Here is a 271,287-nt window from a genome sequence, read left to right as displayed (position 1 = left end):
CTTGGATTAATATAAATTGTCCACCTATTTTAAATACACCATGTGGTGAACAATAAATATCAACAAACGTACTTATTCCTAAAGCAGATAAGGACATGTCTGTCATGTTTTTCAGTTATCATACATTCATTGTCTTTCACACACCCACAAATGGAAGTCTTCTTGCCAGTCAGACACATCAGCTTTTATAGTACAGCAACTTCCTCCTCCTCTTCTTTGCTCTGCTAAGTGGCTGTGAAAGGTCTTTCCCTCATATCATATTAGCTAATTTCCTACCAACTGAATGCCCTTAAAAATAAACAAAATCTTACTATGAGGTGGGCAGTTTCATCATATGCTGCCCCACTTTTACCACAGTTGTTATACTAAGGGTACAATGTGCAATTTCAGCAAAGAAAACTATGCCTAAGACAATGGTATTTAGTTACATTTCCACTCAGGTCATGGATATCTAATTGGAGTGAAAACACAAGTCTTAATGTTACTGTTGCAGATGTATGGCAGAATAAAAAACCTGGAAAATTGCTATAAGTAAGAACAATGTCATTTGTGACTGGACCATGGGGGTGGGGTAGGGGGGCTTGCAGGGAAAGGGAAAAACGTCTACCTCACTTTCTCAACACAGTTAATTTGAATGAGACTTCTTTTTTTTATTCAAACATAGGACTTGATAGTGTGGACATATATTTGTTTAAATTAATGCAACGCCGTAAAAGATAAGGCCTCACATTATGTAACATGTTAAACCGATCTCTACTTTGAAGGAAGTAGAAGGGGCGGGTTTAGACGCACAATTATATGGAGCCTCTCTTGTGCTTTATTAGTCAAGTAGTCTGTTCATGATGAGAAGCATAAGGCAGCATAAAACACCACATATACAAGCTCTCCAGTAATTAATGTCTAGGTCCGGTTGGTCACTCTTTACTAAACCGATTAGACCACGCAGAGGTTTTTTTCCCCTTCAATGTACTTGAATTTAATCAGGGTCCAGGGCACATAGAAAGTGGAGTGAGGCTAGTATGGGAGGGGGAAAAAAAGAATATAGAAAGCAACGACTGCCACGAGCAGCGCCCCAACTGACAATACAACTCTTATTTTTAATAACTAACGTTAATTCAACTTCAACTGCATCGTTTGTGGCTGTGACAGACATTCGTCTGACGTTCAACGGAGCTATCAAAAGTTAAACCATCAGAAGCTGCGACCTATGATTGTCACTTGGCAGAGATCGATTGATCACTTAACATTAAGGTAAGATATTCAAATCTGTTTGAATACGAACAGGCATGAACGACTGATAAGACTAAGTCAATTACATTAACACACAAGCTGCTCTGGTAACGTTAAGACCACAAATAACGTTGCACGTTAAACAACAACCTCACTACACTGACAGGAAAATAAAACAAACTTCGTCATTATTAAGTGCATCACTACGTGTAAGGTCAAACAGCGATAGAATGACAAACTTACCGGGTGTTTTCAATCCAAAACCGCTTGCAACAACGCGTCTGCTATTTACCAGCTCGGACAAAAAGTCTGCCTTGGTTAACAAGCTTTGTAAAATTGAGTTACCACAAAAGGCACTGTGTCTGTCCCGGTCTCTCCTATTGATTTTTTCCCTCCGAAGCCAGTGTAGGTGCCGTGTGCATTTGTTGACACTGCCGACTGTGCTTCTCCTCTGCTCGAGCCTGGCTGCTTTTGCACATCCCGCTCAAAATTGAGCTCCAATGCCAAAAAAATAGTCCATTACAGTTCAACTTTGATTTATAGCCGTTAAGATAAGTGCCTCCTTCGTACGAAATAATTTTCGATCTTTTTATTTTTTCCCCCCCAAATATATCTCTCTCACCTCCTGGATAAACGGACCGCTGTATGGGCGCATTTTTTTTTTTTTTTTTTTACCGTTACAGCGAAGCGAAGTCAGAAATCCCTCTGTATGTGCTAGCACGCTAAGCTAGCAGGCTAGCTGCTATGAGTAGTAGAAGCTGGCAAAGCTGGCCAAATGGCTAACGTCTCCCCGCCACGGTCGCTCTCTCCTCTTTTCCACGTATTCCTCTCCACAAGTCCGTTTATATTGTCCGATAAAAATCAATTTAAATACTTTGTGGCTTCCATTACCTGTGTTTCCATTGGAAGTACGTGCCGCCCCTCTCTAAAAGCGCAGTTTAATTTAGAGCGCTTGGTTTCTTCCCCGTCTCAGCGACCGCTTTCTACATTCGCAGCATCCTCTCTCCGCAGCTGCTGAGGCAATCGCTGCTCACTCGAAAATGGCGCCGAAAGATACACTCTCATTCAAATTCGATAGAGCCTCCCATTCTCCCTATTGGCTGAATGCAGAGTGGACTCCGCGCAGCTGATTGGACGCTGAAAATGCACTCTCGAATGATCTCGCAGCCCACGCAGCGTTCAATAGAGAGGGATACATTAACTCTTTCGGTCCCTCAACGTCTTTTACAGTGGTGCCCACAGCTAAAACCTTAACGTTAAAACTTGTTAAAACCAGGATTTTTCATACGAAATGAATGCCACGGTCCTTAGTAATAACTATGCATTATTAATTACAACACGTAGCTTTTATAGGTCGCAAAATAAACCGCAAAAACTCCATGGTGATACAACAGGAGACTGAGTGAAACCAAAAGGGCAATAAATTCGGTGGCATTATGAGGAGTCATAGACACACTATATTCATAGACCAAAATTAATATTGTAGACATCTCAGAAATAGTGTAGTTGCACGAGATTCTTTGACTTAAAGTTATACCAAACATCATCTGTTGTCAAGTTTCTTACCCCTGGTGAATATAAATAACTAAAACAGCTTTCACTGAAAGCTCTGCAGCCTGTACCTGTAAGCCTGATAAATGTCCATGGTACCAACTGGACTGAGCAAACTTAAAAAGCTCACTCCATTGCAATCCACAACAAAACTGCAATCGGCCCTGTGATTAAAATACACTCACCTACACTGTTCTTCACTCAGATGGCCACTTTAAGCCACTGACTATTCCTAATCAAAGACATCCTATTAGTGATAGAAAGTAACTAAATACATTTATTCAAGTACTGCACTTTAGTATAATATTGGGGTCCTTGTACTTGAGCATTTTCATCTTCTGGGACTGTACACTCCACTACATTTTCACAGGCAAATATTGTACTTTTTACTCCACTATATACACTACATCTGACAGCTTCCAATCTTTTAGGAAACCACTGCTTTATGGGATCAAAGCAGTCTCTGCTTTGGGCCCCTTGTCATGTGTCAGATGTCTATGAGTCATTAGCAGTTTCACCAAAGAGACATTCCCTCTCAGAACTTGTCACATTGTTTCATTTGAATATAACTGTTTGAGGGTCAAAGGGGTCAAATTAGCCATTTAAATTATCCCTAAATTCTTCTTCGTCTCTCTTCCATTAATCATGTCATGGCCACTTAGATTTATCTTGTGACCGTTTGATGCTTGAAGTACATTTTGCTGATAAAGCTGGATTTGGAATGTAGGGCTTGTACTTGTAATGCGGTATTTTCACATTGTTGTATTGGCACTTGTGCTATGATCACTGCATCCTCTCTCTCTCTCTCTCTCTCTCGCTCTCTCTCTCTCTCTCTCTCTCTCTCTCTCTCTCTCTCTATATATATATATATATATATATATATATAAAGTTCTTCACATTAGGTACATGAAAAAGCATTGCTTTACGAGTGTATGAGATTGAAGAGAGTGCAATAGAGTGCCATGAACGTCTATTCAAAATGTGTTCCTTATTTATAGAATGGGTACTTGCAGTTAGTACAATGGCGCTTGTCTTGGAGTGACAGGCCTATCAAAAACAATCAAATAACAGCCAAATAAAACACATTATTGCCACCATAGATGACAGGGGTATAACATCTGCTCTGTGCATATTATCAGGCCAAGAAGTAAAGGTATTGATGAGATTACTCCTAAGGCCAAGCAGATGCAAAGGAAATTATGAAGAATGTCAAGGAACAAAAAGCAATAAAAGCCTGAAGTTTGAGTCAGTGAGGTAAAGGGGCTGCTTCAGTACAGAGGCTCTGTCAGCAGTTATGCTCTCCTTCCATGCACTTCTCAAACATAATATGGGGTTGGGTTAAAGACACTCTCTCAGTCTTTTTTCTTCATTTTTTTCACAGTTTGAATGAGGACATTCTTCGGCTTTCTTATCTTAAATTGCTGTAACATCTTATTGCCCTCTCAAAATTTAATGAAGTTTCCCTTTCAGTTGCCCCATTTTGCAAATGTTTGACTGATGTGTTTTTCACACCTTTCAAAGGGACATGGATATCTGTCTTAAAAGAAACAAATTCCATAAGTAAATTACATGTCATAACTACTGCTTGTCAATTGAAGATTAGCTTGGCAACACCACATGAGTACACAGGCGCACGCGCGCGCACACACACACACACACACACACACACACACACACACACACACACACACACACACACACACACACACAGTGTACATACAACGGCCAAAGCAGGCACGGGTTGGGCTCTGCCACAATAACCCTGCTGTTATCGCATCTACTGTAGCATAGTGTACCTCAGGCAAGATAAACAGAGACGGCCATTTCATCCCAATGCACACATAATAACAAAACATAACATTCACCTGCTATGTCAGTTGTTGGCTTCACCAGGAAACATTGGTAAAAGAATTAGATGCAACCTGCTATTAGCTTTATGGTGTGCTTAAGTGAATAGAGGTCAATCTTTTAAACACAACTTTAAATGTTTCATCTTTTTAAACATTTTTAAAGATGTTATTTACTTTTCAGTCATGGTAATAGCATTTTAAAACTTCATATTTCCTTTGTCCTCGTCAAGAAGCATATAGTTTCTTTGCATTGCTGTGTGCGGTATAGTAAAAACATAATGTTTTTTTGCTTTGGAGTACAAAAGCAGACTGGGAGAGAGAGGGCGCCCATTGTGTATGCATTCTGGTGTAGTGTGGACAATGGGGCGGAGAGGAAAAAAACACACTTGTTTACAGATAAACTGGTTTGGACAGGAAGCCAGTAAGGAGGAGCTCTGTGTTGTTAAACAGGCATGTGGAGAGGCAGGGATGAGCCAGCACAAACACCACCGTGACCATAGGGAAGATCATGATGCAGTTCTCAAAGACATCACACACACACACACACACACACACACACACACACACACACACACACACACACACACACACACACTCCTGTATGTATGCATTCATATCTACAAACACACATTTGAAAATGAATATATTGTTCAAAACCTATGGTTTTGTCACACTTTCAAAAAGATTGCGCAGTAACCACTAGCCCTTCAATGACAGGAACAGAAATTGTGGTTTGTTTAGTTTCACTATGACAAAAAATTAACAAGATAAAAAGACGCTCGTGGGTCCCTATTAGCAGTGCCAAACAGTAGTCAAGCTGAGCTCTGCTGAATACTATACAGTTCATCCTGCATTGTGTCACCGTCACATGAGCACACACTGCCTTCCATTAGGCAGGAGATCCTTATGACTCACGAAAACACAAGTCACATGTCACTACACAAATGAACCATGCTACTCAGACTGCTCTGTTATCCACAGCAGCTTTTCTGCAGGACCCAAATGAAATCACATCATAATACATCTCTTCATTAGGATGGTTGAGACAGAGAGGAGCTCTCCCTTGTCTTCTGGTAGACGAGCTGAACAAGAGCCACAGTGTCATGTATCGTGGTGTTTGGCCACAGCGGGCTAACCCGGCTGCAAAGTTGCCATGCTGGGGCAGTTTTAGTTCAATGTAATTTGATTTCATGTTAGATGACTTGCGTGCATGGTTGGCTGTTACAGTCAGCTGCTTCTCATTCAAGGAGGAGTTTTACGGATTTTTTTTCTCTCTCTCTCTCGTCTTCCCTCATGTGACTCAAAAGATGGCCTTTCACACCGACACCAGACATGGGACTGCATCACATCAAATGATAGCGAAATAAGACTTCAGATAAGAATAAGAAGAGCAAAATCTAAGCTCACACCGTGCTTCAAGATCTTAAAAGCAAACCTTTTGATTTTACTGAAGTGAAGAAAGAATCAACAAAGGACTGAATGACACCTTGAAAACACTCCAAAAGGTTGATTAAGGTGAGAGGTGAAATTAAACCAGGGATAAGCACCCATGTACCACAGAAGACTAACAGTTTGCAGCTTTAATGTCAGCTTAAGGCACCAGCAGGTGACCTCACTTAACTCTTATTGAAAGTTTGCTATACATTTTGTCATGGGAGCATTATGTGTTGGCTGAAATGAGAGCATGCACACATTGTCAGCTCTCTGTAGTACATTGCAGCCAATCCCTAAACTAAATTAGCCTTTACAAATAAACAAAGTGTGGAAAATCATTCCAACTTCTCTCACTATAGAGCTGAATTTAAGTTTTTAAACACAGTTTATTCCATTCACTTTTTGAATTAAAGATGGCACATCAAGTATAACTAGAGGCTAAATTATTTCCTTTTGTCATTAAAAAAAACATCTAATTGTTCAGTTCTTCATAGTAAATATCAATCTGAGTAAGTGGAGCTAATATTTGGAGATATTTTGAAGTGGACACCAGAAGACAGTAAAGTAATGCATGCAGAAAACAGTCCAGCAGTCAAAATGAGCAACACCATAAAACACAGTAAAGAGACTATGGGCTTACTATATTAACATGGCCTATTCCCTCGTCTTGGTCTTTAGAAAACACAATGAGCCCCACTGAGAACTCCATACTAGAGAGAGACTCTCCATTGATGTCTCCTCAGTACCCCTCCCCCTCTCTCTATGAGACATCTGTAGCAGCTGCCCCCTTGTGCTCCTGTCAGCAGGGCAGAGTGTGTGTGTTTGCGTGTGTGTATGTACTAGTTGAGGTGGGGTTGGCTGGGAGGTTAGTGTGGGGCGTGTTATGACACCTCCCCCTTTGGAGGGGTCTGGCCCGCACACTTGTGGGACATCACATTTATCAATGGCTAATAGTCACTAGCAGGTCACCCTGAAAACACAACAGAGACCTCTGACCTCTTTTTAGCACAAAAGCTGAGAGGTGGTCACATTAGCCCATGGGCGCTACAAAAAGGGCATACACTCGCACACAACTTTTTCTCATCTACATTTGCAGTCAGAAATGATAAAATATTGTTAGTTATTTTGCTTTTTAACAATCTTTGCCTTAACCTAATCCAAGGACAAATGAAGTGTTTATCTTAAAAGAATAAAACAGACTCTTATAGCTGGGATTCACTATCACATGCTTGGCCAATAAGTTCAAAAATTACTGCACAAGAAGTCCATTTTATTTTGTATCTGTATAATCTTACGGATATTCTCACACATAGCAATTAAATTAAGTGAAAAGAATTCATAGATAAGACTAAAATTACATTACAGAGGACAATTATGGGAAAAACTCGGCCAGCTGCATTGGTAACAAGGACAGACTGCAAGTGTTTAGTAGTAGAGACGGAGCACAAGCTGGGGATGTTCCACTAAGAAATTCTTTGTTTGAGATTTCTCATAAAATTTTTGTGTGTTAAATATCAAAAGAATCAGCAAAGACTTCAATATAGAGACTGCAAACGCTGTGTAGTCTGGCAACACGGAGCTGTCGCTGACAAGATTCTCAAGAGCAGCTTGAATCGTGTTTTTGAACTCTGTTTTACAGATAACACCATCTATGAGGCTTTCTGTTTTCATATGTATTAAATGCTGCGTTTTCAGGACTAAATGTGGTGGCATTTGGAAAAAACAGCAACAACAAAGAAACAAATACGTAGGATCTTGTGCACAAAGCAATGCAATTTGACCACTAACTTCAGAGACATGTTTTACTGCATCGGGAGTCAAACATCCAGCGCTTTGGTTGGAGACTTTCAACCTGATGAGAGGGGTTCAATTCAAAGGAAATGATATCGCTATTTTTGAGACAGGTTTAAATCAAGCAGAAAACATTCTTCTTGCTGCTTCCTGGTCTAGTAGTAATTTTTTTTATCTTATTGTCCACAACCCTCAGTATTTTTTTTTCTTTATTGAGGCAGACTGCTGAGAGGGATTACAGAGAGGGCTAAAAACAAGCAAGATCTAATCCTAGGCATGCAGGTTTACAGAGAGGCCTAAAAGAATAAGTTTAGGAAGGCCAGTGTTAACAGCGATGTTTTTTGCCGGTGACGGGGGATGTTTTGTGCCGACAATCTTTATCTTTAAAGTGATGACGATTGCGGCAAAAAATAAAGCCAAGTACGATATGAACGGCAGCTTCACAACAGGATTAAGACTCTCCACTGAGGCCAGGATGGAAATAATATAAATAAATGATTAGTGTACAGTTTAATCAAATTTCTTTTTTTAAAATCAGGTTCCAATCACAGACAGGCTACCCCTAAACAATTACTTTACAAGAAATACATCAAAACGTCTTAGAAGACTGCTCAATGTCTACACTATTTGCAAATTAATTTACCGCAGCATTGTTCTAACATGAGCTCTGGTGGAATAACAAAAGCATCCCAGCAGACTGCGCTACAAGACACTTTTAGTGGACATTTGTTTTTCTTACAGGATTATACCTATACATTTTCTTCAATTTCTCATTTATTCTATCACATTTAGCACAATCTAGACCTACGCTATGTTTAGATCACGACACACACCGGCATTTTCCAGTCCAGAGAGCATTTAAATAACACTAAAGCCTTCAGCAGATTTCCTTAATTGCATTCATAAGGGTTGCGCGGCATGCCCATGCTCGTAGTGTACAAATATCAGCATTAAGATATCATTTACAATTAGTGCTTGTTTTCAGCCCTGTGTCCAGAGACTGCTTAGAAGCAAACATTACACACCAATTTCCACCGTAAGTGATACGTTTCGCACCCGTGGACTGAATTGTCTGGTCTGCACTTTAAATCAATTTTGAAAGAGTATGCAGTGTGATCGCTGGAATGACAAGACGGATTCAAAAACAAAGAACATAGAGTATAAAGCCATCCATTTTTTTCCCCATTCATAAACATATATACTCATTAGGTGTCAGCTCATTACATTAGTTGATCTGAGACACTGTTGTCAGTATTTTTGTTTTGATAACAGAGAAAACCGTTCCTTCATGATTCACTGAAGGCTGTGAGCTAGATTTATATGTCACCTATTGCAGTGATCAATATACAGCTGACATTTATGCGATGCTAAAAACTGGTGCTTCATGCCGGACTGTAGTTCTATTGCAAATCTCACCCTGTTGTGAAGTCACAGCACAGTCGAGGCACTGTTGTATTTTCTAATGCCAAAAAAAAAAAGTGTTCCAGTAAGATGACATGCATTGAGCTAAAAAGCCCAACATTCACTAAATGTTAGGCCAATATTTACATTAAGGGTAGAGACAACTTCAACTCCTGGCTGCTGGTTTCAAGTACACTGCCTGTATCTAATGATCGTATGCTCTCATGAAAAATAGTGTCAAGAGTGGAGAGTGACTCCATTCTTACAGTGTGTGATATCAGAGTAGGCCTCGCTGATACTAATACTGGTACTCGAATCGATAGAAACTCTGCATGCAATCTTATGTAGAAGAGATGATTTTCATCGAAACTTAAGCAAAAAAAAAAAACTAAAACAAAAAAACCTGGCACACTGTTGGTCACTATACTCACTATGCTCACATCTAACTTTAAGAAGATACTTTACATTACATGTAGACAGCTAAGGAAATTACTGTCCACATATTACATATATTATTATATTACAGTGAACTAGTGATGCTAAAGCCGCAATGCAGCTTGACACGAGGCAGCTGACATCTGACGACACTACAGTTCCCAGCAAAGATTCTTCATGCAGTCCACCTCAAGCCTTATTATGAGCAGCGTCTTAATATTTCTTTTAAGTTTTCTCCTTTGCTGCAGCTTTTAGGCTCTTTGTAACAATTAACTCACACGTGTTCAAACGAATTTGGAGTGCTGAGGCCAAGCGTCTACCTTAAAATGGACCAAATTTGCTGCTTTTTTCACCTGGTCCTTGTAGGCGCTGAGGACAGGAGGACTGGGGACAGTTGGTGGCTTCACTGCTCCTGTATGGTTGCAAAAGAAAAAATATCTGTATCTTTAAACTACTGCATCATCAATACTCCTGCTAAAGTCGACACTTTACAAAAGGTTGCAGGTGTCACATTGTCAGTACTTCTGTTATAGACCCCCACATCACTAGTTTCCAGACATCTTGGGGGATCAGTAGATGTTAATGGAGTAGGCTGCAGCTGAGAAATCTGTTGTAGCTTATGTATGAAAATTAAACAGCAGCCTCCTTAGTGTTCCCCAGCCAAGTGTTTTTAGCTTTGAAACTGCAAGCACACTATTGACAGATACTCACATTTTCCATTGACACTCTAGAGGTTACATGAAATTATAGGTTACCTGACCATGCCTGCATTGTAATGACACAGTCATAAGCAGTGTTTAAGGCACACCTAACAGGATCTTGGCTACACCAGAGTGCAAACGGGCTCTGGAACTGTTGATGAGCTCTAAAAAAAAAATAAGACAAAAAAAAAAAAAAAAGAAGAAGAAGAAGAAGAAAAAACAAATCAGACTTCAAGCTCCAAAGGCAAAACGAACCTATTCATTGTCCTGTTTCTGGACTACAAATTGAAAATCCCTGCGGAAGTCCCTCCCTCCACAGGCCGCTGTTGTACCTCGATGATGTAACCACTTTCCAAATATAGCGTGTTGCTGATGGCTAAGCGGCTCCCCCACTGGCCGAGGCCGCCGTCAGTCACGTGACGTCACCGCGATCGTGTTATTATTGTAAACAGCCCGCCTGCTCTCCACCGACGCTCTGTGCCGAGCCGACTACTCCATCCAGTCCTTTGTTCGTGCAGCGAAAACACCGACGCGACAAAGCACCGCGACCGTCCGCCCCAAACTACGACTCACAGCTCAAAAAGCAAAGTTAGACGCACCACCTGAAACCACGACACCAAAAGCTGTTTAATAAAATGATCGTGCCGCCGCTCCGTTGCGGGCATGTTGTTTGTTGATCACCAGGATCTTCATGCAACCGGCGACTGCTCAGGGCTGCTGCATGAATAACAATAATAAACTGGTAGCCCTGTGCTGGAGACTTGTCAATGCACAACACTGGGAGAGCGGCTGTTCACGTTCACCTCAGATAAACTGATTTCACGCTCACACTAGATGGACCAAACCTACAAGCACAGTCTGTTGACAGCAGTATAGTTAAAGCCTCGTTGTCAACGGCTCCGAGATGTCAGATTGTTGAAAAAAAAAAATGACATACTTGTCATTTTGAAAGCAGCGTGCACGTCGACATCCCCCACAATGAATATATGGGCCTATAACTTATGTTCTACCTCGGCAATTCGACAACCTTAAAGGGACTTTTACTTTGTGCCCCGTGTCGCAGAGAATCGACCAAAACGACTTTATTATTTGCACTGAGTGACACTGCACGGCAAACTCAACTAGTCGAGAGGCCACACAGCAAAAGTTGAAATGACTCCACCGAATGTTTTAATGGCACTTACTCGATAGCCTGGATGCCTTTCGGAGTGATCGACCGCGTCTCTCTCGCTGCCAGCCGGCCACCGGTGACACCCTCACCTCGACGTTTCCATCCAGGCAAGTTGACAACAAGCTTCCTTTCTCCGACTAAGTGCAGTTTCAGCAAAGCTTCAAGGAAGTTGTTTCTTTTGTTCCAGTATTTTTTGGTTGCGTCAATGTTGCGAAAAGGGGGGGTGGGGGGTGGAGGGGGCGAAGGCGGAGCGGTGGATACAGAGAGCGACCGAGAGAGAGAGAGAGGGAAAAAAACATCTGAGCGCACCATAGCCTAGTTCGCACGCCTGGCCATTAACGCACAGAAAACCCCTCATCCAAATCCGCGATAAACTCGTCTCATCAGCTCAGCTCACGTGTCCTGGACGACCAGCATCCCTTCAAAGTGAAATAGACAGGCTGCACAGTGCACGCTGCCCAGGTCCGATAGGCTGTCCAAGATCAGGCTACTACAGGTCGGTGCGCCCCGCGCGCGCGTAGAGGAACAGACACATTTGCGTAGCCGGGCCCGGTAACTTGGATTTCTTTTGTAGAACTACAGAGTCCGAGTCGCACACAGGCTTCCTTCCTTCCTTGCTTTCAATGGCGCTCGTTGGTTTTCTCTCTGCTACATCAACGAGCCAGTCTTCAAAACGAGAGCGCATGCAGCCTACACGCCTTTCGAATTCAAACTCGAGTGCCAGTTCCCGGACAGTGCAGGGCGGTAACGCGATGCTCAGTAACGCGTTACCACCGAAAAGGAGTTGCAGTAGAGAGTTGCGATTTCCGTCCGCCGAAAAACTCTTTTGCTGTCAGACAAAGTCACCTTTCCTTCAGCTTAAAACGCCGGACTGGAGCTGAGTAATTATCTCATCCATCCATTCAGGTTACTCGCTCTCTGTCACAGATAGGTGGCAAAAAGTTTATTCTATCTGAGTGGAAACTGGTTTTATCAGACAAAAAAAAGACGAAGAGTCGATTTGGACATCTCTAACAGGCCAGGCTGGAATTTCCTGCTCTCTGGCGGCAAAGGCAGGACCGTAAAGTAAAGCAACAAGTAACGAATGAGGCGTTTGCCCTCATGTTGTAGAAATCTGAAGCATGACTTCTCTTTGATGTAACGAGTCCGTCACCGTTCTTGGAACAGAGGGGAGGGAGAGCTGAGACGGCTTACTATGCAGAAATAGGATCATGTTGGTTCATCGGATAAAAAGGTGAGCTCCCTGTTTCCTCGCCGCTGTTACAGTAGCGTTGCGTCAGGAAGTTGTTGGTGTCAGTGAAGCCACCATCAAGACGCCCTTCTCTCCATCCAGCCTGACGACTCTAGCAGCATATGCTTGGCAGAGAGCGCTTAGATCATTTCTATATCAAATGAAAAGCAGCCCGTACCCTCAGCGCCTTAATGCCCTTGAAAATATTTTGACCTCACCGCGCCAGAGGCTGTGGCAAAATGTTTGGTACGATAGAAATAGAGGGCTGCAGTTTTCAGCGAAGAGGAAGATCTTTTCAAAGGTTGCAGATGAATTAAAAAACAACAGTGGGGGGAAAATGCAGCTCTGATGAGTGTGACAGCTTGAACGAAGAGCATTTATAAAACGAGTTCATGAGAGATATTCCAGCTGCACATACTCTGCAGGCCCGCCGCTTTCAGGCCTACTGAAGACATATCCCGGCTTTACAAACTCTTTTGAAGCTTTGTGAAATTGGATGTAAAGCATAAACACATGCCGGTGGACGCTAATTTTTTGGGGAGATCCTGGAAAAGCAAGTCCAGAATGAGCCCATTACCTCACAGGCTGAGGCTAGCAATAAACTCCTTGTCTGCGTGCGTAAAAGGCGCTGAACTCGCCTGGGAACTTCTGATTTGCGTAAAAGTCAGATGAGAAACATTTTGCATGTGCATGTAGGAATATATGAATAAAGATTCTATTTGTGACATAACAAAATCTTACTTTTGCAGAGTTCAGTTGTCTGCCAAGTCGTGTAAGCTTGTTCAAAGTAAGTGAAGGGGTGAAGCAGCCGTACGCCGTGTGACCCTCAGGTCGATAGCGAGAGAGTAAAAGGTGCTGCTTGTTATCAGACGCACAAATTCAAAAGGCTCTTCTTTTATCAGCAGCCTGTTGAGGAAGCAATTCACTGACAACGTCCTTATTGTCCAACAAGCAGTGCGCCACTTCATCTTCAATGGACGGGTGAGTATATGTTTAATGTCAAGTTTAAAACAATCTTTTACGCACGTCCAGAAAACTCTTTGATTTAGGCTTGTTTCATACTTCATCCTTGTAACAGCAGGTGCACAGCAGCCGTCGTACCTCTTATACGCCCCATAAGTCATCTGTAATAACGACCGGGCTGCACATGCCTTTACAGTTTGTGCTACAAAGTGACAATAAAACAAAGTATACAACGAAAAAGAAAAACATCCAGGCCATATTTTCCCATTTCACACGCACCAAATTTTGTTGCCAATTGTTTCTTGGACTTAATGAGCATTTGCAGAGCTCGTTTGCAGTCTTTTATGAGAAATAGCAGTCACAATATGGGCAGTCTTTATTGCGCCTGTGAAGTTGATTGTTGGGTGAAATACTGAAATTGTATCCCGTTTGTGGTTGGCTAATAAAAGAAAAAGGCATGGAATGACTCGTATTTCTGAGAGAAAAAACAGAAGCTTTTACTGAAAATGCCGATTAAATGATTAAACCTGTGCTAAAACTGCGAATGTTAATATTAGGTCCTAAGCAGATTTTTATCATGTTCTATTTGTTGAGCTTGACAGAACTGGTGCAAAAGAAAAAAAGAAAAACGAAACTGATGTAAAACCTGAGGGGTTGACCGCTGAAAAACCAGAATGACAAGTCCTAATACACACAGAATACAATTTCCTGCTAATTGTATTTGCATGTAATTACTCATATTGACTGTGTGTAACTGCTAACCTTCCTTAAAGTTCCTGTGTTCTGTGCACGAATTAAAGCGCTCAGCTGACAGAGCTGAAGAAAAGTAACTAGAACACTAGAACTGTTACGACGCGTGCTCTCTTTCTCTGTGTGTGCGTGTGTGTGTGTGTGTGTGTGTGTGTGTGTGTGTGTGTGTGTGTGTGTGTGTGTGTGTGAGAGAGAGAGAGAGAGAGAGAGAGACAGAGAGAGACAGAGAGAGACAGAGAGACAGAGAGTTTTGGGAGTGTCACACTCACAGTTATGCACCAGTATTTGAATATTTGCCCGATGTGTGGGCCGATGCACAGTCAGAATGCAAAGAAGAAACAGTAAACAGGCACAATAATCTGATGGGCTGCGGTCCCCCGTAAAGGTCATCGATGAAGAAAAAGACTGCTATGAGAACGCCGAAATAGTTGCGGAGAGACTATAATTTCGATTTGAAAATCTGTCCACCACCCATGGTCTCCTAAACAAGCACATGCTGCCCCAAGATAGTCTGTGTAGGCTCCTGTTCTCTCTCTCTCTCTCTCTCTCTCTCTCTCTCTCTCTCTCTCTCTCTCTCTCTCTCTCTCTCTGTGTGTGTGTGTGTGTGTGTCTTTCTGCTTTAACACTTGACAGCTGACTTTCTGAAAATATAAGACAGATGCGCATAAAAGACACCTTTCAAACTTTTTGCGTAACTCCGAGTTGCACATGCAGCAGGGCTGACCTCAGCTCTCTCAACGCCTGTAAAGGAAAATGCGTCACACATACTTGCTTTTGAAATCAGCACCTTTTCACGCAAATGAAGTGCATCAAAATTGGAGCTGAAAGATGATTTTGCACGAGCAATTTCTCACCTTCGTGTCTGCTACAAAGAACACGAAAAGCAACCAAATCCGAAGGATCCAAACACTCCCTCCTCTGCGCTTTGAAGCAGCTGCTTACAAAATGTTCTTGATTCGACTTTGTAACCGATTATCTATCTGAGGCATTTTCAACATGCAGATATGGCCGAGAGAGCTTAGAAGGAGCGCATTCAGTTGCGCAAGAGCAGGACAGCGAACACCTTTCGTGTGACTGAGTTTAGATATTTAGAATATGAGCCGCAACTGAAAGGTCATATTGTGTGGGAAGAATCTATATGACTCGAAACGAAAAACTCATTAGTCTGTGCTTGTGTGTGTTTGTTTGTGTGGTCTCTCTGTGTGTGTAATCGCGCACATGACACACTGATACAAATCTTCTCAGCTACTTAACATTTCAGCAGCTTCTCAGACTTCAAGTTTATTTGTTATGCTGAATTTATTTAAAAAAAAATCTATATATGTAATTGCTTTTCTTAAATAATATAATATAAACACATTTACTGTAATATTAATTCTATTCTAAACTTACAAGCAGCCCAATATTAACTTCAGCTCAAATGTAGTCATCAGTTAAGTCAAGCAAACTGTTGCCCTGCTTCTGAAGGCTTCTGTGATTCTCTTAGAAATCAAATTAGATGGTTAGATCTTAAGGAATTTGGCAATTTCACAACACACTTCATGTGACAGCCATGCTCCTCGCTCATGCTATATAGACGGAAAATAAATGCACTGCCAGCATGCAAACATAATCACTGTCACTCTGTCAATGGTATCCTTGTCAGCTGGGGATGCATCCGAGATCAATGATGTTCACTCAATTAACCTGATGGACCAAATGTCAGAGAGGTTATGGATGAGAGTGCGCAAAGCTCTGCCTTTCTCTGAGGGAATATGTTTATGTCCTGGACTGTGTGTCTACGGGCCCAGAGAGGAGACAGTGGGTGAGGCCTGTCCCTTCTAAAGCACCCTGTGTCCAGAGCAGAACTAGGTCAACAGAGACCGCTGGTTGGTGAGTTGGAACGATGCTGCTCTCTCACACACACAGGAAAGAAAAGGAGCAAAAAAAAAAAAAAAGAGCAGGAGAAGAAAATCCTTGCCTTCGATTGAGGGATAATTAGAGACTGTTTGACCTATTTGTCCCCTTAAATAAACCGTTGGCCATTTAGTTGGGAGTGGGTTGAGAGCACGTCGAGCCCTTCGCTGGACCCCTCCAATTATGCTTTTTAATGGCAAATTGCCTGACAAAGTTCAAAGGTCTCCCCATTCTCTTCCCCTCTCTTTCTCTGTCACAAATAACATTCAGAGATGTTCAGTCAATTACACAGTCTTTGCCAAGCAGTAGGGTGTATGTAACAGTCCAGCTTCAGTAAAGATAGTATGGCAAACTAGACTGAATTAGCATTGTTCTGAAGTGCTTTGCAGAGCTAATTAAGCATATGAATACCACTGCGATGGAAGCACGTGAAAAAGGAACAAGTAGACCTAAAGGTAAAGAAAAAGAGATAGTCAGGGACAGAAACGGTGCGAACAGGCCTTAAAACAAGATAACAACAATCATTTTCTGTAAAAGTGTGCTTTGAGAAGCGATTTGAAAGATGTAAGAAGACTTACTTATTTTACCTGTTTCTAAAGAATATGTCCACATTTTTTCAAGTTTGCCTTCAAACAATGCTCACATGCACATAAGTACACTGAAACAGCTATCAGATGGTGCAATTATTCCTCTCCCTCTTGGAACAACCAGTACGGCTCCGACCGAGACCCTCAGGTTGTCACTGAAGGCTGCATCTCACTGTGAAAGTCATCACTAAAACCTTAACAGCAAAGCTTACATGAAGGAGATTTAATCCAAGTGTTATCAAACTAGACGTGAACAAATAAATTACTGTTGTTTGCTGCAAAATTGTCAACATTTGCTTATCGTGTATGTAGTGTGTGGTTACATAATGTAGATAGCAGAACCTGACACAAGCTGACAGGAAGCTCACACACGTACAGTCGGTCCTCAATGCAACCGAATGCACAAAAGCTATCCCTTACTCACAAAGAGCTTATGGGAAGGTGTCCATAGGGACAGCAAATGTTCCTATGATAAGTCCCCTGTCCTACCCTGTTCAGTCTGTCAGCACAATGGGAATCAACAGGTAACTTAGCGACCTGAGACACATTTTCCACAGACAACCTGAATACAATGGCTAATCACAGCAGTATGTTCCCTTTCTGTTGACCTACAAAAGGCTCATCATTACTCAGATGTACAAGAACCTAACGTACCTGAAGAAGCGCACAAAAACGAAGCGACTGCACTTTAAATTGAATCCTGCTTCCTCTTTATTCTCAGTTGGGAGCTGCAGGCGCCATTTATGTGTGTACAGTATGTGTGTGCAGGAGTGATAAAGGCGCAGAGAGAGAAAACACACGGAAGTGACCAAACATATCAACTGTTGGAGGGCTTCAGCTGGTGCCTCATGAGTGAGGCCTATGACTAAGATCGGAAGAGAGTAGGAGTGTGGCCGTGCCAATGTTGCCATACCAATACTGCAGAGAAAAGAAAGAAGGTAGGAAAGAGTGGATGGTGATTGGACCAGGCACGGATATGCCAAATAAGACCAGAAATAGGCAGTGTGTGTGCAGTGAGATGGTAGTGAGATTCACCCTCATTTGTGTAAACATTTACATTTTGACGAACACTTTGACCCCACAAGCAAAACCATACTAAAGCATTTTGCGTGTGGGAGATCAGTGTTGTTCATACACTATGTACAGTATGTGTGTATGTACATGTCTGTGGTTGTGAATTATTAACTTTTTTCTTTTGGGATCACATGCAAGCTTTTATTCCAACAAAACACAAAACGAAGGGACTTAAAGGGGAAGTAATCACTAAAATTGTCTGCTTCCTCTTCTCTGTTCTAAGTATATCCTTCTTGTCAACTCAGTTGAGAACAAGTTACTGCACCAAAGCCGCCTTTTTTAAGTCATAAGGAGTGACCTGATGAAACTCTGAAAAAGCACAAGGCATCAGATCTGTGCAGCCCTTGCTTGCGTCACATTTATGCTGTTGTTTATTGATACATGGCTGTGAGTAATATCCCTGCCAAGAATAGATGCTGGTCGGGGCAAAAAGAGAATTTCACAGCTTCATCTGTGCCGGTAATTTTATTGGAATATCCCTGACCAAATTCTTCCTCCATTGTGTGGACTCACACCCTCACATCACGACGAGCCCTCCCTCATTCCCTTCCTATCTCTCATCCCTGCTCCTCTCTGTCCCACACTACATGCCTCTCTATTTATACTGTTGAGTCAGTTTGCCACTGACAGCAGTGAGCGATAAGGAAGATTGAATCATCGTGTGTTAGAAACACCAGCTTTCATCTATCAATATACTGTCTTAAAAGGGAACACTGAGTGTTGCTGGCAGTTCATCAAAGTGTTTAAAAGATATGACCAGCTACAAAGAAAAGTGGGCATAATCATAACCTTGCTATCAAATAAACTGAGTAAAGTAAGCGTTTTACAAAGAGCACATCACTGCGTGCCAAGTGGAATGTCCTCAGCATCGGCAGTCGCTCCAGAGAAGGAGGAGAGGTGTATCACTCCAGCAGGATACTGGTCCATAGGTGTCTAGTTTCAGATGGCAGGCATGCTGTGAGCACAGTGTGGAGCACAGCACAGCCAAGTGGACAACAATGGAAACACGCAGAGACACAGGTGTCCCTAGTAAGAACCCAATGTGTGTGAGAGCATGTTTATTTGGGAGCCCATGTGAAAATATGTTGTTGTACATAAAGCATTTGTTCATATGCTGTATGCATACTACTGCAATACATGTACTCGTGCGTGTGAAAAGATATTACGGCGGTGCGTGTGATGTGTTTGTGTGTTTGTATTAGCTCACTGGTATTGATTCACTTGCACTTTAGCTGCACTCTAGTTGCACTCATGCATGCTTCCCTCAGGACGGTAACACCTGCAAATGGAAATGAAGGAAGTATTCCTAAAAGAGCGACGCGTGGCTCTGCGTGAAGATTGCCAGAACAAGAGGCAGCCGTGTAGAAAACAAAGAGTGAAAATTCAGATCACAGCCATTGTCTCTCTCATGGTGTCCATTCCTCTTTTTTTTCCCTTCTCTTTATTTACAAGACTCTCTCTCTTTCTCTGTGTCCTCCCTGCTTTCTCCCTTTAACTCACTGGAGGATGCTAACCCATCAGGTCCCTTGGCTCCCCTCCATGGGATGATGTCATTTTAGATGACATCACCATGCAGTGTATGTGTGTTTGTGCCCCCCCACCACTCCTCCTCCTCCTCCTGCAGCCCTCCCTCTGTTTCTTTCCTCAGAGGGAAGGTGCTGTTTGACACACACCCGCTATACCCAGACCATCGGCCAAACTGCCATGCTAGCACAAATAGAGAGAGAGAGAGAGAGAGAGAGAGAGAGAGAGAGAGAGAGAGAGAGCAGGGCAAAGGAGAATGAGGGAGATCGACGCAGGCTGCCAGGAAGGTAGAAACATTTACACAAAGACAGAGGCGAGCTAGTCTTTAGAGCAGTGGTGGAGTGATGTGAGGGCAGAGAAAGAAGAGTGGAAGTGTGGCAAAGACTCAGAGAGGGGATGGGCTCTGAGGGGTAAGTTCGTAGTTTAATTACACAACATTGCTGCTACCATAACACCACAAAGCCCGGGCACACTGTTATTAAGATTAAAACGAGTATACATGGAGGAGTGCCACAGACAGTCTGGATTCTGTTGTTAACACTGATATATGTAAGACTTCACAGTCTGGTGCAAAATTCTGGTAAACAAAAGAGTCTAAAGGAATAATTCTACGTTTTGGGAAATATGCTCATTTGCTCGTGTTTTGCCAATTAATTTGTAGGTTTTGTAGGGTAGTTTGCATACCTGCTGAGAGGTAGTTGAGAAGATTGATACCTCTCACGTCTGTATGCGAAATATGAGTTTACAGCCAGCGGGCGGCTAGCTTAGCTTAGCACAAAGACTGGAAACAGGTGGAAATGGCTTGGAGTCACAGCTCCCAGCCAAGAAACAGTCCTGCACATAACCCCCCATAAAACCACAAATTCTCATTTTCACACTTGGCTTTTTGCATGGATTAAACAAATGTGATGCAAAAGTGTTAATTAGCGAGCTTTAGAAGTGCTGGGAGGCTGATTTTGTAACAATTGGATCACGCAAGACTAACTGTTTTCTCCTGTTTTCTGTCCTGATGACAAGCTATGCTATCTAGCTACTGGCTATAACTTTTATCCTACAGACATGAGAGTCGTATTGATGGTTTCTAGGCAGGAGAGCCAACTACCTAACAGTTCCTCCAAAATTGAATGGCAAAATATGTTGTTTATTATATGATGTGACTGCGCTATTGTTAAGGTTTGGTTAGGTTTAGGCACAAAAATGACTTAGGTTAGGTTAGCCTAGTTAGAATGACTCCTGTTAAGGTTAAAGGGGCTTTCACTTGGCTAAGGCTCTGGAACAATCGTGGTGATGCTTTAAAAAGAAAGAAACATCAACTTCTTGTGAGGACAGTCTAAAACTTCTTACCAGTACCTCTAAAATGCACCAATTAACACTGCAAGCTGCTTTACAATAAATGGCATTACTGCACAGCAGCTCACCTTTCCCAGTGATCTACTAGAGGAAGGAAGAGGATGTTGCTGTAATGATTCAGTTTCTTTACAATTACTCCATGAATGCTGGTGACAAGCAATACTCTCAGTTTTTTTTTGCCATGACTAATTTAGTACAAAGATCTTCTCACTCACGTCTTTCATACGAGTCTCAGTGCAGCAGAGGCACTCCCACACTGAAACACGCCTGGGCTTTATTGAGCACAGTTGGCACAGTCTGAGCCAATGATGTCATCCTGGTGAATGGGCCAGCAATATGGGGATCAGCAAGTTTCTGAAATGAGAACTGGTGGGGATAGACATCATGTGTAGTGTTAGATATTGGAGTCATTATGATGGAAAGGTAAAGTTACAGCATTTTGGCATGTGCTTTTTCTTCTTCTTCCTCTATAGAAGGGACAATGGTGAGCTTTGGAGACTGCGTGCCCACAAAAGCTGGTCTCAAATTACATGTTGCAAGTCTCAAAATATTGAGGCATGGTTGGAGGTTTTCATGTGGCGGTGCTCAAGAGTTTTGATAAGTGGTTTTAGAGTCTGCCAGTGAAATCTGTTGTTTTCAGCCCCGGGTTGTAACATAGTATGACGCAGATTATAACCATCCGTTGGAAGCAATAACAGACTCATTTTTAGAGGTGTGTGTGTGTGTGTGTGTGTGTGTGTGTGTATGTGTGCTGAGGTGGGGATATCATTATCACTTCTATAACTAGATTGTGAGGTCCGGGGCTTTGGTCATGGCGTTCACCCGTCTGTCCCATGAGTACAGGCCAGGGCCCCTGTCACCTCCACCTGCTCCAGCCTCCAGAGGGGACCAGGGCTAAATTTAGACCAACAAGGAAGCTTGTCTGTGGACACGAAGCGGGACAGAGATCCTCCAGATTGTTGGAAAACTGGGGCCCTCATCTTTGTGCCAAGCATAGAGGGAGGATATTTACTGCAAAAAATATTCCCCTTCAATGCTTTAAGTGTATCATTTTGACATTTTTTTGAAGTATTTATGTATTTTGCTCTTGGGGTGGCAATGTTGGTTGGTGAGTGGTCCACACTGAAATATCTCAACGACTATTGGATTGCTGTGAAATCTTGTACAGGCATTCATGGTGCGCAGGGGATAAATCACAGTGACTTTTCCGCAGTGACTAACCGTGTGAAACATCCTAACATGCACTTGATGGATTGCCTTAAACTTTTGTACTAACATCCATCACTGAGAGGTGATTTAATGACTTTGGTGCTCCCCTGACTTTTGATCTGGAGTCATAATGAGGTTGACATTTATGGTTTTCTGTGAACTGTCTAACAACTATTGGACGGATGGCCATGAAATTTAGTTCACACCTTCATGCCTTAATGTAGCACCATTGCAGGCCTGAGTTTTTATTTGTCTAATACTTTGGTTTTTGACTAATACTACTAAAAATATTACGTTTACATCCTAGCATTCCCATCTACCTCAGCTGCAATTATGTTTATTTCTAATTACCTTATGTTAGCATGCTAACATGCTAAATAACTATCTATACCTACCAAATATTAGCATGTTAGCACTGCCATAGTGAACATGTTAGCCTGATGACATGGTCTAATTCCCACCAACTGAGATGACTGAGAAGATCTTGTGTTGCTGATATTTTGTGGTGTTTATGATGATATTTCCAAACATCTATCATGTGCACTACCAGAAACAATGAACCCTTTCACTTGAACACAGTAAATGCTGTGCAGACGTCAGTAGTGGCTGCCAATCCTTCTTGAGACAAACTTTCACTTCATGCGTATAAAAAATGTGAACGCACTGATGATTCGTATTAACATGTTGCCTTGTCCCTTTTTATTGGGTGGACATAATTTAACTTTATCCAGTGCAGACTGACCTGTTTTGCTAATTATTGTGGAATGAGGCAACTTATGGAGTCTTCTCTATATGTATATGTGAGGAATATGAGGATGGGAAGCTTCGGTTGAAGACTAGGTGAGGTGGACATTTTTTGCAGCGCTGAGGGGGCTGGGCGAGGAGTTCACCCAGAGTGAGATGTGGACCCCGGCCAAAAGCTCACTCTCTCTCTGTCTCTCTCTGTTTCTCTGCACAAAATAAAGGCTCGTAGTGTGAACATGAGCACACGCACACACACTCACTCACTCACTCAGACACACGTGCACAAGCTCATGTGCACTCCTGCCTTGCATGCACCTGTTGTCTTATATGGAACATGCAGCCCTCACTTGAACAGGAGGTAGAGCACTAAGAATTTCCACCTGTGCGTGGGAGGTGTGTATGTTCATGTGTATACGTGACAGATAAAGAGGGAGGCAGTAAAAGAGGGAGGAGAGCGACAGTGGTGTTTTATTAAAGGATGACTTGAATGAATTTCCCCCTTTTAGACACACCCTCTTTAACTCACTCCTCTGCCCTTCAGCCACTCTTTGTCCACCCTTCGAACCCCTTCCTCCTCCTCCTCCTACTCCATCCCAAACCACCACCCCCCGCACCCCACCCCGTGGCCCCAAATGTCGCCCTAACATTGACATGTTTTGGGTCATTTCATCTGATGGGATCTCCTGGGAGGAATTAGCATGTGCAAAAGAAAAGTCCACAGTTTTAAAAGCTCAGTGTTTCCAATTTGCCGCCACATGCTTCAAATTAGCCACGTATTTACTAAGGTCAGGCACTGGGCACAGAGCCCGTGGGGGAGCCTGTGCACGGGTTTGAGAGAGAGGGAGAGAGAGTGACAGAGAGAGCGAGAGAGAGAAGCAAGTTAGTTTAATTGCAATCCACCGCTGCCATCATAATACCACAAAATTTTAGTTCAGCCTATCTAAACGAATGCACAGAAGCATAATCATTCCAACAAATTGTCGTCTGAGCAAGGCAGAAGCTCAATACAGGTCCAGAGAATACAGTCACACGTGACTCTTTTCACACTCAAGGAAAGTCCTGTTTTACTACCAGTTGTTTTATTTTTACTCTGCGAGGAAAATTAACACAGTGGCTTGCAATCCTATTTTGGGGCGCAATAGGATTGCATTCAGAGTCTAATTTAAAGTAGCTTTTTTCCTGGCATGACAGAATACGAGAAGCTGCGGCCTGGCTTCTGTCAGAAACCTGTAGTTTTACAAGCTTATTATTAGGCATTTTTAGTTCTGGAGACTTTTGACTGGAGACTGGAGGCTTTATTTGTTCTGAGGCCAAATGACATCCTTATCGCATCTGTTGTGTGCTTGTCTTGTTTATATCACGACTCTTGGGTGAGGCTCCTCGAGTGGGTTTTATGTGTGTGTGTGTGTGTGTGTGTGTGTGTAAAATGCACACGCTTTAGCATGTGTGTGTGTGTGTGTGTGTGTGTGTGTGTGTGTGTGTGTGTGTGTGTGTGCGTGTGTGTGTGTGTGCAGCCAAGCTTAAAAGCATTTAAGCGGGAATGGGAGAGGGTCTGGAATCCTGGGATGACATCATTATCCATGATGTCATTTCTGCAGGGTGACTTTGGCACATGTGATCGTTTGGGTGAGGTCACACTTTCACTTCTAACTCACTGTAATTGACAACGAAACAGCAGGTCCCTGTTGCAGATTGAGCAGTGACAAATTTAGCTGCCAATTAGGTAGTCAGAACTAACCAATTTAATCATTTCATTCGCTCTCAAAAACAAAGGATTCATTTTTTGTAAAACTCACTGTCTGGGTTTTGTGCTCCATATAGTCAAATTCTTATGCACAGCTATTGTATGTAAATGAAGTCAAAATTTTCACCATATGTGCACACACACAAAAAAACTATGTTCAGAATATTCTTATTTACTAAAAAAAAAAGGGGTAAATGCACAGATGTTTCAGCTATGCCCTCTTCAGTGTGCAATAGTCATGGTTGACTTTTCACGACATTGAGTGTCACCTATACAGTATAAGGATGTTTGTGATGTTAAAATTGGAATGAAAAAACTTCAGTCTTTTGAGTCCTCCTCGTTGTGTGTTGGCTGACATTTTACTTCCTGATAAAGAAGCCAAGTCAAGGATGAATTTGATGAGTAACTGTCATCTGATGCTCGATAACCACACTCAGAGAGTCAAATCAGTTTCATCAACTTGCCCCAAAAGACTTCACGGGCTGTAGAAAATACATCACCCCCCAAAACCTGTTGAACAGGGGAAAAGGGAGTGGCGTAGGATCAGCTGGTCTACCTTAAAGGTCAGTCCACCTCAGGCCTGATTAGGCTCTATAAAGCACGAGGCACAGCTAATTTCTGCTTCTGTCTATACACCAGGCAGATTATCAGGCTGTGAGAGACACTGCTCCTCACCCCTTGGACCTGTTTGAGGTATTTATTTGAGCTAAGTTTTTTTAATGCATGAAATGCCCTCTGTGGTTTTGGATGATTGACTGACATGTTTTACTGTTGTAGGTCAGGTCTTCCCTCCACTGCCAGTGCATTTCCTGCATTGTTTGTGGCTGATGACAAAGACATGTTGGATACTGTGTACTGCATTTTGATAACACAGCTGCTTCAGGCACCTATTCCACAGAATGTGTCTTCATGCAGAGGTGATTTACCGTTGAGCTAAAACATTTTAGACCATTCTTCAGTACCCATTTAGTGTGTGATCGTTTTTCTTTAGTTGTTTTATGCTGTTTCACCTTATCTATATGTATTTTATGTCCACCTTTAATTTTGTGTGTGTACTGTTTTTTCCATTTGCTTTCAGTGGGTCCTCCCCTACACTGACCCTCACCCTGATCAGCACCTTATAGTTATACATTGTCTCTGTATAAACCTGCTGTTTTTAAAATAGTTTCTTTCATAGTTTGTTTTTAACCCTAAATAAATTATAATTTTTTCCTTTTCATCAATTAGAATCTTTTAGTCTTTAGCGTGCTTTCAAATGTTCAATCAAAGTTGTTCTTTTTACCCTTAAAAACCCAGTCTATGCTGTTCTGTCTATGTTTTATGGGTCAAATACTGTTTGAAATGGTTAAATGCATTGGGGAGAGCGGCAGAGTAAGATCTCTCCTCAAGGATGGACAGACATGCATTAGATGTTGCATGTGCAAAGTAGACAAAAATAGCAAATTACACTCTGGAGCAACAGAATGACAATATTACGTAAATGGAGTGCAAACTTTTTCTAATGTTGAATAACTGCTCATTATTAAACAATTTCCACTTTATTCACTCTGCTTGGTCTCTTATTCGAAGTAACAATGAGTCCAACAGTGGAAGAAGCTTTGATTGCTTTATTACCAAACTAACTAGCACCCAGAAAGCAGGACAGCAGATCCACTAAGGCTCAGGCATTAACTTTACTGCACTATTATGGCTGGATGGATTATGTGTGAGAGATTGAGGCGACTGCTCAGACCATGAAGAGTAAATCTGGAAATAGACTCAACCTCTGGTCATTCTGATTGGCTGAGTTCACATTGATACTCATCTGATGAGTGGTTTTGGACTGTCTGAGTCTTTGTTTCATGAGACATTGTCTAAAAACAGCATGTGTCATAGGAAAAATGATTCAGATTCCTGTGAAACTTGTTGCCTTCAAACCTCATAAGCCGTCCTATGTGTCCTCCTCTGGCATGTACCTGTAGGTCATTTGCATCTTTCCCTTCTTGATACCTTCATTCGGCCAATAACCATCAATTTATCATAGCATGAACATGTGCACTCTCTCTCTGTCTCTCTCTCTCTCACACACACACACACACATAAACACGCACACACCCAGGCACACATGGATAGCTCGAGGCGGGCTATCCATTCTCATTAGTACCCTGTTGCAGTCGGCTGACGGTAAACTGAGCGTGTGCCAAAGTCATAAACTTACACACCCCTCCCGCCATTACCTCATAATTATGATATCACACAAGTGTCTCATAGTGATGACATCACGCCACCAGATTCACGGTCTTGCCTTTTTCGATTACATTACACTTGGCCAGTTCATGCCAAGACCCTTATCCCTGAAAAGCCAAGGACAAAACGCAGACTGTGAGACTGGGTCCAGTCTGGAGAGTAATTACCAATTTTACTAGTGAGATGAAAGCGTCTGGTTGGGCCATTGTTGTCCAGCTTGTTCACACTCTGAGATAATGGTGCCGACAAATAAAGTTGTCATTTTCTGTAGCATGGAAATTTGCCAAAACCCTCACTGTATGAATAATGTTTTAGTCTTTCTGGTCACGAATAATGAAGTCAGTGGTCTTACACACTGTCTATCCATTCATGTCCCTGTATAAATATTTGCTAACACACACCATTTCAGGCATTACTTTAAAATGATTGTGTTTAAAATGTGTAATAAATGTGTTTATTAAACATGTGCACGGGGTCACGGACTTCAGTGCCGCTCTAATGTGACGTCCTTCAGAGCACGTGAAATCACGACGAGAGTCGCTTTAGTTTAGTGGAAAAATGACAGTTCTGACATAAAAGCATAGATCCATCATGAGAACAATTTCACTAAAAGACTGACTGGTTATTTTATGAAGCAGCTGGGTCAATCCATCTTCTGAGGTAAGTTAAAGGCTACACGTCGGGCTCGCGGCCATCCGGTACCTGTCACTGCTGTGTAGTCACTCTGCCTCCCTCAACACAAACGCCCTCATCTCATCCAGCATCTGCTTTTCTGTACCAGTAATGATTCTCAGATGATGGAGTGTGAGAGGGCTGAAAAAGAAATGAAAACGAGTCAAATCCAAAGCTGCTTATAAACACTCCGATGCTCGTGGTTAAATTATTTAGCATCCTTCATAAGAGATGACATGCAATACACAGCAGTTTGGTATCAAAATCAAAAGTGTCCTCCAAAGCTGAGAATTCCTTTAAATACTGGAGAATTTATGTCTCAAGGGGGGGTGTGAAATAACCACAAACACACTGCAACAGCCTGTACACAAACACACTATGTAAGAGACCGATCTTTTCCCAATGTGTCACCCTCCACCTTGTAGATTTATATGGAATGAACGTAATGACGTTTCTCCCAAATTATCCCAGTATGCCTGTGAAAGATCTAGATAATCTTTTAATGGCCTGAGTTGTCGACCATCTCGTTGCGCAGCTCATAAATCTGCGAGTGGAGAAAGCAGGCCTTCGGCAGCTCTGGGTCCCCTTGACTATTTTGTGTCTGAAACAGGATCCCTTCAAAGTGAAACGGGAGACGTGCTGCTATCAGTGAGGGAGAGGAAGCAGTGGCAACCTGTGGAGGTACTGACAGTGGAGATGCGTCTGCAGTGAAATGTTTGGAAAGAAAAAAGCATTTTCAATATACTTGTAAAACACAAGACAATATGAGATGCATGTCCACGTCCAGCTCTTGCAGGTGTGACTGGAACAGATTCCATTTATGCTCCACATTTTCAATAGTGAAGCAAAATCAGTGTTATTCATGTGGCCCCAAAATCACACTTTTTACCAGCACAATAGCTGATACCATCATCGCTATTTAAAGTTCCTCAACTACGCATCTGGAAAAATGCCAATGACACCAAAGCAGCATCAAAGTGACACACATGCTACAACAAAGAGCACACTGGTGCATAAGAGAAGAGCTAGCGCTACAGTTACATACTCACATAAAGGGAGATCTGGTGCACATCCCCTGACGTGACCCAACCATAGAGAGCCGAGGCACAGAGATGTGCCCTGGAATTCTGGGGTCTCATAAATAAACAAATAAACACATTTCATACACAGAGTACTTATTCTAATTACAGCCCTGGACATGTGCTGAGCAGTCTCTAATTTCTCTGTGAGCAGAGAGACTTGCGGAGCCGTCTGCGGCAGACCAGCAGTCGGCAGATGTAATTACCACATCATCTCTGGTCCCTGGTACACTGAGAGAGAGGGAGGCAGAGAGAGGGAGACGCTGAGAGAGAGAGAGAGACAGCGAGAGGGAGATTGATCCCAGTAAACAATAATTAGGGTTGGGGATGGTGTATTGTGGGACATCTACTCGGCGGGACAGAGTAAAGAGAGGGAAAGAAAAGGGAGAGAGGAGACAGGCAGGGATCATGGGCACATGAAAGCCTCTGGGACAGACAGCCCCCCCCCAGAGGGTGAAAGTTTGAATCTGTCCTAACCACAGCTCAGAGTTCCACACAGAGCTGCAGCTAACGCTCGGTTTGAATTTTGATTCATCTGCCAATAATGTTTTCTGTCAATAAAGTAATAATTTGGTCTATATGTTGTCAAAAACATCTTCAAATTGCTTGTTTTGACCAGCCAACAATCCGAACCCCAACTGTACTCAATTAACAATAATATGAAACAGACAAAAGCAGCAAATCAGCACATTTGACAGCTGGATTTAACTGGATGTGGCGAATCGTTGGCGTTTGTGCTTGATAAATGACTTAAGCGTAAAATAACTGATGATTACGTTTCTGCAAATTGAGTAATCAATTACTTCTACAAATCATTTCAGCCCTCGCTCCCTGATTAATAAACTTAAAGCTCAAAAACAGATGTGAGAAGTGAACGACTCCATACTAATTCTGGCTGCTAAAAAGTAGCAAAAAGGTTTCTTAAAAACAAGCAAAGCTCTGTTAACATTCAGTGTTTCTCACCACAATACATTGTGTGTGTTTTGGAAGTCTAACATGTTGAACGTTTTTCCTGCCTGATAAAAACCTTGCAACGCTCATGTTTTTGAAAAATTTGAAAACTAATCTGTTTACATCCATATTTGCTAGCTTGCAGTCTTCTTCCCTGGAATTTACTGCCCTCGTGCTCCTTTTCTTGGCACATTATAATCAGTGGAATAGTGTGAAACCATTGGCAGGAATGTAAATCGTGTGATTCTCGTCCTCGGTGGTGTGCATGAGATACAAACACAATGGGAAACTACTCATCACAATGCTGCTTTATAGCTCTGCTTTCATGCATTCATTCCATCAGACTCAAATGTCAGAGTCACGCTACAGTAAATACATAAAACAACAGAATCACTCAGTGTTGCCGTTCATGTGGCAAAACAGCTTTTCAAACTCAGGCGTCGTTTTTTTTATCCCGTCATCTGTGTAATCTGCCGAATCTTCACACTTCTTCGAATGTGCAAAGGGGACATTTAGCTCCTGAGATCAGCAACTCTGTTTCCATAATCCCTGGAACGTTTTGGTTGAAAAGTGCTACTGGTGGTCATAAATTTAATAGGGTTGATGGTTAGGTCCAAGGCTGCATTGCTGACCTGTCAAATCAGGCACTGCCTCACGGGCCCTGAGGCCCCTGTTTCACTGTGTATTTACTGTTCTTTAGTGATTTAATCTGTTATATGTTTGGTTAAAATGAACTAAGGCATGTTGAAACACACCGCCAAATGAAATGATACAGGGCCTAATGTGGCTCTTTAATTTTTTTCCTATTTTGTCTCATCGAAGGGCCAAAATGAAGTTTTTGTACAGTGTAGCTGTAAAACTTTTGTTATTTCTGTTTATGGGTTTATACTATAGACACACACGTGTGCCTGTCTTTAATAAAGAGTTACCAAATATTTAAATGTAAACGCTCTTATTTTATGTTTTGCATATGTTCCGCAAATTAGCTCCTGTCCACAGATAAAGGCAGCATTAAAACAGCTCCCTTTCAAATGCAGCTCAGAAGTGTGCTAAAGTAGCTTAGCAAACGATTGTTACAAAAACATGAAAATGGATATATTTTCAAAATACCAGCTTTTACTCAAAGCAACCCAACAGTTTATGCTCGAGCCATTATGCCATTCCCTGCCTTTAGAGAGAGGGGAAGTACCACACTCGACCAGAGGCCTCACACAAAGCAACTGATGCTGGGAATAAGGAGTCATCGTCTTGTGGGGTGGGTGAAGGGAAGAGGAATAAGTCTTTTACGGGAAGGAATATCTCCCCAGTGAGAGAACTGATGAAGAACATAATGTGTGTGTGTGCGTGCATGTGCGGGTGCATATGAGGTATGCGTGCTAAAACTCAGATTTTACAAACATGTATGGGGGCATAGCATTTCGGTGATTGTTGCATTCCCGGCATTCCTTCCTGTGGATTTCCAGTCAGCGTGAGGCTCACTGTTCCAGAGCTCTGACATCACGAGGGGGTTCCACTCTGCCTTCCACATTCTGCCTCCCGCTCTCTCACAATCCCACCCATATTTGGAAGTGAGAGGAAGGGAATCCCAGATGATGACTCAAAGGCTTCTGCTGCCAAGGGGAATTCTCTCCACATCTGCTTTTGTGTGTGTATGTGTGTCCGCGTCTATTATTAACGTGTATCAATGTGTACATTACCTCCTTGAGCTGTAGCTGGAGTTTTCATCTGTGGGGAATTCAACACGGCAATGACATGTGAAAAAGCTTTGTACCTTTACAGAAAATGTGGAACCATGAGTGATGCTGTCTTTCTATTTATAACCTGCTTCTCTTGGCAACCATGAAGGGTGAACATGCACTATGGTGAATATGTGTGCTCTTGAAATCAGCTCTTTTCTCTTTATATATCCTGAACATAGACAGTATGAGGGCAATGGTAATGCACAGCACATGGTGGTGACATTGCTCGGGGCTGAGTAAATGTGAAAGCTGTGCCAGTCATCCTGCATTGGACCACCACAAATGAGACCAGAGAGATAGATTTGACCATGGGCTGTTCAATATGCTCAGCAGAGTGTGACCAACTGTCTACAGCCCACTGGCTGCAATAAACACCTACCTCCACAGAGAAGCTTATTGGAATCGTCTTCTTTGTAACAAGCAATAGTAAGCTCGAAGGTGACGTAGGCAGGGAAACAGGAAGTTGAGCCTGAGTGGGAGACGGACCGAGGAGACCATGGCTGTGCTTGTGTTGAAATTCTCTTTGTTGGATGTTATGATCGTTGAAGATTTCGATTTGGGAGAGGATAGAAGGGTCTCGGACTCTGGGTCTATGAAGGCATATCGAGGCCTAAATTTAGACCCACTTTGTTCTCGTCTGCACGCTGGTGACAGAGGACTCGGCTCTCTGGGGTTGTCTGTGGTCCAGTGTATCAGAAAGGCCACTGTTGTTCTCCCTGGCAGACAGAAACGCAGACGTTCCCTCAAGCAGTCCAAAAAGAAAGAAAGCTTTCATGGAATATTCTGTTTAGCTGCACAGACTGTTGTGTATGATACTCCCGGGACCCATAAAACAAGTAATTCACAGACAATATCTCACCCACGCTCTCTTTGCCACAGACTACAGCAACATAAATCCAACTGATTTCAAGGAAGAGTTGAGACAGTGTTCAAAGGGTTTAGAGCATGTGTTGCTCAAATCTGGGCAAATGGGCCTGCAAAGCGACATCGTTTTTCTATGGACAGAAAAGAAAAGTGATACGAGATGCAACAATCTGAAAATGTAGAAAACGGTGGCATGCAATTAGCAAGACTGAGAAACACGAGGCCATAAGTCACCCTGCATAGGCTCTAGTTTTCCTCTACATCATGCTGCTCCCCACAGGGACACTGTATGGCAATGTTTAAAAGCTCAGTCACCCAGCACACAAACCCCAGCTTTCCCCATTACCAAAACAAGATAATTAAAAACCTGTCAATGAGCTGTGTAGCGGGTGTCTTTAACACAGAGGGAAATCGACGGCTCAAAAAAAACCCCCAAAAAACAACAACTCTATAAACATATCAGAGGAACCCCTGAACAGTTAAACAAATTGATGACACAGCTCGTCATCTAATGGGGACACACACAAGCATCCCACATGCTCCTGTTTGAGCGTACACATAAACAGTGCAGGGGGAAAAAACAAAAGAAAACAAGTGACTCACTGAAAACCAACTGGGACACACAGTGTCACTTCCTGAGAGGGAGAGTGAGAGATGCCCTCCTCTTACTGAAGGACAGATGGATCCCCCAATCTGTTGTGTGCTAGTGTGCCAAAGGACTGATCACCAAACATCCTGCACCTGAGAGAAGAGACCTTTGGGCTCTCCGTGAAGACCAAACCATATTTCACAAATAACACCTAACTGACTGGGGGCTAAACTGTACGACAAACCCAAACGTTACCACGTAATAATCATCGAAGTTCTTGAGCGACCTCTGGCGACCTTACTGGGGAACTGCTTGTTTTCGTGACGTCATTTTGGAGTGTTCCACTGCATTAAAAACAGTGTGAACTGGGGGAATTAAAAATCTTGCACGGTGTCTCTTTCGATTGTTTTTTAGCCTTTTTGACCACAGAATTTTACATTATATATAATAATATGTTTAGTGTTGCTTCTTCAGGAAATGTATGAAAATGAGCCGACAGCGAAAGAATATATATCTTCTTTCCCCCAGTGGGACAAACGCAGGAAGGGCACGCAGAGAGGCGCCTTTTCTGAGCTCGTGTCGTCAGGCTCAACGTAACCATCGCATTGAGGAGGCCGTCACTGTTTTTAGCCCGAAGAAGGTCTGTTTTCATATGAACAGCAAACCACGTCAACAGAAATCCTTGCCGTCGAGCAGAAATACACAACATGGCTACTAAAAAGAAGCGAACGCCTAATGCACAACATGACAGATGGGTTGTCATTGCCGCAGGTAGGTTAAGCAGTGGGATCAGACAGTTTGAGCTAAGTAAGCTAACTTTAGGTAGCTATGTAGCTGCATGGATAGCAAAGCTGTTACACCTTGGTAATTTTGTCATGTAAGTATAATTACTTAACTAGTGTTTATAACTGGTGATATTCAGCCACTATTGTTGCATGGCCTGACTAATTTTCAACAGGAAACGGGAAATAAGTTTTTACTAAGTCAGAATTGTTGAAATCTCCAACAAAATTAGCGTAAGTTCTTAGTGTTGACTTATTGTTGACGTATTATTCCCCAGAATGTCGTATAACTGTAACGTCACAATGATCATTTCATATTGAATACACAGTATTATTTTCTCGCGATTAACATACACCGTTAGTGAGAGAACTTACTTGTGTTTTGGGGTCCACAGACTCTGTCCTCGACACACAGAAGCCCGGCGGTGATCCAGCCTTTGTGAGACTACGGAATCCCGCTACAGGTCAGTCTTTTTGTAGCTACACATCTTTGCAGGGCTGCAGCTGACAATTCAACCTCAAGTTTTCAGATTCCGACATGACTTCTTCATATTACCGTCTGTCCAAAATCGAAAAATCAATTTGCTATCATTATTTAAATCAGAAAATTAGTCACTGAAATCATGGAACTTTAGGCATTTCTGTATATAAGAGAAGTTGAATGATTAAAGGTGCCTGGTGGAGTTGTAAATCATTGTAGTTATGTGCAAGGGTGCACACTGAAACTTGAGAGAAGAAGAAGATGGCAGCAGCTGCCATTGGTCATCAATACACATTTCTTGTCTGCACGCACAACTACAGAGAAACTTCAAGCCAAACCCAAGCATGAGAAGAGACATTTCTATGAAAAGTAGCTGCGAAGTGAGTTGTGGCTTGAGACTAACAATGAGTGCACTGAAATGTGGTGAAAGATATGTTGTTCCCATCCACATCCAGCAGACAAAGCAGGTGCTTTTTATGTAGGCTCAAAGAGTTTCACTCAAACATTATTTGATAGACACGGAAAGACTAGAAAGCACACGAATGTGGCAGAAGCTGTTGATAAAAAAACAAGCTCGTCAAGCTGAAAACTCCTGTCACTCACTCACTAAACGGTGAAACAAGTTGAATGAAGAACAGTGGCAAGCTCTGAGTAGCGTTTTTCTCCGAACATTTCATGAAGTGAAACATGAACGTCCATGTCTTCCTGTGCTGAGGATTTTGACTTATTGAAGCAACTTGTCAGAGATGCATAATATTCATGTGAAGGGGGAACACAGATAGTGCACAAACTCAGGAGCTGAGAGAGAAACAAGGCGCTGCTCTTGGATCAGAGGACATTACTTAATGCAAACAGGAAAATGTTTGACAGTATCCTCTGTGTACGACTTGGTTTAAATAATAAATACAAGAAATCCAGATTGTTACTCCAACATCAATAAGGTGATTAAATGGTTTCTTACACTGCCTTTGAGCAGTGCAGCATGTGAGAGGGGATTCTCACATCTCAACGAAATTAAAACCAAGCGCAGTTCTTGTCTGCCACATACTCATCTCTCACCTCTGATGCACATTCACCTGTCAAAGACAACCACAGAGACAATTGACCCAAAGCCAGCTGTTGACCTGTGAATGGAGGCAGCTGATCTCAGACTCAACCAGGCACTGAGAGGCCCATCTTCATCATATACCGTGCAGGAGCTGAAGTGGAGAGCAGTGAGGGAGACACTGAGGAGGACAGTGAGGAAGATTGCGGTTATTAAGACCCTGCTGTGTATGGGGGGAGTCCTAAACACCATCCTCTGATACTCACCTGAGTACCTGACTCAAAAAGTGCACATGCAGCAACATACCAACAAAGACAGTGAGGAAGAAGACTACCAGCAAGTAAATCTGGATGGAAACAATGTTGGATTTAGAAGACTTTAAAAATTGACTCTGCAAATGTTTCACAAGGAAGGAAATGCATTCAACACAACAACAACACGATATATCAGACCTCTGGGGATACGGGAAATGTCTTTCGGTGAGCAACGCTGAAAGTAAATATAGTTTTTGTTTGTTTACAAGAAAACTCACCAGGGAACTTATAATTGCTGATCGAAATTGTAAATGATGAAAATGATTGTTAGTTGCAGCCCTAACAACACATTAACACTGAATGAAAAAATGACTACAGACACGTTGCCTTTGAGTTTTCCCAGCAGTCTCATTCTTTGTCTTGTGAACTGCATTTGCAGAAGTGGCAGAGAAAGTAACGCTTCCTCATTTTTGTACCCTACAGATGCAGCGTCTCTGTATATGCTGAGCAGTGGTGATGTACAGCTGTTTGAGGTGAAAGCCTTTGAAGAAGATTTCCACTCCTGGTTTGTTGGCCAGACCGTACAGAGAGGTTTGTCTCCTTCCTCTCTAAAGTGTAAAATCTGAATGAATCTCATCACAATACACCGAGCACAGATGGACAACACTGAGAAAGATGGACTGCTGATACGAATGAAAATGAACAGTGCAACTGAATGTGACTTAGCTTTGTTACTGTCTAAAATTTGGATGAAATTATTTCAGAATTTAAGTTGTTGTAAACCTGGCAATGTTTCTGTGTGTATTTAAATATTCAGAGATGCTGCACTTCTGTTGTGTAGTTGTGACTGTGGTGTCCGTGTGTTAATCAGGTGTTTGCGCCTTCACGGTCGTCTCTTTTTCTTTTTAAACAGATGGGCGACTTCTCTTTGTAACACCGATGGATCCTCTCTATCTAATTTTGCCCTACTTGATTCAAACTGGCAGAGAGGTAAGAAACAGAAATGTGTGTTAATCTCAGAGCTTTTGTTCCAGTGATGTTTTCATGCTGATCATTTTGGTGTAATGCAGTCTTATTCTGCATCTTAACAACTTTGCCAGAGCAGAGGGTTTGATTCCCACTGGAGTCTGATTTACAATTTATTTTGAAAATTTCATATTGAACTCCTTTTATATACTAATATTTCTAAATATACAGTTCATTAAATATGTTAGGGGGTTCCAGCATGATAATGAATGAATCACAATCAGCTGTGGGAAGGTGAAGGCCTATTTGTAACATCGCTGCCTCCAATATTAGCTGACAGCATCCTAAAGTTTACCTCTTTGTCCATATCACATAACATGGGATATATTGTTGGCATGTTATCCAGAGCTACATAAGATCAATTAATAGAACTCTACACCTCAAGTGCTGGTGGGAACATGTACTGAGTGTGTTTAACTTGAGAGTGAAGGTCTACACTGTCTACACATCAACCCTGCAAAGCTGTTTTCAGTGACCTAAAACTGCATTTGTGTGTGGACAAAAGGCCAAAATGCACAGAAAAAAAACAATGTTTTTAAAAATTCTCATGGACTAGACATAAGCCTTTCGCGGATGCCCCTTTCATACCCAATCATGATACTATGTCTCCACGTGTATGACTCCTGCAAGTATGTCTAGTTTTGATTTTTTCTTTTTTGTTTGCAAGTCATATAAATGATATAATATGTATGTAAAACTTCTTCTGAAGTTGCCAGAAGGTGTTAACTCTGCACTGGAGTCACTTGATACCAAATTAACTTATAAAAGTAACAATATATCTTTTTTTATCTTTTTTTTTTTTAAAATGTCATTTGCTGCTCAGGGGAAGTTCCAGCCTGTGGATCAAGTTGTTAAGGATGAGGAATTCCCAGCATGCTCGAGGCTGCTGAGCTGCACACGGTCACTGGCCTCCCTGCACCACATTGCCGAAGAAAAAGGTGAAATTTATTTCTGAAGCTAACATCACTAAACTATGAGGGTATGATGAATGCATTGTTTATATGCCGTGTTTCACCGTTGCAGAAGTGGGATTACTGAAGTTCCACCGATACAGTCAAGAGAAGACGATGGATTGGTTGAAGAAAAAGGTGTTCATCACCACTTTTATATATGAAATTCAAACATATCCTGTGCTTTTTCACTGCAGTACCTTACAAAACTACCACGAAGAGTTTGTTCATAGGAAAATGTAAAGTTGGTTTCACACAGTGGAATTACATGTTGTTCATTTGTTGATGTAGGTGGAGAGGACCGTCAGTGCCCTCAAGAAGAGAAATATCTCTGTGGGAGAGGGAGTCAAATCCACAACATACATCAGAGTGAAGTCAGAGTCAGACTACCACGAGGGTAAGATGCTTTAACTTCAGGACTCCTCACTGTTGTAGACAAGTCCCATTTCATAACTGTGAATTTCAGCCTCGCCTTCTATGAAAAGACATTTTGTGCCTCCTTTCAGTCTTTTTCTAGCTTGCTTTTTTTGCAGCAGATAGCATATTAACCAATAGATGGCAGTAATATTGCATAGTTTCTATCTATGATCCTCAAACATTTCCCGAACCTAAGACCATATTAAACATAAAGCAGGATTATATTGCTAATTACTGGCACTCGTGTCGTCTTAATGATACAGAGGACTACCTGCGCTACGCCCATGGCCTGGTTTCAGAGTACATCAGCGAAGACCTGAGCAAAGCCCTCCTCAAGCACTTGCAGTAAGCTCACAACACACAACTTATGATCACTGACAGTGCTAATCTAAGCTAGTGGCGCAGATGAAGCATGTGTCTTACTCTGCTCCACAGGTTACCAGAGCTCACCAGCCCAAAGGAGACAGAGCCTCCTTCTAAGGTATGTTAGTGTCCCAGAGTGAAGCCTGTGCAGCATTTTCTTCTCGCTGCATGCTGTCCAAACCACCGTGCATGTTTTCTGCACTCCACCTCGCTCTAACATCATTTCATTTGCATATTTTTGATCACGTGATTAAGACGAAATCCAACACATTGTGCGCTTATGTGTATTTTCAACTCGGTTTGCAAGAGCTTTCTCATCGTCAGTGTGACGTCATCCAGGTGCTTAGCGATGTGTGTTTCTGTGGCAAAAAGTTTCGTGCGCTCTGTCATGAAAAGCGTTTCTTACTTCCTCGTTTGGCAGAAGCGGAAACTTTCAGACAAACCGGTGGAGGCTGGAGAGGACTACACCAAATTCAACAGTGCAGACTTTGCGCGGAAAGTGAGTGTACATGCAGCAGTCTGCCTGAAAAGACTGAATGATTATTGGAGAAATCTGTAACTTTGATCAACAGCGTTGATTGTGGCATCTCTTTTTTTGATAGTTTTTTTAGTCTTGCTCTTGCTTTCTTTATGCTTTGTCTGTATGATATGCACATGGGTCAGTGGGGCTTACCTTGTGGAGATGTGTTGTTCCTCAGCTTGAACTGAAGTTCAGTATATGTCATGAATTCCCTGCTGTCTGTGCAAAGTCGAGCCGCCATGTTGATTTGTCCTTCCCCTTGTTCCAGCCGCCGAAGAAGATGACTGCTGCTCAGAAAAGTCTGGCTAAAGTGGATAAAACTGGCATGAAGACTATGTCATCATTCTTCAGCCCCAAGGTCAAAGCAGAAAAGCAATGAATGCTGTATTTTTTTCTAGTTTTGTAATAAAGCAATGAAAATGTAGTTGACGTGATTTTTGTTTTGAATGAGATGAGGAGAAAGGAAAAGAATAATGGCAAGCCATTTCACATGATTCATGTTAATGTTGCCACATTAATGTTTGTATTAGCATGCTAGCACATGGCCGGGGGTATGTCAGCATGCAGATATCTCAGGGTCTATTTAATAGTCAGTGCTTTGAGCACCACAGAAAAATGCACAAATATCTCAACACCTGGTCAATTGAATCCAGAAATGTTACAGAATCTTAAAGGTTAACTCAGAATTTTTTATTTAATTTTTTTTTAAATATATCATTTGTTAAATAACCCTTGTTTAAGGTCATTTTAACTTGGGCAAGATAAGCAGAATAACCACAGCTGGTTTTGAACTGTTCGGTCAACTCAGCCTTTAGACTGAGCCTGAACCTCACTCTTAAGTGAAACAGGTATTCATGCAGCACTGAAATATGTTTACCTTTCTGCCAGTCTTCCTGCCGTGAAGGACGTGTTGCATTTTACTGGTGGCTTTGATACTTTGAAGGAATGCAGTCTCTGCAGAGCTGAACCATAAACTGGGTATCAGAATTCCACACCCATCACAATATTGGACATTTCTCTCCTTCAATTCAGCTCAAAAGCACACTTGAAAGAAATGTTATGGGTCTAACTGACGGGTCAGAGGAATCTAGAGATGTCTGAAGGAATGAAGGATGTATTTTTTGTATTTATTTCAAAATGTAAAAGTCATCCAAGTTATATTTTCTCAGGTAAATGTGCCGTCCTTTTGATGCATATCAGCTGGACTTTGAGATTTGAGGTTGTATTAATGTGCAGTTAACGGTTTAGGAAATCCCTGAAACAAATGATAGTGGAGAGGCTTTTTTTCTCAGAATATACTATGATGTGTCACAGAAGGAAAGTTAGTGATGGCTGAATTCGATTTAGCTGCTTCAGTTTCAGGGTCCTGGTTTTGTGTGTGCTGGCTCTGTCACACTGAACATAGAGCAGAGCCATTGTTAATGTTATTATTAAAAATTTGTGCTTTTCTTACTGTGACAAGTGAAAATGTCTGCTGTGAAAATTTAAGTTAATGTCCTCAGCGAGACGGGTGATTTTTTTTTTTTTTTTTTTTTTTTTACATTTACTTTATCAAAATCCCTCTCAGTGTTTCATGGAGGTATTAATTGTCTGGATGGATTGTTAGCAGTTCATGGTGTCCATACAAACTATGTTGAACTCTGGGCTGGTTTCAAATGTCCATCAAGCTTCACTGCTTTTTTAATTTGGGCTTGAAGCGCAGAGTCTGGAATGCACTCTCCACCACTTTGGGCAGATGGATCGGGTTCCTCTGCAGCCGCAGTCGGCTGCTCGCGGACCCACTTTGGTTTTTCTTCTTCGGGGCACTTTCATTGGCACAGTCACGAGCCGCTTTCTGCTTGGAGTCATCTGCGACCCGAGGAACCCGCAAGACCCAGTTGGAGTGGAGGTCGTGTTCAGCCGAGCTGGAGGCCACTGTGGGACACGAGAGCAAGAAGAGCTGAGGCTGAAAGCTGTTACTTTGAGACCAGTCGCTTTCACTCCTGGACCCAGATGATTCTCACTAAGCAGTGAGTGTTTAAATGAGATTAAATACAGCCGATACAAATCAGCTGAGACCAAAGAGCAGGAGCAATACATAAATGATCATCTTACAAATAATGTTCCATGCATACTTGACCTTTAGCCACCTCATGCAACCAGCGCTGGATAAAGAACTTTTTTCATGAAATTAAAAAAGAAAAAAGAAAAAAGCTCAGATGTAATTAACACTAATAATGACTGCTTTCAGTTTCAATGTGCCAGTTCATGTGGACTCACCTGGGACAAACTGAGCTCTCATTAACATCATCAGTGACACTGAAGCCAAAACCTCATAATGTTAGTAAAGTTAAGTAAAAGTAGTGATGTAATAATGTTAAAATATTCCATGACAAGTTGTTTAAATAAATGTAAGTAATTGCAGCAAAAGCTGCTTAAGCATCACAAATAAACAGATGCAGTTCAGAGAGCTATAAATCACTGATACATTAATCTGTGAGCAGCATTTCAATGGAGCTGGTCCAGGTGGAGCTACATCCACCACTACAAACAACTAGGCTGCAACTACAACTACTATACAATTAGCCCGATGCATAGCAATGTGAAATATTAACTGGTAACTACAACTGATGAATAAAAGGAGTCCAATGCACGATGTCCCTTTAATGTGTTTGAAATGAATAATTTAAAACACCACAGGTGTTTTTAAGTAATTACTGATTCGACCTTTACGCTGGTTGAAGCTGAGGTTGCAAGGAACAACGTCTGTTACATGTTATCAGTATGATAACGGTGTAATTAATTCCCAACTGATGAGAAAGAGATAGAGATGTGACTAGCTTGGTTTGGGCACCCACTCAGTCCTGGGAGGAGGTCTAGTCAGGCACCATGAGTGACATCACCTGTGTGGGTGTACCATTCAAACTGCGAGAGTCCATCTGTGACCTCAGTCACTGAAGATCCTTAAGTAAAAGTAGCAATACAACAAACACTGGCACAGGGAAAAGACTTGCATTTAAAATATTACTCCAGAAGAATTACACAATTCTGCTAAATATGCTTGGAGTATCGAGTAGTACTCAATGCATAGTGACCCCTTTCTGAATGTGTTATAGTACATATTATTTTCAGGATCATTATCATTGATGCATTCATGTTTAAGCAAGGTTTCATTGTAACTAGTTGAGGTTGATCTAATTTTATATACCTTATTTGCTGTTGTACAGTTTATTTTGTATTTAAAATCCAAATTTACAAGGAAGGAATTACTCAGGTAAAGTGTAAGTACCTCAGATTTATACAATCAAGTACAGTCCTTGAGTAAATGGACTTAAGTTACTTGGCACGCCTGACCATCTCTAGACTTCAGTGGCGGAAGAAACAAGCAATACACTCATGACATATGAGCAGTGATGTTTATATGTTTTTATTAGATCACTGGATCATTATTGTTCATGCAATAACATGCAAGCTATATTGTATACTGATGTAGCTGCTCTTTAAGCAAATCGTTTTAACTGCTTTATATATTGTTGGGTTGTTAAAGCAATATATCATCTCAGCTTTTGTATGTAATATCTTACAGGTCTTGAGTAAATCTGCACAGCTACTGTCCGCGCCTGAATGTCAGACCTGTGTTATTAGTTCAAGGCTTCTACTGTCAAACGCATCTTTCACCATGCTGATTGGACTGATGGAGGATCGTAATAGCATATGGAGGGTGTGTGTGCCACCTTAAACCCTAGGACCGTCACAGTCGAAGACAAAGAGTCCAAACTCACCTATAAAGTCCACATCTGCGTGTCCATCGTCCGTGTAAGGTTTGCGCAGAGGTTCGCTGTCGCAGCTGGCAATGACCGCATCAAAGAACTGCAAAGTGTCCTCCTCGTCTGGGACTGGAGGGGCAGAGGGTTTGGCTCTGGATGTCTGTGGTTTTAATAAAAAGGGAGAATAATTGTCTTTGATATTTCCTGCTTTGTGTTCTGTGATAGATGATGTCATCTTACCGCCTCGTCCTTTTTCGGCGGCGGCGGCGGCGCAGGCTTCTTGGAGGACACTGTGGCCTTGGCGTCGCTACTCTTCAAGTCGCTCACACTCTTTGTGTACTGCCGTCTCAAAGCCACAAGTGCCTCCAGGTATTCCAGGCAGTTTTGGTTCTGAGAGTACAGCCATATCCTGTCCTCCTGTCTCTGATAATAGTACAAGGTCGACCCGATGCTCACTGTACTTTTGCTGCGTTTCAAAGTCGAGCCCGAGGCTGTCTGAGCTCTCTCTCCCACCACCAGCATGGAGGTGCTGCGGACCAGCCTGACGGTGCAGGCGCTGTGGTAGTCCTGCTCAGACCGAAACCCACCGCCGCCATCCCGCCCCCTGCGTGCGTGATGGTTGGGACGGAACACATTGTTAATCTTCCTGAGCATCCCTCTGCACGGAGTCTCTCAGGGCCTCGGATCCCTTTTTTTGATGTTTGTGAAGCATCTATCCATATTGGGGCATTCGATATGTCAACAAACAAACAAACAAACAAACCTTTAAAGCAGACTGGAGCTGTTCACTGTGGCCGGCTGCTGTCCAGGGTGCTGAAATCACCTCTGTTGAGACACTAAAGCAGACCTGAGATGTGTCTTTAATGTTATCGGATGTTGCTCAGCAACATTGCTGTAGCGACGGGCCAGTAACTGTACACTTTGTGCTACCATGAGCAGCAGCTCTGTGTCAGATATCCTGTCTCACATCACACCGAGTGGACAAAGGGCCAACTGACAGCAGGGCCACAAACTGTGGCTGTGAGTCCACCTGTTACACAAACCACCTGTTAGACAAGACAGGAGATCTGAAAAGTCTGATAAACTGTGGATGTTGTTCAGATATTCTGGCTTTACATGAAAACAAAAAGCTCAAAAATAACACATTCAGCTGAATGAACGACCTGCAGATTGTGACAAGAAGTGATATTATGTTGACTTCTGTCCAGGTTTCCTCACCTGATTAATAATAAATCATTTTCTCTCATGTGTCACGCTCCTCTATTGTCGGGCTTCCCTTCAAGCTGGCGGAATAAAGGAAGCCTGAATAAAAGGTTCTTCACAACCTGAAGCAGGTCATACATGCAGACAGGGGACTTTCATCGTGGAAAAATCCCGGCCATGAATATACCCTGAAAGTATTCCTCCACTTTCACCAGAACTGATTTAGAGAAAGAGGTGAGAATCACATGAAGGGAGAGAAGAGAAAAACAAGTAGAATAAAATAAAATTGTCACAAGGTCTCAGGCAAAGTTCAGCATGTACTTAAACATGCTGAAGAGGAGGCACAGTCTCAAGGAGGAAGTGATGACTTGTGGTTACATAACTGCACATGAAGTCACATTTCTGCCTTGGCAGGACGAGTAAAGCTGTACGCTCCAAACCCAGAATATGGGGTGTGATCTCTCAGACAGTAGAAACAGGAATCAACATCTGTACAACTTGCTGCTTTCTGATCTTTCTATCATATTAAATATGACTTTCTTTTCTGCTTTCATCCGCACACCTGCTTCTTTTACAAAGAAAACAAAACTGCTGTGGTTTCTTTTTACGGCTTATTTCGCGTCCGTAAGAATAAAACATCTGTTGTTTCACTTCATTTGGCGAGAAGTCAAGCTAATGCAGAGGAAGGCAGGCACGTTGTTCTTACGTGAGGCTGCCAAACACATTTAACTTACGCAAGTAGAAACATACCCAGCCTGTCTGTGACAATACTAAGAAAATAAGATACTAATTGGCAAGATGGTGAGTTGGAATAAATTCATGATTAACTCAGCTGCCATATAGAGTCTGCAGAAAACGGAAGAAAGAGAAAATATTTGACATTCCCACTTCCTCTTGGGGTGAGTATAAACCAAGCCTCACACATGTCTGCACACTCTTGAATCAAATCAGTGTACACATTTGGTTGGCTGTATCAATAGAAAATGCGACTTTTCTAAGAAGCACTTTCCTGTGATAAAGACACGTGGAAGCTGAGAGACCGTGACGGAGGTAGGAACACGTTTGCTTCACAGATATATGATTTACCTTTACGATTGTCTTTTTCTGTCTGGGGGTCAAAATGGATCATGAATGGGATCATTTTAGACTCAGCTGAAAGTGCTTTTAAAGAGGGATCGTTCATGTGGCACGAAAGATTTATCACAGTGTTTTGAGCTGTTTTATATGCATTTTTGTTGTATGTACGTATGTGTGTGTGTGTGTGTGTAATTTTTAAATGCCACAAGTAGAAGCAAAAGGGTAGAATATTACTGCTACTACTTATTAGAACAATCTGGCAGAGAATTTGATGGAGGATCAATACCACCGTCATGTCATCCTCCCATGTGTTGAATACTGACATGCAGTTACAGATCGACAGGTGATGCAGGTTATAGATGCAGGATTGTACAATGAAACGCAGTTGTAGCCGCACACAGAAATGTATTCACATGTTTAATTGAACACAGAATTTGAACAACAGGCAATACAATGTCTGTGTGTTTTGATAACTGGGCTCACAGCTTCTGAGGGTGTGCTCTTTGTTGCAGCCATGCTTTGTGAAGGCATATTGCTGAGCATGACCTATGGTGAACTGGGGGAGCTGGATCCCCTCCCTCCTCAGAAGGCTCTCCAGAGTGCTTATGAGCTGCCAAGTGCAGCTGCTACCCCCATGCCAGGCTCCACCAGACACACTCCACTTGTTCATCACAGTCCCTCCGAGCAGACAGGTTGTTTGGACAGCGGGGGTGCTTCAGAGGAGTTGTATGTTTCTCGGCTGCAGTCCTCAGATCTCCCCAGAGCCTGGCCAGACAGACAGATCTCCCCAGAGATAGAAACCCCAGCTCAGGCTTGCTCAGATGGCGATTCCCCTTTCTTGGTTCCCTCCTTTTGCCAGAGCATCTGCCAAAACTACAGCGACCTCTATATTAGAGGCGAGCAGGTGCTGCCTCGCTCAGCCAACGATGGTGAGCTCCGGCTCTGTACCGATGCCCAGGCCGCCGGCCCCTTCCTCCAGTCCTGTGATGTCCTCCCAGCTGTGGAGGATTCTCCCCCAGGACAGGCATCTCAGGGTGGGCTTCTGCATCCACAGAGGGGAGGTTCAAACCGCTGGAGAGCAGGGAGCACCCGTGATCGGAGCTTGTTCCAGGAGCCTGAAGGTCCATTCTCCAACTCTCTACTAAATCACTATCTGGAGCAGAAAGTCATGGATTTGTACCAGCAATACATGATGGAGAACATGGCCAGGGAAGGGGATTCTGACACTGGCCCCGTTTGTCCTCTGCTGTGCTCAGAGCTGGTCCTGACCAGCCTCGACCAGATCACTTTGCAGCTGAGCCGGGAAGGGAACCTGGAGGCCGGCCTGGCCAAGGACATGGTTTTCAGTTGCCTGCTGCGAGTGGCTGGTGACAAGCAGTCAAGTGAGATCAGTACTCCATTTCTGCAGATTTCAAATGAGGCATCCAGGGAGCAGGTCACAGAGAATAAAGAGGAGTAACCCCTGGGTCAAGGAACTCTCTTATCCAATTCTCCCTTTCATTATAGTTCCTATCACCCACAAATAAGATGAAGCTCAACCACATTTCACTTAGTCTTTTCTTTTAAGAGCTGTTGAGAGGTTGATGTTGAAAGCAAATTCTGTATGTAATTAGTAATTACCTGGAGAGTGTGCTGTATTTATGCATCACTTTTTTAATATGCAGTCATGCAACTGGTGTATGTGCCTGTGGTGTGCTGTTGTGGCTTTCTAAAGGACAATAAAGACAGGAACTGAAACCTGAGCCTTCCCTTTTTGTCTTCATTTCTAACAGAACAACACATCAACATTCTACTTGTTGCACAGCTGGCCGCATCTTTGAAGATGAACACTGCAAGTCTGATTATCATTTCTTTGTCTGATATTAATGTGGGTCTGTGGTTAGGTGCAGAAGACCACAGTGTCCCTGTCATTTAGAAATGATTCAAAACAGCTGGAAAACCATCAGATTTGCCCCACTTGTTTATTTTATGATATAAACTCAACAACCTCCACTCAAAAATGTATTTTGCTTAAGATATTGTTACCTCGCTTGGATGTTTGACCTTCACTGTGCACAATGTTGTATGTGCACTGAAAGGTTGTTTTTACATTCACCTGGTTCTCTGTTTAAGTTGAACACGTGCATGCAAGAGCAGGATTTTATGACATCGATTGGTGGTTCCAGTGGGAACTTGAAACCTCCAGCTCACAAACACTCAAAATGAAGTAGGAGACATCTTGTGTTCAAACTCTTGAAATATTTGCTTATTCAGCATCTGCAGGAAGGAGGAGTAGACGTGCTTGTAAACATTTCTAAGTAGGTCTTTTTTTGTGTTCAAAATCAATGAAAGCATTATATAATATTCACAAATATGTTGTCATTAGTGTATAATCACCTGAAAATAAGAATCATTGTGTTTATTTACCTCAGAATGAGTTCTTTACATCTACAGAGGGAGGGGGTCCTCCTCCATGGAGTCTGCCATATTGCACCTTCATGTTTCTACAGAAGCCCAGAAAGGACAAAGCAAACACTGGTTCTAAAGAACATCTTTCACATTGTTTTTTGCAGGCATAGTAAGTTTTCTTACACACTTGGGAAGGGAGGGGTGAGGTGAACGGTATTCAGTTCGTTGCAATCTGCAACCTCACCACTAGATGTCACTAAATCCGACACACTGGACCTTTCACCTGGTGTTTTATGTTCAGAGTATTGATGTTTGTTGGCCATCAACCTGAGTACAGGACAAAGCCCAGTCACTTGATATTTTACAATTAAACAGATAGAATGCCACATTCAAATTCACGTTATATTGTAATATCATATATTATAAATTAATATACCCAAATATAAGCCTGTTGGTCATTTGTGCTTCTTCCCCTGCTAATGATGAATGACTTGATGAAAAGTGTGCAGTTTAATAAACAGTCACAAGGGGGAAGCATTATCACCTAATTAACCTCAATGACTTTGACACACACACTCTCCTCCTCAGTTTTCCTTTATTCCTCCTCCTCCTCCTCCTCCTCCTCCTCCTCCTCCTCCTCCTCCTCCTCCTCACTGTCTATCCCCTTCCCTCACCCACCATCCATCCATCCATCCATCCAGATAATGCCTCCTATCATCTACACCCTCCTGCTGCTAATCTATGATGTCATAAGGACTGGGCTGTAAATCTACAGCACACAGGGAGTCAGGCACTAACACCAAATATTACACTGTGTTTGTGATACTGGTTCCTCTACTGTGTAAACAAAAAAGAAGTTGAAGATAAGATTATCTTTGCTGCTTGATTTATTTTGGGAAAGCATTGCTCTTGCACAGATCAGACACTCAGCAGGGCTGCAAACCGATGGATTTGCACACTAAAAGTGTGAAAAGTAGTTTTTACGTTTCCCCCTGTTCAAAGTGCTTTGAAAGACCTGCAACTTCATTCCAGCTCAGTGCAGCCGTGGCCTTCTGAGCCAGTGTTTGATCAGCTTCCTTGTTTCCTGTCCAAACAGAGAGCCACAGGAGGAAACTGTGTTTACCGAGCTGAGCGCCGCAGTCGGAGCCCTGTGAAGTCTCAAGGCCACAGAGACACATGTTTGGTATTTCTGCTTCTATCCGGATTGAACATTCCAGGTACATGTTAAAGGAACCGAATCCTCACAGACCTAAACAAAAACACGCTCACATATAAATATGATTCACTCAATGCCGAGCCCAGCAGTGTGAGCATATTCACAACGGTTTTCCACAGACCTTGGAAAAATGAAAAACAGGCCTCTTGTTCCAGCGGAGGTTAGGAATTGTTTAAGGGTTGAAGGTAAAGCTACATACTGCTTATACACACACAGGCTGTGAATGTTTACTCACAAACCGTCAACTTGATCAAATCACACAAATGACATATGTTTCTTCGTCAACAGATTCCAGTGATGTGTGACTGATTTGGGTTCAGCCCTGATTCCCCAAAAACTGTGATGCTGTGTAAAATCTAAAAAAACAGAATGTGATTATTTGCTAATCTTTTTTATATGCTCAACTGAAAACAGCACAAGTATATAGTAACAGTACATAATACATTTAATGCTTTCCCTCATCAACTTCACTGATTTTTGTAAATATATAATGTATATATAAACAGTATATATACATATGTGATATAAAGCATCACAGCTTTTTTGGAATTCGTGTTGTACAATATGAATTGAAAGGCGAGGAGTTTTTTTTTTAATTTTCTGTAATCAGTAGTAGTTTTTCTCTGTAAGAAAAAGTAAGGCTAAGGCCAAAGCATGAAGGAGAAGCCATGAAATAAGAGCAGGGACAGAGACTGATTAAAACGAATGGCAAGCTGCAGTGATTTCAAAAATGGAGAAAAAAACACTCCTCTCATGGTCTAGCAATGAAACTAACAGGGAGGTTGAAGTGTTGGAGCGTCTTTCAGAGGTTCATAAAGTAATTTCCTTGTCACAAAGAGCTTTTACCATGGAGGGCGGTAAAGGCAAGGCCACAAGATTTCATATCAAAGCCAAGGTCCCAGATACACTCTCACTATTGTGGCTTTAATGCTCTGTGCACTCCGTGGCTTGCCTTTATTTAAAAAGCTTTTAGTATGTGGCCTTGTTAATTGGAACAGTCATATACTGTTTACTTATATTTTTCTTCCTTTGTGACTGTGTGATTTAAGAACCTCTATCACAATTTTTCAAGGCGTACTCAAAGTCAAGATAGTTTGAAGCTCTTTACTGGATTAGACATAGATACACACAGAGAGACACACGTGCACACAAACACACACATACATATTTCCAGTTTCTTTTATTATCCTACTATTTTAACTCATGAATTAGTTTGCCCATAAAGTTTCAAGTTCCTTTTAATATCGCTGGGCTGGTGGAATGAATCTCAGTGCAGATGGAATGGCCGGAACAATACAGCACATGCAGCCTCAGTGCAAGCATAAAGGACAAAAAACACGCAGTACACAGCTCCACATACCCATACAGTTACAATAGAAAAGAAATAGAAGCTCATTCACAGACACAAGAACACCAGTGGCAGCATTTCAGACTACAGCTGGTGCCTCAAGGCACTTAATTCAATTATGATTTGCCCGGAAGCTGAACTGTTTCTCCTAATTTCATGGGTGGCCTTGACCAAATGTTTTTTTTTTTTTATATATTACATCTACTGAAGTGACCTAATGTCCAAGTGGCAGCAAGCTGGAACATTTAATGGCAGTTCTGCTCTGTATCTGGCTGATTGACACAGGGATACGTAGGTGGTGGAATGGGAGAACACACATTTCCCGGTCAGTTAGCCGCTCAAGGTTGCAGGGAGCCTGCAGCGGTGCGGGTGACCTTGGCTAAGGTAGAGCAGACAGAGAGAGACCTTGAGAGACAGCGGGGCAACAGGATCTGGCTGGGGAACATAATGTGGTAATGCATGACTATATATCACGGCACAGAGTACCCACGTGACTGTTGTTGGCAACTGGCTGGAAAAACAGATTTTTATCCACTCACATATTTATTCTTCTTTAGGTGTGTTTATACAGTATTTTGGTGGTTTTAGCATTATGTTGATCTGTGGACCTTGTTGGCCATATATTCTTCTGCAAAGTGGCTGATGCAGGAGTGTTTTCCCAAACCTTTTCTAATACTTTGTTCTCATGGTCTTCTTAATGAGAAATGGTTTATGGTTATTAGTAGCCACACGCACGCACGCACACACACACACGTTCTGAGCACACGACTTGTAGTTTCTTGTCTTTATCTGTCTTTTGTTATAAGACCTTTAAGAATGAATCTGACTTGAAAATTGTTCACACACGTTCAGGGTTTTTGTGGAGGTTTGTAAAGTTTAGAGAAAGTTGCTGTTATTGCAGAGGTTCATCCTGTCATCTTAGTGATTTGTTAAGGCGACTTAAATGTGCCAGACAGGAATCAACCGGGCAGCATTCTCACTGTGCTGAGTGAAATAAGTGGTTAGCAACAGCCTTCTTTGTTGTTAAGGAATATGTCATGCTCCTTTCAGGTCAGAAATATGGTTTTCTGAAAATTACGTGTAAGAAATTCAAGATTTTCTTTTGAAAATATGCAATAAATACTCAAAATCTCATCCCTTTTCTTATTATCACAGTTTTTCTTTGTTCTTCTTTGTTTTCAATCACGTGAACCTTTTCTTGTACTGCGTGCATACTACCAACACTTTTAATATTCCAGTTGTCTTATGGTGCATTTTTGGATTTCCTTTGTTCTGTTTTTTTGTTTTGTTTTGTTTTTTTTGTGTTCTGCCCTTGCTGCAAAGATACTTTTCTCTTGTAGGATCTGGACTGAACTAAACATCACATTTTCTCAAAGTTTGAGCACAATATTTGCACACCCTTAAAAACTCTGTCTTTCACTACCTTGTGTAAAAACTGTGAAAAAATAAAAGCCATTTTCTCTATACCTCCATGAAAAGCTCAAGGTTAATTGGCTGCATGAAATGGGAAAAATGTACAGGATTTTCAGTGCATGATGTAGATGCTGAGCCTTTCCATTCATGTATGTTGTGCTTGTGCAGCACAATGCAAGTTTGAAATAAGTCTCACATGTAAGTGAAGTTCGCCACGCTGTCAACACTGAAACACTGTATGAAAAGATTCACATATGGAGCCCACAGCAAAGAGAAGTCAGTGTGTGAAATTCAATGGTTTTTATTAAAAGTTGATCTTTGATTGCTTTGTACAAACCATAACTAAAGAGATGCAGATTGGCCTCTGACATGTAGTGGTGTAGAAGTGCTGTAGAAAAACTGCATAAAACTTATTGTCTGAAAGTGATTTCTGAGGTTTTCAGAGGATGATGAGTAATATCACAGCGCTTCAAAAAGAAGAAAGTTCAATACTTTCAGGTTGGCATATTAAAAGATAAAAAACATCGCATTTTCAAGGCCTCGTGGTCTTTAATCACACAAGTATCACAGAAGCAAAGCAAAGTCAGACAGCATGACTCAGTGCCTGTCGGTAAATCGATTACAGAAGTCTGAAAATGTGTTTATTGTTGCTCAAGGTGCACAACTCACAAATAAAGAAAACCTCAGTGACAAATTTAATGAGAATTTTTGGGATGGGAATGAAAATCAGTCAGTTGTTCTGCTGCATTCTATCACTCAAACTTCACCAAATTGATTTTTATTCTAAATGTGTGTTTGTCTTGTCCCTCACCTTGGTCTTTCCCACATGTGAGCCCTTCCCTGTTTTCCACTCACCCCCCTCATCCTCACCTCCTCCCACGCCCCTTCCTGGCACGCCGACATTGTTATTAGTGTCATAATTTACCTCCTTATGCAAACATGACCCTGTCCTCGATATGCTGTAAGGCAAAATATTCATACTGTAGTCACTGTGAGACCAATAAAGAATGAGATGGGAGGGACATAAATTATTTCTCCACAGCTACAATATTTCATAATTCACTCAGTAGCCTTTCCACACATCACGTCACACACACACTGATGCATGCATGTCATGCATGTAGTCTCAGTAATGGCTATACATATGAAAAAGGAACATTGTTTCATGGTATGACATGTATTTGGACAAGACAAATAGATCACAAGGACAAGCAGAGATAGAAGGACGGGGCAAGAGAGGAATGGAGGCACGTAAATGGGATGTGCATATAGGAATCAGGTGAGGCAATCTGCAGTTTGATCGCTGTTATGTCTAAATGTATTTTTACAACACTTCTGTTGAGTAAATTCTTTCTGACTTTCTGGAGTAAGTGAGATAATTGACAGGAAGCTATGTATTGTTAAAGTGTCTGCAGGACCCATCAGAGCGGCACTGGGGGAATATTGTGCTGTAAAGATTTGGTAGCACATGCACTGTCATGGGTTTGACCTTGGCAGCTTCTTCCTCTTCTCCTCCTCCTTACATGTAACCCCCCCACCACCCCCTCACCCCCCATCCCCAGGGTCCCACTCAACCTTGGCTAATTAGCTCATGTCCCAGTGGCATATGTTCAACACACTATTTATCCACAACAAGGACATTACAACTGCAGTGTCCCGCCTCTGTGCTGCCTCCCGCTCACTCCCTCATTTTGTTGTACCGAGCTTATCTGCATTTGTGTTTGTACGGCTGTACTAATGAGTTATCTTAATCCTTCAAATCTGACTTTGTGTGCTCCTGTGTTGCGTTTTTGTAGGATATTTGAAGCTGCTATAATCACTATTTTCAAATACCTACATGCATAGGAAGGGGGGTCACTTGTATTAATCTCTATGAACAGATATCTGCATATGAATGCAGCCTCTGTAGGCAAGGGACAAGATTTTGGTAGCAGAAGTGGTTTCTGTTTGCAGTCTGTTTGTAGTCCAAGTAGTATTGACCAATCACGCTTGACCAGGCTTTGGTTGCGTGCATGTGAACAGTCCATGTAGAGAGCAAAAGAGACACTGGCCCAAATGCAAGTCATTGACCGTTGCTCCCAGAGGCAAAATCCTTGTTAGATGATAGCCGATGGGTTCCAAGATTGCACTCATTCAAATTTATACATGAACACACAAATGTATCACCTGCAGTTCCCCTAAGCTCTACTGGCGTTACACAGTCTTTCAGCTCATTGTTTAGATTTAAAGTTCCGCAGTTTTAATGTGTTCAGTCTTGCCTCAACCCCATTTCCAGCTGCAGCAGGCAGCTGTTCTCAACAACAACAACAACAACAACAAACACCCTGTACCCTTCCTGCCCAGAACCAAATGGCAGACACATTTAGCAGCTACAAGATATTTATCTCAGGAATTGGTGGAGACCAAAAACAGAACTAAAAGAGAGTGAATATTGAACTTACATTGATAAGGAGGAGAGAAAAAATGACAATGATAATGCTGCTCTCTAAACTGCTGTTTAAGTTTTCCATACCTACTTGAAAGGTGCAAAAAGTTCTTCCCTGCTGCCCCTAAATGGCCAACCGAATCTGTTTATACAGGCTTGATATTCCTTTTAACAGAAGGCTTCTTAGGTAATCTGTGTTCCCTAAAATATCTAATATGAGAGTGAAAACCTGTCTTGATATTACACTATGAATATACATTTTCCAAAAAATGGATGCAGCTTCAGAGTTTTGTCTCTTGTTACTCCTCATAAATAGCTGGTAACAGTGACCAAGTGACTGAGCCACCAGCATTGCTATTCTTTACACCTGCAATATCCTGCGGGCCTCTGAAGTGCCTCTAAAACCCATCCAGCCAGAGTTTTTGATATCCTTGAGGCTGTATTCATAAAACCTCTTACAGACGGGGTGAGTCATTCTGTAGAAAAATTGTTGATATTGTCGTCTCTCCTTCTTTGCAATGCGATTGCATGTTAACATGCCAGCTATACTGCCAGCTATACCCCCCCCCCCCCCCCCCCCCCCCCCCCCCACGAGCAAACGCACACCACCTGTTGCTGATTGGCTGGAATAATGTTTTGTGGCTCGGTCCGAGTCACTCTGTTTGTTTCCCACTTACAGAGCCAGGGCTGTGTACACGCAGAATGGTAAGCTGGACGACCTTGAGGAGATATTCACTGAATTTCAAATTCAGTGAATATCAACAGTCTTTCTCCACAATGACTCACCCCACCTTTAAGGGAAATAATAGGTCCTAACTAATTATTTACAAATTATTTTAGTAATAAACCTATCTTCCAGATCTCAGTTGAGGGGACCTTTAACATTGAAAGATCTTTTTAACTAATCCTTAATTTAGATCATTCAGGCCAAATTACAAATTTCAAGCAGCTGCTGCAGGCTGTCTGTATTATTAAAGTCAAAGTTCAAACAAGTCCTTTGATAGATGTGCAAGCACCAAAGTAACTGTAGCATAAGGCAAGCAATCCATGCAGCAGATCTCAGCTACTTGTACACTGGCAAAATGATCCACAGATGAACTGGGGTCATCTGTGGGTAGAGCTACATGGCACAAACCACAGATACCCTCTCCAAACTCCACCCTGTTTGGCAAACTAGAAGGTTTTTGGCTTTAAATTCTATTCAGCTAAATAAATAAATAAGCTGCTAGCAGGTTTAATTGGTGTTACATGTCCAAAACGCTGCACAATAAAAAAAGAAGTAGACATGTGAGAAATACAGCGTCAGCACACAGGGGGTTCTTATTGGCAGCTGGTTGCCAAGTGGTCTGGCTCAACTCAAGACTCCCATGTTCGGTTGGAGAGTGGCCTGAGGCTGCAGTTTGAGGGGCATCATGCCCCAGATTAATGTCACTGTGGCTCATCACTCCTTGTATCCACCCAAAACTGGGATCTCAGATAAGGATTAGAGCAATACAGAGGTGAAAGTCATTATTTGAGCTGGTGTTCCTCTTCTGATTACAAAACATTGACAGAATGCAGGATATGTGGTTGTTTTAAGTAGACTCGGTTTGCTTTTATTCTTAAAATCGTAGTTGTGAGCCACACAAAACACTGAAAATATGGCAGCAATATTTGACACCCTTTTTGACATATACTCAAGAGAAATCAGTACAAAGACAATATATTTAATGTATAAAGCTCATTAAGTTCATTGATTTTTGTAATTATATGCTTAGTCTTAATTTGATGCCAGCAACACATTTCAAAGGCATTTGGAAAGGCTCAGTCATTCACAAGCAGGGATGCAGCGAGGTTCACCACTTTGTGAACACATGATTATATAAAGCACGGATGGGGAACGTCTGGCCTCCGGGCCATATGCAGCCTGTGAGACGACGTGATCCCATGAGGCACTTTAGAATTGCAAAAAAAGAAAAACAAAAAAACATGCAGCTCAGAAATACATCCTCGAGACAGCAATTACCTTTTTTCTGCCTTAAAAGAAAATTTCTTTCCATTGAAGAAAAAGGCAGAGCAGTGCGTCTCTTAGCTGCAGTGAAGAAGAGGCAAATCTCAAATCTCACAAATGTGCTTGGATAAAGTTATCGCTCTTTCGCAGAGTTTGGATGCCAATCAAGCAGCTTTCTCAAGACGCTGCTCTGACAGAGACAGTGTTATGCTGGTAAGTTTTGCGGCAAGCAGGCCAGTAGCTCAGAAGCTGAAACTCCATTCAGAAGGAGAATTTGTGAAGGACTGCCTTGTTGCTGCTGTGGAGCCGCAAGTACCGAACAAGGTAAAACTGTCTGGAATAATTCATGGGGATGAAGGTAAACCCTGACGTGGACACTCAATGATGGCACGTCTGTGTGATTTGGCCTTCATGGTGGACATTACCAAGCACCTCTCAAAGTTCTCAGCTCTCTGCTTTCAAATGTGAAATCATTTGAAGAGAAATTAAAGCAGCTGTGGCAAGTGCAACTGGGAATGAATATGCTGCTGAGGGCGAAAACTCCTTCAAGTTACAGGACATGAAAAGCAAACAAAAGGACCTGAACATAATTGCTGTTTATTGTGAAAAATAGTGATGCGACAAACAACACAAAATCATTGAGCTGCAAAGATCAAGTGTTAAAGGGTTGAAAACGCAGATGAAAACCATTGCCATACACAACACCAGAAATGCTGCCTCGTTACGTGTCTCAATACAACATATCTTATCACAACATGCAGGAACAGAGGACTGTAACAACAAAATCATTTGTGCCTAGCCTAAAAACCACCATATCTGATGCTTTGTTTGTTATGAGCAGAGTGACCCTGTGTTTCTATACTGACATTGAACAGTGTTACAAGAGGAGAGATAAATAGACTACTGACCATTGTATCGTCAGATGTTTACCCACGTTCACTGACAGGCTCGCAGTTAGACAATAAGCAAAGCTGCCTTTGTTCAAAGGGAGGTTATGTATGTCACTGAGATGTTTTCTCCATTGATTGTGTTACTACACACAAATCTAGTGCCAAAGAGCATGTTTGAACATAGCCTTGACCTCCACCATATACTACTAACCTGGCATCAACAAAGATATCTCCATGTAACTCCATCCCCTAGAAATGTGTAGTTTATGTACAACTAATTTGCAACAGCTAATAGGTGTTGAAAAAAACCCCACTGGATCCTGTTATCCATTAACTCAATGAGGGAATATTGTCAATTAACATATGTGGCAAGTTGCAAAGATGTTGACACTGAACACAGCAGTTGTGTTCTTCTGTCGAGCAAATTTTAGGCAAAATTTTGAAGAAGCAAAGAAAATGCGAATTAGGCGCAACTGCTGTGAAACGAATAAACTCGGCTGCGCAAAGCGTAGTTTCATCGGAAATTGTCAGTATAAGATATGTTACGCATACTGTAGGCTACAATAAACAGAGCAAGAAGAACATGAGTTGCCTGTTTTCAAATAGGCGAAAACTGCTTGAGCGAGTATAAGAAGTTTTTTGTGAAACTGAAGATTTTTTTTTTTAAATTTGCTGTTTCCATCAAGCTTTTTGAATGCAACATTTCAAAATGTGCACAAAAACCCCTCAATTACCACTGCAATATGGTATTTGCATGTACTGACAGCGACATTAAACTTTTTATAGGAGCGCTTAGTGCTGCGACTTGCAGGTTAAGGAAAGAAGATGGTCTATTGAGACACAGCGTTTCGAGTAACATTTAGCTGAAACCACAGTCTTTCTCTAACCTTAACAAAGCGCTTTGTGTGGAGAGCACGACCAGCACCTTTTTGGTTGTAGTCTTTTTGAAGCCATTGCCATGGAGGGAACATTGGAGGGAGCCGAATCTGCTGTTATGATGTCACTAATGACATTGTACAAATTGTCATTATGAGCATATTTGACCCTTAATTATATGCACGATAAGTACGGCCCTGGGACTTGTCAAAATTAGGAAACGAGACTTGATGCAATTCCTCCAAATTGAGAAAAACAGGTCTGACTTTCAGATATTTCTAAGACTGGAGTGAGCACTTCAAACTAATTTGGCAGCTATGGCAGCTTATGAGAAGAAAATGATTCCTTTTATGACCACAGTTCCTTCACATACCTTCTCTCTCCTCTTTGAAGCTATTATTCAGTGTTTCTAGTTAAAAGATGAATGGGTGGTGACTCGATGGCGCTCATGCAATTCATTAGTGCTAACAGTATGAGTTATAATATCTCGGGTGTACTTTCATGTTGACCTTTCTAGTCATTTGGTTTTCATTTTCCTGCTTATTTGTTTCTCTTAATCTATCTTGTGTGTTGTTGCGTCTTTAAGCAATGTGTTTTTCCCCCCATTGATTTCAGTGTTTGTGCTGTTTATATAAATGCATGAATGTACTTTTTGTATTGTCTAATTTACAAAATAAACCCAGACTAAGTAAAAAAGAAATAAAAAAAATGGACATTTTACCTCGCATTAATGCAAACTTGTCTTCTTTCTTCCTCTCCAACACACACGCACAGACACACACGCACACAGACACACACGCACACACACTCACTCTGCTGTAAGTTGGTGACATGAGTCCTTGGAAAGTGCAGTATTCAATTTGTAACTATTATGGAGACAAGGACACAGTCCTTTATGTGAGCAGCCACAGAGAGAAAATGGAGGCAGTCACTATAGCAACCGCCAGAAGAGCGCCCAACAAATCAACAAACAATACAGTACAAGACTTTTCCAGGGGAGCCATTTGATGCAAAGCCTTGAATCATACAAAGTTGTCCTCTTAAGTTTCAGAGACCTGTCTTAGAGTGTCTGTGGGTGTCTAAGCCCCAAGTGTTTGGTAAAAAGCCTTGTGTTTTTCTCCACCCTTGTGTTTCAAGGCTGGCTCGGCTGAATGCGCCAAAGAACTGTCTTCTTGGGTCATGGCAACCTCAAAATTTCATTTGTGCAATCAGCCTTCAGGAAATGCTTACTGCTGCGAAAGAACATAGCATAACAATGCTCACTTATTGAAAACATTTTGTGTATTTACTTGAGCAATTGGCCCATGTTGAAAAAGAGTTTCAAAGCGGTGGTTGTAGAGACAGATGAAACAGAGTGACAAAAGATGTTCCTTCAGTCAATTCTGCTGTGAGGTTGTGAGAAATCCAAGAAGATGTTTGGAGCAAAATTGAAGCAATTGCACTTATTTCTTTGATTACTGTTTTTGAAGCAACGTCTTCATGAAACTGACTTACGGTCTTCAAACACTGAAGCCCCATTTACTTTACTCTGTCTTTCCTTTCCACTTTGATTCCTGCATGTGCTCTGCACTCACTTTCCCATGCCCCTTGTCCAAGTATGAGTAAATAGCGTCTTTGGTACTGACCTTGCTCCAAATTTCAGCGTGAGACACAAAGCTGCAGTGTGGCTGATGCTGTCTGACTCCGTCTGTCTGGGTGTCACAGCAATTATTTTAAGAAGTGCACATCACAGATAGGCATGTGTGTGTGTGTGTATGTGTGTGTGTGTGTGTGTGTGTGTGGGGTTAGCACAGTCACATTGTGGGGGCTCGGACAAAATGCAGGTCCCCATAATGTAAATCATTCAATTTTAGGGTGAAGACTTGGGTTTAGGTTAAGGTGAGGTTAGGTTTAGGTTAAGGGTAAGAGTTAGTATTAGGCAAGTAGTGATAATGATTAGGGTAAGTCTCCAGGAAATAGGTGTAAGTCTTTGTAGTGTGTGTGTGTGTGTGTGTGTGTGTGTGTGTGTGTGTGTGTGTGTGTGTGTGTATACATACACATACACATGAAGAATCTTTTTGCATTCATTTTCTTTTGTTTTAAAACATGTAAACTCTTTGTGAGAGTGTGTCTGCTGATATTTCACAGCAGATCTGTCATTGACAGATGGGAGTTGGGGGAAGAGAAGGGAGCTTGTGTGTTGTCTGATAAATCGTATAAATGCACTTTTCCTAGTTTGGTGGAGTTAGCCAATGTGGGCAGAACTCATATATGTAATGCTGAAATATGATAGTTTACTAACTGTGGACAAACACAAACAGGGTGCTGTGTGTTGTGGGAAGTGTGTTCACATCCTTAAAGTTATGGGATAGGGCTGCGAGGCGGCCTCTCCATGCTGAGCAATTTTAAACTGGGCTGGGAACCAGCAGGCACTGGGCCAGTGGAAGAGTCTGCTCTATATCACAGAAACCTAAGAACAAAGTGGACCTGTGAGGCCGATACCATGACTGTGGCTACTTTGCTTGATGGTGCAACTCCTACAACCCTGATTCCAAAACAGACCCAGAATGGGATAACTTGCCAATCCTTTTTGACATGTACTCAAGTGGAAACAGCACAAAGACAATAAATTTAATGTTTGACCTCATCAGCTTCATTCATTTTTGTAAAAATCTGCTTATTCTGAATTTGATGCAGCAACATGTTTCAAACAAGTTGGGACAGGATCAACTAAAGACTGGGAAAGATGTGGAATGCTCCAAAAACACCTGTTTGGATCGTTCCACAGGTAAACAGGTTGATTGGTAACAGGTGAGAGTATCATGATTGGATATGAAAGGGGCATCCTGGAAAGGCTCAGTCGTTCACAAGCAAGGATGGAGAGAGGTTCACCACTTTGTGAACACATGATTGCATAAAGGAGATGTCACAAAGTGCTTCACAGAAAGAACAAATATTATATTGTCTCAACTGTCCAACCCAGTTTCCCTCCTTTGTAGATACTTTGCAGCATAACAGCATCACACTATTTCTAACTTTGCTCCTCACAGAGGGCAGTAGTTACCACAAAGAGGCTGCTTGTCAGGAATAGACAGTTTTAAGAGTTTGAACAAGTATTATTAACATTCACTTTTACTTCGCCCACTTCCTGTTTTATTTCCTCTATGATCACCAAGATTTTCATCAAATCAGACCCCAGATTTTATATTATGCTTTGCATTATTACTGCGGTATCAAGTTAATGACTTTACACTCAGCATTTATCTACAGAGAGCTGAAATCACAGCGTCACGTCTGGGCTGGCCTCTGTTCCACTCTCTTGGACTCCAGCAATCTTTCATTTAGCATATCTTTAATCGCTCTCTCTGAAAAAAACTGATTGTATTCTTTGGGTTTACTTAATATATTCTACGACAAATGGGCATCCAGTACAGCTCGTACTAATAGAATTCAAAGGCAGGAAAAACTACAGCTCCCTTGAGAATTGACATTGGTACATCTGTGATTTCTGTGATTAGAATACATGCATTATATTCAGTATCAAGTAAAATTCAACTCTCCATTCATCAGATGTAAATGTTCCTGGTGTATTGTGCACCCTTTTTGACACACTTCCCCCAAATAACATATTCGCTATCTTTGGACATGAATTTAAAATAAGCACTTGTTCTGAACAGTGTCTGGCTACACATCATGAGCTGGGGGCCAACGTGTTTTTTTTTTTTCCATGTATTTAAGACATATTTAAGAGATATTTTATTTCCTCTGTCTGATGAAGGATGCTGAAGTGGAGAGCTACTTAAGTAGCCTACATCTTGTACAAATTTGAAAAATAAACAAAGAAAGCCGAGGGCAAGACAAAGAGCGACAGGGCACTGTTGCTGTCTTTTCAATTCTGTGCTTTTGCAACAATAATGTAATCTCTCCTTGAGACATAAGGATTTTTATAACCTGCGCTGGCTGGGCCTTGAGCAGGAGAAGAGACAGGCTGGGCGAAGGCTGTTTATCCTGCGGTGTCCTTGATATAAACATGTGAAAAATCTCTCTGTTTTCTCTCCCAGCCAAATCAATACAAAGACATTCAGCCTCTGAACAATGTTGTAGCACTACTGCAAAAGTTTTTCATCCTGCCTCCATTCATAGCTGTGTCCTTCAACGAGGCACAGCAGGGGACGCTGAGGTCCTGCTTACTGCTATTTCATGAATGTGGCCATGCACTCAGTGTCATCCTTTCTCCACAGTAGACAGCCTTCTGTGAAGACCCTTGTGTGGCAGCATGAGGGTATTTGTTAGGTGGCCACACCAGAATCACCAAAGCCTTTTACCAAACATGCTGCATAATAAGTCAGGACTTCTGCTCAAAACCTTTTGCATTATCCAAACACAGTTTTCATCTTTGCAACTTCTTTGCTTACTTCCTCTGTGGTTAAACTCCTCTGCAATCACCTCTGATTTCCCCGGAGCCCCCTTCCTCCCTGTATCTCTCAGGTAGCAGCCAACCTTAACCTGTGATCCCTCTTAGGAGCAATTAAGATAAACCTCTAATTCATCAGCTTTATCCCAACCTGTCTTTCTCAGCCTCTCATTCACTGACCTCCACTCCCCCCCCCCCCCCCCCATCCTCCTTCAGTGACAGAGGCAAGGAGAGCATTGAGTCATGACATCATAATTCACCAGCTCCTGTTTTCACGGTTAAATCAATATCACTGTGTCCGAGTCAAGGTTGGAGGCTGGCCTTCACAGCTCAGCTCTTCCTACTTCTTTCTCACAGAAAATCATATAAATTGTCCCTAAAATAATTAAGCCTTCAGATCCGTCGCTGGCCTGTATTTTTTACAGGCTTCTGTCTGATAAACAGCACTGCCAGAGAGTCAAGGTAATGCTGAGAATAGAACTGGGCTCTGATTCCTTGTCTGTCTCTGCCTCTCTCCTTTTTCCCTCTCTCCCAGTCTGTTTAATTAACCACTCCTATTGACTGTTGCCCTTTTTTCCTCTTGATATTGTAAATTTGATTAGATTATTGTATGAAGTGGTTTCTTGCAAAAATGTCGTTTTTTAAAAAGTAGTTTGTCTTCGATATGTGACGGCACGGACATAATGTGTGTGTGTGTGTGTGTGTGATCGAGAGAGAGAGAGAGAGAGAGAGAAGGAGGAAGAAGAGGAGGTGGAGAAAGAGGAGGTGTCTGAGTTTGAGGAGGCGGAATACGCAGAGGGTCTGAACAGGCTCTCAAAGCGCGGGGACGGACGGGAGCTAATATAAACTTGCTGCCCTTCACTCGGGGCTATCAGGGGCTACGAAAACAGCGCTACTTCTGTCACTGACCTCCGGCGCTTCAAAGAGACAGCGGGACGCGCTGAGCTCCGTCCCATGTAGAGCGGCCAGCGGCCATGGCCACGCTGGAGGGCTGCCGCTGCCGGGGTGCCAGCGGCCGAAATAACAACAGCATCCTCTACAGCATTTTGAAGAGTGACAGCCTTGCGACCGCTGAGGAGCAACAACAACATCCCCAACAACAGCAACAACCCCATCAACAACAACAGCAGCAAACACTCCAACACTTGCTCCACAAGAGCTCCTCCGCCGCCGCCCCAGCCGCGCTGCAGGTGGTCCGGCAGCAGGCTTGCTCCTGCGGCTCGACGCGGCGCCGAGGCGTCCTCCGCTCCCCGCAGGTGACGTGCAAAGCCGCCTCGGCGGTTCTGGTGAAGACGCTGCGGTTTGTGAAAAACGTCCCGTGCTTTCGTGAGCTGCCGGAGGACGACCAACTGATGTTGATCCGAAGCGCCTGGGCGCCTCTGCTCGTGCTGGGACTCGCGCAGGACCGAGTGGACTTTGAGACCACGGAGACCGTGGAGCCCAGCATGCTGCAGCGCATCCTCACGGGTGTACCGGACAGGCAGACGGAGGTGCTGGCCGACCAGAGCAGGGGGGCGGTCGGGGTGTCTGTCGTGGATATCGACACTATCAAAGCCTTCCTGAAGAAGTGCTGGAGCGTAGATATCAGTACGAAGGAGTATGCGTACCTGAAAGGAGCTGTGCTGTTCAATCCAGGTAGGGTTTCCATGTGCGTCAAAGTTATGTGACACAGGTGGCACAAAGACTGTCAGAGCGTCTGTCAGGTTCGGTTTTTTCCACTCTTACTGATCAGCTACTTTGTGTTAGAAGTTTGGTTTATTTGAAAATTATTGGCCCAATATTTACAGAGAGGAGAAGAAGAGGAGCATATTTTGTGCATTTTCCCCAGAGACAGACGTGACAGTAACCTACTTCAAAATGAGCAGAAGGTGCCATTTACCTATAATCAAGTCCAGCTTAGAATTTTGAGGTTAGACTTTGGGTACTGAAAAGGTTTATTGCATCCTCTGCTGACAGCTGTTACAGCATCTTGGTAAGAAATGCATACTGCACTTTGAACTAATCTCAGTCTTCCACGTCATTGACTCTCCTCTCCTCTCCTCTCCTCTCCTCTCCTCTCCTCTCCTCTCCTCTCCTCTCCTCTCCTCCAGATGTGGAAGGTTTGCGATGTCTCCACTACATCCAGTCTCTGCGTCGGGAGGCGCACCAGGCTTTGAACGAGCACGTCAAGCTGATCCACCGCGAGGACACGACGCGCTTCGCCAAGCTGCTCATAGCTCTGTCCATGCTGAGGGCCATCAGCCCGCTGGTGGTCGCGCAACTCTTCTTCAGACCCGTTATAGGGACCGTCAACATCGAGGAGGTGCTCATGGAGATGTTCTACGGGAAGTAGGTCACCGCAATTCAGCAGATTCGTCTGCTGGATGGACTGAAATGCTCCAGGCTCTTTTTGGGTAGGAGGTGAGGACAGAGGAGGAGGATATTAGGGGTTGAATTTACAACTACTGTATGATGGAGACCTGCAAGGACTGTGAAATGACCAACACAGGCAAAGTGTGTGTGTGTGCATGAGAGAATGAGAGAAAGAAAGTGTGTTGAGGGCAAAATACGTTATAGAGGAAAAACACAAAGCAGCTGCTGAAATTCATAACTTATTTGTTTTTATATAAACTATTTTTCTATAATAAATACTATTGGAACTGTTTTTCTTTTGCCGTCCTTGTGCCTGTGTGTGTGTGTGTGTGTGTGTGTGTGTGTGTGTGTGTGTGTGTGTGTGTGTGTGATATCACCTTTATCATAACTGACACACTTTTCACTGGGGCAACTGTGAAATCAGTCATAGACAGAATCTTATAGGAGATAAACTGTCTGTGCGTGAGCAATGATAACTGCGGTCTACTTCTAAATCTGACGTAAGTCACCTTGAAAAATCTGAGTCACACTGATTAATGTCAACTACCGTTTACAGGCGTTATTGATCAGGCTTTGTTATATCCACTATAGAATAAGTTGAGGCTTAAAAGGCAACACTTCAGTTCTTCACTGTACAGGACGGCAGGTAAGGCAGAGAGCACTGGCACTTGTAAATATTGGTGAAATGCCAAGTCAGACCACCAGAGTGCAACAATATACCATAAGCAGAAGTTGTACTGTGTGCATGCATCACCTTCCCCATCCCCCAGCATGCACACGCACACATACTCCCTGCACACAGGCAGGTTCAGATATGATGTAGTAAAAGTGCCTCAGGTAATGTTCTACCTGTCCTTCCAACTCTGGCCATTACAGTGGAATTCTGTGGATGCAGACTAAAATGCCCCAAGCAGAAAGTATCTAGAGCAGGGATGGAGGACTGGCTTGCTGAGGAAGAGAATCTGGAGGCATAAAAGCCGCAGCAGCTACAGTAGGTTTATGGCATCATCAGCATTATGGCCCCATCAAGAGATCTATGATGAAACACCCGTACAGCTTAGGACAATGGGCCAAAGATTTCCTGCGGCTGCAGAACGTACAGCAAGGATACTCAGCTTGCTTTGCCCAGGGCCACTTTTGCAAAATGACAGGAGGCCAAGGGCCGATTAATAAACAAACAAGAATAATTATCACATAAAATGAATAAACATTAAAAGGCCCATAACTCATCTTTGAAACTCTTTATTTTCAAATGAAAGGACTCCTTTTAACTAAATTAACTGGATGCACGGATTGACTCTGGGCTTAGGTTACATTTGACAGAGCTGATACAACATTAAACATAGCTGGAACCTCGTCCATCATGCATTCACTCAAATGTTGCAGTGAGTCATGAACACAAACCATAAACATAATCTACTCCTAAAAGGGACAGAATGAATAGCATATTTAAGCTGTTTTAGAGTGAAATACACATTTATGGGATCAGAATTATCCTCATTTCTGTGTAACTTTGGCTCTTCAGGTATTTGTTTTCTTCTCCTGCATCGCTTATCATCTGATCTTATTGCACTTTGCACAGCCTGGAAGGCTGTTACGCAAAGATTAGCCTTCTCTCTACTGACAGCCTAATTTATCTCATCAAACAAGACTGGCATATCTATCCTTATGTGCAGCCCTGAGTTATTGGTGTAAACAAACAAAAACATTCCTAGTGCAAATCAATTTATTTTCATTGTGACTTACAAAATGGTCTGTGGACCACGCTATCATGGGCCAGATTTGGCCCGCGGACTTTAACCTGAGTATCCCTGACATACAGTATGAGTCCCTGAACACCTGATTCCTGCTTCCAGCATCCACACTTCCAGCAGCCACTGTTCGAAGGCCAGATGGCCCGTACCTGCGCTCACTCCCTGTGGCTTTGTTTTTGGCAACTCGGACAAAATAATTTGGCCAGAAGGTTACTATTTTACATTTAGACATATCCTGCTCTGCTCATTTTCAGATTAGACCCTAACGCAAATAAAGAGAGGAAGTAGAAATGAGCGAGAAAGAGATGGGCAGAGATAGACATATATCTGGTCTGCTGGGAAGAAAAGCTGAGAAAAAATTTCTCTCTCAGTCATACGGCCACTGGACCATGAAACGACCTCTTGTTCCTGGGCAGACCTTAAAACTGGGAGCATTGTCGTCAGTGGCTGTGCAGCAGCACACAGGAGCTGACGAGCTGCGTGTCTGTGAGCAGAGGAGGCTGAGAGTGCAGGGCGGGAGGTGGTAAATCACAAAACGGGAGGGCTTCAGCAAGCAACAGCCTTATTAAACTGTTCTTTGATCAAGATTGAAAAGGACTGATGAGATCAAAGGTATCATCAGCCACATTTCTGTGCCTGATGGATGCGTTTGACAGGTCTTATTCAATAAAGCTTGTCAGGGATCTCTCCATTCACCAAGGCTGTAGATTTATTATGGGCTTAAAGTTTGGTAGCCTTCTCTGCTGGAGCATCTGCTGTTCGGTAGTTATGACAAATGAAAAAATAACATGAAATTCTTAAAGTATATAACTGGATTTTCCAGCTATTTGATCAAATTGCAGTCTAGCTTCTCAACAAAAACTCAATGACAAGGTATTCTACAAAAGTCAGTCAGGTTTTCAAGTGACCCTCAAAGCAGAAGTGGGTTTGCCTCTGTGCTATGTGTATTCTTATTCAGCACAAAATAGCCACATGCAATCGAAATGTACTGCCACAGGAAGGATGGAGGTGAATGCAATAATTGGCATGGCTGCCTAAAACATGAGCTACATGAGACGTTCACATGAGACTCTGGTCTGATAGCTCTTACACACCTCCCGGTGGTCTGATAAGGCATTGCAGGAAAAGAAAAAAGTGATGCACACGCACACACGCACACACACACACACACACACACACACACACACACACACACACACACACACACACACAATGTAATAATTTTGCGTTGTTTCCCCATAAGGATGGCGAGCCTCGGCAAACAGATTTACGTCCCCACAACGTGAGGAATACATGGCCACGCGCACGCACACATGCTTACACACACATGCGTCCACATACACACACCCTTGCAGACACACACACACACACACACACACACACACACACACACACACACACACACACACACACACACACACACACACCTTGCACATATGCCACTTTGCTCTGAAGATATGCTTATTTCTGTCGATCTCCCTTACATGGTCCCTCTCGATGGGGCCTATTTTCTCTCCAATTAAGTCCTTAATTGCTCTGGGTAATAGAGTCTATTAATCCTGTGTCTGCTAATAAAACCCCAGCTGTCTGGCAGGAGGCTGCCAACATGCAACAGTCACCAGCTCTACTTGTAGTTGACAACATGTTGTGTGTGCATGCATGTGTGTATGCCTCCAACTGTTGCCATCTTTATAAGAGCCAAAGTAAATTCCAGTGGTTTTGTTGATTTATGTTTTCATTGATACCATTACATGTTTTTTTTCCCCTGTGTTTACATAGTATGAAACCTTACAGCTTCTTTTGTGTACTCTGGCACCAACAAATATGTCCACATATGTCTTTTATAGTGACAAACTCTGTCTTTCACTCACATCTTCCCTTCCTTTGCCGTTAACTGTGTCCCTGTCTTTTTCCTCTGCCCTAGTTTCTCTTTTTCCCTGCTCTCTCCTGGGATTGTCAGGATAGTCAGTAAATTGGCTTTCTGTTTCTGTGTTTACCAGCGTTCGATCACAAACACCCCTTGTAGATATTGTCAATCCCCAGGAGATGGCACTGTTTGGCAGCACTCAACCACCATTGAGTTTAGCTTGCCAAGCAAACGTCAGGCATCAAATGAGTCTCCTTGGCTTTAAGCCAAAATGTTTCTTATATCAGCACTTTCAGGTTTATCTTTGCCATTTCTGCCTCCATCTGACAGGAGACATAGGCATGAAACATGGTGAGAAAGCAAGGGGGACAATACCATGCAGCAGAAGTCCCCTGCCAGTATTGACCGGGGAAAAGGTGATTACAAGTGTTCTAGACTACAAGGTCTTGGAGACCCCCATTTCAGCCCATTTCACCTATGAGAGTCCCACCATGACCTCCATCACTGCATACTGTCTAACTGTTGACCTTTCTCCTTCGCACACTGCACTGACATTCTGCTTTAAGTGATAACGTTTGTCGAGTATGTGTTGTGTAACATGTTGCAAGAGCATCATTGGAAGTGAGGAGCACAAATAATAAGTGGACTTTAGCTCCTTCCTGCTCTCCTTTTAGCACAGTATATCTCATGATTCATTGTTTACATATCACATTGTCCCCAAAGTGCTTTGCTCAGGGTTTCTGAATTGAAAGTTCAAAGCTTTTCAAGTCATTTCAAAAACAATAGTGAGGTGCCCATCTGGACATTAAAACACTTTTTGCCTGCAGTAATCATTCCTCCTGCAATTGAAAGATCCCTTCCCTCCAAGTTTCCAAATGTAAGTGATAGAGAATAAAGTCCACAGTCCTTGTTCTGTGCAAAAATGTTTAATCTAAGCTAATATGATGTGTCAGCAGTCTGACTTTGACAAATCATGTGAGTCTCCCAAAATTGCTGTCCGTTTAGTACTGCAGCTCAGCAGGAAACACTGTGAGCGAGAATTTTATACTAAAAAGATTTTAACTTTGGAAGATACCCACTTGACTAATTTGGCTTCTGATGAACTTTGGAATATATTTCAAGTTTCATTCATGGGATGAGCATTGCGGACTTTGCCGCCATTCTTCCTTTGGCCGCATGTTAGAGATCTCCAGTGTTGTGATGGCCTGTCCAAGGGTGAATTTATTGTTGTTTATTTTTTTTCCTGTCAATCAATACAAATGCTACGTTCAGGCTAATACTCATATGATACATCATTAGAAAGCTAAGATTCTTGTGGATCAACTGATGCAAACTATTTCAAGATACAATCACAATAGGAGGCACAACAAATGCCAACACCAGACAAATGAGTGTTGTTAAAATTAAGGCAACATTGAGGCAACTCACCAATTACGTCTCTCAGTGATCCACAGATTGATAACAATGCAACAAATATGGTCTGGTAACATCGACAAAGGTCCCGACGATCCACTTCAGTAAAAGTAGTTAGTCCAAAACATTATAATAATAATCAGAAAAGCAAGCGATGTGTTTGTCTTCTGCTTGTCTTCTGTGTTTTTCCCTGTTACAACATCCGGAAATGTGTACAAACTGCACTATCCTTCCTCCAGTTACTCCATGGAGTCTCAGGTTTCAAATGACACCTCACTTGTCCAATCACAATCTGCCACATGAGTCTAGCAACCAGAGAAACCAATAACAGTATGAGCTGAAAAGAAGGGCCTCCTTCTCTTCTTCCTGTGAATACCGAGCCAATTGCAACCGATTTTGCAGATATCTGACACCTCAAATAGCCAATGACGTAGCATGATGGCATGCTCAGAATTTCGAATTTCCAGCTCAGGCACCTCAAATCAAGGATTTCAGTGTTGGTAGCGATGTTACACACAATTTGAAGTGAGAGATATAGTAAATGGCCTAATTATAAAGATATATAACCAAAATATAGGTACAGATACCTTTAATGTGAATACAAATTGCCAAAATTTAGATGACATGACTATGAATAGATAAATAAATATTAATGTTGATAAACATGCAGTAAATTATCTTTTTTTAGAGGATGCCTAGATATAGCATTAGAGGAAACATGAAAATATTCAGTTTCTGTGGTATTGTTATTATTTTTTATTCTAAACTTGGGCAAGGGTCATGCTGTGTTCCTATTGTGTTTTCCAGCTAATAAGGCCCAGATACAGTCATCTGGAGGCATCTAATGCAAAAAAAAAAAAAAAATCAGGCAGAAAAAAACCCCCCTTCTACTTCAGTGTGTGCAAACTTCTGTTACTCGCTGCCAGTAGCACTTAAAGTGAGTCTGACTGTTGGAGAAAAAAGTTGAGTGTTGCCTTTCAAGAGACCAAAGCCATGCATGCACTCTGTGGACTATCCTTTAATATCCCATTGTTATTATGAAAATATCAGAAAGAGCAGATGGAGAGAAAAAGGTTGTGTCTTGTACTACTATAGTCTTGTCGTGTTGTCCACTGCAAGAGGAGGTGGCAGATGAAGGCACAGTTTCGTTTTGTAGTGTTTAGACCACAGTACCTGGAGATGATGGTGGTTGTTCATTTTCCCGAAGCCAGATAATAAGCTCACTTTCCCACTCACCTGTTGTCTCTGAAGAAGTCATACAGAGTGCTGAACATGCCACTAACCTTACCAGTAATGTGGACTTTGGTATTGTAACCAGTGCATGAGGCAGATGTTATGAATTACTGCCAACAAATGGTCAAAGGTTGACACAAAAGAAAAACATCAAGAGGAAATCAATGTTTTTAATGTGCAGTGAGAAAGTAAGGGCAACTGATAATGATTGTGTTTCTATAAAGATAGACATTTCTTTCCAAGTGAAAATTGTGTTTATATATTCATATAAATATCTATATTATATATAGAATACATATCTATTTGCTATGCATACTCAAAAATCACACCTTCAAATATATTTAAAAAGTCTTTCAAAACACAAATGTATTCTTTTCTTTCCTTAAACATGAACTATCCATATGAACCAAAGTAATTACCAGGATGGGAATAATATTATGTTTTAAAAACCAAAACATTGAAAATGCTTCACTTTTGAATCTAGAACAGTAGAGGACATATTTTTTTCATGTGGGATTCAAAAGCCACCTTAATCTCTTAACGAACCAGGAACCACATTGCAAGTGTACAAAACCAGCATAACACTTATACACAAATCCCCTTTCTATGGTGGATGAAATGCACATAAGTATGACTTCTCAAGCAAACTCTTTTCTGTTATAAAAATAGAATTCTTTTCAAAATAATCTACAGATTTCTTTTTAAGGTGAGGCATTTCACTATCACTCTAAAACAGCAAGGCTGTTTGTTTCAATAGAAAATATGAAGCTTTAGAGAGAGATCTGCCAGTCTATCGGTCTGTCTGATTGGAGAGGACTAGTACAGCCCCCCAACCGCTCCTCCTCCTCCTCCTCCTCCTCCTCCTCGGTCCCACCGGACGGTGTATTTTTGCCAGCTTCTCCTTCTTTTTGCATATTCTATGATTTTTCAAAAGAGAGTCTCCTTTTAAACTAGATACACCTTTTACAGGTAAACAAAAAGAAGTTTCAGCTCCTCGAAGCTCGTGAAATGTCCAGGCGATTCCAAAAGTGTTAAAAAATGTTCTCCTAAACTACACAAAGGTTTAAAAACAAACAAACAAACAAAAAAAACACAACAGCGCAGGTACATGACATACTGGCTTTCCAAACAAGCGCATGAAATAAGAATAAAAAACAAACTAAAAGGAGAAAACGATAAAAAATATACAACTCTGTATAACAAGTTAAAGCAAAGTCCTACAGGAGAGAAGGCAACAAACATGATGGAATAGAACAAACAAAAGAACAAAACGGGAAAACACTGATGCTACAAATAAATTGAAATATATGTACAAGACCCTGTTTTCCTTTTGTTTGTATGTATGCACATTTGTGTGTATGTATGTGTATGCAGGTGTGTCAACAATTGCCATAGTGTGTTGGTTCTTTAATGTGGAGTTCTTGCGAGTCCATATCTCGCCGTTTGATGAAACAGTGTTTTCATTATTTCATCATCTCCTGTAGTTCCTCATAGAAAACATCCTCTGTAACAGAGGCGCTGTCCACTTGAAAAAACAAAACAAAACAAGGGAAACTGTGTCCAAAATCTTGCTGTATCTCCATCGCTTTCTGCCAGTTAACAACAGTTGGAGGCAAATGGATCCAAAACACTTTTTCGCCGTAATCACGACCATAAAGTGTGTCCCTAAGAGCTACCAGACTGAGCCTAACCATGTCTGATCCTGATTGGTCTTCCTACAGCTGATGCTGAGCCTGTTCATCATTACCAAATGACGCTGGAGATGCTGGTTTCTCTTGGCAGCAGGGGGAGCATGGCGTTGTTAGCGTGCGCCTCCTCCAGGCTATGCTCTCGGCTCTTCCCGGGAGGCCTTTGTCCATTCAGCAGTGTCAGTGGGATGTTGCAGTAGGTGTGCTGGTTCCCCAGAGAGGAGAGAGGTGGCAGGGTCCCTCCAGGGGGTATGTCATACTCATAGCTGCGGTAGTACTGTTTCTGCCTCATGGTGGTGTGGTAGGTGTTGTGGAAAGAGGAGCGCAACTCAGGGTGGGCGGTAGCCATGGCAGTGGAGGTGGCTGCTGCCATGGAGATGGCAGAGACGGTCTGCAGCTCTCCAAAGGGGCCCTGCTCGCTGACGTCCAGCGCCGGCTCGTGGGTGAGCATGGGCTCTGTGCGCCTGAACGGCATCTCGTATTGCAGTTGCTTCCAGAACTTGGAATTGAGCTTGTTGCTCTTGGAGCCACGCCACTTGATGACAGTAAGGGTTTTAATGGTATGCTTGAGGGCCTCCACCTCCTGGTAGTTCATGATGCCGCGCAACTCAGCACACTCGATCAGGATGACTTTGATCTCACCAGTGACCAGCATGTTGCGCAGTCGCGTCTCCAGCTCAAAGATGCTCCAGCCCCGCCTCACCACATAGTTGGGTGTCATAACTATAATGAGGCGTTTGCTCTGGTCCACACAGCGTGCTACATCCTCTATGTAGGCTGCAGGGAACAGGAGGTAAAGAAAAAAAGAACAAAATGCATAAAACATAAGAAGAGTAACATACATCTGGTTTGAGCTTGAGATATGATTTAATGGGGACAGGACCACAACACTTAATAATGAAGATGATGAACATACAGCAACAGACACAAAACACAAGACAATGACAGGTGGCTATTTTGCTGTCCACCTCCACCATCTGGTCTAATTACACCAATTTTAGTCTGGAGTTTATAGTGTGTAGAGGAAGACGTAGGGGCTGTATCTATGTGTATAGATACACATCTAAAATCAAGTGTTTGTTCAGCTGAGCATGAGTCTTTTGTTCTGGTGCAGTGTAGAGCATTGTTCTATGTATTGTAATCAATAAAGTGGATGGCAGACCCACAGACAAAGTTAAGTGCTGCATGAAATGGCAATATTTGAGAAAGCTGCGCAGTGTCGTGGATTAGGCTGTCGCTGTCTATTGAACTGGGCCGGGTGCTTCAGATCACACAACAGTGCCGCTCTAGGCGTCTCTCTGAAAATTCCTAGGTGCAGGAAATGACAGCAGCTGATACAAGAGGAAAAGACTGAGGGCGAGTACCTCCAAAGAGTCGTGTGTCATCCTGGTAATGCTCATTGGTGAGACCTAAACATAAACATTTTAACATTCAGGTCACAGGCAGAACACAGTACAGACACAGAAACATGCTCAACACAGTTGTAAAAGTGGTTGCATCTCCTCTCACTCATCTTTTTATTTCACATATGATTAATCGCATACCATGTTTTCCTGATTGGACATTCATCTGCAATGATTTCGCTTGGCACTGATACTGGCGGCAGTTTTCTTTTGATTAAAGGAAAGAGGCGGCTCAGTCAGCAGGGCTCAGAGCCTTCACACATTTCCCACTGATGTTTAATTCTGTCTGGACCAACTAGGACGTGTTTGCGTTTTATCTGTTCCACATGAAGCCTACAGTACAAACACACAGCATCACTACTAACTAGAGCACACTGTGTACCACTGGCACAGACGGACTACTAAGCAGAGTTAGCGCGCGTGAGAATATGTTCAGACAGAATTTTCATGGATTTATTAATGCATGGATGAAAACCAGAGAGGAAGATAAATTTGTTCAATATATCAGCTCCTGATATGCACCATATACTATATGCCCATGTATGTAGAACATAATATGAGAACAGCCAATGTGAAATACTGTGATCTTCTACTCTTATCCAGAGAGATTTGATACAAGGAAAAAAGTTTTTGTTGAGACTATTGGACTGAATATTGTCTTTTCCTTCTTCCCTTATTTGGAAATTTGAAATAATCATATGCTCATCATTTGTGAGTGTGAATGTATTCTGCTCGAATTTGCCCAAACAGCACAAAACATTGAAACACAGGACAGTGACAGTGAAAAACAAAACTGAAGACAAACTACACACAACAAACACTTCACACTAATGAAGCTAACTAGTTAACAGGTTTGGGAGCAGGGCCACGCCTCAACCACACCTCTAATCACCTGTCAAGCCTACTTATACCTGGCTAACCCATTCTGTCCTGTTTGCTTGCATCAATCTTAAAGTTACATTCAATTTCACCAAAGTGTCAACTCACCATGGGTACAAACTGCAGCTCAGTTTGCCAGATTCAGGCAATACTCTTCTCCAGCCATGATTCCCATAGCAGTCAGAGCATAACTAAAGCAGACACACAAGTGCTCTGTGGTGCACATACTCATGGGCACGTTCATTCCAGCTCCCCTAAAGAGATCTCTGCAACTCTAGATTAATCGCAGGTTTTCTCTCCTCTGTCCAAGAGGGCCAAGAACTGCAGTCACCACAGGCATAGTGCAGAAGCTGGCTTCAACCCTGTTCATTTACCTCCCTCATGCACATTTCCTGGCAAACCACCCATTGCACTCACAGTGAGCCCTCCTCCATACATTGAATGCCTTCATATCCAAAATCTGAACCCAACATGAGAAACTGGACCGTGGCCCATCTCCAACATGCTCTAAAGGAAATGGTATTGCCATCAACTGCAGCAACAATAAACTAGATTGTTTCATATTTACTCAGGTCGATTTAACAATCTTCCTTTTCCAGTCTTCCACATCAACCCAATAGGTTTTGCCACTTGGATATACTCCGGCAAAATGAGGCTTATAACCAACTTATTTTCCCCTCACAGCTCACACATTCCAAGAATCAACAGCCTCAGTCCAGATTCCTTAATGCAATATGCAGCCATCGACCATGCCATCACACGGGCACATTTGAAGCTTGACTTTCTAAAGAAGACATCACTAATGCTTTCAAATTCTTGTTGTTCTTATGCATCATATACATAATTCTTCAAGGGAAACCCTTCCTGTTCAAACTCCATGTTAGAGTCCCGGATGAATAGTGCAAAATGGAAAATGTGTCTTTTGGCCACACCTGCTGTCTGCTGACTTCATCACTCAACCTGAAGGCATGCAGCTTAACACTGTTGCAGCTAACTCCACAGTAGCTGCTGAAATCCGTACACATGAGATTTCTTGACTCAGGGTCTCCCTCTCCTTCATTGCTTCATGGGCTGTACCCTCATCATCATAGCTGTTAATCTTTGGGGGCATAAATGAGTCTAGGAAGTCGATACTCATTCATTCATATAACACGGCAGTTGTGGAAATCCCTAAACAAAGGTCCATCTCGCTCATCATGCAGTTTATGCACTGACTCACATTAATATCTGCCCAATACCAGTTCACATTAATGGGTACCACAACAGCGTCGCTGATTCGTTGTCCCACTTTTCATTTCATAAACTCAGACTCTTGGCCCCAGAATCAAACATTCTGCCTCTCCGCCATCCAGACCTACAGTACTTATCAGGAATCAGCTTTTACATCAAACTGGTTAACGGCAGCCATTGCCCATCTTCCTCCCATTCAAAGACTTGTGAAAACAGGAACCCACTGTCACTGCAAAACACCTGACACTCACTTTTGATCTTCTCAGCTTCTACATCCATTTTCTACATTAAGGCTACTTATCCCCCAAATTCAACTTAATTCTAGAATCCATATACTTGCTGACTTTTTTCAGCATCCATACTGCTCCAAATTCCCCAACTACCTTTACCTATAATCCCTCTCTTCAGCTCAGTCTGTCTGACATTGTCATTCATACTGTCCCATATTCACACTCACACACAAATGTAAAACTAACAAGCTTGGGACTTCATTCCCCATGGACGTTTTCTGTCTATTTTCTGCTGTATCTCAACCCACACAGGCTGCTGACCAAATACATCGGGTATGACACCAAGGCCAGGCCAAAAAATCCACTCTCTTTCTCCAAAACAGTAGATTCTGGTATTTTCACCAAGTCTTCCACATTACTGGCATATCCTCAAAACAGTACTCCGGCCATTTTTCTGCATTAGTACAGCAGTCAGACTGAGCATACCAGATCAAACCATTCAAGTCCTCGGTCACTGGCCATCTCAGGCATGCTGCTCTGAAATTTGCCTATTATCTAAATGATCTCTGTGCAGCTCATTCTCACCTCAGCTCCATTTAAATCTGTTGACTTTCAGGGTCACCAGACCCAACATCAGCATGAGTCTTGCCCATATTTGTGCCCTTCCTCACATCCATTCATCTATCCTCAACATCCAATACTTCCTCATTTCATTAAGCTTTTACACTAACATTGTTGTGACGTGGTCCTTGCTGGTGAATGACAAAACTTAACAAATGTGGAAAACACTGCAGCAACTATAGTATACAAGCAACTGTAAATGCCCTCACACTCTAGTACAATATGTTACATGAGCACATGTTTACAAGCACGTATGCACAGTCACAGTGCTTACTTCCTGTCGGAATGAGGTCTCGATCTGGGATGAAGAGTTTGTAGCCGTAATGTTTCTCCAGGACATCAGGGAGGATCTCCAGGGCGAAACGTTCCTCCTCCCTGGTCTCCTGACTCCATTGGTCAGGGTCCACTTTGGTGTAGGACAGGTATGCATCATAGTCTTTGTTTTCTGAAAAACAGAGAGAAACAAAGAAAGAAGTTGCACCAGATGCATTGACATCCAGCTCAAAAGGCACAATGTTTCTACTCCTATGGCACAATCAAAAACGTGTATCATACTAGGTGGTCAAAAATATGTGCACATTACACCCATATTTGCTTGTTTGAAGTTGAGGCCATGTGCAGACCCGTCAAGCTCTTCCACACCAAAGTGAGAAAACCATTTCTCTCTGGATCTCGCTCGGTGCAGAGGTATTGTCAGTTCAACTGGAAAAACCCTTCTTCAAACCGTGTTATCATCCTTAATCGGAACAAAGTGATCAAAATAAAGCCACGCACCAAAAGTACCTGAGTATTTGGACAGGACTGTCCAATACCTTTGGCCATAAATTGTATACGAGAAATAAATTGGGGTTAAACAGAAAACCCCAATCAAGATTCAAGCAATACCCCACCTCAAAATGATTTCCCAGTAGACAGTGGGAAGAACTGAGAAGGCACAAAATAGAAGATGGGGGAAAAAACAGTACTGGTGACATGTTCAATAAGCTCTAGTCATTATGCTCTGTGGAAACTGAAGTGGAGCCCATCCAAAAAGGGAAAATGGGCTTTCTCACAAACTCTTTGAGGAGCACACACAGCTTTGAAACTCACTGGAAAGGCCAGGGCTGCACTCGATAGGATCCAAACATCAAACAAGGCTTTCAAATTAGCAACCAACCTTGCAAATTAACCACCTAGCAAACTTGGAAAATCAGAAACAGCTTGTATCGGCGGTCCCTGACGGTATGACTTAATCATGTGGAAGTTTGAGTCAACAAAACAGTGTGTAATAGATAATTCATGCTACTGTAGAAACAATTCAGTGATTCAAAAATGAGTTCAGTCATTCTAGAATTTTTGAAAAGAAAGCAGAAAGAGTCAAAATACAAAGCAAAAAGGGAAGATACTGGGACACAAACAGATGCAAAGCAAAAGCAAAAGCTGAATCAAAAGTTAACTAAGCTCTGTAGCGAAAACAAAAAGTTGCCCTCCAATTTCAGGCTGTTTAGGCCCCTATTTGTCGCTCAGGGAAGGAGCTTCGAGCCTGCCAGTCCCCATGTCCCGCTATCTGGCCTTCAACAGCAGAGAGTGGGCATCATTCCATGACATATTGAGACTGATCTCTTTTTAAATGGGCAACAAATTGAAAATCTGTCTCCTCTCTTCCATATGCAGCCATTGCAGCAATGTACACACACACACACACACACACACACACACACACACACACACACACACACACACACACACACACACACACACACACACACACGTGCACCTTTACACAGAGAGAGAGAGAGAGAGAGAGAGAGAGAGAGAGAGAGAGAGAGAGAGAGAGAGAGAGAGAGAGAGAGAGAGAGAGAGAGAGAGACATTTGTATCTACTAGGAACCTGTTATTGATAGAGGCTCTGACAGAACACACACACACACACACACACACACAAAAACACACAAAAGCTTATGCACATGGGTAAAAAAAAAAAACAACCCCAGAATACATTCACCTCTATGAAAACAAACCCACACAGGCACACACACACTCATCTAAGCTTGCTTGACATCGGACTTTGGATAAGAAAGGCGTGGTGAAAAGAGTGAGAACAAGTCGGAGGTTAGAAGGCTTCAGGCAGCAACAGAGAGAAGATTCCTTTGTGATGCTTCGTGCCGTCTTTACCTCCATCCACGTCCTCGCTGCCAAAGTGCCTCCTATAGAAAAGCATCAGCTCTATCTTGTAGCATTTGTAGAGGGAGATGAGGAAGATGAGTAGCAGCAGGATCGCTCCCAGTCCTCCTGCCAGCTCCACGGTGTACATGAGCTCTGCTGAGGATGACACACACAGACCAGAACATATTCAGAACTGCTGAGACGATCGCGGCGCAGGACTTATGAATACACAAAAAACGGCTGTTGACTTATTTATGCACCAGGCTGGACCCATATGTTGCCTTTTATCTTCATCGTTCCATTGTTAAACTCCTAGGATGAGGCACTTTTACACGGTTATGTTTGCTGGAAGGCCGGACAATCACCCGTATTTTCAGAGCTCAGCTCAGAATGAAGCAGCATCAGTCTTCAGGGGGACGAGACATGAGGCTCAAAATGACCGGGAAAAATGAGAGGGAACAGTGTAGCGAGACGCATGGGGGAAAAAAGGAGATGATGAGAAATTGGGTTCATTTCTTTTAGAGCAGCGCAGGACTGACACAGATCTGCACTCTGGCTTTCAAACTGAGTGACAATCCTGGACATGGGTGGAGGCATTTTCAAAACAAGCGCCTTCAGTCTACTCATATCACTTACTCCACTCTCCATCATACCTCTTCTTCACTCTCTCCTCAGAGCTCTCTTGCTTCTCCTCCCCCGTCTTTTCTCTCCCTCTGTCTCTATATTCATTTCTCTCCTCTATTATCTCCTCTCCATCTCTCCAGAGACCTAGCTTGGGGAAGGATGAGTTATGTTGTGTATGAAAGCAGCATTTACCTGCTTGTCTCAGTTAGAACAGGTTCGCCTTATATCTCCGTCAGTGTTGACTGAAACACTGCCATGGCAACCACAATGCACACATTACATTATCACAGATTATCTACATCCATTGCAAGGATACATACCTTTACAAGTCACAACAACATCAATAACAACATCATAAAATATTGTTTCTTCTGGTGAAGCAAGTTCAAATAGCATCACTGAGATATTCTCACTAGTTTTCAGTGCGAGCCATTTTATTTGAGTTATTAGTTTTTTCCCACAAGAGGAGTAATTCTTAGATTCAGGAATAATATCACTTGCTGCTGAATTGCCAAAATGTTAGGTTGCAATGGAAAGAAGACTGGATGTTTATTTCACCCCAAACAGGTTTAATTTAAGGATTAATATTAGACTAAATAATGCCACTCTCAATGAGACTGGAAACAGGGCTAAACCGTCTGGCTCTGTCCAGGGGTAACAAATCCACCTACCGGCACCTCTAAAGCTCACTAATTTACATGCTATATTTAGTTTGTTTAATCCGTGTAATGCAAAAATTACATACTGTGGTTTCATGTGGGGTTATGTGCTGAACTACTTCTTGACCAGGTGCAAAGGCTCCAGGAAATTACTGTTCCCAGTCTTTATCCTAAGCTAAGCTACCCAGCTCCAGGCGGTACCTTCATTTAGTCTTTTAAATTACAATGGCAGATATTCTGTAACCGTCAGCACATTATCTTTGATGTTTTTCATGAACAACTAATACTCTGTCTCAGAAAGACAGTGCTGTTCTGGCCCTGTAATATGTCATCTCCATAATTGAATGCTTTTAACCAATTAACAGCAATCATTCTCACTCTAACTTGTTTATATTTCACCGGCCACCACTTCCCTACTGCCATCTCTCTTTCCATTTCTCTCTTTATTATGAGGTGGAAGGAAAGGCAGCCTGCGGAGACATTCACAGACCTGCTGCAGGGCTTATGAGTGATGAAACATGAAATAAACATCAGAATAATATGGGAGACAGAGAGAGACAGATCCCTACTTGAAGTCTTTCTCATCCTTTTCCTTGGAAATGCTGCTTTGACAGAGAGAGTTGAATGAAATTGTCTACAAAGACCACTCAAATAGAATTGGGCCATCTACAAAAGGGTCAACAGAGACAGAGATTAAAGCAGGGAGACAGGCAGATAAAGACTTAAAATGTAATTGTATGCTGAACTTATTGGCCTGTTGGGAAAAGCTGAGGACCAATTTGCTGTTTAAACAGCCATCAAATTACCTCTCTTTGCAGGGTGACAAACAGTGCATGAAAAGAGCTTCAGACAAGTCATGCTAGAGAGCTAAGATGGCTACTCAGCTGCTGGAGCGCATGTAGAAGGAAATGACACAATCAAATGGAGCTCAAGCACTCATTGTTAACACAAGCATGGATGGAAAAGGAGATAAAAATGGACCAGAAAGGAAAAAGGAAAGGATGCTGTTTAAGAGTGCGGTAAGATCTTTGGGTGTGTGAAGTCCTTTTTATCCTTTTTTTTATCCTGTTAAAAGAAAAATGTTATTATATCTGGAGTGACACTGATGAGAGCAATGAGAGTCAATTAAAACAGAAAATTGTGGCCATCAAAGCAAAACAATGAGCTGAAAGATGTTCAAATGTTCTGTTGAGCTGAGGGAAGCTGCACAGCTCTTTGGGTTTGTTGCTACAAGTGACCCCCCGTTCACATTACACACAGTCATTTGATACATTATTAATATCAAAATTTTGATTAGAGCAGCTTTAACCCCTAAATTCTAGTGGAGATCGTAGAGTTCCTAAAGATACCAAATATGTCAGGCTGACGTTTGGGGAAATGTGTGTAAAATTATGCACATCTAGAATATTTCCACTTGATGAAATGGAACAGCCAGGCTTTAAATATTTCACTCATCATATAGCTTTAATGAAGAGCTGGAACCAGCTGACACAGAATATATACTGTCAGACAGTGAGGAATAAGATGTTTTTTCCAACCTTAAAGTCACTTGTTGGGAAGTGCTAAATCTGGCTGTTATGGAGTTAACACTCCTCAAGGTTGCAGTGGCAAATGTCAAAGAGCCCTTACCCCGCCTGAGGAGCTGGATGGTAGCTTGGCGACGGCCGTTACCATTTTCCACATAACAGGAATAATTTCCCAGGTCCTCCTCCTCCAACGAGTCTATAGTCAAGGAAATCGCCACTTCATGCTCACCGAGATGCTCTTTGACGATCCTGCAAGACAAACAAAAACATACTGAGCGAGACATCTCTGCAGCACCTGTCCTAGAAACAGTAGTAGTTTTTTTTCCCTCTTCTGTGCGAATGTACAAGAACATGTGATCAACAAGTAAATGTGATGACGGCATGTATATGTGTGTGATGGGGCTTAAAGGGTCATCCAGAGTGCAGAAATCACAGAGCCGCACTTGAGCAGTGTGTTTCTGTACAACTGTACCTCACCGAAGCCCCTTTGGTGTCACTGTAAGTGCGTCATGGCATGTTAATTTCTTTCTCTGCACTCAAAACATATGAGAAATGAAAATCAATAAGGGCTCTTCCTCGGAGTGTGCCGAGTTGCGGGGGGGCATCAAATACTGGCAATCAGAAGAAAATCTTTTGATAGCGGATGCCATGGTAACAGAGAGAAGGAGAAAAAGTAATATTTCATAAAGTAAATGAGGGTCCCCCGTTGTGCTGGTTGAGCCTGATGGAGGAGAGAATGGGGAGATAATGCTCCTTCAAACCTTAGACACACTACCTAGCCCACTTTTCCAGCACCCTCAGCACAAACGACAGTTTGGAGGAAACAAAGTGCAAATGAGAAAGAAATCTCCTCTGTTTGTATACGTGTGTGCGTGTGTGTGTGCGTGTGTGTGCATCATCGACTGTATGTATTAATAACGGCTATGTGTTGAGAAAAAGGTGTGGGATGAGGAAAGAGGAGAGTGTGTGTCTGTCTTTGAGCGTGTAGGGGGATAATGGCTCTCTAAAACATCTCTCTTCTCTCTCGCCTTCAAACCGATAAACTCCACATGAGGACAGCTTGTTGGGCAGATTTGGCATCAGTAATTGAAAGTGTATTATGGGCTTTGTGTAGAGAGGCTGAGGCAGTGCTGATGATATTTGTAGTTTCAGCTGAGTTTGTTGTGCAGTGGGGTGGGGTGTGGGGGCTGTGGCGCTGGGAGAAGGAGGCATGGGAATAATTCATGTCTCTCCAGGGAGTGGTGGGTACTTTGAAGCCTCCAGTTTCACATTATCACACTATATGAGCCAACGCAGCTCGCTTCCACACAACCTGATGAATAATGACCAATGATGTTCAACCTGTGCCTCAAATGGAGACGATGAGGACCTAAAGTTAGAGTAGGGGGATAACGAGGTCCAGGTGAAGAGCAGAGATACAGATGAGAACTGAATGACATCTCAGCACGAATACATAAACAGCTGGGCTGCAGTGTGAATCTGAACTGCATCACTAAAGCTGTATCTACTCTTAGATGGTACTGCACTGTCAGATTTGTAGAATTTGAGGTAAATCTTCGTAAAACTCCTCCACTTTTCTGTTGTCTTATTGAGCTTATTGATATAGAGTTAGCTGAATGAGTAAATCGCAAACATCTTCCAAAACTATGGCTGCAGGCACATTTTCTTTTCAATATTCCCTCCTTCCTCACAAGTAAAACCTCTGTGTTTGCTCATTTACTGATCAATTTCCAACTTATTCATTCCTTCTGTACATTCAATTCAACGTACACCTGCAAAACACCAACTGAACCGGGTCAATAACATATCGATCACCTTCTTTATTATGCTGAGCCAGATTTGCTTTGCTAATTTATTAATCTCTGCGTGCTATGCTAATGTCCAGTCATCCGTGCTATGATAACAACAATTGCCCTGTCCCGGTGGCGCAAATGAGAATTTATGGGCTCAGGTTACCATAGAAATGAACTCCTCCAAATCAATAGGCGTAGTTGGGTAAATAAATGCCTGCAGAAACTCTGAGCACAATGTATGAGTTTTCCTCTCGCAGCTCAAGTTTGGCTGAAGATGCATTAGTAATAAAGCTAAAAGTGTGTGGGTGCCAGCCTGAAGAAGCGAGGTAACCCATAGAAACATGCGCACCGTATCATCTGAAAGGGAGCCTTAGCTGCAGGGTAAGCACAGATTTCTTCACGTGTACTTTCTCCTCTCCTCTCTCTCCACCGCTCCTTGTCTTTGCCCGGTCCATATCCGTGGCTCAGTTATGGACGTAAAACCGGGGCACTGGCTGAATGTGAGCGAGCTCATGGTAGCAGCATCAGCAACAGAGGGTGGGTGATCAAATACATTATTGATCCGCTGCATGAAATACTGGTATGAATTATTGAAACGATAACCCCTCAGCCAGTGAGTGGGGGAATCCTGGTGTCAGGGAGTAATGGAGGAAGTGGGAGATGGAGAGCGAGAGAGACAGGAGAGCAGCGCTGGTGGTTACAATGAGATTTGTTTCTGTTGCATGTTCATATCAGTGCACAAGCAAACTCACTATCACAGATGAGTCTTCTTCACTTTCCTCCTCAGTGACTTCTACCATATTTCTTTCTACTGCTTCCCCGTCTGCTGCCTCTCTCTTCCTCTACCTATCCCTCTCTTCCCCTCCTCCCACCCCTCCTCACAGCTCCCCGTGGTCCATCTGCATGCTGCTATAGGTGGGTGCAGCGAGGGAGATAGCGACAGTGGCGGCAGTGTGAAAAATGGCGGTTGTTAACCATCTGACAGGGCTGTCTCCCCAGAGCTGCAGCCTCTCCAAACAGCCCTAATGGGAAACATGCACATGGACCAGAGAATGGACTTGTTTAAATGTGTTACACCACTAGGCGCCAGAGACATGGAAATGGGCTTATTTTAAATGTACTCAGAGCCCTGAAGGCTTGTTGCACAAATTTTACAACGTTACACTGAAGGGAAATTGAAAGACAGGGGAAGTTAGAGAAACAGCTTTTTAGCACATTCATACTTGGTGCTGAATGTTAGATAACACATACAGTACATGTACAGTACATCACCATATTGTGCAACCACAGTTTTACAGAAAGAAAGTTCATGTCCTGCTTTCTGTCCACGTACTGTACATGTACTGCGGTTCCACAATACGGTGGTCAGAATAAACCAGCAAAAGCACATCCTGCTTAAAAAGGCACATCCAGCTGATAATCAGAGATTTAAAGACTGGTTCCCATGTACCAACTTCTCTCTCTTTCCCTTTCAAGAGGAAAATACTGCAGTACTTATTTTCAAAGAATCAAAAGCAATTACTTCTGTGTTTTAGTTACATGCATTAGCTTAACTATTTAACGCAGTATTAACATTTCATGGATTGAATGCACAACATGTTTTTTTAAATCTTTCTTCGTATTTGTTCAGTAGCCTTTATAGTTTTGATCACTGAAACTGAAAATTGATTAAACCGTGACAGATACGTGAAGTTCGTGAAAGCCAGGAACTTAAAGGATAGTAATAACTGTACAGCTACACCTTTCAGTAGGGAAGTATTTTGCAGAGACTTCAGACTTGCTTGGTTTAGATAATCCAACATGATGCACAGCTCATGACCTGTATTTATTTTCAGATTTCTTTTGTCAGAAATGGTAAAGCAGCTGCAAAAAAACAACAACCTTTTCTTTCATTGCAGTGGTTCTTTTTTTGTTTTGACCTTTGGACAACAGGTAAAAGCAGTGAGGCATGAGACAAACACTCAATATGAAATTGTGGCATAATGCAATACACTGTGGTGAAGTAAGTTATGATGATACAGTGTAGAGCCAGTCTCTGTGAAGACACGAGTACTTTACAATGCAGTTAATAAAGAGTCTTACTCTTGTTGAAATATAATTTTCCCGTTTCAGGGCAGTGAGTTCCTCTGCACTCATGCAGACATTGTGACAGACAGGCTTAAGGAGTAATGGAAGACACAGAAAGCATTATGTCATCAGGATACAAAAAGTTACCTGGCCTGTCTGTCTGCGCAGAGAGCAGCTGCACACACACTCCTCGAGTCAGGTTGCCAGGTGACAGATTGGTTGAAATTGTATGTGTAGTGTGGACTGTGTGTGTAGATTGTGTTTCATGCACATCAGACAACTTGGGTGATGTTAGACGAACATAAGAAAAACCTACGTTACTTTAACTTTAATACTGTGATATTGTATTAGCTTACTGACCACATTTTTAATGTAATTAGTAATTATATCAGAATAAATTTTTATTGTAACTGTCCCAACCTGATGATTCGGTTTCTTCGTATGTGATGTATGCAATTATATCGTTACTGAGCACAATGCAATGAGTTATTCACAGGACAATAACATAATTCAAACAAAAAAGAAAGGTGACAAAATGAATGAATAATGATCTCAAACAAGCTTCAAGTCTCTGCATGATGTTAAGACTATTGCCCAAAAAAAGGCAAACCAGCAGCTGCTTGGAAGACCGCAAATAAATCTCTGAAAAGCGATTGCTATAGTGTATGCAATTTGGGGGTAATGAGCTAAACCATGCAAAACCACTGATATCGTCCTTTATTATTTTCCAGTGAATTTATCTGCGCATGCTATTAATTCCTCCTTACTGCTCTGCCCAAGGAAATGATTTCAACCCCAGCAGTGTTTCTTACTTGATGTCGCTTTCCTGGACTCTCTCTTCATCCAAGTCCTCTATGAACTTCTCTCCCTTCATCCAGTAGATGAGTGGGCTGGCTTCACCGCTGTACCCAAAAAACGCCCGGCAAGTCAGGTTCAAAGCACTTCCTGCAAAGACATGAGATGACATGCTGTCACGCTTGATTGTCCTCCTTGCTTATTAAAGATACGCGTTTCATGTGTACGGCCCAAAAAATATTGTACCATATTATATCTGCGCCTTCAAAGCCAGTGACAGCAGTAGAAACACTTCATGTTGTTTTGTTGGTGACATGTGCATTCACAATTCTTTGTAATTTGTGCATCACAAACACACATGCTAGTGTGCACTCTTGCCTGCACTCGTATGTGCACATACACATACACGCACAAAATTCATGCCTAAAGCGGTCGCATGAGAGAATACGTCAGCTGGACGCTTAAGAAACCTTGGGGGGTGCGTAGCTGTGATTAAAAGAAAGTCTTTCCTTTAATGCAGAGTTGAAGGGAAAATGTCAGGATATGTTTTGATTTGCTCATGTGAATGGCACACACGTACAGTAAACTGATCTGAAAGCAAGTAAACAGGAGTGAACACATGAGGGCACTCAAGAGCTTCCAAAACCCCCCTGGAGACAGCGTGTCCATGAGAGAAAAGAAGGCAAAAGGAAGTGAGAGGAGGCTGACACTAACATTATTTTATTTAGAGCTGCTGCTGGGTATGAAGGGAGGTCAGGTGTCAACAACTGCAGTTTGCTGAGAGTTGACATATGGAAGAATAAGTAATTGTCACTTAGTAGCCAATAGGGTTTCTGCTCCGTGAATTGATGGATTATCTCTCAGAGAGAGCAAGTATTGAGTGAGGAGAGAAAGAAGATACTTAATGCACTAATTTAAATCAACGATTTCCCTTTAAATCTAATTCAGTAACACTAGTGGTAGCTTGGTGCAATTTGTGAGAGATTACAGCTTCATTATCATCGCTGAGCTACATGTAAAAAGGGAAAACATGCAAACCTAATGTTACATGTAGCACTGGTGTGAGCTGATTAGAGTTGGCATAAAGAGGCCCCTTGTTTGCACTCATGCAAGACCCTCAGTGCCCATGAGCTGCGCATGTATTAGGCTGGTGAACATAAAGAAAGAGCATTGTTGGTGTATACTACGCATACTTATTTTGCATTCCTCTGAAGTGGCATTCTCAAAAGGCCTGGGGTCGCAGCAATCACATGCTGCTGCCTTTCAGTGAACCACACAGCAACATGTAAACAACATACAGATGAGGGAAGTTCATCATGCAGCTCTTACTGTAAGCTGTATGGTGGAGGCAACGCTCCTCAAGGGAGAGCCAACATTGTGTGTGGCTCCAAGGCATGTGATTTGGGAAGCACTGGGAGGAGGGCATGGCGGGGATGGGGGCGAAGGAGATGCTTTTCCCTGTTTTCACAGCAGGATTTATGAGCAGGAGTGCAAGGTAAACTGTACTGGTATGGGGCATGTATTCATTAATCCTGCTTAGCATGTGACAGCACCATGGACAGCTCCACACAGTCTAGTGCGGGGAACAGAGGGCAAACTGTAATATGTAACAACAGCCTCAAATATCTTCTCCGATACAGTCATATCAAAAATGCTTAGGTCGTCATTGCAAAACTGTCAGTGGATTGTGTTACATTTTAGTGGGGTTTCCATTCATCTTTGTGGTGATCTTTGAACCCACTGCAATCCACTCACAACTCTGCACCATTTTCTCCAATGCCAAACCATGACCTGTGGCACGGATGTCTTCCCAGCAAACCTGGGAAGGTTATTCTTGAAAAACAGCTTGTGCTTAAACTAAGGGCATGCGCCTCCTGCTCACCACCCAGACGGGGCTTCAAAAGATTTCAGTAGGTCACTTTCAGCACCAGGAAAGTTTTAAGGCATGCAGGGAAGGAGGATGGGAGGACACCCAGGAATGAACTGATAGTGCTGTCTGTGAGGAGCAGTGGCTGACATTTCCAAAGTTCAACAGCCACTCTCAGCTTGGTATTTGTGCACAGCCAGGCTCTACAAAGGCTACACGCTGTACCTACAAAATAGGAACCTCCTGTGTGTGATTACACACACACACACACACACACACACACACACACCCATACACACAGATTTTGTTGCAGCAGTACTTTACCGTATAGCCACACTAAATCAATTGTGGAGCAATCATGCAACATATACAGTATGTGTTGTACAACTGTGGATCTCTGTGTGTGAGATAGATGCAACACTTCCTTTTTCCTTTGTTTATAAATCTCCCCCGTGCTGTTAGTTTATCCCACAGATCAATTACAAACTAGGAAAGTCATGCTGCTGGCAGCCACTGCCTGGAGAGGAAGTCTCCACTGAGCTCCCTGGGAATCCCAGGAAATTGTTGAAGGTCTCATGCTGTCTCATTCTAATCCAAGTGCAGCACTCCTCAAAACTCCCTCAAACGCTCTCACAGTCACCTTTGTTTCTTCTTCCACACAGTATGATAACTGGACACTGTGCTGCAAGATGGTGGTCATTATTCTTAAAACAGTTGCTCCCTTAGCTTTTTTTTAGCTTTCAGATTGGCCTGTGCCGCCTGCTCCTCAGACACACTTCAAATGACGATGATGTCACACATAAAAATAGCTTTACTAGGCTTTGTTGAAGATTTATAAGAAATATGTTTTTTTTTCCTTCTTCAGCTAAAGGAGTTTGCCTGAACCTGATGCACAAGATGTTTTTCTTACACAGAAAAAAAAAAACTTTGCAAGTGACTGGATGAACTGTCTGTCTATCATCATCTATCAGGGGCTGAGCAAAGCGATAGTGAAGCTCATTCCAAAGGAATGGAGTAGAGTCAAACCATATTAAGAAATACTCCCCAGTTGTGATATAACTGATGCTATATAGCAGCATCTACGCTACCTCATTAAAAGCAGCCATTGTTGCTTCTGAAGGTACAATCCCACTGCTGTCACGCCTAAACCATGCCCAGAGCAGCCAGTGGTTCCTCATCGCTGGTTGCCGGCTGGTCTGAACCACTGTGGTTCAGCCACAAGTGCATGACGTGCAAGATGGATTCTCTGCTCCTGTGATGCTGTGCAATCTTGTGACTCCAGCTGCACAAGGTAAAGTTCGTCCAGTTGTCATGGACTTGTAGTTCAAATTTTACATTTATCTGAGCACTTTAAGGATTATTTTGTCCACGTTGGCTTAAAAGTCAAGTCTGAAATTTTTTTCTTGAGAAAATCTATCTGAGATTGAACTTATTTTGCCAAGTGCTGATTTCAAGGTCAAAAACAAGCTTTCAAAGTCAAAATTGTTATCGTCTTTAAATATAATATACAATTCCATTGACTATTCACAAGACAAAGACCATGTGTGCCGTTCAAGATGGCTTGTCAACATCTTTACAGAAATCTAAATATAAAACAGTGTTTTATAATGATGGCCTGCGGTGAATAACATTTCTGTGTTGCTGTATCGTGGTTGACCATGGTGATGAATTGGCAACAAGACTGACAGCAATGCCATATACAACTCTATTAATACATCCATGGTCACCTCACATTTTCTGCCTACATTAAACATACCTTCACCTCTCTCTAGAGTCCTTTTATTTCCAGAACAGTATAGCATAGTATAGTGTGCATCTGAGAAGATCTGAAATGAGTTATTTGAAATGACACATACGCTCTCCTGGTGTTACATATGCAGCATGTGACTATAGCAGCAGTATAAATTGGCATGTTGATGGGCAACTGAGTGACTGCTAGCAAGGCTGTTGAAAAACACACAAATATAAGGCAGGCATAGAGGCAGGGTGGCTTTATATAAGCCTGGCATGACTCCGTCATTAGCCTCAGAGCCAGCAAACTTACTATGATGTCAAGCCGGTTGAAGTTTGAGCAGATGGTAGGAAGACTATTAACCAGGACTGGAACAATGAGGTGAATGATTTGCACACTGTGAAGTTACAGAGGAGGAGGAGCAGCTTTTTAAATCCCTCTGTTCTCTCCTGCTGTCAAACCCCACAGCAGTGTCATTATTATTATGATCTATTATTATTCTCAGAGCAGTTTGTAACCCGTGGTAACTCACAAGAATGGTGTCTGTGTTGACTCTAGCTGATCTTCGGGGTGAATAATTACCAGTTGGTGATTTGTTAAAACTTAACGGGGGGAAGACTCAAACACTAACCCAACTTAATACGAACCCTAACACTATAATAACAACTAAATCTGTATTCGTGTCTCACCTTGAGTACTTTGTTACAGGGGTGGCATGGTCTGGGGGTGTATTTCCAGCATAGAAATATTAAAGGCGTACTACAGGCAGCAGTGAGTCTCTATGATCCTCTCACTCTTCTGTGACGACACATTGCTGCTCGTCACTTTGATCATGAAGACGACACCACTGTAGAGGGTATGTAGGCTACTATACAGATTAACTGTCCAATCACAGCGCAGCTATTAGCTCTTTAGCTTTCCCCTCGTTTTGAGGAGTCATAGATTACATTAGAAACTGCCTGTTCAGGAGCGACACATTCACTGTTTGTAGATACATGTCAACCTGTGAGCCGTCAGAATTTACAGTAATGCTCAGTCTGCATTAGATATAATTACATTTGCCAAACTCATGGCTTCTTCCACATATCCTCAAATCCTTCTCTTTTGTGAAAGTGAAGCACACACAAAATATCAGCCTAAATCTAAGCACTGTATTGCTTGTCCAAGTATGTTTTTTCTTTTTAAGTAAGCTTTCAAACAATTCAAGGGTTATGTTACATTTTTACATTTTATTTTTAATACCACGCTATTGGGCAAAAATCTCGACACTGTAATACACAAACAACGCTGCTTCCTTGTAAACATTACACGGATCAACAACTGGTGAGGATGCTGATGTTATTAGCCTCAGTCTTTTAGCATTATATAATGTATCCATCCATCAGGTACATATTTAAGACCCCTTTACAGGGCTCTTGGTTTAAAATGTGTCACATGTAAAGGTTAGCTGGACATAGACTTGACTCATAGAGTTTAAGCATTAGCATTAGCTTACATGAGATAGCTACACTTAGAAAATCTACTAGTGAGAGTCATCATTTTACCCAATAAAATCCAGTCGTCAGCTAGACACGAGGAGCCTGCTTTTGTTAACTACAGTGAGAAACTGAAGCCGTAGTGTTTCAAAAATGACTGTGAATTTGGACGGCAAGTCTGCGCTGTTATCACTGTAAACTCCAGATGTACTGTATAGTGCCAGAGTGGAAAGCTTGACAGGCGAAGCAACAGTAACTAAAGAGGGTGGGGCTTAGTGGAGTAGTTGCAGTATATACAGTACATTAGAGGATACTACAGATCCAACATGAAACTGATAGAAAGGCTGGGCTGAGAGAAAAAGGTGCAATTACAAATCTGTCTGCTGCTTCAGCACCACGGACAGATTCACTAACACACAGCACAGTTCAGCTGCTGATATTTCAGAGCCGTGGTCGGAGCCTTAGATTCTAACTTGCACAAATCTCAGACAGATAAAGGATCAGTGAGTCAGGCAGACCAGACTAACATATTTAAAAAACAATCCCTCTGGCTCTGCACTCTCTCTGCTAGTGGAGGATGAAGAAGGGGGATGGCAGGTTAGTAAGGTCATTTTTTTTTTAGTCATTTTGCTAACAAGGGGGATTACTGATGATTACTGAGACGTTACTGTTTTTAAATGAGAGAAGTGGTCACGTGCAAAGACAGATCTCAGACCAGGGAGAGAGTAATCTTACCATGACCCCCTTAGGCATCACAAACAGAAGAAACACATCTAAAACCTGGGTAATTAAAACCTGCTGGCCCATTTTCAGGCAGGAGTACAGAAAGTTTCAGGTAAAAGCATCACAGTGGGCGAGAAAAAACTAAAGAAAGTTAAATTATGACCTTGGCCTTCAGAAAAGCTTTTAAGAGAACAGCATGATAAAAAAAAAGAACAGACTCAAAGATCTGTAATGTTCCTGAAAAATCACTAGACTGATGTTAGAATAGCCCTTTTTCACAGCTTCACATTTTTAAGATAAACTGTACTCGAAGCTGCAGGCAGAATTACAGGTTATATATTTTTATAAAAAGGATTTTTTTTTTTAATTTTCCAACTACTGTAAATGAGTATATCACAAGCTTCTTGGGCTTTTATTTCCAAATACAACAGTATAACAATAATACTAATAATAATACAAATGATTTGGTCATAAAATCAGTTTCTCTAAATATCAAAAACATAAAAAAAGACAGATTTTTATTGATATAGTCTAGTTTTATTGTGATGTTATCCCCAGAATGTTTTTTTTTTATCATAATAGTCCTGCAGTTTAAAGGTATACAGTGAGAGCTGTAATAGAGAGCATGACACTAACTCAACAAATGTTGACACGTTACTGTCAGTGAAACGAGAAAATAAACAGAAATACTGGTTTACATTTATGTTAGATGGGTGCTTTCTTGCCTCTCTCTGTGGATTAATAAGCTACCAGCCTTTTGGTTAAAACTCAAAAATTCAAGTCCATCACTGTGTCATTTTTTGAAGTTCACAAATAAATGTGCCATTACAAGACTTGGCAAGATTTAGTGTGAAAAATATCCCCCGCTGACTGAATGTGTGCCTTGTACTGCACAAGAGCATGATTAAGTGTTTTCATGAGTGTGTGTTTCTTTATATGTGCACATCTTTATGTGTTGTTTCTGCCTTCATGCATGCGTGGGTGTGGAACAAATCCATGTAATCTGAGCGATTGACATACTCCCTCCGGCTGAGAGTTGGTCACAGCGCCTGATGGAAATGAGATTTAAGATCCACCCATTCTTTTATTTCTGCCCAGCATCTCTTAGAGTCTTACAGACTTCCATACAGACTGATTATGACTCGAAGCTCAAGCTGATGTATTCTTGGTGGAAGACAATATCATTCGAAAGGTGAGATTGTATAGAGTGCCAAGCTCCTCTTCCATTTGTCATCTGTATTCTGAGAATCCACAGCACCATTTCCTGAAGCTACAACTGGAATTTCCATATTTGAAAGACAAATGGGTATGTGCTACTGTACTGGGTCATTATTTCAATCAGGAGAGAAAAGTGAATGAGGTAAAGCTAATTGTTTATTATGACAGATGATATGTGATGATTAAGTCTTATCAGAAAGTCTTTGGCGCTTAGACTCCACAGGGATTTGGTAATCGAGGGGCATCGCCCTGAGCAGCAGTAAGATAAATCCCCCCGTGGAGTCCAGACACTGGTGGTGGCTGATGACCCTGCTGACTGATAGGCTGATGAGGATGATGGAATGATGAGGATGAAGGTCCGCGAAGACTGGGCGGTGATGGAGAGGTGGAAGGGTGCACATAACATAGCAGCATGCAAGAACTAAGGCAGCGAGAGAATAATATTTAAGGCAGCAGCGAGATGATGGGCAACGTTGAAGGTGTGATGCTGTGCTATTGGACAGATGTGACCAGCTGATGAGAACAGCTGATATCTCCATTGAAAGCCACAGATGATGACAGCAAAGAAATCATGAGTGAGCATGTGTGAGAGGAGTGAATGCAGGATGCTATGAGAAATAAGCTGCAGGCCTAAGCATGCAAAGAATAGTCTTCCTGACTGAACTTTCACTGGAGCTTCAGTTCAACAAGTTATTCTTTTGTAAAGGTTCAGCAACACAACTACAGGAGTCGCACAGAAGTGCCAACCCATCCTCATTCCCAGAGTGTCAAATAACAAGGGTTTGTCGCACCCCTCTCCTTCTCATAAGGATGCACAAGAGTGCACTTTTCTTTCAACTAGCTCAAATGTGAACCCATCTGCGGCAGTGTTAGACCCTCAGAGCAACTGCTGCGACCTCCAACGTGATCTAATCCCAGCGCTGCACAAAGCCGTCCTACCGGAAAGCCTTTCTAACACGTGGTTAATGCTGTGAAACGGTCACTGTTTGCTTATGTTAAGGCACCAAAACTACTTGGTTAGGTCTAAGGAAAGTTTGTGCATTTTGGTTTCACACAGGATGTTAAGCCTGGTCTCCTGGGTGAAAGTCATGTTTGTTTGACTCATCCATCCACCCCAACTTTGGACATTAGACATTTTGGGAAATGTGCTTCTTGCTCTCTTGCTGAGAGTTACTTGAGATATCACACTCATGTCTGCATGTCAATTTGAAGCCACAACTAGCAGCTGGTTGGCTTAACTTAGCATAGAGACAAGATACAGGGAAACAGCTGGCCTGGCTCTGTCCAAAGCTGAAGAAATCTGCCTTCCAGCACCAAAAAAGTTCCCTAATTCACATGATGTACCTTGTTTGTTTGAGCACAGTGACTTCCTGGAGGTTTGTGATCACTGTGAGGCAGCCAACCAGCTAAGTCATTTTTACATGTCGGTTTTTGTACAAATTAAACAAACTATAATGTGTTCATTTGTGAGCTTTACAGGTGCAGATTTTGTTACCTGTGAACAAGTTTTTAAGCTTTATTATGAGGTCTGTCTTAGCTTAGGTTCAGCTAAGCATCTGTGGGGGCTGTAGCTTCATACTTTGCATACAGACATGAGGCTGGTGGCAATCATTTCAACTGACTCTTGGTAAGAAGTGAAAAGTGTATTTCCCAAAGTGTCAAACTATTCCTTGATAGAGCAACTAACAGCAGGTGCAAATCTTCAGTGGTTTAGTCACCCTGCTGCAGTGATGTCACAGCGTACTGCACAGTGAGTCAGTACAGTGTACGACTAAAGTGACTTACAATAACTGAATTAATGTGCTTATTGAATGCACTTACAATAAGTGCATTCATGCCAAATGAGGATATGAACAGAGAACCACATCATGAATAGAAAAAGAATAATAAAATAAGCTTTTTATTTGAAGAAACATTCAGCAGCAAAATCTAGAGGAGAAGAAGCAAACCACGAAGCAGGGCCGCTCTTTGTCTCTCTTTATTAAGATGAATGAATGAATAAATGAATGAATGAGTGAGACTGAGCGAGAGACCAAGAATGGTGATCGGATTTCGAGAGACTATGAAATGACGTGTGCTACACAGGGGTATGAATTTGATTTGCATCAACCCTCGGTGCATGTTTAGCTGATTTCACAGTATTTGGGATAATTTGGCTTCACAGAGCTGGCACTCGCACTCAGACAGAGGAATACTTTCCATGCCAGAGGAGAGGAAAACAAACCTTGCACAGAAAACACTCTGCAGATGCTGTCCAAATTCAGCACAGATGCACCGCGGACACAGTGAGATTGACAGATAGGCAGACAGAGGGGCAGATGAATGAACAGACAGGCAGAAAAAAGAACCAATAAAACCCTGCGCATACAAACATGATTATAAACGAATAGACACACATGCACGTCAATGTCATTTCTGTCTTCTCTGTCTCAGCTCTCTCTCCTAGAATCCACTGAACAGGCCCCTTGTCTTTCACATGCCATTGCTTGGAGCATAGTTGGTTTGTGTGTTTCTCTGTGTGTGACAGCCACCACCATGTTTTATTTGCAGAATAAGAAACAATCTGGAGAGCTTTTTGAATAAGTCATAGTCAGAGTGTGTTTGGTGTTTCATAACACACTCTGATCTTCAGCACAACCCAATGTTCTTTTAGTGCTCTATTTTCAAGGCAGGGCGAAGTCTGGCACAAGAAGCGATGCTGCATGTTGGTGTGTTCCTTACCCTGAAGTGCACTTTGGTCATTTGTTTGATTTTCTTTGCCCTGTGCAGGTGGGAGGTGAAATAAGGTGCTCGTATGTTGGTAACAATCCCAAGTATCTATCCAGTTATCATTAAAATATCACTTTCTAAATCCATTTCCACTGACACTCCTATTTCAGCTATTAGAATTTGAAAAGTGCGGCACCAAAACACAGTACAATTATGCACAATGATCAGCTGGGGTTGTTGTGATGAAATCAGGCACGATAAAGCACCAGGTTTCTGCAAAATAACCACATCGTCTCAGTTAAACTCAATCTGTATGAAATGCAGGATATGTTGAGAGTCTCAGGAGACATGTAATGGCTTAGCTTCGGATTGAAAAGTGGAGGAGACACCCGAGAAAAAAAAAGTATCTGAATACAATTTTCCTGCAATTCTGCATGCTTTTATCATATTCCCTGCTACTTAAACTACTTACACATCATGAACATGATGGCTATAATGCTTACTCTAATCATTCTGCCTGGCCTGGTAGATCTATAGCACTTCATGTTTGGCACCATCAACTCATAATGTTCCATCTGCAACAACATGTAAGTAACGTATCAAAATATACACTGTCAATAGTTGTATTAGTGTAAACGCATGTTAGATTTTATTGATGTTCAAGTGTTTTCATTATCTATTATTTTATATTAGTTTATACCTTCTCACTGTAACTCACACCCGCTTCTAACATTGTATTCACCAGCATTCATTGTCTTACATTTAATGTCTTACATAGGAACATAATCCTTCTTTCCTTCATGTATCATGGTAAAATTGTAAAAGACATTAATTAATCAATGTCTGGCAGAGATTTATTCATCAGACTTTCGCTACAAACATTTCTCTCAACTCCTTCTCCATCTATCAAAAGCAGACTAATTAAGCAGAACCATTGTTAAAATAGACTAGAGGAGCTAACACAGTGTTTATGGAAAGACATGTACAAATAATCAGCTTTGGATTTAATATTGCTCAATACAAATTTTCCACAAAAAAGGGCCGAACTATTAAAAAGGCCTAAAAATTCTTTCCTCACTCCTTTCATTAAAAATTAAAAATAACTCTAACTTCACTGTAGTTTGTTCTGGGTGTGCAATATGTGCACTGGAGATGTGAAGCTTTCACTTGTGTTTGTGTAATTTGATTTTTGGGCGACGATGACTGGCTTCCACACTGGTTGTCATGTCACAGTCTCGCCCATATGTGCATGCAGACAAATGTGAACACAGTTTTCTGGAGACAAGCTCCCAACATACTGTGCATCAATCTGTACAGTCAAGGTCAAACATCTAAAGGAAGCAACCGTAGCAAACATCTGTCATTGAGTTTTACTTGAAACAAATAAACTACTTGTTAATGGGAGCTCTCATATTATGGGAAACTGTCATTTATCTTTGTTTTTGCAACCATTAAACCAACTGTCTCTTCACCTGCATTTGGCAAAAAGATATTTGTGTAGTCAAATCAAACCAGGTTGAACATTATTAATTTAATTACTGAAAAGCAAAATTTGAATCATTTAAAATTTAACGATCAAACTTGAACAATTTATCGCTGATTGCCATTTATAGCTTTGTTCGTGGCATGGCTGTAGGGTCAAAGTCAGTCTCTCAGTTGGTTGGTACCAAAACTTTGGTCTTGTCTTAAATATATGATGTATTGTCTGTTTCTTGTTTGAAAAAGTACAGTCAGCCAGTGTCCATCCGAATTTAACGCAGTTTAAACCAAATTTCCCATAAATTGAGAAAAAGAAAATGCAAATTATGTTACAGTCTGCCAATTCCTTACCTGCTGCCACTCTCTCCCTCATCTGCACACCTGCCCAGTGAGCACCTTTCACCAGTCAGCCACACTCACCTGCCCACTCACCTGATCACACACCTGAGATTCATTCCCAGTCAGTGTAGTACTTAAACAGCTCTCCCACTAACATCAAGCCGGCCACACCTAAGACGTCTGCATTCAGTCAACATATAATTCACAATCTTCATGTATTTCAGCATTTTTCTCCAGCCTGTTTCAGTTGCATATTGTTTTCATTGATGCACAATTTTTTTCAACTGAGAGAAAAGGAAACTTTTTAAATATTTTAAATATTCCACTCTTTTTTGCACTCTTTTTTTTTTTATGCACCAATTGAAACTGCGCAGAAAACAGGTTGATGAAAATGTACGTCGTTGTGCTTCATAATAAAACAATGCCTCACGGCTTTGTGGAAACATGACTGGGCTCTTATTATCCTCACATATGAAATTCAACTTAAAAAGGCCCATCATGTACCTTTGAGTGCATATTTATGTTGCTGTTTGTTTGGACTTTGCTACTCTGTACCTACTGGAAGAACCCATTCAGCCTTTTTCTCCTGTGTCAAGACCACTTTGCGCTAGTTACTGCTGCTACATTACATTGAATGTAATGTGTCTTGTGTCTTGTTTTCTGTCATGACATTCACTTGATACTACTACTTAATGGCAGCCAATTTGTGCTTGGTTGGGAAACCATGAGGGTGCAGGCTTAAGTAAACCTAACAGATCATGATGGCAGTATTGATGTATTGACACACAGGTGAAATCCTCATATTCTTTAAATGTCAACGTATGGCCAGTTAAGAGCAACAGAGTTAAAGCAGACTTCATTGTAGCTCCAGTTAATTAAATGAGAATCAGCCCTGATGCACATTCACCTTTCAAGGAAGACCACAGAGACCAAAGGTCAGCTGTTGTTGGAGACAGCTGAGACTCAACCAAGAGCTCTGAGGTGCACCTTCACCATCTACAATGCAGGAGCTGAAGTGAAAGACAATGAGGGAGACACCAATGAGGACTGCATTTATTAAGACCACGCTGTGTATCTCCTGTTATTCAGCCAAGTACCTTACTGAAATTTTTTTGCAACATCTGCGTCTAACCCTTCATTTGAAATGAAAAATCACCAAAAGTGGAGTTACTGTACAAAGCACAAAGCACAAAGCAGCCCTGTTTCAACAGAGACCTTATTTTCAGAGTCTGGGTATTTTAAGCATTAATTAAAATGTCCAAGCAGAAAGTGCTTGTGTGTGCATATGTACTGAATGTGTGTGTGTGTGTGTGTGTGTGTGTGTGTGTGTGTGTGTGTGTGTGTGTGTGAGAGAGAGAGAGAGAGAGAGAGAGAGAGAGAGAGAGAGAGAGATCTTGTTTGTGAATATTTCCTGTGGATATCGCTGCAGGAGAATCTGAAGTCCTGTCAGTCATGATTTTTCCCCCACAAGGTGTGAAACAAGCATAAAAAATGGTGCACATGGTTCTGGTAATCCTTTTTTTGCACGCAGGAAGGATAAGAGAGTGAACAAGACATGCAATAAATAGATGTGTGGCTCTGAGCAACACAATTACGATACGTTTCAAACTTGATTGAGTGGTGCTTTGTGGCTTGCGTTCACTAAAGGCACGTGTGTTTTACTGTGTATGTGTGTTTGCTTAATGTAGCAAAGGGAGGTGCGTCCGTCTGTGTTGTTAAAAATGGATGGATCACTATGGAAAGTGGCAGTGAAGAAAGTCCCTGGTGCATGTTGGATATTAAAATACATGTATTTTCTGGATTCTCTCTTATGTAAACTACATGCAGCCTCAGATTCACCCCACAATCACAGAGCGGCACAGTTTCACAATATACACATGCTTTAGTTGAGGGAGAGAGAGCGAGATGAGTTGAGGGGAGGCAGAAAGGGACAAAAAAAAAGGAGGGGCAGACTTTAGCTAATCAACATCACCAACATCTCTTATAGATTCCTTGAATTTCTCAATCCAGTCCCTGTGGCTAAAAATATCTGATCCTGCTTCTTCACCTGGACTCATCTCTCCATCTAAGAGGGGTCATCTACAGAGAGCCGCTACTGGGCAGGTGTGTTTACTGTTTTCTGGTGGTATCAGGAGTGGGTTGTTGAGCTCAGAAAACTCCAAATCTGTCCGTCAGCATTCCTTTTCTTTAGCCGCCTGCAGGTTACCATGACAACGCCTACTGTGGTGGATAGGAGCAGCTCTGCAGGCTCCGTCAAGACAGAAAATGCAGGTACTGCGCCACATTAGGACCTCTGTGGATTTGCGCTGATGGCAAATCAGCAATCAAAGTCGGCTCTAATGGGGGGAGGGCCAAAACAAAATCCTGGGTGCACGCAACCAGAAAATACCTGTTTCATCAAGCAGCTTTTAAAACATTTTTAGAACAGCGGTACCTGTAAACAAGCCCCGCTGTATGTAAAGATGTGGCGTTACGTTCATGGCATAGCAGTGAGGTGATGTGGAACAACGACGATGGGCTGAACTGATTGCTTTTCACTCTGCATTGCGGAGAAGTGCAGGTCGGCGTGAGGTGGGGGGTGGGTTGCAGGGGTGAGTAGTACAGTGAAAGAGGAGATGGGAGGATTTGGGCAGAATAAGTGGAGGCATGAGTAAGGGCAATGAGAACATGAAAGAGCTGGGGCCCACCCCCTCCACAACCTCAGCCTCTCTTCTGTTCTAATATTGTCTGCTCTCCAGAGACAAGCCCTTAATTACCATTACAAGCCTGAGAGCTTTTAACAGAGGAGAATCCAGCTTCTTTTCCTCTCTGTCGCTCCTTCTCTCCCGTTTGTTCTGTGGCCCCTGATGATCCATCAGGGAAATGTCAGCCTTTAATTACCGGTAAAAATTACGGCCTTTGCGAACAGGTAGTTGGTGCCCTTGCTTTCATCTCCCCTTTCTGCTAATCGTCCCTTTTTGATGACATAATAGGTGCTCTGTCCGAAGCAGCGAAAGACATAGGCCCATTATACCATGAGAAGCACTGTGGGGGATTATGAGATGATGGGATGATGAACTAAATAAACGTCCTATCTTTCTATCAATTCTAAACTGACTGAGAGATCAGCCAACAAGTGCCTGTGCCCCACTCCTCCCCCACACCCATGACAATATGACGCTATGCGCCAAGAAAAATAAAATTCCTCAGCTCACCCATGTGGTGAACTCCAGCCTTTCCAACCTTTCTGTACTCTGGCATACTGTAATCCAGACATTTGGTAACTGCTGTGTCTTGTTCTCTTACAAAGCATCTTTGTTGCTCATGTCTCATCATCGCTGCAGGCTCCACATTCTCCCTTTCTTTTATGCTTCTTTCATTTTTACGCCAGAGGGTTTGGGGACCACTTTTCCCTCTGCTGTGGGCTCACGTGAAATCTCCTTTTATGGTCAGAGTAAGACCAAAGAAAATACAGTTTTCCCTCGGTGATACTGGGAGTCGTTCTTTTAAAAACAGCGTTTCAAGTGCCAGAAAAAAGCTGGAGCGTCGCCCTCTGAAAGAATCCACCACTGACCAAGAACATAAATGAAAATGTATGTCTATACCTGTGATGATGAAAATTAAGGATAAAAGAGGAGGAAAATGGGGGAAAAGAATAGAGTGAACATTGTAGCTGAAAGACAAGTGCAGACATGCAGAGCATGAGAGAGAGGGAGCTGTAATTGGCTCCTATCCAGGGGGCTGGAGGCCGATTAAATGGTGTGATTTGAACATTTGACGAGGAACATCACTTTAACGAATGACCCAAGAGAGGCCTGACTGCAGGCTCTGCCCCACTGACCAGCATACCAACTGAGGCCAGACTAACTCAATCAAAACCAGAGCTCACTTTCCAATGTCAGCTCACACCAACCCAGACCATCCACTATTAACTTGAGCATCACAGTAGACTTAATCTCATCCCATTCATACAATTGTCATCTTACCTCTGTCAACAGAAAGGCCCTCTGTTCCCTCACCACACCATATTTCCTTTATGACTTTATAAAAAAAAAACATAGGCTAATAAATACTAATTATTGATGGGCAAGTGTAATAGATTAATGTTAAACGATGGTACAACACCAATACAAACAAAAACAGGAGACATCTGTCACACTGTAGGCGACACAGTTTGGAGTTCAGCGGGGCACGCTCATGAATCAGTGGGATAAATGCCAATTTAAAAATTTGGTCAGACAAAGTGAGTGACGAGTCCCTTATCCTTAGTAACCACTGCTGAGGTGTTAATGAGACAGGAGAGGCATCTAAACAACACCTGCCGTGGTCAATAGAATTCAAAAGCAAAGCAATACAATAAGTAATACAACCCTGATTCACAAAAAGTTGCCACGCTGTGTGAAACAACATAATTTTGCTGACATGTACTCAACTGAAAGACAATATATTTACTGTTTTATCTCATCAGCTTCATTGATTTTTGGAAATATCTGCTTATTCTGAATTTGATGCAGTAACACGTTTCAAACAAGTTGGGACAGGAGCAATTAAAGACTGGGAAAGATGAGGAACGCTCCAAAAACACCTGTTTGGAACATTCCACAGGTAAACAGGTTGATTCAAGATCAAGATTCAAGATTGCCTTTATTGACGTTGCACAGAGATTGCACTTGATGGTGGACTTTTATAGTCTGTTCAGGGTACAGGTTATTGTTTGTGAGGTGGTCCTCAATTTTGTTCTTGTAATCCTGTTTGGCCTGTCTGATCCCTCTCTTCAGGTCAGCTCTGGCAGCCCTGTACTGGTCCATGTCTCCTGACCTGAAGGCAGCATCACAAGCCCTCAAGAGTGATTGGACTTCCTCGTTCATCCACGGTTTACATTTATCTATTGTCACAGTGTCAATGCAGTGTGTTATGTAACATAGCACAGTCTGTGTGTGGATTTCAAGGTCCATATGTTCAAATAAATCCCAGTTGGGGTACTCAAAACAGTCCTGTAGCTCTGAGAGGGCTCCCTCAGGCCATGTTTTAATAGTTGATTTGTAACAGGTGATAGTATCATGATTGGGTATGAAAGGGGCTCGAAAGACTACTATATGGACTCAGAAAGACTTTATGAAACTGTTAGTAAACAGTTTGTTTACATGTGATTGCATTCTGTTTTTATACATATATTAAACAGAGTCCCACTTTTTTTGAAATTGGAGTCATCTACAGTAAAGTGCTTCTCATAAGACTTGTCATAAGACCTCATGAGAGTTTAAAGCAATGACGCACAAATACATTTACTCTCAGCTTGAAACCACTTCAGCTCATTTGGATTTCGTACTGGGAACAATGGACAGACAGTGTTTACTGACCTCAGAGGTCCATGGGGTTCATCCTCTGTCAACCAGTTATTTTCAGCGGAACATTCTGTTGCTGCTAGCAACTGCTAGAGCAGTTCAGCTGACGTTACGCGTCTTTTCTGACACTGATTGAGTGATGTGGCTAATAATTCATTTTCATCGAGAGGTTAGCGGGCATATAGGGAGGTGCGGGCAAGCTGACAGGCGGAGCATCAAATGGGCAAAATCCTCTGAAAATCTAGCGGTCGTGCTCGTCTCACGCAGTGGCCTATTCACAGAGAACTGGCTAACATACTCTGCAAAACTTATCTCATTTTGTTTCAAGATATTCAAGATATTTTAAAATGTGGCTATATAGTCGATCAAATAGTGCACAGATGCTGTTTCCATGGTTACCATTCAGCAAGCGCCTGGCGTTTGAGACCCCGCAGATCGAAGCGTCGAATACTGTCGATAGGGCATCATCAACTGTTCAGTCAGATCTGTGACCAAACAAATATTGACATGTATGTTTTCTGTCCTGGTTGGATTTTCTGCAGTAGATGAACCACAGCTCTCTGAGAATAACGTGTTCCTAACAGAGGTGTGACACACAGTGGATGAATTTCCACTTCAAATGGGATTTTGAATGATACACTCAATGTTCCTCGAACTAAGGAACAATCCTATAGCTCTACTTTGTTTTTCTGTTAACATAAAAATGTCCATAGACCTCAGCTGCTGTTGCTATGGAGATGAAGCCAGAAAAGGTCAAAAGTCGACCAGTGCTTGTAGTTTGCGGGACAACTTCACTGTCTTGTCAACTTGTGGCCTTCATCATCGTGGAGATGAAGCCAGTCAGCCAGGAAGATCAATCAAACATAGTTACTGTGTTCAATTAATCAATTTGCTGAACAGAGTCTTTAGCTTCCGCCTGCTGTTACCAGCTGTTGATTGCTTGTTTCTTATTGGGAGTTGTATTTGCATCATGTCTCTCTTTATGTTTTTTTGTGTAGACTCAATATTTCATCAAAGATCCACACATTTTCTTACACAGTTGCTTCTGCATTCATGATTCAGCTGGGTGGGTTTAATGCCCATACATGTCTTGTATGTGCTAGCTAGATGCAGACAATGAGGCCCACTGTTGGATGCACTGTTGTTTACTGTTGAATAAACTGTTGATATAATGAATTTATCTTAAGTAAACATTTACTCACTTACTATATGTTTACCATTATTGCTTTCACAGTTCTACAATTGCTTCCAGTAAAAACTTCAAAGGCCCACCTCTTTCTTCACCCTTTATTGGAAGTGTTGTTTAGCTCCCTGCATACAGGAGCTGTGCACCTCCATGTATATCGAGGGCAGAATAGCTGGCATTGTAGCACAGGATCAGTGATTTATAGTATGGTGGCTGCAGTGGGAAGCTCACACATGAATGCATATGCTGTAGCATGTTTCTATAAGAACACATGAATGTTTAGTCAACAAGGATGCCTTCACTAAAGCATGCGCTGCTAGTTAATATAGTTTAAATAAAGTGTACATACTATTAAGTGTAAGATTGAAGTGATTAATATGCACACTTATTAACCATGTCATAGCTGAGGTTCGTGTTTCTGCAGGCAAACCCCACAGTTCATAACAACAGAGAGACGTTTGGACAGAAATGTGGTGCAATCAAACCAATGTGGACACATTCATGCCTAATTTAAAAACATAAAGACACATTACTCTAATTTGCAGCTTAATAGCGACAAGTCTTGCTCACGTCATTCGTACCTAAATATAATAATTTTATGCACGATTGTGATTTTTTTCGCGCACCCTCTGGAGCTTTACACATACCCCTGGCTTTACGCTCAAACACTGTCTTGAGAATAGCAGATCTGAGGAATTAATTTATTGCTTCTCTTTCATCTGCTTTCTCCATGCAAAAGATCACATACTGTATCTTCACTTAGTGAAGACGGAGACCCTCTGTATCTCTTCTTTATCCTCAAGATATGTCGCCTCCTCTGATGTGCAGCTAACTTTTTTGCGGGCGTTCATCTCTCTGTTTCCTCCAACCAAAGCCTTGGCTTATTTTCTGAGCATCACCCAAAGCCCTCTCCAATTTCCTTCCTCGTCACCTGCCTTCTTTTTCTGTTTCAGAGCACATCCCTCCACCTATCCACCCACACCCACACAAACTCTTTCAGCCCTCCTTTCTTTAACACAAAGGGGTACCCACCCCTCTTCACCTCCGACACTTCTGTCTCTTATCGCACCTCCAGCGCGCTGTCCTCGCTCTCACCTTCTACTTTTGGAACCTGACCCTCAAATCTCAACACACCAAACCAGCCACAGTACTTTCAACTGAGGCCTTGACAGACACACAGCCTTTGATACCTCTCCTCTCCATCTTTCCCCACCTCCCTCCCTTTCATGTCTTTCTCTCCCCAGTCCCAATGTCTGCTTGTTCCCCTCCATCACCACCCCGCCTCTCACACCCCGAAATCTACCGAGAGCATGTCCGGTACATTCAAATCAAGGCTGACAAATGACATGCGCCGCATGGGCTGGAGACACTGGGACAGGGGCACTGGGGAAAACAGAAATGTTTACACACTAACACAGGCTGATGATGTCCCCTGGTACTTGCCAAGCGCTGGGATAATTTCACTCTGGCAAAATACCTGTGGGAACTGCACGGAGCTGCTTCTTAGGATGACTTTCAGCCAATCAGAGTGGCAACGAGGGAGCACGCTAGGATGTTAATTACTGCAGTGATTTCCTGTGAGAGGCAGGCTGTGTTTGATTTGTGTGTGTATTTGCATGTGTGTGTGAGCGTGTGTGTGTGTGTGTACCTACAGAATATATATGCTCCATCATGCCAGGGGGAGAGTTCAGCATCAATCAGTGTCAGCTGGCCTCCAAAAGAGATTAAATAGAATGCACTAATCCTCATAATGATGACTCATCACTCATTTTTCCTCAGTTTGTCTTTTTGACCATAACAATAAGTTCTGTCTTGTCACAGTAATGATATCACATGTTCTCTGGCTTTAATCTAACGGTGCATCCTCTTGATGATCCAAACTAGGTGCCCTTGCCAGGACCCAATTTTGAAAACATCAAAACGCAGAATAAAGTATCACATTTTACATTTTTCCTTTCATCCCTGAGGATCGTGACTTTAAAAGAACACAAGTGGGACCTGGCTTCTATAGTAACATCAGTAAGTTCACTTTGCCTTCGAGCTTATCCACAAACAGACAGAACAAAACTTTCAATTATCACCAGAATACGAGGATTGTGTGCGTGTGTGAGTGCACACACAGATGCAAACAGACACTGTGTGTGACTGTAAATTAAGCAAACTAAGCAGTATATTGAATGTGTCCACAGTGTTTGTGCACATGCTTGTAACAATGTGTATTTTCCACAGTGTAAAATACACAGTGTGCCACATTGGCACACACAAACATTTCTTCTTTTCCTTTAAAAAGGCAGTCTGGTGCAGTTAGACATTTATAAAAGCAGCTTGTTTTGTCTCAGCCAAAAACTCTTATGGACAATATTGATTTGTATTGCTTCAGTGTTTAATGGTTTCTCACCTTGAGAGTAATTCATGCATTGATTGCTGACTTGGGTGTTACACATTATTAGCTTCATTCTAACAAAAAACTGTATAGCACTCATTTATTTTATTCCACCAGGCTTCCCATCATGCTTTGTATAAGGTTGCCATGGAGTCAGTGACTTACTTGTGGGTTACACCTGACCCCTGTTTTGTTAAAAATGAAATATTTTTAGATGTTGGTGAATCTGCACCATGGAGTCACGCTGCATTGGCTAATATTTTTCACTCGTACTGTAACCATGTATATACAGACAACAATTACCTGGATTGATACTAAATAAAAGATTTTAACACGAAGTTGCATATGGTTTCTAAGTGGATTAATGACCCTTGTCCACCCATGAACATTGCAGAGGGCAAGTTTGTTGATTTCCGCAGTATGTGTCTGGTGTCTGTGATTGTTTGACTGAATCATGGCTGAGTTTGTGAAAAGGGTCAGGTTTTTGACAATCAGTGTCAAAGAAGTGTAGATAATCTATTCCATTTAAATGTTAAAATCCTGCAACTGTGCCCTCTGCGAGCATCTTCAGAGAACATAAATGCACAATGGTGAAACACACACACACACACACACACACACACACACACACACACACACACACACACACACACACACACACACACACACACACCCACTGCCTTATCACAATGTCCAATCTTTAACTGATGAATAAGGACCATTCCATCAGTAGACTGTGCAGTAGATTTATCCAGGGTCCGCTGGCCTCAGATAAAGTGTGAGTGATTATTCTGTGTGTGACAACAGAAGCTGTGCCTTATGGTGGACTCTAATTGATTCCATAAAGAGACAGGTATTACCAGTGAGGCAGCATGGTAATTTATTTCAGAGACAAGTGGCCCTGAGATACACTCAGAAATACAGCCAGCAATCACATGTGTGTGCGTTTGTGCAGGTGCCTAAATGTGAATTGACAATAGCTGCTCTGCTCACATTTGTAACAATTATTTCCTTCACAAATTTGCCTCCAAGTGAGACAGGCCGATCCTCTCCATGTAAAAAATGATCATTGTAGTGTGAGTGCTGCTGACTCTCTCATAATATCTTTGAATTTGCAAGATGAAGCACCATTTGATTGTGTGGGTGCACCCTTGTGTTGCTGTGTGCATGTGCTTTCACGTGTGTGCATGTGCATCAGTAGGTTGGGATTATGGAGAGTCTCAGATTTGACAAGTTTAAATGACCGTCAGGCAGGGATGAATCAGCTCGGAAAGAAAATCTGATGGAAACTCTCTTCAAGTCTCGCCTACAAATCTGTGAAATTCTCTCTCAAGCAAACTTTTCTATTCTCACCTACCTCTTTTCTGTCAAGGTAAACATTTTACTATTTTACTATAAATGCTTGGATTACAATACAGAAAGTGCACACCCTGATTTCCAGCAGCACGTCCATGTGTTCAGGGTTGCAACAAAGCTCAATGGAAACATGCTGAGCACAAGAAACAGAGAACTACACATAATTAAAGTAGCTAATTGTCGAATGTGAGCAATGGCTCTAAGAATGACCTGAGTGGTTTGGGAGGAGAAAGACAACTAGCCTCATAATTCATTCAAATTAAAATCCCTGTACGCTGATACATTTTACATAAATACAGTCTAAGTGATCACCAACTGGCTGCTGAAGCAGGTCAATATAAAAAACTGTGGCTGGAAAGACAATAAAAAATGATTTTGTGCGCAGTGGGAACTGAATAGGTTTATTTTGTTGCTTACTGCCCCAAATATTATAGAATTAGAGATGAACTACAGCAAAATTTACAATCTCGGAAGAAAGAGATCCTTAGTATGTTTCTTCTCCTCTAGTATGTTACTTCTCCTAATGTGTTTAAACTCATATGAAACCTGAGGAAGGGCCATCACTGTCACTGTCTGCCAGACAGGAATGAGGCTTAATGTGTGATATGTGAGGTGGCTGAGCAAATTGAAGTGTCTGCACTGTCATATCTAACGTTTTATGAAGAAGAATTCAGTACAATTCCATTAGACATGTTTCAAGTAGAAAGACAGCTTTCTTAAATACTGCAGACAAACACTGGAAAGAAAATGAACACTGAAATTACTACTCGAGAGAATAATTCATGCCATATATCTTGAGTCTGTCCTTAACGGACATAAAAATGGTTTTAAAGCAAGGACCTCGCTCGGCATCTGCAGACAATCCTGCCAACACTGCTTCACCCAGACCAGGAAGAATTATGAAACCGTTCCACCACCCGCTGGTTTCAGAAGGTTATTGGGTACAGCTTTCTTATACGGATCTGTAGTTTCCTAATAATTCCACTGAGAAATTTGCTGAAAAGAACTTTATGATTTGGTATTAATTAGAAAGAATGGAGACATGGTTTGAGACAGTTGTGTTTCTAGAGGAAATTAATCCAAAAGACTCAAGCAGACACTTGACCACTGCAATGCAGATCTACATTAACTTGATGGATGGTCTACAGTACCTACAGCAGTCATGAGCACAGACAGTTTAGTTTACAGTGGAGTGGAAAGCAAATGAAAGAAGACAAAAAAAAAATGAATGAAAAAAAATGAAACAGATTAGATTAGAGGTGGCCAATCTGCAGCTGATGAGAGGGGTGCGTATGACGAGGGGCTACTGAGTGCATGATCGACCCACCACCCATTCATATTGTATGAAAACAGCTGTCAAGGGTTAATCTTTGGCTGCGCCATTAGCAAAGAGTTGACTGCTGTCAATGCCAGCCAATTCCAATTTCCCTTGTCTGCTTTTTTTTTTAACCTTACTGACTCTCCCACCTGCGCTGCAGTAACTCCTGTATTCCCGCCTTTCTCCGTCACCTGATCTCCTCTGTCCACCTGGACACCCATTCCCACTTCCCCATCAGCCCAGCAGCACATACTGTATACCAGCCCACTTCCTTAAACTTTCTATTTTCTGAGCCTGATCTGAGTCGTACTTTTGGTTCAAACCTGTTTTTACTGAGCAGCTACATCTGCTAAAATATAGAATTACAGAAAATAATGTATTAGCAATTATAGTAGTCACATTTCCACTTAAACTATTATTGTAAGCTGGGCTATAAGAAAAGAAGTGTGTAGAGAAATGAGAACAAGGACAGAGGACGTAGGAGGGCTCTGAGCATCAGAGGCTAAGGCGGTCCAGCTTTGTCTTCACTTCTCTTTCCTCTCCCTCTCCTCTTTAAGATGATTTGAGATTTGAGAGGGCTGGCCAGTTGGAAGGGACGGCAACTGACCCACCTCTTGAGAGTGTGTGTGAGGATATGGAAGGGTATCGTGGGAAATATGAAAGGATGGTGGGGTGGGGGTTTTTGAAAGAGAGCTGAGTCAGAATAATACAATGAATCAAATCAATTGCCATCCCCAGTAGAGACCTTTGTTTGGGAAAGCAAACCTGATTCAAATGGGGTTGGGAGGAAGCTCACAAATGCGAGCTCCCATTCAGACAGCTGACAGAAAGAGCAGTGATCACCAACCTTTTTCACTTTAGAGCCTTTATATCTAAGCAATGCCTACTAGGTTACAGGCATCTGTGAGCTATTCTACAGTACTGTATCAGTTGGTTTTTCAATAATTTTTAGTGTCCTGAAGAGCTACAACTCTCCATAAGTACAGCTATTGTTTAGTCAATACAGTGCTATGAGTCCCATCTCTGAAACTTTAGCCAAGCAACTAATTAGTCATATACTCTCGTAACCAATGGCAAAACAATTAAAGAATAATTTAAAAAATAACAATTTTCCCTTTATAGCTTTGAGTGGGCCAGCGGTTCAGTGTTTCCATTATTCCTAACAAACCATCTGCTGCTGGCTCACACCCACCTCAAATGTAATCTGAGTGAAAGAGTCAAAGCACTGAAAAGCTGTTTGCTAAACTTTGTAATTACTACAAGATGTTGTGCTATCAAATCTTCTCTGACACAAGTGACAACTGGAGGCGTTCTAGTCTTAGAAACCTGCAACTATGTCACAGATCAAAGGCTGTACCATCATTGAAAACAGGAACAGGTGAAAAGTGCCATGGAGCAGGATCTTGTTTAGATAAAAATGGCTTGAGGCCCTCCTGTTGTGTGATGCTGAGAACATAGAAGCTCTGCTTGCTTGCCTGTGCTTTGGGATGCTTTGATCGATCTTGCTCTGGCTGAAAAACTAGTGGCATTCGCACTTAAATGTCCACGGCTTTAAGTTAGAAAACAAAGAATTAAGGGAATTTAAATAAAGCTCTCTTGAAGTTCCACATCAGCCATGTGATGTCACTGCGGCACAGGATGTTTCAAAGGTATCTCTCTTGTGCAACGCAGGACTTTAGATGCAAATGAATCCACAGCGTGCAGCTCCCACCACAGGCAGGCAGGAAGGCCCGTCTTGAAAGGCACGCCAGAAAACACACATACAACAAACATGCAAGTCCTGACACATACTCAAAGATGACTTTCTTTCCCACGTTATGCTTCTCCCACTCACTGCCCTCCACTCATATTCTCCTTCCTCTTTCCCATCCTATTAACTGCAGGCATTTAGTCTGTGTGGAATCTTGCCGCAGTATGCTCTCAGAATGCTAATATGCTGGGCTGATGTGGGTCAGGACTTAATCCTGTAGAAATGATTATCGCTGCACGGCTGGAAGTTCTCCTGTAGGATATCATTACCACTCTGTACTTCTCCACTGCAGTGCACTATCATTCCCACCAAGACAAACACATCACTCCAGAGAAACTGGAATAATCAGAATGAAAATTATATATAGCATATATCACCCAACTGGGAAAGATTTTTGCCCTTTGTGTACTCATTGGCAATTGTGTGTGTAGACATGTGTTCATGTGAGCATGTGCTATAACATGCATGTACATGCAGTTTGAAAGAAAATCAGACAAGAATATACAGTTGATTGCCTCCACGCTGATAAAAATGATGATCATTAACTCCTCTGAGGTGTCCTTGAGCAAGACCATTAACCAAAACTGCAGCTTGGGGCATTCCTGCAAAAGAGCTCGACTTCTCTGCTTTTTGCCTTGTATCACTATGAGGAGGTGACTCGAGGGGCAGTCCTAACACACTGGAGGATTTATTATATATACTGTATATTGACTTGCATGGGGGTGTCTCACTATTCCACAGGAGCACCTGAAGGATGTGGTTGTGGACACAGAGGTGAGGGCAGAGAACGGCTAAATGGACAATCCATCAAACAATGACAATCATTCTCTAATCAGGCATGGATGGGAATGTGCGTGTGTATGTGTGTGCGCACGTGCATGTGTGTTTCTTTCCTTCTGTGTTCATTGGTGCATGTGCAAGCTGTTAATTCACATAGGTGAAAAGCCAGGCTACCTGCAGAGCATGGGGAATCTGGGTAATGGAAAAGTTATTTGTTTCACAAATAGAGTTAAAACCAAAAGGGAATACTGCTGTTCTGTTGGAAATAACATAAGTCCATGCTTGAACAACCACACATAGAAGAAGAGAGAACCTGATAGAGGGAAAGATGGCAATACAGCACACAGTGCTGACACAATACCTATACAGTATATAAATATATTATTCTATTTATTTTCCCTTCTTGCTCTGACCAGCCACTGAACATTCATGGCAACAATAAAGCCAAGCCTATATTAGAAACACAATATGCTCACTCTTAAATGACTTTTATTATAATCACTCACCAGTAAGTAGGTGTATAGAGGAGATAAAATCTGATGGATTTTTTAACACTTGTCCTTTTCAAAAGGAAGAGCAACAAAAGGAAACACAGAGGCAAACAAGTCCAAGTTAATTTCACTGCTGTGCTGTAAATAAGTTGAACTTTGACACACTTGCCTCAGTTGAGAGTTGTAAATTAAAGTATACATGATGACTACTTATTCACCACTTCACCCCCGCAAAATTAACATATTTACTCCGGTAATGGCACTCACAAAAGAGGGAGCAATAACATTGCAAAGGTGATGGAGCTGGGGAGAGAAAATAGTAGCAGAGGTCCAAAACCAATGGGCGGCGAAGAATGTGAAGAGGAGGAACACCATGAAAGAGTGAAAGTGACAGATTACTTGTGAAACAAGGCGTGATATGGAGGGCCTGTTCTACTGAAGAGAACAAGAGATGAGGTCAGAGGAGTCCTTGTAAGCTTGGCTACACTTGCACATATGTAAAGGTGACTAATTTTCTCATTTTCCAGTTGAGGACAACGAGTTGTAATGGCTCTTTCTGGCTGAACTCTGTGATGGAGCCCCACATTATGCTCCACTCAATTCACAGCTGTTCTCAGTCTGCCTCACTCTTAAAGGTCACACAGGATCTGCCATCACACAAAAGGTTATGTTCTATCTCTAATAAGGGACTGCGATTAGAAAAGCCAGTGAGTAGAGGGTAAAGTAAAGTTGAGATAAGTAGTGGAAAATCAATAGAGTGAAGCTGCATGCATGCTAGGTATTATTAGATTATCTTTTATTTAGCTAACGCTTTCATCAAATGTGATTTACGAAAAGTGCATTCACCCATGAAGACACAACCCAAAAATTGGAAGAATCATGAAAGTGCATCAGCTTTGTCTCCTATGCTGAACTGCTTCAAGTGCTATTGTCTGTGTGCCCACACCTCATTTTGAAAAGGCCATACTTATATCATGATACTTAATACTTATATGGGTCCATAAATAGTGCTGCAAATTAGAGCACAGAAGGAGTTGAGAGAGAGAGAGGTAGAGAGAGAAAGAGAGAGAGAGAGAGAGAGAGAGAGAGAGAGAGAGAGAGAGGTAGAGAGAGGGGGGGGGGGCAGAAAATGAAGTCGAAATACTCAGACAATAGTGTTCATATCCAAACACAAGGGTCATGCTGTGTTTTTTGGCTTTACTGATTTTCAATTAGATTTGCAAGACGACACTGTTTGCCGTGGTTACAGATAACAATTTTCTAGTGGTTAGAGAAAGTAAAGAGAAAAAAGAAAGAAAAAAGGAAATTTGATGCAAACTTTGCAACAGAGTGCCTCTAAGCCATTTAAAGAATAAGTACAAAAATAAAAAAAGAATGAACTCTAGTGTCAGCATCGCAAATAGTATTTTTAAATCCAATTTTCTTACAAATTCTGAACCTTTTTTTTTTTTTTTTCAAACCAAAGCCAAAAATGATGAGCCCTATCTATAAAAGCCAGACTGTCAACTGACAAATGAAGGTGTGGAGGATTAAAGCGAAGAGTCAAATCCAAACAAGTCTGTGGCTGTTGGAGGCACAGACTAATGAGTCCTCGCAACAGGCGTGTTCTGATGCCAGCAGGCAGCACTGGACAGATGGTGCGAGCTTTACAGGAATTTAAAGAACACCTCATCTGAGTGTTGACATAGACAGTGACAGCAGCCAGAGATGAGAGTAAGAGAAGAGAGACGACAGGCCAGGAAGTGTGTGACAGTGTCTCATGATCACCATCAAACCTGGAGGAATCCATCTGAACAAGCAACACAACACAACACTTAAACAACGAAGTACATCATTTATTAGCGTCTTCCAAAATGACCCAAATATAGCTGTTGTGCTTTCTGATCAGCCTCCACCATGGTTAAGCTTTGCTCACATTTGGGCTTCAGACATAAGAAAGAATAGTTCCCTGGCAGCATCATCAGCCTGTCTGACGCTATGAGTTAGCTCTGGCCTAATATTCAGACTGAATGCCAAATTGTTTCATTTTAACATATTTAGCTGTAGCTTTGCATCAGTGCGGCCAAACACAGTCACACTCTCCTTGATGGTGAGGCAAAGTTTGCACTGCTACAGTATATGACTCTCATGTGATTAAGGTAAGGACGGTTTATGAGAGAGAAGACTTCAAAGCAGTGGAGGGTGATACTAGAGCCAGCAACTGTCGAGAATGTGACTGGTTTGGTAGATCATGGATTTACCTAATCGAGGCAAAAGATGCATTAACAAAGAAAAGGATCTTATTTCAGACAAAGTTAGGGATCTTGCCCCCATTGTCACAATCTGCAGCTTAAAACATAAACCTGAGATAAGAGCACATAATGGGGGCAGTGAGGAAGCTGTATGTTATCAAAGATAATCCATACTCTTAATCTCACATACATTGGAGTCACTGATATCAATATTGGCTCAACCTGAGCCAGTTAAATGGTTATTAATGGCAGAATGGATGTGCTATTGTGACACGTGGCCAATGTTATTTGCCCCCCATGGATCAATATCAGCACACTAAAGACTGAATGATGACTATAAAATATCAGACAGACGTTACCAATCCACATTATAGACAGATCCTCTGGGGTGTCCTGGTGGCCTTGTGGTCAGAGCCGTCGCATGGACCGTGTGAACTGTGCAACCGCACAGGGCCTCGCGCCACTAGGGGGTCTCGTGCGTGTTGTGTATAGTTGTAATGAAAATGAACATATATTATAAATGAAAAGTATCCTAACCTAGTTCTTTAAAATGTCAAGATGCCAAAAATAAAGTGACTGAGCTGACTTGATGTAAAGCCACTCACTGCACAGTTGATTTTCCATCCATCCATCCATTGTCTATACCGACCATCCCTCCCTCAGGGTTGTGGGGGGGGGGGCTTCAAAAAGTCATAGCTGAGACTATGCGTATGATTATGCTGTATTATTCTACTTGATAAATACGTATTGCAGCGGGATTATGCGTGCAGTAGAACTATTATAGCTGTGTCCGTGTGACTGTTATTCATGCGCATCCATGTCAAAGAGCAGGGCCATGTATTTCAAGTTCGCACAGGGCCCCGCACCCCCCCGCGACGGCCCTGCTTGTGGTTAAGACACATACCATATATTAGGGCTGCAACTAATGATTATTTTGAGTCTTGATTAACTTGCTGATCATTTTCACGGTCGTTCATCTACAAATGTCTAAAAAATATGGAAAATAATCATCCCAACTTCCCAAAGCGACTTCTTCAAATTGCTTCTTCTGTCCAACTAACAGTCCAAAACCCAAAGACGCTTCATTTGCGAGCTGCATCATAAATGACAAAGAAAAGCATCAAATCCTTACATTTAGGAAACTGGAAGCAACAAATGTTTGACATTTTTGCTTGAAAAATGACTGAAGTGATTAATGGATCATCAAAATAACTGCTAATTAATTTTCTTTTGATCGGCTAATCAGCTAATTGAACAACTGCAACGTCTTCAGTTTGATTCTAGAATGAGACCTTTGTTGCGTGTTGCTGGTATCATTTGTGGCTGGAAGGACTGTGGATTTTGTCATCCAGCTGTAACACTGTGGTCATGTTAAGAAGGGACTTCTTTACAACAAGCGTGGAGAGGAGAGATGATTATAGTGACCAAATGCTCTCTAAACAAACTGTCTGGGTGCTGCTTTGGTCACTTGCCCTGATAAAACAAGCATGCGGTGCCATTGAAACAAAAACAAGCTGAAAGTGAAGAGAGAAGGTCTGCAATCTGCACTGACATGTGCACAACTATATATATGCAGCAGTAAGTGTGCACCCACACACATAAACACATAAAACACACAATACCAGCTGCAGGCTTACAGCCTAGGAACCCAAGAAGGGTTTTTTCTTTTGTTTCGAAGGGGGTAATTATTACCACGGAGGGTAGTTATTAAGGAAAGTAAAGCTTGTACTTAAAATGCCTATTCTTCCATTGTTTAATACTAATAACACATTTCAGGGGTTGAAGAGAGTAGTTAAGGGAGGAAGGAAAGAAGCGGGGAGGAGAAAAGAGCAGACAAGGAGGGGGAAATTGCATGGAGAGGTGAAAATAGCCAAAGGAAATTAGGGCTTCTCTCAAATTACGGTTAGAAAAAGGTTTATCTGTTTTTTATTTCAAATTTACCACAATGTCTCTTTCATCCCAAGCAGTTTCCTGAACATTAGTGAGAATAACAACCTGAGTCAACTAAACATCATCGGCTGATTTCAGCTGGCTATGCTTTGCCTTAAGCATCCCCTCAGGCTAGCAGCGTCCATTAACTTCTATTCTTTAAAACAGAATCAGCAGCAGCCAATCAAAGTCAAGACAACACTGTTTAATAGCAAAACTGCGGATAACTATCCTCCTAAAACCGTGTGTTTATTCATAAAATCATGCAAATTAGGCCCAAAGCCCTTCTATACTGCTGCTGTTACCCTGCTCTGCAGTACATTTTGATTTACTGTACAATGTGACTGCAATGTGGAGGGAGAGCGTGAAGGAGTGAGGCAGAGGAGGGAGAAAGAGCGGAACAAGAAAGACAAAGAGAGAAAGTCCATTAACACACTTGTAAATGAGTCTCAGCTATTTACCCCACGCTGGGCCTCTCGAATTACTGACTGTGTTCAGGATGCAGATTGCAGATGGCAATTAAAGATGAACCGTGTGCGCAGACACATGCAGAAAGACACTCACGAAAACACATGCACAGGCACTAATGTAGGCTTGCATGCTCTCTCCCTAAGGCAGCAGTTCGGTGCAGATCTACTGATCTCCATAGCAACATTCACTGCCGTGGGCGATGGTGACATCATGAAGATTGATTGTCATAAAAAAGCAACAGTACAGCAGAAAGAGGGCGACTGTAATAGCGGCATTAGCCAAAGTGCGACAGTGCTCCTCAGTGCTGGGTGAAGCCATGGCCTCTAGCTGGGGGTCTTCTTTGGTTAATGAAAAACAGACACACGTGAACGGATTCTGCTGGTCTCCAAATACTCAGCAGTGAGGATGGAGAGATCGGCTTATGTAACACGGAGAAAGACAGAGAGCTACTGTAGATAGCTCTCTGGGGTTCAAATGCTCAGTGCGATCCCTCTCCTCTCTATTTATCCTCCTTCCTCCTCTGTTCCTCTCCTCCGTCTCCTTATCTTTTTCTGTCCGACAGCGTCCTCTCAACCCTCCTTTCGTGTCTCTCTTCACACCACTGACTGATCTCCCTCTTTTTCTGCTAACTCTTTTACCCCTCACTCAACACCAAAGCTCGGTGTGGCGTGGTGACTAACTCCATCGTCCAGCTACAGCTACTCGCTTGCCGGAAACATCACAGAACTGAAGTTTGGAAGTTGTGTCTTGCCTCCTCTGTTTCTCTCTCCATCCTGCCTCTTTTTTTTTTGGCACTTGTTTTTCTTCATTTTTCTGTTACGTAAGACAGACAGAAGTGGAGCAAGCTTCAAAGTGAATGGCAAAGCCGCCTTTTCCCCTGCTCGCTTTGCTGTTCATGCATGTCATTCCAGTGCCAGCTCCCTCTCCCCTTTCCCTCTATCTCTCTCTATCCCCATCTCTCTTTTCTCACTTCTCCATCCTTCCCCTCGTTACTGTAGATTCATCTCTTTGCCTATTGGGACAATTACTTAATTGTCATTGCATTTTCCGTATGCTGAGCTACTCTTAGATGACATCCCCTGATCTCGTCATTGCCACCGTGACCAAACAGAGGTGGCAGTGACCAGAGGAAGAGGATGAAAAGACAGCTTCTGGACGCCTCTGAAAAGGAAACAGGTCTCATTATTTCTGCCGCTTCTTCCTGTCTGCCCTTCCTGTATCAAATGCAGAGTGATACAGGGATGAGTGGGGTGCTCCTTGTCTTTGATTACCTGTCAGTGAGCCTGAGTATCAGAGGCAGATGAGGTAAAAGCTACCATTACCTGTTAAATCCTCTCTCTTGAAAGACAGCCCTTGGCTTAAAAGGTGGAGAAACCCTCACCGGTGACCGATTGATGCACACTGACAGTGGGCATAAAGTTGAACTCAGGCCACAGAGAGACAAAGCAGATCTGTTACCTTATGGACCTGACACACCAGACACAGACATGCTGACGAACACAGACTGATGCGTCACCTTACATCACCTCACATCCTCTAAGCAGCACTTAAACACACAGCGAAAACCAGAGAGGACAATCATGGCTGCATGCATACAGATTCTGCATGTTTGTCTACTAAAAATATCACATAAGCACAAACAAACTCATCCCCTTTCACACCAAAACGGTGTCATACACTCTTATATTACTGAAGTTTATTGTTCATAGATTATATTTATGTGCTGTTATTCTGTGCCAGATTACAGATCAAGATATTTTCATTATTCATAACAGGAGATAGAGCCATAATGCAGGTTTTAGGATGCATGAGTAAAAAAGTTGTAGGCAAGTCTACTGTGATCCAAACCTTCAAATAAACCCTCATTAATGTGCTCCCTGCCTCTTGGATTTGTACGTACACCGCTTTAATATACAAGAAAGTAGCATTTAATTAAATGGAACACAAGTCAAATCTAAGACAATCTATAGCAGACTCAGTGCGAGAGGACCTGAGAATATGTCAGATAAAAAGTTGGTACTGTCACTGCAAAAGTTTTGCCTTGCTTTGCACTGCTGTTCTGTGCTGCCTGTGGAAGATGTGAAAGGAAAAAAAAAAAAAAAAAACCTAAACGGGTGAAGTCACTGATTCACTGGGCTGAGCAGACAGCCACAGACAGCTCTTTCTCAGCGACGATTCAGCATGCTGAATCGGCTGAACCGCTGCTGATAAGGTCTATTAAAACCAACAGTGCTGGACAAACGGCTAAAACTACAGCTGCTCAAAGGCAGCGCCTGGCAGTCCAACGTCAGCCTGGTGCCTCAGAGAAAATAACCACCAGTCTGGTATAAATAAAGAGCTGGTTCACTTCACTTTCTTGCATCTTCTGACTGGCCTCACTGGCTGTGGTGAGTAATGTCAAGGCAGCAATAAACAAGCAGCTGTATGTGATGCACAGTGGGGTGCTGTGTCTGTCTTTATTCCCCGCTATGTGCTGCTGTTTCTGGCTATGCCTTTGTGTATTTCCTCTTTGCTTGCCTTCCTCTCTCTCCCTCTGCTGTTAGGCATGTGTAGAGGCACTGTAGGTCCATTTATCATACTGCAAGCTCCTGCTCTCAGCTCCAGACTCAGTGATTAATGACGACCGTTCACACACTTAAACATTTAGCTTTGTTTCGCTGACACGCTAGTTACCATACCAGTCACCGTGGGTTACTTAACGCTGGGTCACTGTGGGACTGAAACCAAATTGAATGACGACAGATTTCCTTCCCGTATCTGCTGAGTGACCTTTAAGGGCTGGTTTTCTCCAGATTTGTTTTTTCTCTGTGTCAGAATGTAAATATGTCATTTATCACACAAACTGACATACCTACACAGGCACAGCTGACTGGTAAAGTGCCTCACGGCCCTTCTGCCTCTCCCTTAAAGGTACAGGTATTTGGTTAATTAAAAATGCAACATCCTCTATTGATAGATTTCATCTTGCTAAATGAGCAATGGGACGATTCAGAGCAGTTGGACCACACACTCTTGTCTTTTTTATGGATTCTCTGTAAGATTACCGTCCTTTCCATCCACATTATCACCAACAACATTATCATCAACATCTCTCTCACACACAAGCAAACATAAAAAGACACCAATATTGTGTTTTTTAATGAAAAAAGAAATGCAATGAGAACATTTGTGAGAGAGAGTGAGAGAGCTGTGTGTGTGTATAGGTGTGTGTGCGTGGCAAACAGATAGGCAGAGAGCAAGAGAGAGATAGAGAGTAATTTAGAGAAGTGACTCTGTGTTGACCTTTAGTAACTCTCCAGAGCAATGCCAATTTCAATTTCACCCTTCTCCATGGAAAGGTGACGTGGCTGGTGTCACAGCTAGGTGTTCAAGATCAAGGAAGTCTTCAGTATTGTGGACTTCTTAACGAGAACAGAGGAGAGGAAAAGATGGAGTGATAGCCACTTCAACAGAATTCGGACGACGAATCCTCAAATCTTAAAGCAGACAGAGGTCGGTCTGTGAGGCAGTGAAGAGAGAAGAGAGGAGAGGGATGAAAGGATGTACGACCACGTGGAAAGAGGGAGTGAGAGTGAGCAGGAACAAGGATGAAAGGTTAGGCATGAAGAATCAGCAGGAGGGAAACTGAGGTGTAGGTTTGATTTGACTGCGTATCTTCAATAGAAATGACAAAAGTCAAAATTACAGTAGGCTTTTGCAGAGATAGCATTATGAAAAATCTAAAATCCAATCTGTGGGCATTGCTGGTGCATCCCACTGCTTCACTATTGCTTTCATATAAAAATGTCAGTGTCACATAAGCATAATCAGCCAATCGGTGTCATGGATATGTTAATCAACTCAAAGCAACTGCTTTGAGTAAAGGTCAGCGTGGAGCTCTGCAAACGTCAACCAATCAAGTGCCATTTACATCCATGTCTTCCCAGAAGCATATATGTATGAAGTCATTAAATGTATTGTTTGGTGAAATGGAAGTCATCACTAATCACACACGGAATCATTTCAACTGAGACACATGCTGTCTTCACTTAGAGACTATTTTTACAGAGGACTGATGGAGAGCTTCATCACATAGTGCGACAACAATCACCTGAAGCTTAATAGCAGCAAACCCAATGAGTTTGTGGTGGACTACAATATGTCAGATACAGATGTTGCTACAAAGAAGCTACAAATTGTAAAACATGGATGCTTCACACACATCTTCAACCCAGCAGCGCAGAAAATCTATACAATCTGCACAGTTTTAAGGTGGACACCCAAGATTAGTGTCACCACTTCAGCGTCTGACCAAATATGGTCACAATCTGCCCTCCTGAGCTCCTTTGACCTTTGACTACCAAAATCTGTTTAATTTAGTCAGTTTATCCTTGAGCCCAAGTGAAAGTTTGTGCCAAATTTTGAGAAATTCAGATGGTTCTGAGATATTACATTCACAACAATGGGACATGACTGTGGATGGACGGACAACCCAAAAAACATAATGCCTCCAGTGCCTCTACTCAGACCAGAAAGTGTCATAGCTATAGATATTCTGTCTAAAATAGTGGCTGGCGAGCTAACTATTAGCATGGTAGCCAGCCGCTCATGTTAGCCAAGCCACGATAGCCCCAGCAGCTAATCTTGCCACTTGCCTGGGAGCAGGCTAACTAGCTTGGTTGCCAACCTTTTTTATTGAAGAGATTTACAGTAGTTGTAGTACTGACTAAGTCTACTACAGATGGCTACCATGGACTGTGTGCAGTATGAGGGTGTACATGTATGGGTGCGTGCCTCTACACATGTTGAAGTAAAGTACATATACTATAAGTCATGTCCTTCCTGCTGCCCACCCCGTGCTGTTGGGCCCTTCTCTCTGAAATAATTGATTCTAATTCCTTTCCACTAGAGTACACCCATCTGCTGGCTTTAGGGGACAGTAAAGTCCTCTCTTCCTTACAATTATCTCACAGTTACTGAGGACTGCGCCACAAGTGTGTGCATGTGTGTGTGACCTACCCACCATGAGTGGTGCAGGGGCATGTGTGAATATCTGTGCACGTATGTTTTGTGTGTGTGCGTGTGTGCGTGACGATGAGAGAGACCTCGTGAGGAAGAGATATGCTGGGTAAGCGTGAGCTGAATCCCTCCACCCCGTCCTCTGGGACACAAATCCATGACGAATCATCCCGAGGGGGAATCAACACCAAGGCAGCAAGTCTGTGTGTGGGTGCGTGTGTTTTAAATTTGGAGCTTGGCGTAATATGTCGTACATACTGTAAATTTGTGTTCCTCACGAACCCCAGAATAATAAAATTCAAACCCCACAATATGAATCATCCTGCCATTTCGGAGAGGTGCAAGTGGACTGCACCAACACACCACTGGGGGACAGCAGTAAATCTGGCAATAGAGAAAGTAGCTGACTGCTGAAGAAATCCAAACCATCCTACACAACCTTGGAAACAACATCAAAAATGTCAAGTTGTTGGAAAAGTAATATTTGAGAGTGAAAAATCAGGCCTGCTTTCAGCGCTCACACAGTCACACATTGCCAAGGACTCCTGAAGCCCTGAAACCTTGTAGATCTGTGATGATAACAGCATACACACTGCTTTTTGGTTCTGGTGTTGTGGTTTAGTGTGAGCGGGCCTGAGTGGCAGAATCTTGGCTGCTCAGCAGAAAGGGACACAGAGGCAAGGGGACCTCTGGAGACCAGGGGAGGGCACATTCTGACAAGACACCCCTCTCCTGAGCCAAACAAACTCCCTCTCATGCCCCTGTCTCCATGTCCCCCTCATCTTTTTCTCTTAACAAACTGAATCGTCTCTTTTCTCTGACACCCCTCTTTGCTTGTATGACCACTCTTCTTTCTTGCTTTCAGTGTCGTTCCTGTTCATGGACTTTTGTGTTCTCCTCTCTGCATCATCCTCTTTGACTTTCTCTGCTGCACGTCCTCTGTTCGAGTTTATGTAACATATGTGTTTTATTTATGTCTGCGTGCGTGTATGTTGTGTAAAGCTGGCTGTGATGACAGCTGTCTGAGACCTGCACTGGTTGCAGCATCCGAGGAGATAAAGTGGGGCTGTGTTTCCTGGCAGTGTTGCAGATTTATCTCTCTGCTTACGGCTCTGATTTTACTGCCCATCCACTGGCCTCCACTGGATCCCATCTCTTTCTCTCTCTCTCTATCTCCCACTTGCCACGAGGGACCAACCCCGCTCTGTGCACGTTCTGGCTACCATAAATCTGCCACGTTGCTCCATAAAGCTGCTTAGGGCATGACTCAACAAATATTAAGGAAGAGGAGAATAAATAAATAAAGCTAAATAAAAGAGAAACTCTCATCTGGAGGGAGACACAACTTTTCTGCACACAAAATGGAGCCTGGCTGTAAAATATTTACCTTGGTGTCTCTGTGCTTTAGACACTCTGCTGGGAGTCTGTGGGGGCTCACTGCACGACATCACATGCACTTTCACTCCTTCTCCGCCTAACTCTCTTTTTGCCATGGTGGTGCCGAGCCCTAATGTGCCGTAACACTAGAGGGAAACTCCACTGATTTACCGGTCAATATCAGTTCACTTGTCTGCTATTTAGCCAGTTTTGTAACGTTGTCTGTGACTCTGGAGGGAGTTTTATTAAATCTGAAAAAAATAACTCCAGTGATGTCACCTGGGTTATCTTGGTTTGGAGACAAACTGCATTGTGAACTAAGGGGATGGAGTTTGAAAAAAAAAAAAAAAAGTGCATTCACCAGGAGCAGACAGTTTAACAAAGAGACATCATGGTAATGCATTTTGGGAAACGTAGGATGCATTGTTTTCTGGAGCTTGACTAAATGGGTGCACCGATTTAGACCACTCTTTTAAAACTGTCTCTCAGAAGTCTTTAAGTCACTGTGCAGTACTAAGTGCACTAATACAGTGGCTGATAAGGGCAAACACGCTGCAAAACCCCAAAACTTCCATTAGGAGAAACGTGCTGCCGGTTCAGATACCGTGACAATTCAAAAACATGGACGGAAATCCAAAACAAATACAACAATGGAAACCTTCTGCAAATGAAAAAACATGCTGCAGAATGCCAAGAGAAATACATTAAAAGCAACCATGCTGCAAACACAGAAAGCAACAAACAACCCCCGAAAACAAATGCAAGAGAAAAATGATGCATTTCCAACAAACACTATGGATATGCTCTAATGCTGCCTTTGATGTAGGAAGAAAAGAAGAGTAAAGAGGGGAGAAGAAATAAAAATATGCATATTCTTTTGTACATTTGGCCTTTGTCTTTTACAGTTTTAGAACAGGGCAACGGCAAGCAATCTCTTAACTCCACTTGTCATCCAGCATCAAAAACAAATACTGGGTGCTTTTCATTCCATAAATTGGTCTCCTCGTCTCCTCCTCTCGCTTCCTCTCCTCGCGTCTTAGCTCCGCCCAGCGAGGACATGAAAGAGGGATGCGAGGAAGGGACGTGAGGACGGAGGAAACGAAACTCCGAAATGAAAAATCCTCGCTCCACAGCGTCAGTCCGAAGCGACGTCAATTACTGATGATGTTTGCACAGCTGTAAAAGCTGTAAAACGTGATATTATGGTCAGATCTGCAGTCAGACTGTTCTACTCCTGATTGCTATTGATGAGGTTTCAATTATATGCCGTTAGAGGCATAACAGAGGACGGCTGTGTGGTAGATTAAACCAACAGCCTTGTAGCCTTGCTTTAAAAAACTGTAATATACCAAGAATTTTCATTAATTTCTTGGTGACAGATACAATTGTTAAAAGGACACAGTTGAAACAAGAATCAAGATTACATTTGTGAAGACCTGCTCCCGCCATGATTCAAATGTGTGCCACATATGACACGCCCCTTAAATAATAAAAGACTTCCGCGTAGGCTACACCGGTGTATACTCACTCTGATCTCCTTCAGAAGCCTCCTCTCTCTTCGCTCCTCGTCTCCTTCAGGTGCATTTAAGCAATTGGAAGATCCTTCATCATGGCGGAGGGGAAACGACTTCCGGGTCGACGAAGGAGAGAGGAGACGAGGAGGCACAATTCAACGTAATGAAAAGCACCCACTGTCTCATCTGGTCTCTCCCAGGTCGAAAATCAAGCTGTCCCTCTTAACACTCCCCCTATAGGCCTGGAGTACTTCCATTGTGTGTTTGACATTCGCTTTAGGAAGTTGTGTGTTTTAGACTTTGCATCGTTGTGTGTAATTGCAGTGTGGTTGCTTTTAATGTATTTGCTTTACGTTTCTGAAAAACTTTTTCCATTTTCATTCCTGTTGTGTTTGTATTTGTTTTGGATTTGCCTGTGTGTTTTTGAATTGGCATAATTTCTGAAGATGCAGCACCTTCTTCCTAATAGAAATGTTTCGGGCTTTTGTGGCGTGTTTCCCTTGTTGATCACTGTACACTTACCTTTAGAGAGACACTCCACAACACACAGCATACATGAGAAAGAACTGGCAGAGAGGCCGCAAGAATGTTTCATAGCATAAGCCGAGCCTTCCCTCATAATCCCAGTGAAATCGACATATGTTGTCGAGACAAATGACACAAATACCTGCATCGTCCAACCTGTTCATGCATGGGTGTGACTATGCTGACATGTGAAGCCGTGCTTGTCAGTTTATCAACAGCAGCAATTTTTCACTCTTGATCAGCCAACCGTGGAGGCATTTTTAAACGAACTACCTGTATTCCAACAGCATCAGATAGAAGACAAAAGGTAAGCTCTCAGCGAATCATTGGACCTTCTTTGTCCCCCCCGTCACATACTCATGCACTCCCTCTCTGCTTTCCAGACCTCTCAGTCTTGTCCGATCGCCTTCACCATGACAGACACATAAGCCGTTCGTGGAGCGGCAAGCACCATGTGGACAGCGGACTGTGCCCAGAAATCAAGCAATATGCTGTCACAGAAAAAAAAAAACAACAAACACAACAACACGCAGATATTCACTCGCACACACATGCACATGCGGTAGGCCCGTTGCGACCCCACGTCAAAGAAGACAAACAATGGCGACTGAAAGCAGCCGCTTTTCCATGTGGCGAGCCAGCGTATGGAACCCTGGCACCATATGGGCTCTTCATTGTTGACAAAACACCCTTGGGGACATTAGCACCCACCATTTGCATATATGGAAAACACTTTTTTTTCTCCCTTTTTTCCTGTTTCTCTAGCAAATAAAAGTGCCATCATCAATCTGTGTTCACCGCCTGGAGGTGTGTTGGAGAGGATTTGTAAAGTCATCCATTGCCTGTCATTTGGAAATGACACAGATAGTACTGACTGCAGCCGGAGGAAATCCCATGATGCTCTTACCTAGCTGCAGCTCCATGTTGCTAATCTTGCTTTCAGAAGGAAACAGGATCTTTGGCGGCTTGTCGGTCAAAGGAGCTGAAAAGGAGAAAAGACACAATTTAGATAAAGTATGATACAAGACAAACCACCAAAGCAGGCAAACTGTCTTTGAAGAAGAACAGCGAGGGTTTCTGGCTGAGCTATTTTTAGTTGGTTCCCAATGTCCTTCCTACACTTAGTTCACAATAAATTTCTTTGCATCCCCCGCTGCCTTAAAATGATTTGTTCGCGTTTGAACACAGAGCATAGACAGAAGTTGTCTCCTCTTCAGAGTTAATAAACGCTCATGCCTTTCCTGTCTGTTCTCATTCCTCTCATTCTCCCATCTTGCTCTTTGTGTCTTTGCAGACACATGGCTCTCTGGTGTCTATAGACCTTGGCTTCATCTGGCCTACTTCTAATCATAAATTAATCACTGCTTTGCCAAGAACATGCCACCATTTAATCTGCACAAGTGTCATGTATTTGAAGAGTCATCACGGAGCGTGTGTGTGCGTGTGTGCTTGTGTGTGTGTATGTGTGTGTCTGAGGGAGAGGGAGCAGCTGATGCTCTAATGATGCTAATCATCCATACGGCGGATGTCAGACTTGCTGCTGAAGTCCTTCCTCTGGGGAACGCCAGAACAAGCAGCAGTTTTATTGTTGTTAAAAGCGTTTGTGTGTTCTGCAAGAAGGGCTGGGCTCTTTAGGGTGGAGGGGTTGAGAGAACAGAAAACGGGTCTTGTATGTACACAACTAAACAGTGACACGAGGAGAAACACAGGGGACAGTCGATATCATGAGCTACCGAATCCCCCACTCAGAAAGACAGATAGACAACCTTTGCATTTGTATCTTTTTAACTCTTTTTAACTAACTTTTTCACTCATCTCTCACATATTGGCAATGACACTAGAGGAGGAATTCATACCTATATTATTGGTTACATTGATGTGGAGACAAACTGTCTGCATTGGCAGGACAATTACATCCTCGTAAGCAGAAGCACTCTAAGCTAACTTATTTGATTTCTATGCTGACTCCACTTCCGAATGTGTATACCTTCTGCATGCATTTGCCTTTTTTTAGTGCACTTTTTTAATGTATGTGCTTGTGTGTGAGTGTTGCCAGTGTGGTTGAATGTGCCCACATTCAGTCACACACATTGTGACAAGTCTGAAAGTCAGTGACGTGGAAATGTTACTGCTAATGCTAGTTGGCAAGATTTCTCAAAGTTTGCAAATAAAAGGCAAGCAATGAGAGTGAACTTCAGGAGAGGAATACTCATTGACACTCTCACAGCTAGTCGAGCGCATTCTTCCTTTGCTGAGAATAACACTGAGTTTGGCATATTCATTCATCCATTCAAACCTATGACACCTTTTTTTGTTGCTGTGGCATTTCATCGTGAGGAAGAATTGGGCCACATTAAACTCATTATAACCCACGTTTCTCTGTTAGCAAACATGACATGTTTGATATAATTGCAGACCTTGGAATTTCTTCTTCTGTATTAAAATGAGTGTTAAAGATAATCATAGAGTTTACTGGAATGAAACCGGTTTGATATAATAGCATGTAGGCTTGCAGGTATGTCTGTGTGTTCTCTGACCATGCGCACAGCAGCACACCGCACAGACACACACAGCGCACACACTGCATAGAATCATGTGCTCTAAGGAGGCAAAAGCTTCTTCTGCACGTCCTAAATCAGCTATGAAGAAAAAAACCCTTTATTGAATAAAACAGAGGCTACTCCCAACAGCAGACCTTTCAGGCACGTCTAATTACTTAGTGGTGAATTTGCAAAGGCGGCTTATTCAGGCCAGTTTGTAGCCTGGCGCTTTCATTAAGATGTTTCCTTAGAGTGTCCTCACAAGCCCTCTTCTTTAGCCTCATTACAAGAGCACTCTAACAAGCGATTTGAAAGCCCTGCTCTGTTTCGGTGTCTGTATTTGGGAAGAACAAGCCATGCGATGTTGCTGAGCTTACTCACTCAGCACGGTGATGTGCAGCAAAGTGCGTGGTCATGTTTGAAGTAAAGTGCATGGTCTTGTAGAGTGCTTGGTTTCAGGCTGCAGAATAGCATATTTAACCAGTGCTCCAGCTGTCAGAAATAAGTGGTCATGTGAGGAGACGTAGGAGAAGTGTTTATTACATGCTGATAAGAAGTGAGTTTTTTTCTCAGATGCAGCACCTGCTGGTATGTAAATACTGACAGAGACGCACAGCGACATCTATGAGAGGGGCGGTCACGGGCTTTTAGGCACAACTGTTTGCACTGTTAATAGGTAATCACACAGCACAAATTACACTGGATACTGATACAATTTTAATTACATACCAAACTGCTATACATAATTACACAATGGGTGATCCTATAGCCAATTATGCACTGGCAAACAAATGAGGACAAGCTGTGTATGGGAGACGAGAGGGGAAGCAGATGTGGCAAGGAGAACACAGATAGGAGGCAGACTTCAGCAGAAGAAAAGTGGAGCTGGTGAAATGAAGAGAATAAATGGGGAAAATTTATAAAGCCAAAGTGAACCAGTCAAGAAACATGCTCCCCCTCACTTTGGCATGCTACACTTGCTTCTAAAAATCTCATTATCTTAATTACCTTTATGGGAAAAACATCAATTATCATGGTCCGGGGTGGGGGTGGTAGGGACAGCAGTGAAAATGTGCAGGATTGGGAGCATCTCCTAACAAAGGAAAGAGTCTCTGATTGCCATTACCAGGCAAAGGCTGGAATTATGCAACTGCAGACACGAACAGGTAATTGAACATGAAAAGATATCTGATGAGCTGTTGACTTAATGAAAGGCTGCGAGAGCATCATGAGAGAAGAAATGGATGTTTTATGTCTATTTTATGTCTAATTCTAAAAGACTGTCAGTGATTACTTTATGTGATGCCTGTTCAAGGTTAGAATCAGGTTTCATTTCCACTCCTCTGTGACTATCTGCTGCTTTAAAAGACACGTTAAACAAAAAGCAGATTTGGATTAAATCTCAATCAAAGTGGCCTCAAGGTTAATTTGACTAGATTTTGGTCAGATTTGTGTTGTGACACTATTATACTGTATTCATGTGATGGCAGCAAGTTATATGCATACGTTAAATTGCAGAAGCTGCAACTTTGCTAGTTAAAACTGGTTAAAGTTGGCAAAACTCAAGTGAGAGCCTCCTCACTGACATGCATTGTATGACATGGTTGTCAATTAATTTCTTCTGTGTGAATATGGCCGGGCTGAGTAGTGCACTCCAGCTGTCTGACACGCTCACTCACACACAAGCGCACACACGCACACACACAAACACAGACACACACACACTCATGCACGCACACGCACGCACGCACGCACGCACGCACGCACGCACGCACGCACGCACGCACGCACGCACGCACGCACGCACGCACGCACAAGTAGCTATCCTGGCATGCTTGTGCAAATTTTATGCTCTGGGATCAATGATTCACCTTTAAAACATTGATGTCTGAGTACCCTCAGGGCATAAGCATTGTCTATTCTCTGCAGCAAACCTGGCTGAATTAATTTCAGAAGGTGACACAAAGTATCTCTGTAAACTCTTCAACCACATCACAGTTGGCCTGTATTCCTTTAACTTGGGATGCATGCTATACATCTAACGTTAAGGGACGTGTGGAGGGGAAAATGACTGAGCCTCTGCTTGTGACTAATGGTGTGAAAACATGTAGCATGCAGTATGTTGTGTGCTAACTGCAAGCATGTTTTCAACATTTTCAAAGCTATGCTACTATGCTATGTTTTCAATGCTATGCTTCACTTTGAGTAGGGTTTAGGTGCTATTGAGGAGAGTCTAAATCAATCTTTGTATATATGTGTGTGTGTGTGTGTGTGTGTGTGTGTGTGTTTGTGCATGCAGGCCTCCGCTCCATGTGGATACATTAACAGACTGGGACTCTCTGTGGATATAAGCTTTGTGATCAGTCATCCACAATCCCATTTCTGCTTGGTGGCGGAAAAGCTCACTGGACTTTCCAGATGGATTATTCTGGGTGACTGACTGTAGGGAAACAGCAAATTAATGAATTAAGGATGGAGCTGAGATACTTGGATCACTGGGCTTTTTCTGTTAGTCATTCAATTTGTGGGGGTGAACGTGGGGAATTTGCAAGAAATATGCTGTTGGCAAATTGGTGACAAAGGTGAAAATAAGAACAAATCGAATGTGTAATTACAGGCACATGCAGTGTTTCATTTGTTTTCAGCCAAAATAGGAATAGGAAAATATCTTGTGATGCACAGTGACTACAGCATTATTCAACTCTGGATATTAACTCTTCACTTTTTCCAGCCACCATCCACCCAGACCACACCCCTGTGACTCCAGCACTGTACATAAAGTGTCGCGTTTCATTCACTCAAAGAAACATTGATTCTGAACATAATCCAGGCAGTTGTCAGCACAACATCATTATGGATGCCAATTAGTTGCATATAACATAATTTCTAGGAGACGGGTTGGAGTGTAGGCACAGCACTTACACAGACATTCAGACACACATTCATGCACAGACAGGAACACGCACACTCACATGCATGTGAAGTTGTGAACACAGGCCTGCATTGTCCTTTGGTCTCAGGAAATTGGCTCCCAAAGGTTTTCAGTATTTTTACCAACAAAGGCAGTCAAGCTCGAGAAGAAAAGCAAAAATAGAAGGATGGAGACTTGAGCAAACACAAAGTCCTTGTGAGTCTCCCAAGACGGCTAAGCTTGACTAGAAAAGTCTCCTCTACGGCTGGCAGACTCCTATATTGTACTGCAGGATATCACCATATTTTAACAGTGACCTTCCTCTGTACAGTTGTCACCTTTGAGCCAGTTTCATTACATTCCTGATGGTGCAATAACCATCCTGTATGATTCCCTTATGAAGTCACCTCAGAGTATACAGAATTCAATTCCAGACTCAACCATTTCCCACATGGGAGAAGCTGAGCAGGGAGCTGAATGGTGTCATCCAGTGGAAGCTAATAAAAGCAGTTATATTCATCCTAAACCACATCACGCTCCCCTACTGTCCACCACTGTTGTGCTCTCTCTCTAAGAGCCCTGCCTTTGGCAAAGCTGAAACACTTACACATCAAAGCAACAGGAGTTTGCATTCAATCCCGCAAATATGGCTAGACAGGTTCCTGCGTCATAGTCATCACATGGCTATCATCACGAAAAGTGAGAACAATTGGCCCCCTTTGGGCCAACCGGCCAGTCAAGCTTTTCTGATTAAGCAGCCCTCTAAGAGACTATCTGATGATGAAACATGGCAGTGATCAAGCTGTTCAAAGAAGGATTGCAGCCGTGGGGCTTCAATAATCCATATCTTTGTGAATTAACAAGAAAGAGGAAATTAAATCCAGTAGCTGCATGTCAGTTCCTTGCTCATTTGCAGAACATGTTAACTAACCAATGGGAACTACATTTAACAATTCATTACCTAATAAGTACTACATAGAGACCAATTAAAGATGAATTTGACAAAAAAAAGAGGATGAAACTGTTAGAGAATGGGACAGATGAAGCGAGAGAGCGCAGAGAGAGAGATAGGAACGGAGACTGAAAATAGATGTTACTGATTGCTGGAGGTTAACCACGATTCTGCCCTCTCAGCAGGTGTGTGTGTGTGAGTACACGTGTGCGTGTGTGTGTGTGTGTGTGTGTGTGTGTGTGTGTGTGTGTGTGTGCCTCATAAATACCATTGCTCAGTCCAATAATCTTACAGGTGTCTCCTTCCACAGGAGAGCCTTCCATGGCCCTCCTCACAAACTTCACCAAGCATTTAACTCAACATCAATTAGCAACAGCAGCTTCTTGAGTCAGGCTTCAATTGGCTGCAAAAATGAATGCTCAGGAATTATGTGCCTCCACATGGTATAATAATATACCACTCTCTATTTAAAAGCAACCTCATTAAGACTGTTTTAATTTGTTTTTTCAGACTCTCAACAAGGATTATATTTTACGGAGGTTGATAGAATAACTTGCATTGTATTCACAGTAAGAGGTTCAATTAAGCAGTCAGGGAATGTGAAGAGTGTTTGAAATGAATGAGGAGCATTTTTATGGGTCTGTTGTTTACAAAATAGTGAGCAGAAAGCAGGGATGCTGGGGGGGAGTCAGAGGTGCCCTCGAGATTTAATGGTTTCTCCCACTGCATCAGAGTTGAGCAGAAAAATGAAAACAGTCTACGAAACTCTTGTATGCATGCCCAGACACATAAAAATGTAATTCAACCTCAAATTCATGGAGTGTACAGAGCAGAACAGTGAGACTTTGATGTCTGATATCAGGCTGGTTTTGCTTCACGTTTAAAATGACAACAATAACTTTGTCCTAGATTTAACTGAATTACGCTGCGGGCTAAAGCAGTACCAGCAAAACGGGTCTTACATATACTGTACATGCAAATGTACCACGCACACAACAATCATCTGATCTTACAGTCCATATGGATCTGTGACACTTATTGGCCCCTGTTTTAATTGCACAGACACAAGGAAAAGTGCAAAGCTGTAGGTCCTGGGTGCGTGGAACATGTGGGCGTCCCCAAGCACACCTGCTATTTTGGGAGCAAAATGGCTGCTGTAGTTGAATATAGATCAGAGGGTGTGGTGATTAATATATAGGTTAACAGTTACAGTTAATCAGCCCGATGATGACAGAAACGGATACTGAAAACAGCTTGATGAAGCCGTTCATGTGATCGCGTCAAAACACTTCAGTCATAAATTGAATGTACATCACATTGTAAATAGTTGTATCATACAGTAAAATGTCACTTAGGAGCATTTGTTTCACAGTTCGTTTCAAGGATAAAACATGAATTGTTTTTTGTTTATTTATTTTGAATTGGGAAAGCAGGCTGTGACACACAGTATTAATGGGCTCCTGTAATCTGATGCCTCTCAGATAAACAGCAGAATACTGAGTTATGACGGTCGTGTCTGATGTTTGTTGAGCTATATGGATTTATTTTGCAGCAGCCTGGTGTTCTTTAATGAAGGCAAACACAGTGGATGCTGTGCGTAACGGTGCCGCGCTCTGTTGTGGAACTTCTCAAATAGAAGGATGCAGATTCATCCACATATGTGTCCTGCTGCCTTCAGATGGCCGCAGAGATTTAAAGAATGGAAGGACAAGCATCCGTGCAAATTTCATTCATTTATATGCAGACTGATTTACCAGTCTTCCTGTTTCAACCACTTTTATTGATTTTTGATGCAGATTTCAAGTGTTTCATTAAACTTATTGTTTGTTTGCTGAGTGGCAGCTAACTTTGCTCTCATTTTCCACCAAACTCTAACACCCACTGTGCTTGTGCTGATTCATTTGAATGAACCTCCCACATGTTTGCACTTCTCCTCCCAGCTGTGCACCGTGCACTCTGCGCAAAATACCACGAGGATAAGCAAAGTGAATTTCAAGGTCAAGAGAATACTATGTAATAAGTAAAAATATAATGAAATATAATGACAAAATAATGTTATACAGTAGGGGGGCTGCTTCTGGTGGTTGTACTCTGTGAGTTGCCAGATGCTCTACGCCAAACAACTTGCACACAGGAGCAAAGTCCAAGATTCACGAGGCAGAGTTCAAAAACGTTTTATGATCTCTGAATCTACTATAAAGTCCAACAACAAAGACATCAGAAGACCCGGTGAACCCACCATAATGAGCACAGAAGGCAACTGTGTCTATGTGTAAACTCATGAGAACGCATGTGTGCATGTTTTAAACCCCTGCCAGTGTGTGTTTGAGCAAGTGCGCTCATCCATGCTCATATGAATATACTGGGAGAGAAAGCTACGGCAACTGCCAAACAGAGAGCAAAACAAAAAGAGGAAGAAGGAGAAAGCACAAGCTTGCATGTTTATGATCTTCACAGGGTTATGTGCCTGTGAGGATACATAAAAACGGAGCATGTGAGGATGTGTGCGCCTGTGATGTAATTCAAAGTTCAAATGAGAATGAATAAATGGGAGGGCATAGCACAAGTAGTGCGTGTCTGTCTGTGTTTGTTTTATGAGCAAGAGCCGAACATTACTGCTTCTGGGACCTTGAATGGATATGAAGTGGAAAGAAACAAAGACGAAGTGCTGCAAGGAGGAGTGATGAAAGAGGACAGAGAGGGGTGGAGGAGGTGAAGATGGAAGAAGAGGAAAATGAAGAGGAGAAGAAGGAGGAGAACTTGATGGGGAGAAGATCCTTGTGCTTATGCAGTCAAAGTCTGCGAGACTGCAGCCTCAACCGTGCTGCCGATGAAGTATCGACACATCAACAATCTGTGTGGGTGTAGCTTAGCACGGTGTGCTTTGTGCCCTCTCTGAGCTCAACAGCTCACTCTTTTCATACTGCTCTGACTCTGCTCTGTTCTTAAGCTCTCTCTCTGTAGCACAGAGCGATATTTTCTTTCACTTTATCTCACTAAGAAGCGTGTCCCTTTCTTCCCCACTGTCATCTTTTCATCATTTTGTCACTGTCCCAGAATTGGCCCCATCACACTCCTTTTTACCTTTCAGTAGATCTCTCCAGTTCTTTCCTTATCGTCTTTTCCTGCTCGCTCTAACCGGCTTATGCCCCGGCCTCTCCCTGGCAGCATGTATGTGTGGGTCTGTGCAGTGTGTCTTCGATAATATCGCGGTGAACTTTAATGTTGCCCACTGGGTAGAGCGTACGCTACACTGTTCCTCCATTAGGGCTCATCTCACAGACAGCGTGTACACATTCAATAATGCAGGTCAGTGCTTAACGTCTGCAAGTGTGCAACATCAGCATACACCCTGGCTACCCGGTACATGCGCGCACACATGCTAACATTTGCACGTGGACCCGTGGCGCATGTAGGCTGCTGATCCATGCAAACACAGACACAGTCTAGCAGGCATGCACAATGCACACTTATATAGCACACACAAATAATAAATCTTCAAATAACAGTGACAGAGTGGCAGTAAAGAAGTCATTGGTGCTAAATGAAAGAGTAAAATGTACAATAAATACACAGGTTTGGAGCTTATGCTGCAGGGCAGGGGGAGAATCGACAAGGGAGACGTGTGACACTCAACAGAGCTGCAAAAAACATTTCTAGACAAGGCAGATACTAACCATCAAACCATCCGGCAGCTAGTCCTACACCAGGCAACAAAAGAGGATTAGCTCTCTAATCACTGCCGATCTCTGTGGGCTATTCAGAGGGAAGCCCGAGTGGCCTGGTGTCCATTCTGTTACTCGGTCAGAGCAGGAGGAAAAGGCTGACCCAGTCAACTGCAGGGAAGAGCCAAAGCAGGTGGATACACACCTGAGGGACAGGATTAACACAGTCCTGGCACATTACAACCAGCACGCACAGTGTTTAATCCCACTGGAAGGGTGTGTGTGTGTGTGTACAGCAGGTCTGTCCAGGTGTGTAAACACACTGGTAGTGCCATAAGCTTTACCTGAGGTGACACCTATAGGGCTGAGATTTACATGAAGTAGCAGGGGAACAGATAGGCAGACTGCAGGGTCACCTCACTGCCATCTGCTCCGTCAGCTCCCTTTGACCTGTCTCCACAGCAACCTCAGCAGATACAGAATCCGCTGTTCCCTCTCATCTGTGGACAGTAGCTGTGATAAATGTGTACAGCTACAAACACACAAAAATCTATCTAGTAACCTCCCTGTGTTCTGCTTGACAGGTGGATTGGATTATTTTATTGAACAGTTTGACAACATAGACTGACAGAAGACATCAGTGTGTGTTTCCCAGCTGGAGCTGATCCTGTGGTGACTTGATAACAGGTACGGTGAGCATTAGACCACTCAAACACTTGAAACACTGTTCCATCCATCCATTTTCTATACTGCCTATCCCTTTCGGGGTTGCAGGGGGGCTGGAGCCTATCCCAGCCATCACCAGGCGAGAGGCGGGATACACCCTGGACCGGTCGCCAGTTGTTTGCAGGGCACAAACACACAACCATTCACATTCACACCTAGGGGCAATTTTACAGCCACCAATTAACCTAATGAGCATGTTTTTTGGTCTGTGAGGTCGGCAACCTTGTTGCTGTGTTGTGTTTTTATTATACAAAGCTCAATTCTATTGTTCACCCTGTGAGATTGTACATCAATGTCAACTTTGAGTTAAACAGTAAGAGAATAATTACGAATCTCTACCTGATAGACTCATTGCAATACAGTTGTTTATGTTTATCATCTTATTTGGATGTAAATAAGATGCTTAAATTCTGTATAGCCATTGACAGATTTTATATTTTAGCAGTCAGTGATGTGTTTTAACAGGGTGGAAACCAAACACCAAGCCAACTTAATACTAACCCTTAGCCTACAGTAAAAACTATATCTGCAGTCATGCAGTGCAGATATAGTTTTTACATCACATTTCTATAGTGATCACAGAAATATTAAAGGAATACTGCAGGCAGCAGTGTGTCTCTAGGATCCTCTTGTTCTTCCACAACTACACGTTGCTCCTTGTCACTTTGATCGTGAGGGTGACACTACTCTACAGAGTATATAGGTAATGATATAGTATAGAACTGAATATTTTTAATATATAATTTAGAGAATATTATAGATCCAAGATGAAACTGACAGAAGGGCGGGACTGAGAGAAAAAGGTGCTATTACAAATAAGGCTGCTACTTCAGCACCACGGACAGCTCCATGGATTTATCAATACACAGCACAGTTAGACTACTGATTTTCAGAGCCGTGGTCGGAGCCTTAGATTCTAACTTGCGCAAACCTCAGACAGATAAAGGATCAGTGAGTCAGGCAGACCAGACTAACATATTCAACGAAACAGCCCCTCTGGCTCTGCACTCCATCTGCTAGTAGAGGATGGAGAGGGGGGATGGCAGGTGAACAAGTGGATGGCATCCTCCCTCATCCACCATCAAACCACAGGCATCTTAAGGTTCTTTTTTGGACAGGTGTGTATGCAAAAGACACATTTCTAGCCACCCATAGGTGTGCTGAGGGCAGATAAAGCAGGTTATATTTGTGATTTTTTTCCATGGTGTAACGTGTTTTCACCTTTTTATTTTTCTCATGAGCGGTGCGAGTGCGGCTGTTTCAGGTTCGCTGGCATCAAGAGGTTCAAAGGGTTCTTTAAAAGGCAAATGAGTGCAATATTTTAGTTTCATTCATCTTTAATCAGCTTCACTCGATATTTTGTATTCTCTTTGTGCTGAGAGGCAGTTGTCTTTGTTTGTGTTGTTGGTATTTATTGTTGTGGCAATGCCTTAACGCTGCCCTCATGGTCAGGTCTCTATTGGAAAAGAGAATGTAACCCCAAAAACTAAAAATGAAAATGAATGAAACTTCTGCTGCATGTCATGTCATCCATAACATTAGCGAGGCCTGCGTTAAAATACAGCAGTAAAGCATTTTGATGCATTTCACAGTTGAATAAGTCTGAATAAAGAAAATATAAACTGCATTATGCTTTTTTTCACAGTTTCCAATAACATTTTATACAGTGTCTGCTGTAATTAGTATGTTTGGACAGGATTTAACCAGCTTCTCTGCATCCAGAATGAACCAGCTCCAAAGTTTGAAAGCTGTTTCCCCCCTCCTGTTCCTGGGGCCAGGCAGACACCACTAATGCTAATCTCACTTTGGACACTCACTCGAAAGGGGAAATGTTTAAATTAGAGTTAATATTTCACATCAATCTATCTTTATTTAATACTCTTTAATTGTGTCCTTCTGGAGAAATTCCACATTTTGGCCTAATCATTTGAAATCAAACACCAGTTTTAGAACAAAGCAAGTGCATCATTATTACACTGGTGACAACTGCTTGTCAGCAGAGCCACTTCTCTCAGTTGACCAAATGATTTTTACATCTCTCAGAGCGGCTTAACGATCGTTTGGCACCTGTTTGTTCTTTTTTTGATAGGGCACACATGCAGGATGGATCTCGCTCAGGTGAAACAGGTGGTGATGCTCGACAGGCTGGTGAGGACAGGAGGACAACATGCACCTTCTGCAAAAAGGAGGGCTGCTGAGAAGAGGATTGGAGAGACGACTGGCCTCTCTGCTTCAGCTCACAGCTTAAATGAGTTAAAACACGCAGAAATTTGCTTGTGACACAGCAGCAGAGCAATACTCCAAAATGAGCCAAAACAGCCATCTTGAATTTGCCTGCAGTCCAGACATTTTGTTGATGAGTTGCTGGATTGCTTCCTTATGGAACACAGTTGTTTCCTTTCTCGTCTCCTTTCCACCGCAGACAAACGTTTCATACAGTTACTCCTACATTGAAAGGGATGCCTGCTAAAGTAAAAGTGACCTCAGGAGACTGTCCTCCCGAGAAGAATGACAGCATTAGTTGTGTTTGTGGCTAAAGCACAGACAAAGCGGCGTCATGTCAGAAAATGTGTCATTCTGGAGGGTATGGACAAATGATGTATTGTGTCGTTCAATTCTGAGTTCTTGTTGGCCTCAAACAGTATATCCGATAGATAAAAAATAAAGCAGAGGGGAAGGTTTCCTTTGTATTAACATGAGTGTCCGCACTAATGGTCACACACTCCCTCTCCTTGATGTTAGAGCCACTATAGAGTGTGTCTAGTCTGAGCCAAATACTCATTAGAGATTCAGCTTCATTTGAGATCATGATGCACACTCAAACACTGGAAGTACACAAACATACTGTACACACATGCAAAAAATCTTTACACCAAAATAGACTCTGGCATGCAGGCAGCATACTGCAAACAAACATACTGTTACACAAGCTCTCTTACTGGAGAGCAGCGATCATTAGAATGACACAACTGATGGTCTAAACTGTCTCTAAGCTACATTTTACCAGCTGACTCAAACGAAGCCAGTCACACAACACAGTGCCCGGGCAAGCTCTGCAAATCATGTGTTTGTTTGCCTCCCCTTATTCCAAAAGCCTAACGATGCTCCTCTCTCCCAGCTTTCTAAGACAGATGGAGATCATTAGCTTCTCTCACTCCCCTCCTTCTCTCTCTCCCCCTGCTCTCTCCGATCTGTCATGTCTAAACCATAGCCGCTCTTTGTCTTGCCTTTTCACTCATCCCCTCCGCTGTTTGCCCCCCACTCACTGCCACTGTCCATCTCCCTCTGCACAGATTTATATCTAAAGGTTTCAAACTCTAGCAGGATCTTACAACTTTAACAAGTGCTTTATCACTCTTGTCAGAAGTAGTTACAGAAGTCATGACACACACTTCCCTCGACAGGAGGAATTGATGAGAAGCCATTAGACTCTGCTGGTCCTGGAGTGAACGGGATGGCCTCCATCACTGCATCCTTCTCCCCTTTGATGCAGAGGCATGGACAGCAGCGGCTCTTCAGGCATGTGTCAGATGCACCATTTCTTTGCACTTATGTGCTGGAGCTGCGCATGTGTTGAGAAAGTTTTAAGCAGTGTGTTACGAGTTGTGGGAAGTAACAAAGCGATGTGAAAACTGACCTTCATAGATGTGATTGCCACAGCTTCACTCTGATTGAATCAACAGTATTATTTGTGAATGAATCTCTGTCATTGATCATCATATTGTATTATTAGGAGACACAGCTGAGTAAAGACGACACAGTGAGGACTGGTGGGGTTTATTGTTAGCACTGTAACAGTTTTTCCTGTGTGCCTGTTTGCGGTGGTGTTGAAAAGTGTTAACAGAGCTCCTGCTGTCCCGCCTGCACTGGTGACCATCTGGATTGAATCCATCACTTCCTCCCGCACGTCCTTTGTGTCTCCGACTCTAATCTTTCATCATGACACCGTGGTTTTGAGATCAGCTATAGCATGCTGCAACCCCATGACATGACTGTCAATGCGATGTTATTTAAATTTTGTGTTTGTGATGAGTCACATGTTTTATTTTTTTGGGGGGTTCAAGCGAAACAATGCGAGAGAGTGATGTAACAGATGCATCCTCACATTGCAGATATCACCACCATACAAATGCTGAGTATTTCCTGTGATTTTCAAAACCTTTATTATTCTTAGAAAAGCTAGGATAACTATCAAAAATGGAGGTTGGCGTTAAACACAGAACTCCGTACGATATATACAACATACATTGTTCTTATCTTATTCTGTCATATTCACTGTGGTTTTAATACACTCATGGTGGTTAGGTGGGAGCTGATGACCATCTCTATGGTATTGACCTGAGGTTATTACTGCACACAGTGGGAGGCAAGAAACATCCTTGACACGCAGCCGTTTTGGTCTAATGTTTCAGTGGATTGAGGCAAAAGATCATTGTTCTTGGACTTTAATTAGTTTTTCCACACAGCTGAAGGAGAAGCTGCCATTTAAGCATGAAAAGAAATCGGAAGCAAACAGTGCTGCTGGAAAGTTGATCCACTTATATACTGTAACAACAGTGTGTCAAGGTCACACTTCAGTATTTGGCTACGGCAGTGGTGTGTTCGCGTTAATGAGGTTTGGAGAAGGTGTCTTTGTTTCAGTGCACATGGCAGCCTTCAGTGAGTGAACACACACACGCTAAAAAGCCTGGGTTCCCACAGGTATTCGTCCTGGGAAAATGAGTCGATTTTGGCGAGAATTCCCATTACATACCAGGATCACATTGTGCTCTTCTCTGTTTAAGCCACTGTCTACTGTATTTAATAGGTTTATGCAAATGTGAGCCTCCAAGTGTATTCACATGTGCATACAAGCAACACGAGTGCATACATGCACCAGACCACACCAGCAGCCATTCTCTTGCCAGTATTTTACATTGAATCCTCAGCTAATAAAAGTACAGGTGCTGATTGAGTGCTTTGACCTCCCTGGAGGTGCTCTAGGTTAAACGAGTGCAGGCCTGGGCTCTCTTTCTCTGCTTTTAAAGGCCTGACATGTTCCCTGCAGGATGTCTGACCCTCTCTGACCACAAATCAACCAGCAATTACAACCCTTCAGAAACCAGTTCTCACACACGCACACACACCACCACAGTACAATGCTGCTGCGTAGACCAGAAACAAAAAGGCTAGGCAATATATTTGCAAAAGAGGTTAAGTGTTATATCAGGGAAAATAGAATAAGGTGCAATGGCAAGTTGAGAAGAGAAATCATGAGGACAAATGAGAGTCAAGAGCATGAGATGTGGAGAGAGTAACAGCTTTGAATGTGGCAAAGTGGCATGTGTCACCTTGTTTTGACCTTCATTGTGATGATAACATCTTTGGCTCCATCAGTTTAATACAGAAAACAAAAAATGCGGTGATTACCTTTCATTCAGTCCACTTAACTAGGCCTGGGATATTGTATGTGAAAATGAACTAAAAAGAGATATTATACATACACTCCTCCACCCAAATACATTGGCTGGAAAGAAGAAACTGTGGAGGCTTGAGGTGTTAGTGGCAGTCAAAGTGTGTTCACTGGTGTCTCATAAATAAGGAAAGTCCCAGAGGGCCTGAAAGCCCTCCTAAGCCACTGCTTTGTGTCAGGACTAAGCCCCTTTTTATTCCACTCAGAAAAACTTGTCACAACACAGCTGAACCCACGGTGCCATCCTATCAATTTCCATGGCAACAGGCGTGGTGACATTGGCAATAGTGGGCAGGTGATAAGAGGAGTCCATTTCTGTTGGGATTCAGATGAAACAAAGGCAAGTTTTTTTAAATTTCAGCAGCAAAAATGGATATATTATTGGTAAGGATCATCAGCTCCACAGCAACAGTGATGGACTTCACTGTTACAGTATGACGTCCCCTTATGCACCCTATATAGTAACGTAGTAACAGCCATCTTTGTGCACGTACAACCCACATATGACACATGGAGTTTGTGCAACTTCAAATTCTCTGTCTCAGATAAAAGGGAATTAAACAGCAAATTCTAAGCAGCCGCTCCATACATTTATGTTTAACAAAGAAGCACCATCAGCGCTGCGCTATCACATTCTTTGAGAGCTAAGAGACACGAGAGGATTTAATGATATCTGTGTTATTTGCATTTTGGATACAACCACCTGTTGGCTTCAAAGCATGGAAGCAGAGGGAAACACTGAGGGGTTTGACAGTAATGACTAATCATGGACCAGCGATACAAAGCGGGCCTCTTCACAGGGAGCCTTTGATGCAGGTGAATCACATCCTAAACATACTTATTAGCAGGAGTGGGGGAGGAGAGTGAAGGAGGAAGGGTGAAAGGGTGTGGGGGGGGAATTTGTTCCGCACGTTAGCTGGCATGCTTGGGTGCACGAGAACAGAAGGTTGGCATAATGAATTTTGGCGTGCAAACGGCTGTTAATGAAATAAAGAACCCCACCCTAACAGAGGCGTGAATGTGCGTGTGTGTGTGTCTGGAGTGTCTAAGCATGTGTGCAAGAGAGGAGGAACGGACAAGACGGAGGAAGTTGGAGAAGTGAGGAGAGAAGAAGAGATGAGGGAGGGCTGTTTGAGTTCATGACAGAGAGGGGGGGAGAGAGGTTTGTTGCTATATATGAACACATATTTTGTATTTGTGTGTGTTCCTGTTTGGCTTTTTAAAGCCAAAAACACCATTCCCTTTAGCTCTGGATGCTTTGGGTGCTTATCTCAGAGAGGGCTGCACAATACAGGAACAATCTGGGACAAGCACTTTCTAAGCATGCCGGTTGGATGTTAATGTGTCTTCGTAATCTTTTGCTTGAGGGAGAATAAAGACAGCTAGAGCTAAATATTGGACTGCAAACAAAACTTAAGCCGCGTTTCCACTAAACACTTATATAAAATTGAAGCATGTGCCTAACCCAAATCTACATGCACTTAAACCCTAGATCTGCTTTGTGTTTCCACTTCTTGGTTTTGAGATGCTGCAGCATTTATTAGGTGACACACTGTAACATGTAGTGTACATTTACAGCCAGACTGACAACTCACTGCTAACCTTTTCCTCTGCTCCACTCACTCAACCACACTATTGCAGCACACACACATTAGGCACTGAGCTACTCTGCTCTCAGCGGAGGACGTCAAATGTTTCGAGTTGTTTCTTCTCGGTTTTTGGTTGTTTATTACAACAAGGAGGCAAGCTTTGTTTGGGAGAAGGCTGCAGGCGGCAAGAATAAAGACAGCTGGAAAAAAGCAGGAGACTGTGGGAAATCCTACATCAGCGAGACAAGACGACGGCTCTGGTTGCTCCAAGTCTCTCTGACCAATCAGCGGTCTGCATTGTTTTGAGCTCCACATTTAAATACTGGATAAGTGTAGAATAATCTGAAACTTTTGACAATGGAAATGTGAAAATGTAGAAACTGAACTTTATATACTTAAAGGTTAAAAATGATACTGAAAGGTATTTTGCTCGTTAGTGAGGTAGCTTCCAGAAAAACACCTCCAATTAACTCTTATTTCTTCATGTTTGGCCCAGTAACGCAGAAGAATCTTGCATATGGCCCCAGCACAGATGGATCTGCAAAAGAATACTTTCAGGTTGAACTTTATCAAAAGTTTCTCGCTTTTTCTTTCTCACTTTATTCTCAAGAGAAGTACAAGTATCACAAACTACCAAGCTTTGTAGTGACTCAATTCATAAATCAAAGCTTTTTGCTGAAACAACATAAAGCACATCTTATTGGAACACATCAACCCTGATCCTTACTTCCGCTGGGGATTTCTGAACATTGTAGCCAAGCAGACGTTCTACTTAAATTGTTGCAACAGAATATTGTATATATGGACTGATAGGCTTCAGATGTAAGTTTATATGTAAGTGACAAACAGTATGTTCTCAGTAGGCCAGGTGGCGTTTGAGGCTCTGATGTGATTTCTAAAGCCTCTGAAGACAGTCTGTCCCCACCCTCTCAACACGGGTTGCCTAATTGAGTGTTAATTTGGTGCTAATTATGTAACATGTTATCCCAGCGAGACGCCCCAGATGCCACGAGACAAAGGCGTTTGGAAGAGCGTGCAGGATCGCAAAGCAAAGCATTTAAGGAGACGTTATGAGAGGCCTGGTCTGCCTCTGCTTCCTGAATTCAGTAAGTCACAATGCAGGAAAAAAACACACATTTGGCATTGAGAAGCATTTAGTCAAGTCAAGACAAACAGCTAAAACTGCCCGTTTTCAGTAATAAGGCCATCCTCACATGAACCATAACTGATTGTTAAACAAATATTCCTCTCGGCAAGCAAGACTCTTTGAATTAATCATTATTCAACAAACATTTCCTTGCAAAAGTTTGGCCCCCACATTAAAAATTAAACTTCTTTTTTTTTTTTTTTAAACTGTCAAAGTAATACACACCGAAGCCGGCTTTGCAGTGAGTGGCTGCGAGTGGTTGGGCCAGAGACAGTGAAGCTCTCATCTCCCTCTCTGTGTGTTCCTCAACATAAAAATAACATGATTATGAAAAAGACCTCTCTGCTCTTTTATTTATCAAAGTCATAGAGCCTTATACAACATACACTGTGGAATACTCTCATGATCTCGGGGGGTGTGGATTTAGGAACGTGTGTGAAGAGTGCGGAAGTGTTTGTGCGTATACACCTGAGTGTTTATGTATGAGCACTTAGAACGCTTCCAAGGACGAGGCTGTCGTTTTCAGTGTGTTTCTTATTGTCAACACATGGCATGAAAAGCCCCAAACTAACATTGTGTTTCTCTGTCTTTCAGTGCTTTGTCACTTGCTTAGCTTACCTTGTCTCTGGCGCTCAGCCCTGAGCTGATTTGTTGCTACTGCACAACTACACCTTTAAACACAGGCCCAAAATACATCAGAGTATATGCAAAAATCCTGGAATTAATTTGAATAGCTGTTTAAGACATTTTCCACACATTTTAAGACCTTGTCACCACTTTTACATTGAGGGCAAGACAGCACAATTGAACAGTCTCTGTGATACCTCCTTGGACAACTGTATCAGTGTAACATAATTCAAATGATGAGCAGACAATGATGACGTGGCGGTGGGTATGGATGGTAGAGTAGCACAGAAATGTGTGCCAGGGGGCCAGATGTATAAACAATGTGTAGGCACAAAAATATTTGTGCCTCTCTTCCCAGAGGTAAACGGGTATTTATAAATGAAGAATGTGCAGCGAGAAGGCGTCACCTCACTGAGACCTCAGACCAGCGTACACAGAGATTTCAAGCAAAAGCTGGAGGTGAAACAATGACATGGACATGAATAATGGTAGTAAAACGTTGTTTAAGTTGTTTGCCAGTCGCACAAATGTTGCAGTCTACGCAGCATTCAGTAAAACGTTACCCAGAGGTTCATTTCTAAACTATAAATTATCTAATAGTAATAAATTTCACCTTTCTTTTTATTTACATCGGAACCATTACTTCCCCGTTAATGATCTTTTCATTTGATCCTGAATTGTGAAGTGCCTTCTGAAGTGTGTTTCAGTTTGAGCTCTGTAGGTTAATCATTGGTAATCCTTCTGACATTTAATGATAATGATTGAGATATTACCACCATGATGGTTTGCAGATACCTGTGATGAATAAGTGATATGGGAGCTTTAAATATCCAGAGCCGTGTGTAATAGTTTTGTGTAATGATGGCTGTTGTGTTGGAGAACCTCGCTGATGCAACACAATGGTTACTTTTTCTTCTTTGACTTTCTTCTCACTGACAGGTCTAATGAGTGTTGGAGCAGACATCAAAATGAACCGAGAAGTATCGAGAAGCGGCTGTTTCTCCATCCATTTATGGATGACTGTGGGAATGGAAATCAAGCTTGTGCATGTGTCTGTTTCTACAATGAGATTTCTAAAAGACAATCAGCAGCACGAACAGCTTTATAAATCTCATGTAAAGTATGCTTATTTCTTTCTTTCTTTTTGTCATGAATCTACTTTACTGGATCTGGCTCCTGCTGTCTGTGTCCCATAGTCGCTTTGTGGTTAGCAATTAGCATGTGGGAGCGATGATCTCCATCGAGGCTACACTTATCGTCTCTGGACACACAGAGCAGTACGCCTCACAATTATTTCCAGAGATGAACTCCAGCCATGGTTCAAACTCCTTGTCCTCCAACCAGCTTAACACCAGGGCCTGAAGTGGCCTATGTGTAACAGCAGTCAGTCAGTGGGTCAGTGAGAGTGCGACTGGTTGTTTTCAGATTACATCAAATCTAGCAGGTTTCTAAAAATAAACTGCTCAGAATCCCACAATGCACCTAAGCAATGATTAAATTGATGCAAACTTTAACATGCAACCTTTTTGGACAGATATACATACTTAAAACAAGATACATTTCGCAACCTGCAACTGCATATAGCTTCATTTTTGAAAAAGGGGTTTTTAGCATTGGCTAAATTAATGTGATTAATGTTGGAAAGATGAACTCACAGCAGTATTGGGACCAACCAGGAGAAACAAAAAACATTGTCGAGTAGCAAAAACTGGTATTTTGCATGCTGGCTGGGATGCTTACATTGAATGGACCCCTCATTATTATCATTAAATTTCTGCTTCTACTATGATGAGTCAACCTGTCTGAAAAACACTGAAAAAAATGCTGCGAAAATGGTCTATTAGTGACCAGATGTTGAGTACACCAACCCTAATGTAGGAGCAACCTAATTCCATTTAACTAAGTCATATTTATGTTACAATAAACCCACCTGATACCTCAGTTTTTTCTTCTGACAGGTGAGAGAGAGACAGAGAGCACATCAGTTGTTTACTTGTGAATGCAGTAATGGCAGGGGAGATGACTGTAGTTAGTTCAACACTAACTGAACTCAGCAATTCCTCATTCAACGCTGAGCCTTCTCTGCAATCACTAATAGATTTCCTATTCTCGCCTAATTAAAAAGGGAAGCCTTTTTCCCCTGAAAGGCTCCCAGAGCTATATTGAAGGGTGGAGAGGTCGCTGGGAATCCATCAGATGTGATGCAGTTAATCAGCATAAAGCCTGCTCCAGTGCACTGCTAAACAACAACTGCAGGAATGGGCCCAACCCTCACACTGCGCCACACTGGGACTTGAAGCCACACAGGCACATGGCAAGACAAAATTCATATCCACCATTGTCTCAAATTTTAAGAGGAACTACAGTACCTGGTAGTTCCTCTATTCTCTCTAAAATGGGTAATTAAAGGGGATTTAAAAATAACTATAGCGACAGGTGGAGAGAGAGAGAGAGAGCAATAAGGTGAGAGAGGTAAAGGGTTTGTGGGAGAGAATATAAAGAAAATGAGAAGACAGAGCCCTCGCCCACAGTAATTACCTGTCCCTACTTCCTATCTTTCTGAGCGACAACAAAAGAAGTTTGGAGAGAGATGGAGGAGAGGAGAGGAGAGGAAAAATAGGTTAGCATATACAGGAGGAGAATAACCAGTATAACACTCCTGACACCCACATTATTCTGTAGCAAACTGGAAAATCAGTATTAAAGGCTGACTCAACCTCCTCCAGCAATGCACATTTTGAGTTTCTCTTTGATTCACACACCTATGATTAAGGTACAGAAGGTATCTAATCTGGAGCAGCAAGGAGCGGGGTTGGTCGTAGAGACAAATGAGACATTTCCTATTGTTGAGCATCCAGCTATAGACACAAATTTGAGATTGTGATCTCAGTTGGGTGAATGTGACATTCAGAGACATTCATCAGCAGCCGATATATCTGCTGGCCACCTGTAGCTTGGCTACCTGTCACCTAATCATTGCTACAACAAAGTATGCCACTATATGGGTGCTGCTGGCACATATTAACATAATTTCATCCATTTTCTTTTTTCACACAGACATACACCCGTGTGTCCAAAGCAGAAACTAGCTTCAATGAGGAACAGGTGAAATAGAAACTCTGCCATTCATTTGCAGTTATCACAGCTGGCAGGCATGCATGGATACATAGATACAAACAGGTATGCACGCACAGCACATGTACAAAGAGCAACACTGAAACAAACACCTATATGTGGGCATCAGCACAAACAGGGGGCCAAACAACAGGCTGTGCTCACACACACACACACACACACACACACACACACACACACACACACACACACACACACACACACACACACACACACACACACACACACGCACACAATGTACTGTAGATGCTGACACTGGCTTCCTGGACAGCCTCTCCAACTATGCAGGGATGCCAGAGGAGGAGAGAAAGAGAGGGTAAGAGAAGCAGCAATGCTGCTGTAAAGACATCATTTCCATTGTGTACCAGGGAAAGTGGTGGCAACACAAAATGGTAATGACAGTTAAGGCGTTTAGTCACGGACTCACTGGAAGGAACTGAAAAAACCTTCATTTTGACATAACCATCATTCTCTGAGGCACTGCTACTGGGCCCAGAATAACCATGATGTAGAAGGACATACACACTGTGTACCATTCCCCTGAGAGTGAACACATGTGTGCACACAAATATACACATAAGCATTTACTATACAGGACAGTAGAGTACATACACACACATAGGGACAGGTTAATGTTGGTAGGAGGGCTCCTCAACATCAGTCAATCTCACAGAGATCTCTTTGAGTCTCCACCCCAGGGCTGAGCGGCTTTGACTGCACACTACGTATGATTTAGAGGACTGAGTGACAAGGAAAGGGCGAGGGTTGCATCAACCTCATGAAGCTCCATAACTCCAGGGAGAGAAAGAGCTAGAGGTGAGAGCATAGAGAGGAACAGAGAACTCAGAAAAAAGAGTGAGGAACAGACAGATGATGTCAGACGTTTGTCATAACTGAACCTCATGTATAATTGCATGCTTTCATCTGGTTTGTTCTATGCTGACAGGAAAAAACAATCTCCACCTCCTCTCTGAAAACAGTGGAAATCCTTTCACATCCTGACTTCTGCACACTGTGTGTAACATATCACATTTCCATATGTCTAACAGTGTACACATATAGGCGCACAGATGCTTGTGTATTGTAACTTCATTAATTTCTGCTCTTCTGGGCTCGCTGAACAGTCCGGCGTTGCTCTGTGGCTGAGATCAAATGTGTGACAATCTCTCTATTTTCTGTCACCGTCCCCTGTGGTTGTTAATGGTCACCTTCTTATCTTTTAATTGGACGGAGGTTTTTCTAGAGAGCTCTTTTCTTAAGGACACTGTATAATGAGAGGGTTATTTAGGGCCCCTAATTGACCTTCAGCCTTTTCATATCCCGTCATGAGAAGCACACTGCAGATGGCACTGTTCTGATTATAACACAACTGCGAGCAAAATTTATTCTGTTGAGGCAGCAACTACAGACCCAAAGTTAGGTGGCCAGTGCCTGCTGGAGGAGGGAGAGGAGAGGAGAGGAGAGGAGAGGAGAGGAGAGGAGAGGAGAGGAGAGGAGAGGAGAGGAGAGGAGAGGAGAGGAGAGGAGAGGAGAAGAGAGGAGAGGAGAGGAGCAGGTCTGCGGGGAGAAGTGAGTCAGGACGTAAGGAGCCAATTACCACTGGACTGCTGGCAAGGAGAACATGGATTGCAGAGAGATCAGTGTAGGAAAGGCCATAACATGATCAGTGTGAAAATGGCCAACATAGTATTGTAACTTCATTAGTGAGCACATAAAGGGGATGAAGACGGGCAGCGAATGAGAGAAAAAACACAAGGTACAAGGTGTTATACTTGTAAGCAACAAGCTCGACACAAAATTTTCCTGCTAGTCGTTTAAATTAAACCACACACCGAGGCGTTCATGTGACACTGAGGCGTCTGTCTATCCGGGTTCTATCTTCTCCGTGCATTTTAAAGCATTGAGCAGCCAAACTTTCTATCAGTGTGCAGTTTGCATTTGATATGTGCGAGTGTTCAACACATGATCGACATTTAAGTCACTGACAATTTTAAACTGACCTTGAAAAAATAGGCTCCTGTCTATGAAGACAAAATGATGAGTGTAGATTATTGGCTATTATTGGCTATCATCAAATGGGCCAAAGGAAGTACATATATGCATCATCTGTCCGAGAAGAGAAATCAGTGAAAAATTAAGCCTGGACTGAACCAAACCTGTCGATCCGATGCTGGTATGACTGACATATGACTGCAAACAACCTAGAAATGCTTCAGGTCACGGAGACGCAGCTGAGACGTGAGCCTGCACGGAGTCGGTGCAGACAGATGCATAGATTATAATGAGACTGCATTTGTCTTGAGACACATTTGAGTAAAAAACGCGTCTGACATGCTTGTGGTCTCGACATGGGGTTAACATGACAGCAGCTACCTCTGTGTTTCAAAGTAAGACTGTAGGAGCAGCTTTAAGTACTTGCTTTAAGTACAAAATTGTATAATCCAGGTACAAAATTGCATCCACATGTAGGATTCAGACTTCAAGTGTGCCATTATACCAATGTGCAGTCCAAAAAGACTTTGTCGTAAAGAGCAGGAACTCCACACAAAATGGAAGCAAAATTACATCTTCACAGTGTCCGCTTGAACATACAGTACATGATTCTGTAATGTAATTGGTTGCATATAACGAGAGAGAGAGAGAGAGAGAGAGAGAGAGAGGGAAAGAGAGAGGGAGTTTGTCCTCTCCAGAGACCAAGGACTGAAAAAAAAAATGCTGCTCCAACATCGGTGCTTTACACCAGGAAGAGAATACATGACAACAGAGCTTTGTTTCTCTATTCACCACATTGGATGTACTGCTGCACCAGCGAGCAGCGGGCTTACACCTGCAGTGTTTCAGCAGGCTTATAAAGCAGTACTCATGAAAATGTCTGTAAAGGCAACTTAAAAAAACAGAGCCTGGTGATATTTGATACTGTAGATTTCCACAGAAATACACACATTTTAAGCAGCAGAAGGCTTTGATTGCCTCTGAGAAGGGGATCACCAATGGTGTTCCATGCATAAAAGCCATCTGTACCTTTGCTCTTTTTGCAAATTTTTGGTGAGATATCAGCCTAATAATCAGTTTCTGTGAAGGATTATGGGACAATACACACACACAAAAATTCTTCATTTAAGTTCAAGTTCAAATTCAATCTCAAGCACAATGTCACACAAAAAGGAGATCTAGCGCTCTAAGTGCTATATCCCTAAATGAATTCTGGGAATTTGAAGGAGACAGCCTTGCTACAACCTGCAAAATCTGTTGTGTTGATAAAATAAAAGCATGTCAGATATACTGTACCATACAGCATAATAGGAATAGTTCAACATTTAGAAAAATGAGCGTATTCACTTTCTTGCTGAGAATTAAATGAAAAGATTAAATGTTAAATATGAAGACAGAGCCTAGAAATTGTTTGTCTGTACAAAAAACAACCTGAAAACACTGTATTGTGTACTGTGTGTTTAACAGCTTCACACCGGAGCAGGATCTCACAGTCAGTTCTGTAATGAACTGTAATGAAAAGGACACAGCAGTTATTTAGTCTGTGTTTTACAAATTTGACTGAGATGGAAAGCATTATATTTCTTAAATATTCTGAGATGTTGGAAGGCTACTCTAGTGATCTGGCTGAGCTGACAGGCCCGCCTCAGTAATAACTTTCAGGCTTTTGACTTGATCAGTGGTAGTAAGGGACAGATCTGCTGCCTCTCAGCCTTTGCTGTTTAAGTGCAGGAGGTTTGGTGACACAGAGATTGATGTCCTTCGAGCAGCTTGAGCAGTTTGAGGCGCTCATGCTATCAGCAGATAGTGAATGGAGAGCTGTGTGTCATCCAAATAGTTATGATAAGTCATCTCAAGTGCTTTTCCAAATATTTAGCTGCGAAATTCCTCATCCCAGCGGTGAAAGGACTAATTCACAGGTCTCTAAAATATAAGCATGTCCCAATGTACATTGCCAGCCTCTGCAAAACACTCCTATACTATTAACCTACACTTCAAAAGGCTTCAAAAGACAGATTCATAATTGTATTTCCACCACTCCTGCTCTGGTACTGGCCCTATAGGCCTAGATAATGATAATAACTAGAGACTGAGGGTGTGTGTGTGGGTAGAGTGGGGTAGGTCAGGCAAGATTAATGGTGGGGGATGTAAATTTCATTTGTCACATGCAGACTGATGTCAATTTTAATTGAATTAAAACAATGTGAACCCTGGCCTGCTCAGAGTCTAGGAGGACAGCTGGTGAATAGTGATGAAGTGAGTTGGAGAACAGGGGAGGGGAGGGGAGGGGAGGGGAGGGGGAGGGGAGGTTAGGGGTGAGGAAGAGAGACAGAGAGAGAGAGAGAGAGATTAGTTAATGACGAAAGTGATAGTTGGCCTGAACCTAATGAGCGATTCTGCTCCACCCTGCACTGGTAATACCATCCCTTCATGAGGAACTCTGCAGATGTCTCGGCATTAAGAGTGTGACGCCGCGTACCAGACACTCTGCTTACTGAGCAAAAACAGGTGGTGTGAAAGACATTGGGCTCTATTTTCGAGCAGCGGAGGCGCGGCGCAAAGTCAGGTCCGCTTCGCCGATGGGGCGTGGCAGCGCAGACTTTGGTATTTTCGTGCACTGCGCTGCCGGTGCATCTACTCCCCCTTCTCATCTCAGTCCCACGCTGCGGCGCAACTCTGAAAGAGGGAGGGGAGAAGGCGTGGAGTGGGTTTGACACAGCCGAGTCAAATCTTCACCAATCACACCAGCTCCTCGCCTCACTTTTAAAAACGCCACTGGCGAGGCGCATGGCAAGTTTCGAGGATGACTGAGCCCGCGCAGGAAAGTGTCTGACGCCTAAACTTCTCCCAGGAGGAGACTGACGTTACTCATGTCTAAATATGAGGTCCTTAGATGGTAAATCCTCGGCCTCCTCCTCCTCCTCCTCCTCCTCATCCTCCTCAAAGCAATGGTGTACTCCATCTTTGTAGATAACGTTAAGTATTACTATGATTACATTTGTATTTGGAATGAAATGATGTGGGTAATAGCAGACAACGATCATCACTTACGTTTTTTGTGTCGTCTCTTTCTGTCTCTCGAGTGCTCTGAGATAGATGCAGTATATATGCTCTGTAGGATGCCACGGCTGTTTCTGGGTGGCACAGCGACGTTCATTGATTCGTTTGCATCTCTGTTTCAACTGTGGACATTCGGTCAGGGTGAGTGACCATTATGCGTGCCGAACGCACTTGCGATGTGGTCAGATGAGATACGGATCAAAATATCTAAATTTAGGTCTGACTGTATGTGCTGACTCGGACAGTTGCATTGAATCATGGCTGTTGCTAATTATTGATCGCAGTGAAATGTCAGACACTGTGGAAACCTGACTCTGAGGTATTGGTGACGTGAGCGCACGAATCACGCGCACTTTTACGTCGCCGGCGTGGACCGAAACTCCAAATCTGCCGGCTGATTATGCTGTCACCTCTCCTCCCCTATGCCGTACCTCTGTGCGCCTCAGTTGACCAAAACACCAAGTGCGCTGCGCGCCTGCTTGCGCTGCACGAAAATACCACTGAGCGGGGTGTGCACCCTGCGCCCCGCCGGTGGCGGGGATGAAAATAGAGCCCAGTAGCTTACATTGCACATCTCCAACATATACAATGCTTTTAAGATGGCTTCACATGGGTATGATTGCTGTATGTGTATGTGTGTACACAGGCGCATACTTGTGTGTAGGTGGTCATGAAAAGTCAACTGCTGGAGTAACACTTATCTCAGGTGTGATTTTATCATCTTCTCCCCAAGGACATGTGTCCAAGGCTGAGTGTTGAGTGTGAGCTCGACAGGCTGACACACTGCAGGTGCAGATGTATTCACACAAGACTCCAGCATATAGACAGAGAGACGGAGAAGGTTTCAGTCATCCCATTTTCGCACCCCACACCTCTTATCTCGCCCCGCTCGTTCCTCTTCTCACCGCTCTCTAGGATAATATCAGCACTAATCGCTGCTTCTCCATCCATCCATCCATCCACCGTCAGTGGGATAGATGGGGGAAGGAAAACAGATGGAGGAGGTGTGGACACCACAGTCCTCTTTCCACGTGTCTCTGCTGACTGTTTCTGCCTCCGTCCTTTCCTGCAGTTCCAACATGCGCTGGGGTGAGATTACGCCCAGCTGGCCAGGTAAAAGTCAAGCCATAGGCGCAATAAATAAATAAATGAATAAATCACAGTCCTGCTCACACGTGCACACACTGGCAGTAACATTTTATAAGGCTGTGAAGTGTTCATGCTTCTGAAGGTGACCCTGCAGAGGAAGAACTGTAAGGAACCTTTTACCGCGATGAGACGATGTCCTGGATCACCTCCCCACACCTCAGCTCCTCGTCACACACACAAACACTCTTTCTCATACACACATATCGCATACAGTATGCATGTTGTCCTCTCTGTGAGATCTGGCCCACAAAGACAAGAGTGGTCAGGATACTGAGCCCCCATAGTTGAAGCTTGACTGTAACGGCACCTGTGGGAGACGTGAAATCCAGCCATTCAGATGCAGTGAGCAGGTAATAAAACAAACGCCACACGCAAACGAACGAAAAACCCGCCACATATTTGATTTTCACTCGTTCACAAACCATGCAGCGAGTTTCCAAAGCACCTCCCCTCTCGCTGTGGATATTCCACAAGAGGTAATGTAAAGTAGATGATTCCTCTCCTCCCCTCGGTTTCCTCTTGCCCTCTGCACTTCCAATTCACTGTGCCAAATGGTACATTTACATTGGTCATAACCTCAATCACCATGCTTGCAGGCTATGCTGAATGTGCAGACAGACATTTCTACAGTAAGGCGATGCAGACTGAGGTATAATGGGAGCAATAGATAGAAACCCACGCCTGAGGCATCCATCAAACCAAACGACTCCATTACAGTAAGTCCGACAAAGGCAAACGGTAATGTGCACTGTGATAAACACTGGGATAATAGTCTGTTTATAGTCCTGGACACACTGTTTCTGCTCGGAAACACTGGCAAGGAATACAGATAAGATATAGGAGCAGCAACCTCTCTATCTCTTTCATTCTTTCTATCTCTTCTCCTCCCTCTTCTTTGCTGTTATCAGTCACTTTCACTCCCTTGTTCTCTTTATCCTTTTCCGCTCCCTCTGTATTATATTTTTGCTCCTACAGACGGCAAAGGGAGCTGCATACATCAGCTGAACGGGGCTTTTATCTGGTGTTATACTATTGTAGCATTACCATCACAGTGCTGGAACGAGGCCGAGGAGAACCATAAAAATTGAATAGAAATGATTCAGATGTACCATTAAAAAACAGACATCACACCACGGCAGACACTCGCAGGTATGCATGTGTAACCGCAAGAAGACGAACACACAAGCAGGGATAGATAGAGAGGCCCAAACTTTACATGCATGTATCAATTAATCATCGCTGGGTTATTTCAGCTGAGGCGTTGCTTCTCGTGTCTCTGATAGTAGGAAAGAGTAAACACAAGAGTAGACTAATCTGACCACGCTCTGTATTCCTCAGGGGACTCCGGGAAATAGCGAACCTGCTGCTTCTATGAATCAATTATAAGAGTACACAAAAAGGCACTCTCTTTACAGATGGGAGGTTGAGGTGAAGGTCTATGGAGGGGAGAGCGAAAACAAAATCTTTCCATCTGTTGATAATGGTGTTTTACTCTCGCTACACACCCCAGTGCTGCACAGGCTGTACCTGTCCACATGCTCAGAATAAGATAAGAACATTTAAATGCACCCTGACATAAACTGGAGAGAACATAAAATGAGGCAAGGGATCACTGTTTCTTTTGCATTTCTATTAACCTGAGGAGCATCGGCACTTGATAACGGGGTTCCTGGATCAGCCCAATCTGGGCGAGCCTGTGTTTATACCCATAGTTAACCTCTATTACAAGACTGACCTCAGTTCAGATAGCAGCCCCTGTACTGCTTCTAATGGAGTCTGTTACATAGTAAAGCTGGGTCAGGACAGAACACACACACACACACACACACACACACACACACACACACACACACACACACACACACACACACACACACACACACACACACACACACAATTTTCAGCAAGACAGGGTCATAGCAAAGGCCACTGTCTATTGCACTATATTTAAGATCAGTTAAACTTAATGACCTCCGTCATCCTCTTGGCCGATCAAATAAACTATAACATTAGCCCTCAGATCTCCAACGTAGTTTGGCCTTTTATGCTTGCCGCCCAGGCAATGTTGGTTTTAACAGGATGTGATAAAATGTGGATAATCTCACGCCCACTTGAGGGGATGATGGTGTAGGTTTATTAAAGGAAATGAGCCTATGGTCAGAGTGAGCTAATCTAATTCTACCAGGATACTACAGCTTTCAAGTGGATGTACCCCACTGCTATGGTAATAAGGCAAAATGCTGTGATAATGCAGAGCGAGCCATATTATTACAGCAGTAACAGCACACTTGATGATACAACATTGGTGACTGAAACAGGCACCTATTGTGATGTTAAAGAAAAATCATTTTCTCTACACAGCCATTGATGGCTTTCTGCTGGCAGCAAGTTTTCTAATAAATGTGAGACACTGGGACAGTCACACTTAGTCAGTTTTCCTCACTTTGGAAATGTGCTTCATGTAAATTATTTCATGTACTGCAGGAAGAGAAACAATCGTGGAATACCCACATCAACCTCCTGCATTAAAGCTGTGTCAAATAAAATCACTCCCTCTATTGTGATGCTTTATTGACGTTTCATTATGGGAAACGTGTCAAGGTGTTTCTATGTGGCTCTGTATGTGTGCATGACAGCATCACACAAAGGCATGCAAGAGCCTGTGGTTGGTGTAGAAATAACAGTAAGAAAACAAAACAATGGAATTTTCATTTTATTTTTTTAGCTCTAAAGCTTGCTATTTCCATATATTTTCCATCGTTCTGGCTCCTACTGTTCAGCCAGGTGTACTGGATATACATACCTCACACTGCAAAGTGGCAAAATCTAGGACGTGTAGAAATAAAACGGCAGCTAAATGCACATCTTTCATGTTACCGTTATCTTTTTGTCTGTCTTTCTGCCTCTCTCTGCACCTCTCTCTCCCACTCTCCTCCTCTCTCTCCTCTGTGAGGTCACTAATGTGAACTGTGTGTATTTATAACCCAATAAAGTGTTTATGACCACCGTCATTATAGAACATTGAGGTCATGCTGACAGGCTAACGCACACACAAGGATAAAGCCAAAGTACATACAGCAGATAGCCAACATGGACTTAACTCGTCAAACATACAAACTGTAGAGGACACAACTGCACACATTTACTGCATTACAACAAATACACACACAAACATTAATATCACCTACATCTCAAAAATGAATAAATATGTAAACATATGTATGCCATGTAGATTTAGTTGCAACAGCGACATGTCTGTCTAGAAACAATGTCCTAGCAAAGTCCACAGACTTCACCTTCAACACTTTGATTGAGAGCATTTTTCTACCAGAGTTAAGAACAGTTGCCAGCACAATACCTTCAGTAACTGGGACATTGTCTCTGGAAACACGTATTGCTCTCAACTTATTCAAATGTCATTTCACAATACTGGGAGCACTCTCAATTCTGCTGATGTTCATTGAAATGGTTAAGCGGCAGACATCTCAGCAGCAGATATCTCAAATAAAATAAAACAAAACAAAACAAACAAAAAATACATGAATAGGAAGACAAATATGTTATGAGTGAATTGGGCAAAGCAACCTTTTAAATTGCGGTACCCAAAACAGGTAAAGAACCTAACAGACCTGCTGCTGGTGGCCTCTCACAATGCTAATATTTTGCCTGTGCAGAAGAAATTTCTAATTCAGGTATGTTACAGGGAATCATGGAAACACTGAGCACTTGGGAGTACTCCACTGTGATGGTAATGGTGTTAGAATAAAATCTCATCATCCTCCTATCTGCCTTATATTTAGTGAACCCCACCGGGGCTAAAATGCGAGTCATCAATTGCAAGAGCAGCCAATCGGGAAGCCACATCTCTGGGATCGCATTTTAGCCTCGTCCAATAGTACACCGTGCTGATGTTGAAGTATGTATCTCTCTGTTTGCTAGATAGCAAAGAGACCGTCTATCTCACAGAGCTATCACCCTCATATCACGCAAGAGCAATGACCAGACACATAAATAAACACCAAAGAAGATACTAATCAAATGTTAACACTACTTCCGTGTGGACTAACATTGTAGACACACACACGCACACACGTGCACACACTATGACACTTACAGAGTTGATGGATCCTGGTAGCGCTTTACTGCATTATCTGATTAAAAGCACACGTAAACATCACAGCAGCATAGCCCAAATACATTTCTTTGATTCAAATACAAAAATGAATGCATAATCGCACACCCAACGTGATGCAATGAACAAGCAACCAGGGTTGCAGCAGAGAGTGAATCCACGAGAAATCAGTGTTGACACCTTTCTGAGCTTACCACCTTTAATCCACTGATTTAATGATATATCTTTACAATACACACCATCCTCAGATGTGCCAAACTGAGTTTTTTTATTTTGGTGATTCATTCACGATTATTTCAAGCAATGCTCATTAATAAACCGCTCATCAATAAAACCACAATTTCAGGCTTTAATTTGTGTGACGTGACTCTAGTGGGCACATAACAATACTGTAGGTAACATGGGGAACATGGGATTATCTAGACTGGTTGGAGAGAGGGTGAAAAAACTGCATTTGACCTTTTCATCAACACTAATCAGAGCAGTTGACCTGGCAGAACACATGAGCTCAGAGCGCCCGATCCCCGGGTTTCGCCCTGGAGCCTGCTCGCACTGAGAAACAACGAATGGATGCATTTATTTGTCATGTGCTCACCTTGCAGCTGTGCAAGGCAAAGGGAGAGTGAGACGGATAGAAACAGAGCGAGCAGAGTAAAAGAACCGTAAATCTCCTGACCTTGGTCCTGGCTCTTTAGCTCTCTGTGTGAAGGGGTTTAGCCTATAGCCTTAAATATTTCAACACCGCTTGGTTGGCTGGAAAGTGCTGAGTTAGAATAAGGGATAGAGGCCAGGCCACAGCATTCAACCTCCCCCAGCAATTAACACAGCAGCAGGGCATCACTGCAGTGCTCAGTGATGTGTGTATGTGTGTGTCTGTGTGTGTCTGTGTGTGCGTGCGTGTGTTTGTTACCATTCATTCCTTTTCTCCAAGTGCCTGTGACTGTTATAACTGTTACTCTATTGATTCTTCCAACGTTAACAGCAGAGTTTGCAAAAAAGCCTGTCCACACGTACAAAACCACACTTTGATTTTAATGTTCTTCATTTCTCCTGAAGACTTACCAGTTACTGTGAGCTCAGTCGTCCTCCTGACTAAAAAGCCACCAAACTGGACTTCACAGGTGTAATTCCCAATGTCATCTTCCTTTACCTCCTGGATAGACAGAATGTCTCTCTTCTGGATGATAGTGGCACGCCACTGCTTCGGACGGCACTCCTGTACATTTGAGAAGGACAGGTAGGTCAGACTAAAAACCTCAGCCCAAAGATTATAATTGATAAATCACCTGAGAAGTAAAATAAAAAATGACTGGCAGCAGAAAAATGGAAAGGAACTGTGCTGCACATGGTCAGAGATGAAATATTCTGGGCAAGCCTGACATTATGAAATTTAAGACCTTCAGTCTGCTTCATAATGAATTAGATCCATCTGACTTCAAGTGGTCTGAGCTGGGAACAAAAGCTGTCTAACATCACTGAGCATTATGAAAGTGGATGAAGTGGTGGGGATGCATAGCTTGGCACACTGACATAAAAACTCCATACAGTAAAATGATAAGGCGTAGCCATAATCCTACTTATCTGATCAAGATTTATTGCACTGAACTAAATATTCTCCATTCAATACGTCTGTCGAGCCACAGAGGACAGAGAATGTTATTTACAGTAGTCTCTGCTGGCAAAATAAATGTGTTTGTGCTGCGTCCGTGTGCGTGTGAGTATATGTGTGTGCAGGCACAATGAGCGACTCCATGACACGATCCTCTCTCCAGGCCCTTGGTGCTCTGGCAGTGACGAAGGCTCGGTGGATTCTATTCCACCATTGCTCCCGGCAACCTTCGAATTCAATCAGGGAGGCTCCGCAGTGGTCCAAATAACTCTGGGTTCCAGCACTCCCAGTCATTACCCAGACCATAATTGAATTCTGGAAAAACCTAGAGGTCGAGCCTGGCTGAGCTAATCTACTGCTGATCTGCCTGTGATTAGTCTGGCCTGAGCCCTTCACCAGGATGCACTTTGTTGTCCGCAGGCCGTGCCTGACCTGGGAAAAGCAAGAACCCAGGTGAGAGAGGAGAGGGTGCTTGCTGAATAAAGATCAGGGACTAGGAGTATTTGGAGGACATCCACTCATTCCGCAGGGCAAAGAGTGACATCGCACAATTTTCTTCTCATCCAAGTTTTGTGTTCATTATGAAAGCCATCTCTGTGGATGCCCTCTGCTCTGTCCTTGTTCTCTGTAGATGACTGTCACAGTGCAAACGCACTTTCGTAATTCATCGTGATCATATATCCATACATAATCTGCCTAAGTGATCTGAAACCATGTCTCCAACAAAGCTTTTAAACAGCCAAGAAATTAGATGAAAACAAACCAATGAACCATTCAAGAATATTCCTCGGTTGTATAATCACAAACATCGACTCCCTCCTTATTACTTTTGCCTGCCACATAACAATGAACCTTCAGGCAGGTATACAAATGATACATAAATCACAATGCCGAACAGATAAACATAATCACATAATTACAAATGTGCTGGTTTGAGTAGCCCACCTTATACCAGATGATGTCTGGCTCTTTGCCGGGTTCAACATAATCATCTATGTCAGGACAGAGGATGTCTTTACTCTTGCTGAGCTCGGCCTTCTCATTTAGTCTCATGTTGGAGTTGTAGCACAGGTTTGTGTCGTTCTCCGCCACAGTCAGGGACATGGACACCTTCATGCAGTATGTGGAGTTCCTGTGGGCAGACAGCAATGCTGAGGTTAAGATTCATCTTTGCTGGGAATTCACTAAGAACATATTTTTATCATATGTCATACTGCTACATCACAGTACCAATGTTACATTATGGAAAATAAGACAATAACATTGATGCTACCACTCACACTGAAACAAGAGGAATTTTATAATTTGCTCCCTCTGCTAACATTTCAGTTATTTTTATCCTTTTCCATCCCCCCTCTGCCTCCCTTCCCCTCCCCTATGTTTCGGGGTTAGCAATAACGATGTGTTCAGCAGCTTTACCGAGTCAATGACTCACACTCACGACCACTAATGGATTTATGGGGGGAGTCAGCTGGGCCTGGGAATGCTAATCAGAGAAGAGACAAATGCAGAGGGGGCCCTCACTACATGACGGAAAGGAAAGCTGCTTGGTCATCACAAGGAGTTAGTCCCCACTGCACACCCACCCGTCTCCCAGCAACCATCAACACACTTCACCTCAAATGCACACTAGCTGGCAGAGAAGGATGTCCCCCACTCTCTCTTACTGTGTTATTAATGTCATCAAAATCATCATTATCATCAAAGGCACCATCATTTCAGCACCCATCACCACTGACACAATGCCATCCCACTGCACCCGCCTCCTCTAAAGTGACTGTGACAAGGTGTTCTCTGCAAAACTCACGCTACATGGCGAAATGTAAGTGGACACCTTTGCTGTTGCAAGTCTTTTGGCAAGATTTTAAAGCCACACTGCAGGGATTTGGTCACATTTAGGCCGAAGAGCATTAGCGAGGTTGGCCAAAAATGTTGAGTGATGAGGTTTCAGTCCATCTCAAGCATCAGTAATGAGGTTAAAGACATGGCTCTAAGCAGACCAGTGAAGTTGTTATGACATACAGTAAAAGTATGACGTAGCACTGGACATTAAATCAAATGTTTAGAGCACTTCCAAAAAAGGTGAGTTTTAAATGAGTTCTTGAACATAGCAAGAGGTCACTGATGTGTTTGGAGTATTAGAAGAAGGGGCAGCTATGGAGAAGGCCCTGTTACACTGGTTCCAGTCCTTAGCCCTGGATGTTGGGCACAGGAGGTGCGCGCCAGAGTAACGGAGGCTGCAGGAAGGAGTGTGATGCTGAAGCGCAGGCAGCCTGGTCATGTAGGGCTTTGTTAGTGAAGAGGACTGTTGTGCAACAGTAGAGGTGCTTTGGGACAGGGGTGATGTGGTCACAAAAGTTCTGGATGTACTAAAGTTAATTAAGAACTTTGGGCAATGTACCATGAAGAATGCCATGGATCAGAGTTAAAGGAGAGGGATGGGCAGAGGGAAGGCCTCCAACCTGTTGCCACAAAATTGTGAGCACACTGTAATCTAAAGTATCATTAGTTGTAGCATTAGGGTTTTCCTTAATTTGAAGTAAGCGGCCTGATTGAAACCATAAAAACAGTCCCAGACTGAAACCCCACATGCTTTTATAATGTCTGCCTGTGCTTTTATCCCCTGCCGCCTGGCCCAGCCTGACTGTGATGTGACTCGGTCAGTCACTCGGCCGGTCGAATGGGAGGCTGTGCGTACAGCCATATGGGCTTTCATTTCATTTCATTACATTACATTTACAGCTCACCAGATGCTCCCATTCACTGTAAATGACAGGGTTTCATATGATCTACTCAGGTTATGGAAGCAATAAGGGAGTCACCTCTCTCGTATAAACACCTCTGACCCCCTGGGACCATAAAACACAGATGCAGACACACACACACACACACACACACACACACACACACACACACACACACACACACACACACACACACACACACACACACACACACACATGCTTAAAAGACAAATGTGACTACATGCAGCCATGGAAGAGTGGGTAGAGATAGTGATGCAGAAACAGAATAGCCGCTTGGAATGGGAAAAAAAGAGATACTGCATACTTCTACGTACAACACAGAAGAGGACTAAAAGGGCATTTGGAAAATGCTGTAGGAAACAAAAGTAAGATGTAAGATATTGCACCAGAGGTAAGCCCTCTTGGTGCTGAAATCCAACATTATTGACTCAATGCCTCGTATCCAGAGAGTACAGAGTGGGAAGATGTGATGCTGTGGGCTTACAGAGTACACTTGGATAATATATTTCCTTAAAGAGCAAATACGACCAAGCAAACACACATGGACACATGCACGCACATGTAGACAAATTTGTACCTACAAAGTCCCCCCCCCGCTTGTTGATGTAATGGGATGATGATCAGAAATGACCTCTCACAGTTGTGCACCTGAGCCATTAAAGTCCCCAGGGAGCCAACAGGAGACATCTCTACATGTTAAATATTCACAGCAGGCACCCTGTGGCATTGTGGGAAGATGTCAGTGGTGGTGCTTGATTGATGGACAGCCGGGGGTCGATGCATCCTGCAGTGTCTTTCACGTCTGTCACATTCTATTCAAGTGTAGCTGCTTTGGATATTAATCTGCAGCTGACGTTAGCTGTAATTCTCCACACATTATGATCCCACACGTTGGATAATGCAATCATGGGAAGGAAATGCAAGTGGTTTGACCCATTCCAGAACACAGACTCATTACTAGAATTATTATAAAATAATTGATCAGGTGAAACACAGAGGGACTGTGGCAGTGTGTGCGTCAGAGATAGAGCGAGGCAGAAAGATTGATGGATCTGAATTGATGTTACGGACCTTATGTGAGGTGACACGCAGGGGAAAGGCAGAGAAAGAGCAAAGGAGTGAAAGAGAGGGAGAGCAAAAGAAAGCACATGGAGATTGCTATGTAAATGAACTCACCTTCACATGAAAACTGGCGATTAGACTTAAATTTCCAGACAGAGAAGGACAAAGATAACTATTCACACACGTGCACATGCCATAGCAGATACACACGTTTATGCAGCACTGAACGACACACACTTCGGTGTTCTTCCATATCTCTTTCCGAGAAAAACATCTGGAGGGCTTCAGTGAAAAGCTGAACTTAACACAGAGGGATTTACCTACATTTATAGATAGTACACAACATGCCCAGAGCAATTGGAAACTATCCTGCCGTATACACAGTGCCATCAGAAGGTATTAGGGCAGCGACACATTTTCTGTTACGTTGGCTTTTGTACTCCAGTGCACTGGATTTGAAATGAAACAATGGCTATGGCTTTAAAGTACCGACTATCAGCTTTGATTTGAGGGTTCTTACATCAAGATCAGATTGAATTGTAATACAGTAAATTCACTGTAGTGAAGATTTCATGATGACTGTGACGTTGTGGTCAGAAATATCTGTGCATCACATAGTCCTGGGATGAAGTTGGATTTTCGAGGTGGTGCACATTAGCTCCTGCAGTACCTCTGGTCCTTTGACAAAACCATAGATATCCATGTTTTCCCTACTGTGGTAAAAACATGGAACTTTTTAAGAGGAGAACTGACTTCAAAATAAAGGTAAAGAAAATGCATCAGTTAGCATGTTTGACATTTCGTAGACATTAACAATTATTTCACATATCAAGGATGCAAAATAATAAAACCCACAAATCTGAGCGGCTAACAACTGTTAACAATGGCTGCAGGACATCACTGAGGTGAGTATCTTTGTTCTTCAGGTATACGCGATGATTTTCACACCCTTGTGTATTAAAAAATGACAGTGCTGTGGAAAGTGGTTTTGTGTTAGACCTGTTTTTTCTTACTATCATGGTGTATGGAGTGTAGCATGATATGTGCTAATGAATACACATTACTGGTTTGTTTCAATATGTTTTACTTGCAATTAAAGGGCTGATGTTTCACCATTATTGAAAATTTTAAACCCAAAAATCCATTGTGAATCTGTAAAAATTGAGGTGACTGAAGCCTCTGAATTAGGTCTCTGCACTCATTAACATTGAAATAACATTTTCAAAATGCGACACATACTGTGCATGCTCATTTTAAAGTGCTATACAGTTCAGTTCAGTTCCGGCAGCACATAATGTGCTTTTAATTGCATGCATTAATGATGACATTCTTACAAACGAGTAACTCATTATGATTTGGGGCTGCTATACACAGTGATCTGCCAGTTTATTATTGTAGATACATATTAGGTAATTTGAATAACAAATCAATACATCAGTCCTGCAATAAAGCCTACCTTTATGAAGCTTATATATCCAATATTTGATGGTAATATGTGGCGCTGATTCAATTATTTAATCAGATAGTTGTGTAGTATTTGTTCATCCCAGTAGTGTCAGTGGGGGTGTCATTCAGATGTTTGAGGTTTATAAATGAGGGTCTACTGCATATACTGCATGAAATCCGAATTGGGCAAAGAGGAGATGAGGATATATTGTTCCTCCCTTTGCCTGCAGGGAGTTTTAGGGGAGAGTGCTTGGGTCATATGTGCGAAAATGTGTGACTCAAAAGCTTACTCCCTAACAAAAAGACAATTGATTTCAGCTCAGAGGCAAATCTCTCACAGTGTTTTGATTAGGGCATCAGAGAAGTTTGAAATCTCCCCAGAACAACGCGAGCAGACTGAGTAACACAGGGCTGGGGGCACTTTTTTACAGCTCTAGCGCTCTACAGAATCACAGTATGCTTGCAGTGGAAGAAGTACTCAGATCTTTTATTTAAGTGACCCTGGCAATACAACAGTGTACAAATACCATGTTAAAAGTAAATGTCCTGCATTCAAAATCTCCAGAACAAAAGTTTTAGCATTGAAATATCCTTAAAGAACCCAAAAAAACAGTATTCATGACAAAGAATTGTCCATTTCAGAATCATTTCACATCATGTGCACTGAAACTCAGTGGTTAGTACTGTACAGCCTCGCAGCTAGAAGGTCCTGCATTCCACTGTGGGCTGGGCAGGGCTTTCAGTTTGCATTCCCTCCCTGTGCTTGTGTGGGTTTCCTCCGGTTTCCCCTCCATCAAAAACATATATATTAAGTTAATTCTCTTGTCAGTGCCCTTGGCCAGGGCACCGGCTCAGAGCTGGAGCTGGTTCCTGTGCGCCGCACAGTGGCTGCCCACTGCTCCTCAGGGATGACTTAATTGCACAGATCAAATTTCACTACTTTGTACTGTGTGTATGATTGTATGTGACAATAAAACCTGATTTACATTTGCATTTTTAACATTTATGTAACCTTAAAGTGGCTGCTGGTAAAGGTTGAGTAAATTTAAACTACTATATATAATGCTGGGTCTCTTAACCTACAATGAGATGTCATAACTGTATATAGTATTACTAAGTCTGCAAAGTATCGAGAAAATAAAGCTATCAAATAAATGTAATGGAGTACAGTAGAAGTATAAAGTAGCTTGAAATTGTACTTAAGTACAGTACTTCAGTAAACTACCAGTCCTGCTGCAGTATGCTCTGAACTTCCAAACAAAACATTTGAACTGGAATAAAGGCTTGTTAGAAAAAATAGTCAATAATCAAAGATAATATTAATTTATAGTGAGACAACACTGGAAAGTGTTTGTGCCAGATGAGTCCTACAGAGTGCCGTAATGAAATGAAGTATAGGCTGGGGTATCATTGCACACAAACACACTCCCCCGGTCACACTCAATGTATCCTGCAAGCCTCTCTGGGTCTTTAAGAGGCCTTTAACTGGGTTTATTAAAAACTCTCTGAAATGAAGAGCTGCAATGAGGCGTTAATTGAGGGATGTTCTCCACTGTAAAGGTTAATAAGTTACTGCCACATAATTATGCATCTTGTATTAGGAAGAGTCTCTCTGTAACGGCCCACTAAAGTGTGTGTGTTTGTGCATGTTTGTGTTTTTGCTTGTGTTTGTATTCAGCTATCTCTCTTTGTCTATATATCTCCCCCTCCCACACTTCACATGGCTTACAGTTCACTGACTCTGACTCTCTCTCGCTCTCTCTCTGACACACACAAACACAAACACACACATGCACAAAACACAAAGACAGTATACCCAAGAATTTTTCATGTAATACAAAAGTTTTTGTTTTAATAAATCATCAGTCATGGGTGAATTTTGCTATTAACTTACTCTATGTCTGCTTTGAGGATGCAGACATGATTTCCACGATTGAAGGGAATAGTTCAAAATTTGGGGAAATATGCTTTTTTGTTTTCTATGCAGAAGTTAAGTGAAAAGATCAAGACTACTCTCATCGCCAGACAGCAAGAGGCTTAGCTTAGCATATACAGAGGAAGCAGGGGTAACCAGTATGTTATAGCACGTAACTCTGCCGTAAACCACAATTTCTTTGTGTGTCTGGATTAAAGGGTCATACAACGTGTTAATTAGTAGGTCTTAGAGTTGTTGGTAGTCATATTTAAAGACTTTGAAGAGAGCTGTGCTAGCTGGCTTCAGGTTTCAGCTCAATACTTAATGCACAGACATATGAGTTGTGTTAATCTTCTTATCTAAGTCTTGGCAAGAAAGCAAGCAAGCCTTTTCCCAAATCGCTGATCTATATCTTGCAGAAAAACAGAAATTCAAAATGAGATCACTTGTTAAAGTGGACTTTTAAATGCATCATTCCCGGCATTCTCCTACCGTAAGACGCAGGAGTAGAGGCCGGCGTCCTGTAGGTCAGCAGGTCTGAACCAGATGGCATCCTCCTCCTTGCTCATATGTATGCCGTCGAAAGAGATGGGCTCCTCGAAGTCACTGTGGCCCAGGCCAGAGCTGCGGTACCACATGAGGCTGAGGCCCACGCTCTGCGCCTGGCTGTAGTTGGCCCGGATGTAACCATAGAACAGAGCGCACTTCAGCCGCACCGGCTCACCCTGCAGCACTCGGTACTTAAGGTAGTCCACCGACCAATCTGTACAGCCGTCCACTATAGACAGACAGAGAGACATACATCAACACATTACTGGGGTGTGTGTAAAATAAATTATTAAGAAATAATACGATATATGAGCACAGGCAGAATTGGTTCCAGTGTGATAACAGCACGTAAAATTTACAGCAAAACAATACAGAAGTATTATACATCTTCACGTTACTTTCAAGAACATATGAGAGGGATGAAGATTACTAGTCATAAACCACCCACAATAATCCTCTTCTTACTTATTAGAGAGCCTTCACTTAAATAGCTTTATTGGTAATGGAACATTAAGCTCTGTACAGTATGTATGTATCCTTTTGCTGAGCAATGCCTGTGCTTGACAACCTCCTCTCCTCTCCTGCTTCCTTGACGCTGCTCGCACATTCAGGGCATGTGTGCCACCTCGGCCTCTGCAGAGACAGCTAAGACGCCATTCTGCAATATCTAAACACGCAACCACTGTGAAATTTCGGAACGAACTGTAAAATATCTCCATAAATGATGTCAGGCTCCGCCAAGTGCTGAGGGTGCGCCACAGCTCCGGTGCCAAAGAGTGCAAGCCGAGTTCATTAACTGGGAATACGCCTCAAGCTCTTGATCCAAGGTGTGCTCTTTGTCTAACATTTCTATGGACAGACATTTCTCCTAAGGCTCTTTGTCACAGTTTTTGTAGGAAGCTAACAGGCTAGCTCAGCCTGTCTGTCTATGCACTGCATGCCACTCACTGAAGATATTCTACCCTAACTTGAGAGTTTGGCCTACATGTCCATCAAGCTTAGGTTGCATAGTACAGTAAAAGTAGGTTAGCTCGTTTTACAGATAAAATCACAAGATAACACGTGCAATATAAATGGGAACTGCATCTCACAGCCTAATTTCTGGAATGTATATGTGTAGGGTCCAGCAGCTGAAAGGGCATTTGACAAAAATCACAGACACAGCCCCTCAGGCACACTGGTCTGTTCTAGTCCTAGCGTGCAGATCTCTCTCAATTCCCAAGCTACTGGAGGTTAACCTATGGCCAGCTATCAGTCTCTGACTAATTAGCTACCATTTGTTTATCTGGCAGGTGTGTATTAGGGCATGTGTAACCAGATAGACTGAGAGAGAGAGGGAGAGAGAGAGACGTGGTGATGGTGTGATGAGATAAAGTAATAAGAACCCTGCTGTGTGCCAGTCTGTGAGTGATACAGAGCCTCACAGGGACAGCTATGCTTGTAATTAATACTCTTAATTACCAGGGAAGTAATGTGTGTCCTTGTGCGTGTTTGCATGAGTGTGCATTCCCTATATGAATGGTTGTCTGCCTAATTATGTCTGTTAATTACCAGTAGACTTAGCCACAAATGTGTGTGTGCTTATGCATGAATGTGACAGAAGCAGAAAGTGTGTGTGGGTGTGTGTGGGGGGGTATGCATGTGTGTGTGTGTAAGTGCATGCGTCTGTGCAGGGCGCAATGTGTGAAACCCTGTCTAATTATCACTCCTAATAATGAGAGCAGGTCCCCTATAGAAGCAAACATGCACATGTGCAGTCTCATACATGTTCACAAGCACTCCTGCTAACTTTAAACTTTTATACAACTGTCGAGCTTCTTATGATGAACGCTATTAAAAATGTAAAGGAGCTACATATGATATTTTCAGCCACAGCGGAGCACCAGCATCTCAGACAACAACAAATGGATGGGTTGGCCACATCTGCTACCCTCCCTTCGCTTTCTCAGCAATAAAAGGGCCCCTGAACACACAGCGAGGTAAACCACAGAATAAAGTTACCCCTTTTGTGAACAGTGCCAAGTGATGAGGAACACTAAGCAAGGAAGGAGATGTACATTTTGCCAATTATTTTGCTGGTAGGACTGCTGATTTTTACAGTATAGAGTTATTTATTTTATAAAGTTCTAGCTATTACTATAATCTGCAGAGTAACCTAAAAGTCCATGTAACATAATCATTGGCTTGCTAGCTATGCTGCTAATGCTAGCTACCTAAAAGAAGTAAAATATGCTTTATGTGGCTAAAGTTTGATGATTTGTTTTTTATCTTTATAACATTGTGTGGGAGGCTGTTCTCCACATTACACCACAATATCTTTACATAACAAAAAGTTGTTTGCTGCTATATTAATGTGCAAAATCTCACATATAGAACCTTTGAGTCTGGGAGACGAGCTGTATTTTTTCATTATTGAGCTATATGATTAAATGATCAACTAAAAGCATGGAAAAAAAAATCTTTTGCATTATTACTTCAGCAACAGCAGGATTCACGTCCATGTTGTGCATCTCTCTGCTGTGAACGTTCAGGATAAAATATGAGCTAATCATCACAGAAAAACTACACCACAGACAGACTATTCCTCCTCTGACATTAGAGTGAATTTCCATTGAAGGCAGCAGGTGAGTCCTCTGTTCTCACTGCATATCAATCTGCTAATCAGCAGGGACAGCGGAGGCTTCATTCAGCCTTTACTTTATTCACCCTCTACACCGCTAATGGATATGACCTCTGCCTCTCTCTCTCACGCTCTCCATTTCTGGCCTCCATGCCTCAACAAAAACTGTTTATTCTAACGAGCCCGTATCCTGATTCACAATGAAACAAAACATTTTGTCCAGTAGCGGCGTGCCTGTCATCTGCTTTCACCGTGCAGATCTGCAGACGTGTGCAGTCCAAGAAACAAACTCCCAATGCATAAGGACATGCAGATGTAAAAACAGACGAGGAGACCTTTCATTCCTCGTGGACCTCCCAATGGGAATTGTCTAATGCAGTGGCCTTTTGTGGTGGAAACCATATTTATGTCTGAAACTCAAAACGGTTTTATCAACTCAATTAGAGGCTGACATTTCCCACATCCCCACGCTGGGGCCGGAAAATCGATGCTTCCCGCTGGAGGAATACTGCAGTCCTCACCTCTCACTCTCTCTCTGCTGACAGCACTTACACATCTACTCGCACAAATACAGAATCTCTCACTTTTCCTTGATGCACCCCTGGGACATCTGTAACATACTGTAAAGGATGTTTCCATATAGACATATTCCCACATGACTGAGGGAAACTGGCCTCTCCTCCAGCGAATCTGACTGCAGCACTGTAAGCTGCAGCACTCCTTTACTCTGCTGCTGATGCTCTAACACTGCTACATCACACGGTGCGAAGAGGGCATAGGTATGGCTGGTGCAAAGAATTAGCAAGCGGTGGAATGTCAAGCTACAGGATCTGTGTGTGTGTGTGTGTGCGCGCGCGTGTGTGTGTCACAGAAGCCTTGTCACACTCTGCGCCAAGGTGGACCTGTCCATCTTACCAAGGCAATAAATGCGGACCCCTGAGCTGCTGTAAATTTATCCACATTCATGCATAAACACTCACAACAGCCCAACCGGCGAACACACACAATCACAGAGTGACCTACGTGTCACCTGCACCAACTCCTGTTTTTCTTTCCTCCATAATCAAATTCCCATTATCCTTTCAAAACAGCACGTAATTCGAGTGTGCCTCGCCTTCCTACTTCCATGTCTCTCACTGGATCTCATGTCGCCCTCGGTAGCCGGCCTCTCTTCTCTCATCACTACCTGCTCCCCTAATGAAGTGTAATTATCAGATGTTGGGTGGGCGGCGGGGTTCTCGCAGGCAAGGCAGACATTTGATGATATGTGGATAAGGACTCTTAATAACTTTCTATCGCTCTCATTCTCTTTCTCTCCTCCTCAGTTTACGCCCCCTCCACACACATGATTCCTTATCTCCCTGTCCAGCGACTCCTTCCCCCTGGCCTGGCGTTGATATTTTAACTCCTCCATGGCCTGTTTGGTGATTTCTAACTGATGTTTAGAACAGTTACGAATAATTCCTTCTTTCAGTATACTGCAGAATGCATTGTGTGTATGTATGAAACAGATCATTACCTTACACAACAAACAGCTTGTATAACCAATAACCCCAGAGGCATAGAAGTGACCCACAATGGAAATTCACCTATGTAATGTTGAAAAAGGCTAATTATGTACAATAGATCTCCATGGTTTTCTGGCTCCACAAGTGTAGGTACTGTGGCTGAGAGCTGTGCTCACCCCTCAAGGTAATTGTGCAGAATCTATAGTAAACGGTTCACTGCACTAGTAAGCCCTGGGAAAAGATAAAAACACTCCCTATAATCTTTCTGCAAACTGCATATTATTCTCCTGTGCTGCACATGTTACTGTTGTAGGTCCTTGTACTGAGATAACATGTGATAGATGGACATACAGAGTACAACAAAATATTGTTGCATCAGTCTCATTAGGCTCCGGTACTGAATCACTGTTGGCTATGTTAGGCTCATTAGCTTAATTCCATCATTTTCTCTCTACTTTAGGTCTCAAGGTAATAAAAGATCAGTACAGTTGTCTACAACCTGAGTCATGGAGTGGTGCAATCCCAATTGTCTCTGTAAATCACTGGTATTTAGCTGACAGTTCAACAGTGAGTGCTTCTTTCAGACTGGAACTTGATGGCCTCAAAATAGAGGGAGGTGTTCACACATCTCACCTGGGTGAATTCCATGTTACTTTAAATGTGTTTCCATCAACATGTTTCTGTACGAATATTGAATTTGAGTGCGATGGACATGGTAAATAAATCATGCCGTGCAAGAAACATTTGATGTAAACATTACTCAAGCTGCCCCTCCACCGAAGAGATGAAAAGCAGCAGCAGGCGAAAACATCAGGTACAGTAAGTGTGGATGGATGAGGAGACTGGAGCGCTCGTCAAATTAATAGATGAATAACCACAAATGCCATTTTTCTATCATGTCTACGTATTAAAGCTTGGAACACGTGAAGTGTTAAAAATCATCATCTAAACATCTTCATCAGTTGTAAAGTCACAAGAAGTCACTCAATACACACAAAAAAGTCACATGATCAGCATATCACCTGAGATGAGAGAGGGAACTTAATCACATTACATAGAGTGGGCCTTCATCAAAACACACAGGAAACCCGGGAAGATGTGTCCCAGTGACCAACAAAATCATCTTGTCTATAAGAAGCTGGAATTTCTGAAAAGGTCTGAAAGGTTTTGTCCAAGGACAACATCCCTGTGGATTTTAAAGCCATGAACACATTAAAACAGAATTTGGTCCATCCAAAGGATCGGATTCCCAAAAAAGAGTAACATCGTACATTTGGTCAGGTGCAGCAACGAGTGCAAGGACCTGTCCATGCATGTCTTAAAAGAGGCAAGCAACCTCCCCAGGACAGAATTCTGCAGATTTCACACACTTTTAACATAACAAACATGGTTTTAATGATCATGAGGTATGTATCCTATACAGAGAAGGTTTGAACGAGGCGTCAATGAGGCCAACTATGGCACTAAATACAGGAGGGGGTTTGAGACACCACCTGTCCTCAGCTTACAAGGCTGTTTACTTTAACTATACCATGGCAATTTATGGACAAACCACCTTTTTACTGTCCAGGCTTTTTAATATGCATTCTTTAACATATTTGCAGCATGTTTTCCACATGGTTCTCCATTGTTTGAGGTCTGACTGGCGCTCTGTTAATTACGTCATCTCTTTACACCCTCTTCTGAAATTGTGCCGATGTGCTCAGCTTCTTATATTCACATAACATTAATTCTCATTTTCTTAAAGTTTGTGTTATATTTGGATGGAGACTGACTTGTAATTAAGGAATTGACCACTTTAAGCAAATGGCTACACAGTCAGATTTAACCAAAAATGTTTTGTCCTTTGATCAAGATCTCAAAGAATTGGATCAATAACGAAGATTCTGCTGGGAGAATTAATTCCCCCTTTATGACATGAACACTTTCATGAACATTATATCTCAGTGTAATCAACAATACCAAAAAATATCGCACATAAGGAGGAGGAACAGCGTTGGCAGTGTCAGGTTTTAATTGTCACGCTGTACACCCACATGAAGCTGATTGGGTGTTACAAGTCAGCTGATAGCCACAGCTGTGAATGAGACAATGATTATGAAGCATGAACAAAACAGCTGATGCCAATCAGCTAATGCAATCAGCGCTCTGCCTCTGCCTAGTTCTAGTCTTGTTGCTTGAAAAACTTGTTATGAAGCTCATGAAAATAATCGTTCTTAATGCCAATCATGAAGCGTATGAACAGAACATGATATCAGATCCATTTGTGTGAATACTTCCATGGTAACTGTCAAATGCTTCAGTTCAGATGGAAAAAATTGACTTGTGTGAGCTCAGTTACAGACCCAGGCCTTTGAAGTTGAAATGCCATTCGCTGAAAGATTCAGCAAACTACAACCTGATAAGGAAAATAAGCTTCTGCGTCATCCATCTTTGTTGTCTGGGATTCACAACAAACAGCCCCAGTTAATGTAGCCTGGCTTTGTTCTGGTCCTAGTTGGTCTTCCTCTGGTCCAGTGGGGGCCAGCATCCACTTTAACAGGAACTGACATGGCCTGAATTAACAATAACACTCGAGAATTTCTGCATGTGAGTGGAAAAATCCCAAACAATCTTTAATTTATTAGTTTTTCAAGTCAGAACCTACATAAGCTTAAAGGTTATCTTTGCAATTCCTAACAAGATGAATTATGTATACATGTATTATACAATATATCTTTCACTGATGCAGGGCTGTGTATGTTTGTACTTAGCACTCACTTGTTCTCTTGTATGACTAACTAAATGACATGACATCTGTCTTCTTAATCTCTCCTTCGGTGCTGTGCCACTCCATATTTCTCTGTTTCGGAATCATTATCTCTCACTGACAGTTCACCATTGCTCATTTATATGCAAATGTAGACCAATACTGATAATTTCTCTCTAAAGATGATAGTAAACTACCTTTGGTGTTGGTCCAAAAAACAGAGAAAAGCGCTCTACTTTGCATAAATCTACTTTCCTTTTTGTCTTTCCGTCTAGATTTAACTTTAAATAATCTCCCAAATCACACATCTGGTATTGTCATCATGGTGTTAATATTTTCTTCCTTTTGTGTGTGTAGCAGTGTTTTCTTTCACAAATATTTACCTCACAGAAACCAGTCAATATGTTGCTGAATCTGTAAAATTTCCCAGCACCAAAGGTTGCACCAGTAAATAAAGCAAACAAACAAAAAGCATCTGAGCCAGTACTACCAGTCTTTTTTTTTTTTTTTTTTTGGTGAAGCATGAAATTCTGTACTCAATCTTACATCATCTTGCAAATAGTTGTCGAGTTATCTTCCTCTGACAAAATGAACAGATGGATCAGGCAACTGGCCATCTTTAGGCCCAGCTGCAGACATGTACCACGCTATTCCAGGCTTCCATGTCATCTAGGTTTAAACTCTACCAAGAGTGCGGAAAAGTATATACATAGATCGTTTCAGTTAAAGGTTGGAAGAGCAGACTGAGAAGCAGAAAGAGAGACGGAGACAAGTGAAGCTGGGATGGGATGTGAAGGCTGCATATGCAAAACAAACACGCAGCATGTCTGGCAGGCCTGCTGCCATACAGCTACCCACCAGCACAGACCCCAACCTGAACGGCCCAATGTCACACAGAATAAGCTCCATGGTTAACGTCGCCCAAATCTGGCTTCTTCTGCTGATTATTGAGTAATTTATCCTGTATTTGGTTCTTTTGCAGCCTCGTCATTTTGTTTGCATAAAGTTGCCTCTTCACCTCCTTGTAGTCGATTCCAGCTCAATTTTCTTCGTAGCTTCTCCCATCATAGGTCACAGAAAATATTCTCCTGCCAGGCAGGGAGAGACGTGAGGCGAGACACTGAGTATGGTGGAACGGAGAGTTTTGTGGTGGTGTTCTAAAAACAACAGGACGAGTTATTGCAGTTTGGCAAACAGCTCATGGAGGCCATTAAGGTATTTTAAATCCTGTAGAGCCCAATTGCTGCAATTTGTGTCAAAATCCTACTCCTTCTCCGGGTCATAACACACGGACATGATACACACAGTTTTAGATTCAGAGTGACTTACACTTCCTGAGGATAAACTCTGATGTACATCGTGAATAAACGTCCCTGAAGTTGCTTAGAAATCATACAAAAAAGACGAAAGAAATGACCCAGTGATAGCTGTCTGTGCATCCCTCCCTATACTGCAAAATGCAAATAGCTCATTTGACATTCTTTTCCAATTTCCTGAAATTCCTGTTCACATCACTTCAAATCCTCCAAATTATAGCACCTGCAGTTTCAAAACTTAGAGCACGATTATCCCCTAAACAGAAGTAAAACAAAAAATACTGATAGGAATTACAAAGTCATTAAAGTTAACTTCTAACTTAATGTTAAAGTGTTTGTCGACTGAAACATTCGTGCAGACACTTTTGTGCATGTTTTAGAAGTGTCCTATTACCTCAATCTTTTGCAAATGTGTTTATTCCACTCTGGCTGATTTACTACAATTTGATTATGTTCCAGACTCTGTGTCTGCAACAACGAGTCTTTCACACTTAATCAGAGGAATCAAGGATGCTCTTTTCTTCTTTTGGGGGAATCTGTCATATGGTCTTGGTGTAGCTCTTATTTAAACATTTGGTGACACTGGCTTTCTACTTCCAGGAAGGCTGTAAACATTGCTGCAGGTTAAATAAGGCCTGCCCCAACCATCTACAAGCATGGACTAAGATGGCCACCACTCCTCGGGACGTTGGTAATGAGTAAATGTATGATAATGAACCTACTTAATGTCTCCTATAATGGCTGCTATGCTCAAATGGCTGTGTCTTTTCCTCCTCTTCCCTTTATGTCATATCTATTGCATTGCTTTCTGTTGTTGCTGTTGTGCATGTTGTGCTTGTAAATTATGTGGAAAGTCCAACAAAGCATCAAAATAACTCAAAGAAAATGAATAGCTGATCACTCCCTATTCCCGTAAGTTCAGGCCATTATCCCACATCCTGGCCATATGCCTGTGTGTGTTAACATTAGTACAGTACACTCATCATATCCTGCTGTATCCTGAATTAAATCAGTTTCTCTTTATCTGCATCTTGCTTTTTTTTCCTGACATCATTTGCAGTGCATGCACTGTAAATTGTGCTTTAATGCACAACAGTGTTGCATTAAATGACTGAACCTACACATGAGGACTACAGACAGGATCCAGGAACAATGGGGAAATGAAGTAAATCTAATTTCTGGCAGTAGATGTTACCATTTGCATACATATTGGCAGAGTAATTTCAAAGGCAATGTGAGGCTTTGAGAGATAAACCAAAAACAATACCTAATAAAAGTGAAGCAAATCCTCAACAACAAGATTTACCCACAGACTCTAAGCAGGTGTTCAGAAGGCAGGCAAATGTATCAGAGGCTAAAGCAACTACAAAAAGTAAAACAGGCTGGAATCCGTAAGCCGACATACACAGTATTGAAATTAGTTTATAGGCAAATCGTACCAACTTTCAAGTTTGCCTGAAGGTGACAGTCCTGTTTCTATTGTTTCATATAGAAACCAGGGTGAATTTGTTGCCCTTGACCAAGTTCAGCACAGCTCACTCAGATCCTTTTAATAACTCTCCAATTGACTTCAAATTAACCAGAACCCGTTATAGAACAGAAATTTCCCCTGTTGTGTGAGAAAGGGTGTCACCGAGACATTAGCTTTTTGACTTTACTCTCTTCCTCCCTCTCTCTCTCTCTCTCTCTCTCTCTCTCTCTCTCTCTCTCTCTCTCTCTCTCTCTCTCATCCTTTCTTCCTTTCTCTTGATGATAAAGGGCTCTTTTTAAGGAGAACAGAAAGCTTGTCAGGATTTGGCCAGCTGGGGAAAGTCATTTGAGGCCCAAATTGATGCGCTCGGGACTCTCAATAGTATCTCTCGAATAGTGGGGGCAGGATAGAGGGAGACGTGGTGGCCGGGACATTGTTCATCGTAAATGGTTCTTTATTCATAGGCGAAGTTGGGAAATGAGCAACACCGTTCATGGCTACTGCTGTACTGGGGAGGATGGCCATGCGTAAAATAGAACACTAAGAAACAGGAGCCTTTAATATCTTAACAGCTGAAAAGTCTACAGCTCTCCTACATCATGTGCTGTTTTACTGGCGATGGGAACACATGCAAATAAAGTCTCTATAAGTTGTAAAGTCAAGGCTGTGTGTGAACACCATCCATCACGCTGGCAGGGTGTGAGCAGGCTACATAGACATGAATCCATACACAGCCTGACTGGCTGTGCCAAGCCCCTTGGACCATGACTGGGAAGAAAGGCCTGAAGGAAGCGAAGCATTTCAAATCACAAGATCTCCAAATGCAAAGTGTGTGAGCGCATGTGTTTTCCTGTTGGGAAATCTCTATGTTTGCGTATGCAGGTGTCAGTCTGCTGTGTAGTATTAAAATGCCAGTAATTTCTTCTCTCTCTGTCTTTGTGTGTGTGTGTGTGTGTGTGTGTGTGTGTGTGTGTGTGTTTGCGCTCTCCATTGTGCAGCTGTGATCCATGAGATTCAGGCTGTGCTGTCACTCCGCTAATCTCCCCCAGTAGAAATACAGCTTGGAAAATGTCATCTGAACATTCCGAATTGTGTTTACACTCGCTGCAGGTTCCATCGCTTCTAATTTGACAAGTCATTATCACCCATGCTCCTCTCCCTCTTCCCTCTCGCGGTTTGAGACACAAAAAAAATAAAGAGGAGGAGGAGGAGGACTGGAGGAGACAAAACAAGGGCATTAAATTCAACTCACAGACACTCAATTGTGCTCTCAATAATCAGGTAATCCCAACACCTAGGCTAGAATAGGGAGGATTATTCTTATTTTCATTAATTTACATAGGCTATTTTGCTTCAGATGTCTCTGTAAACTTCACATCTTTCAAAAAGTAATTCCCTAAGGCCTGCTTATGTTACTAAAATACAAAAAAACTAGACAGAGAGCCCTCATGGTGAAGCTGTTGGCTGTCTGGTAAAAAGCAGCAGCTGGTGGCTACATATGTATTGGGGGAAGCACATGGCTCTCCACACCCTCAGGCCCACAGTAAAGTTAGCAGTGACGAGGACTGCGGTACAGTGGGAATTCAGTATTGCGCAGAAAATGGTGGGCCAACACACACAACAAGTCCTCCAAATTTAACGATAAAATACAAATCTGGTCCATGGCCTGCAGGACAACACATGGAAGGGTTTTTTTTTTAACATCTGACGCCATCGACAGGCCATGTCTGAACTCGATAAAATCTGTTCTTTTTAGGATTCTAGCAGACACAGGCTGTCAGTAAACAGACTGCATTGACAAGTCCAGACAAAAATCGAGCCCCCCATTCAGGAAAAAGCTTCCTGAAACTGAGTTGTCGTCTCAAAAGTTTAGTGGGCCATTGGATTTTATATCCTCAGGGTTTGAGAACGTGCATTTCTCATGACCTCTATTACCAGGCACACAATTTACAGTCTGTGGCCCGAGGGGGTCCACAATACCAATGTAACTGCAGACAGGGACACACAGAGGAAACAGGGTTAAACACCAGCATGGATGGTTAGGACCAGAGTTCTGGTTAACTGTGCCGATGCCTGCAAATCAGCCCTTTAACTCAGATCTGTGCTCCATTATGACTTGATACCTGGAGCTGTCTGTGGTGCTGATATCTAACATGCGAGGTGTTCTGATGAAAAGGTGTCTTTTTGATGAAAGGTGATTCATTCACCTGAGACATCAAGCTTTTCAGCGATTCAGTTTTTATATATATGGCAAAAGCTGTGCATGTCCATATTTGTTACTTTTGTTTCTGCCATCTGTTTGTCTGGAGAACAAAATGCTGTTTTTTTGTGGTGTGTTAATTATATTTTTGGGAATTAAACTCATTTTATTAAAACATGATATGGTGGTTTGATGCCTTGGTAATTGGAAGCAAAGTGAAAGACTCCACTTCTAATGTTAATCATGTCCATGGCTGAATAAGACATGTGATTTCCTGCCGGGTTTGGTGCTTTACTTTACCCTGACCTCTTCCACGAGTAGAACCCAATATATTGAATAAATAAAAGCCCACATCTTATTGAATAAATAAAATCACAGCCACGGTCGAATAAGAAATGTGATGCTAAATCAAGGTGATAGCAGGAGAATTGACAATGAGAGAGAGGGTGGGTGAGGGATGGACGCAATGACCCATCTATCCATCCAGTCAGTAAAGAGACATCTCCAGTGGGAGTGACAGTCGGGGCCAGAGGAGTTAATGACACTACTGCCCTAGGCTTAGACCCAGGCACCATGCCCATGACCATAAAACACACGCACACAGAGCTCAAATGAGTCCTGTTGAAACTCCTATGTTTATATATGGTGTTTTAAATGATTTCACCTGCTTCACCTCATCCATTCACCCGACGCTATTTCCTCCGCAGATCTTGTTTTCTTCTCCGCTTTTTTTTCCCGCTCCCCTCTTTTGTTGTTGCTGTTTCTGAGGTGTTATCAGTGTGTTAACAAGGTCAGGGATCCGCAGAGAATGACCACTTATGTAACAAGATAAACCACTGAGATGCTTCTCTCACAGACAACAGCACGGTTTAGCAGCGCACACATCCACGAACGTGCATTACAGCACACACAGTATGGTGTTGATATGATAACTTACTCTTATTACTTACACCCCTCCCCTAAAAGCCCCTGGTTCTGCTTCCTCACCCCCCCCCCCCCCCCATTACAGGAACTACAGGGGGGACGATGAAGCTCCAGTATGATGCCCCCGCTGAGTTTCACTCCCTTGGTTTCTTTCCATGACACCTTCCGGCTTATACCCATCATCGATCCTCATTCGATCCTCTGTTCATCCCCTTGTACTCGACCCTCATTTAATCCCACCCTTCAAGCTCAACCCCTCTCATCCAAACATCCCCTGACCCTCATCCACCCCCTACCACCACCAACCTCATTCCAATCAGCTAATTTTCATACCCAAGCAGTGTCTTTGTTGTAGGCAGCTTAAGAGCAGATATGAAGATAAGAGTTGAAAAACAAAATGAAAGAAACACTGAACAGCAGTGTGTGTGTGTGCGTGCGCGTGTGTGTGTGTGCGTGTGTGTGTGTGTGAGTTCTATGAGCATATATGTGCCATATACAGTATATGTATTACACCACTTGCATTGAGGGAGACGATAAATGAGTGCTGAAGATGAAAGAACATTTTCAATTAAGATGAGTATGAAGCCTGGATCATTAATAATGCAAAAATCATTACCCCCATTACGACAGCGCCCCAGTTTAAAGACACTGTATACGTTCATGTGTGTTTGCATGGCAGCTTTTTCATGCAAGTGTGCGTCCAGTGCACAAGTAAAATGGATTCCTGGAGTGCTTTGGAGCCTATAATTCATCCCCCTGAATGGCAAAAAGAAAAAAGCTTTACAGCTTCTCAGAAACCTGCACAGCTTGTGTGCTTACGCTCATACCGAAAGCGCATGCTTTGGTGCACTTGCATGCGTGCACAGGGGGAAGAGAGAGCAAGCGAAAGAGAAGAACAAAAGAGATGAAGACGACAGAACAGTCAGATAGGCAGACTTGTCCGATGCATTCTTCTAAAATATTTATGCAACTGGAGATTTCTGTCCCTGATTCGGAGTCCAATTAAAGCTCGTCTCTAAATGAATGTGCTTGTGCAGGAGCCAGGAGGGGAAGCAGCAGCAGCCTGCAACAGCACAAAACACAACACTGCAACTCTACGACTTTACTGTATGTTTTTCATAACACCATACTGGGGCACACCTACAGTAAGCACATGCAGCAGTAACACAGAGTGGAAAAATAAACACACACGCCATCCTCTTGCATGAATGCAACACACTAACCATACATACAACATCATCTGCTTATTCACTGTGCTATGCTTGTGCTGACATTCTAAATTACTGCCTGCGTTTAATGCAACAGCAAACTCCTGACATTAACCTGCTAGCCAGGAATTAAAGCAATCCCCTTTACGTCTGAAACTGCTGAATTATTCAGCAATTCGCCAATAAGCAGCGCTGCTAGAGAGGACAGCGCCTTTGGGTGGGCACATCTAAGACAAATGACACAGATCCTAACATGCACTGCTCTCCAGTGGCACACACATTAGTCTCATGAAGGCACCTCATAAACATCCAGGAAACAATGGGAGAAGAGTGATTTATGGTGACGGAGGAGCTGAACTCAGCAACAGAAATCATACTGACACAACACACATAACACTGACATAACGGCGGATTGGATTGTTCCTTGCACTCGTCTCTGAGCTTCCTGCTCTTCCTCGGCCTGAAGAGCAGGGAGGGCAGTGCCTGTGCGGCAGCTTTAAATAGGAATTAGCAGCGTTTCATTGTGATAGTGATTGAGTATGGGTCCCAGGGGTGGGTCTGCTCATTGTTACTAGGCCTTGTAAATCTACAGTAATCCTCCCAGTGCAGGCCAGAAACACACACATGAATACTGTACATACACACATGCATATAAACATTATATATGCTGTACTTGCATGCTTATGTCTTTTGGATGGAAAAATTTATATATTAAAAAGTCCACCTCAACTCATCTTCCTGACATAAATGGGAGAATTCTCATTGATCTTGTGATTTTTAAGTCGATCAGAAAATCTATATATTCAGAACTCTGTGTCCAAGTTTGCATCCTGTGGTCTGAGTGAGTATGATTTAAATGACTATGTTACAGAGTTTCACCGTCTACTATCCATTCTGCACATTCCTTAACATTTGGCCTCCACCCACTCATCCACCCACACAAACACACAGACACATGGTTGGTGAGACACAGTGAGAGTGCAGAACTAGTTTGCAGCTTGCTGGCTCTATCTCTCGCAAGCTTCCCACGGTCAGGGTTCACCTGTCTCTGCGCTTTACATATTTTCAAAATCGAGCACCAGTTTGAGAACTTTGCGGAGCCCGGCACAAAAGATCACCGCGAGAGCCTGATGAGCCAGGGCTGGTGAGGTACTTCAGCCTATGCTGGAGAGGTGCGAAGAGGCAGCTATATGGTCCTTGTTACAGCCCACAGCAAAGAGGACGGCAGCTTCAGAGGAGTAAAAGCCACAATCCATTAATCCCTGTCCCTTAGGGGTTAGGACACAGAGTAACTGGCAAACTAAATTCATCATTTGGTTTCTGAGTTTAATTTCAATCCCAACATAAATCAACTAAGGACAAATAATACAAGGAGATGGACACATACAAAAGAAAACAGATATGCATTCAGTAGTGGAAGAAGTAAGATATTTGGATCCTTTATTTACAGAAAAGTAGCAATATAAGAACGTAAAATGTGCTACATTGTAAATTCCAAATTAAATTAAATTCTTACTTCATTTGACCACTTGGGGGCAGCAGAAACAAGTTGTGAAAACAACACTGTCATTTCATCACCTTCGATGTTAAATTTGTTCGTAAACGGTTTACACATCAAGCAGTTACAGAGCAACATTATCATTCATTTGAAGTCATGTTTTTAGCCACTTGGTCAATGTCCAATATTCCCTCTCTTTTAGCTCTGTATTTGGGCTCCACCAACTCCTGAGGGAAATATGTGACTCTTTAGCTGATAATTGCACAACTGTGTTCACAAGCTAGTCTCTGTGAAATCTTAGCATGGAGCAGTCAAATAAATGTTTCCTTTGAGAAGCATGAAGCAACATAAAATGGAAATATTCAAAACTGTTTATTTATTTGTAAATGTGTAACATAGTTTCATAGTCCTACTTTAGACCTATCCAACAAGAGGAAGTGAAATCAATTTCAAATATATAGAAAAATGTATTGCCACACATGGCCCTGTGTAATTCGACCCCAGTCGTTTGAAGTGCTATATAATGCATTCAATTCAGAAATATAATAAAGTAATAAAACCAGCAGTCATCTACAGTATTAGCATGCCCTGCCCTCATATTTATGTGCATGCACTCATCTGTGCCCACGGACACACAGAGCCAGTGCACCAACCCACACTGAGAAATTGTATCTGCTGCTCTCTCAGGCATGCACTTTATATACTATATTCATATTTAAGCACACAGTGGGTAAAGGCTCCTCTCTGGTGCACAGTAGGTGTTGTGGAAATAAATAATTTATACTAGAATCTAATTGCATTTTGTGGCCCTGAGCGCCCCACTAGACAATCTACAATACTGCTCTAATGGCAACAGTCCCCAGTGTATGTTGGAGGGTGCACTCACACACACGTGCACGCGCACTCTCTCTCTCTCTCTCTCTCTCTCTCTCTCTCTCTCTCTCTCTCTCTCACACACACACACACACACGCACACACACACATTAAAAACTGGTTTATGGACTCAGCACCTGTGAAGCTCTTGCACATCTGCACTCTATGTCTGTACACCAGTGGCTTCTCATGTATGTCTATAGGTCATGGGGCTGTGTGTGTTAACATGTATGTGTGTCGGCCTGCTCACATATTCAAAGGAAGCAGAATATACTGAGTCTCTGACAGAGTCTGTGAAGCACACAGTTGTGACACAGAGGGCAGAGCGCATCCTTTCCGCTTCTGCTTATTGACCGGAATGGTTTTATAAATCCAACATGAGAGGGTTTTGAGACTAAACATATGCACATACAAACGCATACACAGACATGCTATAATGTACTTATATATGATATAAGTACATCAGTAAGGGATATATGTATCCTAAACCATTCAGCTTCAAGACCAAGCAAAAATAAAAAGGCAAACATAGAGATAACTAAATCTTCTTTGGGCTACAGGCCAGAGAGATTAAGTATTGTCCTCCAATCAGGGCCTTATTGACAATCAACAGAGCCAGACTTGTATAATCTGAGAGAAAGACCAAATCAATATCCACCACAGGCTCCAGCACCTACCACTCAGATGAGGGTTTGACCCACTCAAATAGGAGCCTGGAAAAGCTCTATCAACCCTGGAGGCCAACTAGCAGACAAATCCCAAACCCCTCGGTTTTAATAAGGGAATCAAAATAATCGTAAGAGCACAGGCTGGCCTTGGCTTTGTTTTGGACCGATGATGGATCGTGTTGATCGCATATCCCCTCATACACACAGAGATAGAGCAAGCAAACAGATGGTCACATAGTCAAACATCATTTTCTAAAGGTCAAGTTGTTAAAACAAAAGAAAACTACAGTCCATATTGAGTCTATAACAACTCGAGTCTGCTGCAGCCCTGCCTGCGTCCAAGCCTACTGCGGGGCTGCAGAGGTCCACAGAAATCCCTTTAGGATTACCCACTATAGCTGTGTGTGTATCGGTGATGCACAGTCACAGGGTGGGCTCAGTGCAGCCCAGAACTTCGATATGGTTTTCTGCTGGCGCGTAGCCAACATTTAAATATGAATAAATATGAGGAAAAAAATCAAATAAATAAAAGGAAAGCAGGAAGAAATAATCCTGTTAAAGATCAAACAGCAGGCTCCCTTTCCCCTCCTCCTGCCGTTCTCTGCTGCCTCAATTTTTCTTCAATTTATACCTATATTCCGTAGCTCGTCTGTGCTCCCACCTTTCTCTCTTTCCCCTCACTTTCCTAACTCGTCTGCTTGGCAACTATAGCTTCACATTCAATATTCATTTCTGGTTCCCCGCGTCCTCTTTTTCTCCATCTTTTCTCCCGCTCCCCCCATCTTCCATCTCCTTTTCGATTTCATGGCCAGCCATATCTTTAATCTTGCTCTTCCCCCTTTTCCCCTGTCCAACGCTCCCTCGCTGCCCTTCCTCCCTCCCTCTCTCCTCTCTAGTGCAGAACTAAATGGAGATTAATGAAGGGAGGAAGATGTGTCTGTCATCCAGACAGTCTGATGCAGCCACTCCAGTCAGTGAAGTACTGGATCTATTCAAAACACACCAGGGAAGGCTGTGCACTAATACTGCTCCATCTGAGAGGAACTACAGATTAGCTCTCTACTTGTATTTAGATTATTTGCAAATATTAACCATACCACTGAAGCATGCATTCCTTTCTCCAGAAATATTAAGTGTTGGCATATGGGTTTTCTATCCTCTCTCTCTCTCTTGCGCTTTCACTTTTATCCTATCATTGTAGGATATTCAGAGCATACCCCAGTGTCTCATTTCCTCCCTAAGTTTAAATCCTGACAACTGACGGCCGCTCGCTGCTCACACGCCAGTCAAACAGCTCTGATAAGCCCCGCAGGAAATTGACTCGTATTTTAGAGCTTCATCTCCCACATCACATCCTTCCACCACCCATCATGCCCTTGGTTAGAGGTCAAGCAGCTTTCACTAATCTCATATGCAAATTTGTACATGGTACAGTGTGAACACGAGGGCGGCCTCCATTATTCATGAGCTATTACAGTGACAAGTTACACTTGTGTTTGAACACAACTTTATACTGATATTGGCTTTTTAGTACAGACAGTGTAAAGTACAAAAGACGTCTTTAAAGTAAGCTGTCATTTGTATGTATGATGCATGTGTGTGTGTATTCAGAAATGGATGATGGCAATTAAAAGCTCTAGATTTGCTTGGTCATCTTCCAAACACATCCTGGCCTCTCTCCATTTATATTTCCATGGTATCATTACCATGCAGTCACCACCACGTGTGTGTGTGTGTGTGTGTGTGTGTGTGTGTGTGTGTGTGTGTGTGTGTGTGTGTGTGTGTGTGTGTGTGTGTGTGTGTGTGTGTGTGTGTGTGTGCATGAGAGAACAGGGGAGTGCACTCATCAGAACACATTAAGCAAACAACTTGAATTAAAAACAAACATTCTGATGAGGATGATGCATTTATTCACAGGGTAATTACAAGCATCAATTAAAACTCATCCACGAACAGGCCTGTGTACTCCATGTTTAACACTACAATCAGCTGCTTAGACCCACAACTCACTCACTTATCAAGGCTCATGTAGCCTGTGTGGATTAGCAGCTGTTTATGTGTGCCATATATTCATCTATCTATTGTGTTCATTTCCTCAGCCTGGCTGGATGGTGCTTTCAAGGCGCAGACATCTCCTCTGGAGTTTTTCTGCAGCAGTGTGCACAGCAGCCAGGGGAACGCAGCAGGGGGACCGGGCTCATGTGACTCTACTACTGGTGAGAAAGAGGAACAAAACTGACTGGCATACACGGCTGGGACTGCAGTTAAGTTGACAGGAAGACTCCTGTGAGGATACTGCAGATATGCTTGGAAGAACTGGAACTGAATTACATGAAAGCATCTGCCCAGTTAAAATGGATTCCAATATCTGCATCTGTTTTCCAAATTCACAACAAAACCAGAGCTTGGTCGTGTGGAGTGAAATGACCTGAAATCAAAGATGCTTGGATACATAAGGTGACCTAAAAAGCTACAGGAGAAGCTGATGGTTTGAGGCAGGGCAGGGCAGAAGCCTTGCTTCTCTAATTAAAAAGACAATGCTGATATTCATGTGCTGTAAAACAGCTGGTCTTCAATCTGTCAGCATATTCCTCCACTGGTGTATTTACTGGCCACATCTACAAATGAATAACCAGTGAGTATTTCAGCTTTGAAAGCAATTATGATGGGACTGTGTCTTTATTTTTCTCACAACCCTCCTCCTGCTACTTTCTTTAAAATGTCACTGCAAGAATCGACATCATTAATTGTCTTGGAGTGATCCCTTCACGCTACATCCCCCACCTCCTATTCTTCTTTCTCTACATGCCTTCATCCCTCATCCTAATCAGCCTGGGGGTAATGCCTCTGTCAGGTCTGCTCATCTGTGACTCTTACATGGCAACTGCTGGGACCCTGAACCCGACTCACATTCTGCACACCCACAAAAACATACACACACAGCAGGCATGAAAGTCTACATAGAGCCAGCCCATATAGTGTATTAGCATCTCATGGGTGGCAATGACTGTTGGATATGATGAGGCTTTACGGCAGGCTTGCAAGCCTTACATAACAGGAGTATAAGAGCATCAGCTTATTTCACACCAAACCTTGCATAACTGTCATTTCTTTCCATTATGCTGTTGAAGACCGTTGATCACAATGACATAATGAGCAATTAAACTTTATATAAGTGACAGGAGGTGGGAATGATGAAGGCCAGAGCATCTTATGACCAGTAAAGGTGTGTTACAACATAGGTCTCAGCAGTTCTAGACATTAGTCATATAACTTATTGAAACTCACCAGCATCATTGCTGATATCTAAAGCATACTGTGCTTTACAGCAGTCTAGCAGGGTAGCAGGATGACTGCAATAAATACGGGTGCATTCCCTTATGAAACTGTTAAGGTTGATAAGGTGGCTTGATTGTTGATCCTTTCGAAACCAGTCAGATCATTTAATTGTTCATGGTGCGCGCCCTCCACTGGACTTCCTGTATCTCAACAAAGAAACCGATGAGTACAATGTTACCTTGACAGATAACACAATGAAAGAAACTACAGAGGCCACAAGAAGCTGAAAAATAAAGTTGAAAAATAAGAATCTGTGCCCCTCACAAAATCAGGCCATGTCTTTCTCAAAGAAAACAGATGGCAGGTTCATCGACAGACCAGTGAAATTATCGCCTCTTGAAGCCTCTGCAACACTCTTATCACCACCGTCTGTTCTCTAATTGAAGGATTAACCAAGACGAGGCCTGCTAGCTTCAGAGCTACAGCTCTCAGTCTTATGCATGGAACGACAGCAGTGTCAGTATTAAACTCAGACAGAGGTGCAGACAGAGTATTGCAGCTTGTGGGTAAACTGGGAGTCTGAGTGCATTTCCAAACTAAATCAGAAAGAGACAGGGACAGCAAGTTAAACACAGTCAAGGGGATGTTTTTTGATTACCAAAGATGAAATGTGTCCTGACATAAAATATGTGAAGCCTGGTAAACTGCTATCTTCCCATTCATCTTCCCTTATTTACCTCAGTCGTTTTCTCTCTCCATGCAATCACAGTGCTGCTTCGCTATCATTTTATGCATCATAATGTTATATTTTTGTGCTACTTTGTCTTTCACTCAGCATACACTTCCGTCTCACTCATATGCTAATATTCTTTTTTAATTCCTTTCTGCCCTCCCTTTTACGCAGTGTTCACTTTCTCATCCACCGTGTTAATATCGGCATTCCTCTAATTCCCCTCCCTCCATCCTCTTTCTCTCGTCTTCCCATCCTCTTTTGATCTGTGAGCTGAATTATTCCATCTTACCCGGGCTTTTAATTCTCTTGATTGAGCCAATTACCTTCTGGCTGGATCAATGTGGGAAAGGTAATGATTTAAATGGCTGCTGCAAAAAGCCACATAACCACTTCAACTGGTGCAAAAGGGAAAGGGAGGGAGAGGGTGGAAGAGAAGAAGGAGGAGGAGGAAAGAGCAAAGGAAGGTGGTTTAGCAGAGGGAGGGAAATGAATATCCTCTCTTTAACACAACCGTGCATGATTCAGCATGTACGTTTAAGTGCTTCATTTTGTGTCCCTGCCTCTACCTGGTGTACGCTACAATGTAAAACCATGCAGAGGAGGCAGACTGTGAAAACCCACTTTCCTCAGGGATTATCTAAAATGTATGGGCGCTGTGGAAACTGGGTCAGTCTCATCCTAAATGGTGCCATCGTAGCAGAAACCCACTAAGTCAATATCCTTCAGTATCCTACAGTACCTCACTCGCTTGTCATCCTACCTCTCACATGCCCCTCATCTAACATATACAACCCCCGAGCACACACGCTTGCATACTGCACATGTGCACACACAACCACTCACTTTTGCCCATCATTGCGACTTGTCATGTCCTGTTGAGTGAGCTGTCCCATCCTATTTGGCCTTCTTCCTATCTATTATTGATGCAATGGAGCATTGTATCTAAATGCAGCTCTGCCTGTGACAAGCACTTCAGCCCGGAGGGAACCAGGGAAGCAGGCCAATGGCTGCGAGCTCCTACTGGGTTCGCTCTGGGGGCCAGTCAGTGGATGGATGAATGATTGGGCAGGTGGTTATCTTGGGCTTGGACTTGGCCTGACACAGATATTTGTGGCAGAGAACTTTCTCCTCATTCGTATCATCTCAAGCCATTTTCAAACATGGAATGTGGAACATAGTTTGCTTTTTATGTTGCCTGCTCATTATGTAAATATTCCACATGGTTTTTGTTTAGACAAGAAAATCTATGTAAAATGCCGCAACCTGAGAGGGAGCGGAGTCACTGATGGAAAACGGCAGGAAGTTAAAAAGTTATTAGAGGAAGAGAGGAGAGTGTTCTCCACTCTCACGAGCTGCATCAGTGATGGATTTTAAAACCTGTTTTGCAGTTGAAGCATTAATGGATGGTCACTGTGAGCATGAGAGACGCTCAAGCTGCTTCTCACTGTATCCACTAATCATTTTTATCGTCAATTTCATTATGCATTAGAGAAATCTTAGAGTCCAAGCATCAACTCACAATGTAGATCCCTATTTGCTACTTGCTGGGTCAACCATGCATTCGGCATGAATGAAAGTGGAAAATATAAGCAGTAGGGAGCTGGTCTGATTATTGCTCCCCCCCCCCAAACTATGAGATGAAAAATACATTGTTTTAGTCTGATCAGACATTAGAGCAATATCCTTTGATATTCTTTCAGCAAAAGGTAATTGAGTGATACCATCGGGGTGGACGTCATAAGGACATGATTAATTTTACTTTAAACCTTATTTTAAAAGGGCAATTCCACTGATTTTACATATCAAAGTCTGTCTATGGGTCTCTGGAGTAATAGTGCAAAAAAGTTTTAGAAAGTCTCAAGTGACTCAAGGTTGCTGCAGTTGGTCGGGGCTGAAGTCTACAAGTTTGAAAATGACAAAAAAAAAAAAAAAAAATCTGGAGTTAGAACGAAGTGAGTTCACCAGACATCTGTAGCCCCTCTGCTCATCACTGTGATCAAAGCTACATTAGCCGCTGCTAGCATAACACACCCAAATCTGTTAACAGATTGAGACTGCTGGTGACCACGTTGGAGCCAGTTTTTGACATGGAAGAAGAATGTATAGAATAAGTTCTGCTGCATTTATTTGGATCCTATTTTAAAAACTGTCCATGCTGGATTATCGGAGTTGAATGCTAAATCTGTGGCGCACTTTTTTTTTTTAATCTGATGGAATTCATGTCTGACTTGTTGAAAGTGTCACAGAAATGTTAAAAGCTCTGATCTAGTAAGATTGCCTTTGTGGCTTTTACATGAAAGGATTCCTGTGCTGACATATCTGAACAGGGCTTAGCATGCAAAAAGAGAGCTCTTGCATCACTCTAGCTAAACATCAGCCAGCAGTGATTTAAGATATTGAAATTTACATATAGACAGAAGATTGCAGGTCGTTTTTCTTTCTGAGAGGTTGTTCACAGGTTGAGCATAGCAGTGGAATTCCAAGCGTTTGAGAAGATCAGCAGTAAAGGACAGAGGACTAACGTCTGGCCCCAAGATACAGCAGGGCTACAATAACCAATGAGCTGCCAATGGCCGATCCTTATTTAATTAGCGCTGTTTTTAATTACTCAAAGCAAATGCAAAGTGATTGACAGCAGTAATCAGTTTAGTGCTCTGTCTCTAACACATGCCCTGTCTTTCCTGCTGCTTACATTTGTTGTATGGTGCGTATTTCTCACTGGTAATTCATGAGTGCTTGAGTGCGACATCAGCTAAAAACTCTAGTGTAGCCACTCAGTTCACTCAACAGGGTGATAACAGGCGCGGACAAAGACTCTGAGTGTCAAAGAAACCACTCATACCATGAAATGACAAGAATTTTAAAATGCTTGAAGGGCCACATCTCACATGTAAGAATAAGTTTGGTTCTCTAGACCTGGGATTATTACTTACTGCTATCTTCATCTTTTATCATCCAAAAGAAATACATTTAAACAGCACTACTCCATACTAAAGCCACATTTCCACCACTTTCTATACAGTACCCTTGAAACCCATACCTACATGTACCTAAACACTTGATCTGCTTTGTGTTTATGTGAAGGTGCGGTTGCTAATGGGACTTCGAAGCTATCCTCCTTCACTTTTCCAGGAGTTGGGAAATAACAAATTAGACTTTTTCTTTGAAGCTGCAGCATTTATTAACTGACACACTGTAACATGTAGTGTACATTTACAGCCAGACTGACAACTCACTGCTAACCTTTTCCTCTGCTCCATTCACTCAAACACACACTTGTAACGCACACACATGAAGCACTGAGCTACTCTCTTAAGAACAAGAATACAATGGGGGCCATCGAATGTTTTGTGTTCTTTCTTCTTAGTATGGGGTTGTTTATTACAACAAGGAGGAAAGCTTTGGTTGGGAAAAGGCTGCAGGCAGCAAGACAAAAGACTGCTGGAAAAACAGGAGACTGTGGGAAATCCTACATCAGAGTGCAGATGACAAAACAACGACGCTGGTTACTCCAAGTCTCTCTGACCAATCATGAGCCTGCAGTGTTTCTAGCTTCACCTTTAAATACCTGGGGTCTCATTTATAAAACATTCTGTAGAATGTTTTCTAACATTCTACGCCCCCCCCCCCCGACACACCCACATTTTACCATGAATGGTCAATGCAAAGTACCTCATGAATGTCTTTGCATATAAATATGCATGCTGATCAATGGCATTTTACGCTCCATCATGGCAGAGAAAAGAAAAAGAAATTTTACGGAGACTGAAATCGAGGTGCTTGTGGGTGAGGTGGAGGCCAGAAAGGATATTTTGTTTGGTGGTCACAGTAATGGCGTCACGAATAAAATTAAAAAAGAAAAAAGAGTGGCAGCACATCATCACTGCAGTGAATAGCTCCAGTGCCACAGAGCGTTCTGTGGCAGAAATTAAAAAGAAGTGGTTGGATGTGAAGGTGGAGGCCAAGAAGAAAGTGGCATGGCACCGTTGAAGAGCATCTGCTACTGGTGGGGGCAAGGGCGCACCCGAGCCCACACCGCTGGACACCAAGATAGCTCGACCCTTGGTACGGGATGGCGCGGTTCCGGCGGGTGGGTCTATCTAACACTGGGCCCAGTTCAGCACATAAATCCAAGAGCACCGCTCTAGGGAATCTAAATCGGCTTATTAGCCAGGCATCATCACGGGCCAGGAAATCTCCGTGGTCCCTAAAACTCCTCGCCATCCTGATCCTACCATTTGCGTGATCTTCCAGCAGTGCCAGCAGTGCCATTGTGCAGCATTACGCACGAGTGTCACCGCACTATTTATATGCTTACTCTGCAAATTGAATGATTGTTACACACCTTGTCACAATTAATACTAATCCATTAGTGCCATCCACCGCTCTGTATCATTTGAAGATGAAAGTATGATATATGAACATTGTGCATAGAGTAGTAGGCCTCACGGCTCACTAAAGGAACACATCTATAACACTGCAGACTTGGGTGTTTATGATTACGCGGGTCTATAAGTCTGATATGTGATGACATTAAATGTATGAGATCGATCTGGCTTCAATTCACCACCTCACCAGCTGCACCGCCAGTTCCCCCTGTCTCCAAAATGCAAGCATCAAAGTTGGCGTACAGGTGCGCACATTCTCACGCTAAGTTTTAGAAATCACAACCTTTGTGTAGGAAGTTGCGTACGCAACTTTCAAGCCCCGTTTTGTGCGCAAGCAAGTTTTATAAATGAGGCCCCAGATCAGTAACCTCAACAGAGCGGTCTCCTGGTGAACTCCGAATGGAATTCCGTCCCTGCTTTCTGATCGCACACCAGCTAAAGTAGCAGCACCTTCGTGGGCCATTTGAAGTCCATCTGAGCCACTTAACTGAGGACAAGGAGGCCAACAGCAGATTTGGTTACCACAGCAACTCAAGACCAGTTCTGTCTGGGAGGTCAGTGGTGATCGGTTCCCTTCAAGGGAGATGAAGCTGAAGGGGCACTGGAGGCTCAGAATAGTATAACTGCCTCTCCAAGCTCTTCACTCTCCATCTCTGTTGAGCAGGACTCTCCTTTTTCTGTCCAGGTGTATAATAAACTGTTTGTAATTCTCACTGATCTTTGTACATCTATTTCTCTAACTCTCTTTCTTGCTTCCTTGCATCTTTTCTTTCTCCTGCTGTCATGAAAATAAATAGCAAAATCGATTTCCAAGTGCACATTCAATATCTGCATAGATATAATTTACTTACAGCGAATGTTCAGTATATCTCTAATGTGCATTGATAACCTGACCTTTTAGTCATCCCCGGACTAAGACTAAGAAGCATGCAGAAGCTGCTTTTAGTATCTAGGCTATACTCCTGATATAGAAGAGCCTGCCAGAAGACTTTTTAAGATCAGCATTTGCATAATTACATAAATCAGACCAACTTAAAGTAGTTTTTCTTTCCTTGGAAAGCAAATTGCTCTACACTGAATCATACATAGCTCCCATGCTAGCTATTTTACTTCACTGTATCATTTGGTGACAACATTTTAAAACTTTTATTAGTTTGTTTCTTTTAAACATCATGTTGATATACAACTTTTATTTGTGTTTTATATGTATGCCGCTGCCTTTCTGTGTTTTACAGATTATTGTAGGGCTCGACCTGAGTATCCAGCTATTCGGATATTTGTTTATTGAGTAGGTTAAGATTTAAATTTAGGGATTTGAATATTATTTAACCAAAAAAAGGTGTGTGCAAGTGATATAAGCATGAGACAAACATGAGGTCAACCCTCCCTAAGAACTAGCTACTGCTCAACACTTGCTCACCGGCCATGCTGACTTTCGAGACTCTGGAGGCAGGGATGGACAGACGCTGCCTGATGTCTCCCCTCCTGTCCTCCTCTGCTCCTGTGTGTGAATATTCATGTGTGATTCTCACTGACGCTTCATATTTTTTCCGTCTGTAAACATAAATCGTTAGTTGCAGCCCTTATCTGACTGTGTGTATTGCTGCCTACCTAATATTCATATGTCCTTTGAGTGGCCGTCTTTGGTTTAACCTACAAGACGGATCTCTTGCTGAGAAGATATTTAAAATTGAAATGTGCAGGAGTTTGTGAGGACATTACCCAACAATACATTTTCCTCTTACGTGTGCACAAATGCAATTGTTTTCTTTCATTAATTCAGGATTCTACTGTTATGCATAATCCTGTTTTGTCTCCAACCCAGTCTCTTATTTTTCTGTCCACTCTGCAACTTCAGGACATTCGCTCTTTTAGCAGACCTCGTCTGTATTCAGCATCCGATAATCCTGTAGTACACATACCTTCCCACCTGCCTGCCTCCCTGTTTTGCATTTTACCCCACTTCCCAACTTGCCCCTCTCTCCCTGTCAGCTCCTGCCACTCACCCTCAGATGGCATAATCCTTGTCATATTGTCACATTACAGGAGTTCAGATGCTAATGGATGCACAGCTAATCCAGCTGCCGGCAAGCCTGGACCAGTGCCCATACCTGCTCTGCCCGGCTCCGTAACAGCTGTGCCTTGCTCAGTCATGCCAGTGATGCAGTGGGGATAGCAGGCACCGAGCAGTCAAGCTGGAGGTGGGAGGACTGGATGCTAAAGTGGGCATTACAAGGGAGGGCAGGAGGCCTTGAGATATGGTTAGGGCTGCAGGAAAAGATATGTGCTGGACAGGAGGGAGAGTGGCTGTATATACTGCATGTACTGAAAGAGCTGAAGATACTGACTGGAGGCGGCAGGTCAGGGAAACAAACTTGAAGGTCATTGTGCAACAGCTTCTCGGCGCGCGGCAAGATGGAGGCTGTGGCTGTACCCTGAATTAACATTTGGAAGTTTTTTAAAAAAAAAAAAGCAAACAGAGCAAACTGAGACACAAAGAACAAGAGAAAATTCAGATTCACTAGAGAAAAGCAGATACAACCAGTAGTTTATTGAGCTGTGGATGCGGATGAGTCTTGGCAGGCGATTATGGTCATCACTGTCTCCTACAATCTTTGTGAAATAGAAATTTCCCATTCTATGGAAAGCAGGGAATGTGCTTAAGCTCCGGAGCGTTTGGTGTTTGTTGTGAAGTTGTTCAAACAGCTCTTCCATCCATTAGAGGAGGAAAATTGGTTTGCCTATAATCTAAGTATAACACCACTTATCAAAAATTTAAAGTGAATTAAAACCTCCTCCTTTTCAATAAAACATCTGCCCAAAAGCACCATCCCATTAGCGAAAAGCAGGCATTCAGATACTTCAAAATAATTCAGCTAATTTGGCTGAAACGTCGCGGTTCAATTATTGATGAATGAAACCTACAAGAGCAGGGGACGGAGGGGGACACAGGAGTGGACTGAATACACGATCAGAGATATGAGGGCTCTTTTGAAAGGAGGACACAATAATGATGAGCTTTAGAAGAGGTTGATGAGAGCGTCTCCTCTGGCGTGTGTGTGTGTGTGCGTGTGTGTGTGTGTGTGTGTGTGTGTGTGTGTGTGTGTGTGTGTGTGTGTGTGTGTGTGTGTGTGTGTGTGTGTGTGTGTGTGTTTGAAGGAGTGCTTCAGCCGTATGATGGATGGCAACATCAGGCAAATGCTCTGTTAATAGATGAGCACAGTGCACCAAGATCAACTCAACAATCATGGGGAGCTACGATACAAGCCGAACTGCCCTGTTAATTTGATTGGTGCGTTTTGGGAGAAAATCAAACCTAAAGCAGGGACGGGTAAATCAAATTCCAAGATTGAAAGAGACTTAAAGAGATATAATTTGTTACAACATCAGGAAACAGGCTCGCAATCTCTGATTTTACAAGCGGCCTGGGAGCAGAGACACAGACGGCAGCCCTCGCATGAACACACAAACTTTCATCCCAATCTTCCAGTGTGTAAAGAGGAAGACCTTTGACCCCCGTTCTCAAACACAGCAAAGTTTGGAGAGTGGATGCAGAGCCTGTGTACTCAGCTCTTGTGCACACAACGGTTCTCCTCGTGTCTGTGTGTTCACGCTGTTTACCTTTCATTAGACGAGGTGATGTGTCTATTACAGCGAAAGCCCTTGAGTTCTAGTAGTATTTCTATTCTAATTTGCCGCTCACTTCCCACATTTAATCAAAAAGAGATAATGTCAGTCCTCATTTAGACAAACAGACAGATGATGTTCGCATGGAGAAGGGATATTTTGATCATACATTTTTATTCCTGGCAAAGGTACATCATGGTAACGGTAAAATGTGTAGTAATTTGTCACTCAAAAGCCCATAAGGCTGTATAAAATGCCTGTATTTTAAAAGAAGACTTAAAAATGAGAATCTTCTTACATCCAGTGCTTGATGTATAATATAATATACTTTGCTACATTCCCCCACTACAGTAACAGTTCTTCATTACATCCCTATAGAGCATATGTTACAGCGGGACAGCAGCATGTATCAGCTGTCTTAAATGAACACTCTCTGAGGAGGAAATGAGCTGTTTCTGATGTGTTCACTGAGTCTCTCTTTCTTTTATACATTTTTTCTCCTATCACTCCTTCATGCTCACTCCAGACTGCTGAGAGAGCCGTGAGCTCATGGGTGACGAGTTCACCCAACACACAACACCGGCAAGTGTGCGAATGAGATTCATAAGGTTTCTAAATAGAAAATTCCTGAGCAAATTCGAACGAAGAGAAACTGAGGCAAGAAAAAGGGGGGAACTCGAGTCCTTTCCTGTTATTGTTCGGTCTTTATCCCCGGTTTGAAGAGAGGGTCTCGAGGTCAGAGCGGTTGGGAATGCGCGCTGAGAGGGTTGAAAGGGAGAAATGCCGTCCGTCCCGGAGGAAACTCGGTGAGGCTTGAAGAAGCCTCTGAGGCTAATCTATCATTAGCATTCTAGAGGAGTTGCTGGGGCTGGGATAGAAAGACACACACCGACATTAGCCTGGTTGCCACATTTTACGGTTATTTTTCACAGAAACAAGCACGCACAAATGTGAACAAACGAAAGTTCTAAAAAAAAAAAAATCAACTGTAGAAGCCAATAAACATCAAGAAGTAAATATTAAAACTAGAACTGCAATGACTCACCTATTAATCAATCAGCAGAAATTTACCAGCAACTTTTCTGATAATCGACTGATTGTTGAAGTCATCCCCATCTTGTCTTACATTATCATGAATCAAAACTCTTCATACTGACATAACACATTTGAAGACATCACCGTGGTCTCTGGGAAACTGGGATTGACGTTTCTCACTGTTTTCTCATGTTTCATAACCAAACGATTAAAAACAAATGGACGAAAAGAATCATTAGTTGCAGCCCAAATTCGATCAATATAAACTTTCAAAAAGAGAGAAAATATATTCAGACTAAAATAAGACTGCAAGTTGGTCTAAGAGTCTGAAATACTGTGAACAGAGTAAATCCACCTGAAGCCAAACAGTAAACAGAAGATGCAAAGAGAAGGAATCATGGAGGGGTAAGAGAAAAGGGCTAGAACCAAGATACCTTATTATGTACGAACAGGCACCCAGGTTGACAAATACACATGAAGAGAGTTTGATCCCACTAGTCCATTGTATGGTAAACACAATGAGGTCTGTTCCAGTAATGAGGGAGCCCAGAGCAGTATTGATCACATGCTGTGGATCAGAGGACCTCTGTCAGTCCCTCAGAGCCCACTTTATACAGCCGGGGAACCCGACACAATCCCCTCTCATTTACCACTTCACATCCCTCTCTCTCACCCTTACTGCCTCTGCATCGCAGCTTGTCCTCTTGATCCATTACAGAGGTCCCCCCCCTCCTTTCACTCACACTTTTTCCCCCCAATCTTTTGTTGCCTCATCTCCTTTGCTTTCTCTTTCTCTCCGCTTCCATGTATCAGCCTCCTTATTTATGTAAATCCATTTGCTGTGAGAATGAAGCTTGTCTAATGTCCTGAACACTGCTGGATTTCATGCCATTTCTTCCCGGTAACGGTAGAATAATGAAAATGTAAATAGCGTTAAGCTGGGTAGCTTAAGACAACCTCTTAATGAAGGCAGAGACAGTGAGAGAGAGAGAGAGACAGAGAGAGAGAGAGAGAGCAGAGGCATTTTTAGCTTCAAAAGAGTCCCAACATCACAACATCACATACAGCAAGCAACTGAAGCATGTGTATGGGAACCAGCTAGAGAACGGACATTATAGGAATTCAAGATGTGCGGTAAGAGCTGCCTTCAAATAAAGCCTGAAAGCCTTTTCAAGTGACATTTCAAATGGTATGCTCCAAACACCATTCATGTGTTTTTCTCTCTTCTTTGTTACTTTAGGCTTAGTTGCCAGTCACTCTTGGAAAAAAAAAAAAAAAAAAAAATCCCAGCTGTAATCTGAGGAGGTGTTTATCAGGTTTTTCGTTTGCCTCACTCTGAAGCAGCTGTCCATCAGAGGGATAAACCTAATATTTTGTGAGCGTTGATGATATCAATATTCCCACTGCCTCAAACGCTCACGTTGCCTTTTACACATGCGCTTATCCAGGAGAGTGAGGGGGAGGGCGTTATGTAAGAAGGGATCCAGGAGGGCTTCCCTTGAGCTTTGGAGAGAAAGTGAAAGGAAAGAGCAAAGGTGACCTCTCATATGCAGCTGACGAAAAGATTGAGTCGGGAGAAGGGGAGGGGGAGGGGAAAGGAAACAGAATAAATCAGAATAATTAGTGATTTCAAACAGTGATTAAAAGAGAGAGAGAGAGAGAGAGAGAGAGAGAGAGTCAGGCAAAGGGAAACAATAGAGGCACAGAAAAGAATTAAAATGTGAGATGAATTCAACTGAAAGACAGGTTCTGCTTTTGTTTCAGGAATACTTTCTCAACAGAGGTAAGTGCTTGCTGTCACTTTTAGAAATATCCCGTGCCGCTTTAAAGATTGTGGATCTACGTAGACCACAAAGCTGCATGTGTGTCCTTGCTATGCTGCTCAACCTTGGGATAACTCTGCATTAGCACATCAGGCTGTTAAGTCAATCCCAGAGCTGCTCGGCCAAATAGACCAATGGCTTGACCTTTGATTGTAAAAGCTTGCCAGGCTGGCAAGTTAATCCCGGAGCGTAGTAGGCCAATCAAGTTGTCAGGACGGGCACGCCGTCAATATCACATTTAGGTCAAACACAAAGGCATGGAGGAGACCTGACCATCTGAAGACACACCTCCACCAAATCGTTAGATATAAATATCATAAACAGTCAAAGTTTCTATCTATATGTATGCGCAAAGAAGCTTCGCGTTTTAAAAAAAGTATGAAATCAATGTAGGATCGAGGAGTTTGCTGGATAACTTGTTGTAGCTGCGTTTTTTATTGATCGCCATCTGAGCTCAAGCACTTGACAACATGAAGCAGCAGAAAGGTTACTGTGCAGTCACCAGAACCACCCACATCTGCAGTGGCACAGAAAAATGAACTCGAAGCAGAACAACTAGACAGGAGTGGAAGAAAGAGCGTCAGCGAGGGGGAGAGGGAGGCGCCGTGGCAACGAGAGGGGTGGAAAGAGAGCGAGAAATGCAGAAAAGATCGAAGGGAATAAAGAGTGATGGAGAGAAACAGAGAGAGGGAGAGATAGAGGCAGACAGGGAGACAGCACTATTTACGGTAGATTAGTTGTTATGGTGATAAGCAGAAGGGAAAGGAAGGGATGAAGTTGTCAGGGTGATGGGGCTGCACTGGGCTACTAATGATATGTAAAAATAACTGTGCTTAGATTTTACCCTACCTTTGCAAAAAAAAAAAAAAAAAAGCTACCACACAGACACACACAAACACGCTCAGATGAATACACACAAAGACAAAGCAGTCTGTTGAAGCAGGCAGGCTCTTCTCATTAGCATTTGGAGACACACTCAGATTCCTCCCTCACATTCTCAGCATGGAGATCACTTTTTTGGTAAGTTTTTGGATAATGAGCGATGGCAGATAGACACACACAAACACCGGGGATGTGTGTGTGCGAGTGTTTACTCCTATGTGTAATGCTTGTAGTTGTGTGCGACTGAAGGTCTAACAACATCAGCTGAGAGCATCTCACTTTGACAGAAGGAGATGGCAGAGGACTGTGGGTAATTGTAGTTTGAATGGCCTGAGGGGGTTTCTTGAATGCTGGTCTTTGTAGTTTTGCAGCCTGCGGTGGAAGCGCAAAGGCATCTGATGTGATCACTGTCATCAAACACATCTCCATATGCCAAGTGCCAATAGGTACACACACTGTGTGCTGTGGTGGAGTGTAACTAAGAACATTCACGCAAGTACTGAGCTGTACTACAATTATGACTACTTTAACTTTTGATACTTTAAGTACATTTTGCTGATAATACTAAGTAGCAGTAAAGAATGCAGGAGTTGCACACTTTGTACACTACTGTACTTCTTCATTTGCTTAAAGGCAGAATGAATAGGATTTTTTAGGACACTCCTACTCAGTCTGCCACTGAGTAAATAATCTGAATACATCTTCCACCACTGGTTGAGTCCAACATTAGAGGAAACACTAACAGGAAATTAATGGAATTTTAAACTCACCAGAAAAAAATTCACCAATCAGCAGAGGAATTACATGTTGATCATTGAGCAAATACATAACAGACACTGAAGGCTTCTGGAAAATTACTGTGTGTAAAACACACGAACAGGGCACACACCTTGCTGCTACATCACAACCGTTTAATGTGGACTAAACTGCCATGATGTCTATAAAAGCATCTAGTGGCCCTTCTGCTCGGTTACTAACATTTAATTACCTGGTAGCCTTTTTCCAGTAGCACATATAAAGACAATCACTTAAACACACACACACACACACACACACACACACACACACACACACACACACACACACACACACACACACACACACACACACACACTCTTAAATCAATGCACATGCTGAATATTAAATTATATTTACTTGTGCCACAGACATGAATGTCTCCCCGGCATAATGGCTTCATTATCAGTGAAGGCCAGCACATACATCCTCCTAATCATCACCTCACTCTGGAAAATACAGCCTTCTTCCTGCACACACCGCCAACCATCAAACACAAACACACATGCAAATACACACCCCGCATTACACTAACATACATGTAATTTCCCTGAGCATACATTAACTAGAGGGAGTAATATCCCAGGCAACGGTGCTCTGGAAACCTTTAGGGGGAATTTAAAGACCTGCTGTATAAAAACTACTTAGTGTCATGGTTTTGTCAAGTGTAACCCTCTATCAGGCCCTGGACAGAAGTCTTACACTTATCAAATATCACTGAAAACATTTAAACGTCCTCCATATTGTTTTGAGGAACTCTTGCCTCCTTACTTCCAGACATTGATGGCTTACAGCAGAGCCACAAACCAATAATATAACAATTCCAATCTTTGACAGATGATGCAATCAGCAACTTCCTTGTTCTTTGCTTCAGTAAACAAAATTATGAAACACAACCATGTACCTATAAAAATCAATGCATTATAACTTGATTGCCTGCATATGCCGACCTACTGTATCCTAAGGCTGTGCAGCTGTTGCAAAGCGAGCAAAGAAAACAGGCTTCCTATCGACACAATGCACCATCCAGGAGCAGTCTGGCTCTCCACAAGAAAGCCATTTAATCTCCAGTAGTCTGCATGTGATCAATCTCCCAGCACAGTGTTACTGCAGCGCAGGCCATTCCTCATCATTTAGAGAGAGTGATATTGACCAGGCCAGGACAGCCTCTCTAGTGCATTTGTGTGTGCTGTGACCCAACAGAAGAGAATGAAGAAAACTTCCCAGTGTATATAGTGCATCCTGTGTCTGTTTCCCTGTTGTGTAGTATTTGTACAGTGTGTGCACGCGTGTTTGTGAAAAGTGAGTGTGTGTACATCACAGGGGCAAAAACAGCAGGACAACAAGCATGCGTATGTTTATACCAAAGTCAGCTTGTTTGCGCATTGATGTCTTGTGGGCTGATACAACTGCCCATATTCTATACTTATCATCAATACATCCTTACTTAGACATTTCTGCTTAGTGGCTCACATCAAGAAAACAGGCACCAAGGACGAGCTCAGCATTGTTAATCAGCATCAGATGCAATTGGCTTATCACGGTGATGCAAAGGGAGAGACAAGGTGGATGCTGAAACTACTCTTGGATGGGTAGCATCACTTTAGACTTGCCAAGTTAAAGGTTCAGGGTGATCAATCATTTAGCCTAAGACTGGCCGCAGTCATATATTAGTCTGCACCGATGTCAATGAGGACAGTTGATCTGTCAATAAACTATTACACTTCTTTCCTGCACGCATCTGGGAAGCCTCGGGGTATGAGACAGGCATGACAAGTAGACACAAGGTCTCTCTACATCTTATTTGCGTAGGTCATTTAACCCATCTGCCTGACAGAAAAAATGTATAGACAGGCACATTTCAGTTTTCAAGTGTCACAGAAATCAAATCAGGTATGATTTGTGACACGATAGGAGAGCGCCCTGACAAATAAATTATATGACTCACTGACTGGATATTGTGGTCCGTGTCCTCAGACTTATCGTGAGGTTATTTAGGCATCAGCCTCATGGACTTCATCCCCCACACTGCCTTGGGGCCACGTCAGATTTACAGTTATCCATGACAGGCTCTTATCAGGGATTTGGAGCGGGACTTTGCAGAGTCATCTAGAATATTGGCTGTATCGCTTTTATCCCGGCTCAGAGAAACAGCAAGAGCCCAAGGTTGGGATATCACAAGTCATACACGGAGACACACACGCACAGGCACACACATGCACACACACACGCACATACATTCCTGACATCTCCTGCTGGGATCATTGGGTAGCAATGCACTGTCATCTCAGACTATGTAGACAGCAAGCTGACTGCAGTGGCTTTTGGGACACCACGCTACATTAAACCAGCAGCCACAGCTGTTACCACTGTCTGCAGCTTCCAGTCTTATCTGTTCTTACAATTCCACTTTCTGTCTGAACTTATTTTGGAACCATCAGGTACACAACCATGGTTATTCTTTTAAGGCCCAATCTATAGTTTTTTATTTTTTTGAGCATGTGAATAATTTTTGTTTCGCAGTGTAAAACATAAGTAAAACAGAATGTGATTATTTGCTAATCCTTTTTGACAGATACTCAATTGAAAATAGCACAGAGACAATATATTTGCCTTCAACACCTTCACTGATTTTTGTAAATATCTGCTTATTATCAATTTGATGCAGCAACATGTTTCACACAATTTGGGTCAGAAGCAACTAAAGAGTGGGAAAGATGTGGAATGCTCCAAAAACACCTGTTTGGAACATTCCACAGGTAAACAGGCTGATTGGTAACAGGTGATTGTGTCATGATTGGATATGAAAGGAAATCCTGGAAAGGCTCAGTTGTTCATGAGTGAGGATGGAGCGAAGTTCACCACATGATTGTATAAAGGATATTACTACATGGGTTCAGGGGTTGTATATTGCCACAGAGTTTATTTTAAAAAATGTAAAAAAAAAAATAAAAAAAAAAATTGTATTTTATTGTTCCACTGGCCATCAAAGTAAAATAGATGCTCTTTTCTCAAACATTTCAGATGTAAAAAACATTTTAAAAAAAACATTATACTTACTTGTGTGCAGTATAAGTTCCTGTATTACAGTTAAACATTTCATGATCAATTTCAGAGTGTAAGCAGGTTCCACTTTTGTGCAGGCTATTCTTTCATTTACATTGCACCTTTAGTGTTGAGTCAATAATCCCATTAAAGGCAACTGAATCAACTCAAGCACTCCACATATTTACTGTAAGACAGTGCCTCTGCTGGGTTAAGTGTAAGACATAGCGAGGCTCCCATTCTTGTATTTGAGCAGAGTGCAGAGTGTTGTTTTCCACTGCAGCATGCTCACTCATCCCTGCAGGCTATGTTTAAAAGCCATTATTCCAGCTAACAGACCGGTCAGCAGGCCTTGGATGTGTTTAGTGATGTGTATTGTCTGGCTCTCTCATGACATTTGGAGTGTATAAATGGACAAAGTGTTCATGTGGTGTTTTATTTTTTTGTCTGTGTGGGATAGCAGAGACAGCAGAGGCTGTGATGGCTGTGATGGTCGTAGCTGTGAGCTATTCATAATCAACGCGGCTGTCTGCTTATGTCCTAGCAGGGAGTCTGGGGCAAAAGACAATGCTGGGGACAGTTCTCATAATGATAGCCTACATTCAACATTTGACCAGGTGACACTGATTGATGGGCAGGTAGTGCAAGTCCCAGCACACTACTCACATTCTGTACATGCCAGGAAACGGTGCAGGTTTCTCATCATATCCCCACGCATTTTAACCAATGATATGTAAAACTGTAAAACACATTAGTGCATAACAGCTCTGATTTGATACACGTCTGAGGTAAGATGTCAGAAATGGGGATGCTAATACTCTGTTAAAACTGTTTCTAAGTCTGTTTGGATTTAGTTGGTGAGCTGCCAAGCTTGCGAGCTGGGCGTGACAGCTGTGTGCATATCAGAGGAATGAATGAGGTGTCATACTTTGATGCATTGGGTTGATGACCATCTGAATCCATCAGGTTATGCTTATGTTTTGTTTGTTTTTTGCCACAAGATTTAACCAAAAGAAAATTTTCTTTCACTAGTCTCCAAGGATGTCCTTCATCCCACGTATCTCAGTCGAAATTAGTGCACTTCCTCTCTGTTTTTTCAGATCCAAGTGGCCACTTTTCAGAGCCTGGACCAAGTTCTGGGTCTACAATCTTTCAAATGTTGAACCCTCTCTGGATGTCATTTTGACTTATAACTGGGAACAGCCTGTGCTGTCAGGACTCAACCCGAAAAAGAAAGTGCGCAGTTGAGCAGGGGATACTGCTTAGGATGAAAAGCAGGTGTGTTTGAGAAGACTGAAGGGAACGTTGTCAACCCAAGGCCCAAATCTGAAGAGGAACAGCAGTTTACTCGGTTGACCAGTTACCGTTCGCCAACTTTTTATCCCCACTTTCCCACAGCGACCGTTTTCTTGGCTGATCTCTGTTGAAACTATGATTCAGTCTAGTGGATGGAGCAGTGTCAACAGGGGGATGTGTCTAATTTTGCTTGTCATATAGTGGACACAGAGCTGGAAGCTGTTTTTTTTTCCAGGATAAATAGCTGGCAATGAGGTGGTCTGGCTGTAAAAGTTAGATCCTTTCATTGTGGCAAAATGTCTAAATGGCCAAACACATGAGCAACTTACATGTCAGAACCCCACACCCATTGTCTTCTATGTGAGCCCACCCACCAGCAACATATGTACTGACGTGTGTTACTGTGGGTTGATGCACATCATAGGGATAAGCTACTGTCCTGTTTCCCAGCATGCTGTGCAAAATTCATTTCCCCATCAACCACGTGCATGTTTTTTTTATCCTGTACACCTGTTTGAGATGTAAAGGTATTGCATTGTTTTTCAACCAGTCAGTGTTATACATACATAAGTAGATATATATGCATATAATATTTTCAATATTTTGCTTATAAATTACAGACGCCTATGTGAAGTTATCACAGTCAAAAATGATGTCTTCAATTCTTTTTTGTCTGCGGGCGGCCATGAAAATAGATATCATTCAGATGATTCAGAAGTCGCTGTCAAACACGCTGACAATATGTAAAACTAACCGATTGATATAAAATTGTCATAGATTCATTTTAGTTTCTCTCCTTTCAGCAATACTTCTAAACACCATTTACTGTACAGTCTGGATTCTGTGTGGTACCCCATTATCTTGGTCTTAACAATGTTTGACACTGCATTGTGTTTGGGGTGTGCAAACCACCGGATTTTGTGTTTTGTCTGATAGTTCTCACCCATATTTAACATTCTTCAGTGTGGCTTACAGCCTGCTGAAAATTGGTAATTGGGTTTGTGAGCAGACTCCAGTTAAAGAGTCCCTGTCTTGTCTGATTAAAGTCTTGGTCTTTATGGGCTGATTTCCAGCAGAGGGGCTGGAAGGGGCCTGCTCAGGCCTAACTGGGCTGGGTCGGGCCAACACGGAGACAGTTGGAGTCTGATGGATGGACCCTGACAGCTTGTCTCTGTCAGAAACCTGCTCAGAGTCCCTGGGAGTGAGTCTCACACAGTGTCAGCATGGCCTTGGTCAGTCCACTGCACAATAACACGGAGGCGAGAGGACACACCGAGCGGAATGCCTGGAGTCAAAACCCTCATTTGTGGCAGCAGAGCATACACACACTCCACACTCCAGGTTGTGGGTCAAACACAACCTGTGTATGAATAGCTCATATGTGCATTCACATGTGTGTATGCGCACAGCACTACCCAAATTGATATCCAACTGGTCATTAAAACTATGAGCACTGCCAAGCGTGGCACAAACAATGAGGGAATAAGAGACATATGCAGCCTCCACACCTTTGGGAAACTCATTAGTCCAGGTAATACAGGCCCAAGCAGACTCCACATTGACTAATTACGGGATTTTGGAAAGCTGGGAATGGACATTGGGAGGGAAAATCAATTGAATAGCTGCTGCATCTGGCGTCTCTTGAGGGCCAATCAAGCCCTCATAGCTGATCCCCCACCCATAACTATTCAAGGCTGTGCAGTCAAATTCCCTACTCTCCCCGCAATCCTGCAGAAACAATAACGCAGTCCCATGCGACACCATACCCCACAAACAGTTCATCAGAACAGGAGTCCAAACATATGGCTCCTTCTTTGCCTCAAACTTTCTTTTCGTACCCAACAACAATAACAACTGCCCTTAAATGACTTTGAGCTGGGTGCATGGAATAAGCCAGAGGTGGTCATTTGAAGTTAATTTAATAGCAGTCATGAGAGTCCTGCTGCTCCATCTCTTTCATCCACAGCACATGAAGACAAGTATCCCAAACCTTTGAACCAGAAAACAATCACCCACCAGGGGCTTCATCAGCCAATTAATCTCCTTTACCACCACATTTCATCTTTAACACAGACAGTGAACCTTCTTCCTGCTCAATTTGTCAGAGCCGACTAGTGCTGGAGAGAAGGATAGAGTGAGGCAGAAAAATGAATTTGACTTGTGTTTCTTGTTGACACTGAAATCGCAATACCTGCAATGTCTACACTGACGAAAGGTTGCAATACACTCCTGTACATTTAGAGGAACAGACGTGATGATGGCTTTTCTCTCACACTATTTATATACCAAATGAAGCTTTGACTGCATGCAAACAGCTTAAATGAAATTTGCATTTCAGGCCATCGATTTTCAAGCATAGATCAAAAAGAAACAATGCTGTGTGTGTGTGTGTGTGTGTGTGTGTTTGTGTGTGTGTGTGTGTGTGTGTGTGTGTGTGTGTGTGTGTGTGTGTGTGTGTGTGTGTGTGTGTGTGTGTGTGTTGGGGGTGGGGGGCTGACAGTATCCATGTCCCAGATTACTAGTTTAATGTGAGCTTGTCTGATTTTCCCCATGCCTCCATTTATAATCTTTCGGGTCGACAGACAAGCCTTTTAAGGTGCCATTAAATAGCCAAGCTACCCTGTGACACTCCATCGCCTTTGACCCCTCGGTTGGGGGTTAATATTGACTTTACTGCTATCAATATTTGACCGAAGGACCCAGAGGACCCACTTGATTGATCTGATGTCCTATTCTGTCTTTGATCTATATGGAAATCCTCCACGGAGCAAAACGTACAACTACACAGGTACCTCTGTGTGAGTGTGTGTGTGCGTGCGTATATGGGCACATATGTAAGAACATACAATCACACACATGCTTGCAAGCGATAACATACCTTTGCAGGCACATGCATTCAAAGTCCTACATAAACCGTAATGTCACAGATTATACAAACAGCTGATGACACACATAGATGCAGTCAATTGACTATTAAGCTATTAAGCTCAATAGTCGAACAGAAATCAACTTAAATTCCATTAAATATGTCTTTCATTGTGTTTCTGTATTCTGCATCCATATGATAGGAAGCTTGTTATGACAGTTAAATGATCAAAGCCATCATATACTGCAATTCAGTTGGTTAATAGTTGTGAAATTGATTTTCAGGCAACAAAATTGCTGAATCAATTAGATTTCATTGATCTCTTTAAACAGTCTTGAGTGCCTGATCAGGCTAATAGGGTGATTTCACTGACATGAGTTTAGCCTTTTACCCATGACCTATTTTAGCTAATTACAGTTATGATTATTATCTTAAACAATTAATTATAGTGCAACATCAGTCATCCATGTCCATAAAATCATATATCAATATTGTCTTTTCAGGAGAAAAAGAGCTACTTTAAAGGTTGCACATGTCCAACATAGATACATAACAATACCCCGATGACACTCCAGTCTTTTATTAGCAGCCAGAGGATGAGTGAAACCCATTATACATAAAGTACTGTGGCCTGGTCAGATGGCAAAATCAAGCCATCTTGACAGAGTTTTTGAGGGAATGGAGAGTCCAAAGTGGAGGACACTAACAATCGTACCTCGTTAGCTATGTGACATAATCCAGCATTATTTAACGTCCTCTGTCAGGGGAGGCCCTTTGTACTGCTACACAAAAGAAGAATGGTTTGCAGACAGTTCTGTGACTGGAGCTGATGATGAAGATGCATCTTTTGAATAAACTGTGAACTTATCTCACCATTAGTGGCCGAGCTAACATGCTTGTTAACTGACAGATAGAAAGCCTGCTAGTTTAGCTTTTTTCCCCTTTCAGCAAGTCTTTATTGAGAGAAGTGATGTACAATCCTGACACAGTAGGCCACTTTAGCCTCAGCACAGCTTTAATATTTTATCAAACAGCCTTACAAATGCATCACCAAGCTTTGAGAATGACATATTTTGTGAAGTCGTACAGATGAATTTTGCTTTGCCACATTCTGGTGTGACCAGGCCTTTCAGCTGTTACACCGACAATAATGGGCTTTGGATAGTTTAAAGTTCGTGTCCTTTCTGTTTAGTTGGTGCGTCTGTATTCTGTGTCACTGACCATCGTCTTTCTTCTGCTAGTTGAAGCACATTATTCACTATGTTGCCCTTCTGCTCTTTGTGCCTGTGTCTGTCTAGTGATGGTTCTTCTTTCAAAATAAAACCTTTGGCTAAAGGTCAGTCCTTAAATCCTCAGATTTGCCCACTCATACGTCTGCAGTGCAAACACACCCAGAAGCACTGACAAACATAAAACCCAGTCTGTAATGACGACACAGATACAAACACCAGCATGTGAGCACACACACACAAAGACCGGCGTGCGCGCACACACACACATGCATGCAAATTCTTGTATGTAAGAAATGGATTTTAGGGAAATAAGTGTTATCTGACATTATTTTGCCTGCCAAGTGAAATTTTTAACAAACCAAGCACCAGCATTACATTAGTTTGTGAATACTGAGTGCAAAAATTGCGAAACCCTGCACAAGACCTGTGTTTCCCTATAATGGCAGCTTGTCTTGACACTGCCTGAATCCCTATATGTATTCCTGTCATGAAAAGTTTCTACCCTCAATCTTTTTCTCTTTTGACCTTTGCATTTGTTCACAATTGATGCTCAATTTGCTGGCATTTAGAGCCAAAATGAGTTTCACAGTAACCCTTGGTGACCCAGTCACTGAGCAATTGGATCATTTGGAGGCTGTCACTCTCTCGAGACTGAGGTAGGTCTAGCTAATTCTGAGAGCTACAGTGTATATCTTTTCCTTAATTTACATGCTCTTCACCTAAGATGTAGGTAAAAATGCTGCACTTGTCTAAATTGCTCAGCATCATTCCTATTTTTCTGTGTGAATCATTCTCACACAGAAGTGGGAAGGGCATCATCCTGCAATTACCTGCCAATCTTTTTGAAGAATATTTTTAAAGCATGTAACACACACATGTGTGCGCTCACATACACACCAGTGAGACACCTGTGCTCTAAGGTACAGTAGCATCTGAAGCCTGCGAATGTTGGGGGAAGGCTGTTTAGTGTGCCATGAGCTAAAATGCCGACGATAAACGATAATTAAAGATTTTTCACCAGCTAAACACAGCAGTGACAATCATTGCAATTTAAGACCTAGACTTAATAGACAGAAGATAATAAAACATCAGCATAAAAATGATTCGTGTCGGTGAAATTTACCAGAAGCCTTCAAATTTGATCAATGACAGTGCCACTCATTGACGGTTGGCAGCTACCATAAAATGAAGACACTCACACGTGTATCTGTAAACATATTATTGCAACACACTAACATACAGTGAGTGCATGCACAGGCGTCACACTTGAAGCCATACAAAGATAAAGGATGGAGTGCGTTAAATACCTGAGCCTCTCTTAGAGACCACCTTTACACTCCTGGACAGCGTGACGTACAGCAGGATCAGCAGAGGGCTGGGAGGTCTCATCTTCCCCCCGTCCTCACAGCCTGAAAGAGAGGTGACATGGGCAGGGAGAAGGAGGGATGGCAGGAAAGAGAGAAAGACAGTCATCAGTCACTGCCTGTACATGAGATCAAGCACCTCCTTGTTGCTACTAGACAAGACTATGTGTCGGTGTGGAGGGATGTTCTGTAATAGCCCAAACACTACAGCGAATAAGCACACATACTGTTGTACGAACATTTTCACACACACGCAGATACCCATTTGGACATTCACATCAACATTTCGCACATTCCCTTGGGGGGTCTTTCTTGTAATGATTTTCTCTCATGCTTGCAACTGAGACAGGTTATCATAGCGGGGATATATTTCATGAGAAACCATTCCCTCAGATGCTGACGAATCAATAATGAAATAATTACATGTGTAAGAAACACCAACCGCAAGCTTCATTAAAAATGGGGGAAACCTTGAAGGGAATTTCAAATTATCTCCTTGTGACTGGCAGAGACGTGGCAAATGTCGCACCCATACTCCTTATTGACTCATATATCATATTAATTGATGGAGGTGACTCATTCTCTACTTCTCATCTTCTCTGAGCAAATGACATAATCTAACATGTAGTAATTACCCTCTAATAGCCAGCTCCTGAAATAGAGCTGGTGCCGCTGTGTAAATTTGATGTTAAATGGAGAAAAAAAGCAAAGATAAGTATTTATGAGCTTACAGCGCAAGCCAGTGGCAACACTCTTCAAAATCAACCATCATCTAACTGTAACAGAAGAAGCTTTCCAGACAAGGCAAAAAACAAACGAAGACATTAGAGAGTGACATTAAGAAAAGTTTAAAATGTTAAAGCATTTTGGGAATTGCATTGGGGAGTTACTGTACTTAGCTTAGCACAAAGACTAGAAACAGAGGGAAAGTGCTAGCCTCGCTGTGTCTGAAGGTTAACAAAATCTGCCGGCCAGCACCTCTACAGCTCACTCATGAACACAGCTATTTCTGGGTGGGGACCACTAACTTCCTTGTGTTTCCGCTTGTTGCCTGGCAACTGGTCCTGGTCACATGATAGTTGGGCATATAATCATCCTTTTTACACTTCAGTTTTGTCCAGATTAGATATATTAAATTTTACATGTTAATTAACAACCTTTGAGGTGTTGGTCACCTGGACAGTCAGGCTAGCTGTTTCCCCTGGTTTCCAGTCTTTGTGCTAAGCTAAGCTAGTTGGCTGCTGTCAGGAGGTTCATATTTACAGTGTTATTTGTGTGTGTGGTACCAATCTTCTCATCTAAGTCTCAGCAAGAATACGTAATAAGTGCATCTCTCTAAACCTCACACTTTCCTTGCAACTTGGCTTGAGACCCATTCACTCGTTGCTCTGTTCCATTTTAAGCATAGACGGCGACAGAAGGGCAAAAGGTGCCACAGTCGAAGCCCTCACTCTGCTAAGGCTGCCAATCTGGGTAGTTGTGTGCATCCACGGGTAACAGACAACCAAACAGAACACAGTGATGATCCAAGTTTCTGTCAGTCTAACTATGATAAAAGGAGAACACAACACACAGCAAATTAACCCAATGAACCAGAAAGGAGAGGAAGAGGACCCTGGCCTTTGGAGACAGAAACCAACGGCGCAGAGAGTCTGTGCCAGGAGGGACCCAGGAGTCTGTGGCAAGTCACGTGCACTCCAGATTAGCATAGCTGATGAAAGGACCCTCTCTCAGTGTGTGTTTACATGATACTGCTGTGAAAAGAAGCCTTTCTGTCCTACTCGATCACATTCTACTAGGAAACAACATTCAGTCGATAAACACCGCTCTGCCAATAACATTCTGGCAAATTCCGCAGCTAAAGGATTGGCTCCTCTTTGTTCAGCTAAAAGGCTGGCAAGCTGGTCAGTTCTAATTGTGTGTTTTTAGCTGCAGCTGTAACCCCACGGTCAGTTTATGGTCCCGAATCCTTTAGACGGAAGATTGAGTCCTCAGTCTGAAGACCATGTCCCTCGTTCAATAGAAACGCATCCTATGACCACTGCTGCAATACTGTCCCAGAAATTTAATGAGTCACACAAGCATGCACAAGCAGAAGAGGGAGGAGGAGAAGGAAGAACTGATGGTATTACCATTATGGCCTCGTGATATTTAGCTTTCAATTGAAACTTAATGAAAAAACACTGGTGGACAAGCTTATTTCCTGCTCTTTCCTTCCTTAATTCCTGAACCCTAGTACAGCCCTACTGTAGTGGTCACTGTACCTGACTAGATTGTGCTTTGCAATTAGCCGGCTTGCTGTCTTTCTCTAGCTCAGGCAAAGGCCCATGTTGCTTGTCTCCTTGTAATGTATTTCCTGTTTATGTCTACACTGTAAGCTGTTCAGTAAAGAAAAAAATGCCCCCCAAAAAGATCATCTGAAGCTGCCTCTACTGGTTGATTTACTTTACACTGCTGAATGATTGGCAGGTTGTGTTTCTGTAGCTGCAGGATGGAGAGCTGCCCCTCGTCACAGCCTAATTCAGCAGAACAATGCCAGCGACCCTCCTCTTTGTCCCAATCATGTCATGCCTTCACAAGCTCAGAGGTTCCTGCCAGCCATGACATCACCACACCGCCATGCTCACACACAGAGGGGCATTGTGCGCCTTGCAGGACCCCCACAAACACCCAACACACCTCGTCTCACCTCACCTCTCCTCCCTCTGCACTCGCTGTCACTGCGAACAAGTTGAAATTACCAAAAGCACTCAAAAAAGCAGCTTCTAGGATCTGAAACCAGAAAGGTTCACAGGTCAGACCAACTTCTCAGTGCACAGAGCAGAACACGCTGTTTGTTGATGGGCAGTTTGGGAGAAAGTGTTAACACATATTACACATCACTGTAGGCTATGTAAAGCAGGCTTCTCCACTTAATTTCAGTAAATGTGCTGCTCCTAAGAGTTTGCAGTGAGTCAGGGTGAAGAGGGTGAGGTTAAACCTGCATCATGACAATCTCTCATCATTTTGTTGTGCTCAGAGTTTAAATAACAGTAACCGCTAAAGCTCACTCCCCCACAAGGCCAGGTAGCAACACAAACCAGAAGGGTTTCTATTTAAACTGCAAGAAAAAGCCCACGTTTTATTGGGCAAGATAAAAAAAAAGCACAATGATTCTGAGATGCCATTGCTCATTGAAATGATCCCCCCAAAATGTCTAAATGCAAAATCAAACGCATGCGAGACTGATAACAGAGAATGTTGGTGTACTGTACAGGAGTAAGACGTACAACAGATATATCTTCTTATTGTCATGGAACATTTTGGCGTTTCTCGTACGGCCAAGCTTTTACCTCTGAGGCGTCAGGAGCAGGTGTGTTTGAGCAGGCACACACAGAGGCATGGCGTGATGTCCACGCTTCAGCGATGCATGAAGCATGCACACAGTAGCACACATGCTGTTTGCCTGCTGCTTTTTACCAGAAAATGATGGGCATGGCCCTGCACTGCTTGCCGAATCTCCCTGACAAAGGAGCAGAGGAATTTACTGTCTGTTGCCATTGTTATGGGACTGTATCTCCCAGGATAGCTGTATCTCCTCCCATCTTCCCTTAATGTTTCCCAAATTCAATTATCACCTCATGCTATTTGTTGCGAGCACACTCCCTCTGCAGTGTGTCTGTGCACTATGGCTCTGTTACTCCCATAGTCTTTCTTTTCTTATCTCTCAAACGAAACAGGACACAGAGATTCACAAATTACAGGCAGAACATAGAACCACGAGCGGCTCTGTTTCTGTTGCTATAGAATGCAGTTGTGCCATTTTAAGACGGAGAAGGAAACCTCCGCCATCTTGGCACAGCAAGCTGTGGATGATTGATCATGTGATTTAGGGATTTAATCCAATTTGAAGGCAGCCTGCACTGTGGTCTTAGGTAAAGTACGTCTTCATAGCATTCACCAGACATGGCTCTGTGCCCCGACAGGGCCACAAATGCAGACAGTGAAAATGTGCATCTGAAAAGAATTCATCTGGAGCATTTCTGTGTTTCCTTGGAGCCGAGATGCTTGCTGATTTCATTTGGTTTAAAAATAAAGAGTATGTCATCTAGTGTTTTTACTCTAATGCATGAATTGGTTTAAGTTCATTTGGTACTGCATGTGAAACATTTTTCTTCCTTAAAAACAGTGACTTACTCATTCACACTTCATACTAAAATAGTGTTTTTTATACTTTTTAAAAGGACAAATAAAAGTCTAGTCTGTTAATTCATCGATGTATGAGGTTCATTAACTGAAGATAAAACATGAAGGTCTGTGTTTCAGTCATCTCTGCTGAGTTATAGTAAGGTCACAGAGCTACATACAAAAAAAAAGTCCTATTGCAATTGATATGAAAGATAATGCGACATTATTCACCATTTTTGCATTTAATTATCAGTGACATAATCGTAAGCATCCTTGAAAGGTCAGTCATTCACAAGCGAGGATGGAGAGAGGTTCACCACTTTGTGAACACATGATTGTATTAATTATATTACTACATGGGCATGGGAACACTTTGTAAAGCTGTTGCTGGTAAACACAGTTTGTTTGCAAATGATTGCGTTTTGTTTTTATTCATATTTCAGACCACGTCCCAAAATTTTTGGAATCAGGGTTGCATTTCAATTAGCTGTTCAGCCCAAGTACACAGCTATAAATACAAGGTATTAACCTTTCTCTCACATGCACATTACAAGACTGGTAGTGGTGTCGGATCAATATTGCATGAGTAGTAACTACTGAATATTAAAGAGAATTGGACAGATGGAATAATACTCTTCAGCTGCATTCAGATGACAGCCCTGGTGTCATGAGAGGAGAATATCTATATACGTATACGGTATATGTATACCATCCTCCATTCTACGAAATACTACATTATTTATATGTGTGAGTGCAGTCAGACAGTAAGGAGCAGCCTCTGAAACAATGCTCTGAGAGACACATAAGCTGACTGATGATATGTTGCCAGTTCAACACTGGAGTCAAACACAGCAATTAAAGGGGAAAACCAGAGTTGTTCCAAAGGGAAAGTATGCTTGTGTGCAGATGCAACTCTCTCACTTTCATTGTTATTTTCTATCTCTAGTTTTTGCTACGCCAACATCAAACGTGACATCAACATGCAGCATGGCCAGAGACGAAGATAAAGACGAGTAGTATAAGCACAGAAAGCACACACACTCACAGACGCACACACGCACAACAAGTGAGTGAGTCATAGGTGTTTCTGTGTGTCACTGTGTCAAAGAGATTCATCCTGGGATTGCTCGTAAATGGCACCGCACACTGCAGCTATGCTTACTGTATGTCTACCTGTTCCCACGCCTGTGCCATGTGGCGTGTGTGTGTGTGTGTGTGTGTGTGTGTGTGTGTGTGTGTGTGTGTGTGTGTGTTTGCTCTGCTGTTTGCCAGATGTGTCACAGTGTGAGTCAGGTCCCATGAGTATTATTCTGCAGCAGTAATGCGAATCACTGCCTCAGAATAAAAAATAAGCTCGGTGGTAGACTAAGTGTGCATTCGTTAAAACACATTTGACCGCTTTTGACCATGGGCAGCCCTCGTTATTCTCCAGAGGCTGCCCATAGGTGGTTAGAGTTAACGAGCAAGGTGCGGTGAGCTATGCCCTGCCTCAGTCCCAACATGCACCTCTTCACTGAGTGAGATTAATTACCGCACGATTCTGAGCCAATCTACACCCCTGCTGTTCATCTCACCCAAGACGTAGACACGCAGGTACTGTACACTTAAAAAGCATATTCAGACACATAAAATGCATCACCGTGTACATAATTAATTAAAAGAGCTTCAAGGCAAACTACACTTGCACATGATCGGTCAAGAGCAGATTGGTGGGCTGTTGTGACTGAGGTCTGAGTTCAGACACATTCCACCAGCAGTGGAGCATTTTCCTCCAGTGGTTGTTGATTGCCTTCAGCTATATCCCCCTTGCCCAAGCCCATTGTCAGCTGTCCAAGGATGACTGGCTGCAGAGATACTCTCATGCTTCCAGTCAATACTGTCTTTGATGGAGAGCAGGGGCCAGCACTCTCCTCACCCATTTAGTGTACACACCCCACTGAGGGCAGCAAGACAACTACAGACACACAGACAGACTAAAAACCACTGTCAAACACAGGCACACATACATGGGCTGGTAAATAGACAGGTATCCACAGCTTTCCCATGCATTCATATGGACAGTATGTGCCTTAGTTTATGTTGCATCATTTAAATTATTTTTTAGATTATTACTGGCTTCAGCCCCACTGGGCGCCTTTCAGATGTGAAGCGTTTTGCCTGCCTGATTTTGCTGACCTGTTCAGATTTTGGTGTTTTGTTCATTTTTCCTTGATATTCATGCTTCTACCATGGGTACGGCGGCTTAGTGGTTAAATTATTTCTTTTTTGTCTGTTTAAATTGTGTTTATTGTTGATGTCCATTTGGGAGTCTGCACTGGCTGCTTTATTTTGAAATTTTACCAGATTCTCTGCACCATTCCTGTATCTGACTTCCTGCCTCCCTCAATCTGCTCTGTGCAGACTGATGCTCGTCCATTAAAAATAGACTCATTGTCTAGTATGGCAGCGATCAGCTCAACGGTGCAAGCTCAGTGGAATTTCTGGATAAGATGCATCGATGCATCTTATCGGCTCTGCACGTTATTGACCAGTTTCGACATAAACCCCTACTTAACATTTACTGGTTTAAGTCATAAGAATGTTGGATTACTTAATTGGAACACATTGGAAAACCAAGAGATGACCTGCAGACTAAGTGCACTTTGAGCCTGGAGTATGGTAAAACCACAAATATTGTGCATATGGAGGTGCTATGCAGTCGTACATACAGTATATACCACGCAATCACATCTCAATCCCTGTCTCTTTCATTTTTAGTCATTAAGAGGTCCAAAACACACTCCCACAACACATATGTGGGGTGAATCATGTAGCCAAGCAACGGAGCCGGGCATTGCTGTAGATTTGCTAAACTGTATCCTCTCATCAACTTAAAAATACCTCCAAATGGTTATTGATTAGTTTATATAGATTGTTATTTTATTAGGCAAATAACATAATGCCCTCCATTTGCCAAATTGCAGTCTGATATTGACAGATGCTTTTAGAGGGCATCCAAGTGTTCAGTGCAATGCCAACACAGTTTTCTAAATGTGTAACGGTTGTTTTCTGCAGGGAGTGACAATGTGTATCCATTTGTACATACCGACCACGTTGGGGCAGAAACAAACTCACTCTTGATTCAACTCCTTGCTATTCTGTGACATCAAATGCATCCAACTCAGACAATCTTAAAGAGGAAACATCAAAATTAATTTGTGTCCAAAATGTTGTTGCTTTGGTTTAAACTACGGCTGCTTGTATCCCTCCTGCACCTCAGCGCTCTGGTGCAGATCACTGCTTTCCCTCTCATGCAAGCGCACACTTCCAAGCTACAAGACTTTGAGATTTGTTTCAGGATAACGTCAGTGACATTTCTAACTGTGTGTTATTGTTTCTTCATGAATGCATATTTAGGAACAAACTGAGGAGAGGAAACGTGTGGTTCTGGGGATCCTGTAGCCCGATCCAGCAGTGGATCTTTCACCTTCACCAGCTTAGTTTGGTCACAACATAATGCATCCCTCTCTAGGATACACTATTGGGAGAAATGCAGAAGCTTTCCAGAAACCTTTCAATCCTAGAAAGAGGACTATGATTGGCTTTGCACGCTTGAGCTGTCTGACAGACACATAGCTGCTATAGAGGAGCACAATCCCCTGATGAGGAATCAGCAGCCGCTGTTTGCAGTAGAAACACACTGCCATATGTTGCAGACTGCACAAAAAACTGTGGCGGTGATGAAAAAGTGAAAGGTGGCATGCAGAATATGGCATGAAAAAAAAGCCCATACATTCGCTATATCCCTACTCTATCTGGCCTGCGGCTGTGAAATGTGCTGGATGTGCCTATATTAGTGGTGTGTGCAGAGGCACTGCGGTCCATCCTCTCAAACCGACAGCGGCATCTTGAAACAAAGTTCCCTGAAGACAGGAAATGCTGGCCTGAGCGGTTTTCATCTGGAGTGCGCATTTACGCTTTGGTATCCATGACAGAGTCTATCCTATTGTCTAAAGGAGCCATCGTGGTGGCAATGGAGCCTAAATGAGGCCAATAATGGTTCTCTGCTCGGTCCCCAGAGTCTTCCCTGTTTAAAAATCGATTCTCTGCTTGACAGACTGGGAATAGAGAGAACTGGAAGACATGGAGAGGAGAGCGTGTGTGTGTGTGTGTGTGTGTGTGTGTGTGTGTGTGTGTGTGTGTGTGTGCGTGTGTGTGTGTGTGTGTGTGTGTGTGTGAGTGTGTGTGTGTGTGTGTGTGTGTGTTGGGGGGGGGTAAAAAAGGTTACAAAATATAAGAAAGATAGCAAAAGGTAGCCACAATAGTGACAAATACATGAATGTGACAAACATTATTTAGTACAAATGAAGATTTGCTCATTTCCTGCATGCTGACTGTTTTATTTATTTACTTTTTTGTTTAAAGTAAATATTTCAATTAAACACCCTCGATTATTGAAATCTTCAGGAAAGCAATTATCCTTTACTGTCCAAGTCTAAGTTCATGTATATACATAAAGTACATGCACCGACAGACAAACACAGAGGAACCTCTGTATACAGGACTGTACAGTCTTGTTCTACCCACACGGCTGTTGTTCCCAAACTGTTTGCACTGACAGATGCTCTCAGCCTATTTCTACAGAGCAGTTGCCAATCACACCAGCATCCCGTACATGTCACTGTTTGTGGTCCAGCTTTATTTTATGCCTCTTTGTCTGCACATAAAAAGCTGTATATTTATATTTGTTGTCTTTGTTTAGCTGTATGTTATTGGTTTTGGCATTGCACATTGAGAGCTACAACTGGAGTCAAATATGTGACAATAGACCTACGCAATATGCCTCTTTCTGCTGTAAATATGACAAGGTGCTCCTATTTTTAAAAAGGTGCCCATTTTATGTCAGAGCTGTGAAAAACTAGTCCCCCCCCACCCCACCCCCCCATTTCACTTCTCTGGATGGCAGCATCTTGGATTCTATATAGCCTGTCTGGCCTTAATGACTAGCAGAAGTCCTAAAGTAACTGCAGAGGATGTTAACTATTTGTTGAAGGTTTCATTTTGGAGAACAGACAGTGAATAAGGATACAGAAGCTGGATGCCGCCTCATGTCTCATAGCTTTCACGATGTCCTCGAGTGTGTGCATTAATGTGAAACAATGAGTGGAGCTTTATGTACAAGACCTTACGATCATTCTCATGAAGCCTGGCAACAACTGACTCCTGGTGATGGATTATTCCCACTAACTCAATAAACTGGAAAAAATGTTTTCACTGATTTTGAGAAAATGAGTTTCAAAAAACTGACTGCAAAAATATCTTAAGGCATGCACTGAATGTGTTATCTAAAAAAATGTACATAAGCAAATTTGTTCAGATATCACATCCACGCTGACTTCTGCTGGACCGAAAAAACAACTCACTCTGTTCAGACGACACTACAACACACAGCACAAACACACAGCATCGCAACTTACCAAAGCGAGGGTAAACCTGTCACAGACTCGCAGTGAGGTGGAAAAGTCTTCTCTCCTACTTTGTTGCCTACAAAGAGCCCAAGATGCTGTCAGTTTTGCCAGAGAAAGATATATGGGCTTCATCAGCAACTGGACCAATGAGAGCAACTTGCGGGTGTTGCGGAACAATAGCTACAGCCAATTGAAAACACAGAGCTCGCACACAAAGAGAGCAACGGAAGGTGTATGAAAGCCCTATTAAACTGATGAGGTCTTATTGAGTGGACGCTATCACACACGAGCTGGAGACGAGGGGGTGGATGAGGAATCAGAGAATGTTTTATTCAACACGTGCTCACCTCCTTATCTGCTCTTATTTACACCCCCCGTCGACCCCACCTCACAGCAGCCCTGCTGTGTGTGAACCACAGTCCTTAAGCACGCCTCAGTGACCTTCAGCCGTCTCTCGTGTATCCGGCATGCTCACCTGTTTGCCTCAACCCGACCCTCATGTACACTCGTGTGACACGACGGGACTCCAAACCCGCCCTCCATATAAGCGTCCACGGAAGACACAGTACAGAAAGAAGCTCCAATTGCCACATCCTCCACATATCATGACACGTGTTATTTCCATACAATCACGTTTGCAGTTCCAGATTTACTTATTGCGTATGTTTCTCTTGAGTTACAGACAGTTGTTTTGGCTGTTACAAATTCAGAGTGGCTGCTAAACTTTAATATCTACCATCCACTTTGGCTGGGGATTCAAAAAATTGTACTTAAAATCCTGAAGACACACACACACGCACTCACACACTCTCACTATCATTGATTGTTCTCAGACCACTGCTGTATTCATTCTACAGTGCAGCTGCTGTGGGTCTCAGACAGGGGAAAGGGCCCTGCGGGGAACAGTCCAGTTATCTCAGATGGATCCTTATTACAGGATTTATGTGAACAGAAAAATACCCGTAAGACAGTGAATCTGAGTGTGTGTGTGTGTGTGTGTGTGTGTGTGTGTGTGTGTGTGTGTGCGCAATGTGTGTGTGTACCCCTGCTGTGAGGTTATCCGAGGCTTTGTCAAAGAAATATGGAGAGGGTTTTGTCAATTCCTATCCTGGCCAGTGAATAGCCACAGCTCTTCACAGGCCATGTGTTCAGCATCTTTTGTGTGGCATATTATAATTAGGTCCATAATACTGCCACATTACTGTCATATGATAGCAAAGCACGGCAAAGAGAGCCAGCAATGAGCAGGGATGCCCGGATAGCCTGGGTGAAACCAGTCAGCTCTCTTTCTCTAATTTTGTGACACCCTTGCAAGGCCTGGGCAGACTGATCTGCACTGGTGTGTGGATGGAGGGGGAAAAGGAGGAGGGGAGGAGGGAGAAGGAGAGGCAGCAGGGGAGAGAGAGCGAGAGAGAGAGAGAGGGAGAGAGAGGGAGTGAGTGGGGGAGGCATGGCAGGGGCTGCAAGCCTAGGAGAAGTGCCAGATCACTGCTGGAGCCAAGAACAGGACTGACTGGGCTTGTGTGTCAGATCAGTGCACACGCACACGCACACGCACACACACACACACACACACACACACACACACACACACACACACACACACACACACAAAAGCATATGCAGGATGAGCAGACACATAGATGTCACTGACCTTCCACAAATGCGCTGCAATGTCACAGCTCTAACAGAGTGAGACACTAACACTTACTGACCGTCTTCTGAAGATCCACCACTCTGTGCACTTAAAATGCAGTTTGCCATGTTTGCGCTTGTTTATTATGAGCTCTCTATATCCAAGAATATCGGATCTGAGTTCATCCTCTAACAAGGAGGACGTCTGCCGTCCCTAACTTCTTGCTGTGTGCGCGCCTCTGTGTGAACTCGCTTGGACGAGCGATTGAAGGCTAAACAGTTGGCTGGGAGTCGGGACCCACTCATTACTGACCAGTGGCACTAATGGCCAGCATCCTGTACACAATGTGAGCCTACATCTGAGATGGCTGTTCCACACAGTGCAATATTTATGGCAGTCCCTACTCCCTGGGGACTCATTGCACCATAACACAGACCACTGCAGCTGACAAAATAACAGGGCAGAGTGTTCTTTTAGGAAACAGTAGAAACACCTCTCATTGCCTCTTATTGCTTCTCTCTCTCCGTCGTTCTCCCTTGCCAATTCTTGCATGACCTCATCTGTGTTTTTGTCTTTTACTCCTTTATGGCTCAGAGCTGGGGCCATCTGAGTGGATTTCAGTGACAAGTTGACAAGCCAAGCAACAGAGAATTGAGATAAAGTCCCTTCTCTCTCTCTCTCTCTCTCTCTCTCTCTCTCTTTTTTTTCGTGGTCCAGTCCACTGAGAGATCACGGCTTACAATTTCACTGTTGTGAGCAAATCTGATCTCGGAAATTCTGACAACTGTCTTACAAGTAACTGCCAGCTCTGAGATTTTCAACATCTATGTCTCCCCGGATTGCGACGACGGTGTTTCACTTTCTGAAGCAATTCTACAAAAAAGAAAAAAAAAGAAGAAGTGATTAAATTACACCTTTAGATGCAATTTCATCCTGTAAGACAAGGCAATTTGCCAAGACTAATCTTGTGTGTGTATGTGTGTCACAGAGGACGAGGCTGCGTTTCTCCATTCATTCCTGTGTACTGTATGTGCACACTGGAGCCATTCAAATCTCCTCTCTTACTCATTCGCCCATGGGACAGCGGCAAGATTTTCCCAGAGCCGATGCAATGTGGCAGCTGAGAGAGTGATTCCATTGTGACTGGTGTGGCCTGCCTTCCCTGTGTCATGACAAAGCTGATGGCAGCATGTGAACAGAGAGGGAGAAAGCTAATATGGAAAAAGTCAAATCCGGTCAAGCTCGTTCCCATGCCGGACAGGACGGTGTGAGGAAGGATTTGACATTGTCTACTCTGTTATCTCTTTTTTCTCTTGATGAAACCTGCAACTCATGCTTCAAACTTACTCAAAAAACAGGTGATTTATCGTCGCCTTCCGAAGTGTCTGAACGGTGTCCATATCGGCACAGTGGCATCAGAGGTCATTGTCTTCCAAAACCTTTAGAAATGAAGCTGCTCTGTGTGCTCTGTTGTGCAGGTAACCTGGAAACTCCTGCCTCCATCATTCCCAGGATTTCTGGCATCTGCTGGTTGGACTTAACAAACCCCTGTCCACCTCCTCTCTCTCTCTCTCTCTCTCTCTCTCTCTCTCTCTCTCTCTCTCTCTCTCTCTCTCTCTCTCTCTCTCTCTCTCTCTCTGTTCGGTGGTGAGCATATTTGAGTGGTGTTGACTTGAACTTGTCATTGCTCTCCTTGGTTACTTAGTGGTTCCCAACCTTTGTGCTTGAGGAACTCCTTTCTGTCATTGAATAAACAGACGACCCCTGGCTAAGCGACATATTTAATGGCTATTTCATAGCTAATTGCAGGAAAGTTTGCGTAAAATGAGCGTTTTTGGTGAATTTTGAGCAGATTATTTCCTGTGAATATCACATCAGATTAGATTTCCTGAGATTTTTAGAAACTTTTCATACAAATCTCCATCTGTTGTCTTTTTTTTAATTTGTAACAATCATACAAACTTAATGGGCTTCTTTTTTTTGTCAAACTGCTTGGCCATTGTTCCCTCAGCTCTTTGTTTCAACTGCATACTTATCGAATGCAGGATGTTGCGTTCAGGTCTTCGCTGTGCTCTTATCTTATCTTGTGAGATTCTTTCTTTTCCTTTACACCTCAAATAATAATCTAAACTTTAAAAATAATTTGATTAACTTAAGCTGAGATATCGGTCTACTGTGTGTTTTAAAACAAGGTTTTCTTACAACCCTTCTTACAACACTTAAAATCAACCCCCACCCTGGTGAAGATTTGGCAGCATCTAGTGGGGGTTGGGGACCAGTCGGTAAGGGAGTGTGCCAGCTGGACTAAGGACTTTGTCCTTCCATCGGTTCACTTTGTTTTTTTGCCCTTTTTTGTTTTTTCAGATAATCCTGGCTGGAGACATGTTTCTGGTGGGGGGATGCATTTCAGGGCCCCCCCCGGATTGTAACACCATTGTAAACATTAAGGCACCCGTTTCAATTCTTTGGTGTTTCTCTCTAATTCCTGAATAATAAAGAGCCCTGTGACTGTCAGCGCATTTTGTTTCAAATGTTGCTAAATCCAGACTGATTCACAGAAGCACATAACATGGCCCTTTTCCCAAAGAGCTCCAATCACTTCAAACCAGCGAGAAGTCAGGCTAAAACACAAATACAGAAATCTTGCGGAATAAACAAACCTCTTATAACTTTGGCTGAAAATTGTGCATTGATGTACCTCATCACTCATAGTAGGAAGTTGAGTGGAAAAATGTGTTTTCAGGGCTGTTTGACTTTAACAACGTAGTTTTTCTGGTGAAGAAAAAGGCTTTTGGAATGTAACTCTAATGTAAAACGTTGTCATGGTCACAGTTGCAGTAAGGAACGATCATGGTCGTCATTAGAAAAGACACTAAAGCTCACTGTCGGTAGGAAACAGGAAACAAACACCACTCACCTGTCTTAAAGTCGCACATTTTCACCCTGACCTCCTCCCTCTGTGGACTCTGTGGTGCTACAGTAATGTCAAACGACTTCTGTGCACTCACAAGAGTCATAATTACTACGGCCACTAGAGGGCCCTATCACGTAGGCCCTATCACGTAGTTCAACGTAAACATCTCGTTTTTGGTTGCTTGCTGAAACATCTGTTGCTTTTGTATCTGCTGTGATTTTGATGAAAAACAGCATTAATAAAACACAGTGTCCGGCGTTATAGAAGTGAAGTGCTTACATGCATGTATATATTTAATCAATTTCCAATTTAGCAGTCCAACCCTAATCAAAGATTCCCCTCCAACATGCTGTATGTGCTCTGCCAACTGCTTTGCATTATTATCCTTCAGAGTCTCTCTCTTTCTCTCTGTGTTATTTGGGAAAGAATGACTCAAAGCCGGTGGAGCAAATAAGAGCTCAGTATGTCCCTCTTTTCACTCCTTTTTCACTCTTTTTCTATTCCTTGGCCATCCTCTTCCCCTCAGTGATTTAAACATACAAGTTATTTTTTTTAGTCGTGAGTAAAGTGAATTGAAGCTAAAAAAAAAAAAAAATCTACATCATTTGAGTCTTCATACTGAAACTGCTCTGGTTAGGCTTTCAGATGACTGCATTAAAACACCAGGTTTCTCAAAGTGAATTTGGCCTGACTTTGTTTATCGACAGCTGTCAAAGAAGAACAGAGAAGTGACGCTTTCTGGGAAAAATCTCCAGGTTGGATGAAAGAGTGCGAGAGAGCGCTATTTGCCGAGAGAGGGATAGGAGTGAGCAGAGAGGTTATCGGTGAGGAGAAAAGGTGAGTTCAAGCATCCAATGGCGAGTATCCTGTGGATCCTACTTTCATGTCTACGCATCATTTGTCCTCTGGTTTGACTGTTGGAGTTATTTCCTGCAGCTGTCCACCTTTGTGATAAAACCCAGCAATTACAGTAGAAATTTTGGGCTAGCTCACATTGATAAACCAGTTATATTCTTTTATTTGTTTATTTATAGGAGGCCTGGCACATTAATTAACACTGACATTTAGTAACAGCGATGGGTTTGGCTCGATAACAAATTTTCACTCATTGTTCCAGCACAACTAAAACTAACAAATGGCTAAAAGCATCAAATATAATGGAGCTTCAATAAAAACATTGTACAACCTTACACAAACAATTCACTCAGACATTTGTGGTCTACAGTGCTCCACATCGCTGGTTTCCAACCACTAGACTGTGGAACGGTACTGAGCCACACATCATTTGCTTCCACACTGAAAGGAAATACTATAATTTGTCGAAAGAAGCTGAACAATCTAAGTAAAATGAAGAGAGTCTGTCTGTCTGAATAAATGTATCTGTGACAAACATTCATATGATCCACTTCACACTCGGAGGATGTATTGCTGAAGACCCAACAAAGTGCAGTCGAGTGCGAGCTCTTGAGATCTACAGGACATATTTATTAGGAGTGCGTTACTACAGCCAGAAGTGCACACTGTGTAATGTATTGAGAGGGGACCTCTATTAACTGTTACACCACCACACAGTTTGGATGAGAGAAAACCGTCGGCAGCGATACCAGAGGCTGAGCAATCGGCCTGTTGTGAACAGGCACTGCACTTTTACTTCAATAACATTAAGGGCTATTTAGGAGATTGAACTTGGTCTTTCTGTGCCGCATCCGTCAGCTTCCTGCAACAGGATACAGGTGTTCTGCGGAGCTACTAGTGTTTTAACGAACTGGCTAATGTGAGTAAATAAACGTTTTACAAAGGATGCAGGAGAAATAAAAGCTGGATGTGTGTTCCATGTTAACTGGCTGGCCTGCAGAACACTGTAAAAAAAAGGTAGGGACCTTTGCCCTGCACTACATTTGATTTATAGCTCATGATTTAGGGGGACAATTCTGAAAAAAGACATCCCAGGGACAGACTTCAGCTGATAATTGTGTGACCAGAACTGAAATCTCATATTGTTTTGTTTGATTTCACCTCAGTTCATCACAGTTCTCAGCCACCATTTAGACCTGTAAAGGAAAAGACCTGAAGAGTTCAAGCTTGCGGGTCTTCAAACCACCATATAACTGCCATCGTCCTAATTTGTGAGATGGAAACCTGATTTATTGCACGTGTTTGGTTATTTTGAAGTGCAATTAATCAGCCAGTATTCTCTCTGCGCTGTTTATTGTTCCTTTATTGTCAATCAATGTGACAAGGAGGAGATGGTCTTTTAAAACATGACCCTCCTCCAAATATCAATTCCAATAGTTCAGTGATGAAAACAATGTGCATGTGAGTGTGTGTGCACGTGTGTGTGCATGCATGGCGGGGGCTGAATTAATGAATTAGCTCTCAACGGCGGCCTATCCTCCACCTTTTCTGCATCGGGGAAACAAATCACTGACCTGTCCTTTCTGCAGTGATCTGAGGGGCTTCATCAGATGACAGACAGGCTAAAAGCTTCCATTCCCTGACACTGCTCTGTATTCTACGTCTACGTGTTATTATTGTGATTGCATGCGTCTGTGCATAATTGAACACTTTGAACCCTTGAGCCAATATGCCTCAAATGAATCCTCAGCTCCCACATCAAAATGATTATTTCTAAACAAACCGTGTTTAATCGACTGCATGCCTCCGCGGCACTCTCCATCTGGAGGATGCTGTGTGACAGCTTCCCTTAAATTACAAATATCAATCTGCCACAGTGGGAGCTCAGCTGCCAGTGGCCTCATGGGGGTCCTCGTCAAAACAACCAGCCTTCAAAACAAAGCCATCAAAACGCTGCGCTCGCTGGATGCTTTGTTCTGATACAACCATGTTTGTCATCTGATCACAGTTCTGCTGAAATGACCAGATAGCGGAATAGCAAGGGGCTTGTGGTACGTGGACACAGATCAATGTGTAGAGCTTGTGATAATACGTAGAAAATAAGAGCTGAAGTGAGTAGGATTCAGTAAGGAGGCTGAACTGAATTTGGCCCAGTGTGTGGTTCTGGGTCAGCTCTGTGTGGCTCCACCCCTCTGTCCCTCGACGGCAGGGACTGACAGACGCCAGCACCAAGGGCTCCCAATCTGCCGTGTTATCGGTGCTACTCTCCCAAAGCGCGTTCCCCCCTCCTCGTCACCGGCTGTCTGCCCACGGCAACACCACCACTTACACTCCATCCACCCGCTTATTGATACACTTCACCACAGGATCTCCTTCGAGTGCTCCTTGGGAAAGCAATGGGTCTGCGGGGTGGCCTAATTCAATCAACAGTAGGAGCAAACACACACATCATTCATCACAACACAGGACCAGTCCAAGAAGACTCTCTACCAGCTCTTCCTTCTTATTAGATGATCATCAACTCACAAACAACTTGCCTTGCTGTGGTCCCACTGGGCACTGAGCTGCTGTTATCACATAAAGGTATTTTTAGACACACTCGTCCGTGCACATACATAGATACAGAGCAAACATAATCACAGAAAAACAATGCAGGCAATTATTAGGCACACAGTGGACGTCATTGCTCCCCCAGGGTTAATCTGATTTCCACTTGGGCTGCATATTGGTTCCCTCGCTGTGTTTATAGCAGGCACGGTGTGCGCCGCGTGCTTTATAACAGGCCCAAGTGGGTGTTTAACCCTGTGGAATCCGAAGAGGAACTTGAGCAGGAGAAATGCCTTCAGCAAGCACGATCATCAGTATTTCAAATTTGGAGTCTCAATGGCACTTTACTCAGAGGCACATTTATAAAATGCAGCAGCCAGTGCGATATGCGGCTGTTTTAATGTGCCAGGAATCTCAGGGCCAAGAGAGAAAGAGAGAATCCCTGAATTCAACATTAATACTGACAAAACTCCAACATTGCCTTCAAAAGCTTTATGTTCTGTGCCTTATTTCACTATATTTTGGCACACGTTTTGTACGTTTTCCACACAAGAAAAGAACGTGTAGTCACTTTTTGCAGCGGCATTTACGACAAGAAAAGAAAGAAAGTCGGAAAAGAGATATTTTCTTACAGAGTAATGTTGTATGATTGTATAATAAAGTGGTCCCCAAGTTATTACAGTTCTGTTTGTCGGATTGTCATTTTGTGGATATATTTTCTATTTCCACAAAACCGACTCTCACATGGTCAAGCCAAGCAGCAGATCATAATGATCAGCTAATGGATTTTATCACCGCTCAGTACACACATGATGATGCCATATAAAGCAAACACTGTAATGCATGGTCAAAGCTGAAAAAACAAACAAACAAACAAAAAACCCCCACAGGACACAGGACGTATGACATAATGTGTCATTATACCCTGATCAGTGCAGCAATGGGACTTAATTTGTCAGCTAAAATAGCTAACATGCAATATATATGAAGCACAATCAGACAAATATGACAAGACAACACAGCTGGCCTGTTTTCCCCAAGTCTTCTCCAAATGCATCTTAAATGGACAGAACTCATTACAAACACTGAGTGCTCGCCTATGAATACACTCTAATCCCATATGCTCACTTGTGTCATGCTCAGATTGGTACACAGGCATGTGGCTCAGTGGCTGCTCAAATATTTAAACAGAACATTTTAGCCAAAGAGAGCTACTGCAGCCGCTGAACATTTCAACTTACAAAATCAGCCCAGAGTGGAACAAAGGAACTGTCTGTTTCAGCACCACGGACAGTTCCTGTCATCTTCCCCATGACGAGGCGCTGCTGGCAGCGGCGACAGCCTGCCAGTTTTATCTGCTGCACTTTGTAACATCAGACAGAAGTGACTTTACGGATTCATTAATGCAAGGCCCCGTGCTCGTAAAAATTACACCCAAAATCCAAAGTGACACACAGACATATTCTTTCATGACTTGCTATTGTTTAACATAATGAATTGGAGATGTGGCTCACCTCCAACTGGCCTCTGGCACGTCTTCTCTGCCAGCACACATAGATATAGGTCACCTGACAAACTAAAAAACACTATCTGCTCTGATTAACGGTACAGAGGCCCGGCCTGGGTGGATTCTCCAAATTCAGTCCGGCGAACGACCAGCCGGACAGCACTGGTTGGATTTAATTGTGTTTCAAGCAACCTAATAGTCTCTGGTGTGTGTGTGCGTGTGCGTGTGTGTGAGGGAGAGAGGGAGGGACACACACACACACAGGTAGAGGGAGGAAGGGAGGGAGGGAGAGAGCCTACATTGACAGAAGCATGCTCACTTACAGCACATGTTCAAGACGAACCCAACAGCCACTGACCGACAGACCACCAACAATCACTCTTTGAAAGGACTTGTAGCAGGGTCGAACAAACACAACACACAGACACAGCAGAAAATAAATAATGTAGTAGACAATTCCCGCGGGTTGCCACTACGGCTCAAAGTGGTCCGGCATTTGAGATCCAGACGCACTTCCAGAAATAGGATCATCATCAATCATCGCTCAGATTCCTGCGTCATGCGTCGGTATTCGCACGGTTCCACCCAAGGGAGCGCACTGTTTGTCCCCAAGGGAAACTCGTACAGTAGGTCGAGATGGCAAAGAAACCGAAGGCTGTTAGAAAACACGCTTGATGAAGCGCGGAGCTGTCGTTCCAATACGGTTAAATGAGCGTAATGATACGGATAAGCTTTGTCTGGGCAATAAGGAAATGACAGCGTGTGCGCGAGTTTGGGCATCTCGTGCAGTGTCGATATCTGGAATTTAGACTCTGCGAATGCAATCAACCGCTGCGAGTGTGTGTGGGGAAGTGTGTGCGTGCACGTGAGAGACACACACATACAGAACGAGCGAGCGAGCGATAGAGAGAGAGAGAGAGAGAGAGAGAGAGAGAGAGAGAGAGAGAGAGAGAGAGAGAGAGAGAGAGAGAGAGAGAGAGAGAGAGAAGTTCTTTTGTGGCGCAACCATTAAAAAACTTGGATCTATTTTATTGTTAAATCACCTCAGTGGAGCCAGCAGCCTGTCTCTTCCGTAGAAAGGCAAATAAGGCTTACTGGTAGACTACCTTCAGGGAAAGCTGTCGCCTCGTTTACACCTTTATCTAAATCCTCTCCTCAGTGAGCTCCAGTGAACCCGGCGAGCCGCTGTGTGAGACTGCACTGCAGAGGGCTTCTCCGGCATCTCCATGATTGAGCTCATGAGCAAACATTAAAAAAAGAAAAAAAAAAAACCGGACACTCAGTCCAAAGGAAGAGAGACAGTGAGATTCCCTCTCACACTGCGGCACGTAGGCTGCCATTGGCTTATTTATTTATCTATTGCTTTCCTGAATGTTGGAGCTTCTAATCATCTATATTCGGCTTCATCTCATCGCCTGGACGGTGGCAGGTGCTGAACTTCTCTTTAAAGCATTCGACTGACTCAGAGCCTTTTTAAACTGATGAATATCACATCTCCACCACCATGAGTTTTTTTCCCCGTCGCCTTTAGAATAACTGCTGCAACTGTCCAACAGAAACCCAGAGTCACAAGCTATTCATTGATTGCCGCAATAATAGGAAGAGCAGTTAAGTTGAGATCTGCGAACTTTATCAAATGCTCAGAAAAGCCGTGATATGTCGGCAAGCCAAGAGGAAAACTGGCCTACCTTCAAGTCGGTTCCAAAATGGTACGACGCCGTTTGTCAGTCAGTGGGGAAGGCTTTGGACATCACAACTCCGGGTCAATAGAGAAAACACGTTTCCATAAAATGGGTTCAAGCCAGTGATAGTCTGTGTTTCAGAGAGGTCACCCATTCAGCCAGTCGTCCGGTTTAAATCCAAACAGAATAATGGAGATCTTGTCTCTGTCCTTTGGGGAAGAAGTGCGCCAAGCGCTCTCCTACGCAGATGTGACTTTGCGCGCTTGAAATAAAACGGATTATGGGTAGAAATGGGGGAAAAATACTACTACAACCAAAAAAATAAAAAATAAAATGTATATGAAAACGAGTGGGGGCGAAGCTGCCAACTGATCACCCCCTACCTCCCAAAATCTGACAGCTGACTTTTACGCAAATCGTGCTCAATTCCTAATCCTCTCCTGGGTGCTTCACCATCCCAAACGCACTGGCTGGTGCGATCCCCACTCAGCAGCGCCGCGGTGGAGATGGGAAAAAGAAATGTATGGATATAATGGCCAGATCCGATGGGGGGTTTCCTTCACAGCTCTGTAGTTGCAATGCACACGACGAGAAGGATCTCTCCACGGTCCTAGTGCACCACACACCGTCTCCTGCTGGCTCTAACACACGCCGCGGCAGCACCTGCACTCTGTCATTTTCATCGATTAAACAGTGCAATGGATGAGGGGAAAAGAAATTCCGGCAGACACCTATAAGTCAACTCAAAGCCACAACGCTGAACAGGACGGGATGTGCAAAAAGGCTCCTCACTCGTTGGAACGGGGAGAAGAGGGTAGGGGTGAGAAAGGGAGAGAGAGAGAACAGAGAGAAGGGGGTAGAGGTGAAAAGCGAGAGACAGCACCAGAAAAATAGAGAATGGGCTTCAGATTGAAACCCACAGTGCAGATCGCCCCCTCCTCATATGTGAGAGGAGCTTGAAATGCAGTCTGAACTCAAAATCTCATTCATGTTAAATGTCCCTATGAGAAAATCAGCTGATTCAGTGATGTGACGTCCTATTGAACAGCATCACCCCTTTGAGATGAATATGGTTGCAGTTGTGGCAAAACTCAGAGGCGATTGACATCATGAGCAATGTGGACACGAGCCATGTTGACTCTTTAAATAATTACAGCTAGCAAGTGATTAAAGAATCTGGCACAAAGTTGTTTGTGGTGTTTATCAAAGCGGCCCGGATCCTTTCAACAGGACGAAATGTGGCCACTTTTCACCTGAATAACTTTGCCTCATGCCTCATAATAAAACAGCTTTCGCTCGGAGAAACATTTGGAGCAATTTTTCTGTAGTAATGGTGGTATCTTAATCCTGCAAGAAGTCCATCACATGAGCAAGTTTGTAGTGTTTGTAAAGGATGGAGTCCTGTTGCTGGTCCCCTTGCTGGAGGGGACAAATCTCAGCCCAGGGTGGAAAGGACTGTTACATATTCATACATGTAAAAAAGTCCACATTTTTAATTCAACAAGGCAGGAAGTCAAAACTAAGATTAATAAAACATAACCATAAAACAGAAAACTAGGAGTATTACACTTCTGTTCAGCTTCAGCACAAAACTGCAGTGATGCAGTGTCAGATCAGTCGATCAGCTGCAGCGCCCAATCACAGACATCCTCACTCTCCGAGCAGAAATACATTGAGTCCAGTGACATCACATGATGCTCAGTATAGCTCTGCTGCTTTTAACCTGAGCAAAGGTTGAATGTGCCAGATTAGAACAGAACACCTGTGTGGGCACGCACGCACAAGAACAATGGTCAATGATTCAGCTCTTGTATTCATCTCCACTTATGTATTAGTGTGTGCATCTGTGCTCATGAGCAGATGCATCCTTCTAATGTCTCACAGACACACACACACACACTCCCTCACTATTTTGTGTGTGCGTACCTTCTATTTGAGGCTGGTTTGACAACTCGTTGAATAAAAATTGCTCTACGATAATAGAAAATCTCAAGTGCTGCACTAATATCGAGACCCAACTCAAACTAAGCTGGGCACACAGTACATAGGTTTAGTTTTTACTGGAGAGGTTAATAAGTATATTTCAAACTCTGTATTTTTTGCGTCAGCACTTGAAATTCACCACTCCAAAATCAATCTCAGTTACGAGACTCAAAGGACATGTTACTCGAGCCATATTTATTGATTTCTGCACAGCATTTCAAACACTAAATTATTAATACCTTCTTGATGAACCATCCAACTTCTTTCCACTCCTGGACACCATGTTTTGGTTCTGCGTGTAAATGAGACAGCTGTCTTCTATGTGTTGATAACCCCCACCCACCCACCCACCCAAGCTCTGTTCTCTATGCGACTAGTAAGTCGTATCCATCCATCCAATCAGCTATCCATCACAAGAGATGTACACAGCAACAAGCTCTCTTTTTCACGCCTGCTGTTTCTTTGGTAGAAGTAATAAGAAAGTAATAAAACCTGTCCACAGCATGTTCTGTGGGTTCGCTGGAGGGACCATCATTCTGGAAACAGGACATCTCTTTCTGAGGGAATATTTTATGAACAATGCTGCGAGCAGCATGAACACAGTTCTGTTCACCTGTGCCAGCTTTCAAACAGCTATGGGCAGATGTATTTTTTTTCTACATAAACATAAATTCAGACCACGATCCTCCAACATGTCAGCCACCACCAGTGGTGTAGGACGTATTGCGATTATTTTCAGAAGTAAATGTTACCGACCACACTCCAAAAACACGCTTTCAAAGTAAAAGTCCTGTATTGGCAATGGTGCTTGTGTAAGACTACAGACGCATTATGAGCTAAATGTTTTTAGAGCATCAAAAATGGAAGATCATTATCATTGATACATGAATCTGAAGGTAGCACGGCAGGGATCGAACCATCAACCACCTGATTGATGGATGACTGGCTCTACCTGTGTGAGCCACGCACGACATTCACAATAAGGGTCACAAAGAGCCTAATTTCATTTTGTTAATGGACATTTGTTCATACTTACTGAATGCTTCTTACTCAATGACATAACTGTCAATTAACACTTATTAGTGAATGAAATAATCTTAATAACATGTTTAGAAAGTATCAAATAATGTTTAATTAATGTCTCAGTTAACATGAACATTATTATGTGATTACTAGACAAATTATTTCACTGTTAGTTAACTTTAAGTTAACATTTGGTGTGACCACTTACCGAGATAAGTGTCTGTGGGGGTCCTACAGGCCACAGAAACAGACGTCAGGGGGACCAAATGTGAATGAAGGTACTAACTGATTTAACTGTATGGTTGATAAAAAAAATGCATGAAGTTCACAACTAAACCATTTTATAAATTTTATAGAACCAAACATATTTCTCTTAATAAAATATAATGTAATTTAAGCATAATGATTGTTCACTTACTTGCCCATCTTCTACTTTAAGACTTATTTTCGGCAAAGGTTGGGATCAGTGGACACACTCCATGGCCTTCATGTAGAGGTCTGCATTTTCATTTATCTTCATGTCAACGTTTCTTTATAATCTCACCTTTAAATTATTGTGCATGTTATACTGTTTTGGCATTCTAATTTACCGTTGATGAATGCTCTTTGTGAACCCTATTGTAAAGTTTAAAACATGTATTCCTTAAGAACACTTCAAAAATGCACAAGCGTACTGAATAAGCATTAGTTAACCATCAATGAATGCTCCTCATGACCCTTATTGTAAATAATGAAATGGCTTAGCTGTGAAATTCATGATATTCATGTTAATTAACATCTTTGATCTTCAACCATATACTAACATTAGTTCACACCTTAATTAACATGTAAATCCTGTTAGATAATGCTCAGCACTGTGTTGACTAATTTAAAGTCTTACTCATTTTATACTCTTGGATAGTTTATAACAATGCATCATAATTTACAAGCTCATTTTTTGTTGATATGTAAAATCAAACACTGTAATTTGTTCACTAACTTGGAATTATAAATGGAAATATAGTGGCATAGAAAGTATTTCCAAGCTGGTAAAGTGTGATATTTTCTTAAAATAAAATGAAAATGGAAGCTGAGCATCCATTCTGGACGTCATAAGAACGCAGACAGGCTCGAGCCCTTTCCACGGGGATCATCAGTAGGTTTACACGTCATCCATCAGAAGTAAACTACTCTCAGACAACAACAGTGGTGGCTGTTTCACAAAAGAGTTCAAGGACATCCAGCAAGGGCGCCCTCGAGGTGCACCTGTGTGTTTGCGTGTCAATATGAAGACAAACACCTCTCTTCATCAAATCCCATCAGGATCTGTGGGGTCTGTAAACGAGATGGGAAAGAAGAGGCCTGTCTTGTATAACCGCACTCGCTCAGGGCTCAGGAAACTCGTCACAGACGTATCTGCCTCCACAGTTTTTCCTTTCAGAGTATGAGTAGGTACCTGACCATTATCCGTCACGCAGAAAATATAGAGCTTGACTGATACAACATAAATCCTCCTCTTCGTTCTCCTTAAAAAAATCTCACCCACTCACTCGCTCACTCGCTCACTCGCTCTCTCTCACTCACTCACTCACTCACTCACTCACTCACTCACACATTGATGTCTGCTAAATATTCAGTAGATAAATGGTGCGTGAGTGATGCCATAGAAACAGCTGAGAGATCACAGGACCCCATCACATCTTACTCCCACACTTGTTCTTTTTTTTCCCTGCTGCTGCATTGTCCAGTCTTCTTCTGCTGAATGGCTCTCCACAGCAGCTTCGCTCACAATACAGTAACTGCTCCGCATAAAAGCCCTCACTAATTTCAAAAAGGAATCAACTTTGCTTTAAAGAGCAATATCTTGAATTAGCATCATGTCCCACTTTCCCACACAGGCAGAAATAGACTTTGCATTAGAACGCAATCAGATAAAGAAACAATTAATTCCTTGGTTGAAATTGAAAATAGGAAAAATAATGTGAATTCTCGCAGGGAAACAGGCTGCACTAGGACAGATACGGCCGCAGTGTATGAAACACAGACGAATGGATCCTAACATCAAAAACCTCTGACTTCTCTTCTTCAACACTGAAGTTTGGATCTAACTGGATAAACACTTTTTTCACACCACAACAGGTTCAGGTGCAGTTCAGTATGTTCAAATCCAACACTGAACACCAAGGTGTGTGTATAGGTGTCTATGTATGTAACAGGGGTACTCATGCTGAGGCATTACAGTTTACTATTAAAAACTCATTCAGACATTAAACCTGTATTGGTTTTTTTTAATAAACATCATCTTATCAAGTTGTCATGATAACATGTTAGCAAACAGCTGCTTATTTGCTAACACAGCAGAGATCTGGAGTTCTGCTTCTGTCCAACCAACCAATGACTGACATCAGATGTCATTCACTCTCCTTGTAGCTTTGTTATTGGTCTCCGCTAACTCCTGTGGGAAATACCTGTCTGTCTGGCTGCTAAATGCTCCACTTTGTTCACCAACTGGTAGCCAATGTAGTCTCTTTGCTTTGATTGTTGCGTGTACAGGTGGTGCACTGTGGGTTTATAGAGTTTTTCAGGTGAAAAAAGTTGCCCGGACACAGAGATGACACTGAACCGCGTTACACAGTCATGTCATACATTGTTACTGTAAAAATATCAATAAGAACACCTTGTGTTCTCAGGTGAGAAGTCAGTGAGGTATCATATATGAGCAACAGCTACTGGTTATTCAGGGCGGGATGTAAAGGTGACAGCGTGACCCTCGTGGTGCTTTATCCTCGAGGTGAAGCTTGTCTGTGGAGTGGAGTACAAACGAACTGGGCTGTCTTCAGTCTTGTGCTAACTGTTGTCTAATAGGACATACCTAATTATTTTGAACCGCAGCAGAACAAAATAATCCTCTGCCTCTCATCTGTTTCCTCCCTGTCATTTGTCTGTCTCCTCTATAATCTCTCTTACCGTAATACACACGCACACGCATGGACAAACACGCACACACACCGGCAAGCAGATGTTTCACAGAGTGCGCCGACTGATACATGCCCATTGCCTAATTGCAGGTTTATGAAATCTGCAGGTTGCAGTTGCCAAGCAGTTTCCAAACGGATGCCAAGCGGTTGCCGTGACAGCAGGTCGTGACCTTCCTGTAATTGTAGAGATGATGCCATTTCCCCGCTCATCTGGTATGCACATCTGTGCCAGCGAAAAAACCACTGACAGCCAGAGCACACAATTGAAAAAACAAAACAAAACAATGCATCAGAACGAGGAGCACTTTATTTATTTATTGCAATCAGTCCCTGAGAGGTTTACTTTCCAAAATGTTCATTCATTCTTCAAAACCTCACCTGTACGCCTAATTTGCTCCATTGATAATTGATACTAATGCTGCCGACATCTACACCTGTGACCTTGAAAACATAAAATGCTAACGCACAAAAGACACCTTATGACTCTGGGATATCTGTGGACATTTTCTTGTTCTTGATTATTTCATTGTTTTGGCCTTTTCGTCCCCTTGATGTTGTGATTACCTCCCTTGGCAACTGGCACAGAGCTCTGCTGATCAAAGTGGCATCTTTCCATATCAGAATAGCATGACCTTCCAGCTCGACTGTGCAGCACAGCTGTTTGAAGTTTTAGAGTGAAACCGATCGGCTGGTCCATCAGAGAGGAGTCCAACGTGGAGTCTCATTCGAAAATACAGAACAGGAGAGGGGAGGGTTAAGGGGATGTGGACGAGTGGGAAACAGGGTTGGTAGATTCAGAACATCTTGTCTGTCTGGGCTTTTAAAAGAATGTGTCACCACTGCAGGATGTTCACAATCTAAAAACACTCCAACATATAACAGCCATTGATGCACTGTGGTGAGATCTTTTAGAAGCAGCCTATATTTTTGATCGTAGGGACAAAAAAATGAGAAATGACCGAATATAAAATGACATTTTCCTCTTTAACGTCAGTCACTCTCCTGTTGTGTCTTCTCATGACTAAAACTGTTTGTTTTGTGACAGGAATAATCACTGTATTAGCCCAAGCTTTTTCACTGCTTTGGTATTTCACTTGGCACTGAGAGATCGTGAGAAGCAAAAGTAACATTCACAGCTTAGCTTCTTCTTGCATGCTGAGTACTGCTAAATTTTTCAACAGGGAACTAGATTTTCTCCCTCTGCAGCTCACCAAACAAACCATCTCCAACCCACAGAAATTATCACAAGAACCAAGAAACAGTGAAAGCAGAATATCTTCAAAACAGTGAGGAAGAGAGGGGAGCTCAGCGAGTGGCACTGTGAAAACTCTGCTATGAAGATGCATTTGTGAGCGCCTGTGGTGGGAGTGCTGAGACCCTTAGATGCAGTGTAACTGTACACACATCAGAGGCAGATGCGAACTGTATTAATGAGGAGGCCTACAAAATGACTTCAAACCAAATTTATTTCACCAAAAGAAATGATTTTTAAAAAAGTTCATTGACCGTGCTCATGTTTTTGGTGAACTGAACGTATCAGTTTGCAAATAATGAATTTGCAACGTGTGTTTTGTTAACTCCTACAAGAGTTAATGATGCTTACGTACAGTTTTTTTTAAAGCTCCCAGCATGCCTGCATGGCTGGTGGGAGTTTTATGAACAAGTCAGTGCAGAGAGAGAGAGAGAGAGAGAGAGAGAGAGAGAGAGAGACACACACACACATGCACACACACACATACATACATACATACATACTTATATGTATGTGTATATGTGATGTATGTATGTATATACATATACACATACGTACATACAGTATATGTATTATATATCATGTCATGGTTGCTGTGGTGTAAAATGTTCTCAAAATGTTTGCTAATTGTACAATAAACTAACAGACACAAAAAACATAAATATCAAGCATCATTTAGCGTGACATCATCATATAGACTGAACCTCTCTCAGCACCCCCAACTGTGACTGACTTCCAGCATCTCTGGCCAACAGCTGCAGAGATAGATAGAGTAGCAGTGGTGGAGGAAGAATTCAGATCCTTAATTAAATACAAATACCACGCTGTTAAAACAACAACGAAAGTCCGGCATTCAAAACCTGATTTAAGTACAAGTATTATCACCAGAATGTACATAAAGTATCAGTGTGAAAGTACTCAAATATGATGGTTTTGGATTAATATTACTGTTGCATTAATGTGTATGTTGCATTTTACTGCCATAGATGTTTCATGTTGAGCTAATTCTAACTAGTTTATTAGGGCAGATTGATCTACAGCAATGCATCATATTCTGTAAGATCCTCATGCTGTCCCGTGAGGACCATGTATCTCTGAATAGTCAACATCTCACAAGCTCAGGAACACAGCCCTGTTTTCAGCTTTCTCTATTATCAGTGATGACAATGCATTTTCCAGCTAATCCTAGAGGCGTTTTAAATAGTTTATTTAGTTTAAGAAGTAGGAGAGTTAACCCATAAAGGAGCTCTTCATCCTTCAGTTTATCAGAAAACTTAGATATACGTGGTTTCACTGGCCAGGAAAGATCAGAAAATTTTCAATCAGACTTGTAACTAAAACCATCAAATGAAAAAAAAAAAGAAAAGAAAGAAATTTATGTTACACATTTGGTCAAGACTATGGCAAACTATCAACAAGCAGCTACAACATGATTACATTTGTTTTATTTCTTCAAGTCAGGTTTTGAAGAGATTGACAGTACATGAGTGTGGTAACCATTTTAAACAGTTTGACCCTGATGAATATGCAACCAGTATCAAAATGTTGTCTATCTAAATGAATTTGAGGTATAGAGTGAGTGTTTCATCAACGCTCAGACACTTGTCAACATCATTAGCCAGTCTCATTAGTCTCCCATCTACCCTGAATTATAGATCAAGCGGCCAATCAAGAGCCTGCATCCACAGCCATCTTTGGAGCATTCCTCGTGATTCCCAAATGAGGCTTTTCCTTTTAATCAGACAATTGGAGCAGGATCAGCAATTTCCATCCAAAGGAATACAGGGAATGATAGAAAGATAGAGAAGAAGACAGAGAAGCACAGGGAAGAGAAAGAAAGGGGTGGGCTGTGGGAATCCCACCGGTGCAGCAGTATAAAGCTTCACATGTTCTCTATTCAACTGCTTTTCATGTGTTGCATATGCACGGTGGAGCTTATAAAAGAAAATTCAAAACAAGATTATATACTGGCGTCTATTGGTCCATTTTTCGAGTACGCCTTCCTTTCCATAAATCTTACAAAGCACAGATTAAACAGATGGTTCAGATACGACCAACCCCAAACAGCAACAAATAAATAAATAGTTCGAGGTTCAATTTGAGATTGAGAATCCCAAAGGACTGTGAAAGTTCGTTTGCACCAATTAATATGACACCCGTTTACAGGCTGAGCTGCGTATTGAGTACTGCATTCATATTGGCAGAATGGAAAAGGAAACAGGGAAAGCTCATATTATATCAAGTTGGTAATGCTCCCACATTCCAAGACAGTGCAGGCTTTGTAGTCTCATCATTTAAACAGGCTGAATTAGCATATCTGCAGTGATTCTTTATCATGAGAAACCAGATACAAACAAAGCCTGTGAAGTTAAATTAGCTCTAAATTAGCTGAATTCATTGCACTGTAAATATTCCCAGCGATGGTGGCTTTACAGCTGTGTTAAAAAAGTGCGAGATATCACAGTCATGTAATTCCAGATGTCTCTGACTTGGAATTAAAACTAGGGGGTTGACTTCAGCATTTTTTTTTTTTAATCACTAGGCTGTTCATAATCATAATGACAAATGAACATGGAATAATCATCTAAGTTTACAATACTGCTAACAATGCAAGCAGGGGTTGCAAAATGTGTCAGCAGACACATTTAACAAGCACAGTGCTCTACCAAGAGTGAACCCTCTACCATTAGAACTACTGTGGTGAAGAATTTTGACCATCAATCATCTCAATAAGTAATTTTTTTGGATATTAGACTCTTCTATGCATGTTTATGCGATGCATCCACTTTGCTAAATTATCATACCTCTACCATGGATGGATTAAAACACTAAACACCAACAAAATGGCAGGACTCCACTTGAGCAAAGAGTCCTGGTGGTCAAATGTTCATTTTAGGAATATTTTGAAAGTAAAATGTGAAAAAGAGAACAAAAGGATGCACTTTGACCACCCTCTTTTACAATGTGCCTTAAAAGGTTGGAAGCAGGACTATACAGTATAAAGGTAAGACATTAGGAAAGGGTGGAGGCCAGGAGTGCAGAAGCAAAGGAGCTATAGGACATTACCTGGACTAAAGATTTAAGTCTCTTTAAGGTCAAGAGTCTATAACCTGTCAATATGTATATATAAGGGGTGTTTGATTGTCCTCTACTTGAGACAGTGTAGAGAAACTATAACACAGCTATCAAAATACATGCAGCAGAAACAGCTTTTGAGACTCAGGCCAGATGTGAAATCATGCAAAAATATAGTAATAAAAGTAAAACATTTGAAGACAGTTGTTATCTTGTGCCTTTCAGTTTTCTCTCTCTCTTAACACAAGGTTACTTAATAGTCTTTTAATCACGTAACTCTCCTCGGAACATCAACTTTGTCTGAAAACAATTGTCCCCTCCCTGTCCCTCCCCATCGCCTCTAGTGTTCATTAACATAGAAATTGACGAGCCACAATTGATGCTCTAAAGCAAAGTTCAGACAGCAAGGTCAGCCAAGAATCAGTAATTAAGCCAGTCCTTAAAGTGTGGCGGATCTGCTTATTAGTAGTGCAGGCCAAGACTCATCCACATAGAACTGAAAATGGAAATAAAATCCATCTCATTCCCGGAGAAGCCCGCAGGACGTCAGCACTCAGCGTGTAAAACAATTACAGAATATTACGTAGGGCAAAGAGGGTTGAAAGTGGACTCTGTCTCCTTGCCTCAAACTGTCTTTTGAGAGACACAAAGGCTGTCTCATATCACGTGCTTATGTCTGAATCCATCCGTCTAAAGCTTTCAGACAGAGACAATTCCATCATTCATCATGGAGAAACGGCCTGTCTAATGGTGTGGAGATGTTCCACAGAGGATGTGAAGGACCACACCTGCTGCAGGCTCAAAGCAACAGGAAATCCACCACCCTTTGCCCCATTCATTACAAGGTCTGGCTTCTGATATGCTACTCAGCTATGCCCAATTACCTGTCATCTCAAGCCCAATTTGATCCAAACGGAGGGAAAAAAGAGAATAAAGCCACGTTCATCGGCTGCTAACTTCTCCCTTCTGCTGGGGCTCTCCTCCTTCTCCTCTCTCACATTAAACAGCTATAACAGCAAGTGTTTCTCTGGTGTGAATGACAAAAGGGGTGCTTTTAAGTACAGCAGAAATGATTTATTCATTGTTTTAAGCTCCATTGTATCAGAGGCCCTACCGCAGGTGGTAGAGGCGGGCTAGATCTGCACTTAAATTGTCTGACAGAGGCGTAGGCAGGAGTGCTACACTTGCTCTTTTGGTCTCTGTGTAGTTTTCACTCGTTCTCTGCCTCCGTCACGGCAGGGTTTTTCGATGCTGCAGCATGAGCACTTGTTGATGTGAGGACTTGAGCCTGTAACTGGAGATTTTCATACCACTTCTTCATTAATTTAGCTTTAGGCCCAGGGGCTCACATTTGCCTGGCTCTCCTGTTGAAATACACTGCTCTTATTACTGATTTAATCCACTCTGACCCTTTGCATACTGCAAGAAGGATAAACATGAAGACTGTGAATTATTTAGCTGGAATATGGAAATCATACAGCGAGCAAACACATTTTTCTCACAGAAAATTTCAGACCTCTATCATTCCTACTTTTGCCGAAGTTAGTTGTTCGAGTATTAGGTTTTGTACAAGGACATGAGGAGTCTGAATAATAGAATATGTACTTGTGCTCAAGTGGTCCTTCTTCTTCCAGGTGGAGTCTGTACAGGCAGGCAGACAGAGAGGGAAGTTTCGTTGCTGTTGTGTCACAATGGGTTTTGGACAAAGTTGTCACATGTACTCTCATGGGGAGGAAAGGGTTTTGGTAACAGCACAGAGCATTAAACACATTAAAAATGCAGAGACAAAACAGCAGGACCTACACGGCTATGGGGGGCCGGACTGTCAAATTTACTCATCTTATACTGCATCAGCTAAATGCCAGTTCATTGTTATATAAATTTCTATATATGGCCCCTTACCATCTTTTCCAGGAGACTCTGGGTCTGATTACAGTCTCTAACATTGAGCGTAATCATTGCCAATATTTATGTAGGATTTAATGTCATTATAGTGCAACTCTATACTATTTTGTTCCAACAACCCCCACCCCAAGATCTATAGGCCTACTCCACCACAACCCACCTACAGTTTGGCTACACAATAATGTTAACATTTACATGACTCCAACTGAGTGATCAACGTGTCTTTTCCACAAATTTCATTACAAAGGGGATGTAAAAAATTGCGTAATCTAATTTCATACTGAGGCGGAACCCTGGCAGCTTAATGTTTAAGGTACACACCAGATACCTGCAATATCCCTGGTTTCCAGCCAGGGATCTTTGTCATACTCGTCCAGCTCTCTCTCGCTCTCTTTTGTTATACATTCAATAAACACCAGATATAAAAATGCCCAACTCAAGTCTTCATTCTGAGATCCTGATCTCAGTGGATTTGAATGTATTTGTGTGTTGCATTCAGATTGAAACAGCCTTTTGTTTAAAAATCGCAGAGTCTGTGCTGACGGGGGCATGCTGCTTCAGGTACTAGTAAGACGATTAAATATGATCCAGGAAATATGGTTTGTGTAACTGAGCTATGATACTGAAAGCTTATTAGATAGCAAACATCTGCACAGAATGTAATATTATGAGAAGGGATTATACTGCTCTGGAAAGTTATCATGGTTGCAATTATATTATCTTTTGTCAGGGTGACAGCTCACATGTATTTCACTAGCCAGTGCTAGTCGGTCGTGTGGCATGGTGGCACAGTGGAAACACTGTCGCCTCACAGCTAGAAGGTCCCAGGTTCGATTCCCGTGTGGGTACCGGGGGCGTGGCCTCGACCATGCCTTTGGTGCCTGCTGCTCAAGAAAAGGGGCCTTTCTGTGTGGAGTTTACATGTTCTCCCCCCTGTTCACCTGGGGTATCCTCCTAAAAAAAACCCACTAAAAACATGCAAGAAGATCACCACCTGACCAATGGTGATGAAAAAGAACTGTGTCCCCGGGCGCCGGGCGAATGGCAGCCCACTGCTCGTGGTCTGCCGCAGAGGAAGGACGACCAGGACGGGTCAAACGCGGAGGACAAATTTCACCAAATTGCATTGTGTGTGTGTGTGTGTGTGTGTGTGTGTGTGACAAATAAAGGGGATTGTCCCTCTGATTCTTGTGCTATTTTTCTCCTTGACAAACCTGTTTCTTTATTGCAGCTTCTTCTTGGTATGGCCTCTTTGTTAATGAAGAGGTGAATAGAGCTAAATTTCCAAAATCACTGAAGCCCAACCTTTCAACTACTCTAAAATGTTGAGGACAAAAGAAAAGAAAAATACATAGACAGTATTCATGTGCATGAAACGAACTGTGGGGACGTCTACATGCCATTTTTTCCTGTCATTGGGAGACAGCTGTTGAAACATCTGTGCCACTCATGCATCTAGTGTGTCAAGTTCATTCTGGGATAATGGGTGAAAGTGACAGGCCAAGATGCAGTGTAACCCAAACCACTACAGTTTCAATAATTACAGTGGAAAACAGCCACTGACAACCTTCTCTCTTCAGCAGCTACATCACAGGGACATATTTCATGTGTTGCAGTCACTGGCCTGTTTGCCTGAAATGAAAAAAGGTTGCAGGTGTGATTGAGGCATCATCCACATTTTTGTCACCCAACATGTACATGACCATTCCAATAAAGGGTCAGTTGAGCAAGACAAAACACAATCAGGGTCCTCTGAGTGGTACCGACTGACACTTACGGTAAGAAAACTGTCCCCCGCAGCACTATTTTGTGGTACATCATTTGTTTTAAGTGCACTAAATTACAGCACTTATCTAACATACCTTTTTCCTCATCATCAACACAAAAGCAGTCCTGATTCTGATCATTCAGTGTGGAAATTGGCTTCTTTCCTGTCTCCAGTACGAGCGAGCAAAAACAAAGACAGACATGTTTGAGAGGTGAGAGCAAAGCTCCAGTCAGCCAATCGTAGCAACACACACTAAGGACAAATGCAAACACAAAACCTGGTGTAGTAGAGGAGGGCAGCAAGTTACTGAAGGTCATAAGGCAGACTAAGGGAGAGAAGGACAGATGGAGAGCACTATTAGCCTAGAGTGACAAAAGGAGGAGTGTTAACTGCTTGCCACTTCATCATTTTGCTGTGAATGATTTTGCATGAATTTGTGTGATGACTCATGATACGCTGTGATTGATTTGCTCTGCAGCTAAATGCTTGTAATTAGTTACTGAGAGTGGGGGAAAAAATCCTGAAAAAGTCTAAAAATCAACCATGTGAATGACTTTCTTAGGAAAGTTAAAGTAGCTGTTCGTGTCACTCTGTCTTCCTTTGTGAAGCAGTTTTGTTTACCTGCCTCACGAAGAAAGTCCTTCTGTTCACGGTTACAACAAACGCGTCCTCAGTAGACCAACACATTAGGTACGTGCTCAGTGTTAATGCATGTCTGGCCAGTCATGCTGTTATTGTTGTGTTCATTATGGTGGGATGGAAAGCTGGAGTGGGTGTGTCATTAGTAGTAAGATGATCTGGAGTGAGGGAGCACAAGTCTCCCCTGGCTCGCTCATGTCTGACAGCCGCAAGATTAGCATGAAGGATGTTCTTCATTTGTTAAGTGCTGATACTAATCCCATCTATCGATGTTATGAAGTGACACTCTGTCTTCATATGGCCTGGACACTGTCTTCCAAGATCAACACTGACAGAAATTAGAACCAGAACCTGCTGCCCTCATTCAGCCATCAGTTATTCATGTCGGTGTGCTGTCTGTTGTGACAGCATGGTGTTTTGTTTTATGGAAGCAAGCAGATACATTCAGATAATGCAGAATAAAACAATACAGTGCACCCTTAAGTCAGTTCTAAATACTCAGGTTTGCAGTTAAAGCCTTATTCAGTCTGGTACTGCAAGTGATTTATGGTGGCTACCAGCAGCAACCTTTAGATAGATAGCGCTAACTGCGATAACTTAATCTGGAGGTCCAAATCGTCTAATGGTCGGAGGAGGCAGGGGACTTCATAGATAATGTCAGCTACGGTGAAGCTGGTAATCTGTATGTGTGAGTGACAGCTGCAGGGGGGATGAGAGAAGACTGGAGACCAAAACTGGACAGAAAATAAAGAGATGTGGAGAAGTCACAGCTAACAAAGTCAGCGAAGGAGGGAAAATGGAGACAGATGCCTGTGTGTCTGTGACAGAGAGCAAAAGAGAGAGGGAGCCTTTGTCTGGGAGAGAGAGAGAGAGAGAGAGAGAGAGAGAGAGAGAGAGAGAGAGAGACACGCGCACACACACACATGTGAGAGAGAGTAACATTATCTCCACTAGAAGGTTTATTCTAATAAAACTGTGTAGCAGGATGCAATTCTATTTCTGTATTTTTGGCATTTTGAGCCATGAAAAGAACTAGATTGTAAAACTTCTGGCCTAACTTTGTGAACACCTTGTTTCACTAGATTTTGCTTAGCAGGCAAGATCAAAATTAGTTGTATGTAAAAATGAACTACTCACAGTTTAAGTGGGATAATAATGATTGTAATGGATCTGAAGGCATGCATCCTCATACAGCCACTTTGTATTGGGTGACTTTTGACCTGTGTGTGTCATCCACTTCAATCACGATCAACATAACTTACCAGACATTCCCTTACATGACTGATATATCTGACACTCAGGTTGCTGACCCAGTGACTCTCCTGCTACTCTTAAACTGTGTCCCTTAATTGTCATTACTGGCCACTGTTCAGGAAGTTTTTCTATTTTGGTTTTAGGTTTTAACGTTGTGGCACAATTGATGATAATGTATAGTGTGTTGTACTTCTGAAACAATTAGCCAGCAGAAAATTACATTACAATGTGAGAAGTATTATTGTGCAATGAATACATTTGGCTTTTTAACTGTTCAGATTGAATATGACATCAATTATCAAAGATATCAATTTGGGCTCTAGTAACTGGACATGTTATATAGAGTAAACAAATATAAGATTAATCAATAATAATAAAAAAAAGTCAAACCAATGTCACACAATGACAAGCACAGAGGAGTGCAGAGACTAAATGATGCAGACATAACGTAAGACAAAACAGCAGAGCATCCATTACTTCAAAATGCGCACATTATAGTTCCGGAGGGACCATAATATTTAAGCAACAGAGGGTGTAGGGACGTTAATGTGCCGAGCAACGGAGGTGGGTTCATAAATAGTCTCACACACTGAGCTGGCTGAGGAGGTTTGCAAGGCTGCTGAACTTGGAAGCTCCTTAGTGAATGAAAGTTCAGAAAGTGGCGAGGCCCTCCTCCACTCTGCGGCCCACACAGCCGCGCCGTCACACCATTTTATGTAACCAGAGACGGAGAAGAAGAGAGGCAACGAGAGAGGCAGAGAGATAGAGAGGTGGTAAAAGAGAGAGGTAGGAGGAGAAAAAGATGGAGTCACAGAGAAGAGAGACAGAAGTATATATAGCGGGGCTTCTCAAAGTCTGGAGCTCGGTCCGCATCTGGACCAAACGGCAAGTCAATCTGGACCCAGTCCTCAGCGATCATCAAAGGGCCACAGCCAACCAACAGAATACTAATCAATGAATCACCGGTGGAGGAGGTCCAGTCTGTCCTGACTGTGATTACTGGATAGCTAGCCAAGCCCTGCCAACAGACCAAAAAGTATGGAATTCATAGTTTATCTGCTCCACAGAAACTGATCATTGCCGAACTCCATGCGGTCTACTCCGCGGACCCACCATCAAACTGCTCAGCTCCCAGGCTGGTTGTTCCCTGGAGCTGACAGCGTACTGGCCAGTCGCTACGCTACGGGAGGTAACTCCTGAGTTATCAGAGAATCACCCAACTTGTCTACGAGACACAAGAGGCCCTCACTGGGTTTATTTTCGCTGGCCAACTGTTGTGAGGTTGAATATAGAGTGTAGCTGGAGATCCGTCACAATTAGAGTTAATGTGGTTTTAAGAATACAACTGAGTCAGAAATAAATGCAGAAATAAAACTGTCTCAGCCTTGTCTGCGTCGGTTTTGAGCTAAATTGTTTGAACATTATTTTGTTACTGTCCATTGTTCCAAACACCTGACCTTGAATAAAAATTGGACACGAACCTGAATAACAAGTTGGAGAACTGCTGAGAAACAATGGATAAGGTGCACACTCAGTCTTCTTAACTCCAAATAGCATGATGAAATCTCATTGTTGCGGGCGTTCATCAGAAAAAATAACTTTACAGGATAAGGCTGGCCTTATTCTATATTTTTTTATTGTCAACAAATCCCATGAAAAGACCAAAATCAATAAATCAATAGTCCATCTCTCTATCTCTCTCTCAGCCCACTTGTTCCTAATAAAGCTGTGAATCTTCAAAAATGGCCTACTTCAAAAATGCATATTTCATTTTTGGTTTTTTAAAGCTGAGTAATTTCCATCTTTAATTTTCCATATCTATCTATCTATCTATCTATCTATCTATCTATCTATCTATCTATCTATCTATCTATCTATCTATCTATCTATCTATCTATCTATCTATCTATCTATCTACACACACACACATCACCAGTGGACTATTATTCTTCACCAACCAAGTGTGTACCCCTGTGTCTGGTCATCTTCAAAAACCAAAAATGGAGCAGAAAATGTTCCATTAATGTCATTTTTTTATTGCCAAGAGGGGACTTGCAACCCTGACTGATGTCTACCTATCAAAGATGGGACCTTTGCAGCCTGCAGTGAAACTGACTGTGATGGACACAAACTGAATAGGTACAAAGCGTTTCTTGACATCTTTCAAAAATTAATAATTGGACTTTATCTCTAAATTGCCCGTAGGTGTGAATGTGAGTGTGAATGGGTGCCTGTCTCTATGTATCAGGGCTGTGATTAAGTCCCGACCTGTCCAGGATGTACCCCACCTCTTGCCCAGTGTCAAATGTTTTCATCATACAAACACAGCAGGTAGTGCACGTGCCTCACAGCAAGAAGGTCGCCTGTTCGATTCCCGAGTCAGGCCTTTCTGTGTGAAGCTCGCATGTTCTCGTGCATGCGTGGGTTCTCTCTGGGCACTCCGGCTTCCTCCCACAGACCAAAAACATGCTCATTAGGTTAATTGGTGAAATTGTCCTTAGGTGTGAGTGTGAGCGTGAATGGTTGTCTGTCTTGTGTGTTGCCCTGCAATCGACTGGTGACCGGTTCAGGGTGTACCCCGCCTCTTGCCCGTTGACAGCTGGGATAGGCTCCAGAAACTTCAGAAAGGGCCAGTTCAGGCTTTTCAAACGACTCTTAGGAAACGCCTACTCTATTTTCATAATGAGAAGTTACCCAGGGCCTCATTTATACTATATGAGAATCCATAGCAAAAGTTTGTGTGTGCAAAAGACAAAATGGTGTCCACATACACACAAAAACGTGCCAGCATGTACACAATTTCTCTATAAATTTCAGTCAACTTGAAAATATGTGCACATTGAAGTCACTCATAATACATCCACTGCATTCCAGCAATTATGGTCAAAGCAAATCCCTGAACAAAATTGCTATGCATATTGTGGCACTGTTACAAACAAAACACAGTTTGAGAGGCAGATGGCTGCAGTAACTGTCAACAAACAGGACAGTTTCCAGAACTAAACAAAGAGGTCAGATATGGAGGTGAATGTCTTAAACACTTTGCTGGCGTGGTAGAGGCACAGGGAAACTGAAGCTCACCGCTTGGTATTTGTTAGCATCAGTATACACATACATAGGTGATTAAATCACACACTCATTAAAAAGAAAGAAAGAAAAAAAAAGGATAAACAATGTGTTTTACTCTAAAATGCAGCACAAGGGTGTTTGTATCACTTTCACAATTGATCTGTGTGTAGGTGGTGAAGAGGTGTCCAGTGGCTGGAGAGGGCGCAGAGTTTGTGGCAGCACCACAGTGCCTCCACTTTGTTCTGTGCTCCTAGTGCACCTGGCAGCACAGTCGTATGCTCAGTAAAGCAATTTTGCAGAAAAGCTCCTTCATTTGTTGTTATAAATCCCAACTTTTTGTTGGAAGTGGGAGAGGCATATTTCAAGCACTATTTCATGCATATGCAGTGGTCATAAATGAGACTCCTGGTATCAGAAGTGGGGCTTTTGAGACCCATGACTTGTTTCAAATCAGGCTCAAATTGCAAATTTGAGAACTTGAAACGTGATTGAGTGATTTCTAATGCAATGCATGCAAACCTGACAACCTACTAAGATGCAGCAGACCAGCAGAGGCAAAGGCATGGGGCAGCAGTCATGGAGCTGGCCAGTCCAAAAACAAGAGGTTAGACTGTAGGATGAGAGGATTTCACAGCATGCTGGATCAACATTAAAGATGACGGTAGTCAGTTGAAATCCCAGTTGCAACATCTTCAAAGGCTCCCATACAGGAGAAAGAATTTGTTAAGAGTTGAACAAATACGTGAAGAGTAAGAGATCAAGACGAAGGTTGACCACATCATCTTGAACAACATGAAAAAAGTATTCACTGCTTGTTTTCCAGGATGAGTCGAAGAACCTTGATGATTCTGAACGACCTGACAGTACAAGAAAATTCCTTGAGTGCAAAAACCCAGACAAGACTTCAGTGTTTTGCACACACTCTTCAAATGGTCAGAGGAGATGACCTTAAAGAAAGTGAATTTGTCAGTACAGCTCTCACCAGAGCCTCCAGGTATCTCTACAGAGCTGCATTCAGTTTCGGGCCATGAATATAGGCACAATCATCCCTCTTTGGTCAAGGTGGCAGGAACCATTTGAATGTGTTTTCTGCAATGGCAGGGTGATAACATGATCCAATTTTTTTTTTTTTTTTTTTTGCAAATGCAACACATTGTAAGGTTCTATTCACCTCATGTTTCTAGGCAGCAAGATCACTACCAGCTTGCCACTGGTGCAGTTTCACAGATACTGTGCCATACAGTATCTAGAAAGGGATAATTTGGCCTTCAAGATCTGGTCATTTTGATTATTATTTTTTTTTATGTCTGTTAAAAAGAGAATGGTCTCACTAAGCAGCCTTGTCCATGTTTGGCATGTTTGGCTTGGGAATATCCAGACTAGCTAGTATCTTTGCCACAAAGTTATAGAGATATTCCCATAGAGATACAAAGAGTAATTTGTGTGGCAACAGATCTTCTTCTACAACATGTGCAGGTGTCAGTGACCATCCTCATGTGTATAACACCACTTAGAGGCTCTGAGTATTCTTCTGATAGGTTGCAGAGCCCAACTGGTATTTCCATTAAGTAGGAGTAATGCAGAAACTTCAGCATTCCAAACATCACTGAATCTCAAATGAGGAACAGGCAGTGTTGTCCTCTGGGTAAAAATCAGGAAGTTTTCTGAATTTTCCACATATGGCGAGGTAGCATGTAACTCTTGTATTGTGCTGAAGTGCCCACTCTGTATATCTCTATAGATATTCCAATGCAGGTGAACTTGTCAAGTTTAAGCAGTCTTCCCTCCATCTAAGTGTACCCACAAGTAAGTCAGTACCACCCTTCCTCCCAGGTGTCAGACTCCTCTTTCATTTCCATTCATTTTGTGGCATCAGTCACATACTGCACTTTTCAACAAAAGTCTGTCAATCAGCAAAATCTGATCACTGTGTCTAAAAGGCGTAACAAAAATCCTCTTAATTTAAAGAAACAACCTTGTTTTTCAATGCATAGCATCAAATCATGAGTTCACACCTGAAGTCATTTATCACTCATGAACAGGACTGAAAATAAATATGACAGTGTCCGTAAGAAATAATGAGCAGTGTGTTTACTGACTTCAATCAGGCTAACAGTGACCCATGTGGACATTTGTGCGAATAGGACCTGACATGAATTCTGTGTTCTTCACTTTTCATTACCCTGCTGAAAGACAATGTAGAGGAATATTGAATTTGGTGGAATATGGACTTCCACCCTTCCTGTTGCACTACAGTCTGGTAGGACATTACACCGTCCAACATGACAGCATGTATCCAACCTGGTCTGTGTCTTTATGAGTTTTGTACCTCAGCATTTGTTACCACAGTGAATGAGCAATAGATTTCTCCTCGACAAGATTGAGAATAAAAAGAAAAATTGTGAACAGCTGACTGAGGTGAAATCTGTGCCCAGTTTCTGCACGAAACTGCAACAACAAAAAAACACTTTCCTCGATTAAGTGTTAAGGAAATACACTTTAAAATATCTTTTTTGTGACATGAGTTTTTTTTCCCACTAGCAGCTCAAAGAGCTCATTCAATCTGGTAAAGGTCCAGCATGCAGGATGTCTGGAGCTCTATAGGCAGAAATGCAATATTCATAATTAAGTTTTCATTAGTATATAATCACCTGGAAATAAGAATCATGTTTTTGTTACTTTAGAAAGAACAAGTTATATCTACAGAGGGAGCGGGTCCTCTTCCATGTTCGCTGCCATGTTGCTACGGTAGCCCAGAACAGACAAACCAAACACTGGCTCTAGGGAGCACTTTACAGCTCATTTACGGTATGCATGCATTAATACCTTTCTTGCCCTTCTATAAACATTCACATCAACATGCACAACCAGTGAATGTAAAAGAGTTCCAGCAGCTGCTCAATTTAGTTTGGTCAGCAGTGCAAAATACACAAGGCCACCAATTTTGTGTTCAACAAAACATTTTATTTTACGTAATATATTCAGCGAGAGGGAAGATAAGTTTTTCCTTGAATGGGCAGTCTTCCAAAGAAACTCATTCGCCCTCCTACAGGAGAGGAAGATGGCAGAAAGCAGGCTAGGAAAGGCACGTTCAAAATAGGCAAGACATTGTTCCAACGCAGCAGGAAGAAAAGGAGATGCGGACACCCAGCTATGTGTCAATAAACTTCACTGGGTGATCACTGCTCAAAACCCTCTTATCTATACAATACTCCATGCCAAAAGTAATGCTACAGTTACTTGAACTTTTTGGTGAGAGGGTTCCACTTCCAGATGCAGACCATGTCACAGGCCCAGAGCAGACCGAGTCTTGAATAGAGGTGAGCCCGTCAGTGCTGGCGAGAAGTGGGAGTGGGAAATGAATCAGTGTTAAGCTTAATACACTGAAGGATATGAATACAAGCAGAATGCCAGTGTTTTCCAAAAATTCACATGAGTTTCAGATTACAGAAGTGAGAGGACACACCTACAGTTAAGGCCTTATGTATGTGGACACACAATATCAGACAAAAACAAAGCAGCAGTCAATGGCAGTCCTTTTATAAAATAATTAAAAGAGCTGTTCCATTGGGCCACATCCATGAGCATCCATGAGCTGATGTACTGGCAGATTTAAGAGTCTCTATTTGGTGGTCAGCACAGCTGTGGTAGTTCAGCTGCGGTGAAAAAAAATGCTGCTACACACCTCACTTGACCAAGCAGGTGGCTGGCAAGGTCTAAGTTCAAACCCGCTTGTGAAGCAAGGTTTAAAGTGTGTGTTATCACTGCATGTGTGCGGACAGTCTGGCAAACACCTAAACTTCTCCTTCCTCCAATAAGAAGGCTTCATCTCTTTAATAACAAAAGCAACAAGGGCTGAAACAGTTAATGCTGCATTTTGTGGCTCCATCACTGTGGAGATTTGCAGGAACTTAGGTGGGAGGCTAGCCCAGCGCTTTGAGTGACCACACTCTAAACCACACATCCCAGAGGAGCATACAGGGGAATCCTGAGCCTGCAGGGACATACACTCAGTGACCACTTTATTAGGCACACCTGTGCAATCTAATGTAATCCATTACACCAGCTCAGCCACGATTTCAGCTTTTATGTTGCCTCTGATGCGTTTTTACACTGGTGTATACGTTTCATTAATCACAAGGTACCGATAGATGAGAAAAAGATGAGACACTGGTGATTCTAACATCCTTAAGCAGCAGTGTTTATGTGCTTCTTTCAGAGAAAGTTGGAATCACCAGCATATCTCTCATTTATGTGACATTCTCACAAGTCTACAAGCCATGCTTTCTGGGAAATAAAATTACATTTTTCACCATTATTACTCACTGGGAGCCATAAACCTGCAGGAGTTGTGCTGTGTACTTTGCATCCATCACTGTATTCAAACAGCTGTTAAAAATATGACTTCAGTTTTGTGGATCATGCACAGGCAGCTGGCCTAAGAGACTGTTTTCAATGGAAGGGAAAATAAATACAATTCAACGTGCCTTTGTTGTGTTTGGTAATATGTCTTTTCTCCCTGGACCTGTGCAGTCCTGGGACCAGGACTTCTATCTCGTCCACTGCATTAGGACTGTCCCATGTTTCTGTGTCTGTTGGGTTTTTACTTAGCATGGAGCCAACTGTAACATTTCACTGCATTATATGTATGTGACAAATAAAATCTGAATCTGAATCTGCACAAAGTCAAGACCAGTAGCTGAAAGGAAGAATGTGTAAATGTGTATCCCATGTGCACTATTTACATATTTGCCAAGTTGTTGGCAGGATATGTTTTTTTGCACTCCACTACTCTTCAAATATACAATTTTGCACGTTTCTATGAAGTCTAGAAGTATACATACAGTTGCCAGTTTATTTGGTTCACCAGGCTATAACTAATGCAGCCTAAGAGTCCTGCAATAAGGTTTGTTTAGTTTTTGTTGTTCGGTGGTGTTGACAATTACATACCATGTTGCTTTTTTGGAGCCTTTGTAGATAACTGGCTTGCAAGGTCAAAAGTCAGGCCCCCGTGGTTTCACATGTCAGCTCTTCAACAGAAAAATATGCAAATTAATTAGCTATCTGCAGTTAAACTTTCTTTTTACTGTGATCATCCACATTTATGATCCTGATCTTCTTGCACTGATGCACTGACAAACAACATGTATAATGATTGACTAAAAGGAACAACTTGGCTAGATACAAGCTAGCCATGCTATCTAGTTGAGCTAGCTACCACTCACTGTAATCTGTAATCAGGTGCGCTGATACTACAGTGTTGCTAACTTTAACAACAAATCTAATCACCAATGATAAACTTTATACACCGACTGAACGACAATAACTGCCATTAACTTGAGGTTGAGGTTGCACATCTGATTCCATTTTGCACATTTTTTTGCACATCCAATATACTCAGTATATTACTTATTTTTATTACTGTACATTTCATTGTGTTGCATATTTTGTGTTGTATATTTCTTAATTTGTGTTGTATATTTCTTATTTACATATATCTTTAGTATTAATATTCTGTTTCTTAATATTGCCTTAATATATATATATATTTATTCCTTCTTGTTCTTTCTCTCTTTTTTATTCTAATCTGTAATTCTGTTTTGTGTGGAGCACTGTACAAAAAACAATTTCCTTCGGGGATCAATAAAGGAATTCTGATTCTGATTCTGATTAAAAGTTGGCCGACTGACATCTGCTTATGGCTGCCACTGAAGTGATGCTCACATTAGCTAACTGCAATTAGAATATGGCTAGCTACAATCTTATGATTAACATGAACTAAAGCTGATTAAATAAAATTCCATCATTAACTAGATTCCTGAGAGAAAATGTTATCTAAACGTATCAAAGATATGTTCAGATGTACTTATAGTCATGGAAAAAATTATTAGACCACCCTTGTTTTCTTCAATTTCTTATTCATTTTAATGCCTAATACCACTAAAGGTATATTACCTGAAGAATACAATGAACAGGACAAAAAATGCAGCTGATTCCATAATACTTTATGTCCTATTTGACATGCTTAAGCTTAATTGTATTCACAGGTTATATAAGAGGCCATTTCATGTCATAAAAAGGCCTAGAATGGTTCCATGCTTACATTCAAGCCGTAGCACAACTCAGAAGTTGTCAGCTCTCACATAATGCCTAAAACAAAAGAATTATGTGAAGCCACAAAGGCAGCCATCTTTGCACTGCTGGAAATTGGCCTGAGTGAGAGACAGGTAGCTAAAAAACTGAAGATCTCCAAGACAGCCGTTCATTACACCAAGAAAAAGCAAGCCGAACATGGTACTACCAAATTGCTAGCTGGTCGAGCCAGGAAACGTCTTTCTACCCCACAAGAGGACTGTGCACTCATCCATTGCTGTGCCGGGAATCATCGTCAGACCTCCAGGGACCTCAAAAAAGAGTGGGCACTCGAGAAATGCGACTTGTTCAGCAAGGACAGTTCGAAACCGACTTCTTGAAGCTGGTCTGAAGTCACACAAGGCACGGAAGAAGCCCTTCATCAATGAAAGAGGAAGGCCTGGTTATTCTTTGCTAAGGATTGGGCTGTTGATGATTGGGCTAAGGTTCTCTTCAGTGATGAATGCAATTTTGAGTTGATGCCCACTCCAGCCAAGTTACTGGTTAGGAGGAAGCCTGGAGAAGCCTACAAACCAGACTGTCTTGCCCTACAGTGAAACATGGAGATGGATCGGTGATGATCTGGGGTTGTTTCAGTATGGGTGGAACAGGGCAAAGCAACTGTGTGAAGGGCGAATGAACCTGGTCACATACAGGGCTACTCTTGAAAGCAGTCTTCTTCCATCAGCTGATAAACTCTTTCCTGCCTCGAATGGCTGGATTTTCCAACAAGACAATGCCCCTTGCCACAAGGCAAGGCCAGTTAAAGCCTGGATGGAGAACCAGAACATTGGAACCATGCCTTGGCCTGCTCAATCACCAGATCTAAATCCAATTGAAAACATGTGGAACATCATCAAACTCAAAATGGAGAACCACAAGCCCAAAAACAAAGCAAATTTGTTTGAATTTTTTCAACAGGAATGGGCTGCTGTGACAGCAGAACAATGTCAGAAACTGGTGGAGACCATGCCAAGACGCATGGTTGCAGTCATCGAAAATAATGGTTATGCAATCAAGTACTAACTCCTGTGTGTATCATGTGACTAACAGACAGAAAAGAAAACATGGAAAGCCTAAAAGCACTGTTTTTGGCAGTACAATGCCATAGCTATTGATGTAAGAACTTCAGCGATTTTGGTTATTATCAAGAAAACCATGGAAAATGGCTAGATACCAGCTCTTACATTAAACTCTTATGAGCTATTTTCTGTTGTTGTCATTATATTTGTCCAAACAAATGTACCTTTAGTGGTATCAGGCATTAAAATGAACAAGAAATTGAAGAAAACAAGGGTGGTCTAATCATTTTTTCCATGACTGTATATGCAGCACTTTGTAAACTGTATGGCAGCGGGAGAGTGACCACAAGAGGTGAACAACATCAGACAGAGCATGTCCATCCTATATAATGACAGTGTCACACACAGGATGCCGTTTGTGCTGGAAGGCTGAGTGCACATATGGGATTCAATCTAACAGCAGCTCTGCAGACTATCTGCATGAGCGGTGAGTTGACAGTTTTCCATGGCTCAACCTTCTAATGCACTGTAAGCTTTGTAAAGTGGTTATGAAGAGCAGGAGTCATGGTTTCCAGTGCATGGAACAGAAACATTGTCTCCATGGAGCCCTAAAAATAGGTCATGCTCTGCTCTCTGATCTACTCTGCACTGTTACATAAAATATACTCTGCTTTGTACCAAATCCCTGTTTCTTTCCTTCACTCTCAAACCGACATACAGTACACAAACAGAATCTACATGCAGCAATAACAACATATCCACTACGCTCTATTCATCACAAAGAACTAATAGATGTGAGGACTTTCAAGCAGAACCTGATAGACAAAGGCACTATTATGCTTTTAATATGAGCATAGGCTAAAGATGAGTGCTATTACCCACACTTTAAATGCTGTAGCTAAGATACAATAGGTTATCAAAATGCACCATCTGTTTGTACAAGGTTATGCAATGAATTTTTCATCTGTGGTAATGGGATAATATCAAACATGGCTGGGCAGATATGGTGAATCATGTTGATAGCTATACCGGGATCATGATGTGAAGCATTTCTATGGACTTTTCAGGGACCACAACAAAGGCAGTGTGGCCATCAATACACCACTGCTCTTCATAATTCTCTACCTCTCACTCTGCCATGTATTTTCTGAGCCATGCTGCTCTCTATTATTTAGCTCTATTTCCCCTCACTCAAATAAGGCTTATACACTAATCACCGCCATAATTGGTGATAATGCCATTGTTTGTTTTCAGATGAAAGCAGTTGAGATGAGAGGCCGGCTTAATGCCACTGAGAAAAGATCATCTGAACCTTTCAACCTTTTCTATTGATCTTTGAGCAACATGACGCCCATTGATTATCAATACTGTGATAACCAAACACAGATTGATAACACAGAGGAAATACAGGGGAACTTTATTTTCTATCAGGGGTATAAAACTCTATCAGCACACTATAGGTTCAACTTGTGTATACAAGGTTCAGTTAAACATTTGTCAAACAGTACTTAAATGAGGCACTGCCCTGTCATAATAATAAGATTAAATTAAAGCAATATGTAAGACTTAGATAAAATATTATAAGATATCAGAATAAGACTCTATATACTGTGTTACAGAGAAGTTAGCATGCTAACCCGCTAGACCTGGCCCTTCCTGTCCACTGTGTACCTCAAGAGGCCTCAGTGAGTCACGCCCATTCTGCCCTCAGTTTAATGACACCGAGGTGGTTTTCATTCCAGGTTTGGCTTCTGGCTAATCCCACTGTAGCCCCCGCTCAGGTCTCTGGAGGTGAGTGCTGGCTGGAGCCCAACAACCCTCTTGTTCCTCTCCACGCCATGCCTTTGTTATCCCTGGAGTCAGTAAATCACCTTGGTGCTGTATTCCTGTTGGTATTGGAGGCTATGCTCAGTCCTGGTCCCAGAGGATGCTGTGGACCATCCCGTGGCCTGCTCGCCTGGCTCTGGTTCTGGTGCCTATTCCAGCGCTGCTCTGTGTTCCCTGCTGAGTCCACCCTGCCCCAGGCCTGAAAATCTCCTAATGGTGCAAAGCTCCTGTGCTAGTGGTGTAAACACCAACAATTCCACACCCCGCTGCTCTGAGCTCCCAATCCAGGCAGAGTCATCTAATAGAAATACAAGCTGCACAGCTACATGAACTAAATAGGTAACAGCAGCTACAGTTAGCAGCAGTCAGTGGTTACTTTGGTGATATGCTGCCCCCTGTTTGTTCTGAGTATGAATTCAACAGGTAGCAAATTCTTACATAATGCACCTTTAAGGCCTGGTAGATTTATTTGTAATGTAAAGGAGAGAAAAATTCTGTCTGGCAAAATGTCTAAAAGCATGCTAACTTCTCGAAAGTAATTCTCAGAAATTTGATTTGTTGATGAATGTTGATGAATCATGAGGTAGTTGCTTCATTTCTTGAAGGGACGACGAAAATAGAGCTGGAAATACAATGTTTTGAATGCTGGCTGGGTAACAGAATCTGTTGTTTCCACTTACATGCAATGATTCATAAATATTAGAACACCATGAAAAAATGTCTGTGTTTGAGTGGCAAATTCATGAATAATGATGCCACAGATAGAATTCTCTGGCCTTGAAAATGTTTGTGCAAAGATTTACTCAGTTTACTTAAAAGTTGACACCCAATGTATTGTATGCTTTAAAATGTTGTTTTCAGTCAGTGGTGCTTCTAAAACGTACCCTGTACTATCTAACCTCAGCCATGAAAGCTACAGATCTGCACTTCCAGGACCTGTTTCTGCTTGATTTGTGATCTTCAGTGACAGTTAATGAATAAATAAGTTAACAGAAATGTTTGACAAGCATTAAGTTGGGCGTATTTTGAGAAAATGTGATTTATATCAATAATGTTTGTGTGTGTTTTTTTCTCTGCACCAGGTCTGTGCTTTTTTGTTTTAATTACCATTAATTAATTTTAGAGAAGTGAAATGAAATTTGCATTAAAACTGCACAGAGTTTGATTTATTTGTTTTTCATTTCCTTCATATGTACAGAACTGAATATATTTGGCCCTTAATCTCACAATAAACTCCTTCAGCCTGTCATACATGCATTCAGTGGTTTTATGAAACACACAAAACATAAACATGCACCTGACAGAGATGGATAGATTTTTACAAGGTAACATATAAAAGCATGTTGAAAACAGGTTCTCAGCACATCCTCGAGCAGTATGCAGCTGAATCAGGTGCTTCTCAGCTCTGGGACAGCAAAATTCCAATAGAAAAACAAGGGACTAGGGCACGACTGTGTCCTCATCAGACTCAAAATAGAAAAAGACATAAAGTAAACATGAATGTGAGGCTCAAATACATTAAGTGCATGAATCTAATAACTCTCTCCTCGAGGTGGTGACATGGTCAGATCACTGCTCTGTAGAGGTTTATTGGCTTCATACTTTTAACACATCTGAGCCTTTAGGCCTAAATGAAGAACTGAATTTGTCATGTTTCCTAATGTGTCAAAGCATTGCTCTGTTTGAGCTACTAAAAACTACAAATCACAGTGTGCTCCAGCCCCTTTCTTGCTCTGTAATATAAAAGCTCATTCCTGCGTTAGATATGTGCAATATCTCCATTTTGTTACATTTTGTCACGTTAACCCAGAAGCTGCAGCATATCTTAGCCAGTTGAATGATACTCATCCCAAACCCCTCCATCGTCACTGCAGGCAACCCCCCTCCCCCCCTCACTGCTTCTCTCCCTCACTTCTCGCCACAGGTTCGATTAACGGCGTCCACTTTGTTCTGACCCCCTGGGGCTATTCCTATTGCAGGGTACCTGTGTGTGTATGTGTGTGTGTGTGTGTGTGTGTGTGTGCGTGTGTGTGTGTGTGTGTGTGTGTGTGTGAGAGTGTGTGTGTGCGTGCATGAGTGTGAGTGGAGTGCGATGTGAGAGAGTTGAGAGTCTTTGAAGAGTGAGAGAGGAAAGGAGGGGTGCCAGAAACGGATAAACACAAAAATACCAAGGGACAAAATAAACCCATGCTGTTGAAGTTATTTTATTCAGAATAGGGAGGGTGCTGAAAATTTCAGAGAGAACAAGAGAACTGCATAGAGACAAGGGTGTAAGGATCAAAAGGATATGAGGAGGGGACATACATGCATTCAGAGCAACCGCTCACCTCTTCTGCATCACCTGCATGATTTGTGCCTTTCTTACAGGTTAAACAATACCTCAGCAAACAGTAATACATTTAGGACCTGTGCATGTGCAGAACTGTTCTTAAGATCTGAAGAATCTGCACTGCATGCTGAGAGTGAAACAGCTGACATGTAATCTCGTATCTTGTAAGTGTGTGTGTGGCTGATGAAATAACTTGTAAGAGTAAGTGTTGTTTACTGGTAATGTTATTCACACACTATCTGCATGGGGTGTTTCATAGGCAGGATATGGTCATGCACTGCTGTATACTTACAATTATGGACATTTTCTCAACCTCAGATGCCTACAACGAGTAGGCAAGCGATCAATGCAGCTGCATGCAGTGTGTACACTATTGCGTGTGTATGCACGTGTGTAATGAAGTACTGTTAAGTCAGTCATTAGACAAAATCATGCTGTGTTCAACCGCCTGCAGAGACGCTGCTATTTGTTATAAAAGCACTGAAGGCCTTCTGCTTACTGACACAGCAGGAGGAATTTCAGAAAAAATAAATAAAATACAGAGAAACAAGTATTTTCTTTAAAGCAGATTCAAGTGGAGTTAATAATATAGCTATCAGTGTCATCTTTGCTATTGCCTGTATCTGTAATTTCTGACTGGCTCCCATTCTCGTTCTGACAGAGAAGAAAGGAAGACAGACAAGATTTAAAAGAGAAATAACTTGTCAGGCACAAATTATCAATTTGAGCTCTCAAATATGTATTGATTTGTCCGGCTGCAAGACGAGGAAGACCAACACCGAGTGGAAGAGGAATTTTCCCACCCAAATGCATGCACATGGTGCATAAAAATGTGTGAAAAGAAATAAGCTAAGTAGAAGAAGTAGAAGTGTTTTCAGTGCTGTAGTCAGAGAGAGAGAAATAAATGATAGCTGAGTTAATAAATGAAAAAGTCAACTGTTCACTGAATGTAAACTGAAAAGGTCCCCATTTTACTGTCATTTTATTTTCAAAATCTGATACTGTAAATAATTTGTTAGCTCGGCTATTTATCTCTATTGTAAAATTGTACTGTCATTAATTCATGTAGTATGTACTGGCCTACCTAGACTGTTTGATGTCATCCATAATCTCTTCAAATTTGATCATTAAGGTCACAATCATTTGGCATATTTTTTGAAGAATTAATCAATTCTTTCAGAAAAAAATATTTTATGTGCTTTGTGTTTAATGTCTAATTAAATGTGAATGAATATGCAAGACCTTCAAAGGCATCTCTACTCTGTGTTCATGGTATGATTCAATCAGCATGGCTCCAATATAAAATATACATAATATAATGAATATGCATTGTCTTTCCACTCCTTTTATTCTCTCATTTTCTCATTAAACAGATGCACAGATAACACAATTTGAGAGGGGTGCTGAGCAAATGTGTGTTCAGGTATATATCTAGTAGTGTGCACTCATGTCTGCATTCATTTCGAATCACTTCTCAGTTATTGTTTTCATCTTTTCCTGTCATAAGATTGTGTGGAGAGGAGAGCCCCTCTCAGATGTTGTTCAGCAGAGCAATAATGAGCCACTGGTAACAGAAACATGCTTTGAGGAACACACTCACACGCACGCATGCACACAACATTTCCATCACTGTGTCCATAACAACACTATGTGATTACCATGCTTCCGTGATTGATAACCTGTGTTAACTGTAACCTCTTCATGCTAATTAATATGTCTGATATTAGAACAAATGGGTGTCACGACACATATCATGACCATTCCTCACACAAACACATGGGCCAACACACACACACACGCAGAGAAAAAGCATGCACAAAAAGCGTCCCTGTAGATAAACAGACAGAGATGTGCAGACAAAGACAGACACACACACTTAGAATCATTAGTCAGGACAACTCATGTGACTACATTGGGATCTGTCTGAGACAAACACGTAGAAATCCAAAGAAAAGCAGGTTCAACAACACTTATATTCCATTTACATGCAGACTGACCCCAGCAACGAAACCTCAAGGCTGTATATCGTATAATATACAATATATGTCAATGCTAATATTACATTTAGCATTTTAGTGTCTGTAGAAATACATCTAATCATCATTTGTTTGCAAAATCTAAGTTTTTTGATATAATGTATATTGTTCCACACCTTGTTATTAAACCTCCCACTTTGGGTTGTAGTCTGCTGCCTGTGTGTGTTGTGGAGTCTGTGTATGTGTGTGGATGACCTCAGCGCTCATGCACACACACACACACACACACACACACACACACACACACACACACACACACACACACACACACACACACACACACACACACACACACACACACACACACACACACACACACACACACAGCTCACTGTTCTGTATTTCTGTTGTCACAGAAGCTCCAGTGATTAAAAGACCAGAGACCCAGTCCTGCCTCCTGTCTTGCCAGAACACAACGCAGACATCTTTGGCATAACTCACACACGGGTTACAGATTGGAAAACTGCTTTAGAAATGCATCGAGTGCTTGAAATGCTACTGCATGTGCACAAGTTACCGTTCATTCCAACGTTTTGGTTAATTCGTGCGCATAAGTGTCCGCCACACGGAATTCATGGGTAGGCTATCAACATCTAACTACTAATAACATTCAACAACACTGATAGCTATCCCCTAAAAGAAAAAAAACAAAACAGAGATATGTACTAGTGTTTTATGAGGCGCACATAAAAGTCAGATGAAATAACCCCAGTCTTGTTCCTGACACCTGCCAGACAATCATAGCTTACAGGAAATGTGCAGCAAGCAATGCAGATATTGGAGGCTAAAGGTCCAAGATTGATGCATGAGCATGATTAACTTAGAAAGTAACAGAGAAAACACATAAACAATGCCAAAGAGTCACTGAATGTTTTTTTTTTTTAAAGTTATTGATAACTTCTGAGCCAGCTGGAACATAACTTGTATAAATGTATAATACAAAGAGTAATAACTGCTCATGCTTACAATGTGAGGTGTAAAGGAGGAAAAGTTTTCAGATGTCCCTTTTTTCAGCGGTTGTCTCTGACGTGTCATTGCTGTCACTTCTGAGACGAATTGGCAACAAGGCTGATTTCTGAACTATTTCAGATATTGCAGATCTACAGTAACATATTGTGCACGGCCTCTACAGTAAGGCACTGTTGAGCTTCCAGTATTAATGCTAATACGACAACAATTCTGCTCTTCCTACATTTAGCTTTTACTGTCTGCCATAGGGAATCCACTGTTGTCAGCAGATCATTTAAAACAAGAGGTATTTTTGTCTTTGTGTTTAAAAAATCATTACTGGCCATTTTGTTCGCCCCTGGCACAACAAAACGAGCTCTCTCAGTCACCTCCGAAGCAGAGAGATCCACACTGTGGCGCATCCTCTTTTGTTGGAACAGGGCCTTTATATAACTTAATGCACAACCTACATTTGGATCGGCTGATTCATTCAACTCATTTACATTTTCCCAGTGACCTTCCCTGCTCTCCCCAATCCCACACATTCCTAAATACAGAGTGCTGTGTCCACACATACGTAGGACAATAGCAGAGGAGAGAAGGGGCGGCGCTGAAGTCTCTCTCGAATGCATGCAGGCACACAGGCACAGACTGATGCGTACAGGGAAAATGTGATACTCTGCACAAAGACAGCCATTTTCTGCTCATTTGTCAAAGCTGCACTAATCACTTTCATTGGATTTATAGTGTCTCATCTTATAGCATACTTGAGAGGATATACATGCATCTGTGTGAGTGTCTGCGTATCATTCTTATATGCACAGCCAGATGCATTGGATGTTCCATATGTATGTTATCAGTGCTGGGCCAGCCTGGCAGAGCCTTGCCACAGGCTGACATTGTGTTTGGATAGAAGGAGTTATCCCTGATTGTGTAGGTGCGGATAAGTTCCGAAAAAGTGTTTTTCTCTTCAGCTTCAAGCGCAGGATGAAATGAAACTGGTAAGCCATTTCTGGTGATGTCCTTTTCTTTTCTATCGTTTCCTTTTTTTTGGCTCTTAGGGTCCCATGTTCAGTCTTAACTCCCCCCTTCTAACTTGGCTTCTCCCTCTCGTGCCTGTATGATCTTTTGACATACAAGCTCGTCTCTCTATTCTTCCCTTTGTGTCCTTGCTCTCTGAACATACCACCTTCCCTCGCTGTGCTCTCTCACTTCACACTCCACTTTTTTTTTTCCTGGAGCTACTCAGCTGAATCCTTTCCATTAGAGACTGTGAGAGGGAGATTAGTGTTGTATCAGTGTGTGTGTGTGTGTGCATGCGCATGTGTGTGCGTCTTTGAAGGTGGAGGGCCGGGAGAAAGGATTTCCAAAGCTTTCCTAGTAACAGTAAGACGACAACCAGGAATACCATCATTGTCTAGAGGGGTTTGAGGGGGATGTGGTGAAGCCAGGAGACACTTTGTGTGTATCTGATGTGGCTGCACCCATTTCTTATCGGCTCTATCATACTGTGCAACATTCATCATACATACTGTATCATGATGTCCTGTAGTTGTCAGGCTCAGCTGAGTTAACCAATATACTGCATGTGTGCATAGGCACACAGACACACATACACGCAGGTACACAAGTCACAAACACAAACATGTAAATTCGCAGGGAGCTGAAGCCTTTTTAGACACACGCACACACGCACACATACTGTACACTGCTTCATCTGCAGGGGCCATCAACCATGAGACAAGCGTGTTGCTTAGAGACCAAGAGGTCACCCCAACAACAGAGATCACACAAACCAGGTGTGACATCTGTTCCAGTGTGGTGGCCACAGCCAGCACTGGAGCCCTGCCTGCATGGAGTATGCAAATGTGGAACAGCCAATGGCTGCTCAGGAAAAGGCGCTCACAGTAAATACATTTGGAGGCACCTCAGAGCTTCTTGTTTTCTCCTCATGCTTTAGTGGCTGCGTTGCAAAATTACAAATCATTGACCACAATACAATAGCTCTCCCTCAACCTGTGAATGACTCTTTGATTTATTGATTTATTTGTTTTTATATATTTATTTGTCACATATTCATCTCAAGATTGAAGTCTCTTCAGACAAAGTGAGGCATTGTCCTGCTGATGAAAAAGAAGTTACGTTTCCTTCAAAATGTTGCACAAGAACATTTCTGCTAAATAAAATGTGAATCTGTGCATTTCAATCTCTTGCCTTTATGCAAACATATTCAAAAGAACATGACGAAATGACACAATTTATAGAACACCTGTAGCTCTGATACATCGCTGCATTTCATTTCTGCTTCACACCTCGGATGAGAAATGTTTTCTTTTTCTCAAACACTGATTTTTTTTTTCTCTTCTGATTTGCATGCAGGAAAAAACGGGGGTAGAAATGTAACAAGGGCCCCTTGTTGGATTTGAAACTGAGCGGCAACGTCCCTTCAGCTTTTCATCTTTATGGAGTGCAGACATGTCAAGAGTGAGTGGCAGCATGACAGAAATGGTTTGTCTGAGAAGGAGAAGCAGGAAGCACGTCAGTCTTTGAAATATATGTTTTCATCAGCCTTTACTGCATTCTCTTTTTCAACAGAGAAACATTTTCACCTCGGAGGATTAACATTCAGACTGAGAAAGGTTAGCATGTAACATTTAACATTTAGTGTGATGAAATCTTTAGGATGTAACATTTCCCTCGTTGCAGCACGGCTTGCACTGTAACAGGATAATATTTGGCAGGTTAGCAGGCTGTGTTAGCATTTACTTCACAGTACAGCTGAGGCTGATGGGAATTTTGTTTTTGAGAAGTAAGAGGTGTTGCACAGGTAGACATTTTGACCAAATGGTGGCAGGTTAAGATAAAAAGTCAGTCAATCACCAAAGTCACAAATGAATTAAAACTCTGGTTAACATTAATGAAAACACTGCAAAAGTGTTGGACCAACAGCCCAACACTGACATCCCCAGAGCCACGCTGCTAGCATAGCTAACAGGGGGTATACACACATCTTTGCTGATGTGAGTGTTTCCTGTGGGAATGCTTGGAGAAGTGGATCCTTGATCACCAAAGTTAGGCAAATATCACTTACAGCTTATATGTGCATTTAGCATCTGTTGGAGCTGGTGAATTGGCATGCTCACTGAAGCATTTGAGAGACATCCATCTGCAGTGCCACTCAAGAGCAGTGGAGTGCGACTGCACTGACAAACGTGCTGTCATCCAATTTCCCACACACAAACACAAGACACACACACATACACGTGCGCACACCCATGCACACAGATGTGCCCTCTCATAAACATTTGCTTGGATGCTGGTCCTCCCACTCTTGCTTGTTCTGTCCGATCACTCTCTCAGTCTTCATTTCTGACATAAGTCTTGACAGTAATGCAGTGAAGCAGCCTGACTATTCAGCAGAGCGTTTTTAAAATGTAATGTCAAGTGTTGAACAGTATGAAAAGAGCTGTGGAAGTAGAGGTGATAAATATATATACACACTGTATATATTTGAATCTTTAGCGGGACTCGTTTTCAAGTCATTTTCTAAATTGTACTGCAAATATTCACTTCAAACTAATGCAATACTGATAATATGATGAAAAAAAAGATTTGTAGCAATTTCTGCAGAAACTTGGTAATTGTGACTTATTGATTCAGCAGCAGTCTGTAATATCTGAGGCTTTAGTGAGTAGTTCTTCTCGCCTCTCAGCTTTCCAGCTTAAGCAGCTCAGTATAGATTTAAGCTGATGATTGCTGCTTCTCTCCTCCATCCATCCACCCATTTATTTCCAACGAGCTCGGCTTGTATTTGTATTTGACTTTCTGTCTGTCCAATATTTAATGTGCTTTGAAAAGTTGAGCCCCTCTTTGTAACCAAACATATCGGGGTGAGTGTTTTGACCTCTCTCTCCTTTCTCTTTCACAGTGTCTTTCGCTCTTGTTACCTCTCCCTCCTCTCGCATGTTTCTGTCCGGCGCTCGCCATGACATCAGACCAGGGCCACCAGGTGACCCCACAGATGGCACTTTGACACTCAGATGTGAAATCAGGTGTTGTGCTGTACAGATTTGCATATTTAGTGTCACATTATACGCTATATTAACACACAATGTTAGCAATTCAAGGTAATGTCTAAGTCAACAGAAGCAAGGTAAGGAGAGGAAAAAGAAAGAACAACTTTGTGAATAAATTGCTTCATTCCTCCTGTTCACTTTTCAAGGGTAAGGCTGGCTGTGGTGTCAGGAAAACAGGAAGTCTCGCTGCTTCTTGAGGGATTGTTTATAGATTTCTAATCTAGGCCAGCAAGTTGTAATTCTCTCTGTCTTACTCCTGCTGTGCATTTTCTCATTAACTGCATCAATGCTATGTTCAGCAAGCCACAGCAGGAATAACAAGAGACCAGGAGACAATTCATTTTTTTTTTTAAAGTAAAAGATTGAGTAGGCTGGACATTAAGGTCACATCTGCTGACACATGAATTAACAGCAGGGAGTCTGTCTGTGTGTCGCACACTGATCAAAACAAATAGCCTTCAAATAAAGATCAAGCCGAGAAACAGAGGCACAAGGCAGAGATGGAGGAAAGGTTGCAATTTCAACAACTGGCTGTTTATCTGAACTTGATATAGTTCAGGCACATTCAATCATTCAGGCTCAGACTCGGCAACAAACAACTCCAGTTGTGGTCACATACATCAAAGTCGTTTAAAGCTGCATCCTGAATCTATATTAAAAGCTTCCATATTATGCCCCTTTCATACCGGTTTATTGAGACGTCTGTCTTGAGTCTGCAGATGTAGTTCCCATAACACACCAATATAAAACACCGTGTAGAGCTACATCATGTCAGTACCAAAAAGCATTCACTCTCACTGCTTATTCCCTCTCCTTAAATTCCATCCTCGACAGAAACCCCTGTCAGCCAGTCCTGGGCAGTGCTGAGAGGATGTTCACAGGGCTCCGTCAGAAAGACAACGAGTCATATCACTGAAAGGGGTATCGCTCTTCCAGGGTCATCACAAAGGAAGATTCTGTATAACATTTTCTATCAAATTTAAAGGAATGGATGCCACACTTCCTGATGGCTGTGTGACCACAAAGAAGTCAAGTTTTGCCACCATCTATTTCCATTTAAAGTGCAGTCAGATCAAATATTTTTGTGCAACATACGCGATAAAGCAGCACTAATCCATTTTTGTTCTCTCAAACACACAGCTGCTGCTACCGGACACCTAATGAAGATGAGTTCAATATTCCCTCTCTTTTTAGCTCCAATCATTAAGTGTATCCTCTCAATGCAGGCATAAATACACGTATCGTCTGTTTCCATCCAGAATGTGTTGAAATAAGTTTGTAAGGATCCTACTACACACTGTAAGCTTCTGAAAATAAAGCCCAACGGTATTCATTGGAGCCAGATAACTTCATGATTTAGAGACCGAAAAGAATATGTTTCTGCTTCAGTAAGACAGAAACCGCAAAGTGAGCCAAAGATTGATGAGATGAAACTCTTCTGGCCATTCTCTATTGTCTTCTTCTGGCAGGGTGTATATTCCTGTGTCCCTGTGGGCTTGTAGGAGGTTTCAGAAGATTTAGATGAGAAGGCAAGCTGTTGGAAACACCTCACTATCACACTCCCACTGGGTGCTCCATCAACAGCAACATTAATCTATATGCACTTCATCATCACATTACCTGAGGAGATTCTTTCAATAGGAGATAGGCTATAGAGTGAGACATAGGAAGAATGAAAATACTCTGATATTGGATCTAAAATTGATAGCTGTTCAGCCATTTCAAGCTCAAGAGCCCCAAGCCTGTCTCCAATAGTGCAGCTTTCACACTTAACTAACCTAAGTAAGAATAAAGCAAGATAACTGTTATCCCATATACAGACATTTATTTGGGGTTTTGACAACCAACTGGCAAGACAGAGGCACATGTGCTTTATATTCTGTGGCGAGCACAATTGCTTTGCTGCTGCCTTAAGACATCAAGCGCTTTATAAGAGCAAACAATCATTCATTCCCTCGTAACATTTCCTGCTCCATAGATCGTCTTATGCCAGTCACCAGCCGCGCTGAAGGTTGGTTTGATTGGAACCTGTCCCTGCCATGCTGAACTCTACAATCCTGTCAAACTCTGATTCATGGGTTTGTGCCTGCTGTCGCTTAAGTTTTACGGCCAGTATTGGCAGGGTACTTTTTCACACATTCAGAGCCGTTTTAGGGCCTCCTCTTTTTCTGTCTCTCCCTGCTTTTTGCCTGGTCCATTTCTGCCAGCATGAATCAGCATCCCACTCTCTTTACCGATACACACGGTGATGCACGACAGGGTGAGGACAAGGGAGATGAAGAGGTAACCTGCTGTCTACACCTTGCTCTCCGCCATCAACTATCCCTACTCTGCCTCCACGGTTTCCGAGTTTGACCTTTCCTTGCCTGTAAAGCATGTGCTTGGTTATGGAAAGCAGGGAT

General features: G+C 42.4%; 5 protein-coding genes across 8 annotated transcripts; 3 read left to right on the top strand and 2 right to left on the bottom strand.

Moving 5' to 3' along the window:
• Positions 1-33,284: 33,284 nt before the first annotated feature.
• rnaseh2b (ribonuclease H2, subunit B) lies at positions 33,285-39,049 on the top strand. The gene is made up of 11 exons (XM_070975560.1): positions 33,285-33,527; positions 33,934-34,002; positions 35,802-35,909; positions 36,232-36,308; positions 37,168-37,282; positions 37,368-37,432; positions 37,586-37,691; positions 37,975-38,056; positions 38,147-38,192; positions 38,496-38,573; positions 38,863-39,049. Exons 1-11 carry the CDS (start codon positions 33,464-33,466, stop codon positions 38,971-38,973), a joined length of 921 nt encoding a protein of 306 aa, XP_070831661.1. The 5' UTR covers positions 33,285-33,463; the 3' UTR covers positions 38,974-39,049.
• A 259-nt stretch (positions 39,050-39,308) lies between these two features.
• LOC139340014 (uncharacterized protein C13orf42) lies at positions 39,309-43,152 on the bottom strand. The gene is made up of 3 exons (XM_070975562.1): positions 42,581-43,152; positions 42,356-42,500; positions 39,309-40,508 (listed from the first exon to the last, which is right to left on the bottom strand). The coding sequence occupies exons 1-3, from the start codon at positions 42,992-42,994 to the stop codon at positions 40,264-40,266; spliced, it is 804 nt and encodes a 267-aa protein (XP_070831663.1). The 5' UTR covers positions 42,995-43,152; the 3' UTR covers positions 39,309-40,263.
• A 1,324-nt stretch (positions 43,153-44,476) lies between these two features.
• LOC139340472 (TLR adapter interacting with SLC15A4 on the lysosome) lies at positions 44,477-46,360 on the top strand. Its single transcript, XM_070976311.1, has 2 exons — positions 44,477-44,593; positions 45,133-46,360. Exon 2 carries the CDS (start codon positions 45,135-45,137, stop codon positions 46,077-46,079), a length of 945 nt encoding a protein of 314 aa, XP_070832412.1. The 5' UTR covers positions 44,477-44,593; positions 45,133-45,134; the 3' UTR covers positions 46,080-46,360.
• A 15,976-nt stretch (positions 46,361-62,336) lies between these two features.
• nr0b1 (nuclear receptor subfamily 0, group B, member 1) lies at positions 62,337-64,202 on the top strand. Its single transcript, XM_070975561.1, has 2 exons — positions 62,337-63,194; positions 63,650-64,202. Exons 1-2 carry the CDS (start codon positions 62,534-62,536, stop codon positions 63,889-63,891), a joined length of 903 nt encoding a protein of 300 aa, XP_070831662.1. The 5' UTR covers positions 62,337-62,533; the 3' UTR covers positions 63,892-64,202.
• A 6,127-nt stretch (positions 64,203-70,329) lies between these two features.
• On the bottom strand, positions 70,330-232,149 carry il1rapl1a (interleukin 1 receptor accessory protein-like 1a). 4 transcript variants are annotated; one of them, XM_070975555.1, is made up of 12 exons: positions 231,597-232,149; positions 210,779-210,880; positions 167,379-167,664; positions 160,644-160,830; positions 159,152-159,305; positions 125,920-125,994; positions 85,855-85,987; positions 81,286-81,431; positions 78,383-78,529; positions 76,504-76,674; positions 73,231-73,275; positions 70,336-72,643 (listed from the first exon to the last, which is right to left on the bottom strand). In XM_070975555.1, the coding sequence occupies exons 2-12, from the start codon at positions 210,858-210,860 to the stop codon at positions 71,922-71,924; spliced, it is 2,148 nt and encodes a 715-aa protein (XP_070831656.1). In that variant the 5' UTR covers positions 210,861-210,880; positions 231,597-232,149; the 3' UTR covers positions 70,336-71,921. The 4 variants fall into 4 exon arrangements, with proteins under 4 accessions (XP_070831658.1, XP_070831656.1, XP_070831657.1 ...); XM_070975556.1 differs by having other exon boundaries at positions 78,383-78,526; XM_070975557.1 differs by lacking the exon at positions 73,231-73,275 and having other exon boundaries at positions 70,330-72,643.
• Between the last annotated feature and the right edge of the window lie 39,138 nt (positions 232,150-271,287).

The sequence above is a fragment of the Chaetodon trifascialis genome, chromosome 12 (genome assembly GCF_039877785.1).
Source record: "Chaetodon trifascialis isolate fChaTrf1 chromosome 12, fChaTrf1.hap1, whole genome shotgun sequence".
Taxonomy (NCBI): domain Eukaryota; kingdom Metazoa; phylum Chordata; class Actinopteri; order Chaetodontiformes; family Chaetodontidae; genus Chaetodon; species Chaetodon trifascialis.
This window is presented reverse-complemented; position numbering and strand designations above follow the sequence as displayed.

Excerpts from the sequence above, each read along its gene's own strand:
- rnaseh2b (XM_070975560.1), top strand. The coding sequence starts at position 33,464 with ATGGCTACTAAAAAGAAGCGAACGCCTAATGCACAACATGACAGATGG. Across the intron at positions 37,433-37,585 it reads TGGATTGGTTGAAGAAAAAG|GTGGAGAGGACCGTCAGTGC; the intron begins GTGTTCATCACC and ends TTGTTGATGTAG. Across the intron at positions 38,057-38,146 it reads GCCCTCCTCAAGCACTTGCA|GTTACCAGAGCTCACCAGCC; the intron begins GTAAGCTCACAA and ends TCTGCTCCACAG.
- LOC139340014 (XM_070975562.1), bottom strand. The coding sequence starts at position 42,994 with ATGCTCAGGAAGATTAACAATGTGTTCCGTCCCAACCATCACGCACGC. Across the intron at positions 42,501-42,580 it reads CGCCGAAAAAGGACGAGGCG|ACATCCAGAGCCAAACCCTC; the intron begins GTAAGATGACAT and ends TTAAAACCACAG. Across the intron at positions 40,509-42,355 it reads CGCAGATGTGGACTTTATAG|TGGCCTCCAGCTCGGCTGAA; the intron begins GTGAGTTTGGAC and ends CGTGTCCCACAG.
- LOC139340472 (XM_070976311.1), top strand. The coding sequence starts at position 45,135 with ATGCTTTGTGAAGGCATATTGCTGAGCATGACCTATGGTGAACTGGGG.
- nr0b1 (XM_070975561.1), top strand. The coding sequence starts at position 62,534 with ATGGCCACGCTGGAGGGCTGCCGCTGCCGGGGTGCCAGCGGCCGAAAT. Across the intron at positions 63,195-63,649 it reads AGCTGTGCTGTTCAATCCAG|ATGTGGAAGGTTTGCGATGT; the intron begins GTAGGGTTTCCA and ends CCTCTCCTCCAG.
- il1rapl1a (XM_070975555.1), bottom strand. The coding sequence starts at position 210,860 with ATGAGACCTCCCAGCCCTCTGCTGATCCTGCTGTACGTCACGCTGTCC. Across the intron at positions 85,988-125,919 it reads CAACATGGAGCTGCAGCTAG|GAAGTGCTTTGAACCTGACT; the intron begins GTAAGAGCATCA and ends ATGTCTTTGCAG. Across the intron at positions 72,644-73,230 it reads TGACACACGACTCTTTGGAG|CCTACATAGAGGATGTAGCA; the intron begins GTACTCGCCCTC and ends TGTTCCCTGCAG.